At 39.1% G+C, this 267,352-nt stretch overlaps 2 protein-coding genes across 2 annotated transcripts in view; both read left to right on the top strand.

Moving 5' to 3' along the window:
- The window catches only part of mtr (5-methyltetrahydrofolate-homocysteine methyltransferase), a 38,239-nt gene extending 18,523 nt beyond the window's left edge, over window positions 1–19,716 (top strand). The window contains exons 17-30 of the mRNA XM_042508310.1: window positions 409–561; window positions 1,906–2,013; window positions 2,858–2,958; window positions 3,335–3,402; window positions 5,723–5,843; window positions 6,866–6,947; window positions 8,883–8,981; window positions 11,112–11,187; window positions 11,337–11,492; window positions 12,197–12,396; window positions 14,252–14,452; window positions 14,571–14,763; window positions 17,926–18,038; window positions 19,493–19,716. Of these exons, the coding sequence (XP_042364244.1) occupies window positions 409–561; window positions 1,906–2,013; window positions 2,858–2,958; window positions 3,335–3,402; window positions 5,723–5,843; window positions 6,866–6,947; window positions 8,883–8,981; window positions 11,112–11,187; window positions 11,337–11,492; window positions 12,197–12,396; window positions 14,252–14,452; window positions 14,571–14,763; window positions 17,926–18,038; window positions 19,493–19,582 (1,761 nt within the window). The 3' untranslated portion in view covers window positions 19,583–19,716. The remainder of the gene's footprint in view (window positions 1–408; window positions 562–1,905; window positions 2,014–2,857; window positions 2,959–3,334; window positions 3,403–5,722; window positions 5,844–6,865; window positions 6,948–8,882; window positions 8,982–11,111; window positions 11,188–11,336; window positions 11,493–12,196; window positions 12,397–14,251; window positions 14,453–14,570; window positions 14,764–17,925; window positions 18,039–19,492) is intronic.
- Window positions 19,717–24,005: 4,289 nt separating this feature from the next.
- On the top strand, window positions 24,006–261,278 carry ryr2a (ryanodine receptor 2a (cardiac)). The gene is made up of 115 exons (XM_042507822.1): window positions 24,006–24,092; window positions 86,589–86,708; window positions 90,171–90,275; window positions 103,000–103,074; window positions 105,015–105,093; window positions 107,199–107,311; window positions 113,751–113,850; window positions 114,941–115,037; window positions 119,224–119,298; window positions 120,653–120,809; window positions 121,915–122,079; window positions 123,753–123,874; window positions 126,103–126,286; window positions 127,467–127,602; window positions 127,860–127,955; window positions 134,425–134,543; window positions 135,018–135,151; window positions 135,296–135,537; window positions 137,614–137,806; window positions 138,984–139,188; window positions 139,557–139,661; window positions 143,592–143,695; window positions 143,828–143,911; window positions 144,701–144,860; window positions 145,736–145,883; window positions 146,057–146,157; window positions 147,509–147,613; window positions 147,729–147,903; window positions 153,544–153,752; window positions 154,007–154,183; window positions 155,315–155,460; window positions 155,585–155,699; window positions 156,554–156,714; window positions 157,514–157,673; window positions 158,470–158,556; window positions 159,870–160,001; window positions 161,588–161,682; window positions 161,843–162,018; window positions 163,309–163,949; window positions 165,488–165,688; window positions 167,520–167,625; window positions 167,803–167,946; window positions 168,626–168,753; window positions 169,935–170,080; window positions 174,217–174,331; window positions 175,070–175,202; window positions 177,007–177,110; window positions 177,478–177,613; window positions 177,762–177,948; window positions 179,119–179,230; window positions 179,306–179,426; window positions 179,624–179,793; window positions 180,560–180,780; window positions 181,329–181,419; window positions 181,838–181,978; window positions 182,518–182,681; window positions 182,832–182,910; window positions 183,059–183,148; window positions 184,331–184,468; window positions 184,571–184,648; window positions 184,856–184,931; window positions 185,642–185,765; window positions 188,575–188,690; window positions 189,110–189,174; window positions 191,467–191,588; window positions 191,821–191,870; window positions 193,207–193,267; window positions 193,916–194,154; window positions 194,340–194,421; window positions 194,796–194,926; window positions 195,530–195,657; window positions 196,076–196,268; window positions 196,549–196,631; window positions 196,927–197,084; window positions 198,971–199,058; window positions 199,883–199,975; window positions 201,685–201,855; window positions 202,187–202,246; window positions 202,515–202,649; window positions 203,074–203,186; window positions 203,306–203,402; window positions 203,551–203,657; window positions 205,670–205,721; window positions 206,160–206,210; window positions 206,317–206,416; window positions 207,602–207,681; window positions 208,339–208,415; window positions 210,883–210,956; window positions 217,059–217,076; window positions 221,890–221,970; window positions 223,422–223,510; window positions 224,964–225,092; window positions 226,313–226,417; window positions 227,646–227,727; window positions 229,523–229,681; window positions 229,818–229,972; window positions 232,251–232,466; window positions 232,613–232,885; window positions 233,982–234,188; window positions 234,495–234,809; window positions 236,179–236,246; window positions 236,486–236,636; window positions 237,150–237,236; window positions 238,780–239,049; window positions 239,270–239,400; window positions 240,173–240,215; window positions 242,773–242,906; window positions 244,881–244,941; window positions 246,877–247,023; window positions 248,289–248,423; window positions 252,254–252,410; window positions 255,290–255,354; window positions 255,566–255,666; window positions 256,605–256,656; window positions 259,378–261,278. The coding sequence occupies exons 1-115, from the start codon at window positions 24,045–24,047 to the stop codon at window positions 259,471–259,473; spliced, it is 14,904 nt and encodes a 4,967-aa protein (XP_042363756.1). The 5' UTR covers window positions 24,006–24,044; the 3' UTR covers window positions 259,474–261,278.
- The last annotated feature ends 6,074 nt before the right edge of the window (window positions 261,279–267,352 follow it).

The raw sequence follows: 267,352 nt of genomic DNA, 5'->3' as shown, positions 1-267,352 counted from the left end.
TAAAAAAAAAACAACTTTCTACGTCATTGTTGTCTTTATGTCATTCTCGTTATGTATGATTTTTTATCATACTACTCTGCGTGTCCTACAAATTGCCCCGCTGGCACGAATAAAGTGTTTTGAATTGAATTGAAAACCAATTTTCAATAGTGGGGGGTTCAGTCTTATTATTTTCTTGATTGTGATTACATTATATTGATAATTACGCACACAATAATCGATATTATTGATGACATTATATCTTGGTCAAATATTTATCATTATACTTGACACAGTCATTTATATCTCCGTGGTACATAAGTATTGGTACCTAGGTATTGCATATCCCAGAGTTTCTGTAATTGTTACATTCACACCTTTACTCCTTTTTTCTGCCATGATGCTGAAATCCTGTGCTGTTGCTGTCAGGGAATAGACAAATATGTGGTCGAGGATGTGGAGGAGTGTCAGGCTCAAGTTGACCTCTACCCTCGACCCCTTCACATCATCGAAGGCCCCCTGATGAACGGCATGAAGGTGGTGGGAGATCTTTTTGGAGCTGGGAAGATGTTCCTTCCACAGGTAGGCTGGCATCTCACTTTGGATCCATTCTCTTTAACTATGCACACACTACAGCTTTAAGTTCTCAATTCAGATTTTTTTCTAGATCTGATTTTTTAATGTAACTGTTCACATTATTGTTTAAAATGTGACTATTATCAGATTCCAATGTGAACTGGTGATGACCCTGATGTGACTCGCATGCCCAGAAGAACACCAAAACGTCACAAAATGGGGACGGGCAGTAGCTGAATGACACATAGGGTTTCGTCAGATTCTGTCTGTGGGAATTGTGCAGTTTCAGATTGAATTTTAACGATCTGAAAGAGTGAACAAACTTTTTGCTTTATTTCTGTCATTCAAGCTGCAATTCCAACTTCAACAACAATGTGGGTTGCAGTGGCGCTGTCAGTCTTTTTACTCATTGATTCCACAGGCAGAATCATGAACAAGCAAATCTACGTTATTTATTAAGTTTGTTTTTTTAAAGATTATTTTTTGGGGGATTTTTTCCCTTTATTGCTTGGGCAGCTGTAGAATGACTGGAAATGTGGGAGAGAGGGGGAATGACACGCAGCGAAGGACCACAGGCTGGAATCGATCCCAGGCTCCTGCAGAAGCCTCGGCATATGAGGCGCACACGCTAGCAGAGGTCAATCTAGGGGCCGCCTCAATTTATTAAGTATTTTTATACAAATCTGGCCCAGGCAGTGGATGAATGAGACAAAGGCCTTCGTAAGTCTATGGCAATTCTTAATGGCCATGCGCAATTTCAGATTGATTGGGCAACAAATTGAGGAGAAGAATGGATGCAGACAGAGTTTTTTCCATTTTACAGACAGTTTTCAATCTAGAGTGATGTAAAAGTTGCATTGAATCCTGGTATAGGTAGCATGGCTGTTCAGATTGACTTGCATTTGAAAAAATCCAATCTGTGGTCTGATTTTGAACCACATATAAAAGTGGCCCAAATTTGATTTGAAAAGATCAGATTTCATGTGATTTAAGCTGTTCATGCTGTCATCAAACAATCAGACCCTGGGGGGGATCAGATTCAGGCCACTTGGGCCCACAGTGTGTTGACCTGTGGTGCTCAGCATGTGTTGTTATGGTGTTTTCATTTTATCAGTCAGTGTAGATTGGGGTATTGTTGTTCATGCTGAAGCTTGCTCGCAGTGCCAGGAAAGTCCTACCAGACATTAAGCTTAAATCCTATACAATCTGTCAATCAGCAAAGTGCACATTTAGATGCCATCAATTTTAAGACAAATACAATATATATTTATGTAGTCTGTTTATATTGTATGACACTGTTTTTCACCAGTTTGAACCAGTTTAAAACTTTAAGTCCTTGTGTGTTTGCAGGTGATCAAGTCGGCTCGTGTTATGAAGAAGGCGGTAGGCTATCTGATTCCTTTCATGGAGAAGGAGAGGGAGGAGATGATGGCATTGTCTGGCTCAACCGATGACGTGGTCAGTCTCAACTAATTAGGGATGCATTTTTATGCAAGTCTCATTTTGACCACAGTATTCCTGCAAAGATCTAAATTCATTTCACAGGAGTCCTATATGTTTTTACAATATTAGTTCAATGTAACATATCTCTGTTATAACATGCAATTACTATGAGAAATCCTGTGATCCAACATCAAATGTTCAAAGTGAAAGCCCCAGTTTGGAAGAGCAGCCACCGGTATGAAATCCAAATAATGTACGATTGTGGAGGGGATCAGCAACTAAAAGCCTCCTAAAAATTCCAACCCAAATCTGTATCGGCCAAATTTAGAATATTATCACTGCTTTACCTTAACATCAGAAAGCAATTTACAGCTGGGAAATTAAGCCGTTTTATTGCTCTCCGATTTAACATCACTGAACACAGGATCAGTCATTTAGTTTGTGATATTGTGTGACTTTTGTATTTAAAATGGTTAGTTTTGGATTCACCGAAGTCACACAATAACACAAAAACACCTAACTGACTGAGGCAGCTTCCGCATTTAGCAAGCCAAAATTACTGTTATTGTTAAAGGAATCAGGTGGCCTTAAACAAGAGCAGAGACGGAACTGAAGTCGTTGAGAGATAACACTGTTAACACTTTCTAGGAAGACTACATCTATAATGCATTTTAAGGGCGTTCATAGTGAATTATAATGCATTCATAATGTTTTATGACTACACACTAAACATGCATAATGATGCACTATGTCAGCAATCATAAAACATAGATGTGACTTACAATGAAACCAATGAATATCCCTTCTCACAGCTAAATATGCCCATCCCACATTATCATATGAAATGCATGTTCTGCAGGATCCCTATCAGGGCACCATAGTTCTGGCAACGGTGAAGGGAGACGTCCATGATATTGGCAAGAATATCGTAGGTGTGGTGCTGGGTTGCAACAACTTCAGGTAAAACTGGTTTAATGCTGACAATATACTGTTAAATCTTCAATTCTGTACTGGGCATCATGCTCTTTTCCTTCCACTCCTTCCCAGAATATTCACAGTGTGTCAGTGACAATGTGTTGTAAATAGCTGATAATTTGTTACTAACATTTGAAACAAGCAGTCAGAAAGTAGACTTTGTAAGACTTTGATTTTTGACAGTGTACAATTAAATATGTAGAGGCAAAAGCAGAAGTTTAGATTTTAGTATTTGTGAAAGTAATCTCATGAAGATATGATATTGCTTGAACTGAATGCTTAATGCATTTTAAAGAAATGAAAAGAGCAAAACTTGTGTGAGTGCTTTTTCACTTAATTTCGGATGTTTCCTGTCTTTCAGAGTGATTGACATGGGTGTGATGGTTCCCTGTGATCAGATCCTTAGAGAGGCCGTGAAACAGAAAGCAGGTACCATGTACAATGCAAATACACCCAAGTCCATCAATTCCCCTTCCCTTTTCAAAATCCTATTTTGTCTAACCTCAAAGAAGCTTTAGGGTGGTCAAAATGTTATGATACATATCTGAGTTGACTCTAGATATTACTGTGCCGCCAAGCACTGAAGCTTTACAGTACAAGCTGGAGCGAGTGATTAACTTGCCTTTTTTATTGGAGTTGTATGTTGTTTATGAGAAGAACACTTTTGGAAAAACTCCCCTGCATGTTGGGTCAAAAATCTTGGAGCTGTTTTTTATCAACAGATCCTTTTCCTAAAAAAATTCTAGAACTGATCATCAATTAAAAACACAGAAGGCAGAGCCCTTTAACAGATTTTTGACAAAACAGAATAACAAACAAAATATATAAAGCATTATTTATTTGAGGTTAAAGCAGCTCTATACCATATAAATAGCATTCATATAGCAACAAGCCACAATTTGCTATATAAAGATATAGAGCAGTAATGGAGTCTTAAACAGAGAGTGAAGGCACGCTCCCTCTGTGTGTGTTGTAAACTGAGCTTCTCTGTATCTGAGCTTCTCTGTTTTTTGTTGTGTTAGATGGCCTTGCTGCATGGAGTGAATTTGGAGCGGGATAGAGCGAGAGATAAGGTGATGCTCCAGCTTTTTATAAAAGGCGCTCCGTGGTCCAGCCAAAATCCTCCAGCTCGCACACCCTGCTCATTCCCGCTCCTGCTCCACTCACATGCTCTGTTTGGAACCAAAAGTAACACATATGCACAGATACCATCTGTTTAGCGTTTTCACTGCAGACAGTACTGTTACACGTGGTTGGGGTTGTTGTCACTCACTGCTCTGTCCAGCAGCACTCACTGTATTTCCTTGTTAGCCAGTGATACAGAGTGAAGTCTGCACCCCATTTATTGTCTACAGAACAGGTCTGCATGGCCACATTTTCAGAACAAAAAAGAGCAGGCTGTAATGAGAGTCTCCATGGGATGTATATGGCTAGCGTGTTTGTGCCTGTCAGGCAAGAGCAGGAGTTTGGTGCTGCCGTAGTGCTCTGGAACAACACTCTGACTGATCCACTCATTACTAAAAGTGTATGTCATCCAAGAGAGACAAGATGGGATAAAAACAGATGGAAATGTGAAAGTTGTCAGATTGAAAATTAAATTGTAATGACGAATTCATGTCATCAGCTCGTGCATTGAGTAACATTACATGTAAACCTTAAAGTTGCGGGCAGTTGGCCCAGTGAATGAAATTATTTTTTTCTCAGTCTCCAGCTGCTGTTAGAGGCTGCAAACATCCTTTCATTTTATAGTTAGAGTTTACTTATGTATGAAAAACTTGTGACAATATGAATGGTGGTTAAAGCAGCCACAGCTCAGCTCTAAGTACACAGTATTGATTCTCTACCGACCAATCAACATACTGCAGTGTTTCTAGCTCCACCTTTTATAACCAGATCAGTGTGCTTGGTATCCCAAGCAGCGAGGGGACCAGAAATGGGGACGGTTCCAAACCATCCGCAACTTTTCAGAATGGCAATGCAATAACAAGAAGAACAGAACTAAACCGAACTGACCTGCTGGTGAAAAAGCACCATTAGTGCATGTGAGTCACTACCCAGTCATCACTGATCGTGACGTCCTGACCCACAGTTGTAGGATGGCACGATCACGGAAGTGTAGAGCCTACCCTCTGGTTCCCTCCCACATGAATACCATTATCTCTGTCAGCACTGTTGAACTTGTTAGCACTGTTCATGCTATTAGCTTTGTTAGCTGCAAGCTCTGTTAGCAGCTAGCTGCATTCAAGCTGTTACCACCATTAGCTGCTAGCTGCTGGCCCAACCACCTGCATGTTAAAAGCAGGTGTAGACAATCCTTACTCAGACCTCAAATCATAGATATGTTCTGAATGTCAAATACAACTCTTTTAATTGTTCATTGATGACATTGGCATTGGAATTGGCAGTTTTAATTTTTTACAAAACTTTATTGTATAAAAAAGTATTTACCAAAATTAGCATCCTATCAAGGAACCTGAAGTTGATTTTCGGGTTTGTGCTTTGTAATGTAGCACTTTATATGACATTTTTTGATATTCTTACATGGAAAGCATGATCAGAAATTTAATCATAATGTGCAGAATGATTTTCTAGATTAATGTAGAAAATAACATTTATATTACTTATACACCTAACCCATGGCCATTCGCCCAAATTCTGGTCATTTTTAAAAATTATTGTGGCTGTATTAGTTGGTATTCTTTCATAATAGTATAGTTGTTATTTTTTCATAATGCATTTGCTTTTACAGATATCATTGGTTTGTCTGGTCTCATCACCCCCTCTCTGGATGAGATGATCTATGTCGCCAAAGAGATGGAGAGACTGGGAATGACAACACCTCTGCTGATTGGAGGAGCCACCACATCAAAGTAACACACACACACACACACACACACACACACAATCACACACACACACAAACCTGAGACAAGTCAGAAATAGACCTCAGTAATCTAAAACCATTTGTATATGATAGCTAACAGGTGTACTCAGCTTATTAACCTCATTAGTCAAACCAGTGTCATTGTAGTGTTGGACTTAAATGCTGCAGCATATTGTTGTTACATTTGATTTTGTGTTTGGACAAGAAAACTATGGAGACCAATAAATGGAATATACTGTATATGATACAACAAAAGCACTGTGAGAAAAATGACTTGACCAAATCACCCCTGGTTAAACTGTAAGTCCAATGATTCTGAGAAGGCTGTCTAAGTTCCGAACAGGATGCCTAGTGGTGCTTTAATGCAGGGTTCCCATGGTCATGGAAAATCTGGAAAAGTCATGGAAAACACATTTTCCAGGCAAGGAAAAGTCATGGAATCAGTAAAATCATTGAAAGTTTTGGAAAAGTCATGGAATTTTGTTTTGTGTAGTGAAATTGTTACAATAATCTTCCTTGAATCTTTCACATCATGCCTTGTAACGACAAATTCATTTTGATTATTTATTGTACTTATAATGGTAAATATTGCAAACAGTACTCCGGTTCATTCTCCCATTCTCAGAAGTTCTGGGCATGTGTATGTGTAAAAATTTTCATCTATTTTTGGCAAAAATAAGTTACTACATCGATTTCTAGTCATTGCATCATATCATATCATAACACAAAGAGCCCATATAGTTCTTGTATCATATCGCCAACCATGTATCGTAAGATGCATGTTAAATCATATCGAAGTCATGGAAAAGTTTTGAAATTTTGTCCCTAAAAATGCGTGGGAACCCTGTTTCGTTTATTTTCAAAAACATGACACAAAGTCATTTCCTCTATACATACAGTGTAGTGGATACATTTCTTGAAAAGTAATCAGTTATTGTAAGTATGATAACTACTGCTCCCCATAAAATGTCAATATTTTCAGTAATTTGTGTCTTTTGTGTTTGATAGGACACACACAGCAGTGAAGATCGCCCCTCGCTACAGCTGTCCTGTTGTCCACGTTCTGGACGCATCCAGGAGTGTGGTGGTGGTAAGACACTGGAACTGTTTTTTGGCCTACACTATAACTGGCATTTTTCAGTCCTACCCTCTGGCCTATAGGGAGCCCCTTAACATTACTTCGATAGAAATAGGTATTGGTTTTGCAACAGGTCACACAAATATACGACTGAGACAAAGTAAAAGAATGTTTGCTTGTGTTTTTGAACAAATGGATTTAAATGGAGGTAGATTAGAAAGCAGACGTTGCTGAAGTGTGTAGAGAAATAGATCTGGTACATATATGATGATTCTCATTTAGAAATCACTTAAAATAGCAGCCTTGAAGATTTCAGTCCTGGTTGATTTTGTGACACCTGTAATAACTGGTGGTAAGGGCAGATGTGGTCTAACAGGTTAGGTCTCAGAGCTTTGAGGGCAGCAAAACAAACCAGTGTTGTTTAAGTAAAGAGGTCAGACAGTAATATAAGCTGAGGTGGTTACCCCACTACTTTGCAGGTTTACAGTCTGAAGTGAGAAACAAATAGCATATCCTGTGATCCCTTCAATATAAAGGTCAAGTCATGCGTCAGCTGTCAAATGCTTCTAATATGAAGCCGTAGCAGCAGGGAATGTTGGGTTTGCAGTAGCGGTAACTTACTACAGCATTTTTCCACAAATGTGGCTCTAGACTCCATATTCATAATACTGTTAATATATAAATATTGCAGTACTTTGATCAGTGGACCAAAGGCTCACTTATCATTGTGTTACCTCATTTAGGGATAGTAAAAAAAAAGGTACTTTTCTGATTTTTAACCATCTTTGAATCAAAACAATGTGGTTAGTATGTGGAGATGAACTGTGGTAAACGTTCCTCCATCAAACCAGTGCCTGGATATCCCTCCTTCCCCACCAGCAAAATGCCAAATGACTTACGTCTTCCTGGCCCTTGGGGCTGTTGCTTGAACATCAGGCTGTACTTCCAAGTTTTCATATCACCTGCCACCCATGCTGCTGCTGTGGACGCAAAGTGTGTGCAGCCGATAAAGAGACACACACGCCCCGCTCTCTCTGTCTCTCAAACCCGCAATATGATCAAACAGTAAACCTGGACAGTGCTCTCCTAAAATGTTTTCAGAAACAGATTTTAACGCCCTGTTTAGCTGTAATAGTGAGAGTTTGCGAACAGAAAGTTGGTGCGATCCTGCCTCCTGCACAGTTAAAAAGGCAGACTGACACAATTCAGATCAAGAGGTAAAATTAAGCAGTGCTGATCAAATATTAACCAAGGTTCTGTAACTGAGTTACATATTTCTCACCTCAAATATTTTCAGAAACATGTTTTAGCTTAGCGTTTAACTGTAAAACGCTATCGGCAGCTGCCATTGTTTCAAACATACCAGTCTTGAGTGATGTTAACCACCAGCAGGAGCGTTTAGTAGACTGTTTTGGCGTCCTGCATTCTGGTAGTTGTAGGTGTTCTACCTCTTGAGCACAAGCACCCTTTGTCTTTGTGTTCTCTGGTTATGTTGCACCAATATCTAAAAAAATGTCCTCTTTCTACTGCAGAGACAGGCTAGTTTTACATGAGGACTCTCTTTATGTTTGTGAAATACTTCATTAACAGACATTTATTTCGAGTAAAATTTCCACACTCTCCTACTAAACTTTTCATCTGCACCTGGATGTAGATATACAAATAGGTAGACAACCATGGGGCAGTGCCGGATTTTCTTCTTTGAGTAAGTCCAGCAGGTCATTAGAAAATAGTAGGATATGTCTAAAATGCTTTGGAACAGTCTAACATTAAACCTCAATTCAATAAAATCTGTTTTTCAGGAATTCAGCTAACAATCTAGCAGCAATCTCTCATTACATGTGATGCGAGTTGATATCAGTTGCTGTGGCCACATATGTGAAAGATGTTTGAGTTCCTCCAGTTGGATAAGTGTGTTTTCTTTTGCTTCTTTTTCCCATCTGTCAGTGCTCGCAGCTCCTGGATGAGACAGCGAAGGAGGAGTACTTTGAGGATCTGAAAGAGGAGTATGAGGAGATCAGGCAGGAGCACTATGACTCCCTGAAGGTAAGAATAGATGACAGTGACACCCAATAAGGTACAGGATGTTTTACACTTCTAGGTCCCAACTCTTATGACCCACATAGACAACTGTCTTTGAGACCAGGGTTGCATGTCCTCTGCAAACTGGCCGTCAGAGTTGGCAGCCTCCAAACAATGAAAGTGCACCTGAGCCCCTGCACACAGCTGCAGGAGGGAAAGAAATCATCTGTTAACTTCTAATCTCTCTCCTGCAGTTTCAGTCAAGCTCATTTTTGGTAGTTTGTTAACAAAGTGAACTATTTCTCAAATTTAATGTCATTTTGCACACAACTTGAAAATGAAGTGTGATGCATACTGCATGAAAAAGAAACAACTTGATAAGGTCATAGAATCTTTTGAAGATACCCGTCAACCTACTTAAAGTCTTGTGTTCTTAGTATCAGCAAATCCTATGAAAGGCCAAAATATGTTTCACTGCACAGACGGAAGAGTGCATCTACAGCTAGCTCACCTAGCACAACTGAGCTAGCAAATGTTACAGCTTAGCCGAGGAGGGCGCCGTTAATGTATAGAGTAGAGTAATGAAGCAAGAACCTCCTTCCCACTGCACAAAAAACCTGCTAACCCGTTTTTTTTAATGCAATGAGAATGCGTATGATTGACATTCACACGCGGGGCCAAATGAGCAACGAAAGAATTACCCAAAAATTGATAATAATAATAATAAACTTTATTTCACCTTTCATACAAGAAATACAGCTCAACATGCTTTACAAGAAATAAATTAAATGAACCAAGCGCTTGACATCAAAACACATAAAAGACAAAAAGACATAATAACTACTCAGAAATTAGTAAAAAGTATAAGAAAATGACCTGAAAATTAGGAGACAAAAAAGGAGAAAGTAAAACTCAAAACAAACAATGATATGATCTGGAAAAGGCGCTTAAAAATTCCAATAGTTCTGTAACGTGATTTTAAATATGTAATTAGGATAATTATACTTTTTTCCCCCATAGCTTTTTTCTTTTTCTCTAGAAGTTTTTCCCCTAGTTTAAAAAAAAAAAAAAATCTCTAAATCTTCTTATTTCTCGAAATTTGTGCAACAATTCTTACCAAGTTGCTGAAATTAGTTTTGTAACACAGAAGAACATTAACCAACATCTTATCCCAGAAAAAGAGCTTCAGAAATAACTCAAGTTTTCAAACTGCAATGACAAACTGTAAATCTTCCAGTCAGATGAATGTAAACTTCTGACCACAGCTGCTTTTCCTGTCATTCTCGTTTGAATCAAATATAACTGTTTGTTTTTCTTTCCTCTGATATTCTTCTTATCTGGGTGGAGGTGTGTTTGCACATGCATTTTAATTTTCTTCAACTCAATAACTCAAAATCAGCCCCAGTGTGAATGCCCTCCATCCCCTGTCGGATAATCCGCCAGAAATCTGGAAGTTATGTTCCATTCTGACCTAACCTTCCAACCGCATATCTATGGAGTTGTCCAGTCCTGCCTCCTGCACACCTAGAACCAAAATCTAATCAGTAATCTTTCACTCAGACCTGGAAAAAGCAATGCATTAATGCTCTAACTGTCTCCAGACTCATCTACTGTCACTCCCTCCCCTCACTAAATAAAGGGATATGTTCTAATGGTACAAACATATGTGTATAGACTCACAAATGGATGAGAAATTATCAGAGTTGAAAAAGAGATAACAAGAAATTGTACAGCATCAAACCCACCGACCCCGCCCACCCACACCCCCACCCCTACCCTGTATGGCTCTTCATTTGATGACATTAATGTTGTTATGCAGTTTGTACACACATCCATGCATACATGTATGTGCACAGCACATAGTGCATACACGGAAACATGAAAAATCAATTAAGACAAGACAAGATAGACTACTAAACTAACACAAAAGTTTATTTTTAATTTTTTTTTAGTTATGAATATTTTTTTTTACATTATAGGAACAATGAGCAGGAAACCAAAACAGATAAAAAAACAAAACAAACATAAGTATGAGGTCATGGGATGTTTAAAGAGTCAAAGCAATTTTTTAAATCATTATTTTATTGTTAATCATATGGAGTTTACTTAAAATAATATCCTTCCTCTTCATCTTCTGTCTTCTTGTTGTCTCAGGATCGTCGGTATCTGTCTCTTTCTCAGGCCAGAGAGAAAGCTTTGCGTATAGACTGGCTCTCCCAGCCAGCGCCAGGTAAGTTAGCATCACTTCCAAAGTCCTTGAAGGAAATCTCTACCCTGTCAAGAGTACTCATGTCATATAGCTTCACTTAGGTGTTGGAATACGTACGTTCGAGGACATTCTGTGTTAAAAACCAAGCATGCTCTTTCTTTGTGTTTCAGTGTGTCCTCAGTTCCTGGGCACCCGTGTGTTTGACAGGTACGACCTCAACAGTCTGCTGGACTTCATCGACTGGAAACCTTTCTTCGATGTGTGGCAGCTGAGAGGAAAATACCCCAACAGAGGTTATCCCAAGATCTTCAACGACAAGACTGTTGGTACGAGTTCAGCCTCTGTCAGGGGTCATTATAAATCTTCCCACAAACACATGTCTAGCTCACTTTTGTTAATTTAAATAAGCAAGAAGAAAAGTTTTACTTACTTTGGAAGATTATTCAGTACTGTAGTTTAAGATTTTTCTTTCTCATTTGTTGTAACAAAAATAATCAAGTTGTTAAGGTTAATTCCTTAAAAACCTGAGCAAAGTTGCGTGTTTTCTTCTTTCAACACATGGGAAAAAAAGCAATGAACAACTTGACAAGAAAAATATAGAATAAAATGTCCTAAAAATACACAGAAAAAGTTTTTGTAAAAATGAGAGAGACAAAAAAATGACCCTGAGAAAGAGAGAAAAGAAAGTTTCTGTATGAATTATAAATATAGTTTTTCTTTTCTTTTCTTTTCTTTCTTTTGGATTATATCTGATAATCTCCCCACAGCTATTTTTCCAGTCATTTTCTTGTCACTTTTATTGATTTATTTTTTGCACACCACTTCCAAACAGGTGACAAGCAGTGCAGAACTTCTTCCGAAAAACTTCTGCACACTGTCTAACTTGCAAATAATTTTTATTTTAATTTTAATGTGACATTTCATTGCGAGACCTTCATCAGGCAACCAGCAGTGAATCAGTGAAATGACATCCTGCCACGTAATCAGGGGAAACCATGTCTGACCCAACAGTAACATTTACCTCCTGCAGGTCCGGAGGCTCGGCGAGTCTTTGATGATGCCCAGTTACTGCTCCACCAGATGATTGACAGCGGGAGTCTGGAGGGGCGGGGCCTGGTGGGGTTCTGGCGTGCTCAGAGTAATGGTGATGACATCATTGTGTACAAAAATGACGTCACTGTACACAAAGATACCACGCCTATCGCCACGTTCCATGGCTTGAGACAACAGGTAAGCTTCATAAACAGCAGCAGTATATTTCATTTTATTGCTTTAACCTTTTGAAACCTAAACTTGATTTATTTTAAAAACATGGGAAGAAGGCAATAAGCAACATAAGAAGGAATGACGTAAAAATCTGCAAGAAATTAGTAAAAAGTACAAGAAAATAACCTCACCAGCAACAAAAAGAAAAAGTGCTTTAGGATTAATAATAATTCTTACTTTTAACCCTATGGGGCTATTGCCAGCATGTCTTTATTGACATCAGCTTTTTATTCTTCATTTTTTTTATCATTTTTGCTGTGTTCGTGCATCTGGCATAAAAAGACTGTTGTTTAGTCTTACTTGTAGAATTTCCAGCTCAGCTCCAACAATAAGTCTAAAATACACTGTGGAAACTAAATAGTTACATTCAGACTGTAAGTAACAAAAAATGCTCCATTGAAACCCATTCAACCTGACATTTTTGGTCCCACAGCCATCAAAGCATAAAAACATACATTGTATTATTTCTGGGTGTCATTCTGGGCTTTTACGTATGAATATGTCATTTGCACTGTTTTCTACCTGATGATGTCATTTTTACCATATTTAGCATATGGAGAAAATAAATGCTATTTCCACTAGGTGCACTGTCACAATTAATGTTGCTGCTAATCATTGACATATCCCAGACTGTCATCATCAAAAAGTATATTGAAAATTATTACATTTTTGTGTTTTTTTGTATGTTTTTTTTTCATCAAAAAACATAATAAAAAATGGCATTTAAAGGGATGAAATTCTAAAAACAAAAATTAGTTATTGAAATATCAAAATTAATATTTGATATTTATGATTAGGACTGATGTTGGTTAAAAAATCAGCTCATCATTTTTATAGCCTGATTTTGAAATGTGTCTGTGAAGAGTTTTCTGAGCAGTAATTGACACTGCACACAAAAAAATGAGGCTGTGATAATCTTTTTGTACACAGAGCGATATAAGTGGGTGTACTGTTAAAGCGGGCCCTAAAGGTTAAATATATGTTTTTCATGTGGAAGGTCATATAAAAGGTTATTTCATAAATCATTTTGATTTAATTTGTTTCAAAGGTAGTGTTAATGATTTTCAAAGTTGAGGTTACTTTATAATGAAGATTTCTTTGTTTCCCTGGCAAAAAAATGGGATAATAACAACAAAAACAAAATAAACAACAACCACCAAAACATTGGCATCAGCCCAAAATTCACAATGGATGCATCTCTGTCTTTTGTTGTGGTTATATTTATTTATTTTTTTAAATTATTATTTGGGCTTTTATGCCTTTAATTGATAGGAGAGCTTAATATGAGATGGGGAGAGAAAGCAAGAGAGGGCAACATGCAGCAAAGGGCAAGGACACAGCCTCTGTACATGGGGCACCTGCTCTAACCACTGATCCACCGGGTGCCTCTGTTGTGGTCGTGTTTTTTGACAGTCATCACAGACACAAGGGGTATTTCTGAAAAGATAATAAACAGAGACAAACGAATGCAGTTTTAACTCAAATATGACATTCCTGTGTAACTACCCTTGGCATTTTGAGAACCCTTTTTGTTGTTTAACAGTCTATAAAATTGAGAAGTTCTGCTTTACTCTGAGGAGGCAACAGCCAGATGATGTTTGGTGCCTAGATTTTTGCCAGATGTAGTCCTTTAGATTTTAATAATATGCTATTATTCAGATTCTGAATGTGACTTAAGAGTTAGAGTCAGAAATGGATTGTAGTGCATTTTCAATTCCTGTGTGTGTGTGTGTGTGTGTGTGTGTGTGTGTGTGTGTGTGTGTGTGTGTGTGTGTGTGTGTGTGTCTGTCTGTCTGTCTGTCTGTCTGTCTGCATGCAGGTGGAGAAGGACAGCTCCAGTTCAGAGCCCTACCTGTGTCTGTCAGACTTTGTGGCGCCGGTGGACAGCGGTGTTGCAGACTACATCGGTGTGTTTGCTGTGGGGGTGTTTGGAGCTGAGGAGCTGAGTCAGCAGTTCCAGTCAAAGGGAGACGACTACAACAGCATCATGGTCAAAGCCCTGGCTGACCGACTGGCTGAGGTACAGTATGGACAGCTTGCTAACACACCACTGCTCTATCACTACTGGTTTTGCATCACTGGTGCAGGATGACACGCTGACTGCTGGTGCTGCGGTGTTTCTCCCGTCTGTCCTTCAGGCCTTTGCTGAGGAGCTCCATTCTCGAGTGCGCAAGGAACTGTGGGGCTACAGCAGTGACGAGACTCTGCAGGCCTCAGATCTCCACAGAATTCGATACAAGGGCATCAGACCTGCAGCTGGCTACCCCAGCCAGCCTGACCACACGGAGAAGACCATCATGTGGAGCCAGGCTGGGATCCAGGAGAAGATTGGTGAGAGCACCAACAGTTTCACTTCGTGTTACCTCATTTGATAGATGGAGACCTAACAGATGTCCTATAGGACTTCTCTAGGATTTTAGGATGTTTATGGGATTTTAGGACATTCGTTAGATTTAAGGACATTTTTGGGATTTTAGAACATTTCCAGGATTTTAGGACATTTCTAGGATTTAAGGATGCTTTTAGCATTTTAGGAAGTTTCTAAGATTTTACTTTTTTTAATCAGCAAGCTCTATCTTGATGCAGTTTTATGCACTCTGGCACCTTATCTATACTAAAAATACAAAAATAATTCCCAATGTGAATAACTTTATTTTTTACATGAATTAGAAAGTGGTTGGGGGGGTCACCCAGTACCCTGTTTGGGGCCAGATTTGGCTTGCGGGCCTTAAGTTGAGTGTCATTGGTTAAACAGCTTGAAAAGGGGTTTGTGTAAGGCTGGCATTAGTTTCAGTTTTAGTCGCACTATAGATGGAATTCTTTTGTTTACAGAATGGCACTGCTAGGTGTAATAATGTTATATTTTATCCTGCTTCCCCTGCTTGGAAGTCGTCTGTGCCCTTTTCAGTCCTGACCAGGGTTTGCAGGTGCTCCCTCAGGTTACTTATTGCCCCGACAATCTTCACCAATAAAATAGGGCAGCCTATATACAGCTTGTGAGGCAAAGCCCATAGTGAAAAAAGTTTCCCTTTCGGCTGCTGCTCTGTCATTTGAACTTTAACACGCGTGATGAAACATGTTTTTGGCCATAACTCAAGAATTAAAATGCAAATTATGATAGAATTTACACAAATGTCTAATAGGATTAAATACTGAAGTGATAATGTTTGAAATCCAAAAGTTGATGTCACCATTAGGGTGACATCATAACGCTTTTCTGGCCGTTATTCAATGTCATAACTCAGGAACAGAAGGGGAGACATTTGGGCAGATACTGAATTGGTGACACTAAACCTGAAACTGATCTGACTGTAGAAATCCTCTGTGCTGCTGGGGGAGGATGTGTTTGAAGCATCTGTGTTTTCACAGACATGGGTGTAAAATGTAAGTGCAACTTGACGGGTACCCAGAGGCACGTATAGAAACATGGGCATGAGATACAGTCAGACTCGCCACATTGATATGTGTGACCACAGAGACGATGTTGACCTTGCAGCATGTGTATATATATATATATATATATATGAGTGCTTGAAAATCTGTACTTTCAGATGTAAAAATGTCAATTTGTCTGCTTGGCTGAGCGAGCAGAGAGACGTTTTTGGCTGACAGATAGCGGCCTCCATCTGAAGGCAGAGTGTACAGTAGACTGTATATCAGCTCGCCGTTGTATCTCTATCAGTCAGTCTGTGTGTTCAGCTTTCCTCAGATCATTGCATCTTGTCAGGCTCAGCCGAGCTGCTGCCAGACTCATCAGACTGTCTTAAACGATCATCACAACACTGACAGTCTAATTTGATATACATACATGGTGAAGGAAGGTGGGGGGCTCAGGATGTGTTATTGGACCACATCCCAATGTAGTCCAGATGGAAAGTGAAAGGTTGCTTCTCCATGTAGGTGTGTTGATTTTCAGCCACAATATAAATAATAATGATCTCATTTTGACTTTTAATGCCTTTCCGCCGGTGACAGCCCAGGCCGGAGGCATTATGTTTGTTGATTGTCTGGCCGGCCAGGCATTCTTGTGAACAAGATATCTCAAGAATGCTTTGAGGTTAGGGCTGGGCAATTCATCGAAACTCAGTTGAAATCGACATTAAGAACCTCTTACCTTTGTAATCCTGCCCATGTTGGTTATGTCGGTTATTGAAAAATTCTGTTAATCCTCTCCCCACCTGGGTTGCCAACTCTCATGCATCTGGCCTGAGTCTCACGCTCTGTTGGGCTCTGTCTGACGCTCTCAGGACACCGAGGAAAATGTAATGCCAAAACACTGCGGCCACAGAAGTGTTAAACAATCATGTAATGCAGAGAACGACTTTGGCTCTAGAATACAGCTGAGTGTTTGACAACCGAGTCGTATGTGCTTCCACAGCGTTTCATTATCACTGATCAAACAGCTGATGGTCCGACAGCAGCACAGTGATACACACAGACAGCTGCTGAACGCAAATCTTCGCTGATACTGTTGGACTTTTATTGTTTAATTTCACCAACATACAGGCATTTACTTTTAGACATTTTCAATTTTCAACTACACACACAGACACACAGACACAGACACACACACACACACACACACACAGTGTTGTAAGGTAGCTTCGACGGACCCCAGTGCACAATACTATGACGGGCCCTACTGACAGATTTTGCGCCCAAACTAGCTACTGTGTCATCACATGGTCAAGACCTGGACGATATTAACATACATACTACTCAATAATCATTATTGTATATACATATGATAAGAATACCAAAGATTTCTTTTTAAATATTTTTAATTTTGTTATCGATTCCTACAGACAATTGTACAAAACAAGAAAAAGAAAAATAAGAAAATGAAACCATTGTGCAGGTGGGGTTTGCTCTTTTTGATGACATAAAGTAAATGGCAACATTTTTACCTAAACTTAAGCTCTTCTTTGAACATAGATATATTTTTGAGGTGGCTATTTGAATATCTAATTGAGTTTTTTTTAAGCGACAGTGGAGAGATGCAATATTGGAGAGAAAAAGAGATGCAACAAAGATTCTGAGCCAGTTTTGAAGCAGTGACACTTTGGCATCCAAACCCCTTTTCCATGGGAGGATCAAAATCAGTCTCACAGGGTCCAGATATTATATGTGGAATTAAATTAGGTCATGTCATTTTTGACAGTAACCAGATTATGCTACGTTAATGGACACTTAATTATTTTTTTTGGAAATTCAGCACCAAAAGAGGCAATCTATTTAAAATTGCTTTAATCAAATCAGACTACAAAAGGCCAAGTCTAATACAGAATGAAAGAAATTTAGGCTTTCAGCCTTTTCTGTGGAGGGTGATAAAATATTCAGATTTTAAATGACAGTGACACACCTGCTTTGATCTCATTGTGCAATATGTGTGTACTTTGACATTTTGTGTGCCTGTTACCAATAGATGATTTGTCTTCTTGGCTGTATGCGTATGTCATAATAAGTACACACGTGTTTTGTCTGTGTGTGCAGGTGTTTGCCTGACAGAGTCCTTGGCCATGACGCCCGCTGCCTCTGTGTCTGGACTTTACTTCTCCAACCCTCAGGCCACATACTTCGCTGTGGGGAAGATCACCAAGGAGCAGGTTCAGATTAACATCCTCATCTTTATCTTCTATGGATAGCCACAGAAAATGTTGTTCATGTTAAAAAGATACCTGAAGCCCCAGAACTCCTAAATACTATCACATCACATAAATGTTGGTGTTTTGTGAATTCTTGGCTAACACTGAGTAAGTTTGATGAACACAGGTTTGCAGCCTGTGTCACAAATGGATATGGACAGATATGGATAGATCTCTCCCTCTTTGTTTGGAGAACTCTGGGAAAGAATCACAGACTGATTTTAAATATGCCACAAAAGCCAGGAGGACAACATCATAGTATTAATGTAACATTAAGGAAATACCTCATCCACTAAATGAACAGTTGTGTATTGATAATCGCCATGCTTTTAATTGAATTCATGAAGGAAACTTTGTTTTTCACACATGCTTCTACAGTGAATGGAAAATCCAAAAATGGCAAATATTCATCATAGATTGAAGTTATCAGGGAACCTGTTAAACAACAACATTACTATATCAAAACATCAGTTTACAAACTCGTAGTGCTGGTGCAGTGTAATTCTTGTCTCATTTATCTGGTGGTATGCTCAGTGCTTCCCAAACACATGCATCTCCACTCAAACTCTTATTTTGAAAACATTTCAACCGCAGACAATTTGACATGTTTTAAATCGTTTTCCTGACAAATTCAACATATTCCTTTAATATTGTATCAATATCTGATATACAATGGGCCAAAGCAACATTCTCTTAAATTTCTCTTATATTTTCTCTTAGTTTTCTGGTAAGAGAAAATATAGCGATACAAGCAATATTTTCAAAATGTTGATAAAACACAATTATGTCACTATGATGTTACTGAGTGATGTTCTGCGACTTCTCCTCTGGTGATAACATTCCAAGAAGAATGGCGATGGATGTTCAAAACATTAGCAGCTTTATTTCTATTGCAGCCACCACACTAGCGGTCATTATTTCCAATCCAAGGACAGGTAGGCGTGTTATGGAGCAGGTTCACAGAGGAACTGTGGATTCAAAACTTGTAGATGATCCGCTCAACTTTTGAAGAGTTATGCGATGCAATAACACCTCTTGTATGCTGCATCATGAGGGAGAACAGTTCCTACTGACAAGCACATAGCGATACCATCATGTGACCTAGAAAAGACACAAAAGTGTTCCATTGCACTTTTGCCAAATATGGCTTTTTCGAATAGCCTGAAATACCACCTCATGTAAGCATTAAAACCTTTTTTGCAATAAATATAAATACTTTTTTTTTTTTTAATCAAATTGACGTGTTTCCATCTGGCATATTTTATATTTGCAATTTAAATTTGAGGGTTAATAGAAACCCAGCAAAGGATTTTGCTTGTAGTTCGAAACAAATCTTTTGATGGAGGATTTATTACAGAGAGGACTCGGGACACAAAATGAAGCTTAACTTGCATTTTCTCTGCTCTTGTCCTCAGGTGGAGGACTACGCGAGGAGGAAAGACATGTGTGTGGAGGAGGTGGAGAGATGGCTGGCTCCCATCCTGGGCTACGACAGTGAGGCGTAGAGTGTGATCACTCCAGCAGTACAGTGGAGTGCAGAGAGATCCGAGCACGGCACAGACAACACACATTCCACTGTGTCTGCTTACACAGGGAGGGATTCACTGACCTCCCATAGTGCACCTGTGAAAAACACACCAGGTCTTATCATTTTACTCAACATTTGTACTTTACATTTCAGGAAACTAGAACTTTTGACAGTCCTCTATGCCAGCAGGTAATGACAGACTTAATACTGTGGAACACTACACACTCATACACACACACACACACACACACACACACACACACACACACACACACACACACACACACACACACACACACACACTCATTGAATGTCATGATACAATCATTCCTTTATTTCCTTTATTTTTCCATCAGGTCACAAACGAAGTGAAATAATGTGTTGGTGTTACATCACAGTCAAATGTATTTGTAGTGCTGTTAAAATGATAATCACTATTATTTTTACTCAGCTTTAACATCATTATTATTTTAGCACTGTTTCCTGGGTTGGGGTAAAGCCACTTAATACTAGGGATGGGCTTTTTAATTATTTCCATTAGCACACAAAAAAAAAAAGAAAAATGGTTAATAGAGTGGGAAATGGTTTGAAAAAAATGCTAAAAATGTAAATTTATCACTTTAAATATATAATTATAAATGAATAATTATTATGTCTCATTTTTCTCTCTAGTGCACTCTTTCGCTCTCTCTTTTTACAAATTTTGCAGGACATCTCTTGCTAAGTTGCTCATTGCCTTGTCAGCCACATTTTTCAAAGAAATCAAACTGATTTGCTCCGGTTTCAAACACTTGTGAAAGGAATGTTAAGGTTTCAAAGGGTTAAACCATAAATTCAGAGGTAGCATGCAGTAAGAAAAATCAGCAAACTTTTTGTTGCTGCCATTCCACAGGTAAGACGCTGTGCTGGAGGACAGGTGTCCTGAACTGCTCTCCTGACCGTCTGTGTGACGTCTGCCTGCTTAACATGAGCTATCACAGCAGCAGCATTAAACCTGATGCACAAAACAATTATTTTTATTCATAAATATAAACTAAGTAGAAATAAAGCAAAATATTCCATGTATAGAAATTATGAGATGGTATTTTATTTATTTCTGTAAATATTAAATCTCAATGAAGTAAAGTATTATTAATGATAATAATAATTGGTGTTATTTTGGGTTTTTTTTTTTTCTTGGACATGAAACCTTCGGGAAGTTCAGACTTTAAGCATTTAGACCTTTTTGCCGCAAAGTAAAATCAACAAAAAAAGTTATCTCTTTTGTGTATAGGTGTACATTTCAGAGGGGATGCAATATTTACAACATGTGCATTTGTCCCCCTCCTTAAAAAAACATAAAAATAGCAAAGGATTTTTATTTTAACAAAATGAAAGACTCAAACATGTGCATTAAAAATTCACCAGAATACAGGAATTTAACCCTTTTAAACATGGAGTTACATCCCTTTTCTTGGGCTGCATTCAGAGGCATTTCACAGATACTTATATCTTTGAACCCGAGGCACAAAGGTGCGATTTGTTTAACAAAAAATGGAAAAAAAAGGCAAAGAGCAACTTTGTAAACCTGATGCACAAAAAAGAACTTGAGTACTCGTGCCCATTCCTAGTTAATACGTTGCCAACAAGATGTACCACTGTTAGTAATACTTCAAATTGCTTAATATTAAAACATTTTTTTCCATTGACTAAACAGGGGCAGTACATCAGTATTTATGTCTTAATGGAATAGTTATACATTTTTGAAAATGTGTAGATTTTTTTTTTCTCTGTTGAAGTGAAAAGAGAAGGTTTTTTTCCCTCATTTTCTGCAAATGTGGTTTATAAAGCTTTTTAAATTTTAGGTTTGTATGTGGAAGTCAAAGTTTAGTTGTTTGCATACAGGTGTTATTTATTTCATTGTTTTTTTAATTTCTTTTTAATTATTACTTTATTGTTCTTGTTGAAAGGTTTTAACATCATCAACATTTGCATGGAGGCTGGAGTTTACTTACTTTAACTGCTGCATATTTTAAGGTTTAAGTTTGCTTATATTAATAATTTAAAAAGGCACATTTCAAAGTGAGTTTTTTGAAAGCAATAAAAAGTGAAACCAGTGCCGTTAACCTGCATTCTGTCTAATTGGCAGCAGAGGGCCACCCTCCTGCATGTGGAAAAGAAGACACACCGAGCACTACAACTAACAGTAACCATAAGAACACCGATGTGAGCATTCACACTGCTGAATGATAAAGTTTTGTAAACAGCGGCGCAGAGCACACGCTACGCACTCCACAGAAATGGATGTTGATGAGCTGCTGCTGTGGCACGCTGCAAGAAGAAACAAACATAAAAACTAGAAGGATATGAGTTCACCAAATTCTTCAAAGACGACAAACACTTCATTACGAGAGCTGTCGTCTTTTGAAGTTAAGTTTCATTCATCCTTTGGTCTTAGTTAACATCAGTCTGCTGACATTGTGACGATGATAAAAAAGATAAAAAATCAGTAAAGACAAAACCAACTTCAGAGACCCATCAGTGCCAGAGAGTGTTTGGCTGCACGTCTCAGGGAAAAATGACTTTTTAGTGTGATCTGCAGCCCAATAATAAATAGGTTACATAGCCATCAATAGCTGTGATTGAGTGATTATACCATGTTAAAGGTTGTTCCTAAATCCTAAATGAAATAGAGAAGCTGCAGTTAAGAAGCTGACATCGTAAGCACTCCGGAAACTTTTTTTTTTTAAGAAAAATGTCACTGAAATGTTCTGATGACATCCAAACTGAACATAAATTCAGAGGATTTGGATCTAAATCCAAAATTGGTTAGACAGCCTATAAATCATCTTATTAAAGGTGATATTTTTTCTTTCGTCTTCTTCTTCTTCTGATAGTCAACAGCTCCATCTACTGGCCACAATCTGCTACAGTCAAGGAGACAAATCAGTCATTGATTACTAAATTCACAGTAATAAAAACAAAAAGAAATCCAAACTGCAAAGTAGTCAACAGCTTCATTCATCTTTTTCCACATTAAAACAGAAAATGTTGTGATCCAGATTAGATGTACAGATCTATTCTTCTATTAGATTCTGATTGGCTATTTCTATCATTTCTCTTTCTATCATTATTTACAAATGATATCGTTTGACACTTTCGTTGTCGTTACAGTTGCCGTGTGGACTCCATCATCTGCTTGAGTTGGAATGATTTTTAAAACTGTAGTTATAGATATAGTTCTCTATCAACATCCAATTTTTTGACATTTTACCAGGTATTATTGGTATTGAAAAGAAAATCCTGAAAGATCTCCACATGGGACAAAATGTCTTAAAAATTTAAATCAGGTTTCCATAAGGTGCTGGCTGAATGTATTTCAGGTGTGTCTTAAAGCTCTGATGTGTTGCAAGTGGCTGATCTCACTTTGTAATTAGTTTTATTTTCTTACATTGCAAATTGTGGATTAATTATGGTGGTGTAGAAAATACTATCAAACAGGAGCACGGGAAGCGTTGATTGTTTTGTTGTTGAAAATAAATAACTTCAGTGTAATTTCCGTTTGTCTTTTTCTGAGTTTAAATCTGCATCCCACCCTAAAGAAAAAAATTCTGATGCTAAATTATGTTACAAACTTATAATAATTTCTTTTGTATTCCATCTTTTTTGAAACCTGAAAAAAACTGATTTCTTTCAAAAACAGAAAAAAACAATGAGCAAGAAATATCCTGCTAAAAAAAAAAAGTGAAATGTTGCAAGGAAAAGATCTGAAAATTCGCTAGGACTGATTATTTGACATTATCAAAGGATATCAGAGGATATTGCCCAGAAAATATAATTTTCTTAATTAAAAGCTATATGTAAAATTATGCCCCCCCCCAAAAAAAAAAGCACTGTCTTGAGGTAATTCTTTTTACATTACCTTTTCAATTTCAATTTGTTGTGCTAATTTTCAGGTAATTTTTTGTACTTCTGACCAATTTCTTGCTAATTTTTGGGTCATTTCTTCTTTCATTACTATTTGCCTTCTGTCTATGTTTTTGAAAGACATCAAGTCAATTTTTTCAGGTTTAAAAGGGTTAAATGTCTTAAGTTCAAAATGTTATGGTTGAGGAACCCCGCAGCTCTTTCATGTGTGCTGAAACGGAACCTCCGCCCCTGCTTTTGGCTAGCTTGGTCTGAAAGTCTAATTTACGTGGAAACCTTTATGGCGGGAATGAGCCTCCATACCGAGCGGCCGAGAGGGGGCGGGGATGGGGGCAAACTGCTCGCGCGCACACACACTCGCTTACACCTGTGCTGCTCCTCCCTCGGTGAGCGCAGGCCGTCCAATGAGAGACGACTTCCACAGTGCGTTGGCTTTCTCCGTCTCAAACACGCATACACACCGACACACGCGCACACCCAGCCTGTAGTCCGCACGCAGATACAGCACGAGCGTCTCCGCGTGAAAGCTAACCATGGCTGAAGGAGGAGAAGGCGAGGATGAAATCCAATTCCTGCGGACCGTAAGACCCTTTTTCTGTCGCTTTGAAGCCGAGTGCCGCCGCTGTGCTGCCTGTTACTGCGTCTTTCTGCTCGCCTGTGTGTGTGCGTGTGTGTGTGCGTGTGCGCGCGCGCGTGTGTGGGCAGGGAGTTTACCGCATTAAGGGTGACAGCTCCTCGAAATTCTAGTCATTGGTCAGCGGCTCCGCATCCTGCTGTCAGAGGAGCTGAAGGCTGGCAGAGGAGTGAAAACATGACAGGGAGGAGGAAAGACGGCAGGAGAGGAGCGATGGAGAAGGCTGTTTGTTGTAGTTGCTGTCATTGTCTCGTGCAGAGGAGTTGGGCAGCGTGTGCAGAGTGTGTGTGCTGCTGCTGGTGTGTGTTGGATGGAAGCGGGGCGCAGTGCGGTGCAGACTGCCAGCATCAAGTCTGCTGCATCTGCTTCACTTCTACCAGCTCAAACACACTCCCTGTGTGTGTGTGTGTGTGTGTGTGTGTGTGTGTGTGTGTGTGTCAGCTCATGTGTGTCACATCATGCAGGAGAATCTTGTGTTGGAAATGTGTGAATAATCACGTGAATTCACTGCACCTGAGTATTTTTTTTTCTTTCTTTGGTCAATGAAGGGGGGGCTGGCGCATCAGTCTACACAGAAAACTCTTAATATTCATATCAACATGTAAGATGACATGTGATATTAGCAATGAAAGGCTGTTTGTATCTTTTTTGTGCAGAGCTGAGCTGCTTCCATTGTTGCCAGTGCAGTTTCCAGCATCAATATCATGACAGCAGAGGGAAGCTTACTGCAATGCAATTAAGATGCCATGACTGGACGCTATTAAATCCTTTTGGATCAAGATGAAACTGTTCCACTGGAGGGGAAATTTTGGAATTAGGTGGTGCTATGGATGCTTTTTGAAAAACCTGCATCTACAGCACTTTTTTAATTAGATGCTTGTCAGAAGTATTTAAACCTTAAATCATGAGCAAATAGGTTCAGTTCTTTCAAAACATGGGGAAACAGGCAATGAGCAACATGTTCAGCAAATTGGAAGACATTAGTAGATTTAGAAAATGATGTGAAATAAGCTCGGGAAGATGAAAAACAAAACCCTGCATGATAGAAAGAGAGAGATGACTGGTTGCTTTATAGCGAATGATCAACCATAGATCATAAACTTGTCGGGTGCTCATATGAGAACTAACAGGATTAACAGGAAGGAAATTCAGGCACCCCAAAAATGTGAAAAGCGTATAAAAAAAACAAAAAACAACAACATATATTATAGTGGCAAAAACAATTAAAAAAAAAAAAAAAAAAAGCCAATATCTTTCGACCATGTTTTTTAAAAACGTGTTTTTAAAGCTGTGAGGAAGGCCCTTAGTGGACGAAACATATTGGCTTTTTAAATGTTTAAGTCACTATAATAAAGGTTTTTTAATGTAATTCCTCCTCGTTATTCACATTTTACCATTTTTGATAAAGTTTAACCCTTCGAAACCTGTGCAAATTGGCTTGATTTCTTTCCAAAACATGGTAAGAAGACAATGAGCATTAAAAGGAAATGGCAAAAAAAAATAGCAAGACATTAATGAAAAGTAACAAGAAAATTACCTTAAAATAAGCAACAAAAAAGAAAAGTAAAAAACAACAAAAAAAAGAAAGACATTAAAAGAGTGCATAAAATAAGGGGAAGAATCATCATTTGAAAAAATCAGTTTTCGTTCTCTAAGATCATTTTAAATATATAACCATAAGACTATAAAAAATATAACTATATATTTTTTTTAATCTTCTCTAATCTTCTGGAATTTTTTCCTTGTTTGTTTATAATATCTACTAACCCCCTAATTTTAGGGCATTTTCTTGTCACCATTATGGTTTTTTTAATTATTTTTTTGTTTGTTCATTTGCAATTTGTGGGACTTTTCTTCCCAAGGTCAAGGACAATTTATTGAAAACTAACAAATTCTGTCAGGTTCAGAGGTTTACATGCTTGTGAAAGGCATCTGAACGCAGCACAAGAAAACTGATGTCAGTCCAGGTGTTAAAGGGTTAAACTAGGCTATCTTCATAAAGATATGCTGAAAATAATGTTACAGAATTATTATTATTATGTTAAGCACTTTTTTCAACCTTTTCAACTTTTTTAACTGTAATTTTTCTTGTCTTTTTCTCTCATTTTCGGTGCACATTTTTAGGTAATTTTCTTGTAGTTTTTACTAATTACTTGCTGTTTTTGGGGTAATTTTTTCTGAACTTACTCATTGCCACTTTCTCATAGTTTTGACACGAATTAAGCCAATTTGCTCAGGTTTTGAAGGGTTAAAGTATTAAGGCAGAGTACATTTTAAGCTGCAAATTTTAAGCTCCAGTAGTATTGGGTCTAAGGTGTAATGTGAGAGGAATTGGGTGACAAACCCACAGAGATTTATCACCGACTGCAGTTCGTGTTCACTCACAGAGCCTTTTAGTATCTTTCAGCTTGATTGTTTTGGTTTGATGCCTGAAACAGTTTTGGTTCAGTCTCACTGCTCTCATCAACCTTGGGCTGTATTCACAAAGCATAGTACAAAGAACAAAGACAAAGAGTTGCTCTTTGTGATGAAATTCATAAAATTCAATAAAACGTTATTTAAGAATTTCCCTGTGCACTTAACACTAGGTCCTGTTAAAGATAAAAGTTATTCATAAAGCATCTTCGCCATTAAGAAATGTCCAAAGGTGAAAAACTGTTAGGAGTAGAGAGGAGGACATTTAAGAGCCTTAAAAGTTTCTTAATCAGAGGAGAAATGGTGGACAGACAAATAGATAAGAGAAATGTCCTCCGAGCGCTGGATGACAGTGAGTTGCTGTAATGCCACAGATTAGATGGTGCAGGGAGAATGTTTGTGGTCCGTTTCATTAGAGATGCGCTCACATCTTCCACCCAATGCAGTAACGATGATATAACGCCAGAAAAATAGTGATCACAACACTGTGATATCTGACAACTGGAAGAATGCAGCAGTTCAGCCGTGTGATCACACAAACAGAGCTTAGGGATGCACCATATTGGATTTTTTGCCGATATCCAATATACCAATTTATAACTACTCGGACAGCCAATAACCAATACTAATAGCAATAAATCTGCTTTTTTTCCCACCTAATTTTAGTGGTCATCAAGTCCATTCTTACGTGGAATTAAGGTCATATGCTGCATACTCTTATGCATACAATTTGACTTACATGTCAATTAAATGAAAAAAAAAATAGTGTTGATATTTTGGCAGAAATCAGCATGTTGGCCATCTCCGATATTTGATTGTAAATCCAATATCTGCTGATACTGATGATGTGCCGATATTATTGTGCATCCTTAATTGGGATTTTGTGCCGATATGCTATATATATAACAACTAATTTAGCCCATAGCTGATACAGATATATGAACTTTTCCCCCCACCTATTTTTAAGGATTTTTGCATCTCTTATGTAGTGGAATTAACATCAAGTTCTGCATACTCTTATCATGATAGCCCACCAGCAGATGCAGACATAAAATACAATGCTTTTCAGTTTATGTAATATTCATTTATTTTGTAAAATTAAACTTTTGGGGTTGATGTTTTGTACACGTCCACTTTTTTAATTGAAAAAAAAAATCTATTCGCAGAAATCAGCATGTTAAAGCCAATACCTGCAGATACTGATGGTCTGCTGATAGTATCATGCATCAGTAGTCAAAAATTGCAGTTTGACTTTTTTGCACAACAATCCAAAAAATGCAATTTTTAACCATTTCCTTACATCAGACAAACAGCTAATTAGTTAATTGAGAAAATAACCAACATATAAACTGATAAACAATAAGTTATCTGCATAAGTGCTTTCTGCCAGATCACTTTTTAAGGCATTTTTAAAGCTCGACTCATCAGTTCTTTGTTATTTATTTTAACTGAACAGTTCCAGCTACTCAGAAGGAAACACTCCAAAAAGGCAGTCATGTTAAAATATAATCTCAATAGGACTCTCATGTTTGACGGCAGTGTGGACCTTGGTCTTGATTGTTGTGGTGCAGCTGAGCCTAGAACCACAGCCCTGAAATTACGTTGGAGTCTCTGTGTGCCTCAGCTGTGACTGATGAGATCTCTGATACAAGCAGCCTTCACAGACTGCCTGTGCTCAGACTTTCAGAAGCATCTCAGGGTAGAACTTCCTCTGTTTTTGCATTTGTTGATGTAGTTTTCATCAGGATGTCTCTCACACGCCTCTCACACGGGTATGTCCAACTGGGAGGGGTTCACTCTGAATATACTGCAGGGTTCGGGGCTTTGGTATTCCCCCACGAAGAGCCGTTGATGTGGCTGTTGAATGGAACGTTTATCCCGCTGCCTTCAGGAACTAGATAAATGGCAAAAAATGGATAGAAGATATTTAGAAACCTGTGTTTTCAAAATGGATCCTTGGTTAATATCCATATTTTTCGACATGACTTTGAGGTGAGGACAGAGTTACTGCAGTGGAGGTTTGTGGTTACTATACAGAGAGGCTCCCAACAGGCTACCAGTCACCGTCTCAGCAGGTTGTAGCCTTGGAGCCATGGCCTGCAGTGTGATGTGCTGCTCTCTTGGCAAAGAATGTTATCTAGCCTAATTCCTGTACATACTGACTGAAGGATCCAGTTAATTATTATATTTATTTTTTTCAGTTTAATTTATATTTTGATGAATAGTGACATTGTGTCTGAGTTTTGGGACCTTAATGTTTGTTGACATTAGACTTCTGTATATGGCAAAAAGGGCATTCCTATTGTTAAGATACATTAACTTGTGCTTTTCGTAGGATTTCATGAGTTAATGTGCCTGACGGTATTTCTGGTTTGTAATTAGGAAGCAATTGTAGTCATTTTATCATTTTTTGTGAACAGTATTTACAATAATTTCAGCAGGAGAGTCAAGTCAATTGTATTTATAAAGTCCATTATCACAAATGACTTGTCTCAGAGGGATTTTCAGCATATGACATCCCTTTTGCCCTTAGACCCTCACAGAGGATCAGGGAAAAATCCACCCCCAAAAAGCCCTTTAATGGAAGAAAAATGGTAGAAACCTCAGGAAGAGTGACTGAAGAAGGACAGATCCATCTTCCAGGACGGACAGACTGTAAAATTAGTAAAATTACAGTTATCAATATGACAAAATGATAGAGAGAGATACATAGAAATCACATTATGACAATAATGACCATAATGCATAAACCATAAACCATTCAAGTGTCAGAACTTTATGCTTTTTAAGGTAATTTATGCTTGTATTCAACTTATTATCTACATTTGTTGCACTTTGAAGCATAAAGTACTTCTTTCTGCCTTTTTAATTAATTAATTAAGGTCTACCTTTTGACAGTATAGCATAGCCTCCATCGTTTCTAGCAAGGTCTTTCGGCTCTTATCATCTTAAGGTAACGTTCCATCTCTGCCAGTTTTACCATTCAGTTTCCAGGTTTTTCTGCAGTGCGATACATTTACGCTTCAAGATTCCTATATTTTCAGCAATGCTTTGCTATTTAGCCATCAGCATTCACATGCATTTTCAGCAGGAAACGCATTTTCTTGTGCTAACTACACCTACACCTGCAGCAACAATAATGAGAAATACCATGTAATAGAAATATTAATATTAATAAATGCAGTTCATGAGTATATATGTTACATGCATATAGAATATGTATGTGACAATAGTTATCATATGTGTATAATAATAATGGAAGTACAACTAAAAATAACGGCAGTAGAGGGCATCAGGCAGGACCACAGCATCAGCACAACCATCATCCAGGCGTAGCCGCGATCTGAGAAATCTACGAGACAAAGGAGCACAAAAACAGCAGAAAAGAAGCCAAGTTAGAGACATGCAGTAATAGGACATGAATGATTGCAGATGAAGAGAGGGAGAGAAGGAGAGGGAGCTCAATGTGGCATAGAAAGTTCCTTGGTAGACTAAGGTGGTTTTCACATTTGTTAGAGCGGTCCCTTGGTGTGCACCAGATGGGAAAGTTATACATTGTTTCACTTTTTAGCTAATGTGGCTTTCACACAAAAACTTTGTTTTTACTGTGGTCCAAAGGCCACACCTCTGGCGGAGCGTCATGTTTCCATATGTCCACAATGGAGCCACAACAACTATGCGCGTTGTCGTGTTCGTTATCGTATCTATGTACCACTCTCGACAAACATTATAGTTTCAAGTGAAGCGCAATGTTTGCCTGATGTTAAAAGGCATCCTAAAATAATGAAAAAAATACAATATGAGTTTTATCAAAGATATAACATAAGCTTTATCAAAGAGGAAAGTCTGAAGTCTGCACTTAAATGTGGAGACGGTGTCTGAAATTGGAAGATGGTTCCACAAAGGGGGAGCCTGATAGCTGAAGGCTCTGGCTCCTATGCTACTTTTGGAGACTCTAGGAACCATAAGTAACAGGATGAACGTTCAAAGAAAAGCAAATATGATAAATACATAAATATTAGGCCGATTTTGTTGATTGTCAGGAGATGATTTGGCAAGGGTTTTGATAAGTAATTGTCATTTTTCTAAGCACGAATGCACTGCAGCTTTATTAGACACAGGAAGGTATTCTTTAGAAAAACAGTGACTGGCATTTTTCACACTATTTTCTGACATTTTATAGACCATATGACCAAACAAGACAACAATAAATAATTAATAGTTGCACTGTGGAAAAACACAAGCAAATGCATTTTGATGAAATTTGAAAGTATAATATCAAAAATCTTTAAACCAACAATTGCTGAGACTGAAACATTTTTTGTGTACTGACCAGTCGAGCAGTGGTAGTAGAGACACAAATGCCAAATAGTCTGGGCTCCAACAGCCCATTAACACCTATTATCTTCACTGACATGTCAGGGTCACATTAAGAAAGCAACAAAACATCATTAGACCAAGCAGTCAGTGTGTGTTTCAGCCCAAAGCAAAACATTGTACAAAAACATCCAATAATGCATAAAATTGAACTTAATAAGTATATCTTCATAACACAATTTAACATTATTACTTCAACAAGGCAGCATTATGATAACTGAAATTGAAATCTAGTTTTTCCCTCGCTTTCTTTTTCTTAGACATTTTTCTCTAGCTTTTAAAAAATAATTTTGTAAATGTACTAATTTCTTGTAATTTATGTAACATCTAACCAATTTGATCATTGCCTTTATCCCATGTTTTTGACCAAATCATACCAATTTTGGCAAAAGGCGTTTGAAGGCAGCACAAGAAAAGACAAAAAAAAAATCTGTAACCAAATTTGTATATATAAATCACACCAATGTGCTTGGGTTCAAAAGTTTAGATGTTTGTGAAAGGCATCTGAAAGCAACACAAAAAAGTGATGTCACTCCAGGTTTCAAAGAGTTAATACTGCATGTTAGTGATAGGATTGTGACGGTATGTTTTTGTTTTTTTTTGTCACTACTAAGGGATAGAGCAACGTATTACTCATTATTTGGTAGCTGACTGCACCCCGGCTGCGCCGGTCTCCCTTGGTGGTTAGAGATTGAAACTGTTTGTTATTTCTGAGGGGAGAAGAGGTGCTGAAAATGGGTAAGGCACTTACCCCACTAAAACATTAGGCACTGAGTTTGGACTTGTGTTTTTAATTTTGGCTTCGGTGAGGAACATACAACATGAATAGGTTGTATTTTATATTTATTTTAAGTCGAAAAGTCACACCCCAGCCACCCCCCTCCTCTGAAAAATAAAGAGTGGTCCCACAGCTAAGTGATGTCCTGCTGTGGATGGGCCTGCAGAAAAATGTATTTTAGCCTCCTAAACAAATTAATATCAGTTTAAGTTTACACTGTATTTAAATATTTCCACAGCTGATTGATGCAGCAATAGAACAGCAGCTACTCCACCGTTCTGTGTTTTTCTCAAGCGAGTCTGGTGATTTTAATACTGCCTATAAGCTGAAGAGAATCTCTGCACACCTGAATATGTGACAGGTGCGTCCGCAGAGGGTGTATATCATTTTTTTGTCTGATTATATCTCTTATGTGGTATCTATAAACAAAGAGAGAAAGTCCCGCATGCTGTCATGCTTACTGCTGACAGTAACAGATCATCATTAGGTGTATCAGATACCTGATGAAGGTCTGTTGGACCGAAACATTGTTTTATTCATTCAATAAATATGTCAGCTGTAAGCGAGACTCTCTTTGTTCATAGATACCACATAACAGAAATAATCCGACACACAAGACAGAAATCCCCCGTCAGCCTGATGGACCGTCTCTGCTCTTTGCACACAGGAAACTGAAGGAGAAAAAACAGTGGAAAAGTTTGTTTCTTCAGATGTCACTGAACGTATGGAAGAAAGTAAACAATGATAATAATTACACGATTACTATGTTTATATTTCATATCAAACACCATATACATTCCTGTAACTTTCACCAGCAAAAAAAAAGAAAAGAAAATGCGGTGATGAGTTCAATCCTGCATTAGGCATCACATAACCTTGGTATTGTGCTAATGCAGTTATTGTCATAGCTCTAGGTAGTGGCTTAGACACAAAAACATGAGAAAATAGAGTCCAGGTTAACAAACATGGCAGTTTTCATTTCAGTAGCCTAATCCAGATTAGAACTTTCTCACTTGAGGAGTCTAACTATTGCCACACCAACAGCATCTTGTTTTGTTTATCCTCATAAAGTGAGATTGTAGTGCTGTATTACATGTAATTCATCCAGGGCAGCATTGGTCCGATTGTGTTTGCTGTGGGGGACTTACTGTGCCTGGTTACAGTATTAGCTATGCTTAGTTTCCACAGAATAAGTGTCTGCTTTCACTATATCCCGTCTAGTCAGTATATAATGAGCCACTGCAGTGTGAGAGCTGTAGATACAGTGTGATTTTGAGAGAGTGGAACTGAGTGTAAGTTGTGATGGATCTATCCACCTCTGAACATGTTAATGCTACTCTGAGGACAGGGAGGAAGTGAGGGCCTCTTCACAGCACTGTACCCAGGGAAGACACCGGAGCACTCTGTTTCATTTAATACTTCATTAGGCGCAAGTGACTAACGTTTAGATGTGCACTGCATCTTCATCAGAGTCAAATGGTATTGGCAGAGACAAGAGCAAAAGGCAGCAGCATAGCAACACTCATTCAACAATACAGTGACACAGCACAAGCAGGAAGGGTGTTACCTGTAAGGCAAACTGCAGTCCAACAAGGGTGACAAAAACAGAATCATACCTCATTCTTCAGCCATGTCGCATGGTGATGGCATGGAATGCTGCAGGGAAACAGACAGGGCAGGTGTTACCACGACACGACTTTTAAAATGCACTTTTATTACTTTCATTTTTTTCCTGTCAGTTAGTGTGTAAGGGAGGATGGAGTTTAAAGAGTCCAGTTCCATTCTGTTTGTATCCCGCTGACCTGAGTGCACTGGTAGCTTTGTGTTATTGAGTTGTTTTGATGCTGGCGACCTGTCACCAGCTCTGCCATTGATATATACTGTAGCTGTACAACTATAGCTTCAATGCTGTCCTGAAAATGCCTCCTGATAGCTCTGTCAATATCAGTCTGACTGCACATTAACTCCTCCAAAGTCCCAATTTCTGGGCTTGTAGTACATCACTCACTTGCTGTTGATCATATCATACATGTCCTCTCATACAGTATATTAAAAAAAATCCAGAATTTAATGTTAAGCCAAAAAAAAAACATAGCCAATCAATCATACACAAACACACACACACACACACACACACACACACACACACACACACACACAAAATACCATTATTATGATTAATGCATCTTATCTCTCAATTATTACTGTAGAAAGAGTTTAAAAAAAAAAAGTAGTAGCCAACATAGCCAATACAAACAAATAATTACGTCACTGACCACTCTGCTGCTCTCATATCTTTCTTTTTTTCTTCTTCTTCTTGTTCTTCTGCTCCTTTTTCTTCTTCTTGGTGTAGTGGAGTGCAGAGCTGTAAGGATTATGCCATTATCAGTGAAGCAGTCAATTATTTTCTTGATTTAAAGGGATGCTTCGCTGATTTTTGCTTTATGTCAAATTGATAAACTTTTCTCCTGGTATGCGGCTCCCACACTCGGAGCTACAGGCTACAACACAGCTAAAAACATGGCTTTCCATCAGAATGAGGGTGAGTAGATGATGACTACATTTTCAGTTTGGGTTGAACTATACCTCTAGCTGTAATATAAAATCTGGCCAGCCAGTAGGTTTTCCTTTTTCTCTGTTTTCTCTGGTCATGTAGCACCAATTTCAAAAGTATTTGCATCTTTCTACTGCAGAGATAGACTAGTTTTATGTGAGGGCCTTCTTAATATTGGTAAAAATAGGGATGAGAACAATTAATCGACGATCGGTCGCTAGGAGCTTTGACCTAGGATAAAAAGCATTTGATATTGTTTGAAATAAGCAATGTTATTTAGAGAACAATACATCAATTAATTGATTAAATAATTAATTAATTAATTTTACTGATTAATAGTTGGAAAGTAAGTGAGTGCTTACAATTTGCAACCCAAGTAAAAATACTTCTGCAACTGCCCAATTTAAAGAAAAGGAGTATGTATAAATTTTTGATATATGACTTGTGTTTTCCTTGGGATTAGACTATACACTTCAAACTCCATCTGTTTGGTCCAGGTGGATCTAAATGGAAACGGACTCTTTAGTGATCACAATCAATACCATGTTAAACTGTGATAACGCTTCTTGATTATCAGCAGTTAATATGGTACATGAGCAAACCAATGCAGCTCATTATTTTTAATGAGCTGGGCCTTCTCACTGCATCACCACTGGCTTTCCGATAACTGTCTGTCAACAACTGTTTGCTCCTGCCGATAATGTTTAGCTCCACTGCTTCCATCTCCCTTTAGAGACAAATGTGCACTTTATATTCAAAAGTGCTGATTTCTTAATAACATAAATACATTTACATCATCAAGGCTTTGTGTCTCACCCTTTCTCTGTCGAGTTCTGCCTCTCCTCTCCTCTCCTCTCCTCTCCTCTCCTCTCCCTCTCTCTCTCTCCTCTCCTCTCCTCTCCTCTCCTCTCCTCTCCTCCTGTTCCATCCCTACCTTTCATCCCCTCCCCCCCTCCTCCCTCTAATCCTGCAGCACTCCCTGCTAAGTGCACTTTGAATGCAGATCAATACATGGTTACTGGTGACTGCTGATGTCTCAGCACAAAGCAAACAGCATGGCAGCGACCGTGTTTTTGTGTTCATTTAATCTCTGTTACAGAGAAATGTCTGTGTTTGCAGACTGTCCAAATGGACCAAGCTCAGAATTCCAATGGAGAGCCTCGCAGGTCAATTAAAGGGACACCCCACCTATTATCTGTCCTATCAAACACTCAGCCCCCCTAGACCTTAATACAAAGGATCTGAAATAAACTGATCATTTAAAAACTCATTTAATCCTTTGAAACCTGAGCTAATTGGCTTGAGCTCTTTCACAGAAGAAGAAATCACCCTCAAATTAGCAAGAAGTTAGTAAAAAACACAAGAAATGTCCATGAAAATTAGTTTAAAAGAGTAAATATATAAAAACAAACAACAAAAATTGGAAAAGGTGCTTAAAATTATAATAAATTAATTTCATATATGTAATTATGATAATTATTGATAGTTTTTCCCAACCTTCTTTCCTTTTTCCCTAGATATTTTCTCTAGCTTTTTTAAAAAATAATTTCCTAAATCTACTAATTTATTGCCATTTGTGGAACTTTTCTACCAAGTTGCTCATTGCACCCCCCCCCCTTTTTTTTGGAAAGAAATCGCACCAATGTGAGTTCAAAGGTTTAACCACTTGTGAAAGGCGACTGACAGTAACACAAGAAAAGTGATGTCACTCCAGTTTTTAAAGTGTTAATAACAATAATAACATAATAACAGTAGGGTTTCATATTGGATCATTACCTGATTTAGTGTTTAGTATCACATTTTTGTACATATGGCTATGTAATTTTGAATTTCTAATTGTTACATCTGTCAGTAGGAATCACACCTCTGGCGCATAATGTAACACATTGTTTGACAATTTTCCATCAAGTCTTCCACATTGACCAAAAAAATATGCTTTTGTTCCATGGTCTCTGTGCCACGTAAAAAGCCTGACCTTACAATGCTTTTGAGTGGAGTTGAAGCATTTGGACTGAAGGTGCAGTAAAAGATTTGTTCAGTTGTGGGCTGACACCAGTTTTCTTATGCTTGTATCTTTGAGAGTGTGTTGCCGTGCTCATGTTTGAATTTCACTAAAGGCCCAAGGTTAACCCATGAAGGCCGATTTATGTATGAGATCATATTTTCAGTTCGTGATTCATGATCAATACAGTTTTGTTAAATTTCGGATGGATTTTTAATTGCATTGCATAAAGTCGAAGATAACAGCCAAAGCCCTCCAAACTAAATGACACAATGTGTTACTTGTGATTGCCTTTACAAAGAGAACTGTGTCGTGGAACCTGGTTTTTTGTTTTTTTCAGCGCCTATGTTAACAGTTAGAGCAGTCTGGCTGAGTGAGGCGGTCTGGCTGGTCAGGTGTGTCTCAGCAACTACAACATCTAGAGAAACAGTGGCTTACCAATTTTTTTCTGCATGCTGCATGCCATTGTCAGCAGAAATATAAAGTGAAAATTGTGTTTTGATAATTATATTGAACCTATTATACCTCCTTCTAAAACAATTTCGATGTCTATCTGTCACAGAGATGTGGAAAAACAAATCTCTCTATTTTACTCAATCCTTCCTGCTTTTGTTTCAAAATAAATGCCCTATGACAATGTTTCTGTTGACAGAATCCCATCAGTTGTAGACACAAGGCATTTCATTGTGAAATATTTGCAGGACTGTGCTTTTGACAATGCAGGAGGTTGCACAATTTATAAATGAGTGAAATATGTGATTATAAATGTGGAAATACAGAACTCACAGCAGCAGACAGCCCTGCAGCATCGTCACAGAACAACTCTGACAGCATGAACACTGCAACAGTGTGCAAAGTGTGCAACATGCTGCAGTTTGGTGAGGTTGCTGTCACACGCTGCTCACGCATGTGGTATGTTTCAGACACAAGGCAGTTAAACTTACAGATGCTTTTTTTTTAGGAGGGGACAGTCTCATAATTAGGTGTTTTCTTCCTGCTGCACAGGGATATTTTCTCCTTGGTCTTTGTCATAAGCATTCACTTTATCCAGGTTTATTAATATTCTGAAAGCTGCTGAAAGAAACCAGGTTTGTTGTTGACATAACTTTGAGGAATGAGGTTGCTGCTGGAAGCTGTGAACGGTTTCACTCGTGGCTTTAACCACCGTCAGTTCAATATTTGCTGGCATTAGAGTAGGCCAGAGCAGTGCGTGAGAGAGAGGAATGGCTCGGAGGGTTCAGGCTGTGGTTAGGAACAGCAATGCAGAGCTTGTTTGTGTTAGTATAAAACTTACTGTACCCATTCTGCCACTTCAGCACTGTCCTAAATTCATCAAGGGAGCTTGGTTCCCCATGTAAGGACATGCTGACCGGCCTGTAGAGCAAAACAAGTTTTTATTAACACACACTGCTGACCAAGTATGAAAACAACTGTTGTTTAAAGTATTAATAAAAGCAGAACATATTGAGGAGAGGAGAATGTAAAACATGAAAAGACAGCAGATATTCTGGCTCAGTATAAATCCATTACACACAGTTTTCCATCAGTATTCTGTCCTGATATCCGTAAGGTACACCGCCTCACTGGAGCACTCCATGAGACAGTGTGTGTGTGTCGATGGTGGAGTGTGATTAAAAACCGTGGTTTGCCAATGATAGCATGGTCTGCAGACTCTCTTCAGACAATCTCCACACAAAGCAATGTCGGTTTTGTAAGGTGTTGCCTGTTCTCTGACGATGTATATGATACTCAGCAGGTTCACATCAAAAACACCCCTACCTTAGAAATCTTTACAACTTCAGAAATTTAACCCTTAGAGACTGTTAGGCACATTTTACACACTTTTCATTCTTCATTTTTTCATAATTTTGGCTAGATTTTGTATTTTTGTTTCATCTGTGAATTTACAGCTCAGCTGCTACAATAATTTTAAAACACACTGTGTAAACTAAATTGTTACATTCATACTGTTGCAGTGTAAGTGCAAAATGCTCCACTGAAACCCATTCAAACTGCAGTTTTTGATCCCACAGCCATCAAAGCATGAAAACATGAATTGTATTGTTTCTGGGTGTCATTCTGGGCTTTTGCCTTGGAATCCACCTGATGATGTCATTTTTACATATTTGGCTTGTGGAGAAAATAAAATTATATTTCCACTAGGTGCGCTGTCACAATCAATGTTGCTGCTAATCATTGGCATATCCACGGCGGGATAAAAAAAAAAAGTACTTTGAGGGCTTTTCTTTGTCATATTTAAACATGCCAAGCCGGAAGTCACCTGATTGGGCACAGTCGGCCGCCACAAGTCTCCTGTGTAAATGCCTCATGGACCCCAGGAAGTGAAAAATCCGGGTACTTTAATACTGCAGAAATAGAGCATTTTTTGCTTAATGCAGTACTGAGCAGCTCTCAGAGGACTGAACTGTGGCCCTGCCGCCAATCGTAATACATCCATGGTCTAGAGGCCACCAAGGCAAACAATTAAGCAGACTAGAGAGCGACTCATGTAAAGTCTTGTAAAGGCATAGTGTCAGAGGGAAAATATGCCGCTGTTGGGAATATTAAAATTTCCAACATATTACAATATTAGGAAGAACTAACAACTAAAATTCCAATATATTAACTGACCATGCGTTGAAAAATTAGAGTTCATGGCCTGCACTGTTTATAAACTCGTGAAGTTGGAGTTTCCACAAAGTTTCCACTCATGAGGTTGTGAGGGGGCGTTCAGAAGGACTCTTCTGGTGGTCACCATAAACATGGCACCATGTGAATGCAGCAATATTCCCTCCCACTGGGGATTAATAGAAATGGCACATCTTTTCCTCTGAAGTGTCACACAGGATGACTGTAGTTTCTGATGACAGCAGCAGCTGATCACAGCTGGATCAGCTGTCAGTCGGCTTTAAACAGCTGGAGAGATTTTTGGTGGAGTTTGTGTCTGCACACTGTGTTGATACTAATGAAGACACAGAGTTAAGAGTGGCAGAGCAGCAGTGTTTTCTCTCTAGTCTGTTATCTGTTTTACAAACACCTGCACATGAACAGCCTGCATTCTGTATTTATAGTCCTGCTTAGAGGCAGAACGCATTTATATAATTTATTCATTTTCAGTATTTCTTGATATTCTAATTGGGAATTCATAATTTAATAACCCAAAATATATTATTATGTTGTCTTTTTGAAAAATTGAAATTCTTACGAGGCTAAATGTGTGAGGGAAAATTTAAATTATGTAACACATATAAAAGCTGATACTCACGAATGATCAGCCTCACGTCTGACTGAATGGAAATGATTTAAAGTGATTTTTTTTTTAGTGTTTCTTATTCTCTGACTTTAATTGTATCTATGATAAAAGGAAATGGGGGAAATAACATCAAGAAAAGAAAAAACAATCTTTCTTCTAATAAAATAAGAAAGCTGTTTGTCGGATCTGTCCAATCAGCTGCAGTATCCAATCAATAACTGATACTCAGTGTTGGTTGGTAAAAGACTTCCTGTTGGTTGCTCTTGTGCATCCTTGCTCATAGCTCTCTAAAATAGCAGTGTTTGGCCCGGGGGCGGAGCCTTATGTCCTGCGTCACACAGAGTGCTGTGTGCCTGATGCGTATTCTCAACAGCTCACAGAGTACTCTTGTTAAACTGGCAAAGCCGGGACCTAAAAAGTTGTTTATTAACCTGATATTTTCCTTAGCCCCAACATAAAACTTCCAGGTGACCTCATGTCTTACTGTAATGTGAAACGGAGATGTTTTTTTTTTTATTATTATTTTTTAAGATAATAGTTAGATAGATAGTTTACAAAGAAACAGTTTTCCTCCTTGTACTGCTGGTAGATGGAGGGGTCTGTGTATTCTGTCAGTTTCCGTGTATACAGATGTGAGCACAAATGTGCAAATTATAAGAAAACAGGACTTATTTTTTCTATACGCCTTCATACTTAACAAACATCAAATAAACTGGTGTGGTGTAAACTGGCTCATATTGTACAGTATGAGTGTATTATTTAGTCTAGTTTGCCAAATTTTCAAAGCTTTAAAAATAAATCAGGATTTATGCTTAGTACAGATTTGAGATAATGAATTGAGCATTTGTATTTTCTGCTATTTGTTACTCCAGTACATTTCAGAGGAATATATTGTGATTCTTACTACACTACGTTTATCTGACAACTTTAGTTAGCCTGCAAGTTACTTTGCAGATCACATTAACAATACAAAATTAATTCACAATAAATGACATCAATGAAGCTTTATAGGTCCCCATAAGGAAAACTTTTTAATGCAGGACTTTTATTTGTTATTTATTTATTATTGAGAATAGGGGAAGTCCTTCCAATATTTTCATGGCACAAGACATGAAGCACCTGTTAGCACATTCTAATGCCAGCATGACTGGATATTAAAAGTTTTGACCTGCATTACTTGCACTAAAGTAACATAACTTACCCTCCATAATAACTCACGAGCATGCAAAAGCTGAGCAGAGCTGAGACGGTCACAGAGCTCGCTGATGCATGCACTGCTACGTTCTGCACTTAGAGAATCCTCTCTGAGAGGACCTTTAAGATGGCACACCAGAAGAACTTCTGGTTCAAGTGAAGATCAAAAGCAAGGAAATGTTAAATGAGAGACTTGGGATGCACTGCATGTATTTTTAGTTCTTTTTTTTCCCAAAATTGCAGGTACAGACCTGCTGTCAGCGCAGTTTGTTTCACAATATCTTGAACAGCTGAGTGTATCTTTACAATCTCCAGGGTCACAGGACCCAAACAGAGGAATAATAGTCTCTGTCTGGAGATTTTAGGTGTTAGGAAGCATTTTCTGGAGGCGCACTGGGGAGAAATTGTTCTTGTTGAAATTCTTTATGTAATGCAGTGTGCATGCTTCTGTTTTATAAATCCTGGCACGTATGTGCACAAGCCTGACTACACTACTCACTACAACACTTAGTCCCATATGGACAGACAAACCTTTAATCATCTTTTGCATATCCGTACATGTGGCTCCTCCACCAGTGTTTAAAAATAAGAAATGAAGTGGTCCTTTACTTTTTATACACAGCTGTGGCTCTATATAGCTCCTGTATCATTAATTCATCACATGTACAGTACCTGTGCACCGCCACAGGCAGTGATGACATCATCGTAAAAGATAATCAATGATTTAGTTTGCAGCACTCATATGAAAACAGACTTCACAAGGTGCTTCAAAAAGCCAAGACTGAAAAGGACACGGAGAGGGAAATCAAATTATGTGTATAAATGTGCCATAGATTAACAGATTATAGAACACTTTGAAAAAAAAGAAAGAGAAAGTTGGTTTAAAACAAATCAATGTTTTATTCTTAGATTTTAGATTTTGCCCTATTTGCTCCACAATTTAACTTTACCATAGCACACTGGGAAATAAGGATGCCTAATCTGAAATATAGTGATCACATTCAGTTTTAATAAATACAGGTTTGTATGGGATGTATTGTTTATACATCAGTGTAGTAGTGTTAGTGTCTGCTTGTTTTTGCACTGCAGTCAAAATCACTTGATCATGGTTACAGTGATCAACCACTTTTTATGGATCAAAAAGCCTGGGACAGAATAATTTTTCATTCAAATGCTGTGTAAATAATTTCTTTATAGTAATTAAGTAGTCTGCTACTGTGTTTATTTTGGGCCTTTTAAAATGTGACAACCACAACAGTGGTTTTATTAAGCTTGTTGGAGAAAGTAATCCTCTGTTTTTGTTAAAATCTTCCTTTAAATCAAAACAGAGCAATAAATCCAGTTGCTTTGTGGCTTTTGCCAACTTGTGGTGCTGCTATTCATTTGGTGGCAAGTCACAGTCAATACGTGTATGTGCACAGTTAAGTCAAGCTACGGTTATATCTTGATTAGGTGGCAATCTGCCCCATTTTACAAGATAACATTAAACTCATTGTGTTGATGTAACCTTTGCCCAATATTCATTTTACTGAGCAGCACTTGAACATATCACAAGGCAACTCAATACAACCTTTGTCCTAAATGAGGGAAACAAACAAAATCTCTCCTCAGACGCAGTTTCCCAGGATATTAATTACCTCAATGCTTTAGTTACAATGAAAGGGTAGCTGTCACCAACCTCTCCAAATTTCTTTAATAGGCTAACGTGTAGATCCATCAGGTGCTTTGCGAAACTGATCGTGTTAGTACCTTTGCTTAGCACCTTTCTGCAGCATCTCTTGCATATGGATTTGGCCATATGTGTCAGCTGTACATGTTCATCTGCCCTAATGCAAAAAAAATGTAGACAGCCCTAAAGCTTTTTCTTTTGTTATCTTGTTGTAGTACTTACCATGTACAAAGTACAACTAACTAATCAAACAATGTTACACAAATTAGAGCGAAAGATGAGAGACAGCAGAGTGATTGAGGACAGGCGGGGCTGTGTGGAAACTTCAGTGTGTGTGTGCATGTCTCATCTTGCTGTTTTTACGATGAGCTGAGGTAGAGCTGTGGCTCTACTTAGAGCAGACATCTTGCAATGGCAATGTCTGGCAATGTCGTACATCTGGGACCTATGGTACTATAGAAAAAACAGGTGCTGTTGTATTTTCAGCGTGTTGGCATCAACTTGGTACCGAAGTATCGGTTCTCGTGACATCCCTAGTTGCTACTGGATCTTCTACTGGTTGACCTATTACGGCACATCTCGCACAAGTTAGCAAGCGGCAAACTGGTTGAATGTTGAACGGTGGCAACATGGATAACTTTTTGGTGCTGTACATTTAGTTCTTACTCTACGCTTTACTTGGTGCCTTTGTCTCAATTTTTCTTTCCTCCTTCTTCTTTTTTTTTCCTGGCTATCTTCTACAAATTTGTGCTGTTTGACTTCGGTGTCAATGCCCTGTGCGTGGACTATAGAGCATGTGCAGAACACCTTGGCCAGTTTCGGTCCCGTTAAGTCGTATATATTCACTGCATAATCCAGGTGTGTTAGTCTGATTTCGAGAAATTTTTACTGAATACAATTCAGTTTTGGTTGCACTAACACAATAATTTGACTTTTTCTAATATCATGTAAATGTACTGAATGATGCAATCGGCTGAGAGTCACCAGTTAACACTGGTTAAACTGAAACACTGGACAACATCATATATGTTCTTGTTTGTATTGCCAACCAAATAATATTTACTTTGTGGTCATTGCCCTAGTAAGAGTAACTAAGGTTATATTTTTACAATAACATTAAAGCTGAACAAGTAAATTTACTGTATGGGACTACTGCAGCCCCTAACTAAGCCGCATAAACTGAGCTTGCGCTACTTGTTTGGCATCAGTTTTTCCAAAGTTGAAGTTTGCCCCTGCTGTAGGAGCAGCTGAAAACTACACAGATTTTTCCTGATGTTGTCAAAAGTAGTGCACATAAGTTCAGAGTTAAAGGAGAAAAGTGTACTCTGTGCGTATTTTACTGAGATACCACTGTAGTGATGGCGACTTGTTTACTTCCCCAGATTGGTGTTTGCAGGGATGTCTGGAGGCCTCAGTGTAGAAGTTGTTCTGGGTGGTGCAGGGTGGGTGAGGGGGCGTTGCATTAGCAGGAGAAATGGCAGTGGAAAAAGCAATAGTCCTACATCAGCTGTCAGTGAGCCACACACACACTCACACACACAAAGAAACTGATGAGCCCTTTACTCAATATGAAAGTTTAATGACTTCCCTCCTAGTTTCATAAATGTTATGTCCTCTCTCTGAGCCACACAATTCCCTTACTATCAATCAACCAAACACTCTGACTGCATTTTAGATCAGCTCAAACCCACCCACACAGAGTGTGTGATCAGGGCTGACAAGGCATACCGCACCTGCCTTTTAGCTTTCAGTCCATCATAGCATATCAGTGAAAGAAGCATCAGTCAAGCAAATGATGGTCCTCTAGTAGCTTCAACCCCTCCAGAAAGACATTACATAGCATTGGCTGTTGAAGTCAAACTGGGGTGACATTTACATTATTTTTTGTTAGCTTTGTTCAGACACGAAAGCACATTTAGTGAACGTAGAGACAGAAATAAGGACAGACTTCCAGACTTTCTGAAACATTTCTTTTATTTGTGGCAACCCTTGACAATCAAAACATATTACAAATTTATTTTATATATTTGGAGCTGGATGGTACTCTGGGCACAGACGGAGCAGCAAAACACCAGGTGCAGTGAAAGTGAAACTCTCTCATATATTGTGTTGGTTCTAACTGCCTGCATCCACTTGCCTCTGCAGCAGTTCCTCCTGTCATCCATTGATCTGATTTGATCTGATCAGCTCTAGCAGATTGACAGATCAGTTATAAACCCCATGACTCAAACATCAAAAATTACTGCAGAGGAAAAATGAACCCATTTTGAGCTCCACCTGTGCTGCCTTCATGGACCTGCAAGAACACATTTGGAGAGGGGACATAGAATAATAAAAAAAGACACACACACAAGATTGAAACAAAAAAGGATTTTGATAATGATATCATGATACAGTGACTCAGCAATACTTGATACATTACATTGTAGGCTGATGCCATTGCATGTCTTTTACCAGTTTTATGGTCAATTTTAGGGCTGCAACTTATGATTTTTTCATCATCAGTCTATCAGCAGAGCAGTGACTTGGTTAATCAACTGATATGTCAGTGATCTTTAACTGAAGGATGAGAAAAAATCCCATTCTCAATTCCACAGAAGCCATGGTGATGTCTCCATCTTACTTGTTTTGTTTAACCAACAGCCCCAAAACAGCCCAGACACTTTCTGAAATGTTTTTCTTTTTCACAATTTAGACATTATGACATTTTCTGGCTGTCTGACATTTCAGTGACTGTGCATTTTGTGTTGTGTGGAGTTAAAAAAGCTGATGTTATATACAGTGTTTCAGTACACACTGTTTGATGTGAGCTGAAAGTGAAGGCTCTTCATAAGGCAGTGAAGGAACACATGCTTTAATTAATTTCTGCCTTTGAAAAGCAGAAAATAACTTCTTTAACTATTTCTGGATACGTTTTCCTCCTCAGGTACACAGATACTGTCAGATGACTATCTTAAAATACATAATGTATCACAGAATCGCTTGTGTGCCTGCACTTGTGTTATAATAGGGAAATCATCTAAATGTGTGTTGAGTCTGCCCATTGGCCATGAAAATTTTGGTATTGTTCATTGTTACAAAGCAGATACATTACATTTATATGTTTCATATGTATCATATCAATGTTTCTAAAGTGACATAATATTTGAGCTTTTTCATCAAGAGGTAGAGGGGATGGTGGATGGGTTGACACATAGTTAAGACACCTGCAGACCGCTGTTAGAGACCAACAATCAACAACAAAACCAGTTGCCTTTTAAATGTGTAATCGATGCATTTACAGCTGCTTTCCAGTCCCTAGTATCCTTTTTAGTGACCCTTTCCTGTTATTCCAGCAGAGATAGTGCCATGAAAAGTGGTTGATTTTTACTGAGACATTGCTGTGTTTCAAGCCGGGATTGTGCCACCAAACTGACTATTTTAAGCCACATGTAACATATTTTTTTTCCCCCAAACATTAGCCATGTGTTTTTTGTGCCTAAACCCAACTACACATTAACAACATTGTTGTTGAAACTTAAAGAGGCGTAAAGTTTTTACGAATGTGCTACATAGTTACATACAAAGGTAACATACAAAAGTAATAAACAAAAGTAGCATAGGCTTATCTGTACTTTACAGAGCATGGGATGTTTATATTATCTTTTTAAGGTTTGAGATCGAATCATCAGATGGAGACCTCTTGCTCGACTGACTGCTCAACTTGAAGCAGTCTCAGGTGCTGTGGATCGAGAGGTGGCACGGTTGGGTGAATGGGCATGTCTTAGCCCCTGTCCCAGTACTGCCTATTTTTTAGAATTTTTTTTTTGCTATTTTTTTTATTCCTGGGATGAGGCACTCAAGCCAAAAGTGGGTTGTTTAGTTACTCTTGAAGAATGAGATGAATAGGGCTGTACCGACTCAGAATTTTACAAGTTGAATCAGATTTGGCTGTTCAATATGAATATTCGCCAATTCAGGATTTTTTTCCCTTATTATGTTTCAAAGTTTGAACGGGCTCAGCAAGACGTTCAGTGTGAAAGTGGGAGTGGAACAAGCTAATGGTGCTAATGAAGGATTGTAAGTGTGCAACAACAATTTTTTCCAAGACTAGATATAAAAAAAAAAGCCAGAGACTGTCATTTATTAAGTTGCTGTGCTTTAAATTCACAATTTTTAAGCAGAGGAGAGAAGATAATGTTGTCATCTGCATCTATCAGCTGCTTATACCAAAGAGTATACTGTAAGTCAGAAGCGTTCACTCCACAGTAAAATCATGGGACCAAAACACCAGAAGTACACTGCACAGCGCACTGAATAGCAAAAAATAAATGAATAAAGACTGTTCGACATGGAAGAAATGTCAGCTGACTGCTGATTCCAATCCCTGACTTTCAAGGGGTAGACCTTGAGATAATACCAAGAGATCAGCATATTGAAGAACAACCTCGACCGGTTTCACAGGTATTTTATTGTTAGCATGCGACTTAGATGAACACGTGCTTAGGTGGCTGTTGCTAGCTACAATGCTGTTCTTGGACATTGTCAGTGAAAACTGTATTTAAAGCATGAGAACAGGAGAGTAGTGAGGATGCTATAATATGTAGTTGATACTGATGGAAATATGCATGACACTGAACAGGTGAACAACAGGTTAAGGAAATGTTTGTACCAACAACAGACGAAAAGCAGATTAGAAAACAGGGAGGCTTCCCACTGGGTCTGTTGCTTTCTTTCTCCCTCCTCCACTCATCCTGCAAACACACACACACACACACACACACATACACACATGGGCCATTACCAGAGTGGTTGACTGCTCTTCTTCAGGTTTGGTCAGGCCCAATTAAACATCGTATGCCACTGCTGAATAATTCAGAAGGAGCGGTGAGGCTGATTGGTGGATTCATAATTAATGTTGGACAACATATTGGTCAATGCACCGCTGTGATTTAGAGCCAGTGTGTGTCTGTAGTTATTACTTTGTGTGCACACTGGCTGGTGAACAGCTGAGTGTGCCTTTTGTGTAGTACAGCAGAGGTCACATTGTGTATCACAGAACTCCCAATGAAAACATAGTTTAGTTCTTTAGCTGTGCAAAATGAATGTGAGATTCCAGGAGTGATGCATGTTTTTTCTTTCTGTTGTGAAATAGAAAATCCATGCTTAAAATTGGAAAAAATAATTTTGGTTGTAGGACGAAAGGGAAAAATTCACCTTCATTACTGACCAATTGCATCTTTTCCTCTACTTGGATATGCATAATGCATAGACTGTATATAAAATGGACAACCTGTTTCACTTACTTCCAGTCGATGAAAATGAAGCCAAAATATCCTGAATTCGGCCGCTGCCATCTTGCTCTGGTACGTTATTAAGAGCCAGAGTCTGCACGGCAGAAGTTCCTTCCCATGCACCTATGCGTCCAGTTGTAAGCAGCACCGATTGTGAGCACACTGATTGGCTCACCCTAATTTCCAAAAAAAGTTTTTTTTTATTAAAGTGAGTGCTTTTTCACATAAATAACTAAATAGGTTTTATATTGATAAAATGAGGCCAATCAACAGTGGACATTTGGGTTAGTAATCTAATGGATGTGTTATCTGGGTATACCTGAACACTGTGTAACAACGACTATTTACCATGCACATACAGTAGTTTATTTCGACTCAATCTGACATACAGCGTTTCCTCCTGTTTGAGTACATTTCTAAACAGTTACGAAGAGAAGTGAGAAGATATCGAGAGACGGATTAACACATTGTTGGCTTCGACCTGTTTATGGCATTTGTTGATGAGAAGAAAAATAAAGAATAACACCTGACTTGTCCCTCAAGTGTTTATGTTCAGTTGTATCTTTGGCTACTGTGCCTGATCTTTTCAGCTGGGTGGTTTGTACTGATAATTCAACTGAGATTCATGTCCATCTGATAGTTAAAGATGTTCCAACTGCAGGATATAATCCAGCCTACATAGCTCACACTTTGGCCAAATTGTTTGTGAATCTTCATGCAAAATGACGCAGAAAGGAGGGGTTCTCAGTCAGACAGGGAGAACAGGATGGTTTAAGGGTCAGAGGGTGAGACAAAACAGTGCTGATCCAGGTACAGAGGACTGTGTTGGTGCGCAGGGGCATGTGCTTTAAAAGTGAAGCATGCTTTGAAGGTGACCTTTAAAAGGTTCAAAGGATGAACTGAGTGAAAGAGGATGAGACATGAGTCAGACTTTCAGCAGGGGACGAAGGTTTCTCATTTTATTCAGCAGTGACATGATTTCTAATAATTTCTAATAATAATAGTAATAAGCTCAACTATTAAAACATACATTAAGAGAGTGGTGTGTAATAAAGCCTGGCTTTCAGGCAAACCAGGCTAATTGTTAAGAAATTTTTTTTTTTTCCCAGTCAGGCTAGTGACTGAACGCCGCCTCAAGATCAGTGTTCCAATCAATCTGCCAGACTGAAACACAGAGTCTCCACATCTTCTCTCCAGAGTTCCTCAGAGCCGATATGCAGTGAACCTATCTATAATTCTAAACGCAGCTCATGTCAAATTTATTACTATTTGACAGACTGTAACCTGCAGTAATTGGCAGTGTAAAGTATGAAGCTCACAGTTATTGTATGTCAGTCTCAAGTGTCTCCACATTGTGCTTCCAAATGGACTGAAATATACACTCAGTTGCAGTTTATATATATATATATATATATATGTACGTATATCAGCGGGGGAAAAGGTGTTCAACACGACAACAATTTCTTTCAGTAAATATGCTTCCAGTGCAGCTATTCTCATTGAATATACACCAGACACTGATATTAACTCAATAAAACTATTCAGATAAAGAAATTGTAACATTTGAATCCTTTAAAAAAGTTATGTTTAATTAAGTGGAGTAACACAAGAAAAAAAATTGGCACGCCAACTCAAATGTAGTTAATATGTGGTGCCTTTTTTGCAATGCCAACTTTTAGGATGCTTCCTGTATTAAAAAAAAATCAGTCTCTCACAGTATTCATATGGGATTTTGGTTTTACTGTTTGCAGAAAAGTTCAGATGGTAATTTTCATCTTGCAGTTTTTACGATGAGCTGAGGTAGAGCTGTGGCTCTAGCCACACTTAGAGTAGACATCTCCGTGTGTCTGTGTCCCTGTTGGTAGGCGTTTGTCTTCGGCACAGACACTTGTGAATCGTATACCGCCCTGGTCAGTTGTGGCCCGCTGATGGCAATATCATACATCAGCAACCTATGGTACTATAGAAAAAACGGAATATTATTTTTAGCATGTTGCCATCAACTTGGTACTGAAGTATTGGTTCTCATCCCTAGTTGCTACTGGATCTTCTACTGGTTGATCTATTACGGCACATATTGCACAAGTTAGCAAGCGGCAAACTGGTTGAATGTTGAACGGTGGCAACATGGATAACTTTTTGGTGCTGTACATTTAGTTCTTACTCTACGCTTTACTTGGTAACTTCGTCTAATGTTTTCTTTCCTCCTTCTTCTTTTTCCTGGCTATCTTCTATGAATTTATGCTGTTTGACTTTCGGGTTAAAGCCCCGTGCGTGGACTATAGAGCATGCACAGAACACCTAGGCATTACCAAGGTGTGTTAGTGCAACTTTGAGAAATATGTACAATTGCAGTCAGACCAACATGTATACATGTTTACATGTATTTTAAAAGTCCAGTTTTAGTCAGACTGACACAATAATTTCTATATCATGATAACGTACTGTCAGCAGGCAGCAGACAATGTGACTTTCTACAACAGTAATGGTGGCACCACAAAATGAGGGAACACAATGCGGTTGCCACATTTCTCTATAGTAATTCTTTAAAAACATGAATAAAGAACATAAGCAAACAGTCTTGAAACCAGTCCCTTTGACCGTTTAATTGTGTCACCATCTCTGACTGATCTTAAACCTAGTTTGGAATTTCTGTACTGCAGTTTTTTCGTTACTGATTGGCTAGAGGTGGATCTTGGGTCCATTACTGGTTTTACTGGTCTAGTCTGGCGTTAAGCTTAAACCAGTTTGATTTACAAAAACCATACAACTAACTGGCATTTTTGTCAATATGTCACATTCTGGCAGTTTTAAAAGTTTCCTACCACAGCGCTTAATCCAAGTGAAGTTGCATTAGTAATAAACAATATGATAGAGTGATTAATATGATAGCATATTTGGAAACTAACTAATGGAGCTAGTAGTGTCATAAAGGTCGCTTTTTAATGTACTGCCTAGCTGAGGTGACTGGTGTCAAACATAAGAGAAATCAAATTTCAGCAGAGGAAGGGTGCCGCTGTTAATTTACTTTTTGGTGATGAGAGGAGACATGGCGATGTGGTGTTATTCTCTTGGAAGACTAAAACTGCGCCAATATGACAACATTTGAATTTGAAACTGATAAAACAGCTGTCATTACTGGCTGCAGGCGCTGTTGTGAGCTTAACTTTCGTCAGATGCTGTGTTTCTGTTTATATCTGATGCTCACTTTGAAACAACACAGTGGACAAGGACCAGATGATTTGCGAAGCTGAAATGAGTAACTATTGATTGATGATTTCACAACAAAAATCTAAACACAGTGTCAGCTGGCTAGAGGGAGATAGCCTGGAAGCTGAAAGTTTCTGCTGAGGTAAATGACCATTGCTAAAAACATGCTAGGCTAACATTACTTGCTGTTTGCTATATTATATGTCATTTACAATAAATATAAAAATATAAAGTGTGTTTCCTTATTTAAAAAAATAACATTACAAACACAAGAAGATAGCAAATAGACTTCTCATCTATCTTTTAAGTGTTTATGTCACGGGTCTGATCCTGAACATACAGCTGATAGCTACTGGCTCAACCCTATAACAGGCTCGCATATACACAAATATTGATGAATCTGTATTAAGCCAAAAATGGCTTATATATTGAATTGGCCAATTTAATGTTTTATGTGGCTTTTGCTCTTGTTCTACCTTGCTGCCATGTTCTTCTGGTGCTTGGACTGGTCCCATAGGCAAGTCATTTAAAAAAAAAAATCTATTATAGTTTGTCTTGCCTGCCATTTATCAAGTGTACAGTCTAAATATTTGGCTTTAAACAAATCTGTTTCAGCAAGTTTCATCCCTGTACACAATCAGCGTCAACTGTCTGTTACCCTTTAAAGTGCCATCTTGTTTTTTTATTCCTCACAAAACTGAACCAATTATTATTCTTATCACTCTTTTTTCTGCCATGTTGACTCTGCAGATCTGCTCTTAATGCTGTGTGCATTCATGTAATGATTCTGTACACCTGGAATTAATTAGACTCAGTGGCTGAACAGCGTTTGCCTGCGGTAACATTGCATTAGCGCTGTTAGGATAGTCTTGTAGATTGAAGCCACTGCTCTTACCAAAGCCTTATTTTTTTAAAAGGACATCTTTGATTTATGGTTGAATTTCATTGATGTTTATCCTTGTTCTTTAAGGGTTTTTTTTTTTTTTTCCGAAATAAACAAAAATATTGTCATACTGGCAGTCATGCCCATTGTCAATCTATACACATATTGAGATGTGTGTTTAAAGTTTCGAGGTTTTTTTTCCTGTCACATACACAACACTTACAGTGAAGCTAGCCTGTTGTTATTCTTGGGTTGTCATATTCCAGCACTATTTTGTGCCCTCTGCATGTGAAGGAGGAAAACAGGACTTTCATCCAGGAGACCACAGTTCATGTCCTGTTTGAAAGCAAAATTAAATGCTATACCTATGTCCCATTGTTGTTCACATATTTTTGTCATGTTGCATTATGTAACATGACAAACTTATTATTTTGACTCAAAACATGATCTTTTTTGAAACCTAATCAAATATTGTTGCCTAAACCTAACTGAAACATTTTCTCAACATGAGCATTTTTAAACACGTTTCAGTTATGCATCACATCGAGATTCTATAGAATGCCCTTGGCATCCATATCGCATTTGCCAGCAAATGCACATTGTGGGATGCCATGCCAAACGGTTATGTTTAGACAACACAAGCACATGGCAATCAATGCCTTGAAGTCATTAACACACATGCTGGCACGGATGTTTAGGATTAACGAAAGGAGGCACAGGTTAAGAAGGTGTAGACAAAAAGACATCACATTCAGATGGGAAGTAAACACTGGACTCCCCCATGAAAGTCTGGGGTTTGTTGGACCTGTCCACCACCCCTCCTGCCCACCCTGTAAGTGCCCTCACGCTCCCTATATCATGTTGTTTCCGGCAGTGTTTCAACTTAACAACGTCCTGCTGTGTCTCATGGGGACGCAACACATGCCGTGTGGCATATATTTATTCAGCTCCATCAACCCTCTAGATATTTTATAGCCTCTCTGTGCTCTGGAGCAGAAGGAAGCTTGTTTTTTTCTTTTTTTAAGCTGCCATATACACTTTCTTACAGCTGAAGAAACCATCTCAGTGTGACCCTTACTGCAGTGTGGACATTAAGTTGCTTATGGGATCGTGTGTGTGTGTGTGTGCGTGCGTGCGTGCGTGCATGCGTGCGTGTGTGTGTGTGTGTGTGTGTGTGTGTGTGTGAAGGGGTGGGGGATAGGAGTAGTAGTGTGAAAGAGGGAAAGTGCGATGGCATGGCACCCCTCACTTCTCTGTAGGCAGTTTCTCTCTTCCTCGCTGCTTCTCACTGCAGTGCTCTTATGTAATCTGATTGATCATAGCGGAATGTTCTAGTGCAGAGTAGATGGGAAGAAAGGAGACGAAAGAAACGAGGCTGTGGAGAAGTGCGGAGAGGAGGGAGAAAAATGCAATGAGATGAAAGCACAGGGCAGATGAGAGGAGGCTCTGTGACTGAGGAACCATGACATGTAATGGTGAAGTCACACTGTTTTTCTATCACTGCAGTTACTAAATGATGCAGTCACTAAACCATAAACACAAAGTGACTCCTCTTGTTGTCTGAACAGCCGCCCAGTCTTCATTCCTGTCTCTGAAGAATCACTTTTATGTGCAACTATTTGCTGTTCTGGGGTATTTCCATATTTAAACAGTTTTCTTTTTAGCATCACCCTCAGATTAAAATATCAACATGTAGAAATGGAAATCTGCTCTGAGGACATAGAATGGTGGTCTAAGACTGCACAGATTTTCACTGGAATTGTCTTTTTTGGACCATAATGTATAGAAGATCGTGCTTTTTGCTGTGCACATTGCTGATTCAACAGGACCGTCACAAAGGGTTCTGCACACCTTTGTAATTTTAATGACCATTGCCTTTCATTTCCTGCCCTAGACATGGTAATGTTAGTTATTCTTTTGTTTAGACTGAAATATACTGACCAATGGATTGCCATAAATATTTAACCCTTTGAAACCTGGACTGATATCAGTTTTCTTGTGCTGCATTAAGATGCATTTCACAAGCTATTTAACCCTTTGAATCTTTTAAAACCCTGAGGAAACTGGTTTTATTTCTTTTTATACCATGTGGGAAAAAAAGGCAACAACTTACTTACTAATGTCTCAAACTATATATATCTAGAATTCTGTCACGCAAGAAATATAGAAAATATACTCATATATATATATATATATGATTATTTATATATATATATATATATGTATATATATATATATATGTATATATTTATATATATTGGGGGTATATTTTCAGCTAATTTTCTGTTGACTATTCTGTTGGCTACATTTTAGGCCATGTTTAGTTGCCTTCTCTCCATGTATGTGAAAGAAATCAAAGGGTTAAATGGATTGCCATGGACAGGCATTCATGTTCCACAGTGGAGGAATCCTTTCCACTGTGGTCATTCCCTTACTTTTTTTCTAGTTTCACAATGATGTTGAAATTTTTGCTTTTTAGGGAAACTTTTTAGTACATTTCTGGGCCATGTCTTGTAAAGTTGAATGTTGCCTTTGTCCCAGTTTTTGAAAGAAATCAAACTGATTCGCACAGGTTTGAAAGGGTTTAAAAACATTCATGGTTCCCAGAGAATTCATCCTTTTTGCTTTAGAGATCAACTGACATTTCCTGTTTTGTCACCATGAGGTTGACATTTTTCATTCAAGGTTTAATATCACAACAACTATTGGAAGGATTGCCGTGATTTGGTGTAGACATTCAGGATCCCCATGGGATGACCTGTAGTAACTGGTGATCCCGTGACTCTTCCTCTATCTCCATCATCAGGTCCTAATTTTGTTTTGTCCAGTACTGCAGAGTATGACACTCCCATCAACCTCAGCTTTACTTTGTGCTAAGTGATAATATGCAAATCCTAGCATCCTGCTATAAACCCCAACTAGGATGATTAACATCCTAGTTTGGTTTACATTAGTTGCAATAAAATTATTCCTGCCAAATATCAGTATGTCTGCATTGTCATTGTAAGCAAGTTTGCATGCTATCATAAGCAACTAACCTTGATGAACTGCTGTGCCAGAGTATAGCCTCACAAAGACCAGGCATCACATGTATATGTACACAGAATCTGTAGGCAATTGGAGTTTTTTGATTTTGATATCAGAAACATTCTGGTTTCTGTTTGTAGTCCATTTGTAGTCCGTGTAGTAGCTATTGACCAATATCGTTTGAGTGGCAGGTTAACAGTCCATGTGGAGAGGAGGGATGCATTGGCTGAAATGCAACATCAGAGCCCATCAGCTATTGTGAGATAATATTTATGCTTTAGCTTTTAAATACGTGTCTTTGGCTGTGACTAAGAGCATGAGCAAGAGCGTCCTCCAATCAGAAGGTCAGCGGTTTAATTCCCGGCTCTTCTGGGCAACATGTCAAAGTATCTTGGGCAAGACACTGAACCCCAAATTGCTCCCGATGCTGCTTCATCAGAGTGTGAGTGCATGTGAATGGTTACTGAGTAGCAGGTGGCACTTTGTACAGTAGCTTCAGCCACCAGTGTGTGAATATGTGTGTAAATGGGTGAATGTGACATGTAGTTTGTAAGTGCTTTGAATGGTCAAAAGACTAGAAAATCGCTATATAAGTGCTGTTGTTTTACCGTTTACTACTTGTGCAGATATGTATTTATAAAGATTGACAAAAATGACTGGATCATTTGGTGAATCACCAATACCGATATCACTATATCCACTTTTTTGTGATATCAGCAGAAATCCAAGTTGGCCAGTTCCAATAGTTAGCTTGAAAGCCAAAATCTGCCATGACATACTGATATTAATGTGCATCCCTTAGAAATTTGATTATATTTATGTAATATATTATATCAGTATTATAATGGCTCATTTGAGTCAAGTCAAGTCAATTTTATTTATAAAGCCCGTTATCACAAAACACAGTTTGCTTCAGAGGGCTTTACAGCATAAGACATCCATCTGTCCATAGACCCTCACATCGCTGAAGGAAAACCTCCACAAAAAGCCCTTGAAGAAATGGAAGAAACCTCAGGAAGAGCAGCTGAGTAGTGACCCCTCTTCCAAGATGGACGGACGTGCGATAGATTTTGTAAATAACAATTAAATTGCAATAATGACAAAAAAGAAAGAGAAAGAGAAAGAGAGAGGGGAAGAGAGAGTGAGAGAGGAGGAGAGATGCACATCAATAGTGGTAACAATAGCATGTCATATTGCAATAGTGATAAGTGTAAAATTACTAAACGCACTCTATGATAGCATGTGATATTACATGTTGTGTATTGTGTGTGTTGAGAAGAGTCCCATATGTATATTAATAGTGGAGGCATGATGCATAATAATAGCAGGAAAAGGTCGCGTCAAGCAGGATCATGGCATCGGCGCAACCAGGACCCACAACACCGGCGTAGCTTCCGACAGGACCACAGCAACAGCAAAACCAAGACCACATCAAGGCGAGCCAGAGGTACAGTATCAGTGCAGCCACAGCACAAGCACAACCAAAGACAGGATCACAGCATCAGCACAGCCATCACCACAATCAGGCACAGCCAAGATTGCAGCCAGGATCCGGGAAAACTAGGAGACAAGGGAGCACAAATGCTCTGGAGAGGCAACGGCGTTAGTGTACTACAGTAAACAGACATGAGGGTTTGCATATGGAGGGAGCAAGAGAAGGAAAAAGGAGCTCAGTATATCTTAGAAAGTCCCCCGGCAGATTAAACCTATGTTAGCCTAACTAGGGGCTGGTCCAGGCAACCTTAGCCAGCCCTAATTATACGCCTTTGATATAAGTTTGAATTGAAAAATGATACTAACCATGGTAAAATGTAACCACAGTCAATCTAAGCCAGTACTGTATTCTTTTCATAGCAGTCTGTTCTGTACAACCACATGGCTGTGCTCCCTGTTGTCCTGCTTTTTAAAACAGGGAAAAGTAGGATAAAGATTTTCTTTTTTTCTGTGCTGTGACCCTTAGCAGTTGTCGCAGCAACCTACATAATGTGAGTTGTGCAGGTGAGCAGGTGAGCATGTGATCGTGTGTGTGTGTGTGTGTGTGTGTGTGTATGTGTATGTGTATGTGTATGTGTGTGTGTCTGTCAGAGTTAGAGTGGAGCATGCAAGGAGTTTGAATAATGGCCTCTGTGAAGCATCTCATACATCATGGCTAATGTGTGGTATGGATAGATGGCTGGCTGCATGGGCAGCCTATTTCTGGGAGACCTACCTATGGCACAGAACCAACACACACTGACAGGTTGCTGCTGCAGTGCTGTATTTTGCTCTGGTCCCAGAGGCTGGCTGCAGCCTCTCAAAGACACAAGTAAACTCTGTAAAGTCTAACTTCATGTGAAGTGTCCCATATATGATAGAGCTCAGAGAATACAGCAGCAGGACTCTGCAGTGCTAACCCCTGCTGCTGCTGAACTAGTGATATTGCTGTTCATGGACAGCGTCTCATCCCTTAAAAGAAAAAAAGGCGTCATGCTAGAAGGCTTCTTGAATAGTCTTTATTTTTCATGGAAAAAAAAAACCTTACAAAGGAAATATCAAAGTTTTTTTTTTTTACATTTTACCACATGGATCAACTCTCAAACTGCACATACACTGTATGATTTTAGAAATGTTGTTAATTTCAATTCATACTGTGCAAGTAAATCGTCTTGGATATAAAGCCAAAGCTCATAATTAATGTGCTAATGCTGTATGATCCGATCATCAAGTCATGACCTGAGACCTCGTACTGTCCATGTGAAAACTTGGGCAGGGGCATGTTGCTGCTGGTGGCATCATTCAATTCCTGCAGTGCATTTTTTAAATTTGCATCGGAGTCTTGTGTCCTTATGGCTCCCAACAAGGCCCACCCATCCAGAGCAACAGCCAGATCCGGGACGCCAGGCTGCTCTATTAAGTGCATTTTTTAAGGAGTTTCTTAGCAACACTTGACCAAATGACAGGGTGGTAATAGTGCACTAGAATAAACAGAGAAATGACAATGGAAGTTCAAAATGCTCGGGCGTCACATGACTCATGGAGGCTTCGAATAGTTCTCAGAAGTGTCTGGCGGGCCATTTGAATACATTATACGGAGAGACAAAACTCCCATTTTTGCTAAATAGCAGTCAAAAACTGCTTTACAATATACGCGGAGTGCATCGTATGTAGTTTCCTTATTATATTGTTTTTTAAAGTAAAACATGCTTGTATTTGAAGATTAATGTTAACAGCTTGGGTTCGATTAGACTGATTAATCTCACACTTTGGAGATTCACACATTTCAGCAGCTCAAGAGTCAGAGGCAATAGAAATAAAGCAACTAACTGCTAAATAAGGGTTAAATATAATTGATTAATTTCATTAATGTCTAATAAACTCAGAAACATGCATAGAACATCAAGCAGTTGCTATATGTCCTGCTTTTGTGGTGTCCTCTCAGATAGTCTCCACCATGCTTTGCTGTGCTGCACAGGGATGATCCAGGCATGTAGAGAAAGGCACGCTGACACGTAGATGAGGATAATGTTGAGTAATGCCAGCAGAAGTAGTCTTACACTATTACCACAGATTACAACTACAAAAAAATATGTGAGGTTATCATTTTCAAAAACTGCATTACAACATTTTACCCCCAAAAGCAAACCATTGGGAAGCCTTGTGTATGGTTTAATAAAAATAAGTAACAGCGAAAGGCGGAAGACAGGGAGCTGACACTCAGGATGAGGGTACTGTCGTAGTGCAGGGAGTCTCCAGGCTCCATTGAATCATAAAGTGTTAATAACATTAAAATAAATGAGCGTGTTTGAACATTTGTTTTTTTTAACAGTTGTCTAGATTTTTCTATTTGTATAAAACATTTGTCAGGTTAGACATTCCTCTGGCACATTATTGGCTCTCAGGATGAGGACTGAATTGCACCTATCAATGAAAATTCAGTTTCTCTTCAAACAGTTCAAACTGACTGGGCAGATAGCCAGTAATAATGGGGTGGCACCTAAAGTGGCCATTCAGATTTCAGGAGTGACCCGTGCCACCCCTAGACACACCCCTAAGCCTGTGCAACAAAGACAGATTTTGTGTATATATAGGACCAGGTGTAAATATAAAAGTGTCTTAATTTCATCAGGATTCTTTCTGAATGCGACGCACTTGAAATTACGTTTGGAAATTGAACCTTTGACACTGCTGCTCAATTATTAATGCTGTCTTTGTGAAATCTGTATTGAGTGTACCACTGCATTACTGCTGATGCCAAAACACTACAGCCAGCTGTAATGCTTAAGTAAAATAACAAAAAACAGCCTAGCAAATTCAATACCATAATTTTATAACATACCTCCTGGATCAATATAACTAAGCTCACATAACATTCATGACCCACACTGCCTTTGACTTTCTCTTATTCAATTATGGAAATAGTGAAAACCTGTCCTTTGCAGGACAAAAGACTTTCAAAATGGGCTTTCTCTATACACTTTCATAACCACACATGTTAAGCGATATGCTCAAGTCCTGTGTTGTGATCAAGTAACTGCTATGACCATAATATTACATCTTTCTCTGAAGCATGACCACAGTATTCCCATAAAGGGTGTTTAGCCTCTGCTGCAAGGTCAACGCAAAGCAATACAGTAAGCATTCAGTGTTTCCATCTTTGTCAAATTTATATTATGTGTGTGTTGACAGTGTTGAAAGTTCTGTGATTTCATACATTCTCATCATTATATATTTCTACTTTCCACATTTTGCAGCTTTGCAAACTTACATGTCTACATATTAGGTTTTAGGTATCCTTCTGTGTCTGCTCCTTACTTTCTTAAATGCCGCTACCTAGATGTCAACACAAGCACATGGTGGGATGATGCTGCACGTAGTTATGTTTAAGCAACAACAGCACATGGCACCAACGCCTGGATGTCAACAAACACACATGATGGCACTGATGGTTAGGATTAGGGGAAGGAGGCACATGGTAAGGTGTAGAAAAAAAATGTCACATTCAGATGCGAAACGACACAGGACCCTCGCATGAAAGTTCAGGTTTTGTTGGACCCATCTACCCTCCCTCCTGCCCACCCTTATGGGCGCCTTGGCGCTCCTTATATTACATTGTTACAGGTAGTAATGATGGCATCATGCTGTTGGAGCTGATGGATGCCCTCCAGCTGTTTGGCAGTGTATAATAACACTGCGTCTGGTTCTGTCAGGCTGCATTCTGCCCTGACGCTTTCCAGCAGTGTTTCATGCACAGGTGAAAGTTGACTTCTGAGGTTGCGATCTTGTGCCACAAGCACTGTCAAAGTGGTGGTATTTTAAGTTCAGAGTGAGAACAGGCTGGATCATATGGTGTTTGATGAGACTGCATCGTATGGAGATGTGTTTCTATGCTACCCTTACGTGCGGTATGTTCACAGGGTGGAGAGAACATGATTAATATTATTATTATTTTATTATTAACAGTCATGCATAAAATATGGATCACATGTCTGTGTATGTGTTTGCCAAAGGTCTGACAGGCTATCTCTTCCAGATTGCAGTCTATAGCAGAACGAGATTATGTCGGATTAATCTTTGAACCGAATTAGAAATTGAAAAACTTAACTAAGTACATTGACCTGCACTGGTTGTTATTAATAGCAATATGAGTACAGTTCAGTCATATTGGGCCAGTTATGTTTCTCAGTGTGATGGCTTTGTAATCCAGCACACTGGATGGGGCATTAAGCCCTCTATCTAAAGCTACGAGTCAACACTAGAACCTCATAGTTACAATTTTCTTTCCAATCCAACAAGTTAAACACAATGTTAATGTATTGCACATGCATGTAAGTACTGAATTTGCCTTTTTGTATTTGGCTTTAACGGTATATTGGTCTGTAGTATTTATACAGTAAATGTCAGGGGAAGGAGGCCCAGGCTCTACCTCACCTGATGCTGAAGCTATGGGGTGCATGGTGGTCTTTCTCTCTCATCTGATGCAAACATTAAAAAGGTGAATCCTTAAACTCATACATTCTTCCAGTCGATTACTGTTTTAAATCAAGCAGGCCTGTCCCATCCTGGCTGACCTCACTGTTACCTTTAAAATCTTTCTTATGGATTTTGATGTATGTAACAAAAAAAAACATGGACAAGCAAGGATTGTTTTTTTCTTTTTGTACACTGGTATTGGCTCTAATGCAACCTATAACATTATGTGCACCCTATGTTGTATAAAATTGTAATTTATATAAATAATAACATCATGAACAAAGTATCTTAAGACTACTTTTAGGGAATTTCTTTAAATTTGGCACAAATTTGGCACAGGTCAGCAATGACCTGATTAGAATTTGGTGGCCATAGGTCAGAGGTCAAGGTCACTATGACCTTGTCTGTCTCATTATTGTGAATGTGATATCTTAATTAACTCAATGACAAAATCATAAAGTCATTTTATATCCGAAACGTCAAAGGTCGACTTCACTGGGGCTAATGTCTTGCATTTGGACAATACTTAAAGCCATATCTCAGGAACAGAAGAGGAGACATTTTGTCAGATACTGAATTGGTGACACTATAATTTAGTGTCCACCTTGAAACCGTGGTGATTGCATACATCTTCTTGTGTGTGAAGCATCAGTGATTCTCAGTATGTAGCTTCTTTTGCAGCAGCATCCCTGTTTGAGGCATGTCAGCTGTCATGGCTACATAGACAGCTGACAATGCCATATGCAGAGGATGTGCTGTCCTTATAGAGCATCACAAATACTACATCTCCTCAAACATCCAACACTAATCAAGATCAATGGAGCCACAAGAGACGTCAGTGGTTATATTTATGGATGTATGACTTAAGGACTTATAGTGATAGCCCATTAGCATTATACACACTGTCAATAAGTATGGTATGTATCAACTTTATCATCTTGGTATCACATTGTGGCCTTATTGTTGTTCTATGTGGATTCTTGCAATATCATTTTGTCTTTGCTTCCTCCTGAAAACTCAGATAACCTTTTGTAAGACTGCTTCCCATATAGAGTTAAAGGCTATGTGTGCTAAATTTATATATACAGTGTAGAGCTGGCTCTCAGCTCTACTGGTGGCCCGTAGAAGCTGCAGTGTCGCTACATCCCACTTTTTACATCCCATTTAACAAGCTTTCAAACCTTTAAAATGTGAGCAAATTGGTTTGATTTCTTTTATGGAAATGGTAAAAAACAAACAATGAGCAACTTTCAATTTTGAAAGGTGATGAGAAAATGACCTGAGAGATTTGAAAATGACCACATAATTAGGGAAAAATATAAATAAAAACCAATAATAATTATAATTATGTATGTAAAATTGGGTAACAGAAAATATTATATATGTAAAATATTTATATGTATTATTTTTATTCTATTTGATCACTTTTTTTTCCATGTCATTTCCTGTTTTTGTTATTTTAATTTGGTTTATTGTGATAATTTTTGGTAATTTTCCTTGTAGAGTTTTACTAATTTCTTGCCATTTTTTTTTTTGTTGATAATTTCTTGTAAAATTACTCTACTTTTTTGCCATTTTTGAGAGAAATTTGTGAGAAATAGAGCCAGTTTGCTCAGGTTTCAAATGATTAAACAGGTGGCTGAAGGGGAGTCAAGGAGGAATTCCTCATCTATTACATAGAAAAATGTATAGTAGGACTTTGTAGTTCATTGCTCATGTTTGCTGTAATACCAGCTACTCAAGTAGGTCCTCATCAAAAGTGGGACCTAACTCTTTCAACTGCTCATCCCATTTGAGACTATCTAAGCTGACATGGTCTGTCATACTACTGAGATCATTTCATGCATTTATCTCACAGTTTGGCAGTGTATGTTGGGCTTGTAATGATGAAAGACGCTCACAGCATACAACACAACTGTGTACTTGCATTTAATGAAAGCTGATCCTGTTTGTGTTGTATTATAAGATGATTGTGTGCAGAGTAGCTGAGAACATGCAGAATGATTAACAGCTGCTGAAACATTTGTGTCTTTATGAAATCTATTCTTCTCTCCTCTGCCTCAGCACTAGGGTTCAAGTTTCCAGCAGTGGGAGGTGTGTGTGGGCTGTGTGTGTTCGTAGTCTATTGATCTATCTACTGTATTTGCATAATGCACAATGGACACATATACGCTGGTGATGGATAAGGAAATGAAAAGCAAATATGACAAAAGATTCTCTTACTCTGTATCTGTTGGTTAGTGGAATTTTCTGTTTAAAATCACTGACAGAAATAAAAAAAAAAAACCATGGTAAAAACCAAAAAGGTTTCAGAGCTTCTAGGTGTGAGGGGCCACTCATGCCTCTGTGTGAGAGCATTCTACTCCCACTAGTGTTAGGCAGGATGATCTGTGAGAGCTGGGTTAGAGAGGCAGAAAGTGAAACTAAAGTGAGAGCACTACAAGTGTTAGTCTTTTTAAGTTAGTACTCATAAAAACAGATACATGTATGATCCAGCCTGGCAGCTTTGATGATGACATCCCCCCTCTCAACACAGAGATAAACTGAGAAAATAACATGATTTAGTTTGGATGATGTAACAAGAGTAAGTGGAAGTTATATACAGCAATTTAAATTCATACTATGTGCATTTATGCACGAGGGTCAATGGAACTTCATCAATTGTTTTAGAAGCAAAAACCTTAGATTTGTTTCCCTCTGTCAGTTTTACAGTTTATAGTTTTGCAGCTATATTTGCTGCAGTGACATTACTGCTCTTACTGCATTATTCTCAGCTAAAAACCGCTCACTTCTCCTATTTATTGAATCCTTCATGCTGCACGATTACCTGGATTTAAAAGGGGATGGTGATAACTCTCAAACTGGTTGTATTACCACACCTATGACAATTAAAAAACTAAATATACCACTTTTGCGGCTTGTACCTTACCATGTGCCCTGATTAACTGGCAAGTGCAATTGGACACGTCCTGAAAGCACTTTTGCCATGCACTTTTGCACATACACTATATAGATTGTTTAAATAGAGCCCAAGATCCACACCATCTTTTTCATGTGCTTCAACCAGCTCATAGTCCCAACACATTCTCATCCCAAGTTGTCACAAACTGCTGCTTTGCAGTGGACTTCTGTGTCTTCATATTACGATCTAAGGTATCCTTCTGCATCTGTGATTTGTGTTTTTCCGGGATGCTGCTACTGCGATGTCAACACAAGCACATGGTGGGATTACGCTGCAGGTGGTTATGTTTAGGCAACAAGAGCACATGGCAACCAAACACCAGGACGTCAACAAACACATGCTGCCGTACATGGTTAGGATTAGGGGATGGAAGCACATGGTGAGTTGGTGAAAATAAACGTTACAGTCAGAGAACATTAGACTTCGGCATGAAAGTTTGTGTTTGTTGGATCCACTCACTGCCCCTTCCGCCCACCCCATAGGTTCACTTGGTGCTCCTAATAGGAAGTTGTTTCCTGCAGCGTTTCAACCTGACGCCATCCTGCAGGCGTGGCAGGTGCCGTTTGGACATTTGCTGGTGTTTAATAGTATTGCGATCGATTCTGTCTGGCTGTGTTCTCACCTGAGGCCATCCAGCTGCTTTTCATGCAGATGCAAACGGTACCTTTTTGCCCCACAACGTTACACCAAAGGTACTCTCAAAGCAGCACTACTTTACTACTTTAGTTTGGAATGAGAACAGGCTGCACATCCTTATCAGCAAATGGAGTCAGCTCAGTGGTCATGGAGATGTATCTGATGACATGCAAGCTTGTGATTTATCCACTCACTTTCAGAAGCTTTCATCCATGTTAAGGTTACTTACTTTAACTTAATTCTTGATATTAGGAATGATAGTTTCACAAAGCAGCTCCATAAAGTATTGGTGCGTAGCACAGAACCAGCCTGTGTGGTATCTTGGGTTTGTCACTGTGCTGCCTGCTCAGAGCGGGTTGAGAGCTTGTGTTAATAGTAAATCTTAGTGAAGTGATAAGTCTTTGACCAGGTGCAACTCGACAAACCCCATCAGCATTCCTCAGGAGCACGGTATGGAAAACATCACTAACATGTATAGTCATACTGTAACTGTATTTAATTCAAATTTTATCTTTTTGTTTTTCCTGGTATCTATTCTGGTATTTATTGCCTGATTTCCTCTGCAGTGTCCTTGTCCTTAACTGAGCCCTAATAACACTTCTGATGACCCTGAGAGAGCTACAGACAGACAGACAAATAGACAGACAAATAGACAGACAAACAGACAGACAAACAGACAGACAGACAGACAAATAGACAGACAAACAGACAGACAGACAGACGGACAAGCTTTCCAAATCCAATCCAGCCCAGAAAAGACCAGATTGGATAGCTCTCATGTTTTACTGTGTAAAAATTTAACAAAGCTTACCAATCAAAAGGGGACACTTTTGTTCAAAGAGGTATGATGTAATATTGCAGAAAAAAAGTATAAAAAAACTGAAGTGTGGAGGGTGCCGTGAACAACACACTCACAATTTAGCTATTCTTAGAGCTCTCGTACTGAGGGCTGAGAGGGAGGTGCTGCAAGAAATAATGAGGAAGTGAGAGGAAAACCTATGTAGTATCTCAAATGGAAAGTTTTCTCCTCTGGGGAGCTTGGATATCTTCAGTCATGTGTCATCGCAATCTATACTTTTGAATTTTATTTCTTGTTTAGAAATGGAAATTTGGGTTTAATGGTAGCCCTTGGTATGTCTTTGTCAGTTGGTTGGTTTTCTTTGACCCAGACTAAAATATCTTTATTATTTACCCCTTGAAACCTTAAGCAACATCACTTTTCTTGTGCTGCTGTCATATGCCTTTCACAAGTATTTAAACCTTTAAACTCTGAGCAAATCAGTTTGATTTCTTTCAAAAATGGAATGGAAAAATGGCAATGAGCAACTTGGTAAAAAATGTTCTGCAAATTGCAAGAAATTAGTAATCTTAGAAAATCATTTTTAATAAGCTAAGGAAAATGTCTAAGGAAAAAGAAAAAAGCTAGGGAAAAAATATTTTTATATCAAATTTACACATCTTTTTCACATCATTTTCTTACAGACCTATTATAGTTTTAAGCACTTCTTCCTGGTCATTTCCTTGTTTTTTTCTTTTTATTAACTTTTTTCTCTTTCTTAAAAAACATTTCAAGTAATTTTCTTGTACTTTATGTCTTATTTCTGGCAAAATTACCTTTCATTTCCTGCCCTTGGATAGTAATGTTGGTTGTTGGTTCAGTCAGTCCGTTAATCCCCAGACTCGACCACAGTTGGTTAGAGTGCCATAAATATTTAACCCTTTAAAATCTGGATTGGCATCAGTTTTCTTCTGCAGCGCTCAGACCCCTTTCAAAAGCTATTTAAGCCTTTGAAACCCTGAGGAAATTGATTTGATTTCTTTTGATTACATGAAAAAAGGCAGTAACTAACTTGGCAAGAAATGTCCCAAGAAATTAGAAAAGAAACAAGAAAATTACGTAAAAACAGTTTTAAAAAAGAGGGGAGGATTTTTAGAAAAATATCCTAAAAGTAGGGAAAGTGTCCTGAAAACTATATGATTATGATAATTTTCTAGCATAAATAAATAAGTACATTTAATAAAGGGTTAAATGGATTGCCATTGGCAGGCATTCATGGTCCCCAGTAGAGGTATTCTATCTACTGTGGTGAGTCCCTCACTTTTTTTCTGATTTGACAATGATGTTGACATTTTTGCTTTTTAGGGAAACCTCTTATCAGCTACTGGATGCATCTTTGTACACATGTTCATGTTTCCCCCCAGGATGAATTATCTCTATTCGACCAAATGACCCTCACAGATGCCTTCTTGTTGGGTGGAGGATGCTTTCAGTACAGTGGTTTCCTCTGTTAGTTCTTAGCCCAGCCATACGTACTCACTCCCACATAAAGACATGGCTTACATAACAACTGCACCTACTGGCCTTACCCCCTCCACATCTGAATGTGCACCAGATTATGTGTCTTTTTTTTTTTTTTTGCTAGCATCACTCTTTCTCCCAATATCAATATCCTTCTTGAAGTCCGGCTTAGTGTGTGGCAGGCAGTGCTGCTCTCTTGTTGTAATTACAGAGACATTTGGGATTATGCCAGGAATGTCACTGGCTAGTCCTGTGTGTGGTGTGTGTGTGTGTGTGTGTGTGTGTGTGTGTGTGTGTGTGTGTGTGTGTGTGTGTGTGTGTGTGTGCGTGTGCGTGTGTTTGTTTGATGTAGTACTGCTCTCAGAGAAATGTTGGCACCAGTTGTATGGTTAAAGTTAAAATCCTACAAATCCTGCTGGCAGTTGTGGATTTGCGTGGTCCTTCTGGGGCCTGCTGGATGGGATTGTGTCAGAGCATGTAGTGGAGTGTTGATTCAATAGGAAATCAAATGAGTGGGACATGACTTTTAAACCAAAACTTGACTTTTGTTGAAACCAAAGAAAAACATAGTCACATCTTCTAGTTGAGTATTTGTACATCAGAGTTCAAACACAATAACACACAATAAGTAGGTTTATGCAATGTTAGAAACAAAGTGGAATTACTGTATTAGTCTGGCAAAAACTGGACTTTTAAAATACATGTAAACATGTTAATATGACTGATATCTTACTAAACTGAATTTCTCAAAGTTGGACTAACACACCTGTCAGAGGCTAATATACTTTCATGTATATGCCTCAACTGGACCAGAACTGGACTAGACGTTCTGCAGATTCTTCATAGTCTCTGCGCCGGGCTTTGACCTGGAAGTCAAACCGCATAAATTAGTAGAAGAAGGCTGAAAAAAACAAAAGAAGAAGAAGGGAAGAAAATTACACAAGACAAAGGTACCAAGTAAAGTGTAGATTACATATGAAATGTACAATGTTACAAGGTACAAAGTAGCTCTATTTGTCTTTTTTTTTAAATTTTAAACTTAGTTTTTAAAAATTGCAATTAAAGTTTGTCCCTAAATCCTGCTAAATCATTTGGCGGGAAGAAGAAGCTGCTCCGTAGTCTGGTGGTTCTGCAGCAGATACTTCTTTATCTTTTCCAGATAGCAGCAGGGTGAACAGACTGTGTCTGGGGTGCTGCTGTCTTTCAGTATCCTTTGGGCTCTGTGCAGATGCCTCATCCCTTACAGAGGTCACTGATGCTCTGTAGATGGGAACCAGTGATGTTTTGGGCAGTTTTAATCGCCCGCTGTAGAGCCTTCCTGTCCTTGGCCGTGCACGAACCATGCCAGTTTGTGATGTTTCCAGTCAGTATGCTTTCTATTGCGGAGGTTGCTGAGCACACAGCCCTGGGCGGCTCCTATGTTGAGCACTAATGTAGAGGAGGTGTGACTGCCTATCCGAACTCTCTGGGGTCTGCATGTGAGGAAGTTCAGTATCCAGTTGCAGAGTGTTGAACTGAAACCCAGAGTGTTCAGTTTTCCAATCAGCTTCATGGGAGAGATTGTTTTGGATGCTGAGCTGAAGTCAACAGACAGCATCCTGATGTAGCTGTTCTTATTCTCTAGGTGAGTGCAGACTGAGTGAAGAGCAGTAGATATGGCATCCTCTGTGGATCTGTCGGTACTAAAAGCATACTGGTGAGGGTCAAGGCTAGCAGGGATGTTGTCTTTGATGTGCTGGAGAACCAGTTTCTTGAAGCACTCAGGATAGGGGTAAGAGCCACAGGGCAGTAGTCATTAAGACTAGACACAGCAGCCTTTGTATGTACAAGAATTAGGGGTGGGTGATATGGACCTTAAAGAATATCATGATATTTCAGGGTAATTTTGCGATAACGATCTTCTCTCCTCGTGGGATTTTTGGCTCTCCTCATACTCCTTCAAGTGCTTCTGTTTGAGGTGGTGAAATAAGTTTGATGTATTGCCCCTCTTTGTTGTTACAGTCTTGTTGCACTTCTAAAATTTACCGTAGTTTGTTGTGCATCTGATCTTTTGTAACCAAACCAATTCCACACTACTGAAGTCGTTCCCCTCTTTGGAACTAACTCATCCACCGCGGAGCCGGTACTTTCGCTTTCCGCCATGCTTGTTGTTGCTGCGCGCTGCGTGCTTTGACGTCTTCCTGTCCTTCTCTTAGTTACTGGCGGATCGCAAACAACATTTAGGTGCATACGACCACCTACTGCACAAGAGTGTGTAACATCACATCCCCTATCCACAGTCTACATTCTGGCCATCAGTGGAGTGTTGTTAAGGAAAGTAAAGAGCATACTTTGACATCACTGTGTCAAGAGGTAGAAATTTTGCCAATATCGCAATATGCATTTTTTTATCATATAAAAAATATACCGGTATTATCATGAATGATACGATATGGCACACCCCTAACAGGAATGATAATGGTTGTCTTGAGGCAGGGGGGAACAGTCTCTTGTGAGAGTGAGATGTTGAAAATGTCAGTTATAACATTAAGTAGCAGATCAGCACGTTTTTAGAACACGTCTTGGAATATTATCTGGACTGGCAGCCTTGTTTATATTTACTTTCAGCAGGAGTTTTCTCACATCTACTGTGAAAAGTACATTAGATTCATTAAATATCCTGAATTTGGGGCACCTGGTGGCTCAGTTGGTAGAGCAGGTGCCCCATGTACAGAGGCTGTGTCCTCGCCGCAGCGGCCACAGGTTCAAGTCCAGCCTCGGCCCTTTGCTGCATGTCATCCCATCTTTCTCTCCCCCATTTGTGCTGTTTCTGTCCTATCAAATAAAGGCAAAAAAGCCCTAAAAATATCTTTTAAAAAAATCCTGCATTCCTCAAGTGCATTTAAAGGCAGACTGCAGCAGTACAGGATAGCATAGGGGTAGCATAGCATAGTAAAGTTTGACTATGTCCTGGGATGGGCCTGAGCCAGTCATAGCCCAGTAGGCAAGTACCAGTGCCATGAATCAGTCAGTCACTTTTTCTCTTCTTGGTTCCTTTATCATTGTCTTCTTCTGTCTCTTAGTCTCAGCCATTGTATCAAACAGTACCGATGAGTTAAATACCTTTTTTTTTTTTAGCCTTAACAGGCTAATGTACAAAAATGCGTACAGATACAGCTAATGTGACCTAATTGGATTCTCTTAAGCTGAAGGCTGGTTTGTGCTATAGTGCCATAAAGCCATATGCACTTCTCAACTCAACTCAACTTCTCAACTGCGGCCTGCTGGCTTAGGGGTGGGCAATATATTGTATATACCAGAAGTATAGCGGCCTGTTCCACATGTAATATATAAAATGACTATATCGCAAACATCAATTATAAATTGTCAAGTAATTTTTATATGCCACCGGTGTTTCGGTTCTCTCACTCTCTCTTAGAGAGAGCCTGGTCCTTCAAAATAAAAGCACCATGGGCCCCCCTTTGATTTATTAAATTATAACAATACTGCTAAACTTTTATTATATGAATTCTTTATTTAGCTTCCTTATATTTTATTAAATCCAGTTATAACTGTAGTGTTTTCAACTTTATTGAATGACGGTAGCTACTTTATTTAACTTTATTTTAAATGCAGTTCATTCAGTAATTTTGTAATTTAGTAGTTGACATTTGTTTAAAAGATTTTTAAAAATATTGAGATACATGGTGTGTTTTGCAATATAGCCTTGAAATATAGCAGTATTATTTTAAAGCCATATAGCCTAGCCCTATCACTGGCCAAGTTACATGTTGCTGAGAGCACATGACCGGGGCATACTATGGGACGCCGTTGTCCATGTTGAAAGTTAGTGCATCATTAGATTAACTTTGAAGCTGCTTTTTATGGATGAAAAGATACATAATGTGACTTTGGAGGGATGCCTACTTGATCTCTGAAACTTAAACCGCGTCTCACATCAAGAATGAACTCACCCTGTGTGTTCATTACGCTAATGAAATGCATGCCTGTTGCCTTCAGCAAATTAGGCTGTGTTTCTTAACATAATATTATGAACACATAATGGAGGAAAGAAGTGAGTTGTGTTATATGCTGCTTATAGTAAACCGACTGAGAAATCATGTGTATGATCTAGCTAAACACATACGTGCACTTAGACCAACATTCATATGCACTGACAAGGAAAAAAAAGTATTTTAATGCCATGCTCATCTGAGCATTTCTTATTAGAGGACTTGTTTGAAATGAAGTTAAAATGTATCATGTACAATCTCAGCAGTTTGGACTGGAGCTATTTGCTATAGCTGTTTTTGTGCTTTTCTGTTACAGCATAGACTGGAGCTCACATTAATGTGCCACAACAAAAGATTACCAGAAAAACTGACTTTCAAAAAAGCTGTTCAGCTGTACTAGCCCCAAATAAAAATGAAAAATGTTATTACCAGAGACCTTCAACCAAACTAATAAATAAGAACAATAAGAAATGAACTCAACAAATGAGCCAGACAAAGTGCTTTGCCTCTCCACATGCTTCCTTTTATAGCCACAAGCCCGCAAAGTGACAGTGAGTAATGAGAACATAATGAAACATTATTCACGTACAAAGACATTACTCTGCAACAACAATGTCCTTGCCCCTCATATGCATGACCTCAGGTTGAAAGCACAACATCTACCATATTAATCTCTGTTTAGAATAATGCATTTGATAAATATGAGGGCCTCAGTCAGTCAGCAGGGAGTAAAGTTGGCGAGTTGGAAGAGTTCAGAAAGATTTAGGGAAACTGCTACAAGAGCAAACTGTCTTTTTAGTCTGATGGGAGATACATTAGAGCAGTATCACGGTATAATGGTATTCCAGAGTATTAAGGAATCCCCGAGGTATGTTTTTCAATACCGTCATATATACAGGTCCTCCTTTTTGTATATAACTCATTGTATGTAGTGCACAGCATGCACCACCACAGTTTAGTCTCTGGACTCACCTCTCTCTTGGGTGTAACACCTATCATCTATTGTATGTAATACACTGACAAGAGATAAGTACCCCATACAAACGCACTGAAAAATCCTGAACTATACCTTTACAAAAATCATATCAGTGATATATACTGCAAATCATTTATGCCATACCCTGTGTACTTTGGCAGTTCCATTTTTAAGTTAAGTTCAGCATTAATAAGTTCTATAATAATGTGTACAGGATGCCTCTTTTTCATCCTGCCTCTGCCTGTTTGCCATTATTAAGATTTACAGTCAGATGATACAGATAATACTAGTGCTGGATGATATAGAGAAAATCAAATATCACAATATTTTTGCCAAAATACCTCAATATTAATATTGCGTTGATTTTGGGTTAACTATTGGTGCTTTCACAAAATATTTACACGATGAGATTTTTGATAAATAATCATCGGTAATGTGGATTTTATGACTAAGTTGGTAAAGGTTGGTAGATGGTTTACTTTAATGCAGCCTTTAAAATCAGGAAAAGACAACACTTCCAATACTATAATACCAAATCTTAGATGATATCAAGTTTTATATCATGATATTGATATATTGATATATGCTGAGCCCTACATCAGAGAACACAAATATTAGTGTTACAAGCATTAACGTGCTGCAGGATGATAGTCGTCAACAGGAATGCTGATCGGTATAACTGATACCGATATTGATATATCCACTTTTTCTCATCTTATTGTGGTGATCATCAAATCTCTTCTGTAGTGGAATTAACTTCATATTCTGCATACTTTTATTATGATGGCCCACCAGCAAATGGAGGCATGAAATACAGTGCTTTCACTTTATTTAATTACATTCGTTGTGCAAAATAAGAAAAAAATTCTGTTTCCAGTTTATGTTTTGTAAATGGTCACTTTATCAACGAAAAAAATCTATTTGTCATATCAGCAGACGTCAGCCTTCTGATATTTCATGTTAAAGCCAATATGTGCGGATAATGATTACATGCCGATATCATCGTGCATTAGTAGTTGTCAGAACTATCCAATCAATGTGTCACCTGCAGTCTGTATGACTCTCCGCCTGGTATGTTTATAAAAAGGTTGTGTGAACTGGTCCAGAACCAAAAGCAAACAATAGATCTTTTTTCCCCTCTTGGTAAAGACCAAATTATGGACAAAATCAAACTGACAAAAATCAACAATTAATAAGTGAATAAAGAAATCTGTCAATAAATACCCCAATTGCACACAGGCCAGCCTGCATAATGAGGTGGAAATGCATGTGGAAATTAATATGGAAAAAAAAAAAAAATACATTTAAAAATAAAACAATAAATATCAAAAATGGAAAATAATATGGGAAAATGAATAAATTGATAAATAAAACGTAACAAGTATAATATATTAATCGGAAATTAAATAAATATTTTTGTCATTTTTATTTGTTTATTGACACATTTATGTATTTAGTTTTGATTTTGTCATTGTCAGTCCTCCATACCAAATGAATACAGGTACATCTACAGGTGTGAATGCTTTTTAAGTCCATAATTTGTGAGCCCAATATTACCAGAAAGCCCCAATCAGCTCTGCTCTTTCTCCCTGTGCTTGGCAGTGCCCCAGCAGTTTGAGGAAATATTGGATGTGATTGTGGTTTTGTCTCAGGCAGCTTTCTTATCTTGTGTGCAGACATTTGTGAGATCATGAAAACACCTCTGAAGGACTAACTGCTGCTGGAAAACAGGAGAAAAGATTTGATCTTTCCACTGAGGTTTGCATACAGAAGAGGACGCCATGTGACCCGATCACAGATGGGGTGACAGATGGGTCTAGGGGTGAACATATGCATGAACTAAAAGATGTGTTTGGTTGATTATTTCATGCAATTCTTGCAGTGCATCTTGTAAAGTTTGCATCTGGTCAGACTACCATTGACTATTTGTGGATTGTAGGCCAGGATTAGTTATCCTGTTCTCCCTAAATTCCATTTCTGATTCCGTTTTTCTCTGTACCTGGAGTGTTTTAGGGGATGACAGGATGCTTCTGCTGCTAATGCTCTGTTCGCTGAGTTCAACCGATGTTGATTTTTTAAATTTTATTAAGGTGGGACTTTTTTCAGGTGGCTAAAAACATTTTGTTGCTGACCCCATAAACGGGAGTAGATCGCATAGCTTCCATGTCAGCCTCAAGGCTGCTTGTCCAAACTGGGGGCATGTTGACTGAAATCAGCTGTCAGTGAACCACAGATCAGGGATGTATGGAACAATAATATCTGTAGAATAAGAGAAAAGAAATCAGCACCCCTGTAGGGAGATAAATTAGCATTTTTTTTGTAAATGATTATGCAGTCAGATCAACAAACATGGTTTGGAAGTTTTTGTTTTAGTCTTTTTCATCGGAATTAGCACTAATTTAATAGTAGTTTAGTCGTTAAATTTATGAAAAAATAATACATCTAAATCCTGTGGTTGGTCGGTGCACTTTAAAATGGACTGAGACCTGTTGAAAAAGAGGGTTTTCTGGGTCCAGAGAATGTTTGACTCTATTTGATGGTTTCCCTTTTTTTATTCAGTACAGTGACTATTAATAACTGTCAACGTGGATAATCTTGTGTACAGGTCTGTTTGAAAAGATATTATCGTAACCGAGGTAATTGTGACCTCGGATTGGAAATCGGATAATACCATATCAGCCCTTTTTCCATTAAAATGTAAATATATGATCATTTTTTGACCAAACAGTATTGCAAATAATGTTAATGTTAGGTGCAAATATAGTATAAGTGAGTGATGATCAGTATTTATTTGGTGTAAAGCAGTATTTGATCAGAATAAAGTGTCTCCCTCTCTGCTTTCCTCTTCCCTCTGCTTTTCTCAGATTACATCATTGACGCTTTCCCCTCCTCCACACTCACTCTCTCTCTGTGCCAAGCTTTTAAACCCTCCTCCGCTGACCTGCCCACTGTCTGTGTGTGTGTGTGTGTGTGTGTGTGTGTGTGTGTGTGTGTGTGTGTGTGTGTGTGTGTGTGTGTGTGTGTGTGTCTTCCAAATCCCTGATGCTCTATAGCACTGGATACTTGGAATACAACTCACACAAATGCCACACACACACACACACACACACAGTGCATCCTGACACACAGCAGGCTGATCTGGCACATGCAGTAGCTTACAGCAGTAATATAGCAGAGGCTGCTGCAATCATTTTGTTAAAATTTCTAAATGTTTTTTAGACAGTTTGGGCTGCGACTGAAATCATGTTAATGACAGAGACATGCAAACAGACAGGGATGCACAGTTTCTCAACATGTAGATATATGACTGAATATATGAGCATGCAGCCTTAGCATACATGTAGGTGAGGGACTTCAGAGTGACTCATACTATATCTTGTGATCTTGTAACTTTGATATAAGGACCAGAACTGACATCCATTGTTAACCCTTTGAAACCTGTGCAAACTGCCTTGAAACCTTTAAAAAACATAGAAAGAAGGTAATGAGCAATGGAAGATTAAATGTCCCAAAAATTAACAAGAGATTAGTAAATAGGTATAAAAATAAATAAATAAAACAAAACACACAAAAAACGTCAAATTACCTTAAAATAAGTAGAAATTAAAAAAAAAGTAATATAAAAAGTATGAAAAATAAAGGAAATGATGGGCTGAAAATTACACTAATTCCAAATATGTAAATATGATATTTTAAAATAGCTTCCCCTAGCCCCCCCCCCCCCCAAATGGATGAAACAATTCTAACCCAATTGCTCATTGCCTTTTTCCCCATATATTTTTTTAAAATAAACGTTATCAGCTTTCAGAACAGAAGTTGAATTGTGTGAGATGGATTTGACTAGTCCAAAGTAAGTGATGACTGTTGTTAGTTATTATGAGGACAACAAGTCAGCAAGGCCATAAAATATAAATGTAAAGCAATAAAATCATGCAATCCTCAATTCCTCTTTAGCAGCAAGTAATAGAGAAAAAAAGAAGATTCTTTGATGATCGCAAGTTGAACATGGGCAATTCAGCATTGATTAGATATAATGTTATAAAACAAAACCGATCCACCAGCACACACGCCAGCATTTAACAAATCTAAAAATTCTGTGGTACAGACAATAACTCCACGCTCAATCTGTTTCACCTCAGAAAGCTGGTGCTCGGCTGGCTCAGCATCTTGGCTGTCTCCAGAGCTAACTGCAGCAGAGAGGCTGCTCTCCACTGCTGGAGACGTTAAAACAACACAGCGAAGCACTCTGCCTCCCCCTCATTTTGTTATTTTCAGACAGGCAGAAAACTATAAGGTGCTTTCACATTCATTAATTAATAATGCAGTTCACTTTTTCAAATAAAAATGCTGCGGACCTTCTCAGTTGCCAGTCACATATGTTTCATATTGTATTTCAGTTTAATAAGAGCACCAGTGAACAGTTTGGCACAAAAACACAAAAACAGCAACCTGTATGAGATGTTTTTTAGTTTGTCCAAAAGCTCAGTATGAAACCAAGAATAGTCTACATGAATTGCGACCTATTTCTGATGAAATTGCTTTCTATGAAGTTAAATGGAAAAGGGACCTGTAAGTGCCACACTGTATGCAAGTAAATGCATGTAATAATGGATCATTACAAACACAGTAGCTATGTCTTTATAGTAGCAAGTAGTTAGACAGTGAGAACCCCTAGCAGAACTACTCTATAGTTCATTTGATCATTACTGCAAAACCTTACGTCGGTGAGTTTGTGACTTATCGCTAGTCGATTTATACCGAAGTTCATACTCACGCTATTAGTTAGTAAGTCCACTATTCCAACAATCACCAGCTCCGGTTTGGTCAAAATAAATCCTTAATTCACCAAGTGAAATAAGTGAAATTTTATTCCCCACGGTCTCTCTGGTCACTGGCTTTTTACAGTCCTGTAACTTGTCCCTCCACCAATAGGTGTCGCTGTGTCTTTCAGTATAGCTGCTTGTTTCACAAGTAGAGACCAGAGGCTGTATATAAACATGAATGACATGACAGCTTTCCCAAAGTGTAACATTTAAATCTGGATCACCCCCTGGTGTCTGACTGCAGTATAGGTCATAAAGCCCGCCTCTCCATGTTAGTTAATGGACATAGACCAAACTAAAAACTCAAAGTACACGCCAAATACATTTTTCCCAAAGATGGTTTCTGTAAATGAAGGTAGTTCTCATTACCCTGATGTTTGGTCAAGCATTTGTTTTTATGATAAGTTTGGTTTTAGAGTGTTATTTAATACACAAAAGGGGGCTTTCCCACCAAGATTGACAGCTGTGACAGCCAGTCGCAACTGCGCAGACTCCGTCTCTTCATTGACATCACCCTCGCCAGATGGCAAGGGCTGTATCTTGGATATTTTAACCTCACTTAAGCAGAGCAGGTGTAAGTGGGGGCATGTTGGCCATCTTTATATACGGTCTATGGTAGAGACTGAGCTCTGGTGGTACGTGCTGTGCACTACATACAGTGAGTTTAATAGAAAAAGTAGTGCCTGTATTTATATTAGATATTAGAAAAAAATACCTTCAGATTTCTAAATATCCTGGTATACAATAATATCGGGTCTGAAATTAATACCTGCAAGCGCCAAATGTGGGTAGATTATTTGTTTGGCGTGTAAATCTCAGAGGGCTATTTGTTACACTGGTAGGAAAATATTTGTGCCAAAATAGTCATGTTATTAGACTATGCAGAGAGTCTTTGCCATGTTTTGGTGACATTTAGGGGCGCTGCTCTGCTGCATGCTGTTCATGTGCTGTCTGTCCCACACTCACACATCTGTGTGATGCAGCAAAACCTGATCGTCTCGGGCACTCATAGATTTATGGTACGGTTTACTATAAGGAACATCAGCTGATCTGCTAAACCATCATTTGCCAGTGGTCTGCTGTTGTTTAGCGATGCACACATACTTATGAAGGTTATGAAATAATAACTCAGAGGCTCTGTACTTTGAACCAAGATGGCCATCTCAGCTCCAGTCCCTCTGTTCTTGCCTTTCACAATAAAAGCCCTAGACACAATATACACTATAACTGCTTACCAGAGGAAACTTATTCTCAAGCTGAGGGTGTGGTTATGAGCTGTTTCAAATATTTAAATAATTTTGATTCAGTTTTGCTATGGCCTCTTGTTAAAGTTTGCCTTCAACATAATACATTATTATCTTGATTAAATGTACTGAAACAAAGGTATGTGTGAAACAAAAAAAGGCAATTTATCATTTTAGCCAGTAAAAAGAAAGTGTTTGGCCAGTGGATCTTTATCATCTACCAGCCATCTTGGCCGGTGAGTCAAAAAGTTTATTTCAGACACTGCCATAATACTGTGATACCACCCAAGTCTGGTATGAAGGCAATCCAGATGCAGAAGCACCTTAAAGGTCAGGTGTCCACAGGGACATTTCTAGGATTTGAGGACATCTGGGAATTATCCTGGACTTCTGTTGGAGGGCCCGGAGAATCGTACCCTAAGCACTTTTTAAAATTTTTATAAATAAGCTTTGTTTTGATGCTTTAAATGCACTCTGGTACCTTTATACATTCAACGTACGAAAAAATTATAGTGTGTGAATTAATTTATTTTCATTTTGAATTTAACAATGGTCGAGTATCACACTAGACTTTTAAATGACAAGTCTGTTTATTTTGGATGTTTTCTCCTTTTTACCAAATCCCATATGAAGACATAAATCAACAACCTACCAACAAGTACTGTGTGTGTGTATGAAAGCCTGATATATGCTCTCTCTGTCTGTGGTATATAGCTCCATGTCAAAGAGCTATGAAAAACACATCAGTGAGCCACACTGTTGCACTGGGTGACATGTTCTCTCATTACAATGAACACACACACACTTTATTCCTATTTCATATTCCCTGCTTCCTCACCAGAGCAGAATGAATTTACAGCTGAAAATAGTTCTCAACAAAGGCTCTATTTACTCCTGTCTGAAAAGCGTAAAAACTTTTAGGAAATGACTGTGCCATCCTCGACCTTTGGACTGGCGGGTTCAGTGGATGGGATTAAAGATGTTAACAGTGTTGTTTACTTTCCCAATATTTTGTTCTCTTACTCTTAATCTCATTCTCTCCTGCTCGCTTGTGTCGGAGGCGGATTAATCGTTGTTATGGTGTCTTTCCGTGATGCTGCATGTCTACCTCCGAACTGTGGCAGCCCTAACTCTGTCTGTCTCTCTCCCTTGCCTCTGATCCTGCACTGCATTTCAGGAAGGTCGTATTTAATGTTTCCACTGACTGCTACTGTTGAATAAGCTGTTGTGTAAGACTGTGTGTATTCAACTCTGTGCTGTATTTGAGTGTAGTTCCCAGTGAGAACTGACCATGCACTCTAATGTGCTTTTGTGCGTGTGTGTGCACATTTCTGATTTTATTTTTCAGGTTGCTTTTATGCTTGTGCACACAGTTGTGTATGAGTGTGTGTGCATGACTGTGTAGACTGTAGAAGACATGCTAATTTATGTCAGTCTATTTCTGTGTGTGTGGGAGGAGGGCAGATGCAGCCTAAGAGTGTTTTTCTCAAGCAAGGGAAGCCATTCTGTCACTATGGCTAACACACACACACACACAGACAAACACACACACACACAAACACACACACACACACACACACACACACACACACTGCACTATTAAAGTTTTTAAAACCATTATATAGTGTAACTCCAAGATATAGTCAAGGGGTTCATGTTTTTAAAACCCCATACTTGAACCCAACATCTTTACATATCTTCTTTTTTTTCATAGTAAACAGAGACAGTCCATGTATTCACTGTCTGAATGCATTTTTGGGGTTTTCTAGAATGCAACTTTCTGACCAGCTCTCCCTCTACATCATACTGTAATGAAGTCGATTTCTCCTTTGCATTGTCAAAGAAAAAGGCTTCCAGTATCACTCTTCGCGTGATATTAATGAGAATTTTCTAGACTCCAGCAGGTGTGGGAAGTGAGGATGTTGAGGGTCTTGTGGCAGCCTCTGCTGGCTGACAGTGGAACACAGTAGAAATAACATATCAGTAACATCACATGCCAGTTGCCGTGCTTGTGCACACACATACAGAAACCAAAATACTATAGGCCATACAAAATTTGCCGGCAGATTGTGTTTAAAAACAGATTATTTTTACTTGCACGAAAAAAAAAGGTCTTCATTCAATTTGTCTAATTCATACTGCTTTTCATTGCTATAACAAAGGGTGAGTGTTAGGATCTTAATGACTGCTGGATTGCGCTGAATGCCTATGTGCAACTTTGACATGTGACACTGCTGTTTGTTTCTCACTTCCTATTGATAGTCAACTTTCTTTAAATAATGACCAACTTAAACTTAAAGGTCTGGTGTGGAAGATTAGGGTGATCTATTGGCAAAAATGGAATACAATATTCATAACTATGTTTTCATTGGTGTATAATCACCTGAAACAAAGAGTTGTGTTTTTTTCATTACCTCAAAATGAATCATTTATATCCTCATATGCAGCAGACTCTCTTCAAGATGAAGCCTTAGAGGCTGAAATAGAAATCAAAAATGCCAAAAACTGCAGTTCCTTGAATGGCCAAAAGTGGAACTGCACAGTCTGTGTCCATAATGTGATGCCCGTGGGCCCAAAAAGCCATTTCCCCCATGACTTACAGTACATTGATAAAGAGAGGTCTGTACATCAGTGGATAATTTGTTTCAAGCATCGAAACCCCTTTGAAAATACTCATTTCACTATCTAGATTAAATCTGTCCAGTTCAATAACATTTGGAAAGTCTAAAAGAGCCGCAAGTTAATTTTTTGAGCCGCCATTCAAGCTAGGGAAGCACTAAGTCAGTCAGCTGCTGTAAGTCTCTAGTGCACATGCTGTATGGGCCTGGTAATGCGTTTGTTTTTTTTGGGGGTTTTTTTTTGCTTCATGCAATGCTGACAGTTTACTGATCATCTCTCATAGGAATGAATGGGGCCCCATGCTACATGCTTTATCCAGATCTTCATAATACATCCATGGTCAATCCCCATAGAGACAGAGTGCATTTAAGTCTTGATTCATCACTCTCCATCGACTTTGTATTGCACACTGTTAACTCATTGTCTTTAATGTCTACTGGCAAACAACACAAAATTACCTGAAAGCTGCTTTGTGTCAGAATGCACTACCAACATGATAAAGAACTAATAACTACGTTTTCACACGCTGCTGAGTAGAGAAAATGAACTTTTAAGCAGTAAGATTTGTGGCATCACAGGGAAGATATGGAACAACTCTGGGATCCTGACACTAGAGCTAACTAAACCATTTAGTGTCTGGTTTTGATCTTTGTCAGCTTACCTGGTGATTTGATCAAATAGTTGAAATTATCAAAGTATGTCACGCCTGACCATTCAGTGGTGTCATTTCTCACAGATAAGCATGATACAGTGAAGAGACACTGAGATATGCCGACAATATTTAGGCCACGTTGAGATGAGAACAGCCCTAAAATCTGTGTAACATTGTGAAAAAGAAGATCATTTTGTACACGGATCCACAAAAACAACCGAAAAAGCAGTAGTTTGCATGCGAAACCAGCAGACGGCAGTGTAACTTTGTAACGACGCTCCGTATGAGAACACTACGGGTGACGTGTCTTTATTTATTTATTTATTTATTGTGTATTTATAATAGATCCATGGTCTGCATACAAATGAGTTCTTCTACAAAACAGTGAGAATAAAAACATACGAAGATGATGGCGAACGCACGCATGCAAAATGACAGTTTATCACAGTAGTGCTGCAAATCTAACGTTTCCTCTCTGGTGGACATAACGTGCTAAAAAATCTCTTGAAATGCTGATATCTCATATTTTTAACAAGCTACGGGCAATTTGTTGATACTTCAGCCCCCAGTTGCATTTATTATGGCGCAGATATGTGAGTCTCCTATGATTGGTTATGGAAAACCAATCTCAGACTGAAGATGGAAAAACAATGTAACGAGATGACAATTGTGCCTGATATCAGGAGAGACCTATAGGGCACCTCTAATGGTTCTATATATTACTCTTTGTGCTGTATAGCACCTTTAAAAGTTGGTTGCCATATTGCACCACAGTAGGTTTCCCAATGATTAAGAGCCAAAAAATGGCTTTTGGTGCTGTTTAGCTCCATTATTGTTTAGCAAGTGTGTTCACTATCTCTTTAACACTTTGAAACCTGAGCAAATTGGCTTGGCTTCGTCAGCTTCATGATAGATGGCCCAAAAATGAGCAAAAATTTAGTAAAAAGCCACAAGAAAATTACCTGAGAATAAGGGGAAAAGAAAATACTAACAATACTTTTTTTTCTGTAAAATAATTTATATTATAATCATCCTTTGTCTCATTTTTTTTAAATCGTATCTAATAATTCCCCCTAGCTAATGTTATTGTAAGGTTATTTGCTTGTCACCTTTTACACCTTTTACAATTTGCAGGATACGTCTTGCAGAGTTACTAATTATGTGTTTCCCTAATGGTTTCAAAAGAATTCAAACCTTTTTATTCAGCTTTCAGATCTTTAAATACTTGGTGTCTGAATGCAGCACAGAAGCTCTGTTGTTGATCCAAATGTAAAAGGGTTAACCTTTAAATAAAGTTGTGCTGTATCTAATCTGGCCAAACCAAGATTGTTTACAACCTGGATGATTGTCTGACCCCTTCTTACGTCAGGAAACATGAGACACGGATATTATGACACTTTTTAGAAGACGTAAGATGTTGTTTAAAACACTGTGGCTTGTATTCAAAAGCAATGAGAAGCAGCATCTTTTATTGTCAGTCTGTTGCATGTAGGTTTTCTCTAAGTCAGCCTCTAATGGCCGTTAGAGAAAATGCAGCTTGAGGCAGTTCCTTTCACAGTCTAATGGTTTCCACTGCAGTTTAAGTGAGCTGACTACACACATACACACACGCGACAAATTTTCAATCACTACATGTGGCCCCGAACTTCTGCCGTCTTCATCAATCCCTTTGTGTCTGCCTTGTTTCCATTTTCTCTCTCTCTCTCCATAGAAGGCTGGAATGCACACTACTGCTGAGAGACGCCAGACATCTTCATGCAGGGAATAGTGTGTGTGTGTGTGTGTGTGTGTGTGTCAGCCACTATAAATGTCGCTAAGGCATTATTCATGTTAATGATAGCCATTGCAGATATCTCTCTGCTAACTCACGGTTCCCGGTGTGTGCATGTATGTGGGTGTGGGCAGGAGGGTATTCTATGTGCCAGACATCATAAGAGTCATTAAGACATTACGCCAGTTTCCAACAAGCCCTACATGGCTCTGCGTGTGAATGTGTGTGTGTATGTGTGTATGATGGTATTCCCTCAGCCCACACGTCTAGATAATTAAGCAGAACCACAGTGACTGATGAATTCCAGAGGCAGCTTATGACAACGACAATGTTCCCCAGTGGAACTCTATTACATTTAGTTATTTCTAGCTGTATCTATAAAAATGCATTCTGCTTGTACGGTATATTCACCAACACCATCATGCTGCAGCCTGAGAGAAACACTGCAGGCAATTCCCCAGAATTGTTCCCCTAGGAGAGGCCCTCACTCTGTGGCCATTTCCAGCCACATTGAGTCTATTTCCACTTCCAGTGGAGGAAAACTCTATCAAAATAAATAAAATATAAAAAAATCTAAAAATAAAATATTAGGAGAAGGGAAAGAAAAAAAAGAAATAGTAAAGAAAACCAAACAAACACAAAAATGACAAAAAAGTGCTGAAAAATAAATATTTAATTTATTTTATTTTTCTATAACACAATTTTAAATATACATTTATAATTATTATAAATATAGTTTTCCATTTTTTCCAACTTTTTGGATTTTTCTTGGTACTAATTTTTAGGTAATTTACTTATCCCTTTTTCTTATTTCTTGCACATTGTGGGGCATTTCTTGCTCAGCTGTTCATTGCTATTCCAACCCCATGTTTTCAATCTGCTCAGGTTTCAATGGGTTAAATAGCATGTGAAAGAAGTCTAAACGCAGCACAAGATAACTGATGTCAATCCAGATTTCAAAAGGTTAACTCGTCAAAAAAGGGTGTTGATTTATTAGAAAATGGACTGTGCTGCAAAAACATGCTTCAGGTTGCATTCACACGCATATAGCACGAGTAAAAACATGAGCTGTTAGGCCTGTGTAAACTTCCACATTGATTTAAATTCAAGTGTGCCTGTTCCGTTAGACATGTGTGAGACAGATGACAAAAAAAAGCCTGAAATGCCTCATGTGTAGGCTTAGGAGATGTTCAGTATTTAATACCTTCATACCTCCCTAAAAATTTCACCAGGGTATACAAAAAATGTCAGAATAAGTGTGCAGTGTCAACACCGGTATAACACGCGGTATAATGTGAAGTTGTGTTCAGTGGTACACAAATTGACAGTGATCATACCATGTACATTTGCTTGTCTGTGGTACTGAAAACAAATACAACCAGACAGATAATCTCCCCTGCATATTTCAATTTTTAATTCTGAACCAATGTTTGTACCAGTGTTTGTAACTGGTGATAATAACAATAATTGTGTAATATTGTATACCCTGACACCGTTGCAACCCTACTTTATTTTGAGCAGTAAATTGAGATTTCATCATGTTGTACAGATTGCGGGGGTCAAATATTGTGCACAAAATAAGTAGGAGGTGATTTCAGATCCAGATCATGACCTCCATCACACTATAAATTGTCGCAGTGAGATTCATGTGTGTCTCTGGAAATAAGTGATGCTTAAGTTTTAACTTATGCTAAAGCTTTGTGACAAAATGACGACGTGCAGGTTGTGCGACACAGCTTAGAAGAGCACTTCCCCCATTTTTGACTCTGCAGTTCTCTGTGTTCCCGCAAAGGTCAGCTCAGCTCCCACAGGGCCATACCTGACTGTAAGTTAGGCCATTTGGTGGGAGGGACGGAGGACAGATCCAGATCCAGTATTAATTTAACATTTCAAAGAAAATATCAATAATAGAGTATTTTTACACACTACATGTCTGTAGGGGGCTTTAAGTTGAAGCTGTTAGGCATTAATACCAAAAAGGAGTGGCCTACTTCGTCTTTTCAAATGCCAAAATGTTCAAGAGCTGTGTTTCATTTTAGAGGGAATCATCTTCAGTCGCATGGTCGTATCTGGAGGGAGAGGCTAACTCTCTTGTGTCAGATGTGAATATCTTTGTTCTTTCTCTGGACGTGTACTGACTCCTGGTTGATGACCTTTGACCTTTTTACAGTGGTTGTTGTGAGCAGTTTTTGTCTGATGTTCACAGACAGCAGGTGTTGTCTTGTTTCTGGTGTTAATTCAGTCTTTTGTCCAGGGTTTTTTTCTGTTTCACTGATGTCATGTCCTGGTCTAGTTTGGGGACGACAGGATTGCATCTCTGCTCTTTGCAGATGATGTGGTTCTGTTGGCTTCATCACACCGTGACCGCCGGCATGTACTGGGGCAGCTTGCATCTGAGTGTGAAGCATTTTAGATGAGAGTCAGCAACTCCATGTCTGAGGCCATGGTTCTTTGCCAGAAAATGATGGATTGCCCCCTCTGGGTGGGGAGGGAGTTGCTGCCCCGAGCAAAGGAGTTCAAGTATCTTGGGGTCTTTGCTCACGCGTGAGGGCAGAATGGAGCGTCAGATGGACAGGCGGTTTGGCACAGTGTTCGCAGTGATGCGGGCGCTCTGCCGGACCTTTGTGGTAAAGAAGGAGCTGAACCCAAAGCGAGAGCTCTCAATTTAGCAGTCCATCTATGTCCCAACACTCACCTATGGTCATTAGCTCAGGGTAGTAATAGGGTACAAGGGGCCGAAATGAGTTTCCTCCGTAGGGTGCCTGGATTAAGCCTTAGAGATAGGGTGAGGAGCTCAGACATCTGGAGGAAGCTCACAGTAGAGCTGCTGCTCCTTTATGTTTGAAAGGGCTTAGCTGAGATGTTTCAGGCATCTGATGTGGATGCCTCCTGGGCGCCTCCGATTAGAGGTGTTCTGGGCACATCCAACCGGTAGGAGGCCCAGGGGCAGACCCAGAACACGCTGGAGGGATTATATATCCTCTCTGGCCTGGAAATGCCTTGGGGTCCTCAAGGAGGAGCTGGAAATCGTTACTGGAGAGAGGGACATCTGGAGTGCTTTGTTTAGCCTGTTGCTCCTGTGATAAAAAAAAAAATGGATGGATGGATGGATGATGTCATGCACCACCATCATTGTTCGCTTTTTGTACCTTTAATTTCAGGCCACTGGTTTCAAAGAGTGGATGACCTTGCCCTGACCAAAGACCAGGACAGAGACTGGAAGGAGGTTGGGTTGGGTTGATTCAGACAACTTTATTGAAATTTTGACTGAAATGAACTTTTACGGCATGGAGTAAGTGTGCAGGAGTTCCCTTTTTTCACATGTACGCTATTTTTTGATAGCCTTGCACCAATGTGATGTGCATATAACTGTCCTCTTTCAACACAGACAGTTGCTTCAAATGATGTCAACAGAAACTGCGGCTGTGGTTTAACTATATTACCCATGCCAAGGTATTGGTGGACACCCAGTAGGCAGAAAGACAGATGTATGTTGATTAGACCTCAGTTACAGCAGGATGAGCTGCTGTGACATGTCAATGAATCAGAATCAGGTTTATTGGCCAAGTTCAACAAATAACGAACAAGGAATTTTTTCCAGGTTGGCAATGCTCACAGTACAGGGGAGGGAAATAAGTTAGGGATAAGAAAAATAGAAAAAAAGACAGACATAGACATGTAATTGTATTTACAAAAGGAAGAGATAGAGAATATATACAAATGTACAGTATGTAGTTCAAAAAATATATTTAATAAAAAAATATACTTAATAAAAATATTTGTGTTGGTTGACTTTCAGTTTTTAACCACCACCTACAATGAGCAACAGAAAATTTCTGATAAATGAGTGTCTTAATTTGTTTCTCTACCTTTGTGTGTGTTCAGGATGACGAGGTGGTCCTACAGTGCTCAGCCACAATCCATAAGGAGCAACAGAAACTCTGCCTGGCTGCAGAAGGCTTTGGAAACAGACTTTGCTTCCTCGAATCCATCTCCAACTCCAAGGTACTGATACAAGCAATATGCACTACTTTACACATGAACAACAAAATGCCAGCTGGCTGACAAATTTAAAGAACACCAAAAAATGAATGGAGACGTTAACCTAAACAGTGTTCTCTAAAAGGCATGAAAGGTCACTTAACCCCTTGTAACCCGAGCAAATATGCTTGATTTCTTTCAAAAACATGGGCAGTGAGCAATGGAAGAAGAAATTACCCAAAAAAGTAGGAAGAAAGTAGTAACAAATACAAGAAAATAACCCAAAAAAAAAGGACAAAAGGAAAGTAAAAACAAAATAAAACATACTAAAAACAAGGAAATGACCTGGAGAAGGGGCTTAAAAATGTATAAAAAATTTGTAACATAATTTTAAATATGTGTTTTTGATAATTACACACACACACACAACACATTACACACACACACACACACACATATATATATATATATATATAATTGTTTATTATTTTTTTTTCCTAGCCTTTTTCATTTTTTCTTAGATGTTTTCCCTATTTAAAAAAAAAATTGAAATCCGCTAGTTTCTTGCAGTTGGCGGAAAATTTGCTTATGCCTCTTTTTAGACATTTAAAAAAAATGGCCTCATTTTGCTCAGAGTTTGACAAATGTAGTTACATGTGAAAGGTGTCTGACAGCAGCAAAAGAAAATTAATTTCCCTCCAGATTTCAAGGGGTTAATGTGCAAATGATTTAAATCATTTTCATGCTTGATGCAGTTCCTGTGTGTTCTTCTCTTACCTTAGAAGTTGCTCACACAGAAAACCTTTAACTCTTAGTTGAACACACTGCAAGATACCATATAAATGAAATATTCAATAATAAATGTACCAATAACAAAAAATAACATGCATTTTTCAATTCCCTATGGGTGTGGGCAGTAGATACGTCTTAGCAGTTGGTGCACAACTAAGTGGAAGCACTGCTTGACATCTGTGGCTGACAGATATGTAGCAGAAGGCACTATTAGTCCCTGCAGTGTAATTATGGGAATATTACAGTGACTAATTGTGTTTGGTCACTATAGGCTGCTTTAAATTCATTCCTGACAGCTACACACTGTCTGTGTGTACATATAAGCTTGGGTTGGGCCGATATAAAAGTTTCCAGACAGGTTTAATATTAAGCAAAACACCGGAATGGACAGGTTTACCACATTTTACCAGGTGTCCCAAATGACTCAGCAGTCAATCCTGAGGGAAACATAAAGACACCGTATCCAAACGGAAAGCGAGCGTCTAACTATCACATAACATTGCGTAACACCAGAGTTCTCTGTCCACACTGAATCCAATAAATTTGAACCTCTGTCACTTCATGTAAACAAACCATGTAGCTATCAGCTGTGTGCTCGAGATCAGACTGGACACATAACCATTTAAAAGATGAGTGGGGAGCCTAGTTGTCATCTTCTAGGTGTCATGTTTGTGATGTTACTTTTTAAATCAGAAAACATATTGGGAAAATAATTGGAAATGACGTACAATATAACCATCAGCACGTAATGTTAGCCTAGCGTGTTTTTAGCGATGGTCGTATAACTCAGCAGAAACTTTCCGCTTCCTGGCGATCTCCCTCCAGCCAGCTGACACTGTGTTTAGGTTTTTATAGAGGAAAAATTAGGTTTCCTATAAATAACTCTTCATTTCAACTTCATGAAACAGGAAGTCCTCTTCCACTGTGGAGCTTTCAGAGCCAGCGACAGGAATAAATAAAAACACAGCGTCCAACAAAAGTTCATCTCGCACACCTGCAGCCAGGACAGCTCTTCTTTCAGCTTCAAATCCAAAATGTTGCATTAGTGCAGTTTTAGTCTTTTTAATAGACTAACTCTGATGAATCTGATGTCTCCTCTTCTTCCCAAAAAGTAACCAAACACAATGTGCACTGTTCTCCTACCTCTGCTGAAATGTGATCTCCTACATATAACCGGCACAGGCCACCTTGGCTCGGCAGCAAATTAAAAGACAACCTGTGTTACACTAGTTGCTCCATTTGTAAGTTTCCAAACATGATATCATATTAATCAGGCTTTGATTATTACTAATGTAGTTTGAGTTGGATTTAGTGCTGTGCTACTGCCAGAGTGTGACTCAGAGAGAAATGCTGATTCAGCTGGTTTGCATAAATCAGACTGGTTTAAGCTCGTGCACTGGACTGGTCCAGCAAAACCCGAATTGACCCAACTCTAACAGGAGCATTTCAGGCAAGGGCATATGGGGCATACTGTATGAGAAGAGAAGTGTGAGTGTCCTACCTTGGAAATTTTAAACATTAAACACTTAATTTCCTCCATCCCGGTGAATTTTTATGCACCAATTTATGGTGGAAAAAGTCTTTATGTAAAGGACAATTCAATTCAGTGTCAGATTTCAATTCAAAATATCTAAATATAATTGAATATGATGCAGTAAGGCTCTCAAGCATTCTGTGTATATATACAGTAATATCTCTTCTCCTGTAGATCAGCTTTTCTCAATTAATGTTATCCCTGCTGAGTCAGCACATAATACTTTTTTGGACAATTGATCTGTATTTACTTTGCATTATCTGTTTTCTTATTGTGTCCTTAAACCTTTCTTAAAGTGTTCTTGTTTGTTAGTCAGTATTTCTTGATGCAAGCTGTTTATTTAGATTTTTTTTAAACAAATTATGTTTAAAAAGAAACAGGGAATAACTTGGCCATTTGAAAAAGTGGTGGCAGCATATCGCTAGCATCCCCAGTGTAAATGACACCTGTAAGTCTGGGGTTATAACAGGGCTTTTCCCTTGGTTGCTGCTGTAGTAGTTTCTGATATATATAAAAAAGATTTTCTTATGTCTGACGATTATGGATCAGTGAAACTTGTATTGCAGATCATGGGTTAAATCTGACTCCTAATATGGGGCCAGGTCGCCCCCTAACCATTATCTAATTCACAATAAAAAAGTGATTCACACTGGGAATTGTTTTATACTTTTAGTATACATAAGGTGCCAGAGTGCATAAAACAGCATCAAAAGAGTCATCCTAAAATCCCAGAAATGTCCTAAAATCCGAGAAAAATGTATGGGGCTGCTGCAACTGGCCCCTAATTGAAACAAATTGATTATTACTGGTACAGATGATCACCTTATCAGAATCCTGTGCATTATCACATGACGACAGTCTCATGGTTTCATTATCTGAGTTGTGATATTTAGAAAAGGCTGTTGTCATGTTGTCAAACATTTTTTGCGGTGACTGAGTAATATAGTGTGGAAAAGTGTAGTTAGAAATGGTTATATTTAGAAAACTGTCAAGTTTCTAACCAAATAAACATAAACGCTTTAACAAAGCATGATTAACCTGACACCACTCATAATGGTCAGCAATCCTGAGTGCTGCTACAAAAGAATTTACTGCCCTGTATAAAACTGTAAAAGAAAAGTCAGCATCAGTAAATCATCCAAGTGTTCCTGTTGTTTCAGAATGTGCCTCCAGATCTGTCCATCTGCACTTTTGTGTTGGAGCAGTCGCTTTCGGTACGAGCCCTTCAGGAGATGCTGGCCAACACAGAGGACAAAGCTGAGGGGGTGAGTGTGGAAAGACACACATATTACAACACACACACACACACACACACACACACACACACACACACACACACACACACACCCACACGCGCACACACACACCAGGGAAGGGGAGATGAATGACTGTACAGTAGGTTGTTCTCAGCTTAAGGCTTTCTTCAGGTGAGACTGGCATCTTGAGACACCAGCCTGGTGAAGCACACAGATGAGGAGGAGGTGGTTAAAACAGGAAGAGTGAGTCTGCTCACTGATCTGCTTATTCTTAGTAAAAGTCATCCACAGTCACTATGTCAGGTGGTTCCCCGCTTGCAATAATGCACACTTCTAAGCAGTGAGACTGAGGCTGCTGATCAGTTTTCATCAACAAACTTCATAGTGTAATTTCATTACACATGATCAACACTAAGGTTTAAAACATGTCCTCAGCAGTTTTATGAACCTGCTGGTCTGAGCTTTGTGCAGCTGCTGTTCTGCAATTACAGCTACTGGCGCAAATGTGGTCTATTTGATTGTAAAGTTATCTATCCCTCTGAACAAAACAAGGACAACATCATACTCTATCAGTAGGTTTATACATTTGATACAAGTGATTATAGTTGAACAGTTTACATTAGAGCTTCAGCTGGAAAGATCTTTGCAGCAGTCATATGAGTTTGGCTTGTAGCACTGGTTGCAGTACTCCATACTCTAGCCGTAACCCCAGCTGGACTCCCTGGGGGACAAGGTCGCAGGCCTTCTTGAAGCCCACAAAACACATGTAGGTAGATTGAGTCCCATGACTCCCCAAGAACCCTGCAAGGGTAAAGAGCTGGTCTATGACCAGGACAATCTACATTGCTCCTCCTGGATCTGAGGTTTGGCAAATGATTGGAGCTTCCTTTCTAGCACCATGACAAAAGCAAGGTGGCACATCTCAGTGGGTTTAAATCTGATAAATTAATTTGAGCACACCCTGGCATGAGCTTTCCAGGGTCGTTAAGCAGTGTGATACCCTGACAATTGGGGCACACTTTGTGGACCCCCTTTTTAAAAACGGGGACAGCCACTGCTGTCTGCCACTCTGCAGGCACTTTACCTGACCTTCGCTTGACATTTCAGAGGCATGTCTGCCAAGACTGCTCAACAGTGTTAAGTGCCTTCAGCATCTCAGGGGGAGTCTCATCCACACTTGGCACCTGATCGCTGAGGAGCTTCATAACTACCATAGAGACCTCTGCAGAGAAATGGGTGAAGCTTCCCCCCAAGCCCTCAAAATCTGTCTCCTTCACAGACTATGTGTTCGTCAGGTTCAGAAGTTCTTCAAAGGGCTCTTTCAAATGCTCAACACTATTCTAGGGTCAGCAGTCCTCCTCCCCTGCTGAGCACATTCCAAGCCCTGCTTGACAACTCGTACAGCCTCCTACTTTCATTTCCACAGTTTCACTTGGGATTCATGATTCAACTGTGTGAAAGCCTGCATCGGCCGACCAAAATTTGTCAGACATGTCAGAAATTCATGCCACCTTCTGCCAGTTCAGGAGCAGGAGATTGGTCCTTGCTCCCCCCTGTACATTGCACAGCAAATGACGCCAAACAAAGCTGAAATTCCACCTGACTCTAAAATGAGTAATGTGGCACTGAAATCGGGTCAAAAAGGGCTAAAATCATACAGTGTATGCTTGGCTTTAGTCACTCACAATCCCATAGAGATGATCCTCTTGTCTTTTGGGGAGAACTCCCACACAGAGGCGCTTTGTGGAGGAATTATGAGTGTCTTCACACCCACCCACCAACCAAACTCAAGAAAATTCTTGAAGAGAGTCTTGCTTCTCTTCAGGAGTTTGTCTTCAGATCCTGAGCGATGCATAGAGGTGAGCCCAACCATAACTCCAACCAGTGATTGGTATTGCTCCATCTCCTGCACTAACTCTGGGTCTTTTCATGCGAGACCATGGTGTAGAACCAGTCTGTGATGCCAGGGGTCAGCATGCTTAGGTTCCTTCATTTGCCACTTGGCTGACAGTGCTCGCAACTCTGATGTCTATCCCTGCAGGTGGACTCTTAAGCGCCCGACCACCAGATGCTCTCTAGCAGGCTTCCCTCCTAGGATTGGCTCCAGGAGGGGGTCCTGGTTTCCCTGCTCTTGGGAAGGTGCTGCAGCTCCTTGTAGGCCAATTCATAAGGGCGCTGATACACTGTGTTTTCTGTTTGATTTTTATGTGATATGAAACTCATTGTACAATCTGATTTGGGAAGTGAGCTATTTAGCTGAGGGATGAGTGTGAGTGGTGAGTTCTCTACTTTCCACAAGCTTTCTTAGCTTTTTTAGTCTCATAGACAACTTAGTTACATGCCACAAAAAATATCTACCAAAGCAAAAGAGCCATCACAAAGGTACTCTTTATGGCATCACTTTGAACTGATTGCAGACACTTCTTGTAGACATAGGGTGATGTATAAAATTTGATTAAAAGATTTTAGATTATGCATGATTATGCAGATTGCATGCTTTTTTGTCAAAAAAAAAAATTTACAAAATGAGAAAAGGTTTGGCCTAGTCAGGGAGCTAAGCAATGTTAATTTAAAACTAAGCTTAATAATTTATAGTTTTATGGTTTCACTTTTTTTTATAAATATAAAAATCATAAAGGTGAAATTCAGCCACAGGGTTGTTGATTTCACGTTTACATATATGAACTTACCCCCCCCCCCCCCCTTCCCAAAACCTTTATGTAAATAGTTACATTGTGTGCAGTTTAGAAAAAAAACCTCACAGAGCCACACTGCAGGTGTAGTGTTGTTGTGGTGGAGGACAACCTAATAGAGACTCAAGTCACATTTCACCATGACTTGCAGTTTTTTTAATGAAGTGAGGTAATGGTTATCCTTTCTGTCCGCAGACATCAGGACACACACACACACACACACACACACACACACACACACACACACACACACAATTCAGGTAAACTATGTGTGTGTTTGTTGTTCATTATTGAGTCAAACATGTTCCAAAAAGGTCTTGCATACATCATACATCATGCACATCAACCATTTAGGGTGCGCTCCAAAACCTGACTGGCACATTGCTGTTCTGAGCTGGTTAAAAGAGGTTTCCATTCAAATTTTCATTTACACAAAATGACACAAGCAAACAAGGTACACATTAAACTATATGGAGCAATAAACACATTTCTTACATAAATTCTTGTGGCTGAAAATAAACCCCAGCATCACGACTGCTTACTGCTGACAGATGATACGTCATACCTGCGCAGGCCTTAGACCTCATTTACACTTGCAGTTTAAAGTGTCCAGTAGGTTTGGGGGTATGGCTTGGGCCGTTGCAGACCACCAGCTCTTTACAGTCCTCTAACTTCTCCCTCCAACACTAGGTGTTGCAGTATATTTCAGCTCAGCTGCCCTTTTCTACCAGAAGAGACTAAGGACTGAGTTCTGGTGGTGCGTACTGTGCACTAGAATGAGTCTTTTAAAAAGAGGAGTGCCTGTATTTATGACAGTATTGAAAAACATACCCTTTGGATTTGGATTTCTAAGTACCCTGGTTTACTGTAATACTGTGATACCACACAAGCCTAGTACATAGGTTGCATTAAAAATTAAAAGTAAAGACGTTGCAGTTGATAATTGTAGGATTTTCCTTGTCTCCATAGACAGCATAGAGTAGGGGAAACTGTGTTTAATTGAACTTCAAGGTTAAGTAGAGAAATACTACTTTGATGTGAGATGAAACATAGATACTTCTTTCAGTACATCTGTCTACATCCAGGACAGCAATACATACACATGTCAATCCAGGTTGTGTTTAGCTAAGCTTAGCACTGTGGATGGAGTGAGCTTTTGGATGACTTACCATGCACCCTGAGAAAAAAGGCTTCACTTTAATAAACACGTGTCGACTACAGACACTGTGACACCCTGTCTGCCAGAAGCAGATAAACTTAAGGAGGAGGTGGCTGTACTCTTAATCGTCTTAAAGACTTTTAGGGATAAAGCAGCAGCAGTCATGAATTTGTTTTAAGAAGTTAATGGATTTAAACACAAAGAAAGAGCATCACATCACTCACACATGCTTCATTTAAACAAGATTTACTGTAGAATCACACCAACAGCACAAGCAGAGCTTATTGAGAAGTGTAAACCAACTGGATATTGGTCAGGAAGAGAGACATGGTTTGATGGGAGTGTATAGAAAGGATTACTCGGCTCTGTTTAACACGTACTTCTCCATTTCCAAGAAAGTCAATCCACTGTCAAGTGTGGTATACCAAGATGCTGATTAAACAGCATCATTATTACGTAGGTGTGCCTTGGCATGGTCATATTGAATGACCACTCAAAAATGTGAAGTTTGAGAATACAACACAATGCCAGAGATGTTGAAAATTTTAAGGGAGCATGCTGGCTACCAGAACTGAATGTTCATATCACTATCATAAGCCTTCTACATTGTTGTTTTTAAAAATGTGGATAATTTAGGTAATTTCTCGGCTTTTAGGACATTTCTAGGATTAAAGAACGTTACGAGGATTTTAGGATGTTTCTAGGATTTTAGGTCATTTCTAGGATTTTAGCATGTGTCTAAAATTTTTGGACATTTCTAGGTTTTGTGGACCTTTCTAGTATTTCCTGATGTTTCTAGGATTGCAGGATATTTCTAGAATTTTAATATGTTTCTTAGATTTCAGGACGATTCTAGGACATTTTGATAAACAAGCTCTACTTTACTACTGATGCTGTTTTATACACTTTGGCTGGCACCTTATGTATACAAAAAGTACAAAAACAATTCCCAGTGTGAATCACTTTATTTTCATCATGAATTAGGAAATGGTAAGCCACCTATGGGGGGCCATATTTGGCCCGCAGGCTAAACGTTGAGTATCACTGGTCTTTGGTGTAAAGACAAGAGACAGGAGGATCAGGTCCTTTTCAAAATACAGCTGCTAGCATCTGTGATGGGAGATCACTGCAACTGACCACTGTTTACCAAGTCACAGCATGTAAATCCCCACGAAAAAAACACAACTTATTTCTTGTATTTGGTTACAAAGTAAACAAACACATTAATCACGAGCCTTAGGAACTTTGAAAAGAGCCAGGCCAGCTGTTTCCTCTTGCTTTTGGTCCTTATGCTGAAGTGGGCTTAACATGTGACTCCAACTGTAGACTGAATGCATAAACATGTCACTGATATTGACCTTCTTATCTCACTCTGAGAAAAATGAGTTTATTTGCCAAGCAAACCAAATGGAGGGGAATGAAAGTACAAGACCTTTTGTTCATTAAGCTGTCCTGACCTCCTCATCCAACAGTCTTGCCTGTTGGATAGATGTGTGTTTTTATGTGTTGTCTGTAAAATGACTACGGCAACTTACTTTTTCCTCCTTTCTCTCATTTCCACACAGCATGTAGTGGTGGAAATATGGGTAGGTGTGCCTCCACTCGATGTCTGTGTTTGTCATGGTTGTCACCGTCCTTCTGTTGGTTATTGTAGTCACTGTCATTAGCATCAACAGTGTGAGCACTAGCAGAGCTGCCATACACATTTGTGTTGTTGTTATCTATTGAGTGTCTACCTGTTAGAGGAAATGGAGAGTTTAGATATGGCCTCAGCAGACACCCTGTACACACACACGCACACGCACACGCACACACACACACACACACACACACACATTTTTTAAGTTGATGTTATTTTGCTTGTTTATTGGAAAAAAACATTCCCACAGCCATAAGATCACTGTTGGCAGCCATAACAAAAAGGCATCATATTGGGGCAGCTGTGGCTCAGAGGTAGAGTGGGTTGTCTTCTAATTGGAAGTTTAGTGGTTCGATCCCTGGCTCCTCCAGGCAACATGTCAAAGCATCCTTGGGCAAGATACTGAACCCCAAATTGCTCCTGATGCTGCGACACTGAAGTGTGCGTGTGTATGAATGGTTACTGAGTAGCAGGTGGCACCTTGTACGGTAGCCACCAGTGTGTGAATGTGTGTGTGAATGGGTAAATGTGACATTTAGTGTGAAAGAACTTTGAGTGGTTAAAAGACTAGAAAAGCGCTATAAAAAGAGTACAGTCCATATGGTGGCGTCTGCATTAGGTAGGTTACATATTAAATTATTGTCCAAAAACAAAATCACATTTGAGTTCTTTCATCACCATGAACATGCACGCTGTCGTTAATTTTGAATCAGTCACACCTACACCGTCCTGCTGCCACAAATACTCACCAGAGTACCAAATATGAAATAAGTATTCTTATGCAATGCGGTTAAGCTCAATAAAACCCCCCCCCAAAAAAATATATTTTAAAAAATGAATGACTGAATAGTATTTTTAACAAAATGATGAACTATTCCTTTTAAATGGCCCTGAGCGTCATCATTCGTCCATGAGGCCAGAACCAGTGACAGTCCACACTGAGAGCCAGACCATCCTATCGACAGACCATTCCTCATCAGGAAAGGTTCCAGTAGAGGATGGCCAAAAACTGAGCTGCTCTCCCTGGGAGGATCTGTTTTGGAGTGGCAGACGGAACCATAGAAACAGATCCTCATCTTTTCTCATCAACAAACGCATCAAGTGCGTGACTCAGCACAGGATAAATAACAGTACAGGAACATCAGAACACAGACTGGAGAGGCTGAAGAGGCCTCAGTACACTTCAAACACACAGGATTGCAGGACGTGTTTCAGACTAGGCAGGAGATGTTGTGACTATATATGGTGTTCACAAAAATTCATTATCCAATCTGCATATACCAATCAATGGGAACAAATACAAAACATTTTTACTAATAAATACTGTAGGACTACCCCCTAAAAGTCAGAGATTTGAATTATCAGTTGAAGACCCCTCAGTCCACAGGGATTGCTTCAAGCAGAGCAATTAATTTTTCTGTGCAGTGAACTTGTGGGGAAAAAATTTTTTTTGAATAGGCTAGCCATAAGAAAGGAGGGAAAATGTGTTCATTGCTCGCTTTTGCAACTGAACAATTAATTATTGTTTCTTTTTCATGTCAGTGAACAATATTCTGGGCTACTGGCAAGCCTAGTTGTTAGCATACCTTGTTAGCAAGCTAACTTGTTAGCAAGCTAAGCTAACTGACTAATATTCTAGTCTTTATGGCAAGCTTGCATGTTAGCATAGTCTTCCTACACTGATCAGCCAAAATATTAAAACCACTGACAGATGAAGTGAATAACATTGATCCTCTTGCTACAATGCAGTGTTCTCCTCAGAAACCTTGGGTCCAAGCATACATGTGGATGTACACTACCCACCCAAACATGGTTTCAGAATCTTCCCAACACTTCCCAATGGCAATGGCCCCCCAGCAGACTAATGCGCCATACCATACCTCAAAAATCTGCTCAAGAATGGACTGAGGAACATGACAAAGAGCTCAAGGTGTTTGATCTGGCCTTTAAATCACCCAGATCCCAATCTGACTGAGAATTCACAGGATATGTGAGTACCCAACCTTGCAATCCACAGGACTCAAAGGATTCTCTGCCAACCACAGGACACCCCCAGAGTGTCCATGCCTTGATAGGTCAGAGCTAAGTCCTATGGTGGATCAGGGGTACCTCTGGGGTACCAGGACATCCCAAATATACTCCATTCAATTCGGATCTGGGGAATTTGGAGGCCAGGTCAACGCCTTGAGCTCTTGGTCCCATTCCTTGGTCCATATCTGAGCAGTTTTTTTGTGGTGTGGCATGGTGCATTGTCCTGCTGGGGAACTACTGTACCATGAGGGGAGTATTTGGTCTACAGTGGTTTTTGGGCAGGTAGAACATGTCAAGTGACATCCACATGAATGCAGGACCCAAGATTTCCCAGTACAACATTGCTTTGTAACAAGATGATCAATGTTATTCGCTTCATCTGTCAGTTGTTTTAATGTTTTGGCTGATTGGTGTATTTATCAAAAACACCCATCTGACTAATTTTGAGCAGCTCCATTGAATGCGGGCACACGGATTGGCTGTTGCGGCTGTCCATTATGGCAGAAAAGCCCCCTTTTGTCCAAATAATTACTCATTAAAACTGAACTTATCATAAAAACAAACACTTGAACAAACATCACGGTGAAGAGAACTACCTTCAGTGACAGACACTGTCTTGGGAAAAATGTATTTGGCATGTACTTTGAGTTTTTAGTTTGACCTATGTCCATTCACTAACATGGAGGGGCGGGCTTGAGGACCTGTACTGCAGTCAGACATCAGGGGGCGTTCGAGATTGAATAACCTCACTTTGGGGGAGCTGTCATGTTGTCCATCATAATATACAATCTATGGTAACAACACACTTATGATGTCAGAGGGCTGTGATTGGTTGATGTTGGTTCAGGATCACAATGTGGGATGTTGATCCAGGAACATGACCTGTTTGGCAAAATTATGTCGTGCTAAGGTAGGAGGTAATAAGCTCAGTCTAAAGCAAGGTTGCTTATAGGGGTGATATCAGGTGTAGTCTACTACTTCTGCCTTGCTGGGGATGTTTGCACAGCAAGAGATTGCCAGAGTTGTCAACCTTTTCTCTCCATGTGTGCATGAAACAGACAGTGTTGAAACCTCGGCGAGGATCAAATGAAGAAGAGAGCAGGCATAATCAATAAACACCTGGCAAAATACTCCAGTTGGTGTCACCAGGACCACATTTTGCCATGATGAGACACACCAGCTATACCAGCCTACTGCGTTGTCACACAGAATAGTGCTTACATTTAGTGCTTTACAAGCTTTCTTGTTGGTAGAATACAAAGTTGTTTCAGTGTACTGCTTGGTATCATCTCATCACATTCCGCCTGCATCCCGTGACTGCTGTTTATGCACATTCATCAATGTGTGTGAAAGTGAGGCAGCTGTGCTCTGTGAGGCCTGTACTGCACTGTGTGTTCACTCATTGCACGGCAGGATGACTGCAGTGCACCATGAGACGTTACCACACCAATAGACACACACATATGTTGGTCGGTCTGCAGCAGAGACTGTGCCATGGAAGTTAAGTCCTGCTCTCTGACTGACATTTCTACTAAGAAGAGACATGTAAGTCAGAGAGCAGGACTTAACTTCCATGGCACAGTCTCTGCTGCAGAGTCCTGCAGGAATCAAAGACTCTGCTGTCACTGTGGAGTTTTGCAGCACTACGGACTCCTGAGAAATGCTACAAAGAGGAGAAGAGACTGTACTGGTTTACTGTATTGCTGGCATTGTCTAGTTCATTGAACAGGGGCTGCATGGTAGTGACAGAAATAACTATTATTACTGTGCTTAACCCTTTAAAACCTGAGCAAATTGGTTTGATTTCTTTCAATAAGATGGGAAAAAAGGTAATGAGCAGCTAAATGAGAAATGACCCAAAGATTAGCAAGAAAATGGTAAAAGGTTATAAGAAAATGATTTTTAAAAAAGGGGGAACAAAAAAAGGAAGAAAGAAATAAAGCAAAGTAACAACACAACTTTAAACAACTGAGAAGTACTTTTAAAAAATATTCTAACATAACTGCAAACCTATTATGTTAATCATAACGATAGCTTTCTGGTCATTTTTCCCTTGCCTTATAAAATAATCTAAATGTATTGTTTTCTTGGAGTTTTCAGAACACTTCTTGCAAAGTTGCTCATTTCCTTTATTTCCATGTTTTCAAAAGAAATTTAACACTTGCCAAGCAATGTTCTACAAATTAAATTTTTAGATAATTATGAAAAAGCTAGGGGAAAATGCGAACTATCATTGAGAACTATCATTTTAATTATCATTATTAAATATCTATTATTGATAATTTAAGCTATTTTTCAGAAATACTTTGAGACTTAACTTTTCTGTGTTTTTTCTTTGCTTGTTTCATCTTTTCTCTCTTGTTTTTTTTAGCTAACTTTTAAGTAATTTTCTTAATTACTTAATTACTCATTGCTTCCTTTTCATGTTTTCGAACGAAACAAAACCAATTTGCCAAGGTGTCAGAGGTTTAAATACTTTTGAAATGCATTTGAATGCAGCCCAAAACATGATGTCGATCTAGGTTTCAAAGGGTCAAAAGAATACTTCACCCGCAAAATGACCATTTGTATATCGATCACTCGCCATGTGTTATTTTGCATTAATGAAAAAGAAGTTCTCTAACATGCATCCATTGTGGACAAAGAACCCTTTTACGATTTCGGGAACTGTGTGAGTGGGAGGACCCAGGAGCAAACACAGACAGGTTTGAATACAATCAAAGGCTTTTATTGATTGTGAATGGTGGAGGAAGGGAATGGAGGTTGGGGGAAGGGACCCAGGGATAGTGAAAGTGAAGGCTGGTGAGGCGGAGGGTGGTTGAGATCCGAGGTGGTGAAGGAGGCGAGTGACTGAGCATGAAGGTGAGGGTCTGGGCGATGAGGCGCTGGAGGTCGGTGGAGGTAAGCACTGGAAACAAGCGCACAAAAAGGCACAATAGGAACAAAAAGTCTTGGTCAAAAAGTTTCACAAAGCACAAGAGAAATCTCATGTGAGATGGGTGATATACCACGGGTGAAGTGGAAAACAATCTGGCGCCGAAGAGGAGTGAAGCCGAAGTATTTATGCTGCAGAGGGGTGATTGCTGATGAGGAGCAGGTGAGGAAGTGTGCTGTGAGCTCCAGCACCCAGAAGCCACATCCAGCCCCTGCAACACAGCAGAACAGAGGGAGACACACCAAGCATGCACACAAACAGTCACAAGTGCTCCAATAAACAACACAAACCACCACAAACCCAAAACATAGAAAGTTCATGATCATATGAAGTAAAAGGTTGTCTGCATTTAAAAACAGCAAAACTATATCAATATATTCCCTTACAAACTCTCACACAACCTCTGAAGTAAAGCTCAAGTCCTGTTAAATCATAATATTTATTGTTTGGGAAGTATTGAGAATATGGTCGGCTACATGAGACTTGGATTATATTGCACAAGTTGTGTGAGAGTTTGTAGACAGAAGTTTTGATGTAGTTCTGCTTTCATTAAAGGTGGTTCTCCTTTACTGCAGTTCATCAAGACTTCTCAGTTTTTGGATTATTTGTTTGGCATGGAGGCATGCTAGAAAATTTAAGTTTTATACACAAATTGTGAGTAACGCAGTAGATTATTTAATTGGTCATTTTGTGGGTGAGGTGTTTCTCTAACATTGAAATCATTCAGCATCATTTGTCATTGACACAATACTTTTACTCTGCATTTTAACACTTTGAAACCTGGATCAACATCAGTTTTCTTATGCTGGGTTCAGATGCCTTTCACAAGTATTTAAATCTTTGAACCCTCAGCGAATTGGGTGAATTTCTTTTAAAAACATAAAAATAAGGCATAGAGCAACATGGCTAGAAATGTCCCGCAAATTTCAAGAAATTAGTAGATGTAGATTTTTGTTTTAAGCCAGGGGAAAATGTCCATTTAACTATATTTATAATGACCAGAATCATATTTTTAAAAATTATATTACATAATTATTATATTACTCAAGCACTTTTTCAGATCAGTTCTGTTCTTTACTTCCCTTTCTTTTAATTTTTGCAAATTTTTCTTTTATTTTTTTTCACTAATTCTGTGGTATTTTGGAGGTTATTTCTTCTTAAATTGCTCATTGCCCTCTTTCCATGTTTTTCAGATAAATCAGTCAGTCAGTTTTTTGTTTTTTTTTTACAAAATGTTTATTCAGAGTTGAATTATACATTTCTGTTTTCTCAGAAAACAGAAAGAAGGGAAGAAAAAAGAAAGAATCATCAAGAATTATATCAGTTTGGGTCTAATTCACTATGAAATCAGTTCAGCACCTTATCACTTTGGTTATCTGAAATAGGTCATTACTGGAGCCCATAGAATCAAAAACCTGTCCATCCATACATGGAGTTCTGCTGTTGTTTTTTCCATTGAGTACACTGTCAACCCATCTTGCATTTGAGGGAGGGGGTTAAATCACTACTAAAGTACCTTGAACATTGCACTGAACCTTGCACTAGATGTACAACACACAAATCTTGAGTCACGCAAAGTTCAGTTTATAGTACCTGCATATAAAGCACATAATCAAAGGATCTTCACATTTTTTGTTACTTTTGCAGGTTTGTTCGAATTATAAAATGCAGGGTTTTTTTTTTGAAGCAGTCTTGTGATTGGTCGGACAGTTTACCAGTGAGTGGGGAATGTTTGATTTGATTTGTGTTTAGAGGAGGCACTCTAAACACAAAGCGTCAATAGTGCACCTGATCAGCTTTAATTAACTGTGAAGGCCCATATCATCTCCCGATTATTATTTCATTAGACAGCCCCAATGATGGTAATTATACCATCAGCTTGGGATGTTAGTGTGACAGTGATATACTGACGTTTGAACCTCTTCACAGAGAGCCGTAACTGCTATGATCAAGTGATGGATGGAACACATTACAGTCAGTTAGGTGCTGCTTTGAAATAGTGAAGATTGGGCTCTGAGGTAACAGTTTCCCTTCATCTTTTCAGAGAAAGTGTTGTTGTTAGAGTGGAATGATCCAGCAGGTCTCTCCCTCTCTCTTCTGTCTGCATCCATTTGTTGACCTCTCTGTCTGCACTGTTTCTTGATATCTCTGTTTAGCTGTTTCTCTCTCTCTCTCTCTTTCTCTCTCTCTCTCTCTCTCTCTCTCTCTCTCTCTCTCTCTTTCTCTGTTTTGTAACTCTGCTTTTTGTCTCTCTCTTTACAATGTCTCTCTGTCAGACGGCCCAGGGTGGCGGCCACCGCACCTTACTGTACGGACACGCTGTCCTGCTGCGACACTCCTACAGTGGAATGGTCAGTGAACACACACACACACACACACACACATACAAATGTAAACATGTACACATAGGCACAATCTATAAAGGGGCATTGGGTTTTATGCCCTCAGTCAGCTGAGCTCAGCTCAGTTACGCTATAAATAAGGTATAAGCAGAATAAAATATTTTCCCATGGACAAGTTAAAGTGCTACATATCCACACACTTCACAGGTAGGCTTATTAAGTTAATAAAGATGACCTCAAATTAAGTGGTAGCCATGTGCCCTGCTGATGAAGGATGCAAAGGTATCTAACATTGAAGCTGAACAGTTCTGGTGTGATCAGAACATGTCCCAAAACTCAAGAGTGTTTAAAAAAGTGAAATTCCTTGAAAAGATATGGATGAAATAATTTACACAATTCACAAGATATCTTTACCCGAAAATATTTCTGCCTCTTTGTTGGCGGTTTCCCTTAAAAAATGTAATTTTTAGTGCAGTCCCTAAGTTTTTTTCTTTTTTAAACAATATTTTTATCTGGGTTTTCATTAATAACAGACGCGGTCTTTAAGTTGATTGTTCTCCAGCTCACTACACGCAGGGGAGAGATGCACCTGTATTAACAGGGTGATCTCTATAGAAAACTATTAAACTACTGGAATCTCAGACAGGCTACATACCAACTCATCACAGTGCTAGGCAGCAGGGCTCAATCTTAAATAGTGTAATCATTTCATTATAATCCAAGGTCTCTTTCAGCTGCTTTTCAAATATAAGAATGGAGAAACTGTTCAATTGGCCGGTGAGCAGAGTTGCCCTGTAGTGAAAAACAAGTGCTCAACTCTGCAGCTTTTCAACCGAAGAGTAATGTCTGGAGATAAATAACTTATTTGAAAATTTCTCAGTTTGCTGTCAACTCATATTTGGTGCAGGCACAACAGGCCACACCCGCTGCTGTTTCCCCATGAATTCATTAAATAAGGTGACGCTTGTATCAAAAGAGATTTTCACATAAATGTTGAACTCAAGTTGGTGACAATGCATGTATGTATCATGCAATGGCCCCTCCTTACCTTCCTTACCTCCTATCCCCCTATGTTTGGTGTTCTTGCTCAGACCACACCCATTTTTTCAAACACGGCCTTCTTTATAATCCAGCTACCTACCTGTAGAGTTTAATCACTGGATCATATGTGGTTGCAACATTGATTAAATTGACAAGTCTGTTTTTCAGACAGACATACGGACATTTAAACTCCTGCCAAAGTACTCAGAACAGCTTCTGTGGTACTTCCTGCTACAATAGGTGCCAACTGGCCCACATTTTGCCATGATGACACTAGGACTATTTGAATACCTTTTTCTGGACTCCATAGCTTCTGCACTGATTAACAGCGAATATTCAAAACATCAGTCAGTGCAATGAGTGGGGTGAGGTTATAGATGATAGTGGCCTTTATTAATTTAATAATTTAATTAATTTATGCTAATTTGAGAAAGGCCACCATTGCTCAGGCAGGTGAGAGAGAGACACCGTACGGCACAGATCTTCAGTGTCAGGTGAGGGAGAGTCTGGTGTGCCTCCGACTGCTTGACAACGGTTGTGATACTTTATAGGCCTAGTTTATTAAGACTTTTACAGTTACGCAGTGCAATAATCTATGTCCAGAGTTCTAAATTAGTCTGTTAAATTTGTTGTGCATCAGAATTGCCTGATTTTAAATGAATTATTGCCATCACGAAATCCTGAAGGGTTGACTTTTTTTATGCACTTTTTGTGACATTACAGATCTTATGATATTTTTTATAATATAATAAAATATTATAATATTATAATCACATCCATACACTTTTCAGACAGGACTAATCAATCCCATCAAACAGTCAACATTACACACAGCTCGTGTACTGTAGTTGTCAGATGATGTGAATGCTCAGATGGATTGATTGAATAATTTGTGTTTTTCTGTGTAGTACCTTTGCTGTCTGTCCACCTCCCGCTCATCCACAGACAAACTGGCTTTTGATGTTGGACTGCAGGAAGATACCACAGGTAGGAGTCAAACACACCACACTAACCCCCAATTATTATCAAATGCTGAGTTGCCTAATTTGCAGAACTGTGTCTTAAAGATGCATTGTAACATTGGTGCCATAACATTCAGACATGCTCAAGTCCCAGATGCACTGCTTTGTTTATAGCAAAATGCTCATTTGCAACACCTGTCCATGAGAGGCTTTTAGAAATTACAAATACAAACAGAGAAAGAAGAAGAAAAAAATAAAAATAAAGGAAATATAGGTTATTATTGTTTTATAGGAAGATAATGTGTAGTGTGTCATCACGTGAAGTGACATACTCACAGAGAATTATCTCCAACTCTGCAGTTTTTCTCAACTTTCCAGAGTTTTATAGCGTCATTCAACGTTTTGCTTTGACAGCTCAGACCTTTACCATTTTGGCTCTTTCTTAGCGCTCATCAAGGTTGATTCCAGCAATAGCAGGCGGCTGTTTCCTACAAACAAGATCTAAAAACTCCCTGCACACATTGTGGGATCCCTGACGCATTGAGCAGAGACTTTTTTTGTTGTTGTTGTTCGTACATGAATTTTATAAACATTAAGCTCTTTAACCCTTTGAGACCTGAATCAACGTCACGTTTCTTGTGTGGCATTCAGTAAGCAATTTGGTGAGAAATGGGCGTAAATTGCAAAAAATTAGTAGATTTAGCTTTTTTTTTCTAAATCATTGCAAATATATTTTTTCAACAAAATTATTTTTGATTTTTTTAGGTTATTCTCTTATTTTATTTTATTTACTTATTTATTTATTTATTTTTTATTTATTTTACCTATTTATTGGTGGTGGTGGTGGTGGTGGTGGGGGGTGGGGGGGGTAATTTTCAAGTAATGTCATCATATTTTTTATAATGTCTTGTCTCTGGGTCATTTCTTCTTAAATTGTTCATTGCCTTTTTGAAAGAAATCAAGCCAAGTTGCTCATGTTTCAGAGCAGTAAAAGAGCAGTGTGTGGTTTACCCCTCACTTACAGCTGACAACAGTGGCCTTCACATAACATAGAACCGTGAATGCCCCTCTGTGGAGCCAGAGTTTAGTTTGTCCATTCTTGTCTACTGTAGAAACATGGCGCTGCAACATGGCGGGCTCTCTTAAAAAAAATTATTTAAAAAAGGCTAGGGAAAAATGTCCAGGGGAAAAAGGATAGAGAAAAAAACTATATGTATACTAATCATAATACATATTAAACATTATTATAATAATGTTAAATTATGTATAAATTATTATACATTTTTGATTCTTTTTAATGTCTTACTTCCTCTTCTTTCAGGTAATTTTCTTATACTTTTTTTATTTTTAACTAATTTCCTGCTAATTTTTGGGTCATTTCTTCTTCCATTGCTCATTTCCTTCTTCCCACATTTTTAAAAAAGAAATCAAGCCAGTTTGCTCAGGTTCAAAGAATGAAACTTCATTGAACAACACAAACAAGTCTTTCATTTGGGTTTTCTAGGAACAGAGGACAATCAAATCAAGCTAATTCACACTTCACACAGGTTTTTCTGATTACATCAGCTTTCTTTATCTCCACATCACTTCTGGAATCAAAGTCTAATCTTCTGTTGTCAGTGTTGTGTCATTATGTCAGGTTGTTTCTGTCTGAGTCAAACAGACAGTCTGACTCCTGACCTGCTGCCTCTCCACTGTAGTTTTCACTTTGGCACAAAGTCAGAACAGAAAGCCTCTGCAAAGTACACTGTTGGCCCTGTTCTTGTTCTTGACCTGCTTCTGTAAAGATGGTGCAAAATTACAGTGCAAGCAGAACAGCTGCAAGACAAATGTAGGCTACCAAAGTGGTCCACAGGCTGAGGTGATAGGTACTTTTTTTTTTAGATAATTTTTTGGGGGATTTTTCCCTTTATTGATAGGACAGCTGCAGAATGACAGGAAATGTGGAAGAGAGAGGGGGACTGACATGCAGCAAGGGGCCACAGGCTGGAATCGAACCCGGGCTGCTGCAAAGGCCTTGGCATATGGGGCACACACTCTAGCAGGTGAGCTAGAGGCTGTCATGATAGGTACTATTAAAGGAATGTTGCTCACTTAGTTTGTGTGTTTTCTTCCTTTGTGTGTGTGTAGGTGAGGCATGCTGGTGGACCATCCATCCAGCGTCAAAGCAGCGGTCAGAGGGGGAGAAGGTCCGAGTGGGAGATGATCTCATCCTGGTCAGCGTCTCCTCTGAAAGATATCTGGTCAGTAGCAGCAGTGTGTGGGAATATGTGTGAGGAGAGTGGGCCCTAAATCTTACTATCACTCTCTCTTTGTATGTTTTTTATTTCTACCGTCTTTCCTTCTATTTTCCTTTCATTTTTGTGGTTTCTTTTCCTTACTTGCTAACCTTCGTCCCTCTTAGTAAGACTGTCTTACCATGAGCAAAAGTGAACAAAAGTAAAGTGTAAAGCGGGCTTGGGCGGTGTTATGGTATACCGAGTTATTTAGAAATCCCAAAGGTATGGTTTTTAAGTACCGTTATAAATACAGGTGCCCCTTTTTCTATTCAACTCAATGTATGTAGTGTACAGCTTGCACCACCAGAGCTCAGTCTGCGCTCTCTGCTGGTGGAAAAGTCAGCTGAGCTGAGAGACACAGCAACACCTAGTGGTGGAGGAAGAAGTAACAGGACTGTCAGCTGCTGGCGGCCAGCAGGCAGAGAGATCCCAGGGAAAAAGCATATTTTTACATCTAACTTACTGAATTAAGGATGTATTTAGGCCGCTCACTTATACTGTCATACACCGTTGCCCCAGTGAAATTTCAGGATAGTATGAAGGTATGAAATATAACATGCAGCCCAGGCCTAACGGTGCATGCCCACTATACATGACTACATGTGACCAGAAATCCGCCTCCATTCATTTTGTGTTAGAAATGACTAATTCCTTGTACAAAGCATGCTGGGATACTTGTGACGCTGACCAAGCTGGCCGTTCGAGGAGAAGAAGTAACAATGTCAAAAATTCAAACGTAGCTCACATCAACACAGCCACTCAAGGTGCAGTTCCAGCAACTTTCTGAACAGTTCTGTATAAATCCAGGAAATACTTAAGTGAAACTTTCCCTGGGCGTGAAGTGGGAGGGGATTGTGGATGGATACAAGTGACCAGTGGGGCAGGACGGAAACAAATTGAGGCAAATTGGTCACATGTAGTGGGCATGCACTGTGAGGGCCTGACACACCAAGGCCGTCGTTCAGGGTTGGGTTGTGGCTGAGTGTCTGTTGCCTTTGTCTTTGCTGTGTTTCTTGCACTATTGGCCCTTTTTGGCCTTTGCCATTTTTTTTTGGATTCAGCATGTTGAATTAGCATCTGAAATGGTAGAGCCCGTCAGTGAATGAGATCACTGTGATCAGTAGTTCAGCTGAGCATGCGATAAGAGAAATGGAAGTTAGGAAAGTAAACAAAGAGCTAAAGTCAGGAAGGGGGTGTGTGTGAATCAACTTGTTCTATAAGGTAAGATTATTTACAGAAATGTTTCCTGGTGTTTCTTTTTCACCAGCGCACAGAAAATATGCATCATTCTTTCAACATTACTTTGTGTTGTTAATGTGCTAAGTGGGTAACTAGCATCACGAAGGTCTTCCTGTTTCCCTTTTTGAATGACGATTACAGACTACCAGTGTCTGCTGTAATTAGGTCTCCAGGAAGTGTTACAACTCCAGAGTCCATAATGTGCCATTGAGTTTAAAACCACTTTTCCCCATAGTTTTACACTGGGAAAGAGATCTCTGTTAATCAGTGAATAGCTCCCACAAAATGATTTGTTTCAGTATCAGGATTTTATTCAGTTGGTTGGAAAACATTTGGAAAGTCTAGAAGAGCTGCAAGATTAAATTGTTTTATCCCCATTCAAGTTAACGGCGTGCTAAGCTGGAAGTAGTCGGCTTGTCTCTAGTGCACCTGCTTTATGGGCCCAATGATGCAGAAGCATCACCAATTACTCAGGTAATTTCATCCTGTAGAAATTGAGCTTTTTTGGCTTCATGCACCACTAAGCAGCTTTCATATGAATGACAAGGTCCCGCCTCCGATGCTGTATCCAGATCCCATAATACATCCATGGCTGGTATGGAACATTGATGAATTAAAAGAGTTATTTCCTCTCATGCCGGTGGAGATTGTATGTGGGGGTTGCACTCATAGTCTTTGTAGTGTGTTCATGTGCAACTGTTTGGCTGAGAGATGGTCGGCCTTCATAGAAGCTAGTTTTTTAAGTTGGTTTGGTGTGTTTGGGTCTTTACGGACAAAAATGGAAAGATAATTCATCTGATGCGTACTGTATATATACTCAGCAGCCAATGTGATAATCACACATATGTATGTACCTCTGGATGAGCTATGGATGAATATCAAAGTATGCCACACTCAGGAGCCAAATCAGAGTCTGTTCATTGACCTCCTGTTTATAGGCCAAATCCATCATTAGACTCACCATTTTACCTTTTTTTTGGACCAATTTAATTGGTCTAAAACCTTATGGTCACATACTAAACTCAACTATAACCACATATATGAATAGACTGCTGACTGCTGCTGGTGTTTCTGCCAAATTCATCTAATCCAAAAGTCATCACCTTAGAACTGTAAGATTCTATCTTGACTTTTTTTTTATAGAAATAAGTTATTCCTATATTATAATAATATATATTATTATTCTATTATCGGCATTATATGAAGTGTTTTTTTTAAGTAATATTCTTTTTGGGACTTTTTATTTTAAAAAGGTGGTGAATTGTCTGCTTCACAATTCAGTTCTTAATATTTCAATGAATTCTTTACACAGATAGTACATTGTGTATGATGATGATAATTTAATATAGAAGTAGTCACAGCTACTGCTACACCTTTGTAAATAGTGTTGCAGTGCTATACTGGTCTCATATGATGTGAAAGTTGACGGTTATCATACCGAGTACATTTGCTTATATATAAGGGAGAAGAAATGCAACTAGGCAGAGAATCTCACTTGAACTCTTAAATTTTAGTTATTTTCAAATGGGAGACTTGTTATACATACTTCCTATAAAAAAGGTTTTAAGTTTCAATCATTTTAATAAAGCGTTTGTTCAACCAAAAATAACCTTTATGTTTTCATTCCTTAAAGGGTCATTCTGACCAATAATAATAATCGAAATAATAATAATTTTGTAGTACTGTCAAGCAACGTTATTTTCTTAAACTCAAACCGTTCCAGCCATTTTGCAACTTGCAACTTTAATCCAAATGTAGTCTTGCAAATATATAAGTTTTATCCATAACAATAGGATCTAAAGCACTGCTGACCATGTACCGACTGAATGTATCAGAGCTATCTCGCGGTCTGATGCACTGGGAGCACTGCACACTCTCTGGTGTTTCTGACAGCTAGACCAGACCTGCCTCTCTGAATCACTAAATACTGGATCCAGATGCATAAAAAAAGTGTGCAGATTCTCAACTGAGACTGCTTGTACTAAAAAGGACAGAAATATGCATGCATTTCTTTTCTTCATCAAATGTATAACGCTGTGAGAATGCCTAATTTTGATTTTATAAATTTCAATAATTATGAAGCTGGGTGCACATTCACAAGCCTCATTTCCGTTCCCATTGTTCACCAAAAAAATACATTTGCACAGAGATACTACTGCCCCTCCCCAAGCTAGTGGGACTCATTACCACATTATTTGGTAACATTACCTACAAGTTCTAAAGATGTTTAATGTTTTATTCTGATGTTCAACAAACCTTTTAAGGATGAATTAATAATGTTCCTTTGAGGAGAATGTTTCAACTGCAGTATTCCAGGGGTGGAAGTAACAAATTACATGTACTTGTGTTACTGTGACAAAGCTTATTTTACTTGTTCTTAAGCACTAAAATTGTTACACTGTAACAAGTACTCTGGGTACCTTTTAATTGACCTACTTGTTACTTTTACCTAATTAAATGTATACACAACTTTTACTTGTACTTTGGTAAAGTGTCTTTGAATTAACCTTACTTTTCCTTGAGTACAATATGCTTGTAGTCTTTCCTTCTCCGCATCATTCTGGGGATATTTTGGTGACATTATTGAGGTGACAAATCATAGAATGTCCTTTTATAAAACATTCCCACAAAGTTTCATAATAATCATAGAAAGAACATTTGCAAAGTTACATTCAGGAGATGTCATCAGGATGTCACCAAAGCTGATGTGTCAATCAACAGGACACCATTTAAACCAAACCAAAATAGGCCTTTTATTTTTCACAGAGGACACTGAGAAAAAACACTGGTACATGAACTGCTGAATTCCATTTAGCTTCTGTGATCTCAGGATCCCTGTATCGTGCACGCTTGCTCACTGTCACTTTCTGGAGTATTGGAATAGAACAGAACCCATGTTGGAGTGGGAAAAGTACAGGTGTCACTAATAACACTGACAAATTGTTTGCTGTCAGCATGGCCCATGTGTTTCTCCTAAAGGACGAGCAGAAGGTATTAAAAAAGATACACTAAGGACGTGACTCACTGTATGTCAACATTCAGAAGTGAATTTACTATCAGTTAGTATGTAATTTGATACTCTTCTTGTTTTGCATAACTAATGTTGTAGCATGTTGGGAAATGCTAATGCTAGCTTATGCCAGCCATTAACTAGCTAACCTTACACAGCGGTGAAAACAGACAGCGACTGAAGATTAGTGGAGATACTGACTAAAGAGGATTAACTCAGCTAGCTTTGGGTGGTGTGTCAGCTTGTCACTTGTGCATACAAAATGAAGCAAGGCTACTGTTGGAAATTAGGTTGCTTTTTGCTCACCATGATATAGACAGTCACAGTGGCATTGCACGACATTTCCCTGACGTCAGGATATTGTATGTTCATGAGTGGATGCACAGTTGTGATGCACAGTGGTTACAGTTTTGGCTTGTATTGTATGAATTCGAACTAAATGATATTTTAACATCATGCCCAAGGGTAGGGGGTGCCAAAACTTTGCGATTCCAAGAACTTCCAAATTGGATTTACCGTTTGGCACGGACCCCCTGCTGCAATTTATTTATTTTCTAAATTACATGTACATTATAATGGAAAATATCAAAAATCAAACATACAACTTCTTAATATATTTTCCTTATTTCATTAATAATAATCAGTCTTTCCTCTGCTATAAACATTCTTGTCATTTTATTATTATTATTATAGTATTAAGAGTAACATACTTTCTTTGAGATTTTTTCTCTTTTGTTGGTTGTTTTGTTTTTCTTCATTATATCCAGTGTCTTCTGTAATAGACACTGTCATTTTTGTCTTAACAATGTTCAACAGTAATATTAACAGTAATCATTTTTAGAAGTATTTTTCTCTTTTCTTATTCAATCATTCATTACATGCAGTGTGTATTTCTTCTGTTACAGTCCTTGTCATTTCTGCCTAATATTCGATAACATTCAACAGTAGTATTTTTGAATTTTTCTGTCTTATTCATTCAATTCTTATTTTTTAAATAAGAATGAAATGATTGGCCTCAAAGGACACAGATTTTGATGTGTGGTGATTAAAAACATATAAAAATACATATAAAAATCATTTTCACAAATTATGTTTTTAGTTGATTTTCTTTTTTTTTCTTCTCAATATTCCCCATTTTTCCTCTCAAAGTTTCTGTGGCCCCTCTGGCGCCCCACTTTGAAAAACAGTGCCCTAGGGCAATGAAAGTCCACTGAAGCTTTGTCAGAAAGATGCAGCAGCCCCTCACTGTTATCAGTCTGCAGACTCTTATTCAACAATATTCATGTTCTCTAACTCTAAATAACTAAGACATAATCTGCCAGCAGTTTACCTCTTTCTGTCTGTGTACAGCAACAGCAAACTTGTGTTTATTTTTTTATTTGTTGTTTTGCTTGTGTCCCTTCGTATCATTTTTTGTCCTCTCTAAATTCAGAGGTTTTTTGCAGGTTTGTGAACACAGTGCAGGCGGAGCTCTCCATGTGTTTGTTTTCCCTTAGCAGCTGAGTGTGACTTGCGAGTTGGATAATTGACCTGTTGATCCGGTCAGAGCTGATCAGATTGATAGATGAGACAGCGAATGCTGCAAGAGAATGCATCATTTTAAACCCAGCAGAATGAACGCTTAAGTTTCACTTTCATTACGCCTAATTTTCTGCTGCTCCATCTGTGAATAGAGTTCTCTCTGTGCATTGAGAGTGTGGTGCATTGAAGACACAAATGGATTATAGTATATACATTTTAGCACCCCTAATAATTGTTCCAGTTTCAAAAATAATTTACACTAATGTAATGTGCCATGATTGACATTGTACAGAATGCTGTGCACCTTGCAAAAATAAACATGATCAGTGAAATTTGCAAACATCCTTAAAAATAAAATAATTTATTCGAAGGTTACATGTCTCACCTTATTTTTAACATTTACCTTCATGTAACCTGCAGCTATCCCGGCTAAAACCGTTTGTGTGCCTGGTCTGAGGAATACGTGAGGTGCACATTCTTCATTTATAACTACCAGTTAATGTGTGGAAAAAAGGCACATGCATTGTTTATACATCAGGCCCCTGGACTCAGATTCAGGAACACCCTTAGTGTTTCTCTGTTGTGTCAGTAATTTGTTTTTTTTATTTGGCTCTTGTGTCTGTCTCCCTGCAGCATCTGTCCTACGGTAATGGCAGTCTCCATGTAGATGCAGCCTTCCAGCAGACACTATGGAGTGTGGCTCCCATCTGTTCTGGCAGTGAAGTAGCACAAGGTACACCTGTCTGTGTTTTTGTGTCTCTCAGTGTTTTGACTCCTCCATCATTCTCTTGATGCGCTTTTTGCTTCTGTACATTCTTTTATTGTGGCCTTTGTTTTGCCCAGATTTACCTGCAAAGTGGAATTTACATTTCTGGACACACTGGATGTACCTTGTTTACATGTGCGATGATATTCATAAGACACTGGTTAATCCAGTCATGTTTTCATGTGAAATTAGAACTAACTTTGTAGTGCAGTGAATAATCACGATTCAAGATCTAAGAGCTTCATTACCATTATGCAAGCCTAATGAAATTTCAAATGCATCATCCTCAAATGGTGCATGCAATTAGAAATTGCAAAGAAGAGGATAAAGCACACATGTAAAAGATTAGAAATATTCTGTGATAAAATCAAACCAATAGAAGATCAAAGTGCAATATTAATCTTGTAAACTAAAGCATATCCTAATCATGCCTGACCTTTTTTTCTAGCCTAATTTATTCCAGGGTCTTGCAGATGTGAGCATCTCCTGAGTTTCATTTTGCAATGGGAAAATGGTGTTTATCAACATCATTATTAAAAATCTAGAGTTTTTGGTCTAAATATTGAGTTTGAGTATATGTTTTTTAGTCACTTTTCCCAGTGTGAACACACTACACAGTTAAAACCTGCAGTCTGAATATGCAGCATGGAATTAGGACCCTGCAACTTTCTCTGGTTGCTGCCTGTTGTCTGTCAGGGGATGCAATTCCCAAAATGCTTAGCTGTGATTTGAAGACACAGGTGTTTTTCATTTGGGCAGTCAGCTCTGCTGGTCTTTATATATCTGAACAGGTGGGTTTCAGAAGTGCTTATCCATGTTGTGTTTGATACTGCAGTCGTTGTCCCACATCAGCAGTCAGGTTCATCAGAGTGCTCAGATGAGTTCTAAATTGGTCAGCAAGGTGGCACATTTACCAACTCTGGTGCTTTTATGCAAATCTGAATGTCTATTTCTCTGTAGTATGATTAATGTGCTGAGTCCCACAGTCTGTTCTATCTGTCCATGTCCCTTTCTATCTCCAATGTCACTCTCTCCCTGTCTGCTCTCTTTTCTGCAGGTTTCCTGATAGGAGGGGACGTCCTGCGCCTCCTTCACGGTCACATGGACGAGTGCCTAACTGTTCCATCTGGAGAGCACGGGGACGAGCAGAGGAGGTAATGAGAACTGAAAATTACAACTGGACCTATGGTATAGGGGCTCAAGATTGTCTAAAGAAAAAACGAACAAATCTATATCCATATTATTTTTCAATAACATTGCACAAAACACACAAGCCTCTATAAAAATACACATGCAAACATACAACATATAATAACAGTAATAGTGTATAGCGTAAGCTGAATCAAGAAAATGTAAAAAAAAAGGTGACTAAAAAGTTTATAAAAAAAAGAAAATAAGTAATTAAAAAATTGAAAATTAAAATAAACATTAAAAAGAAAAGAGATTAAGAGGGTGATGGATGCAATCTTAGCTCTTTTCAGAAGATTACATATGATTAAAGTGATCTATAAAAGGTTGCCAAATTTTGTTTTTCAGAGATAATTATCGGAGTTTCAAGTGTTTCATTACATTATTGATTAGATTTGAATGTGTTGATGCATTTCTCTGTATCCAGTTGAGTTGGTTTAACCTGTGGGCTGGAAGGCTGACAAATAATACCATTTTGTGTTCCACACTGTTTCTTTACTATGTTCGAGTCGATAACTCCTAGAACCGCCATCCGAGGATCAAAGTCAGTAGGTCTTTATATAATTCTTGAAGTCTGAGAAATATTGCACCGATAATTTAATATCCTTTGCCAACTCCACAACATATGAGCTACTGATGCTGGTGCTTTCAAATAAAATGATCTATTTCTGGAAATATCCGATAAAGTTTTTGTTTAGACAGTGTAATCGAAGTATTACTTACAGTCGCAGAAGGCCATGTTTTGCACACACTGAAGGTTTATGAATCTGTTCTGGGGCTATCCCCCACTGGTCTTCTGTGATCTCTCTACCTCGGTCATCCTTCCAAGCTGATTTCAAATGTTCCATAGTTGTTATCCACATCAACTGAGACAATTTCTCATATATATTTGATATGCCTCCTTTCTTGTGAGGATCTTAAAAAAGTACCTCTTCCATTGATGACTGGTTAAGGGAATCAGGATACAATGGATTATTTTGCTTAACTACATTCTGTACCTGCACATACTTGGAAAAAAAAGTGAAGATTATCATTTATTTACAGTTTACAATGTATCTGCCTTGGTTTTATATGAAATAGTTTAATCTCACTGATTCGGTGAAGACATCAGATTACACATTCTTTAACAGGTCTGCAGGGGAAGTGTAGAACACTGAATGAGTAAATGTCTATTAATGGTTGTCATTCAGTTATACACATTGAAAGGAGACACAGGACCTGGAGACCGCAGTGTATAATCCCTCAAAACATCATTTGGACATAATAAAACAAGATACTCATGATTTTGCAAGTCTTAGAAGTTGTAATTGAAATTCCAAGCATTGTTAGGCCAATCCATAACCACTGTAAGGCTATGAAATGAAAATCTGTATTTTTGCCTGTTTCAATTGAGAAATTCTGACCTCTGATTTTAACTGGAACTCAGCACAAAAACAACAACAAGACTTACAGACCAGTCTGACATGCACTATCTCTATGAAACTAGATTTATTTGCCTGTGGTGTTTATTTACAGCAGCTCATTTACAGGATGGGATGCTGTAAGATATTATTTTTGGTGAAGATTTAACACAAACATGGCCATGCAAAATAACTCAGCATCTCTTGCTTAGTTTAGACCAATAGACACACAATATTCAACTTCTTTTCTTTTTTTTTTTTGAGGAAAGTCCTAGGGCCTGCAGGGAGAGAATGTAGCAACTCTCATTACAGACTAAGCTCTCTACTGTGACTAAGACATGAGGACTATTAATAATTATAGTATTAAGATGTTCCCAAAGGGGCCAGCCATGTTGTTAAACAGAGGGGATGAGAGTGACTGTGTTCTCCTCCTGTCTGTCTGCTGAGCTTTGTTACTGACTCATCCAGGTAGTAACATACCCAGATGTACATATGCCCTCGCATTGTAGTAGAAGAGGTGACTTTAGGGCTGTGACGGAATAGAGTTTTTGTCACCGCCGTGATGGAGTAACGTATTACCACTGTTTCGCAGTTTACCCCCACCATCATCACGCTGCTCTTTGGCCACAGCCAGCATCCTTTAGGAGCGCATCTTTAATATGGTTTCCAGGGTCGTTGTCCCTGTATTTTGAGTCAACGAATGGGGCCCTTTCCAAAAAGGTGCTGTGTAGTACGTATGCTGTGTTTGCCTTCTAAAACTTTGGCAATTTTTCTTTCAGGGTTGTAAGTCAACTCCGTTTCTTCAGAGCTGCATTAACCGATTCAAGGACTTCAAGGTCCTGTCATGTCGCAATCAAATCTTGGCTGCGTAGGTCTTCACTGTTGAACCAACCAACTGGCGTCAACTGTATGGCCGCTGTGCTGGCCTTCCTTGGTGGTTAGAGAGTTTGGGTACATCCCATTTCCTTATCTCGCATCCACGTTTCCCTCACTCTCTTCCTCGTGTGTTAGTCCCACCCACAGGAGATGCGAGCAGAGGAGCCGAGGATGAGATGCGAGGAGAAAGACATCACTTTAGTCAAACCAGATGCCCCTTCCTTTGGAGCGTCACGTGAAGCAACGTCTGTTTCTGATGACGGCGGCAGCTGATCGCAGCTGGATCAGCTGTCAGTCAGCTGTCAGTCAGCTTTATTAACGGATGTACAAACTTCTAAGTGCGGTTATATGATTTATTCAATATTTGCATGTCTCTCTTGATATTCTAATTTTAAACCCGTTATTTAATAACCCAGAATATGATCATGGTGTCTTTTTAGAAATCAGGAAACATTAACATATAAAACTTGGGAGTGATGGAGTGATGTTGCGATGTGTCAGATGAGTCTGATCAGCTGTAGCTGCAGTGCTGCGCGCGTCCAATCATTAAGTGATATCCGGTCATAGGGGTGTGTCGGTCGGTAAAAGACTTCCGTGAAGGCTGCCCTCGTGTATCCTTGCTTCGCACTCCTCAGAGAGCCTCCTCCCTCCTCAACTCCTCAGAGCGTATTTGAGCAACTGGGATGTCCTTTGGTCTTGATCGGTTTCCGGATCAAGTAATTGAGGATAGAGGATGGAGGAGTTGAGGAGGGATATTGGGACAAACCCAGGGACGTTATTTCTTAGGGGAAAAGAGGTGCTGAAAATGGGAAAGGCACTTTTAAAAACATTAGGCACTGAGTTTGGACTCGTGTTTTTACTTTTAGCTTGGTTGAGGGACATACAACATTAAAAGGTTGTATTTTCTATTTATTTTAAGTAGAAAAGTCACATCCCAGCCACCCCCCTCCTCTGAGTACAGTCCTACAACACCGGCATGGAAGCTAAGTGTCCTGCTGTGGACGGGGCCGCAGAAAAAGGGGGGAGCAGCAGCAACTCCATCGTTCAGTGGAGTTTTTCTTAAGCGAGTCTGGTAATATTCATTCAATAAATATGTCAGCAGATAGTGAGACAGTGTGCGGGAGTTTCTCTCTTTGTTTATACACACCACATAAGAGAAATAATCCGACTCACGAGAAAGAAATACCCCATCAGCCTCATGGACTGTCCCTGATCTTTGCACACAGGAAGCTGAAGGCAAAAAAACAGAGGAAAAGTTTTGTTTCTTCAGATGTCACTGAACGTATGGAAGAAAGTTAAAGATGATAATACACAATGATTACTATAGCTGTGTTTGAAACCGTTTCCTATCACGAATATAGTGCACTACATAGTGTGTTCCCCATTTTGTAGTGGTGTTCTCATCCACTATATAGTGCACTATAAAATTCCCACAATGCACAGCAAATATGAGTGTACATACAATGTACCATACATTTAACTCTCATATACCACAATGCAACGCTGCCATGTATTTCTGGGGGGAAAAAATTCCAACATAGTGTCCGAAATCTTGTTCGTTTTTCCCTATATAGTGCACTATTTAAAACACACTACAAAGTGAACAGTGAGTGAGTGAATGAGGCAACGGTTTCGAACTCAGCGTATGTTTATATTTCATATCACACACCATATGCATTCCTGTTACTTTCACCAGCAAAAAAATTTAAAAATATATAATAAATGCATTGATGACGGTAATGAGCTCAATTCCACAGTAAGCATCTCATTCACGCAATATTGTGGTAAAGCGGTTACCTTCACAGCCCAAAGTGGCTTGTAGAATATTGTGAGGATATATAAGCAGTTTGTGTGATTGTTTCATCCCCCCCCCCAGGACAGTGCACTATGAGGGGGGAGCAGTGTCCAATCATGCCAGGTCCCTCTGGAGGCTGGAGACACTGCGAGTTGTGTAAGTACAACACACACATACAAAAAACAATTGGATTCCCATGTATACACCAGTCAGATCGTCACATACATACAACACACACACACAGACAGATTAGTCTTGGATAAATCTCACATGTGCTCTCAGTTTTTTGTCTGCTGTCAAGCTGCTTGCAGCCACTGCTGGGAATTCCTCTCAGTGTAAAGAGTCTAGCAGGGGCTGGTAGCACTGACTGAACTGTGAGCAGCAGAGTGGTAGAGTACATGTTAAAGATATTACAAGTTTTACTCACAGTGTGCATGTTAATCATGTTAGCTGCCCTCCTTTTATTTTGCCCTTGGACATAAAAGATAAAAACGTCACAAATAATTGTGATAATTGTAACCAGTGCAGTAAAGTTAATTTTGAATTGACTTTGCTTACATGTGAAAGAGCGTATGGGATAATTTAACCTTCAGGGATTTAAACCCAAATTATGATCTTTTCCTCAAACCTCAGGGCTATCTGTTTTAAAGCCCTGAGGACAGACATTTTTAACTGCCATGAAACATGAATTAACAACAATGCCATTTAACAGAAGTGTAAAATTCGGCTTAGTAACTGTCAAGGTGCACAGACAAAACTGTTGTTCTTTGCTAGTCACACAGTATTATCTTAATACTTAATCCCATAATGTCCCATAATTGCTTACATATGTCATGGTCTGTCTGTTGACGCCAGTTTTCTCTGATATCCAAAATATTTCCACACAGCTGATTTATTCCAGAGTAAATAGTGTTCTCTTCATCATCTTTTCTTGGCTGCTTGTCATCATCTTCCTGCCGCTGTTTGATGGTGACACCGAATATCAGAATAAAAGCACATGATGATATGGATCGATGTTTTCATTTTGCAGCCATCAAACTGCATCGTTGATCAGATATATCGATCGATATATTGATCCCAATCGATGGATTGTTACACCTCTAGTAATAATTCTCTATATTTCAGTGATTGGAATGTGATACTGAAATAGGTAAAACATATGTAACATTTAGTGATGTCACCAGAACCGATACTTAGGTACCAAGTTGTTACCAGTGTTGTAAAAATGCAACAATACTTATTTTTCTCTAGTAATGTAGTTACAGATATTAACATAGGCATTAAAGTTCTGCGTCACTATGACGGATATCCCTCATTTGGAGTTCATAAAGGGCATTTATGAGATTTGTGTAGAACTGAGGAGAAAGGTGGTAATCAGTGAGTTGTGGTACTTCATTCAGTGCATATGGTAAAGTTTTAACCCTGGCTTATTTGTAGATGTTTGCAGTTAGGTGTCTTCATGTCTGTGTATTCTCATTGTTTCTGTCTCTGACTGTGTGTGTGTGTCCAGGTGGAGTGGGAGTCATATCCGCTGGGGTCAGCCATTCAGACTGAGGCATGTGACCACAGGGAAGTATCTGAGTCTGATAGAAGACAAGTCTCTGCTGCTGATGGACAAAGAGAAAGCTGATGTCAAGTCAACAGCCTTCTGCTTTAGGTCCTCCAAGGTACAGAGACAGTGACCTCCATACGATGGAAGGAAATACTTCACACAGTCAACAAGTACAGCCAAACATCAGTTTTCACTCAAGTTTGTAAGGCCTTCCACAACAGGATTCTCTCTGTGACCATAATGAATGGAGATTGTGGTATTGTCTTAATTGTAATTGCTCAATGTCTGCCTGCCTGCTCTCTTATGATTCATCTCTGTTGATTAACTAATCAGTTAATAGATTGTTTGTGCCACAAACAGCACATACAGTGAAAGAATTATAAAAACATAATATGGAAAACAGTGTTCACAACAGCTTCTATTTACCATCTGACTTGTTTTAGCTAATGAATACATTTCTTGGGTGACATTAGGGATTAGACAACATAACGTTAAACCCTTCAAGCTGAATCCTTGAAATCTTCAAATTCAGCACACAGTTGTTTGCCATGATGGCATAAACCAGAAACACATGGTCCTGCCTTAAGAATAACTGGGCCAGATGCAAAAAACTCTGTAGATAAAAGAGCAAAACTGTGTGTACACACAAAGGCAGAGATTTACATACGCATTCTTTTCATCAGATTTATAAAGCTGTGTGTGTGCCTCAATCTGTTTTATAAATCTCTGTCACTTTGGCTCTGGGTGCATAGGCATGAGCCTCATTTCCACAGCCATAGTTCACCACAGATAGATATACAAATGCCCTGAAACATCGGTTTGCATATTGACACGTGCCATTCCACCATTCATTCCACCTGTCAGTGAGATACACAGTAAAGAACAATTTCACCAACTGTGTTTTAATAGGAGAGCTTCTTTGACAGTGCCAGAGTGTCTTCAACTTATATTTAATGTCCTTCTCACCATACTACTCACAGTTATCTCAGCTAAAGCTGTACCTAGCTGCTCTGATGGTGCACACATTTTCACCGCACATTTCTTTTTTATGAATACCAGTTAATGTGACAGAAAAGGCAAATGCATAGTTTTTGTGTGTAAACATCATGTATGCATGTGGCCCCTGGAATCTGAAATGATGAAATGATCCTTGAAAGCTGCCCTGTGCTATCGGGTAACATTATCGGATAACATATTCTGTTTTTTTTTCTCTCCTTCAGGAAAAGTTGGACCCTGGGGTGAAGAAGGAGGTGGATGGGATGGGTGTTCCTGACATAAAGTATGGCGACTCTGTGTGTTACATCCAGCATGTTGACACCTGCCTGTGGCTCACATACCAGACTGTTGATGCCAAGTGTGCACGCATGGGTGGAGTACAGAGAAAGGTACCTCGCTGCATTAAACCATACTGCACCTTTTAGAACATTTAATCGCCTGATTCTTTTTTCTTGTGACTACAGTCCATGTTTGACTTGATGTTTACAAAGGTGACAAGATTTGGCAGCAGATTATGAAGATAAAGAGGAACTTCACCCATTTTCAGAATTCATAGATGTTATTCCTATGGTCTAAGACAGTCCAAAAATATTAGTAAATATGAACAACTCTTTCCTAAATTTGTGGTATAAAGTCTAAAACTACTCCATAGACAATTAACACTGAGAGCACACAGCTGAATGCTCAGAGTATATGAGTACATTTTTTGTTTAATAATGACAACACAACAATAGAATAAAGCAAATGTAGGTATATAAAAATAAAACATTCTGTAAGTGCATAAAATAATGATCCCATTCATTGTCTTTCGAGCAGCTCCAGACTTTTTACATTACAACATCGAGTTTGAGACTTTCCTGTCTGGTTTGTAGTTATAAAGAGAGAGGCTCATGTTCAGATATGAATTAAACTTTTCTTGGTCATGGATATAACACATTTTAATTCTTAATTTAGCTGCTGTTCCCCTTTAATACTCAAGTTTATGACGCTGTGGAAGCAAAATGCATTCACTTAAGAAAAAAAATGTATCCTGTTTTTTTTTGTTGTTTTTTTTAATTGAGATTATCTCAAAACTTTGAGAAAAGCTTTCATGCAGAAAATTCATTTTTTTTTTTTTAAAGTGAAGTTTAGTTTTGAAACCGCACAGTGAGATGTCAATTATATAGGGATGTCCCGATCAAGTTTTTTTTTTTTTTTTTTTTTTGCTCGTGATCTGAGTAATTTGATATTGATTATCTAATGATATCGAGCCCCAATCTGATACTTGTATTTACCTGGATAATACAGCTGCACAACTTACACTTTTAAGTACTTTCAGGCCTACACATACAGTTCGTGGATATTTTTAGAAATGCACAATTTTCTCCTCTGGTTACAAAAAAATTCCACTCCTATGGTTTTTAAAAAAAATCTGCTAAAGCAACAGGTGGCAATATTACGGAAGTGGATTAGGGCCATTTACAATGGAGAAAATAATTTTGGGCTAATCGAGATTGAAGTTGAAATGACGAGAATAAAGTTGAAATTTCAAGAATAAAGTTGAAATACAATTTCGAGAATAAAGTCGAAATTTCAAGAAAAAAAGTGATATGTCGAGAATAAAGTCGTAATATAATTTCGAGATTAAAGTTGAAATGACGAGATTAAAGTAGAAATTTCTAGAAAAAAAGTGAAATGTCGAGAATAAAGTCGTAATATAATTTCAAGATTAAAGTCGAAATTTCGGGTATAAAGTCGAAAGGAGAGCGGAGAGCCGCGCTGACCTCTGTGTACTTGCCCGGCAAGGGCTGCTGGTGGCCGAGGTGCTATTACCGAGGCTACCTGGGATGAATTTCCAATGTTTTCCCCTCCACCTCACTACCACCAGCCACCACAGAGTGGTCGGAGGTGAGGCCCCCAGGGTGTGGTGGGATTGAGGCGGGGGTCCCGGAGGTCAGGCCTGTGTCAGGGTGAGCCTGACTCTGCGAATTTGCAGTTTTACGGAATAGTGTCACAGGAAACTGACTTCGGTGTGATACTTGAGTGGGTCAGAGTTTTTTCAAAACTTCCCATCCTATTTCAGGCCATCATGCACCATGAGGGTCACATGGATGACGGGCTGACGCTGTCTCGCTCACAACACGAGGAGAGCCGCACTGCCAGAGTCATCCGCAGTACTGTGTTTCTGTTCAACCTCTTCATCAGGTGGATTACACATCAGGTGGAACACACACACACACACACACACACACACACACACACACACACACACACACCTACATATGTAACAACAAGAGGCAAGATGGGAATTAGACGGTAACAGAAGAGGAGGCTGTGGTGTGGATCAGGTTGGATTAGACTCCAGCAGCAGCATAATGATCTGAAAACTTAAAGTGACATCTTCTGATTCATGAGGATTTATCACGGCAAATGGTGATGCAGAGCTTTGCTTATGCTCCACGATAAATCCAAGGAGCTGTGAGAAATTCAACAGGAACACGATAAGTCTCCACTCTTGAAATCTACCTGGATTAAATAAAAACCTACTAAAACAACCTGCCAGCTACAGTAAAGCACAACCTCCTGTGTGCACATAAACTATCCGGTGTTACAGTACATAGTGACCATGCCTCAGTTCCCCCTGCATGCTTGAGAAGTCGCATTCACTCTGATGCTGTAGCAACATAATGCAAGTGTACCTGTGTAGAAACGATTTTCCTCTTGAATAGTGGCAGAAATGAAGCCCAGGGGAAGAGCTGGTTGCTCTGGAGTGAATACGAGGCAAGATACTGATGGTAACTTAATTGAAAGGAAATATCCTGCACTCAATGTACCCAGTATATGTGGAGCAGCGAGCATGCTGCAGTCTGCTTTAATGGCTTTTAATTTGAGGAGAGAACTGGAACTGTGGCACGATCCTGCAGAGAAGCCACTACATGGTGTACCTTATTTATGCAAGGCACGGACACTCAACCTGCTTTACCCAGGGGCCACATTTACAAGATGACAGAAGACCAGGGGCCAGTTATAACAAACATTAATTATGTTTATCAGTATATCCAATAAATTAATTGCCTGTTAACAACCTTTCAACATTTGCTGCATTTATTTATATTGCAAAGAGCCCTGTACAGGTCACAGGGGTGTTTCTAGGATTTGAGGACTCTCTTGGCTTGGCCCGGGGGATCCTCCTCTGGCACTCTTTGATGTTTTTAAGCACCTTATTTATTTTCAAAGTACAAAAAGAATAGCAGTTTGAATCAGTTTATGTCATTGTTAATCAGACACCAGCTGCTTTATTCTTGTTTGAAGTATCAGCAGCTGCTCTTGCTTTGTGTTGTGAGTTAAGAAGAAGCATTTGAAGGACTGTGAAATTTTTGTTTTTATTTCATTTTCCCAGATCAGAAATCTATTTTCCCAAAGATAATTTTCTATTACCCTGATACAGATTTATTTATTTATTAGTGGATATCAAACAACAAAGACTAAGTTAACTGTCATGAAAAACATCCCCGTTTTAAAAATCTTGCTCTCAGACTTTTGTAAATTAGAACTATATTGTGTTTTCTATTATCATTCTGTGCTCTCTGTTTTCGTGGGTGTGTAAACTCAGCGCATATCTGTCATGAATTCTTTCTGCCCTCAGCAGCAGTTTAGGGAGTTTGTATGTCAAGGTGGATAATTTATCTGTCAGTTTAAATTTTATCTGCGTTCTGTTGCTCAGTCTGTGCCCAAAGTATACTCTGTGCTCCGACAGTGTGGTGCAATTAATAACTGTACAGTATATGCATTCCAATAGCACTCTTCATGAATGGTCAAGCTCCAAAAATATAAAATTAAAATGTGGCAGCACATGTTTTAATCGTGGCAGGCTGCCACAAACAAGATAATGTAGTGGAAACCGTGCAATCTGATGCACAGTTGTTCAGTATACTGTACTATGTGTATGTTTTAAGTGAGGCGCAGGGCCCTCTGAGGAGGAATTCTGAAGAAAACAGAAGAGAAACATAAAGCTGAGAGCTGCTTTGATCATTATTACTCACTGCTTAATACCCCAGAAGATGATCTTTAGATGCATCAAATTATGCCTACATACATCAAACAAAGCAGAGCAGCAGGGAGGAGTGCGTAAACATTCAGCTCACACTGACAAACTCAGTCTGAACACAGAGTCAGCAGCCTAAAAGTACCTTCATTCTGAACAAAAACACACTGCAGAAATCATGTTACTCCAGCCAGCTTCTAATTTACATCTGCATATAAATCAGCTCACAACAAAAGAGCAAATACATATATAATCTAGGAGTCACACTCAGCACTCAGACAACACAGAGTCTGATTCAGGTATTAAAGAGCAGCACCACAGCAGCAATGATCAAAAGTGTTCACTTTACAAAGACAGTGATTGACCTCCTTTCCTCTCTCCTCTCCAGGGGTCTGGACACACTCAGGAAAAAGGGCAAGAGCTCCACTCTAGATCTACCTATAGATTCAGTCAGTCTGAGTCTGCAGGATCTGATTGGTTACTTCCAACCACCTGGAGATCACCTGGAACATGAAGACAAGCAGAACCGACTGAGAGCTCTGAAGAACCGACAGAACCTCTTTCAGGAAGAGGTAGGGAATATGTGTGTGTGCGTGCGTGCGTGCGTGCGTGTGTGTGTGTGCGCGCGCGCGTGCGTGCGTGTGTGGGTATGCGTGTGTGTGTGTCTGTCTGTGTGTGTGTGTGTGTGTGTGTGTGTGTGTGTGTGTTTGAGTGTGTGCGTGCGTGCGTGCGTGCGTGCGTGCGTGGGTGTGCGTGCGCGCATGTGTGTGTGGGTGCACGTGCGTGCATGCTCTAAACAACAGAGGTGTTAACTAGAGTCACATGCCTTGGACTCAAGTCACAAATTTGGCAACTTAAAATCTGAACTGACAGAATAGAAAATAGACTTTGACTTATACACCAATGACTAATGACTTGTTTTTGACTTGAGCCCTATGACTTGAAAATACTTGATACCTTCCTCTAAGGGCAAAGATTTAAAACTATTTCATTAAAAAAGCTTGTAACATGTTTGAACCAGTTCAGCAGCATCAGGTTGAGTCACAGGAGAGAACCATAATTACTATTATGCTATTAAGTGTTTGCTTAAAAAAAAAAGAAGAAGATATTAAATATAATTTTTTCTGCGTAGAACAAGTTTGGGGTGATTAACAAAGGAACGATTAACAGTATGCAAAAAATTATAATGGAGACGCAATTACTTCCACCTTTGTTTGAAATTCAAAGTTGCAAAGTCTAGACTAATATTAACTTAGGCAGCGAGTTAATGGTAATTTAATAGCTACAGTAAGCAACTTTTCAGTAAACTTGTTTTAAAAAAATAAATACTCTTCTTAAAAAGATGAGTTTTGAAAATTGAATACATTATTAATTCTTTGTTAAACTGGCTTTACATTTGATGAAAAGCACATGGTTACCTGTTCAGGTCTCAAAACTCAAAGTTAAGGACATGGACCTTGTAGCTCTTGACTGGGGACTTGACTTGGGAGTTGCCTGTTTCATCCTTGTCTACTTTCCAGGCCAGAGACAGTTTATGTCAAAAGTCTGGCTTTAGCAAAGTGTTGAAGACTGCAAATGTGTCATTTTGGAATCTGTCCTTCATCTGCAGCTGGACCCTCACAGTGTCCCCAGTTAGAGCCTGCTGCTCTGCACTGTCTCTCTCTCTCTCCATTGTCCTCTTCCTTGATTTCTAAAGACCTTAATTAATCCAGCTGAATAAAGCAGTAAAAGCAACAACCTGTGTGTCTGTAGGGAATGATCAGCCTGGTTTTGGAGTGTATTGATCGTCTTCACGTCTACAGCAGTGCAGCTCATTTTGCTGAGGCAGTGGGGAGGGAGGCCGGAGAGGCCTGGAGCTCCATCCTCAACTCCCTCTACCAACTACTTGGTATGCACTTACACACATATTGTTCACACACTAGAAAGGATGTGATTACAACAGATTCTATTAGCTTCAACCAGATTTTACAAACGGCCTAACAAAAAGTGATTACTTAGCTATTCATATTATTCAAAGAAATGAAATAAAAACATGTTGCAATGAGAGGACAGAGACCAACAGATTGATGTAGAAATGGTAAAAGCTGTGTGTACAGTGCTGTGTTTTTGCTTTGGTCATGTCTGTGCTCTTCTGTCTCCTCTCAGCTGCACTGATCAGAGGAAACAGGAAGAACTGTGCTCAGTTTTCTGGTTCATTGGACTGGCTCATCAGCAGACTGGAGAGACTGGAGGCCTCTTCTGGTAGGTTAGCGTGTCTTTGAGGAGAGTCACTATGTATAATTGATATTAATTGAATATTAAGACCTGCAGGAAACAAATCCAAAAAACTCTGATTAGACTCATTATTATGACAATAATGGTTGAGATATTCCATTTCATCAAGGTACAAAGTACAAGGTAAATTTATTGTCATTTTTCTTAAATGTGGTTTAAGACCAAATTACACTAAAGTTGATCCTAAATCTTGCTACACCTTTTTGGCGTCGAAGGAGTTGAGGAGTGTCACAGCCTGAGGAAAGAAGCTGCTCCGTACTGGTGGTTTGGCAGCAGATACTTCCATATCTTTTTCCAGGTGGCAGCAGGGTGAACAGACTGTGGCTGGGGTGCTGCTGTCTTTCAGTATCCTTTGGGCTCTTTGCAGACACCTCACTTCACCAAGGTCACTGATGCTCTGTAGATGGGAACCAATGATGTTCTGGGCAGTTTTAATCACCTGCTGTGGAGCCTGAACTATGCCAGTTTGTGATATTTCCAGTCAGTATGCTTTCTATTGCTCCTCTATAGAAGTTAACCAGGATCTTGTTCTGGAATTTAGCCTTCCTAAGTTTCCGTAGGGAGTGGAGCCCTTTCTGTGCTTTTTTAACCTGGGTGGTGATGTGTGATGACCACGATAGGTTTTCAGTGATAGTAATTCCAAGGAACCTATAGCTGTTCACCTGCTCTACTTCAGCTCCACTGATGTAGACAGGGGTGTGTGTCTTTGCCTCTATCTTTCTAAAATCAACAATCAGCACCTTGGTTTTAATGATGTTGAGCAGTATGTTGTTCTCTGTGCACCACTCTGCAAGATTGTTGACTTCCCCCGGTATGAACTCTCATCGTTTTTTCTAATACATCCAATGATGGTGGTGTCATCCACATTCTTCACAATAAAGTACTTCTGATGTGTGGGAGTGCAGTCATGGGTGTACAGTGTTAACAGAAGGGGGCTGAGCACACAACCCTGGGGGGCTCCGGTGTTGAGCACTAATGTAGAGGAGGTGTGACTGCCCATCCGAACTCTGGGGTCTGCATGTGAGGAAGTCCAGTATCCAGCTGCAGAGTGTTGTACTGAAGCCCAGAGTGTTAAGTTTTCCAATCAGCTTCATGGGAGAGATTGTGTTGAATGCGGAGTCAAGAAAGTCAACAAACAGCATCCTGATGTAGCTGTTCTTATTCTTTAGGTGAGTGAAGACTGATTGAAGAGCAGTAGATATGGCATCCTCTGTGGATCTGTTGGTTCTGAAAGCATAGTGGTGAGGGTCCAGACTGGCAGGGATGTTGTCTTTGATGTGCTGGAGAACCAGTTTCTCAAAGCACTTCACCGGGATGGGGGTAAGAGCCACAGGGCGGTAGTCATTAAGACTGGACACAGCAGATGTTTTAGGTACAGGGAGGATGATGTCTGCTGCCTTGAGGTAGGAGGGAACAGTCTCTTGTGAGAGTGAGATGTTAAAAATGTCAGTTATAACATTAAAAAGCTGATCAGCACAAGTTTTTAGTGCACGTCCAGGAATGTTGTCAGGGCCAGCGGACTTGTCCTCAGACTTCAGACTTGAAAGCACTGAAAATTGTATTTTTCAAAATTTACAGAAGTAAAGTTGACAAACCCTAATGGCTTTGATTGTTAATTGTCTTAGTTGATTAGATCTTTATTTGATTTTTGTCCTTCAGATCCTTACTCAAAAAGTCCATTGTCAGAGGCTACAGTTACATGCACACCAATATTTCCCTATTTTAACAACATTCCAAATTTAATAGGGCCATGTAAACAGCATATTTCAAATCAGGTTGTTTACAGAATTCAGCATTTTCAGATAAAGATGTGGGATATGCCAGTATTATTTGGGTTTTAGAAGCATTGCATATAATTTGAAATATGCGTCTCAACTAGTGATTTTATAGCAGTTTGTGTCACGGCCTCTTGAATGTTCACAGTCGTCGCTGTGTGTTGTCATGGATATGTTTTAAACAAACCAACCTGCAAACAGTTTGCAAGGCTGTGGTAGAGATGCATGCAAAAGAAGTAGTAGTTAAATTGAACTATTGTTAAATATACATTATATGGACAAAAGTATTGGGCAACGCCTCTTAATCATTGAATTCAACATTTAAGAAAGAAAGGGTCATTCTAAAGAGCTCACTGAATTCAATTGTGGTACTGTAATAGGATGCCACCATTGCAACAAGTCAGTTTGTGAAATTTCGTCCCTCCTAGATATTCCACGATCAACTGTAAATGGTAATATTGCAAAGTGGAAGCGTTTAGGAATCACAGCATCCGAGCCACGAAGTTGCAGGCCAAAGTAAAGTTACAGAATGGGGTTGCCGAGTGCTTAGGTGGATAGTGCGTGTAAGTTGATAAGTTCATAAGTAAAGATGTGATTTTGAGATTGTCAGTGCTGATGATATTGGAAAATCAAAAACCCAGCAATGGCCAATTATCTGTGATGCTGTAAATGCTGTGTTGGCAGAGGAACACATTATAACTGAAACTTAAAGAAGATGGTTTAACATAAACATAAAGGGCAAAAAAACAACAACAAAAAACACAGTAGGCTATGTAGGCCATTCAGAAGCTGAATGCATGCAATATCATCCAAGGGTTTTTAGCATTGGAACAGTATTGTTTCTTTGCCCACAAATTAGTAATCCAATCATAGCTTCTCTAACATTTAATGATCTCTATAAAATGATATTTATGCATTTTTTTTATGTCCTCAAATTTGAAAACTTGTTTTCTTGCATTGGACAACAATTTCTGGCCTGTTAAAATGAGCTGCTGCTCTCGACCACTTGTATAATTTTCTTTCACTGAAGAAAAGCGAAAATAAGAAAACATTGGTGAATTCCAGAGATCAATGGGTACAAACAAACTAAGAAGAAAACCAAAGTAAGGAAAAATTGTTTGTATATGACTTCCTGCATGATGCCCAGTGAGGGGCTGACTAAAATGCTTTGAGATTTACTCTTAGAACAGTCTACTTTTAGCTTTAGAGTGATTTGTGAACATGGCCCTGGTTTTGTGGCTCTTTGTTATGCTCAGTAGGTATGCAGTATTTCATACAGTTACACCGTCCTGAAATTTCACTATGGTATATGACATGATGGTATAAATGTGCAGCGCAAACACTCCACAACTAAGTGTCATGTGTCTTTCAGCCCAGCTGCCTGTTCCACCAGTTGAGAGCGGACATTGAGCTCTGGTGGTGCATGCTGTGCACTATATACATTGGGTCTCATTAATGAAATGTGACCAGCAAGAATTTAATAATAATTATAATAATAGTAATAAACTTCATTTGTATAGTGCCTTTCATACAAGAAATGCAGCCCAACATGTTTTACAAGAAAGAAATTAAATGCACCAAGTGCTTCACATCAAAACACATGAAAGACAAAAAGACATAATAAAACCTGTTTGTAAAAACAAAATTAAATCAGAATAAAATACACAGAATGCATTTTCAAGTGGATAAAATCCACTTGATAATACTAGTAAAAGTAAGATAAAATTAAAGCTGCAAGCACCAATGAAAGGGCCCTCGCACCCCTGGCTGGGCCTCCAGCTAAAGCGGTCGTTCATTTCTATGAAAGTCGGATAATGTATGGAGAGAGTTTGGACCCTGGAGTGAGCAGTTTCACATGGTTTAGTATTTCCAGACACAAATTCTATGTCATCTTTGTGTACATCATTTGTAGACCAAACCATGTAAATATCATGTTAATACAATGATAATTGTCCCTCAAGGCTCACTTCCTGTTGCCAGTAGATGGCGCTATTACGACTAGTGAATATTGTCATACAGATGTGTTCTGGGAGGGACCCTTATCAAACCTATGAAGTTTCAGGCAGATCAGACAATGTACATTAAAGTTACGACAATTTCCTGTTTTATGGCAAGACATCAAAATTGTACGCCAAGCTGTGGGAAAATTATAAAAGTTTTGCGCGGACTTTTGATAGCTTTTCATCACCAAGGCATTGAGAATGGACACACCACATTTGATCAGATCAGATTAATCCTGTAGGACAAGATGGCAAAAGTACAGGGCCTGAAATCGCCAAAAATGATCAAAAAATTCGAAATGACCGACTTCCTGCTGGATTTGGGGGGTGGGTCCAAGAGGCTTTTTTTTGTGCGTCTGGGCATCATACATAAGTGTACCGAGCCATTGGGACTACACGTTAGGGGGCACTGTGGAGCTATTTTGCCACGACCATTTCTGAAGCCACCAAAACACAAAATCTTTTGCCAGGCCGGACGAGTGTACCACTTTTCATGAGTTTTTGAGTATGTTTAGGCTTCCAAAAAAATTATAAAATAATAATTCTTTGCTTTCCAAGAGGGTCCTTGCACAGTTCAGTACTTGGGCCCTAATAAGGATAAAAATGTAATTCACAGAATGCATAACATAAAATGGAAATTAAAATAATTAAGATATTACCCCCTGACGTCATTAATGAAATAAGCATAAAAATGGAGTATATAAAATGCATAAAATCAAGGAATACAGCATCTTAAAGATGTGCAGCAGTATGCAAGGGCAAAGCAGAAATTTAAGAGATAAGTTATAAGTTTTCTTTTAAAAATATTTAGTGAGCCGGCTTCTCTGATATCTAAAGGCATCATGTTCCCGAGCTTTGGGGCGTAACTGACAAATGCTGCTTTCCCAATTTTCCCTTGGCTGTTTTTAGGAACCTCCAATAAACCAGCTGCAGATGATTATAGTGTTTGTAAAGGCAAGTAAGGAACAAGAGAGTTAGCAATGTAACTTGGTCCTTGCACATTAAGGGCTTTCTATGTTAGGATGAGGACCTTAAAATCAATTCTAAAAGTTACAGGAAGCCAGTGCACAGCACCTAAAACTGGACTAAAGTGCTTTTCAACAGCCGAGCTGCAGAGTTTTGGATCAGCTGAAGTCTCTCAGTGGATTTTTTTGTATGTAAAGTATTTGCAGATTTATGTGTATCCCAGCATTAAATATGTTAGTAGCTCCGATATTTTCCTAGGTACTAGCAAATTCTTCACCTGCCTCTGACTGCTCAAAGTGCTTGTTTAAATAGCAATGCACATAAATACTGATTGTCATTATTAGAAATTACAATTTGAGTTTTTATTGTTGGCTGTTATGGTCACAATACACACGAAAGTAAACATGACAAAAGATTAGAACTATAACACATTTTGATAAATTAGTTGGCAATTAGCAGATTTGAGCTTCAGGTTAGGTTTCTTAAAAACGTGAATGGGTTATGAGTTTCCCACGGCAGTCATCAATCTAGATTTTTAGTTTCAGGGACTTTTATGCACAAATCTACTCACAGATTTACTAAAGTTTCATGAATGAGACTCAGTGAGATTTACAGAAAAGGGAACGCCTGTATTTGTGACTGTATTGAAAAACATACCTTTGGTATTTCTAAATACCCTGGTACCATAACACCATGATACTGCCCCAGCCTGTTATTCTGTTCACATGTACACATAAAGTACGTTTACATGATGTTAGGAAAAGTGGAATTATTGTGTTTGTCTGGCTAAAGCTTGACTTTTAAAATATGCGTAAACATGTCAGTCCGACTGAAATTGGATTAAATCGAATTTCTCAAAGCCAGAGTAACACCCAGATAATTCGATTAGAAGTTGAACTATTCCGTCATGTAAACACTGTAGTAGGACTTTTACTGGACTCGGTGTTCCGTGTGTGCTCCACATTGACCTCCCTCAGGGGTTAGAGATAGGCACAGTTCATCACTTATGAGGGAGGAAGGGGTGCTGCAAAACAGGTCAGGCATTTAAAAAATATATAAGCACAGAGGAGGGACTTGTGTTTTTAATTTTGGCTTAGGTGTGGGACATACAACCTGAAACGGTAGTATTTTATATTTATTTAAAATAAAAAAGTCACACCCCAGTCACCCCCCTCCTCTGATAAATAATGTATAGTCCCCCAACACCGGCACGGAAACTAACCGATCTAAAAAAAAAAAAATCAGTATCAGTTTAAGTGTACACTTTATTTGAATATTGTCTCCTCTTTAGCTTCAACAACAGCTGAGGGAGGCAGCAGTAGAGCAGCAGCTCTGCTGTTTAGTGGATAATATGATTTTCTCAGTGGAATCTGGTGTTTTTGATATGACGGTTTTCAGGTAAAGCGGTGAAAATGTTCCAAATATAGCATAGGCTACACTTTAAACAAATTTAAATCTTTTAGGTGGTTTAAAACTAATCAATAAGGCCAGAGTTTGCATTGCAACTAGCTGTGGAGGACGCAGACATCAGTATCAATAAAAAATTCTATCAATAAATGGATTGTCCTGCAGTGCTTTTATACTGGGACAAGGACAGTAGTCCGATTAAATGGACTAATCTAGCTATGACCATAGCTAGACTAAACTGTGCATGTAAATGTGCTGATTCATACTGTTCTTATTTTGGATTTGTAGGTATATTGGAGGTACTTCATTGTGTGCTGGTGGAGAGTCCTGAGGCACTGAACATAATCAAAGAGGGGCACATCAGATCCATTATATCTCTGCTGGACAAGCATGGACGCAACCACAAGGTACCGGCTCTTAGTTTATTCTTGGCGGTATACATAGACAGACAGATGTGTAGTACGTCTTTATATCAATCAAGTTTTACATACTCCCATTACACAGTTTACAATCAGCCGTAACGTTTAGTGCAAACACTCTACATGGATGATTGTGTGTGATGTGAACAGGCTTCAGGAATCTGTGGGCAGAGCCTGAGGACAGCAGCAGAGATTTTTAAATTTAGCCATATTTCTTAACTAATCTTTTTTTTTTTCTCAAGTGGAATACAGTGTTGCAATCATGGAGGGCCCTCGCTGAGCAGGCTGAGATAACAAGACAATTCTCAGGGCAAAGAAAACAGCTTGTGACACAGAGCTGAGGCCTGTCCAATCACAGCAGTCAGGAATCCTGTAGTTCAGGCTGTGTTTTGTGTTTGTTGATGATATATTTATAACACTGACATATTATCTGGTGTGTTTGTGTGTGTGTATATCGTCTAGGTTCTGGATGTGTTGTGTTCACTGTGTGTGTGTCACGGCGTGGCTGTGCGCTCCAACCAGCATCTGATCTGTGACAACTTGCTGCCAGGAAGAGATCTGTTACTGCAGACACGTCTGATCAACCACGTAAGCAGGTAGACACACACAGGCACACCGTTCATTAAATTTATTATGTTCACAAAATCAAAAATGTAGTAAAATTCATAGTAGTTGTTGGTCTAACTCAGTGGAATGGATGGATCATTGACAGTCTCTCCTCTGCTTCATATCTCCAACAGCATGCGTCCCAACATCTTCTTGGGAGTCAGCGACGGCTCTGCCCAGTACAGGAAGTGGTACTATGAGCTGATCGTGGATCAGGCGCTGCCGTTTGTCACAGCAGAGGCTTCTCACCTCAGGGTGGGCTGGGCAAACACCAGCGGCTATGCACCATACCCCAGCGGGGGCGAAGGCTGGGGCGGCAATGGGGTTGGTGATGACCTCTATTCCTATGGCTTTGACGGCCTGCATCTATGGTCAGGTGAGGGTGTGTGAGTGTATATGTTGATGTGTGGTAGGGCTGTCAAAGTTAATGTGTTAATAAAGCGTCAACGCAATTCATTTTAACGGCTCTCATTTTTTTTTGACTCGGGATTAAAGCATGCATGTTCTGTAATTATGACCTCGAGCCCACCCTGTAGTTTGGGAAACTGGGAAGCAATGCAACAGTAATGTTGTGGATGGCAAACCTCCATGTGCAGAAATGGATAAAGAAAGGTTTTTCTGCTGTAAAGCATGGCTGGCCGGTTCTCTCAACGCGACTATTTACGACAAGTTATTTGCATTTGCTGTCGATGTGAAGTGAGTTACCACCGGTCAGTACAACCAGTCTCAAATACATACATAAATACACTTATTGGCCAAACACACAGCTGATTCACAGAGCCCTTCTTCCCCTCACCAAAGGCAGACCATGCTGGAGTTAGTTTACTTTCTGCAGGCAGCCAGACAGACAGCAGGACACTGAACATAAAGTCAGAACACTGATCACTGATAGTGCAGCTACATGACTGCAGCGGCCAGGCAGCCCCTTGGCATGAATGTTCCCTGCGTCACACACAGCCTCCAACGAGCTATCACAGTTTCTCTACAGAAATGTGCTCAAGTTTCTCTTTCAATGTATTTTTGAGCATGCAGTACCTTTGAGGTTAGGCAATTCACTGAAGATTAATCAAAACCAACATTCAGAACCTCTAAGAAATAATCTTGCCCATGTCGGTTATCTCAGTTATTTTTTCAAATTCTATTAATCGGCAGCAAGGTGGCGTCGTGGTTAGCCCTGTTGCCTCACAGCAAGAGGGTCCATGGTACAAAACCCAGTTGGAACAGGGTTCGGTCCGTGGGCGGGGGCCCTTCTGTGCGGAGTTTGCATGTTCTCCCCGTGTCTGCGTGGGTTCTCTCCGGGGTCTCCGGCTTCCTCCCACAGTCCGAAGACATGCAGCTCAGGTTGATTGGTGACTCTAAATTAGGTGTGATTGTGAGCGTGTACAGTTGTCTGTCTATATGTGTCCACTCTAGCAACCTGTCCAGGGTGTACCCCGCCTTCTGCCCAATGACAGCTGGGATTGGCTCCAGCCACCCCGCGACCCTTACGAGGACAGGCAGTTACAGAAAATGACTGACTGACTGACTTTCCCCACCTGGGTTTCCAACTCACGCATCTGGCATGAGTCTCACTCTTTTGGGCTCTGTTTCACACTCTCACAACACTGAGGCAAATCTCATACCAAAACACTGCAACAACAGAAGTGTTGAACAATCATGTAATGCAGAGAACAACTTTGACTCTAGATAACTAGATAAATAAAAATGAAATAAAAACTAGGCAGAGGAAGACAGACCAATAGTCATATTTCTAGGTTTTTTATAAAGTGTAATAAAACACCAAAAATGATCATTTGGGCCAGCATGAATTCATATGAGGCAGTTTTTTTAAGCAGTATCACACAAGAGGGAGTGCTGCTGTACTTCATATCATTATGGCTGTGATTAGGTTGTAGGCATAAGGCTGAAGGCTGAACAATACATCCCTGGGGGTTGAGATAAAACAAAATGAAGTTAAATAAGATAAAATAACTTGGGATCATGAGCAACTTGGCAAGAAATGTTCCACAAATTGCTATAAATAAATAGATAAATAAAAGGTAGATTTAGATTTTTTTTAAAGCTAGAGAAAAAGGTCTAGGGGAGAAAACTATTTGTAATTTTCTGTAATTATCATAATCACATATTCAAAATCACGTTACATTTTTATTTAAATTTTTAGGCACTTTTCCAGGTCTTGTTTGCCTTGTTTTTAACCCCCTTTTTTGTTTTTCTGTTTTTAGTAATTTTCAGGTAGTTTTCTTGTACTTTTCGCAAATTTCTTGCTAATTTTGGGGTCATTTTTTTCTTTCATTGCTAATTGCCTTTTTTCTATGTTTTTCAAAGAAAGCAATGCAATTGTCTCAGGTTTCAAAGGATTAATTTACACAGTCAGATTGTTCCAGATGACACAGTCAAAATTCAGATTGTGACATGTTGCAAACTCAGAGTGAAACTGTTCCTCACTCTGCAGGCTGCATTGCACGGACCGTTAGCTCGCCCAATCAGCATCTTCTGAGAGCAGAGGATGTGGTGAGCTGCTGTCTGGACCTCAGCGTGCCCAGCATCTCCTTCAGGATCAATGGCCAGCCGGTTCAAGGCATGTTTGAGAACTTCAACTCTGACGGCCTCTTCTTCCCTGTGGCCAGCTTCTCTGCAGGAGTCAAGTCAGTGATTTACCACAAACAGTTCATACCACATGGAAATTCAGTTATTGTCTGCCCTTCATTTAACCATAAACTCTCTCTGAAGGTGGTCGATGACCTTCACATTTTTCTGCAAAACTGCAAGGCCAATCATGAAAGTAGTCCATGAAAAAATAATCATGTTCCTCCTCCTACAGGGCTCCTAATGGCTTTTGCAAGAATCACTTGTGTCACAACAAAAACAACCAGTCAAAGCCAAGGAGACTGTAAGACAGCTGTAAATCATATCCCTCTGACAGGAACTCCTCAGCACTGATTGGTTAATTTAGTTCATTTGCGGTGGATTCCTGCAAATGCCCATAGAAGCACTACACAGTGGAGGAGAAACAGGATCTTTTTTCCCACAGATAATCTGCACTACAGTCAGGATATTGTGAGGTCTTTCAGAAATACAACTTGAAGTTATTCTTATGGAGGTCTTTAGCTACAGCTTTAATTTAAATATGGACACTACCTCATTGGTAGAATTAAGCTTCAGTGTCACACAGAGTTCACATATTTCATGATGCTTATTTAATATCTGGTTAAAAGTAAGGCTAAAGAAATAAAAAAGCTACAGTAATATTACAGTGTGATAATACTTGAATAAATAAGAGTAAAAAAGGACACTTTCTGACCTTCCAAACACCAAAAGAAAGTGCATTTATTGCTTCACTGCACTTGTTTTTTGTGGCTATTAAACCCATTAAAACCTGGATCTACATCAGTTTTTTTGTGCTGTGTTCAGACGCCTTTCACTAGCCATGTAACCCTTTGAAATCTAAATTAATTGGTTTGATTACTTTAAAAATGTGGAATAAATATATGCAATTATTGTTATTTTTAATACTAAACTTGTTGCTAATTTTTGAGCCATGTGATGTTAAGTTTCTCATTGTCTTTTCTCTGGATCAAACCAATCTGCTCAGGTTTCACAGGGTTAAAAGTATTTTACCCATATATACTTTAATGTTAAATTGATCAGGATGCTGAAATACGACTAGTCATACCGACAAAACAAAGTCTAATGCTACTTAATACCTTAGGGGTTTTTGTTGGTCTATGCTGTTTCCTTTAATGTTTGGGAAAGTAAATAAATCAATACATTTTCTCATGTTGAAATCATACCCTTTTTATGATTCCCCCTGTCACACTGCAGGGTGCGGTTCCTCCTCGGGGGTCGCCACGGGGAGTTTAAGTTCCTCCCTCCTCCAGGTTATGCTCCTTGCTATGAGGCAGTGTTGCCCAGGGAGAAGCTGAAGCTGGAGGCCAGTCAGGACCAGACTGCAGCCAGAGACCTGCTGGGACCCACCGTCACCTTGAGCCAGGCAGCATTCACCCCAACACCTGTGGACACCAGCCAGGTGACCCTACTGCCTGCTCATCAGCAACTCGAAGACAGTGCAGTATTAGATCAATCAGACTTTCTAACATGAATAATCATATCAATAAATACAGCCTGCACAATACATGTCTAATTATGACATCATGATGATATGTTATTTCATCCTGCCTTTTGAGTTCATTTAGGATATTTTTTTAATCACAGCAGTTCTTCTTTCTAAATGTCTTTTTACATGATCTGTTTTGATGCCACTTGATTCAATATAGTAAATTTCATGCCAGTGTTCATGACACAATCTTTTTGTAGTCGCTCAAAATCAGACTGAAGCAACAGAAAAAGCGTGATGTCAGAAATGATTGTAAGTAGTTTGTGTGTGTGTGTGTGTAGATTGTGCTGCCACCTCACTTGGAGAGGATCAGGGAGAAGCTTGCAGAAAACATCCATGAGCTGTGGGTGATGAACAAGATCGAGCTGGGCTGGACCTATGGTGTGGTGAGTATCAGCTGCCACATCACTCTGGAACTCACTCCCCACATAGATTCAAGACTGCACCGACACATCCATATTTAAATCCCTCCTACAAACTCACCTTTTTAAACAAGCTTTTAATGTGTGATTCTTCAGGTGTTTGTTTGTTATGGTTTTGCTTACTGTTTATTTTGTGTGTGCTTTTGTAGTTGTTGTTTATATTGCTTTTTACTTCTGTACAGCATCTTTGACTGCCTTTTGAGAGTGCTTTATAAAAAAAAGTGTATTATTATTATTATTATTATTACAAAAACAACTCAATACTGTGTATCAAACACTAGTTATTAGCTCTTTTCAGACATGTTTCTCTTTATGTGGATCTGATGAAAATTCACCTTGATGATCTCATGTTTGAGTAAGTGCCTGAGTCAATTTTATGAAAAAGTCACTAGGCTTGGAGCTGGACAAAAGGTAATACAAGAGAAGAGAAAACAAAGTACACCTCAAAAAACTCACCACACAGGTGACCTTTCAAGCTGAAACATCACCTCTGTGGTAATTATATTAAATATTCATGGGAGCATAATCTGGTTTTCTTCAGATATTTAAAATTTTCATGTCACTCTCAACATGACACACCAAACTAACAAAATGCAAAATGTTAAACATGCAGAAAGAGAAACTGAACGCAGGTCGTGTTCCCGCAATTAAGAGCTGTTGAAAATTTCTCATGCAAGTTTGATTTCATGTGTTCAAAGAAAATGAGTTAAGTTGAACAATATAAATGTGAAAGAGCTAATTAGAGATTCTTCTCCTGTCACATCAGTTTATGTAAATTCTTTCCCTGTTTACTGTGCCAAAGATAAATAAAAACAAAAAAAAAAACTTTCTACAACAAAAGTCATAATCAGACCAGCTATATCCATCCTTATATTATAAACTTCCATGCCTACTTGATGATGAATAAAAATGATTATCAAACAAAACACCTAACATGCAGCCTCTGAGCAAAAACAGAACTTTTCACAGGTCCAACTTGATATTTTGTCAGTCATTGTTTGTTCACTGTCACACCTCAAAAAGTAGACAGCATACTTATTTACGCTGGAGAAGATGTATTTAAGATGAAGATTTTGGCCTGGATAGTGCAATAACTTCAGAGATCTGTAAATGCAGCCTTGCTTTTTTCCAGCAGGGTATCACCTGGTTCTTTTCATCAGTGTGCTATCAGGTCTGAAAATAACAGAACTGAGCAGCTTGCCACTGAGCTCCACATCTTTATATCATGATGCCGGCTTCTCTGTTTGTAGCCTGTAATCTTGTAAGCTTTGTTTTGGGGGTTTTATGTATGTTTTTTTCTCTTTTATGTATTCTCTCTTTTAGTCTGTTTCCTGTTTCATTTATAGGTTCACTCCTCTTGTGTCAAGACTGGTTTTACTTCCTGTCTTTGTATTTGTTGTGCCCCTCCCTGATCAGGCTCACCTGTCCCTCACTAATCAGCAGTCAACTCAACTTTTCTTACTGCCCCAGTTAGTGTTTCCCTTCCTGTGCCTGCCCTGCTCCTTTGGTCTTTTTGGTCCTCTGATCTCTTCATCTTTCCTTGTAGTTCTTGTTTTTTCATGCTGATAGCTCCTGTATGTTTGCCTGCCTACCTTGAATTAATCTCATCTTCCTGTACGCCTGTTTTTATTCCATTACAGTATCTTTTTTTAATCCACCTGCCTGCTGCCCTGCATTTAGATCCTTTTTAAATATTTTTTTTCAATTGATTTTCTTACAGGTAAATAATAATAGATTTAACACAGATGACAACATAATGACATCCATATAATCTCACAAACAAAAAAAGAGAAAAAGAAAACAATTAGAGACGGAACAAATCGAATAAAAAGGACAAATGAATAATAGGGTCACTTCAGTTAATTATATAATTCAGCTGATAGCACTAGTGCATTAAAAAAATGAAATATTTGACAGATAGAGTGTAATATAGTTCTTTATAGTCCACTCTTCATTCAAACAAAATTTTGTCACATTACATCCTGTGTTGTGATATTTCACAATGATTTATAGCAGTAATATTTTCCAGAAGAAATTGACTTCTCACTGTATTTTTTAGGAAACTTAGATTCAAATTTGCTCTTTTTTTTACACTTTAAATATAATATTACCCAATAGAATAATCGCAATTATTTTCTGGGAACAGTTTTCATCCAGGGCCCCTAATATAATATTTAAAGGCATAAATTCAAAAGAAATGTGGCCCCAGCCAACCTCGGATATCAGTCCACAACCCTGCAACATATGGACAGTAGAAAAAACAAATGGAACTGGTCTTTGCAGAATCTACATAATGATGACATTTTGATGTTAAAAATAATAAGTTGTTTTTTAGTAGCAGCAAACTTGTTTCTTACGTGCCTGTCCTGCGTCAGTCAGCCAAAACATCTTAATGTTTCTTTGCACAATTAATGTTACACCAGTCTGTGGCAACTAGTTTTGCTTAAAGAAAATTACATGCTACACATTATTACTTAATTTCTCCCTGTAGACAGTAATTAGTTAAACTTGTTGTTCCATTACTTTTGCATTTCTCTGCAGCACTACCTGAAATGCATGCAGTTGCCAGTTAAAAACCTTACAAAAGCCCACATATCAGCACAAAGCCCGGTTCAATAAGACAATCAAGATGACACTAGCCAGAGGCTGTATCTGCCTCTGTGAGCCTCAAAATAAAACTAAAGAGATTGGACTTTCTAACTCTGCCTAGTACACATTTTTTGCCTTAAAATATCAATAGGCCTAAATAAAAAAAAACAAACCATGGCTTTATAGACGAGCCCAGCTTGTTTCACACGTTCATCACTAAAGCAGTGGTTATACCTGATGAGGACGAGTATCCATGTGAACCCGTCTCTGATACAGATTGACTGAATACAGAGTTGGGGACCAGTTCATTGACAAATCAGTGGCAAGGTGCCGGAGGCTGCTTATCTATTCCAGTTTTCCTCGAAAAACTCACCAACAACAGTCCAAAGTCTCCTTTCTCCAAATATAACCAAGATTTTAGTCCATAATGAATTGATGGTTCTCCAGCTTGGTGTTTTTAGTGGCTGCACATGCTTCTACCCACGTGGGCAAGCAGACTGTCTGCGGTAAGTTTTTTGAGGAAATTGGAATGGATTAAGGCCCTTCAGGCACATTGAGACAGATTTGTTTATGAACCAATCCCAGACTCTGTATCCAGTCAGTCTGTATCAGTTTTGGGTTCACTCCATGAAAGGAGGAGATCCTCAAATCATTTGTAACTTGTTCCCCTTCCAAGGCAGCACACGACTGCCCAGGCTGAAGACACCCTTGACGGGTGCACAGACCTTAACACAGGTAATGAAATAATGTTTTGATTAGTAACTGTAATGTGTACAGACAAATATAATGTGATTACAGTGGTGATAACAGAAACTTTATCTCCCATCCTTACTTATAGAATTGCCACAGATCTCTTTGGTCCTCTGTGAGTTTCAGTTCATTTTCATTATCCACCACCACGGGGATTCAACAACACCTTCCTAACAGGCTGAGGCTGAATGCTTAGCTGGCAGAGCTTTAACCAAACCGTCCATCTCAAGGTCATAACATCTTCCTTTAAATCCCGAATTTTCCAAGCTCCACTGTCAAGTCTCCTCCAAATCCTGTCAGTCTGTCACATCCACCTGTGCAGCTCATTCAGTGCTCAGTGCACCTGCTGTGTGAGGTCAGGCTGGCTCAGGCTGACACACCAGCACAGCCACAAGGGGGGATACTGAGCCTGGTACTTCTCACAGTATATTCAGATACTACACATTGCACAGATGCGACTCCAGTATTATAACTGGAATGTCCCCTAGTTCTCTGTGTCCCTGAGAGTGGAGGGGGCTCAACAAGCCTAACCTTTACTTTCTTTCTGTGTTTCAGGTGCGAGATGATAACAAGCGGCAGCACCCCTGTCTGGTGGAGTTCTCCAGGCTCCCTGAACAAGAACGAAGCTACAACTTACAGATGTCTCTGGAGACTCTAAAGTAATGAACCAGTGCAGTCAGCAGTATCACATATAACACTTAAATCAAATATACGTGTTCACGCCATATGAGCAAAATCCTGAACACTCAATTACATGTTTGATCATGTGTGTGTTTATGTGTGTGTTACAGAACCCTCCTGGCCTTAGGCTGCCATGTTGGCCTCGCAGATGAACACGCTGTAGAGAAGGTCAAGAGCATGAAGCTTTCACCAACGTAAGTCATCTCAACCATCAGTATAAAATATAAGTAATGCACAGGATGCAGAATAATAAATACTTGCTGTAATAATACAGTGATGGGAATGAGATGACGAGTAAAGCAGAAGTAATTTTTTTTTTTAACCCTGATCAAATTGGCTTGATTATTTTCAAATAAAAAGCCAATGAGCAACCAAAAAAAAATATTACTCCTAAATTGGAAAGAAATTAGTAAAAAGAACAAGAAAGTTACCCAAAAAACAATAAACCAAAAAGAGAACTAAAGAAAAATGAAAGTTAAAAAAAGGTACAAGGTAAGTTTATATGTAAGTCATATATCATTCATTCATTCATTCATTCATTCATTCAAGCAAGGGTCGCGGGGGGGCTGGAGCCAATCCCAGCTGTCATCGAGTGGAAGGCGGGGTACACCCTGGGAAGATCGCCAGACTATCGCAGTGTCATATATCAACTTTGTCAATATATTTTTAAAATAAAGTGCTTAAAACGTATATTAAGTTTAACATAATTTTAAATAAGCCATTAAGATAATTTTAAATGTTTTTTCCTAGCTTTTATCTTTTTTTTCTCAAGACATTTTTCCCTACCTTTTTAAATAAATAATTTCATAACAAATACAATACTCATTACAATACTCATGAAAGGTAATTGAGTGCAGCATTAGAAAAATGACATCTATCCAGGTTTCAATGGTTTAATGACAAGAGCTCCCACACATGAGTCCACGAGGGTTGTTGAGTAGCTGGCTTGTTAACAATTCAGTAATTCAACTCTGTCTGTACAGCTACGAGTTGTCTGGCGGCTATAAACCTGCTCCTCTGGACCTGAGTCACATCAAACTGACCTCCACCCAGGAGGCCATGGTGGACAAACTTGCTGAAAATGCGCACAACGTCTGGGCAAGAGACCGCATCCGCCAGGGCTGGACCTATGGCATCCAGCAGGTTGGAGAACATGACACATATTTAATGTCTGTTTTCAGTTTTTTTTTTTAAGTGTTGAGACTGTGGATGTCCTGATTTATTTAGCCTCCGATTAAAGTCATTTAATACAGAGTCCCGCTCTGACACTTCTATTTTAACACATACAGCTGGACAGTTCACACTTTATGAAGGCTCCTTTAAAGTTATCAAACTCAATCCAGTGTATAACCTATGCTTGACCATGTGAATAAATGAAGATGGCAGTGCATAAAGTGTAACATGACAAACCCCCCTTTAATCTTTATGGCCTGTCTCAGGGAAGTGTCTGTCCCTTTGAGTATTAGTGTTTGTTGCTTCAGTGCTGAGTCTGAGTCACCTGAATGAGCTGTATTCCACTGAGTGTTCATTTTCGTCGTCTTCACTTCTTTTGGGCGGATTACACTTTATTAAAACTAGAAGGGCCAAAATTCCATACTCAGTCAAAAGGCTGCTAGTGGTCATTTTGACGTCCAGATTCCAATCTCTGTAATCTGTGTGTAGTAATCATGATGTTTCAGACAGGCAGCTCAGACTATACATAGGTTACTTGTTTTTCCTTCAGAGGCAATAGCACCATGTAGTTATACTCTGAGTGACTTTTTGATGTTTAACGTTGAAGATGGATAGCTTTCCTGTCTAAAACCAATGGTAACCTCCATACATTAAGAAAGCAAATGTCTTACAATTTGTTGGCAGTTCCACTGGAGCTATAAGGGATTAAAATGTATTGCCCATAGGCAGCTCAGTGATGGTAGTAAGGGAGAGGCAACCACGACTGTTTAACTTTCCCCCACCAAGCACTGCATTTCCATAAAGTTATTAACTTTTTTATTCTCCTGGCCTCTGTCTCATCTCAGGATGTGAAGAATCGTAGAAACCCTCGTCTGGTCCCCTACGTCCTTCTGGATGAGAGAACCAAAAAGTCCAACAAAGACAGTCTCAGAGAGGCTGTCAGGACTCTGCTGGGATATGGATACAACCTGGAAGCTCCTGACCAGGACCACGGTACAATACCTCCCCCTTACTGTACCACTTAATTCAGTGACTTGTCATTTTAGGAATGACTTAGGGAAACAATGATTACCTTGATTATACAAATATAACAAATGATGGTAATGTAACTGTTTCTATGATAATGCCCCCCCCGCCTCCCTCCCTGCCTTGTTTGCGTCCAGCAGCTCAGTCTGATCCCAACAACGTATCTGCTGAGAGGTTCCGCATCTTCAGAGCAGAAAAGACCTACTGTGTTAATGCTGGGAAGTGGTACTTTGAGCTGGAGGTAAGAAGAGACATGATCAGAGGTACACTATATGGACAAAAGTATTGGCCCACACCTTTTAATCATTGAATAGAGTAGAATAGAAAAGAATATATCTTTATTGTCCACCAGGGTGGAATGAAGACAGCACAATAAAAGGCAGACAGTCAGTTAGTTAAAACAAAACACATTAACAGGTCATTAGGGACACTTAACACAACAATCAGTTCAGGTCATTGTCTCTCTGTGGTTTAAAACTCATCAGTTAGAGTGAATTGAGAATACTAATGGCACTTGGGAAGAAGGACTTCTTAAACATTTTTAGTTGCCAGAGGGACTCTGTAGCACCCCACAAAGCCTAGGAGCTCAAACTGGCTGGAGAGAGGATGGGAGTCAACTGCTAAGATACTCCTCGCTTTCTTCCTTGGCCTTTTTTGTAAAAGTTGGCTTAAGGCCTTTTTTGGCTTGCCAACTATTTTACTTGCCAGACACAATGCTACAAAGTTTAATCTTTTCTGTACAGTTTAGGTGACCGTACCAGGCAGGAGGGTGAAAAGTTAAAACACTCTCAATCATAGTTTTATTCCTTTCCTTTCCTTCCCCCTAGTTTTGAAATCTGCTGACTAACATCCAGGCCACTGAGCATTTTAACCAGCGTTTTAACCAGACAACTGGAAGGATAGAGACAAAGATCCCTCTGCGCAACAGTAGAATAAAAACAGAAGTAATCAGCAGTCATAGGTTAAAACACTGGAGACTGAGCATCAAAAAGTGCTCAGATTTAAACAGGAGCAGGTTCCTGTTTCGCTGTCAAGTGCACAGTAGTGCCTAAAACAAGTTGGAATTAAACAATGTGCTGCTGTAGCAAAAATATTTTTTAATATTCACAACAGAAATTCAGGGTTAGTTTGGGGACTTTTGGAATTGGATCAGGCAATATCATCTGGACATGCTATGGACGGACAAATTACAGTTTATGTGTATTCAATCTAATCACTGAGCAGACCACAGAGCGCCCAAAGAAAAGTAACGGAGGGTCACTTACACTTTTCTGGACTGGAAGACAAATGCAAAACCGAATGGTAGTATTTAGCTTCTCCTAAGACCCGTCATACTGCCATATTCTGATGTTAAGTCCACTCAGTAGTGTGATGGCAAGGAGAAGTGATGAAAACCTTTCATCAGATGTTGCTACTATTCCAAATTTGTTAATTATCTATTGTAATCTGCACACACCAACACAATGTACCTGTTTAGTGTGAGATGTGTCAAAACTCTTAACAGCCTGTAGGGTGCAGCCATTGCCAAGGTATCACACTGATGCTTTGCTGTGCCTAAACTGGATATTACCTGGTTGTTGTTTCCTCTCCAGGTATTAACAGCAGGAGAGATTAGGGTGGGCTGGGCCAGGCCAGGATGCCTCCCAGACCAGGAGCTGGGATCTGATGACCAGGCCTTTGTTTTTGATGGCTTCAAGGTGGGTGAATATTTTTTTTCTTTGTTCAGTTCTTATTCACTGCAGTGGAACAGTGGATTTTTTGAATTGCTGTCCAAATTAGTCATCAATAGGGAAGGTTTTCTTTTTTCTTCAGGTCCAGCGTTGGAATCAGGGTAATGAGCACTTTGGGCGTGCCTGGCAGACGGGGGACGTGGTGGGCTGCATGGTGGATCTGAACGAACACACCATGATGTTCACACTCAATGGAGAGGTGCTGCTGGATGACTCCGGGTCTGAGCTGGCCTTCAAGGACTTTGAAGTTGGTGAAGGTCAGTGCTGTGTTATTGATGACACTTCTTTAATAAACTTTCTGAAAAAGGACTCACAGCAATTACAGATCAGGTCAACACCTGCTTATTATTGGTGTTGAAGCTTAGAATTTATCCTCACACTAGCTGACAAACCTAACAACCTCAGAGGATATATTAAAAGTTATCTTCCTTCAATTTCTCAGTTAATCAGGTGAATATTTGGAGGGCGCTCGTGTGAAGGAATGGAGTAGAGGTGTTTTCCCAGTGCTCCGTGTCATCTCCTTCATTTTATCTTTAAAACACTGCACTTCGTCATTATTTTCAGCTGGATCGACATTTAAGCTGTGCTGTAATACGTTGGACGTATTCCTGGCATAATGCCTAAAAGAGACAAGAGTCAGAAGGCTACATCCCTGCCAGGCCTGTCTGCTATTAGCAACAAAGCTATATTAGCTGCTGTCGCTAACCATGAAGTTGAGCTTGCCAAAGTTACCACGTTCGTGGATGATTTGAAGAAGTCTCTGGAGGGCCGCCTTGACTCAATCGAATCCTGTTTGTCCTCACTTCAGAAGAAACACCACGTTATGGAGTCTCGTATTGACAATATGGACGAGGCCCTGTCAGCCACCGATAGCCGCATCACAAAATTGGAGGCTACATGCAAGGAGCTACAGGTGGCTAGCAGTCTCCTCAGAGCCAAGGTGAATGATACGGAGGGCCGCAGAATTGTGGGCATTAAGGAGGGAGAAGAAAAAGGTAACCCCACTGATTTTGTATCAAAGCTGATCCTGGAGCTACTTGGCCAAGATAACTTCAGTAGGCCCATCAAATAGACCGAGCCCACCATGGCCTAAGGCCCAAGACGCAACCTAACGAGCGACCGCGGGTTATCGTCACCAAAGTCCACAACGATCGAGATGTGGTCAACATTCTCCGACTCAGTCGTCTGCAGGCACTGCTGCTTTACCACTGCGATAGGGTGTCGATATTCCCTGACTACACTGCAGAGGTTTCATCTCAGCGGTAGGCTTTCAGCAATGTGAAGAGGTGGCTAACCGAAGCAGGTGCTAAGTGTTTCCTGCATTTTCCAGCTAAGCTCCATGTTATATAAGATATTCGACTCACTGGCTGATGCTGAACGATTCGCCAGCTCTCTCGGCTCGGCAGAAAAATCCTAAATGGGAGTAAGCATTATCTCTCCCTGCAGCCACGTGATTAACATTCAGATCCAGCACTTTTTCACCCAACTGTACACTGGTTAGTGATGGCGAAATGAAGTGTCATGAAGCATTGAAGCTTTCCATCCAATTGCTTCACTCATGGGCCGAACATTCACGATGCTTCATTTGCTCTACTGTGCCATCAAGTGGACATTAAATGTAAAACAGGTGGGGTAATTATAATTGAAGCTTTGAATTGAATTGTGATAATGCCAATAAACAAATAATATACTCATTAATAAGCTTGAATAGATTGCACACAATAAAGCAATAAAGTCCCAAGTTAGCAAAATGTGAGGGGACAGTGGAGGTTCGTTGCGTTTTGTTGCCCCTTATATTTCGAATCGCACGCCAAATGAATTGTATGAATCTGAATTGTTCTTCCATTACCTTTATCTTTCTGTGAGTGCAGTCTTACCATAAGGCCATTTGTTGGAGATGCTCATGGTGCTTTGGTGTAAGTTGTTTTGGGGTTTTTTTGGTGTTCAGCTTGGCTGGCTCTGTTTCCCGGCAGCCTCCCTGTTGACTAGTGGAATGTACCGCTTAGTTCTTTCAGTGGGTTTGGGTTTTTTAAGGGTTTTTTGCTCTTGCTTTTTGTTTTTTTTTACTCTGTATTTTTGTACTCTGTACTCTTGTTGTTGTTGTCACTCAGTGTACTGCCAGCTCTATGTATGACACATCATTTTTTTTCATTCAGTTCCTCTGCTTAACCCCACTATAACCATTCACTTAAGTCAGAAATGAGACACATCACTTTTACTTCTTGGAATTGTAGGGGTATGGGCAAAGCTCATAAAAGGGTCAACGTATTTTCACATTTAAAATCCCTGTCATCTGGCATTATTTTTTTACAGGAGACCCATATTCAACCTACAGAGCAGAGACGCTTGAGATCTATGTGGGTGTTACAGGTGTACCAGTCTTGCCTTCTCCTCTAAGGCGAGGGGGGTTGCCATTTTTGTCCGCAGAACGATTCTCTTTGTATTTAAATCTCAGACTACTGATCCAGGTGGGAGATTCGTTCTTGTTACTGGCACAGTCAATTCATTTCCGCTGGCTCTCTTAAATATACTGTATATGCCCCTAATTATGACATCTCCAAATTTTCAAGTATTTAATCTTGTTACTGAATACAAAAAAATGTAATATAATTATGGGCAGGGATTTTAATTGCTTTTATGATCCTCTTATGGATAGATTCTCCTCTAAAGTAGTCCTATCTTTGAAATCTGTCCCTGTTCTTAATAATCTTGTTAAATCTTTAGATGTGGTTGACATAGGGAGACACCAGCACCCCCTGGAGAGGCAATATTCTTTTTTCTCCCCTGTACATGGTACTTTTGACTAGAATTGATTATCTGTTGGTTGATTCAAGACTAATTTACAAAGTATTAACTTCAACGTATCATAGTATTTTAATCTCCGACCATGCCCCCCTCTCGATGGAAATTGACTTTAATTTTCATGCTCCTGTTTATAACTGGAAATTCAACCAATCTCTGTATACAGATGATAGGTTTAGTGACCACATTTTAGCCAAAATCACAGATTTCCTGCTCATAAATATTAATGGCGCCGTCTTTGAGTCAACCCTGTGGGAGTCTTGTTATCATAAGGGATCACATCATTTCATACCATTTCATACTCATATAGATGTTATTGCCCCTTTTTTGCTACGAATGGTTATTTGCTATGTGAAGGATGGTATTTTTCCTTGCACCCTGTATGATGATTATATTTGTCTCCTCCTGGAAAAAGACAGAGATAATACAAATGTTACATCCTGTCGACCTTTGAGTTTGCTTAACTCCAACCGGAAAATAATTGCAAAAGTCCTGAAAAATCAGTTAAACAAATGTATTGGTACATTAATCCATCCCAACCAATCAGGTTTCATCCCTGAAAGATTCTCCTTCTCCAATACCAGGCGCTTACTTAATTTAATGTATTCAACTAGGCTGCCCCACTCTGCTGTTATCTCATTAGATGCCCAGCAGGCTTTTGACCAAGTAGAGTGGAGGTACATGTTTGCTGCTCTTCAAAAGCTCGGCTTTGTTGTGAAATGTATGACTCTATTAAAGATGCTTTATGCTTGTCTTCTATCATCAGTTTTGACTAATCATGATAGGTCTCCTCCGTTCTTGATATGCCACGGTACCAGGCAGGATTACTGCCTCTCAACTATACTCTTTGCTTTAGCTCTTGAGCCGTTGGCTGTGGCCATTAGAGCCAGTCCCCAAATCATTGGAATAAGATATGGCACATCTGACAGTACCATCGGACTGTATGCGGATGATGTGGCTCTGACTCTTTCGGATGTGAGGACATCTCTCTCCCCTCTTCTCGATCTGATGAATGGCTTTGGGCGACTTTCTGGTTTTACCATAAACTGCGGGAAATCTGTCTTTATGCCCTTGTCTAATGATCTTGAAACAAATTTTCTTGATGATTTACCCTTCAGAATTTCTTCTGACCATTTTGCCTATTTGGGGATTAACATCCCCAAGAACCCAAAACTTCTATTTAAACTCAACTATTTGGAATTGGTTGGTAGGCTTAAGAGCATGATAGATAAATGGAAACTTCTCCCCCTCTCTTTAATAGGCTGTGTTAACAATTTTAAAATGGTAGTGCTCCCTAAATTCACATATCTCTTTCAGAACGTGCCCATTTTCCTCACATCCTCCTTCTTCAAGATGTTAGATTCTATTATCATGCCCTTTGTTTGGGCTTACAAGCCCCCCCAAATCTCAAAGGCTCACCCACAGAAGCCCTAAGAGGAGGGTGGCTTAGGTCTCCCTGGCTTTCGACACTATTACTGGGACTATAATGCTAGAGCATGGGTCTTCTGGACTCATACTTCGGCTGGGGCCAGAGAGGAGGCTGAACTCTGTCTTGTAATGCCGTGTCACTAACTGGAGCTTCCATGTCAGCCATTGTATTTTCTAAACCTGATATACATTTCAAATCATTAAGCAATGACTTGATTTTATGTAACTCGATAAAAATTGTGAGGCAAATCAAGGGTGTACTGAGTGTCCCAGAATTGTCCATTCACGCCACTATATGCCAGAACCCCTGTTTTAAGCCAGGTTTGATGGATGCCGTTTTTAAGTGCTGGTCAGATAGGGGTTTATCAACTATCAAGGACCTCTATATTGGTAACCGTTTTGCGTCTTTTACTCAGCTTCAGGCAAAAGTTGATCTCCCATCTTGCCAATTTTTTCGTTATTTGCAAATGAGGAACTTTGTTAGGCAATTTTTTTCTCGCTTTGATTCTATGCCAGAACAGCATCTCTTTTATGATATAATGACCAAAGACCGCACCTCCAAACATTTGATCTCTCGGTTTTCTGTCCTATTTTCTTTGGCAACCCCCTCTCTCCATATTAAAGAGGCATGGATGAAGGATACTGGTGAGGTAATCTCTGATGAGTTATGAGTAAAAGGGCTAAATAGGATAAAAACATCCTCAATTAGCACCAGACTTCAACTCATTCAGTTTAGTCACTGAGCAGAATTTCCCCCTCTGTTTCTGCCATCTGTGACAAATGTAAGTCAGCTGATGGGACTCTTGGGCATCTTTCTGGTCCTGTCCTAAGCTCAAAAGTTTTTGGGCTAACATCTTTCACCTGTACAGCATCATATATAACAGGCAATTGGTTCCTGACAGTCTGTTGGTGTTATTGGGCTGTTCCAACGACTCTTTGGCTCTCCCCTCCCCTTTACAACAAGCCCTTTTGGCCTGGTCGTTGCAAAATGAGTTATTCTGGGAGAGTGGAAGTCAGTATCTCCCCCCTGCTTCAAAAAGTGGCTTAATGACATGGTTTCTTGTCTTCATCTCGAGCAGATTCAGTACACTCTATCAGACTCTCACACCAAGTTTAATAAGATTTGGGGTCTTTTCATAGAACATATCAGGAGGGAGAGATCACAATCTAGGAACTGACTGTCCTGCTCAGTTGTACTCTACTGTTTTTTTTGTTTGTATCCTCACCATGGAACTTTGCTACCCTAGCTTACACAGGGCCTGCTTTTACCCCCTTTTGTACCGGTCTCTTGGACTTCCTTTCTGACTCCCAATTTTATAAATTGGTGCTCTGGGTTATTGCGTCAACGATTTGACATGTGCACATGTAGATTTTATTTTCCTTGGTTTGTCCTTAGTGCTGGCAGTTTGTCTATTTTTTTTTTTATTAAATTTTTTATTTTATTTTTATTTTTTGTCTGTTTGTTTGTTTGTTCCCCCTCTGTTTGTTGTATTTACGTGTTGTAAGTTTGTTTTATTGAAAATTGTATAAATAAAATTTATTTACAAAATCAGGTGAATATTGAGTTGCACAATTATTAATTGAGAGTTTCCTCTATAGACATTGTTACAGGTAGCAATGCACAAAAAGCTTCATCTTTGGATTAGACTTCTTCTGTCTTCCTCTAGGTTTTATCCCAGTGTGCAGTCTGGGTGTGTGTCAGGTGGGGAGAATGAACTTCGGTAAAGATGTCAGCACTCTGAAGTACTTCACCATCTGCGGCCTGCAGGAGGGTTACGAACCGTTTGCTGTCAATATGAACCGGGACGTCACCATGTGGCTCAGCAAGAGGCTGCCTCAGTTTGTCCCTGTGCCCCCCAACCACCAGCACATCGAGGTGAGGGAAGTCACCTGCACAACACACTCACAGCCACGTAGCAGGCTACTGGTAGAATCTGCTGCTTGTTTTTGGAAGAATGAAATGTAACTCCTTCAGACACATGTCAAGACTTATGTTTTTGTATTTTTGTTCTTTTTTCCTCCAGAACTGTTCAAAAACTACTGAAAAAATAAGCCAAGTTTAAAAACATATATGACATATGTACAGTACAGACAAACAAGTGTTTTTTTTTTCCTTCCCTCCTTTTCCAGGTGACGAGGATAGATGGGACAGTGGAGTCGTGTCCTTGCCTAAAGGTCACACAGAGGTCATTTGGCTCACAGAACAGTTACACTGACATTACCTTCTACAGACTGAGCATGCCCATAGAGTGTGCAGAATCCTTCTCCAGATCCTCACCAAGCGATTGCCTCTTCTCACCAAAGAGGGTAACAGCACCACAAACACATTTACACATATGTACACATATGTCAGATTCGTGGACATATCAACATTGACGGACACATACTTTTCTGTCTAAAACACACTTAAATGCAATCCATCTGTTGTGCAGCAGTTTCCTCCATTGCCCTAATGGACTTTATTTTATAGACCAAATCACAATGTTTGTTTACAAAACCTTCTTCGTAGAAAACCTCATGTCATGAACACAGATTGAAAAAGTGTGAAGCAAATGCTGCCTTTCTTGGTTACTTTTCGTTTACCAAAAAGCAGCCCGCTTCTAAAGTTTAACTGTACACTATATTGTAGAGATATTTACTGCTTTATCTTGCAGTCAGACAGCCATTTCTGACTGAGAATTCAAGCCATCATCGAAAAGCCACCTGAGAGAAATGGTCATTTTACTCTGCAGAACACAAGAGTTGCTGTTCTACTGCTTCCTCCATCAGTTAGTGTGTTACATAAAACGGAAAAAATATTATATATCTTACAGGGTTAAAACGATGTGCTTGAGATGCATGAATTTGACACTCAGAAATTTAAGTCACGGAATAGCTTGAAAATCAATTTTTTACTGTAAAGTTTTACTTTAAAGTCCTTCATTTTTTTACTTACCCCAGTCTATTTGAACTCCAGGCTTATATTTAAATTGATGTTGAATTAAAAAAAAATTAAAATGTGCTTTGCTGCGGCCCTCATCAACAGCAGAGAATTGCTAACGTTTGCTTCCATGCCTATATTCAGTTTATCAAAGACGTTAGCAAAGCAATGTGGTACATTAAAAAAGCAGAAACATCGGGTTAGACTGAAGTGTTTAACTATATATATTTTAAATGTTACAGCCAAATGACAACAGAAGTCACAATTGAGATATTGTCTAACCTGAAGTCATTAACTTTGTTAATGTTAGTGCAACATCATGGTGATTAAGTGTTTATTAAGCTTGTGCACATTCTTTCGATTTTTTTTCAATTGCATACTGTACAGTCAACCATAGAATATTAAAATAACACTTACCACATTACCATTTACTGCTGGCCTTTATCTGAAGGAGTAAACTGTAGGGTTGTGTGTGTGTATAAATGAGCGTGTGTTGTGTTCACTGTCTGTTTGTGCAGGAGCTGGATGACTTTGAAACTGTGTCAGACTTTGAGGTCCTGATGAAGTCTTCTCACGGTCACAATGGTCCTAGTGGACCTGAGAGAGACGAATTCAACAACCACAAAGATTATAACCAGGAGAAGCCCTCCAAACTCAAGCAACGGTAAACTCGCTGTTTTCTCTGTAGTAAAGATATCCAACTCTCCAGTAATTTGGACCCATCTGTCATTGTATTTGAGCACTATTGTTAAACTTTATAAAGCTACACCAACCATCTGATTTACCAGGTTCATGCTGAAGAGAAACAAGCCAGACAACAGCTGTCCATCATCGACTCGTGTGTCAGAGGAGGTCATTGCTGATGACAGAGATGAATATGAATTCCTCACGCAAGCCTCCACTGTAAGACCATACATGTACAAAGTAAAATTCATAAACATGTGCAATATAAATGTTAGCAATGACAACCCAGCTAGCAATTTTTGGCTCTAAAAATGACCTGAGATTGGTGCAGTACAACCAATGCAATGTTTTGGTAAAGCTTTCAGCAGCAAGTTTTCTTTTAGTGCCCAGAATGTTCTTAAAGTTGGGGTAAAATGCTCAGTGAACATAAAAAAATATTTAAAATGTTTTTTTTAATTGTTAATATATCACATTACATAACTTTTTCATGAAAAACGGGTCTGTAATCTCAGTCCTCAGCAACATGTTCTGAATATTGCTTTGAAAAATGTTTTTGCTTTGTTCTCATGCAACATTGTGGGAATGTTTTATAAAAAGAACATTCTATAATCTGCTATTTCTCAACATCCCCACAATGTTGCAGTTATCATGTTACGTTTTAGTCAGCATTTAACATTAACATTATTTCAAATCATTAATTGATTCTTTGAACATTAGATTAAAATGTTTTCTTTAAAATGTTATTGCAACTTGTAGGTAACATTAGGCAGTTTGTGGGAATGTTCCCTGCTAGCTGGGAAGTAGCTCCCCACAACAAGAGAGAAATGCACATCCCAAGGCTAAAGAAGCACAAGATGGTTTTGAAATTAATAACTTATAATAGTCATTACATATGCCAAATAATATGAAATCTGAATTTGTTTTTAAATTTTTCAACTGTCACACAGATCTCTGTTTTTTAGCATATTACGGAAGAGGTGTTAACTTAAGTGTTCTTAATTAGGTGCTTTAATTTAGTGTTTTATGATGTGTCTGTTGTGGAGAAACTTGATTGCACCTCTCTTCCTGTGCAGCACTACTACTCAGTGCGGATCTTCCCTGGTCAGGAGCCCAGCAGTGTTTGGGTGGGCTGGGTGACCTCCGACTTCCATCAGTACGACCCAGGCTTCGAACTACACAACGTCCGAACTGTCACCGTTACTCTGGGAGATGAGAAGGGCAAAGTTCATGAGAGGTTAGTCAAGTTGCAGCCAATTGTTATCTTAGGGTGAATTCTTGTATTTGTAAGATTTAATCTTGAGCAGGGATGGATGGGATGTGTCATTGAGGCTGATGGTTTACAGTCCAGCTTAAGACTACATCATATGATTTCAATGACTAGCACTCTATTTACCAGATATGAAGAACTTATGACTGCAGATAACTAAGCAGTTTATGAAGACATTCATTAGGAGGACCTTTAATAATCCATTAGAATCTGTTTTTCATAGGATTCACGTGTTTATATCTGCCAACATACCAAATTAAGCAAACAATGCATTATTATGTATTATTATTATTATCATGTTGACTGGGATTTTCAGTAACTGCTACATGATGTGTGTGTGTGTTTTCTTGTATAAATTGCAGTAGCTGTAACATGTGCTGTGTGTGTGTGTTCTCTCCAGTTAGAAGCACAGTAGCTGTTACTTGGTGTGTGTTATCCAGTATGAAGCACAGTAGCTGTTACTTGGTATGTGTTATCCAGTATGAAGCACAGTAGCTGTTACTTGGTGTGTGTTTTTCAGTATGAAGTACAGTAGCTGTTACTTGGTGTGTGTTATCCAGTATAAAGCACAGTAGCTGTTACTTGGTGTGTGTTTTCCAGTATTAAGCGCAGTAGCTGTTACTTGGTGTGTGTTTTCCTGTATTAAGCGCAGTAGCTGTTACTCGGTGTGTGTTTTCCAGTATGAAGTACAGTAGCTGTTACATGGTATGTGTGTTTTCTAGTGTGAAACACAGTAGCTGTTATATGTGGTGTGTGTGTTTTCCAGTATAAAGCGCAGTAACTGTTACATGGTGTGGGCTGGAGAGAGCAGCAGTCCTGGTCAGGGGAGGAACAACAATGGCCTGGAGATCGGCTGTCTGGTCGACACAACAAATGGATTGCTCACATTCACAGCCAACGGCAAAGAACTCAGCACGTACTATCAGGTGAACGTTTGATAGGTCAAAGTGTCAATATTAGAATGGTCCTTTTTTCACCTCCTGCTTGTTTGTTCGCACTTCTTTTAATTTACAGATGTACAGTCTGGCACTAGCTACATCAACACAACCTTCTCCTTTCAACCAGTATATCTTATTACAACTGAAACTAAATGGTGTGTTTGTTCAGTAAATGATAAGACTAAATTGTCATTTGAGGAAACACTCAGAAAACAAAAGTGCAAACTCACTGTTTTTTTTTGTTTTGATAGTTAACCCCCTGCAATATATTTGGATTAACCCATCAGACTGCAGCTGGTTCTGTGTATGAATGCATATCTTGCCCTGCACCTTGTCTTGCTGAATGTCACCAAACACACATAAACCAGAAGAAAAGTCTAAAGTCAACATCAGTTTGCAGGCTATATCACAAATTAACTAATCAGCTGTAGCACATTAAGCATCTTCAAAAGTGAATGATCGTTTGGATCTTTATTCTTCAACACCACAGCTACAACAAAAGCCTGTCTGTTCTTGGCCTGTAAGTGACAGCGACCAGATAAAGTTTGTTGACATGTCTGTCTGTGCCTCTGTCAGCCTTCAATGAAGTATGTACAGTGGCTCACCCGCTCAAAATACTTTTCCCCCTTACAACAACCAGAAAGAAACAAGCTCAAAAATCAGTCATTTTTCCAATAGATATAAAAGTTATTTGAACTTGATTTTGGTGGGAAAAAAAACAAGAAACTTATTGTGATTTCATTTGGACTTCAACAACTAGCTAAGCAATCTCTTCTCTTCACAGGTGGAGCCCAGCACTAAGCTGTTCCCAGCAGTCTTTGCAAAGGCTACCAGCCCTAATGTCTTCCAGTTTGAACTTGGGCGTGTTAAGGTTGGAAGTACATTCGTGTGCGCGCACACACACACACACACACACACACTCACGAACGCACGCACGCACACACACAGAAACACACACACGCACAGAGGTTACTTACATTTCTGCATTATAATAAAAACCTTCTAGTGGTACACAGGTGGAAAGATTCTGGCCCATTGGTAGAAAGGAAAGGAAAAACTGCATCATTTATATATATATGCAATTTTATGAACTAGGTGTGGGCAGCAACGTCTGCAGAAAAAGTGCTGTATGAAGTTACTGCTATTGCAAAGCGAATATTTCCTACTGCTGCAGCTTCACATTAAAAGCATTTAACTGGTAAAACATGAGTTGACTTTTATTCTGAAGTAGTCACAGCAAATGCAGTGTGGATGTCGCAGCGATGAGCATATCCACGACTGTCAGGGTCATTTTCAGCAGTTTTCCACAGTGGATCAATTTGAAATATTGCAGGGAGTAATGGAACACTCAGCAGCAGGTACAGTGAGCTGATAGATGAAGAGTTACAGTTGACAGGCAGCACACCTCTCTAAATTTGGACGTTTTCGTGGGTCTGTGAATAGAGTGCAGTAGTTTGAGTTGCAGTATGGATAACTGATCAGATGACCAGAACAGTTCAAATCGATGGAGAGGAGAAGCAGTCTGCGGAGTGAGTGAATGTAATCATTTAGACCCATGACAATGAATAGTTATGTTTCACTGCACCTGGGTGTTCTGCTGCTCTGCCTGTGACAGTACACTCTGCAGTGCAGTGAGTAACCACATGATATATATAGATAGATAGACAGATAGATAGATATAGATGGTGTTAGGGTGGTGTTACGGCAGATGTTTCAATGGTGGCACTCGCCACAAATAAATGAATGTGTGGGATACTCTGCCTTTCACTGTGCCCTGCTGTCTGTAGAATCATGCCATGTGGAGCATAAAATCAGATCAGTGTTTCTTGTAGAATGATAGATCCCAATTATTGCCTGGTGTTCTTATCAAGTTTATTTTGCTGTCCCAGAACTCTGTGACCTGTAACATTGCTCTTACCACCAGTAAACTCACAAAATAAAGCAGGACTAAAATCTCTGAGATTGCCACTATAACAGCAACATAATCCTTTACTCATCATGACCACACCCTACTTTTGTCATGTCAGTTTGAAATTAAATAAAGTTTTAGACAGACAGATCTACTGAGCATAAAATTGCACTATGAGTTTGAATCTTTCCACCTCCATATGAGCCCTTCTCTGGTCTGTCTGGCTTTGTCTATGTATTGGAGCAACATTGCCAATAATGCTGGTTCTCTTTCAGAATGTGATGCCTCTGTCAGCTGGTCTGTTTAAGAGTGAGAAGAAGAACCCAGTGCCTCAGTGTCCTCCACGGCTGCATGTCCAGTTTCTCACTCCTGTTTTATGGAGTCGTGTTCCCAATCACTTCCTCAAGGTATAGTAACAACTCACCCCTGTTTTTTTGGGAGGTGCATTTCCCAGTTGTATTTGGTTGTGATGTTACTGACCACATCACAACCAAAGAAAAATGTAGACAGTGTTTTGGAAGAATAGGCAAATCACTAATTGTGCAATGCACAGAACAGGAATGTTTAGCCTGACTGTTGGTTTGGACAGTATGACGAGATAATTGTTCACTACTGTATCTGTTGGCCACAATCATGGTGCTCACTTGTCCACAATAACAAAGATATTCAGTTCTGTTATAAATCTGGTATAAATTTGGCACTATAACCAGTCTTTCACAGTTTGGATTAAAAACAAATGGTCCACTGTTGTCCACTTGTGCTTGGAAGTTGCCATTTTCTGGAAGTAGGGAAACATGCATTTTCAGCTTCATCTCTTATATGATATAAATTTAAAATACATTTTCTTGTGATCGGTTTCTCTCTTCAACTGATTGAAACTTGAATCGGTTTGGGCCTGTTTGAGTTTACTGATGTGTTTGCATGGATCATTTTTAATCTGTTTGGGCTTTTAAACCTATTCTAATTCGGATTAGCAGGCTTCATGTAAACATGTCTAATGGGAAATCAGTCCTCAATCATTGTGGCTTTCACAAAAGCAACAAAATATAAACATGACAGTCAAGAGGAGCGAAACTGTGGGAGGGCTGTTAAACATGCTATAAAATGAAATGACCTCACCATTCGATTGATGTATTGATCTCAGCATGTTCTTTTGTATAACAGTGCTTACGGCATCAACATTGTGGCCACTTTGTTTCCATTTCTGGCTTTTAAAAACATGGATTTCCAGTCCATAGATATCTACATCTATGTTTGTCTCTCCCCTAAACCTTGTTTTTTTGAACAATAATTGTTTAAGTGTTTTTCTCAAATCTCAATATTGTCAGAAGGGAAATTTGAATATCATCCAATCCTAGCTGACAGTTCTAAAAAAGGAAATGTAGCAATTGGGTCAACTTCCAACTTACTTTCTAAATGACGTATTTTGCATTTGGAAACCAATGTCAGAAGGGTATCTGAAACTTGATTGACTATTCCTTGGTTTGAACAGAAAAATTAATTGCCTGAATGATTTTCATGCCTCCGCACTGGTAACTCAGTTGGCTTTATTATTTCAGTTTGGCCGTCCCATTCTTGTGAACGTCATTTCTCAAGAACATCTTGAGGGATTTTCTTTGGCAAAATGGCAAAAGTGTCCCCTTGGATTGAGGATAAATTGATGAGACTTTGGTGGTCAAAGGTCACTGTGACTTCACAAAACATGTCTTTGGTCATTACTCAAGAGTTCATGTGTAATTATAAAAAAATTTCACACAGATGTCATGATGATAAAACGAAGTGACGACATTTGTTATACAATGAGGTGATAACTCTAGTTGGATATTTTCCAGCATACTGTGCAAGCCTTCCTGATGCTCTCATACTGTAGTGCATATGGGCAGTTTGTGAGATGAACTGCTGTGGAGTGGGTGGAAAGCAATGTTTAATGTAATGTATGCTGTCTGTGAAGAGAGGGAAGACATTTGTGGGGGTTTTTTTCTGCTTTTTTCAGGTGTCAGCATCCAGAGTGAATGACAGACACGGCTGGCTGGTCCAGTGTAATGAACCTCTGCAGTTCATGTCTTTGCACATACCTGAGGAGAACAAGTGGAGTACCCACAGCCACACACACACACACACACACACACACGCACACACACACACACACACACACACACACACACACACACACACACACACACACATACACCTTTTTAATCTCCTGCTCTCTCATGTCTCATGCTGTGTCTCTGTGTTTGTTGTCCAGGTCGGTGGATATCCTGGAGCTGTCAGAGCAGAGGGACTTATTAAAGTTTCACTACCATACCCTCAGACTATATTCAGCAATCTGTGCTCTGGGAAACAATCGGGTGGCACATGCTCTCTGCTCCCATGTAGACGAGGCACAGCTCCTGCAAGCTATAGAGAATAAGTACATGCCAGGTAACACACACAGCATATAAAAAGAAGACCTTCTACATAGAGTGTAGATAGATAGATATTGATAGGGTTAATGTTTTAGTCGCATGTTTGTTTAACCCTTTGAAACCTGAGCAAATTGGTTTTATTTAACAACATGGGAAAAATGTAATAAGCAATGAAAGAAGTAATAACCCAAAAATAATTTAGAAATTAGTCAAAAATAAAAGAAAATTACCTAAAAATAATTGAAAAAATAAATAAATAAAATGAAAAAGAAATAATAAAAAAAACAACAATAAGGAAATTCATAATAATACTGTACTATAATTTTAGATTTGTAATTATGATTATTACAAATGCCTGTATTTTTTTCCCGGATTTTCTTTTCTTTTTTCCCTAGACCTAGCTTTTTAGAAATAATTTTCTATACTTATTTTTTGCAATTTGTTGAACATTTCTCATCAAGTTGCTCATTGCCTTTTTATGCCTCCGCACCAGCAATGGCTGTGACTAGAGGCATTACGTTTTCAGGCTGCTCATCTGTCGGGTCCGTGAATGTGATAGCTCAAGAACGTCTAAAAGGAATTTCTTAAAATTTAGCAAAAAACATTCACATGGACTCAAGGATGAAGTGATTAGATTTTAGTGGTCACTGTGACCTAGCATTCCTCTCATTCTTGTAAAAGTGTTATCTCATGAACAGCGAAAGGGAATTTCCCCAGATTCAGCCTAAATGTCCACTTTGACTCGATGATGAACTGATTAGATTTTGGTAGTTAAAGGTCAAAAGTGAAGGTCACTGTGATCCTGTCTTTGTTTTGAACGTGATTTCTCAAGAACACCTTTACAGAATTTCTACAAATTAAATACAAATGTACGATGGACTCAAGGATAAATTTTGGTGGTCATAGGTTAATGCTAACCTTGCCTTTATAATATTCTTGTGAGAGCCATATCTCAAGAACACCTTGAGGGTCTTCTTCAAATTTGAGACAAACATTCGCTTGGACTCAACAATGAACTGATTACAAACTGGTGGCCAAAGATCAAGCTCACTGTGACCTCATGAAACATGTTTTTGGCCATAACTTGAGAATACATATACTCACATTTCACACAAATGTCTAATAGGATATGATGATGAAGTTCTGATATGTTTATATCCAGTGTTTATATCCCTCTCCTGTTTTTGAGAGGAAATGCACCAGTTTGCTCAAAGGTGAAATACTTGTCTGAAAGCAGCACAAGAAAAGTGATGTCGCTCCAGGTTTCAGAGTGTTAAGTATCTTTCTGTATGTCTCTCACTCACAGGCTTGCTTCGAGCAGGCTACTACGACCTCCTCATTGACATCCACCTGAGCAGCTACACCACAGCTCGCCTCATGATGAACAATGAGTACATTGTTCCCATGACGGAGGAAACCAAGAGCATCACCCTGTTTCCAGATGAGAAGAAGAAACACGGTCTGCCAGGCATCGGCCTCAGCACTTCCCTGAGACCCAGAATGCACTTCTCATCACCAAGTTTTGTCTGTGGGACCGGAGCATCGTATCGTAACAATGGCAGCAATGGATCAGGAGACTGTTTCCAGTACAGCCCTGAGTTCCCCTTAGACATCCTGAAAATGAAAACCATTGAGATGCTAACAGAGGCGGTGCGTGAGGGAAGCATGCACGTACGAGATCCAATAGGAGGCAGCACGGAGTTTCTCTTTGTCCCACTCATTAAGCTGTTCTACACCTTGCTTATCATGGGAGTTTTCCAAAGTGCTGATCTGAAGAACATCCTCAGACTTATTGAACCATCAGTATTCTCTGAAAGAGGGGACGGGCAGGAGGACACGCACATGCAGCTGGAGGTGGTGAAGGAGGGCGAGGCTGAGGATGGAGGACGGAACATGCCCAAAGAAGGACTGTTACAGATGAAGCTACCTGAGCCTGTAAAACTCCAGGTGACAAGTAAACCTTCTCAGTGTGTAATCCCATCAAAAAATCTGATCAAACAGTAAAACCAGGCAGTGCTGATTGAGTCTAAATTAGGATAATGTGACTGCACTGCCCATTTCTCTCCTCAAATGATTACAGAAACATATTTCAATGCTGTGTTTAGGCGTATTAGTGAGAGTTTGTGAACAGAAAGCGGGCACCATCCTGCTTCCTGCATGCTGAAAACGGGGGCTGAAATAACAGATTGAACGCTAAAACTAAGCAGTGCGGATCAAATTTAAACCAAGATTCTGTTACTGAGTTTTGAAGTAAACTGTTACTTGAGATCGTTTGTTACCAATCAGCCGTCATTGTCTCATACAGACGTTTTTGCCTTACGTCAACCACCGGGGGAGCAGATACTCGTGTGGTACAGTGCAGTTCATTCTGGTTGTTGTCAGGGTTTTTTTTACCTCATGAGCAAAAGCGAATGTCCCAGTCCTTCTCCTGTCTTTTTTCTGGTCATATAGCTCTGAGTATTTATGTCTTTCAACTGCATAGACAGCCTTGTTTTATGTGAGGACCCTCTTTATCCTTGAAATACTTACTTGAAGTTACAGAAAACTAGATATAGCATCTCAGGTTTTCCATGTGTATACCTAGTGACGTGATATTCTGTGCAAAGCACTTGAAGTTACAGAAAACATCAGTTGGAAATGACTATGGATCTGAATTTTCTACATATCCAGCAGATGCTTGGACGATATGCGTGTTCAGATTAGATGCAAATGCAGTGAACAAACACCATGAGGTGTCGGTTGCTGTGCAGGAGGGGAGCTAGACTCTTGGCACAGAGTGGGAGGAACAAACATAAAATAGAAAACATGGTTCACAACGCTATCTGAGGAATATTCAAATATGAAATGGACACAGTGGTATACATCACTGTAAGTCCTAACAAAACAACTCACCTGTTGCCGAGCTTCTATCAGACTCTTGTGAAAAGTGATACTGCGCATGGAATCGCTTTTTCATCCTCACTTGAAATAAGTATGTTGGAGGATGTATGACGAAATATCAGCAAGATGAACAGCAGGGATACTCAGCTTGTGGCCTGCGGGCCAAATCTGGCCCCGTACACATAAGCAACTCATGTCCTAAAATCCTAGACATGTCCTAAAACACTAGAAACGTCCTGAAATCCTAGAAACATCCTGAAATCCAAGGAACCTCCTAAAATCCTGGAAACGTCTTGAAATCCTAGAAATGTCATGAAATCAAAACAATCGAAAAATATTAGAAATGTCTTAAAGTCCTTGAAAATTCCTAAAACCCTAGAAACATGTATGGGGCGGCTGTGGCTGGCCCCTGACCTCCTGTCATTTTGCAAAAGTGGCCCCATTGCAAGCAAGTTAGATATCACTGAGGTGCAGGTTCTATCTGTCAAAGCTGTAAAAGTCTCTGAAGCCAGTAACATGTCAACATTCTCTTTCAAGGTTGCATCTGAGTCTGATCTGTGTGTGTGTGTGTGTGTGTGTGTGTGTGTGTGTGTGTGTGTGTGTAGATGTGCCATGTGCTGCAGTACCTGTGTGACTGTCAGGTGCGACATCGTATCGAGGCGGTGGTGGCCTTCTCTGATGACTTTGTGGCCTGTCTTCAAGACAACCAGCGCTTCCGCTACAACGAGGTGATGCTGGCACTCAACATGTCCGCAGCCCTCACTGCCAAGAAGACCAAAGAGTTCAGATCTCCTCCACAGGAGCAGGTAGGAACACCACTGAGGAAGAGTCTGGGCTGCAGGACAGAACAGTATAGAGGATGAGCTTGTGCAACAGACTGGAGAAGACTGCAGAATAATAGCACAGTGCAGAATAACAGGTTGGTAGTTGAGAAGAACAGACGACAATCGAGCAAAATCAATGTTTGGAGACACTTTGAATAAAGGAATTTAACATCAGGAACATATTCAATAGTACCTAAATACTCATATTCAGGTGAAGTCTCTTAACAGTGGACACTAGCTGGTTCACTTTCTTTCTTATTTAGCATTGAACAGACTCACTTGCAGTGAATGAAACTCAAGTAAGAGAGACGTTTTTCCAACCTGTGCTGCTTTAGCTCTTCTGTCAGTGGAGACATTATGTTTACTTGCACAAAATAGTCAAATTTTTGCCCTTATTCCGTAAAAGACAGTATTTCTACAAAGCTGTTTACATGGCTAATGAAAATAAATATTCTGCTAACATTCCCATTTACCTGCAGCTCTGTATACTCCAATTAATGTGCCCCAACTTTTCGTTTATCACGTAAAAATATAGAAAAGGATTTGTTGGACTGTGTTTTGAGCACAGCCTCCATTTTTTATTCCTTTAACCACCTTGTTTAAATGTTGGCGCTGTGATATTTGTGCATTTGACATCCATGTCCTTCATAATCTTTAAAAGCAAGTGTTTTTCTTCTTCCTATCAGAAATGTGGACTTTCCTGCATGTACTTTTTTCACCAGTCTTGCAAACTGTTGGCGAGTTGTTTAGTGTATGCATCCATAACAACGCACAGAGCCGATCGTAAAGAGACGAGAGGCTGTGTCGTAAAGTGCAGTAAAAACCCCACTTGAGATGCATACACCAAGGTGGCACAATACATGGCCATATAATGCTCCTAAAGCCTGAATAGTGTCTGCATATCCCACATGCCTTAATCAAAAAATGCTAAATTTGCTAAATATTTGAATGGAATATGCTGCCACATTACATTCAGAATGTTGTCATCTTTTCAGAATAGTGGAATATTGTTGTGCATGTAACTGTAGCCAGTGATTACTTGAATGTATTTTAGACCTAAAGTATCAATACACTTGTGGGAACACACTCCAAACATCCAAGCATTTTAATTGCTGTATGTTGGATTTCGGAGATGTTAACCCAGGGGTTGGTGTGGGAGCAGTCAATGAAAGGTGGGTTTACATTACAGATTTTCACAAAACTGCATTTCCACTGAGTGATGTTATGATACTTCTCCTCTAGTGATAACATTCCATTAACCATGGTGATGGATGTCCAAATATTAGCAGCTTTAGTGCTATTGCAGCCACCACACTAGCCGTCATTATTTCCGATCCAAAGCCACATAGGCTTGTTATGTGTGCGATAATGGAAAGACAAACCCCTTTTACATGGAAGCGGCCACATATGAGGGATTTCTGGGAGGTAATAGTTCACGATTTCACGGAGGAATAGTGGATTCAAAACTTTCAGATGATCAACTTTTAAAGAGTTATGTTATGCAATAACATCTTGTAGCTCCTGCTGCATCATGAGGGAGACAGTTCCTACTGACAAGCACATAGCCATAGCATCATGTGACCTAGAAATGCCAAAAAAGTGTTTCTGTCACAGTGTTGCCAAATATGGCTTTTTCCAATTGCCTGGAATACCACCTCATGTGAGCTTAAAAAGTTTTTTGCGATAAATGGATGTTCTTTTTTTTTAATTGACATGTTTCCATTAGGCATATTTTATATTTTCAATTTCAATTTGTGCAATTTTAGGGTTAATGGAAACCCGCCTACAGTCACACCTGCATGTGTTTCTGCAGATCAACATGCTGCTGAACTTCAAGGATGAGAAGCAGGAGTGTCCCTGTCCTGAATACATCAGAGAACAGCTGCTGGACTTCCACGAAGACCTGATGAGACACTGTGGTAAACTACCATTCTGATTTACTAACACAGACAACCAAACATTGAAATGAACTCTAACATCCAGAGACATTAGTTGGGATGAATAATGAGAATATGGGAAGTAATATCTGTTGACTGTATCTCCATTAACTGCAAACATACAGTGTGCACGGTGTACTGATCTCTCAATTTGGCCAGGTATAGAGTTGGATGAGGAGAGAGGGATAGACGGTGACAGTGACTTCACCATCCGAGGACGACTCATGTCATTGGTGGAGAAAGTGGCTTACCTGAAGAAGAAGATGGCCAACCTGCCAAAGGAGAAAAAAGACAGAAAACCCAGTAAGTCCTCCTCTGTACCAGTTAACACACATAAAGACAGGAAAAAAAGCAGCAAAAAAAGAGACACGTGAACACTTTTCAGTTTGTTACATATAAATCTTGACAGACAATCTCTGATTATTTTCTGGGCAGATTTCCATGAAATGTGATGAGTACATTCAGATCCACGATGAAAAATGGTAAAATAAAAATAATCAGTATATTGTACACTAGAGGAAGTTATAAACAAAAGAGACTCCAGCAGCACTTTAGTGGGTCTTCTTATTAGGGAGGTCAAGGCAAAGAAATTAGGAACAAAAAAAAAAAAAAAAAAAAAAAATATATATATATATATATATATATATTATATATATATATATATATATATATATAAATATATAAATATTGTTTTGTCATATTGTCAGTGTAGCAGCGAGCACTCATGCAGTCCAATATGTTGTTTTTCTTTTATGTGTTCAGCCTTTTTATTAAGAGGAATGCACACAGACACAAACCCACCTGTCCTCCAATGCCATCATACTGGCGGTGCGGCAAGTGAAATTTTTTTATGTTATAATATTATTTTATTTGTCTTAGGGTTTTGTGTGTGTGTGTGTGTGTGTGTGTGTGTGTTTAAGATTTCTGATTATGGGCCCAAAATCTCCCAGCACGCAAAAACTCCCTCTCCCTCTCTGTGCAGGTACGTTACAGCAGTTGATCTCAGATACGATGGTCCGCTGGGCTCAGGAGTCTGTTATTGAGGATCCAGAGCTGGTCAGAGCCATGTTTGTCCTGCTGCACCGCCAGTATGATGGCATTGGAGGACAGGTGGGTTTGTGTCTGTGTGCATTCCTCTTAATAAAAAGGCTGAACACATAAAAGAAAAACAACATATTGGACTGCATGAGTGCTCGCTGCTACAACAAACCTAAGTAACACCGTCTTCACATACAGAGCAATATATATATCAGTTTATTAATCAGAGTATTCTGTTAACTCGAAATTGGCAGGATGAGACACAAAGAAACAGCTGTTAACAGCGTAGTGTAATGCATACTTTCTCTCATAACTCTGTCTTGTACCTTCAGCCAGGTTTCTACAATGGGGGAAAATTAGTAATTAGGGTCGAATTTTTTATTTAGAACCAAGAAGGTCCTGCAGGTTAAATGACATTTGTCTGTCTGTCTACCTTAAGTAAAAACAATTTCTTCCTACTTTCATGCTTTTTTCATGCTTTTTTTTGGTCCAAAACAGCGCATAAAACATCCAGAGAGTCCTCGGCCTCCTCTCCCTTGCTTGTTCCTTCACTCACCGTGTCTCACACAGTTTTATCTCCTTTTGCAATCTCCCTGCTGTCTCCACACTGTTGATCCGCCGAAATGACTTTGGCCTGCTTAGTATCGGACTGGTTGGCTGGTTTGAGGAAATTTAACAAACTTCATTGTCTTTTTGCCCTCCTTGCTGCTGAGGGCAGGCTATCTTAATTCATCCCACAGTTTCAAATCACATCAGCTCACGTGAGGAGTACAAAATTCCAAACTCAGCACTGCGTGACCTAAAGTGCTGTCTCTCTGTCTCTCTCTCTCTCTCTCTGTCTTTGTCTCTCTCTCTCTTTCTCTCTCTCTCTCTCTCTCTTTTACTCACTGATTTAAAATGCATCTAAAAGAGGCAAACAAGGGATTTTTGACTTTAGTGGGGAATAAAGTCAAACAAGACAAGTAACATTAAGTATTAGACAAAAATGTATTTACATATTTTCATACTGACAAAGGAGGTGTCCGATCCATTTAAATAGGTTCCGGATCCAACATGGGATGTGCCAGAATATGTTTCGACAGGATCCGGCTCAAAATAAGTCCCGATAGTATGGTAACTGATAACAGAGTATTTCGGCCCAATCTGCAGTCTGTACAGCTTTTCACAAGTAATATCAAGTCTCTGACAGTGGAGAAATGTGTGGACCGCAGCTATAAGTTTGAAAATATATGAATCTGTTTCTATTTGTCCAGGTGCGGGCCCTTCCTAAGACCTACACTATAAACTCAGTATCGATCGAGGACACCATCAACTTGCTGGCTGCTCTGGGTCAGATCCGATCTCTGCTGAGTGTCCGCATGGGAAGAGAGGAGGAGAAACTGATGATCAGAGGGTTGGGGTGAGAACACACTCATCTGTCAAGCTCCTGAACACTGATTGTGATAAACTTTGGTCCTCTCTGTGTAGTTAAAGTAACATTCAAGTGAATTTCTATTTGTTAGGTCACCTGTACACATGCTGATACTGATCTATCTGAAAATGATTGACATATAAATAACAAAAGAAATGATTATATACTGTATGTGGCAGCATGGTATGTAATTCTCTCCAAAGTAGTTAATTGCGGTCTAGTCTAATTTCAGTTTTAAGCAAAGCAGAAATGATTTAAGCATGAACCTGAAAATTGTGCCAGGCAAAGATCATTGTACCCATGGGTACATATGTGTTTTAGCACATGATCAATAGTCCAGTTGGATCAATAATTCTCATAAAATAATTTTTTTGTGAGCTCTTGTGGCACCAGAGAAGGTCAATAAACACAGGAAGTTCAATAAAGGGCTGCAGGACCTGCTGTCAGTCATCTGACTTGATGTGAGTCCATGAGGCCTGATGATGCAGGATGACAGTCACCTCAAGTCTCATCAGTCTCTTATCTGTCAGCTTGTATGTTCGGCTTTGTTATAAATCAGTGTTAATACAAAATGAAAGAACTGCAAAAAAAAACCCAAAACTTCCATTTTTTCCCGTTTTTCTGAGACTGGGTCGCAGTGGCAACAGGCCAAGCAACGTATTTCAGACGTCAATCTCTCCTGTAACTTTTTCCAGCTCCTCCTGGAGGATCCTCAGGCCTTCCTAGGCTGTATGGGATATATTATCCCTCCAGCATGTTCTGGGTCTATACAGGGTCTCCAAAACACCTCAATTGCCACCCTTCAACCCCAAGGAGTAGCGATGCTCCGGATTTCTGAGCTACTTACCGTGGAAGGGAGGTCATGGTGGGATGTTGCCGATAAAACCACATTGTCTACAAAAAGCAGAGATGCAATTCTAAGGCTCCCAAGCTCTCCATGACAATCATGATAAGAGACAACCCTGACAGAAGCCATCACCCACCAAGAATATGTTTGACTTTGTGCCAAGTACACAGAGACAGCTCTCATTTTGGATATATAAGATTTACATGGCCCATACAGTGACTGTCAAGTCCACCTCTTTTTCCCACCAAATTGACACGAGGACAACTCGATTCAAGGTTCCAACTCAAACTTTTATTTTATTTTTAGTTGGTTGGTCGTCTTGTTTCATAGGTTGTAAACCTTTAAAGACAGAAAACAAAATTACCATCCAGCACAGAACCAAAAAGTTGACACATTACCCATTTTCAATTAGTTAATCATTTAAGCCTTTTAAATTGAATAAAGAATAATCAAGAAAAAGAGTAGTGTTTTAACATTTAACAGAATATATATGCTATATTTTTACTCTATTTAAGCTCAAAATTAAATATCTTAATAGCTTATTGGACAGAAAATCAAATAAATGCTGCACATTTCAGACGACAAGAAGCAAATAAACATTCTACAGACCATTGGCGTCTTTGGCCTGAATCCAAAGGTGGACTTGGGTCTCCTCTCCTTTGTCTCCTCTTGCTCCTTTCTCCTCTGTGTGTGTGACTGTTGAGCTCCCCCAGTCCTTCCCAGGTGCTCTAAATCAGAGTGCAATCAAGCACCCTCTTGCCTCTCGCTGTTGCACTCTGGGAAGTGTAGTCCCATGTACTGAGACTCAGCTCGACAGTGACAATTGCCATGGTACCCCATCCCCCCACAGGACTCCATGGGAGACACAGTAGGACTTCAAGTCCAGAAAGCACATGTAGATGTGATGGGCAAACTCTCATGAACCCCCCCAGCAGTCAGGGTGGAATCCGCGTGGCTCCTACTGGATGTAGGTCTGATAATTGGTCAGAACCTCCTTTCAGGTGGCCTGAAATTCTTGGAAGACTGAGCAGTACTCTGATAACTGGAGCAAACCCTTTGGCCCCCTTTAAAAAACTCTATAAGCACTGGCTCCACTCTCCACATGACACTAAGAGGGCATGTCAGCCAAGACAGCCCAACATTGTCTTGTCTTTGGCATCTCAAGGTGAATCTTATATGCACCCATGCATATACATTTTTTGACTGCTTAGAGACCTCTGCCAGAGAGAAAGGTGAAGTTTTCCCCCAGTATTCAAACTTTTTCTTCTCACAAAGGATGCGTTGGTCGGGTTCAGGAGTTCACCAAGTTCTCTTTCCACCAACAATCTCCCCATATCTCCAGTCCAAATCTGCAGTTCTTCTTTTCAGCTGAAGACAGCTTAGGCAAATCCATGCTTCCACCCTTTCGAATGGGTTGCCAGAACTTCTCAAAGTGCTTTACCATATCCTCCCCAAACTCCTCCCACACCAGAGTTTTTGCTTTGGCGACCATCAAAGCCAGGGCTTTTCTGGCCCCCCAGTACCCATCTGCTGCATCAGGAGTCCCTGGGCCAACCAAGCCTGAAAAGCATTCTTTTTCAACTTGATGGCCTCCTTCAACACTGGTGTCCACCATTGGGTTCTTACGATGCTGCCACATTAGGCACCAACAATTGTCCGAGTCCAACTCAGAGCAGCAGCCTCCACTATGGAGGTTTTGAATATGGTCCAGATTGCAGGTCTCCAACACTATCTGGAGGTGGTAGTTGAAGACCTCCCAAACAGGGTCATCAGCCAGACTTTCCCAGTACATCCCCACTATACATTTGGGATTACCAGGTCTATCTGGCAGCCTCCTGATCATCTGACCCAACTTACCCCCAGGTAATGATTAGTTGCCCCTCTCCTCACCCAAATCTCCCAAGGCATACAGCCGCAGATCTGATAATACGACCACAAAGTCAATCATTGATCTTTGGCTTACAGCGTTTTGGTACCAGGTCAACTCATGAATCAGCTTGTGACATAGTTTTTGTCATGGCCAAACCATGACTAGCACACAAGTCCAATGACAAAGCATCAATCAAACTTAGACCAGGGCCTTCCTTTCAGCCACTTCAGCTTTCTTCTTAGTTGCCCACATAAGCAGAGCTGTTGAGTTCCCAGAAGGTATCCTTTTCACGATGCCACCAGGAGACTCCAAGAAAGCCAGGTACTCTAAGCTGCTGTTTGGTGCTCAAGCACAAACAGACACAGACTTCCTCATGCACAATCAAATACTGGCCACCCCCTTTCTCAAGATCTCTAACACAGTGGAGAAGATGAGTATTACCACACTTGCCAGGGGCCTCTTACTCTGGGTACTCTGGAGAAAGTGAGAGTCCAGCATCTCTCCAGATCCAGTGACATGTGTAGAGGTGACCCCAGCTGCTGTATATCTACTTGGCACTGCTCCTCCTCCTCCATTAGCTCTAGTTTCTTCCCCACCTGGGAGTTAATGTTCCAGTAGAACCAACCTATGATGCCAGAAGTCAGCCACAAGATGCTCCCCAGCTAGCTTCCTTTTCACATCTGGCTCCAGGAGGGGGCATCGGTTGTTCACTTCTGGGTGAAATTCTTCAGCCTCTTTTTACAGATTAATACAGGGTCTGTAAAGTGTTCTTAATCTGGCCCCTCTGTTGGGACTGCTTTGCTTAAGGACACTCTACAAGAAGCTATTGCCCCCAACAACACAGCTCAGTTGACAGGTCAACCATACCACTTTAGTTTGAGGTGTTGATTATTAAAGAAGTACATGGAAACTATGAATCCTGTTTTTTCTTGGTGTATACCAAATAAGATGAATTACAGGTGTGAAAGAACAGAGCTTATGGTTCATGTTTTGAAGTTGTCTGGCATCTTTCAAAACTGTCGTGGTACAATTAGATCTGAAATACCCTTAAAAAACTTGATGATGGATACTCCACTGCTGGGAATCAACCATAGATGTAAGGAATTTTGTAATCAATGTTTTTTTTGTTGTACATTTTTATTGAGGAGAAATCCTTGATGTCCATACATATAGTACATGATGAAAGATGTAAAACACCAGCTAGTTTTGTAACATTACTCCTGCACTGGAAAAAAAAAGATAAGGAAAACAAAAATTGGTGGGTTAGGAAAATAGCACCAGGAATGTATAGTGTTCTGTATATACCATGGCCAATCAGAGCGTACACTGTAAACCTGTTAAGAGCCCTGATGATGGACAAACTCCTAAAATTTTAACTCTCTCCTTAACCTCTGCCTTCGTCTGCAGTGATATCATGAACAACAAAGTGTTCTACCAACATCCGAACCTGATGAGAGCTCTGGGGATGCATGAGACTGTCATGGAGGTCATGGTCAACGTACTCAGTGGAGGAGACTCCAAGGTATGATTTATTTATAGGCTGCAGAGCCAGAAAATATAAGCACTGAACCTGGATCATGATGTCGACAGAAACCAGGACCAGAACCAGCTTAGCTGAATCATAAAAATGTGGCTCTTTTATGGGTAGATGTGGTTTATCCAGGGTTCCCACAGTCATGAAAAACCTGGAAAAGTCATGGAATTTCACAATTGCATTTTCCACAACTGGAAAAGTCATACATTTAGTAAAATCACTGAAAGTTTTAAAAGTCATGGGATTTTGATGTGTGTAATAAAATATGTATCTTCAGTGGAAATTTCATTTTCTGCTGCTGACGACATAACATAGCTTTAATACGATATGCAACATTTCGCTGATGTGTGTTTTTCCACTTTCTCCTCTTGCTCCATCTCTCCCTGTATTTCAGTTAGCTGAACTTAAATTTGAAAATAGTTTGTGTCTGATATGTTTGAAAACACCAGGCAAGTAGGGAAAGAAAAAAAGTTATTATGGGTCCTTGAAAAGTCATGGAAAGATTTGGAATTTTGTCCATGAAAATGTGTTGAAACACTGTTTATCTCTTGTTCTTGGCATTCAGTATCAGCCTTATCTAATTCTGTATGACTGGATTTTTTTGAAACTTGTAAATTTTTATGTGAGTGCAAAGATGTAAATAAATGCATACAGTAAAAATTGTTTGTAATGAAAATATAATATTGCCACATGGTGTTGTCTAACATGGAGTCTGTGTTTTCACAGGAAATCACCTTTCCTAAAATGGTGGCCAACTGCTGTCGTTTTCTCTGTTACTTCTGTCGAATCAGCCGTCAGAACCAGAAAGCCATGTTTGACCATCTCAGCTACCTGCTGGAGAACAGCAGTGTTGGCCTTGGTGAGTATGAGAGTACGTGTGATTTGCACTTTACCTGCTGCTTCTGTGTGTTGTTTTTACTCCTCCCTGAAAAGCCCCGGCCCCTCTCTTTAAAATGGCGTAGTTAAGTTTACTGTATAAGGTGGATGATTGGCTGCATTTATAGGAGTTCACTTCCCATGTGAGCAGGAGCACTGTGTGACTGTTAGGCAGCACTGAGACACTGACCATATATTTGATGTGAAAGTACATTTTTGACTCTAGGCATAAGTTATGGTCTCATGGACTGTCTGAAATCATTCCCTTATACACTCATTCATTACTGAATAATAACAGAGACGTAGTAGTGGATTGAGATTATGGACACCTATGAAGCATCATTATTTTTGTGTCATTGCTGATAGCTGTAGAGTCACACAAAAGTCATCTTCAAATCTATAAGATGCGATGCAGTGTACGTCATTTACAGTACTTTTATGCCTTGGCGCCCATGTTGGCAGATGCCAGAAGCATTATGTTTTCGTGTTGTCCCTCCGTCCATTCATCTGGCACATTCTTGCTAAGGCAATATCTCAAGAACGCTGTGAGGAAATTTCTTCAGATTTGACACAAAGCTCTTGAGTAGACTCAAGGATGAACTGACTAGATGTTGGTGATCAAAGGTCAAGGCCATAATGACCGTGCATTTGTTGCATTCTTGTTGAAAGTGATATCTCAAGAACAGGGAATTTCTTTAAATTTGACACAAACATTCACTTGGGTCAGTGATGGGCTGACTTTGTGACATAATATCTGAGGATGGCCTTCGAAGAGAGGTTCCTCAAATTTGGCACAAACATACAATTGGACTCAAATCCAAAACCCCCTGTTGTCACTTCCACAAAGTTCCAAAACCAAGCCATCGCCATGATGACCAACTGTCCACCGATGAAGACCACGTGATGCAGCTGTGGATTAAAAAAACAAAACAAAAAAACTGAGTGGAACTTGAGATGAAATTAAATTGAAAATCGAAATTGTGAATGTAAAATATGAAATGAACTATATTTCTTACAAAAATGTAGACAAAATAAAGTGATCTCTTAATCTGAAACTGTGATTTTTTTCCATTCCTTTTTGGAAAAAAAATATAATACAACAAAGTATTATATTTCATAAAATAATAATAATTTGATTCACTTATATTTGACATGCAGCATCATACCAGTGATATGTTCAGTGAAAAGTACTGCTTTCTCCATTTTAAATGTTCAGAAACATCAATAAAGAGAAAAGAAGATCCAGACTGCTAGCATTCTAATACAATTGGTGCTGGTAACCCACAATGTGTTAAGCTGTGCAGTAAGCTTGGCAGGAAAAACAACAGTTTGACCGAACAGATGTGCTCAGCCTGAGGCTGACGTTAAAGCAGCATCCATGAAGACATGACAGGTACTCAGTACAAGAAAATGAACACAGACGCTATGTGACACAGGCGAGGAATAATCATATTCACCGTATGTTTGAGAAGGAAGATCCGCCTGCAGAGCTTTCAGCAGTGATGCTGTTTTCTACCATCATGTTTGTGTGCACACAAGAAGAAGCTGTGTGCTGTGTTTAGACAAGCTTTGGGGTTCTTTGTGAAACCTAATTTGTTTTTACAGCTTCATCCCTTATTGCTCACAGACAACTGGCTGTGTATCCAACAGTGCTGCATCCAGGAACACATGCATCTTTGTTGCTTTATTGCTTTTATTGCTCCCAATCCTCTTAGGTGTATTTATAAAGTATGTTTTCTTCCCCTTCCCTCTCATCCTCTTCTCCTCTCCTCCTCTTGTCTCCTCAGCGTCTCCGTCCATGCGAGGATCTACTCCTCTGGATGTGGCTGCAGCATCAGTTATGGATAATAATGAATTGGCCCTGGCTTTAAGAGAGCCAGACCTGGAGAAGGTGACAAACATTAACACACACACACACACACACACACACGCACACGCACACGCACATACACACACACACGCACGCACGCACGCACGCACGCGCGCACACACACACACACACACACACTCAGAGCTTTCTTCCTTGGAAGAATGCAGCATACAGAGTTTATTTCAGAGGACTGAGGGCTGCAGAGGATTTACTGTAGCATTGTTCCACCCCTCACCCACTCAGACCAAAAGTCGATGATGTGTTTGTCACCAACTTTTCCTTCAGCAAATAAAAAAATACAATCAATAAATACCCATACAGTCCTACACCTATCTAAAATGATGCACCCAACAGTCCTGTGGTGTGAAAGCTCTCTGTGCCTCTGTAGGTGGTGCAGTACCTGGCCGGCTGTGGGCTGCAGAGCTGTGCCATGTTGGTGCGTAAAGGATACCCTGATATCGGCTGGAACCCTGTGGAGGGGGAACGCTACCTCGACTTCCTGCGCTTTGCTGTCTTCTGTAACGGTGAAAATTTAGTTTCAGTTCACAAGTCCCTTTTCTCAGAGTCAGATCTGCTATTTTCCAAGAGAAACTGTTTTCCCTCTTTGTCAGTGAATGCATTTGTTTGGCGTCCAGTATGTTGTCATGAACACTTCTCCCGTTCTGTGCTCAGGTGAAAGTGTGGAGGAGAATGCAAATGTTGTGGTGAGGCTTCTGATTCGCCGACCAGAATGTTTTGGTCCGGCCCTGCGGGGTGAAGGAGGGGATGGGTTGTTGGCAGCGATGGAGGAGGCTATTAAGATCTCTCAGGATCTCTCCAGAGATGGTCCCTCTCCTACATCCGAGAGCAGCAAGACACTGTAAGACAAATCATCACATCTCATTCATTAGTATTAGCTAATGAGATTTTAGAAAAAAACATCCTGTATTTACAGTTACAGTGGGCCTCATTCACAAATGGTGCAAATGCACAAATCTTTACTTAAAGGTGAAGTGCTTAAAATGTAGGGGTATTTAGCAGCATCTAGTGCTGAATCATAGATTGCAACCAGTTAAAACTTCTCCTGGCTAGAATTCCTTCAGTTTCCATTATTCAGCAGGTTTTTCATCAAGAGCTGAATTATCCCTAGAGGTCTCTTCCTCTGCAAAACAAACAAACCAGGTGATTAAAACAGCTCTAAACACTGAACAAAGCAGTTTGACGTTACAAATTGGTGAATCTGCGATGCAGTTTAGCATCTCAGTGATGGGCTGCTCACTCACAACATAGTCACGCTTTTTCTCGCATAAGTTAATGTGTGTTTACCTTTTTTCTGATCCAGACATTCAGGAGGTAGAATTATCTGTAGAGGTCTCTTTCTTAAACAGACCCGGACATTTAAAAGAGGTTTAAAACAAAACAAAACAAAACCAAATGACGCAGTTTCAGCTCAAAACTCAAACGCATTTCTGATCCACCTTGGCATGTCACTACAGACGGCTAGTCCAACACATGGAAATGTGAAGCCTCATTTTTCTCTGATATCTGATAACTTCAGATTAAGATGCAGATGTTCAGGAGGTTTTCACCAGAAGCCAAATTATTCACAAAGGTCGCTTCCACTCCAGAATAAACAGGCCTGGTGATTTAATCTGCTGGAAACACCTAATAAAACACTTTCATATTGTCAACAGAGGAATTTCGGCTCGTTCATGCTCATTGTATTTGGGCTTCTTACTACGGTGACATAAAAATACAAATAGCTGTATGTAGAGCCAGTGTTTGGTTTGTCCATTCTGGGCTACTTTAGAAACATGGAGGTGCAACATGCAGGTGATTGCACACTAAAGAAAGCAAACCTATAGTATTATATTCAATTTCTGCCAAAATTTCCCTCTAAATCTTACATGCTGCACTTAAATTGTGCATATTAATGCTTTACGCTCAAATCTGGGGTTCATCAATATTTTGTTGTTTGAGATGAGGTGTTTGAGGTGAAATGTTTAGTTGCCTCAGTGACATATTGTGGTGTGTGTGTGTGTGTGTGTAGCAGTGACATGCTAGAGGAAGAGGAGGATGACACCATCCACATGGGAAATGCCATCATGACCTTCTATGCTGCTCTCATTGACCTGCTGGGCCGCTGTGCACCAGAGATGCATGTGAGTAGCAGCACAAACATACACACATGCACACTCTTGTAGATACTCACACTAATCAAAGCCCTTTCATATCAGCTGATCCACGCTGGAAAAGGTGAAGCAATCCGTATCAGAGCCATTCTGAGGTCTCTGATTCCTATTGAAGACCTGGTGGGAGTGATCAGCATCCCATTCTCCATGCCCAGCCTGGCTAAAGGTAAGCAAACTATCCAGCATCAACCCCATTGGACTGCAGATCTCAATCATCCCGATTTTAAACAGCACAGCAAAATGAAACTATGCAAACAAAGGTAACAGTTTACTGTGAGTTGATGTCTAAAGCTTGAATTCAACCCTGTTTGCTTGTGTGTGCATGTATGTATGTGCGTTATGTGTTTGCCTCTGCATGTATAGATGGGTTGGTGGTGGAGCCAGACATGTCAGCTGGCTTCTGTCCGGACCATAAAGCAGCCATGGTCCTGTTCCTGGACAGAGTCTACGGTATAGAAGACCAAAATTTCCTGCTGCACCTGCTGGAAGTCGGCTTCTTACCAGATCTGAGAGCTGCTGCCTCTCTGGACACTGTAAGAGAGTGTGTGTGGCTGTGTGTGGCTGTGTGTGTGTGTGTGTGTGTGCGTGCGTGCGTGTGTGTGTGTGTGTGTGTGTGCATGTGTGTGAATATGCTGTTTCTTTGTGTTCATTCATACATATTTTCATAAAATTGCACTAATTTATATTTTTCTGTTAACGATGGCTCAAATGAATGGATAACTAATAATGAATATTGTAGGGTGGCATTTTTTTGAAAGACTTTAAATCTCTCTCAGCCACAAACACACCTCACTTTTCCTTAATCCCATTGCCCTTAAAGTTTTCACAGCAATAGTTCTTGCATAAAACGTTGAAGTTTTGTTGCAGTTTGGCTTTTTGTTTACACGACACCAGCATTTTTTGGGGCCTGAAGACCCAGACTTTTAAAAAAACGGGTTCCAGAGTTCGATCTGTTCAAAATGCCACCCCCTCTGTCACCGTGTAAACTGACAATGTGCGGATCCTGTGAGAATGGTGATGTCACGGTCGTACTTGTGGATGTGCCTGTTGTTCTTCCGTGGTGTGTCATTACAAAGTAACACCACCAACTACCTGTCTGGCATGAATACTACAGCGTTTAGATTTTTTAGCGGATCCGTATACATGGGGATTGTTCTCACAATGTTATCATATGAACGCAGATTTTTTTTTTTTAAACTCAAAGGAAAGACTTTTCCATTTTTATTAGGACTGTTCTTGTCTAAATGCCTAAATGCCTTGGCCTCCTGTCTTCTTCGTGTGTCTCTGTGTTTGTGTCAGGTTGCTCTCAGTGCCACAGACATGGCCCTTGCCCTCAACAGGTACCTGTGCACAGCCGTGTTGCCTCTCTTGACCAAATGTGCCCCACTGTTTGCTGGGACGGAGCCGTTTGCCTCGCTGATCGACTCCCTGCTCCACACGGTTTACCGCCTATCCAAAGGCTGCTGCCTCACCAAAGCCCAGAGGGACGCCATCGAGGAGTGTCTGCTGGCCGTTTGTGGGTAAGACTGGACTTAAAACAGAGAGGAAAAATCTGCCGTGCATGTGTGATTTGTTGGAATCCCTCAGTGTGATTCTTGAAACACAGGAGCAAATGTCAGGAAAGACCTGCAAGAGTGTGACATGGTGCTGATGTTTTGGAATCTGAATTTATACAACTATACCAAATATGGCATAAATAATCTGTATTTAAGCTTCAGTGTAGAATTCACTTACACATCAATAAAGTTCAGCCACACTGTAATTTAGTTTAGCCATTTAATCTAAATATTGTGAGCATCATCTCCTCTTCTCATTTTAGCTCTTCAACTTAATTATTGCTGCTGATAACTATATTCTCGTTGATAAAATGTTCCTTCTCATCCACTGATTATTTTCATGGATGCATTCTTGTCATTCGGTTTCTCTGTTTTAATATAACTTCCTGTTTGTCATTTGCCTGTTTTCCTTGTCTGTTGGTTTAATCACATCATCAACATCACATCTTGTTACAGAACAGTCTAAGCTGTTCTGTGTGCCAACTAACGTACATCCTATTAATCCTGTGCAGTAAACTGAGGCCTTCGATGATGCAGCATCTGCTGAGGAGGTTGGTGTTTGATGTTCCTCTGCTCAATGAACACACCAAGATGCCTCTGAAGGTGAGAAACTCACTGCACTGATATCTCTGCCACATCAATTCAATCAGTCCTTTTTAAATGCATCTTTAGAACTATACTTCAGTACATTACAACATTATGTAACTGCAACATATGCTGACACATTTTTACTGTTTATTACTTCATCTGACACAACTTTTACAAAGAGCAATAATCTGCAATAAAACATGAAATTGTGATGTTTCATCGCATTATAGAAATGTATGATGATTACATTTTTTTTTCTTTTTACGAGCACACTTTCTTTGCATCAGCATCCCTAATTTCAGATTTAATAAAAAATATGATCATGGATATGTGATGTTGCACTGTGACTGTGTGCCATTGACTGCACTGTTTGATTAAAAAAGCTCCCTAAAGTCAGCAGATGGTTGATGAATGTCTTCTTGACTTTCCTTAGCTGTTGACCAATCACTATGAGCGTTGCTGGAAGTATTACTGCCTGGCTGGAGGCTGGGGCAGCTTTGGAGCTGCATCAGATGAAGAGCTTCACCTATCCAGAAAACTGTTCTGGGGAATATTTGATGCTCTGTCACGCAAGGTAAGGAATTAGTTTAGGCCTTTAAGCCTCTGCATTGGTGACAGTCATGGCCGGAAATATTGTTTTCAGGTTATTCATTCATATCTGAAGTCATCTGTACGTTTGTACATTTGTTCCATATTTCAAGGTCAAGGTCACTAGGACCTTCCATCTGTCCCATTCTTAGGAGCGCAAAATCTCAGGACACCTTGAGGGAATATAGTTTCTTTTTTATGTAACAATAAATGGAAGCGAAATGCGTGTGGTGTTTTCTCTGGTGTGTCATTACAAATTACACCACTAACTACTGGCCTGGCTACTACAGCATTTTTGGTTGTTTTTGCAGATCCATGTACACGAGGATCATTCTCAGTGTTATTATATGAATGCAGTTTTTTTTAACACAAAAGCAAGACATTTTTTTTTTTTTTTTAGTAGGGCTGTTCTTGTCTAAACATGACCTTAGTTTTCAGTATGGGTCAATCTCCAAAAAACGCTAAATCCTTCTTTCTACATAGTGCAGTCTAACATGGTGCTGTGAATGTGTTTTCGTGGCGTAGCGGTATGACCAGGAGCTGTTCAAACTGGCGTTACCGTGCCTCAGTGCCGTGGCTGGAGCTCTGCCTCCAGACTACATGGAGTCCAACTACATGGCCATGATGGAGAAACAGTCTTCCATGGACTCAGAGGGAAACTTCACCCCACAGCCTGCAGACACTACCAAGTAAACAACTGATTTATTTCTTCTTTGTTAAATAAGCATTCTAAAGTTATTTTTTTATAAAGACACAGTACGATTTTTGTCTAAACAAAAGCATCAAATGATTTTATATCAATGTAAACTGTGAGGATTGTTGCTTTTTTGTTTTGTCAGTGTGACTGTCCCAGAGAAACTGGACTATTTTATCACCAGATATGCAGAGCACAACCATGAGAAGTGGTGTATAGAAAAGGTACAGAAGCAAAATGCTCACAAGTCAAACATGAAGTAGGGGTTGTCCTGTTACTGATGTGTTTTAAGGTGGAATAAACATAACAGTATTGAAGTCATGCAAGAAAACTTAATGAAATTAAAAAAATCTTGTATGTATGTTTCCATAGTTTTCCAATGGCTGGTCGTATGGGGATCAGATCTGTGAAATCTCCAAGAGCCACCCTTTACTGAAACCATACAAAGGCCTCTCTGAGAAGGTAGTTTGCATACAGCGCTTTGAGTGTCTCTTCTTGTCTTCAATTTAATATTTTGACTTTAACATGGCCAGGTATTAGTCAACATGTATGCATACATATTGGTTTCAAAATCAAGATCAAGTTTGTTTTTCAAGTTTTTACAGAGGGAGGAGATAAAGTCAATACATCTGTCAGAACTCAAGGAGTCAAACAGTGTTTTTTGGTTAGCAGGGTTGTGCATGAACATGCTAAACGAGCTCAACTTTGGTAAACAGTGAACTGAGCTAGCTCTTTTGTAATATAGACATGCACAAAACACTGTTGGTAACAGGGAATGTAAACATAACTTGCACAGGTTGTCTTTTTATTAAGATATTTAAAGGTGAAGTGTGTAAAATTTAGAGGGATTTTGTGACATCTAGTGGTGAATTGTAGATTGCAACCAGCTAAGCCTTCTCCCAGCTGGAATTACGTCAGTTTCATTGTTCAGGAGGTTTTAATCAGAAGCTGAATTATCCACAGAGGTCTCTTTCTTTCTAAAACGCACACACTGGGTGATTTAAATGGATCAAAAACCAAATAAAGACGTTTAGTTTAAAAATCCAGGTATTTCTGACGCACTTTGGCATGTCACTGCAGGTGGCTGGTCCGACACATTTTTTCTCCCTAATATCTTAAGACCCAAATGTTTTGTTATTTTCAGGTACTTATACACTAAAGAAAATAGACTTATTGTATCATATTCTGTTTTTTCAAATATATCCCCCTAAATCTTACACACTGGTCCTTTAAGACCAACTCAAACCCTTAATTGAAGCTTTAAATCTATATTTGAGGGAACTGTGGTAATGAAAGAACAGTACTTTTTAGCATACATTCTTCACACACTGTTAAGGCACAGATTAGCATAGGTCTTTGTAAAGGCTTGCAGTGTGGTGAGAGGACTGTGTCCAGAGCAAGCATTCCCACACCACTGAAAATGTCCTGCAAAATGATCTTTTTGTAAACCTTTTAGTAACAATGGCAGGGAAATACAACAACGTGCACACTTTACACTCACCTAAATTTTGTGAGGTTACAATATCTTGTAGTTTACTGCAGTTTTGTTATTATTGTTATTATTTTTGTTATTATTATTATATATATTATATATTAAATATATTTAGAGGTAGGTTTATCCAAAGTTTGGTTGTAATTTTTCAGGATAGGGAGGCGTATTGCTGGACAGTCAGAGAGTCTCTGAAGACCATGCTGTCGTGGGGCTGGAGCATCGACAGGATCAGAGAGGGCGACCCTGCCAGCCTCCATAACAAGTCCAGGAGGATATCACAGGCCAGCCAGGTATACACACACACACACACACACACACACACACACATTCAATCACAAATGAACATCACATCTTGTTATAGCCAGCATTCATATATATGGTGTCTTCCACAGCTGTCTTTTGAAGGAGCTCCAGCTTTCAGCCCCAGACCCATCGATATGAGCAATGTTACACTGTCCAGAGACATGCAGGTAGGTAACTGCATACACAAAAAACAAAACTATATTTGAATGAGTAATAGAGAAGCTTGTTTGATCCCTGAGCTTTAAGTGTGCTGCTGTAACACTAAGGAACGGTATTGATATCAGTATAGAAACCAGAGGATTTTGTGGATTGATAGATGAATTAATATGTCCAGATTAACAGAGCTGCACATGTTTAACATCGTGTTTGTTCAGTCTATGGCAGAGCTGCTTGCAGAGAACTATCATAATATCTGGGCCAGGAAAAAGAAAATGGAGCTGGAAGCCAAAGGTAGATTAAACACAACACACATGCACAGCATTTCCCAAAACATTTTCCTTTTGATTTCTCTCAAAAACAAAAGAAATAAGCAACTTAAGGAGAGGTGACCCAAGAATTAGCAAAAAATGAGTAAAGTCACAAAAAGAAACAACAAACCATGAAATGACCTGAATAATTTTAAATAAATTCTGCATTTCTAAACATTTTTTACTAGCTTTTGGAAAGAAAAAAAAATCCAAACCTACTAAATCATGCAATTTGTGGGACATTTCTTAAGTTGATCATTGCCTCTTTCCCATGTTTTCAAATGAAATAAAACCAATGTGCTCAGGGTTCATAGGTTGAAATACTTGTGAAAGGCCTCTGAATGCAGCACAAGAAAAGTGAAGCTCCAGGTTTAAAGGGTTAAAGGCATGGATTGAGGCTTCAGCGTACGTTGTGCACATATCAGTCTGAATTAAACCAGTGTAAGAGTGGTATTCCATTTCTGGATTTTTTTTTTTTTACAAAACTGCAGCAAATTAAATTACACATTTGAACTGGAATATAAAAATCATTCAGTAATCAGGGTAGCAATAAACACTGATTCCCTCTGAGCTGATGGCAATTCCTCTGATACAGTTAGCTAAAAATGTTAGCGTTGCACAGGCAAACAAGAGTCCTCTTTGTATCACCCTGTCATCTCTGTTTTCCATGCGTCATGTTGCTGTTGTGTTCAGGTGGAGGGAACCATCCTCTGCTGGTTCCCTATGACACACTGACTGCCAAAGAGAAATCCAAAGACAGAGAAAAAGCACAAGACATCCTCAAGTTCCTTCAGATCAACGGTTACACTGTGTCCAGGTAAGAACAAGACTTTACTCTTTACACACAGACTGGAGGTACTGTGAGAAGAGTTTGAATTGTGAACGTTTTGTTGAATTTAGGTATGACTTATGAGATTTGCCTAATAATACAGCATGTGCATAACTGTGAGCATTTCATACACTTAAACAATGTGACCCAGAGTCATGTCAGTTTCTTCTCTGTGTCCAGCAGAAAGGTTTTTGGATGTGTTTAGATCAATGACTGTATATAAATATGGATGGCATAATAGCTCCCCAAAAATGAAGCCAGAACATCTAGATTGCCCCCTGGTGGCTAGTTGCAGTATAGGTCATAAATCCCACCTTACAGTCATGACTGACAGCTCTGTGTGTCCATCAGTTTGCTCTCACTCAGTGGCGTTGCTCATGTTTGGATCAAGTGGGTGAATGGGCCAGAACTCAATACGGCGCAATACGGCGGCTCTAGTTCCCAATCACTGCAGTGCAGAGTCTGGCTCCAAATGATGTCACCAGCACAAAATGGCACCACCCATGTCTGGATATTTTGGCTTCATTTTTGTACAGTGGGAGGAAGTAAAGACATATGATCCATTTTATGTGCAGTCATTGGGTTAGGCAAACATACCACAGAGAATTTAAGAAGAGGGAAACTACCAGCTGGTCAGGTAAAAATGCTGTTCAACCATTCTAGTGATATGTTACAACATGTTGTTTAATAACAGATAGCAACTTTGACTTTTGAGATTTTGTGTGCACTCAGTGGGCAGTACTGTTATTAGCCAAAAAAAGGTTAAAAAGGTTAGGCTTTGTTTTCACATTTGACAGAGCTAAGCTAACCGTATCCCCTCACTCTCTCTTTTTGCATCTTGTACACTAATAATACTTAACTTACAGCCTGCTGGCCAAATCTGGCCCTGATAGAGCGTCAGGTGGTTCCCCAACCATTTTCTAAGATAAGATAAAAATAAGCTGATTCACACTGGGAATTGTTTTTGTACTTTTAGTATCCATAAGGTGCCAAAATGCATAAAACAGCATCAAAACAGCATGATTATCAAAAAAAGTGCCAGTGGAAGACCCCCCACACACCCCCACAGAGGTCGTAGCTACGCCCCCAATGTGCTTAAACTGTAGAATTATCCTATAACCCTAGAAATGTCCTAAAATCCGAGAAACATCCTGAAATCCAAAAACATCCTAAAATCTTAGAAATTTTCTTATACCCAAAAAATGTCCTAATATGCTAGAAATGTCCTAAAATCAGAGAAATGTCCTTAAATGTTCAAGATGTCCTAAAATCTTAGAAATGTCCTTAAATCTGAGGAACGTACTAGAATATGAGAAACGTCCTAAAATCCTAGAAATATCCTAAAATCTGAGAAACATCTTAAAATCTGAAAAACATCCCAAAATGCAAGAAATGTGCAAATATCTTAAAATCCTGAAAGTGTCCTAAAATCCTAGAAGTGTCCTTATAGCCAAGAAACTTCCTAAAATCTGAGAAATGTCCATATACCCTAGAAATGTCCTAAAATCCTATGTATGTCATTTTTTTAAAGTACCCAAGCAAAGCAATCTGAGCATTCCTACAGTACAGAGATACTCTCGGTCAGAAATGTGTTTAATTTAGATTAGCACAGACATGAAATTGATTAGGGCTGGGGCGACGCGCTGACGTAATAGAATACGTGAATACGTCGATTCACATAACGTGCGTCAACGTAATGAGAGCGTGAGCAACTCCGAGCGTGTTGTTTTTTGTTTTGGCACAATCAAGTAAGCGCATGCACACTGCTCGCCTGAGCAGCGCTCGTCAGGCACGTCTGAGCTGCGTGTCAGCTGCAGCACATCTAGAGAAACAGTGGCTCGCTGTTTTTTTACGCGTGACGCTCGAGTTTGTTGACTCTATACCACTTTATACTGCAGTTTAAAGTCTCTCTCTGTCACAGAGATGAGGAAACACAAAGATGTTTGTTTTACCTTAACTTCCTTGCTTCCCTTTCAAAACAAAAGCTATCTGTGTCTCTGTGAACAGAATGCCATCAGTTGGTGATACAATGCATTTTATTTTGAAACATTTACAGGACGGGGTTGTCAGCTGTGCAGGACCTTGTATAACTTCATAAATGAGTCGAATATGTGCTTATAAATAGGAAAATACAGCACTCATATCAGCAGGAAGCGGTATGCCTTATGGCCCAGTTAAGGTTGGACTATTATTATACAGAAAGAATGGACTAGTTAGAATTATTTCTGTTGGAGAAAAGTTATAGTGTTATTCAAATTGCACTAATTTTACTGAAATATGTTTGTTGGACTGCTATATTTGAGGTTTGTTACTGTAACAAAGACTAACTGTTTTGTTGCTCCTCCTAAAAGTGACTTGAGTTTTACATTGTTTTATTTATTTTGCTGTTGGATTGCTAAATGTGGATTGCACTACATTCCTTAAACTTGAGACTGTAAAACACAGATTACCAGTTAAGACTGGGCTATTTTTTGTTGGAGAATAATGCCCTGCGGTGTATGACAAGTTTTAAATTGTTATTTTCAGTAGATTTGTTGTTATATTTATTGAGTAATAAAAAAATAATAGTTAGATCAATTCAAAAAATAATCGATAGATTAATCGATTAATCAAAAAGATAATCGATAGATTAATCGATTAATCAAAAAAAATAACAGATAGATTAATCGATAAAAAATCATCGTTAGGTGCAGCCCTAAAATTGATACATATCCTTTCATGTGAATCTTGGTAATGTTAAATATCTATATTTCCAACATGGCTATCATTACTTTAAGAGTGTGTATGTTGTTTGCAGAGGTGTGAAGTCGCAGGAGCTGGACACTCCAGCTATAGAGAAACGCTTTGCCTACACCTTCCTGCAGCAGCTCATCACATACGTAGACCAAGCACACCAACACATGATGGAGTTTGGTAAGACTTTTCTGTCACTCACTGAATACTAAAACAGGTTTGAAATGAATGAAATGTCCATACTACATATTGGCACTGCTGTCACAGAACTCTTTTTCCGTTAATATAGCATACTGAGTAATAAATGTTTCAGTAAATGTAGTTAACTGAAACATTTATTACTCAGTATGCTATATTAACTAAACACTGGTTGGACATTTACATGAAAGGTGGTAAATGTTCCTTTTAGGGCTTATTGGCTGCCACACTGAATACTCTTTTCAATGGACACTTTTGCACTGCAAATTGAACTGCAAAAATATTTTAGTAAATGAGAAAACAATCTTGCTCATAGCTCAACCACTTAAAGCAATACATCACAGCATTGCCAGCATGTAAATCTTTGCAGATCTCATCTTTGTGTTCTGCCTGTCATTTAGATCTGGGAACAAGACCAAAGGGAGAGAAGATTCCTCATGAACAACAGATCAAATTCTTTGGAAAGGTCAGAAACTCATCATTTTATTTAATTCATCAATTAGTTTGATGATGTGGTATTTTAGTGTGTGTACTTTAACCATTTTTTTTTATTTCGCTGCGGGCCGGCATTAGCCAAGGCTGAAGTTTTCCATTCGTCATATAAATGGCATATCGCTAGAGGGCCTTGAAGGAATTTCCTCAAATTTGGCACGAACATCCACTTAGACTCAAGAATGAACTCATTAGGATTTTGTGGTTATGGGTCTGAGGTCAAAGTCACTGTGAGCTCATGAAACATGTTTTTGAACATAACTCAATATACGCTTATTATGACAGAATTTCACACAGATAGGATAAAATGATGTGATGACCGTACCAAAAAGGTCAAAGGTCAACATCACATTGACATCATAATATTTTGCAAAAACACTTTTCTGGCCATTATGTGCTACTGTAACTGCAGCTGGACTGGTGGGCAGAGGCATACAACTGCAGGTGATAATTTATTATACATACATTTTTTTGTTTGTTATTTTATTTTTATGTATTTATTTTTTGAGAAAAACATTGCCTAATATAGTGGTTTCCGAGTGGTTGGTTGAGGGCATAGACTGTTTATAAAGATGGACAACATGGAGCCAAAGTGTAGCTCTTTAATCTGGATCGCCCCCTGGTGTCTGTCTGCAGTATAGGTCATAAAGCCCGCCCCTCCATGCTAGTGAATAAACATAAACACACAAACTAAAATTCCCAAAGATGGTTTCTGACACTTAAGGTAGTTCTCATCACCCTGATGTTTGTTCAAGTGACCATTGTTATAGTTCGGTCGTGGGTTCATTCTGGATTGACTGCAAGTGACTTGTGAATTTGTTAAGTTTGTAAAAAAACACACCGTATGTTAAAGTACAGTGAATTTCTGGCACAGTGCTTTTATTTTGATGTGCCACTTCTGTTTGTTCTTGCAGTACGATTTATTTCTTTGTGTTCTAAGCCAACATGTCGTCTACTTTTTGTGGTATAAAATTTTAAATGTGGTATTTTATCTGATGTTTGGACCTTCAGCTAATGACTAAGGAGAAATCTGGCCCCTGTTTCTAGGCTAGTAGGGAACCGCTGACCTTATAAAAATGTGCAGTTAAAAAATGTTAACCAGCAGTAATAATTAAGCTTGTCAGAAACAGATTGCCAACACTGCCAATATTTCTAATGACTTCCTATAAATTGACTAATAACAAGACAAACATTTATCCCACACTGCATGCAGTTAGAGCCATCAGTCTAGTTTAGGTATGAATGTTGTATTAACTGTGTTCCCTATTCAGTGTAGCTGAAAGTGATCGAAATGCCATTTACATCAAAATCATTAACAATTCCTGTTAAATGAACACAGTTGGAGCCATTTACGTGGTTGTCAGATTGTGTGATTATTTGATGAAAGACTGTGGGACACCTTTATGTGAGACAGGTGAGCTTTTGATTTAAAAAACAAAAATGAAAAAATGACATCTTTAATATATGTTTGTTGTATAAATATTATTGTATTTCAGTAAATCCAACACCTTGTTCAATCAAACCCCCATCCCATCCCACAGACCTCTTTCATGGGTCGCAAGTGGCCAGTGGAATTATGAGGAAGTAGAAATGTACATTAACAATTGTACAATAACAGATAATTAAGTAAAATATAATAATCCCAGATGGAAAATTAGTAAAGGTAGTAACTAAAAATAAGAATAAACAGAAATGATGAGGGGAAAAACAGGTTATCGCTGTTGTCCAGGGCATCAGACCCGAATATTGAAGACAACCTAAAGGGGAAGGACTAGTAGTCACAGCCTCTACAAAGATGCACAGGCACGCACTTCTTTTTTTTAAAAGATATTTTTAGGGCTTTTTTCGCCGTTATTTGATAGGACAGAGTGTATGTGTGAAAGGGGGAGAGACAGGGTACGACATGCACCAAAGGGCTGAGACCAGGGATGAACCCATGACCGCTGCGGTGAGGACTAAACCTCTGTACATAGGGTGCCCTCTCTATCCACAGAACCACCAACACACCACACACATCTAAATGTATATTTAACTTATACAGGGGCTAGATATATATGTGAATATTAGTAAATACTATTATTCCGCTCACTGGAGATGAAGTTCTGAGGATGAAATCTTCCACAAACAATAGTTTCTTTGATTTTTGTCCCTAACATCCATGCAAATCTGGGTGATGGTCTCTTTCTAAGACCCATTTCTTATCTATTTAAAAAACACACAGACACATAGGTAGTTACTTTGTGTCTTTATGTTCTTTAACCCCCAGGTTGTCTTGCCATTGGTGGATCAGTACTTCAAAAACCACAGGCTGTACTTCCTGTCAACAGCCATCCATCCAATCAGCAGCGGAGGCCATGCATCCAACAAGGAGAAGGAGATGGTGACCAGGTGAGCGTGACAGATGTCACAACAGTAGATGGATAAAAACCACTCATGGTTCTGTTTTCTAGTTGAATATGATCTTTTCTAATGGACTCCATGTGTATGACAGGCTGTGTGCATTTTTATCTCTCCTGCTGTCTCTTTGTCTTCCTCTGGGTTGATTGTCTCACACCGATTTTTTCTCTTTCTCTGCTTCCCTCTCTACCTCCTCCTCTCTCCTTTCATTCAATCTTTTCAGTCTTTTCTGCAAACTGGGAGTTCTTGTCAGACATAGGATATCCTTATTTGGTAAGGAAGTTCATGCCTTCTGCTCCTCCTCCTGCTCCTTCTCTGCTGTGGCTCTGAGTGAATATAACTGCAGTGTGAGTGCTTTCATACCATGTCAAACATGGAGCGGGGCTGGGGGATAAGTTGATTTTTATCTATTAATTGCAATGTTTTGGTTTAGGATGATTAAAATGCAAATCAAAATTTTCTCTTCCTCTGCCACTCCCTTTGGGCTTCTGTACTTCATAGTGTTGATCCAGCGGAGTTTGAGAGTTTTGATGAGATACAAAGAGCCACAGACAAAGTTATGAAACACAGTCATTTTGTTTAATGTTTTTTCTTCAGATAAAAGTTGATGAAGGTGATAAAAAGTGGTATCTCAGTGTTGAATTACAAGCATAGGTTGTTTAAATTAAAGGAATAGTTCGAATTTTTTGAAGTGTGTTTGTTTGAGCTACTTTTCTACAGTCAGTGTATTAAGTACAGTAGATGGCAGTCAGCACATTCCCAGTTTGGAAAAGTAGACAGGAGAACTGCCACTGTGCATGGTTGTCAATACTGGTTGTTTGGGCAGTGGTTTCATTTATCTGAAGGTATTTAACATAATTTTACGCGATTGTTGAATGTGTCTGTGGCATAGACACACAACATCTTTGAAATCTTGAAACACACACACACACACACACACACACACACACTCACACACAATTCAAACAATGCAGATTGCAAACTTTTCAGCTTTATGCGGAAAGACATGCATTCATCATGTTTGCACAGCAGCGTGTTTTTATGCGACACAGGTCGAGGATAAACAAGAGAAAGCTCAATAACATCCTTAAATAGTGTATGTAGCAGTGTGTGTGCATGCATGCATGATATTGTAGGTGTGTGTATACCTATTCTGTGCTTAGCAGCTTGTGTGCTGTGTGGTGTATAGTGCAACTTGTTGTACCATATTCAGATGCTGAGGGCATTCCACTATGTCATTCTGCTCAAAGTGAAAAGATGTTCCACCTTTGCAAACTGAAATTTGATACAACCAGAAACACACATTTGAGCAAATAAATGTTTGCTGTTGATAGTTTTAGGCTGTCAGGATTTAGCTTTAACAGTGTACAAGGCGAACAGTGAATACACTTATGATGTGACTTGTGACGCTGACTAAAGAAACATCTTTTTGCTTTGAATGTGGTGCTGATCAGACAAACAGACGGCTCCTGCTGATATTTTGTTTTAGTGGACTGTAGTGCTTGACTCTTGAAATCCCTGACAGATGGAACCTCGGACCCTCAGACCCTCAGACCCAGTATTCACACAGGGTTTCCTCTTTATTTATGTGTTCCTGTCTGCTTTCCAGGTAACAATGCCACATCCATAGTCAATTGTCTGCAGATACTGGGACAAAGCCTGGATGCCAGGTGAGGACAGACATTCAATTGAGACGTGTGTGTGTGTGTGTGTGTGTGTGTGTCCCTTGTCATTACACTTGGGATGATATTGAAGGACCATAGAGTGGACAAAGGTGTTTTCCCACCTGGTCCATTTCAGCCCTCGAGGCAGAGTCAGGCCAATGACTCAGCATTTTTTGTGTCTATGCGAACTCGGACCCCTCCGAAGCGAACCGAACTCTGATCTGAGTTAGAAAATGGTTCAGGGGCCACCTGACATCCTATCAGGGGTCAGATTTGGCCCGTGGGCCGTAAGTTGAGTATCACTCTCTAGAGAAATCTACCTCTAATTCTTTCATTTCATTCTTTCAAAGAGTGTTGTCCGGCACTTTTCTGCATGATGAGGACATATAGGCAGTGTGGAAGCAGTCCAACTGCTTCCTTCTAAAAGCATACATAAAGGTGTGTCTACTAGACAGCTGGTGTCCAGAGCAGGCTCTCCTACCAGAGCGTATAACTCATCGATAGCCCAGAGCGTTAAATGAGTTTAGAGTAACAGTAGTTATTAAAACAGTAAATGCATTTATTTTCTTTCCCTGTCTGTCAAAATACAGCCAGCTGGACGAAGTCTCTCTTATAAAGATGATAGTGTTAATTCAAGCTCTTGTCATATATCAGGACAGTGATGAAGACTGGTCTGGAGTCAGTGAAGGCAGCACTGCGGCTGTACTTCGACAGTGCAGCAGAGGATCTGGAGAAGACGCAGGAGAACCTGAAGCTGGGGCAGTTCACCCACAGCAGAGAGCAGCCGCGAGGCGTCACTCAGATCATCAACTACACCACCTTTGCCCTGCTGCCCGTCCTGTCCTCTCTCTTTGAACACATCGGACAGAACATGTTCGGAGAAGACCTCATATGTACGTACTGACTTATGGTACTCTTATGTTTGCTTGAGGCATCAACCGTAAAATCCTAACTGTTAGTGTTTTTAAATGTTCCTTCATGAAGACATGCATTTACATAATAAAAAAAAAATAGGTCTGGAGAGAACTCTGAAATGTAAACTTGAAGCATTGTGTTTTGTGTCCGTCTCTTCCTGCAGTGGATGATGTCCAGGTTTCCTGCTACAGAATCCTCAACAGCCTCTATTTTCTGGGAACCAACAAAAGCATCTATGTAGAGAGGTACAGTGCATACTACAATACACATGTACACTATTTAAGGTACAGGAACCGGTTTCTTCTAAATCTGTATGTTGGTTTACATGTAATGTGAAGAACATTTGAATTTAAAGAGAACGTGAAAATGTTATTGTTTTCATAATGATAAGACAAAACAGGCATTTTTGCTTTTTTTATATTGATTAATCAATTTTTCATTGATTTGTCTCCTTTTCTCAACCATTTCCTTTCCTTTTCTACTGCTGTTTCCTGTTGATTCCTCATCTTGTTTCCTTTACCTTCCTCTGTTTCTTGTCTCCTTTCTTCACCTCTCCTGTTTCCTCTCCTCACTGTTCTGCTCCCCTCTCTTCGCCCTCTCTCCTCCCTCTCCTCTCCAGACAGCGTCCAGCATTAGGGAAGTGTTTAGCTGCCTTCTCAGCAGCCTTTCCTGTCGCCTTCCTTGAGCCTCACATCAACAAGTTCAACAGCTTCTCCATCTACAACAGCAAAGGAAGCAAAGACAGAACAGGTCCTGATGAATGTGGTCTGCTTTTCAATTTTTAGCTGCTCGAATTTTACAAATATGAAATTACACCAAGACATATAAGGCGGCTTGTGGCTCAAAGGTAGAGCGGGTTGTCCTCTAATCGGAAAGTCAGCGGTTCAATCCCTGGGTCCTCTGAACGACATGTCGAAGTATCCTTGGGCAAGATACTGAACCCCAGATTGCTCTCAATGTTGTGTCATTGGAGTGTGAGTGCGCATGAATGATTACTGAGTGGCAGGTGGCAACTTGCACGGTAGCCTCGGCCACCAGTGTGCTAATGGGTGAATGTGACATGTAGTGTTAAAGCGCTTTGAGTGATCAATATGACTAGAAAAGTGCTATACAAGTATAGTCCATTAACCATAAGTCCTGAGGTGATTGTATCCTTTAAGAATCACATGCAGTCATGCAATTGAGCACATCATATGTAAGGTTACTTAGTCTGCACATTACTCTGTCATTTGGATCTGGAGACTGAGACTGCAGGTCCATCTGCTGCTGCTGGCTGTGACAGAATACTGTCACAAATAATTACTGAGCCATAGATAGATGTTAATATTGGTGCTTTGTGTTTCCACCTGTCAGCTCTAGGTCTTCCAGGGCAGGTTGGGGAGGTCTGTCCTCTGATACCAAACTTGGAGAAGTGTCTGGAGGAGATCATGGAGTTGGCAGAGTCTGGCATGAGATACACTCAGATGCCTCATGTCATGGAGGTGAGATATATGGATCCACATCAGCAAACTGAGAAACTTTGTTTGATTTCTTGCCAAAAACATAGGACAAAAACAGAGTGGTCGAAGATTCGATTCCAGCTTTGGCCCTTTGCTGTATGTTGCCTCCTCTCTCTCTCCCCCTTTCACGCTTAACAACTGTCCTATCAATAAAAGGCAAAAATGCCCCCCCAAAAAATCTTGAAAAAAAAAGTTCAAGAAAAAGGGTATTTTTTTTATCATTTCCTTCCCCCCCCCCCCATTTCATTTGTTTTTGTTTGCCTTTTACTTTTTTGTGCTTATTTTTAGGTGATTTCCTTGTAACAAAACTGGACTATTTTTTCCATGTAACATACTTTCCATGTTAACATACAAGTTGGTTAGAATTTTACTGAAAGTGTGTATTTTCTTTTTTCTGCAGGTGGTGTTGCCCATGTTGTGCAGCTACATGTCTCACTGGTGGGAACATGGACCAGAGAGCAACCCAGACAAAGCTGACAGCTGCTGCACCTCTGTGACCTCTGAACACATGAACACTCTGCTGGGAAACATCCTCAAGATCATCTACAACAACCTAGGAATAGACGAGGGGGCCTGGATGAAAAGACTAGCAGGTAAACTATCTGTGTGTGTGTGTGTGTGTGTGTGTGTGCGTGCGTGTGTGCGTGTGTGCGTGTGCATGCGTGCGTGTGTGAGATAATGATTCAACATATTTTTACATATAATCAAAGTCTTCATGTTTTTTGTTTCTGTATTGTAGCATACTGTATGTAACATTAAGAGGTTCTGAAAAGTTTTGAAGTGACACCATCTGTCAGTTACCATCTCACACACACACTCACTATTGTGTTTAATGCTCAATTATTGAACCTCATCTCTGTTCCTGCTTCAAAGTCTTTTCTCAGCCAATCATCAGCAAGGCCAAAGCCCAGCTGCTCAAGACCCACTTCCTGCCTCTGATGGATAAACTCAAAAAAGTGAGTCTCACCATTTTACTACGTATTGTACATTCTTATGTAGTTTATTACAATATTGGCTGTCTCAGAGTACACTTCCAGTATCATACAGTGGGGGAAATAAGTTAAATGTACACCTGACACTGATATTAACTCCACCAAAGTTGAATAGCTGGAATAACCTTCCTCAGCTTTAAATAATTTGACAATAAATCTAATGCAGTGTTTGCAATGTGTGATTATGATACTACCACTAAGACCACAGTACATTTGCTGTTGAATTGAAGAGGATGCTGTGTGTTACTGTGTCCTGTAGAAAGCAGCGGTTGTGCTGATGGATGAGGAGCACAGCAAGGCCGAGGGGAGGGGGGAGATGTCGGAGACGGAGCTCCTCATCATGGACCAGTTCACCATACTGGTCAGAGACCTGTACGCCTTCTACCCTCTCCTCATACGATTTGTTGACTACAACAGGTACGGTGTGCTGATTGGATGATTCCAGCACCTCTGTTCTTGTATTTGAATACTTTTTTTCTGTAACAACAAATACTGTATGACCTATGTCACTTTCAGAAATGTGTTACTTAAATGTGATACTTGCCTACATACCTGTTCTGCATGGGATCTGTTTAAATTACGCTAAGCGGCATATTTGCTGTATTTTAACCCTTAGACCCTTAGAGCCCGCTTTAATATTATACACACTCGTATTGCTCTGCACACTGAATGTGCTTTTTTAAAATTAAGCTTATACATTGATATGATTTTCTACTTTCATTATGTTAATTTTTAGCCAACATCAGTCCTAATCATGGATAACAAATATTCATTGATTTTCAGAATTTTGACCCTTTAAATGCCAGGCTTTTGTCATGATAACATTGTTTTTAGATGATAAAAAAAACCCACAAAAATGAATTATTTACAATGTAGTACATGCTAAGTAGATTTTATTTTGATGCTCCCAGTCTGGAATATGTCAGTGATTAGCAGCAACACTGATTGTGAGGTGCACTTTGTGGAAATAGCATGTATTTTCTCCATGTACCAAATATTTTAAAAATGTTCCATCAGGTGGAAAATAGTAAAAATGACAAATTCCAGAACGTATGTAGCAATTAGGAAACATCCCTAGTCATGAACAGCCAGTGAGCACCATTTACAGAGGTGATCAATACCATGGATAGGTGCATCATGTCAACCTGCAAACATGCCGCAAAAAAAGAGAGAGAAAAAAAACAACTTTTCAGACACTGAAATTTCGGATGAAGTGGAGATGAGAAAAACATTTTCTTCTGTTGGTAGTAATGTGAGGGTTGGGCTATATTTTCTCACTATTCTTTCAGGCTTGTATCAGGTCGGGTGGTTCCTTTGATGTGTCGATTAAACATTTATTTTATTTCCTTTGAGGAAACTGCTGTGAACTTTCTCTTGCTTAAAGGCTCTTTGGCAGGAGTTGTAATGAATTGAAGAGAAAGAGGGGGACATGCAAGAGAGGGACAGAAAACAAGAAAAAGGGAAAGGAGGGCTGCAAGGTGACTTGGTTGGCAGTGTTTGCTTCTGCCTCCCCAGCAGTGAGAGAGATGTGTGTAACCTGCAGCAGAGAGCAGTGATCATCATCTGCGTGCTGCATCATAATATATTACCATGTGTGCTAGACTGTACCTGTCATGCACGAGATGACAGACTAAAAGAAGGAAAGGAAGAAGGAGAAGTAATGAAAGGAAACATGCCACTCCTTAGCTTGTAATACATGTTTTAAAATTGTAGGATTTATTTTTACAGTATTAATATGGGGTTTTAACCATGCTTGGGCCAAAAACTGCACATAAGAAAGCACAATATGAATTCAAATTGTAATTTCTAATTAGTACAAACAATATGCACTATGCACTATTACCCATCAGCGGCTGCTGTAGATTTTGTTAGTACCTCGGGAAAGATCGGAGCTACTACCGGAATATACATAAATATCCCTCTGCAAACACTTAACACACAAATTTATTCTGCTCACATTTCATGAATGAGACCTAATGTGTCAGTCTTTGAAATTTCACAAACATTTGGACCACATTTGGAATTTAAATATTTTAAATCCAGTGTCGTTCATATCCATGTTAAGTAATGTGCAGTCTTCTTCTCTGCCTTTGTTGGCATGTTACCACCACCTGCTGACCAGTAGAATAGAGTGACACCATTGGTAGGACTGTATAACGCGTCAGCTGTGTGCGTCCTTGTTCAAGCACACAAGATAAACAATCTGGGACCCTCTCATAGGAACTCAGCTCCACAGCGCTACTAGAGGTGTGTAAACTTTTGTGTGTTGCCACTATCACTAATCTGTCTTTATATGCTGACAGGGCCAGATGGCTGAAAGAGTCCAACCCAGAGGCTGAGGAGCTATTCCGCATGGTGGCTGAGGTTTTCATCTTCTGGGCCAAGTCTCATGTAAGGGAATACCCAAGGAGCATGCAACGAATCACAACAATATGCTGCTGATTTAAAATGTCTCAGTGAGAGGTAGAGAAGAGCACTAGACAAGCTAATGGTGTGCGTAAAAAAGGCACAGTCATTTTTAGGTTCTTAAAAGTCAACATATTGGAATTTTTGGTACATAGTTGGATAGTTGGAGTCATTGTGCTTTTTTAGGTTTTCTGTCTGTCTACCCACCCATTCTCATGAACACAATATCTCAAGAATGCAGCGAGGGAATTTCTTTAAATTTAGCAAAAACATCCACTTGGACTCCAGGGTGAAGTGATTCGATTTTGGTGGTCAAAAGTCAAGGTCACTAAGACCTCATCTCTCTCTTTCTGGTAAATGTGATACCTTGAACACTTTGAGGGAATTTCTTAAAATTTGGCACAAATGTTGAGAAGACTCAGGGATGAAATGATTACATTTTGGTGATAAAACGCCAAGGTCACTGCGACCTAAACCGTCGCTTTCTTGTAAACATGATATCTCAAGAAAACCTTAAGGGAATTTCTTCAAATTTGGTACAAACATTCACGTAGACTCAGAGATGAACTGGTTAGATTTTAGTGTTCAGAAGTCAAGGTCACTGTGACCTTGCATTTATCTCATTGTTGTGAAAGCAACATCTGAAGATGACCTTGATGGAATTTTCTCAAATTTGGCACAAATGTCCACTTGGACCAAAGAATGAACTGATCAGAATCTGGTGGTCAGAGGTCAAGCCATACCGACCTCCAAACAGTTTTTGGCCTTACACTTACGATGAATGCTGTCATGTTGTCATCTTTCTGCAGAACTTCAAGAGAGAAGAGCAGAACTTTGTGGTCCAGAATGAAATCAACAACATGTCCTTCCTCATCACTGATACAAAGTGTAAGATGTCAAAGGTACGGACACATGGACAGAAGGACTGAATCAGGGTTTTCATTAGGAGGTTTCTGTATGATGCTTCTTACTTGTGTGTGTTTCCATGCACATGAAAAGAACACACTACCCCAAAAATGACAATTTGTTAATGAGTTACTCACCCAGTGTTCAGCTGAATTCATGAAAAAAACATGTTTTTCTCACATGCCTTCACGGTCGGGATGGGTGTTATATCAAACATACTCCAGGTATCGTGATGCGTTCCGTGTGCAATATATAAAATGCCTATATCGCAAACATCGAGTATAAACTGTTACGTTTTTGTAAGCCATCAGCATCCCGGTTCTCTCGCTCTCTTCTGTGGCTCACACACACACACATACACACACAGAGCAGGGCTTGTGCAGAGCTCCAGACTGTGACTATTCAGTCACATTTTGTGACCACAGAGCACCAGAGTGACCTGCGTGCTCAGTGAATGAATTCTCACAGTTAAAGGTGCTGCAGTATCTGTTTAATTGTCTGCAAACACGAACATCCAACTGTTGATCGGAAGCTTCAAGTCCACAGAAAAACACATCGACACTTCCTGTCTGAGACAAGCCATGTCCTTCAAAATAAAAGCACTGTGGGTCCAGCTTTAATTTATTTAATTAGAACAACGTTTTTCAAAATTTTATCATAAAAGTACTTTATTTAGCTTTCTTGTAACCATATTTGATTAAATGTTGTTATAACAGTAGTGTATTCAACTTTATTATATTAGAGTAGCTACTTAATTTAACTTTATTAAAACTGCAGTTCATTCAATCATTTTTTATATCAGTAGTTAACAGTAGTTTAGAGAACATTTTAAAATATTGCGATAAATATTGTGTATCTGGATATAGCCTTGAAATATTGCAATAATATAGCCACATCACCCAGCCCTACTTCACGGTGAATGAAGTCATAGGGGTCTTCGTGTATCAATAGCAAGACTAAGTTTACAAACTCTCACTCAATTTGTGCTGTATAATCCAAATCTAATTTCTGCAGTCAAATGCCTAGTACTTCACAAACACACAGCCCTTTTAGACCAGGAACTGAAAGTGAAACTTATCTGTGATCTCAAAATCCATGCTCCATTGGCGGAAACAGTAACTTTACCTCTTTTAACACGGGTAATGCTGGTCTTCTGCTACTGTGGTTAGTTGGCTGATTTATGTTATTGTGTGACTTTGGTGAATCCAAATGAACCTTTTTTAATCACCAAATTCACACACTAACACAAACAAACTAGCATTCCAGGTAGCAGTAGATCTCCTGTGTTCAGGAGGGTAAAACTACTGTTTTGGGGTTTGAAGAGAGCATAAGGCTCATTTTCTGTTCAAGTTCTCTGTCAAAATGGGCTATCTGTTTTTTAGGAGCACTGAGCACAGGATTGGATAAAAGAGACTTGAATTTCACTGCATGTGTTGTGTGAGGGCTTGTAAACAGATGTTTTTGATCTAGTTTTGCTGTTTAATGCAGACCCCTGTAATTTCAATTCATCAAACATTTCCTAACTTTTTCGGGTTTTTTTAGTGGAGGTATTGTATTCAGGAATACAAATTATCACATGATGAATAATTGATTTAAAAAAAAGGTTATTTTGGGGGATAGTATCTCTTTAAAAATAAAGAGCATAATATGCCTCTGCATAGAGCAGTGTGTGCATTTCTTGTCTTCTGCTGTGACTCTGTCTCAGGGAATAGTTTCAGACCAGGAGAGGAAGAAGATGAAGAGGAAGGGAGATCGATACTCGATGCAGACGAGTCTCATTGTTGCTACACTGAAGCGCCTGCTGCCTGTTGGACTCAACATCTGCGCTCCTGGAGAGCAGGAGCTCATCGCACTGGCTAAGAACCGCTTCACTCAGGTACGATGAACACTACATTATGAAAATGACTCACTTTTCCAATAGGTTGAGACAAGGAGCTGTGGAAACCACTTCAGTTTATATTACACAGCTTCATGTACTATACAGAAAATTTCTCACTTCAATCTCAGCTCATATGATCACACCAATTTTTATGTTGCATCATTCACCAACACATATACATGTGTTATATGCCATACATATTTTTTTGCTTATGATATCAGTTGATATCAATATTTGCCATGTGATATCAATTGTTTTGTTATTCAGAACAGGTTCTTTAATGGTTACCTTTGTGTCAAAATGGAGCATGCATTTACTGTGTTCACAGAAAGATACAGAGGATGAAGTTCGAGAGATCATCAGGAATAATCTCCATTTACAAGGAAAGGTGAGAAGACTTTGAGTCTATTATCAGAGTCACTGCACTGCGAATATGGAATAAACTCGACATTACTCCATTATGCTTTCTATTTACACAACAGAGAAATTTCAAAGGTTTTGTAGTGGATAGTCTAAATGGTAACAGCTCCAACATTTGGCTCACAATGTAGCTGAAAACCACAGCATATAATAGACCCTAGAGCTCCTAGAATTGTTCAGCCTCGACACACATTGTACTGCATGTGTGTTTGTGACTGTGTGTGTGTGTTGTACAGTTGGAGGACCCAGCTATTCGTTGGCAGATGGCTCTGTACAGAGACCTTCCTAACCACTGTGAGGACACCTCTGACCCGGAGAAGACTGTGGAGAGAGTGCTGGAGATCGCTCATGTCCTGTTCCACCTAGACCAGGTGTGTGTGTGTGTGTGTGTGTGTGTGTGTGTGTGTGTGTGTGTGTGTGTGTGTGTGCGTGTGCGTGTGTGCGTGTGTGTGTTGTTAGAAGAATAAAAGATGACATTGCATTTCAGTAATTTCGGGGCACAGGCAGTATAGCTATTCATGTTATATCTGCAGTTGTGTTTAATCATATTGGGGCTGATAGTTTGTAGTGTGTATGTTGGCACCTCCTGCAGCCTCCTCATAGAACAGCTGATGAGATTGGCCATTATTACAATTTTCCAACTGCAAAAGTAGCATGTCTGTTGTTTGAAGACATTGTTGTTTACAAATGCACTTCTCTAAGCAGTTGTCTTAGAGCTCTAGGCAATATGGCCTCCAGAAGGTGAGCTGTGTCAGTAGAGTCTGCCAAACTGAGTGCTTCAGTCTGTGTGTTTAGGTTGAACATCCTCAGCGCAGTAAGAAGGCTGTGTGGCACAAACTGCTGTCCAAACAAAGGAAGAGGGCTGTGGTTGCTTGTTTCAGGATGGCGCCGCTCTATAATTTGCCCAGGTACATCATGCAACACACACATCAACATACAGTATGCATAGTGTGTGTATGTGTGCGAACCATACATCTGGTGTATGTTTAAGAAAGACTTAATTGGTACCATATCTCCCTCAAACTAGGCACCGGGCGGTCAACTTGTTCTTGCAGGGTTATGAGAAGTCCTGGATTGAGGCAGAAGAACACTACTTTGAAGATAAACTCATAGAAGACCTGGCAGTAAGTTCATTCTAACATAAACAAAAAAATAAAAATAATTCTTTTTAACACCTGGAAATATTTTACTGTCAGAAAAAGTAGTCCCTAAAAGCTCTATTGGTTTTTTCTGAGAGTGCGCCATAGGATAGTGAATGTGTTTATATTCCAGAAACCAGGTGACCAGGAGCCATCTGAGGAAGAGGAGGGAGTCAAACACATTGATCCGCTGCATCAGCTCATTCAGCTCTTCAGCAGAACAGCCCTGACAGAGAAGTGGTGAGTTCATATGGAAGATGCAAACTTCTACCTTTTTTTTTTTTAGCCTAAAGAGTAACTTTAGCATTTTTCAACCTGGACATTATTTTAATAGTTTTTTTGTGTGTGTGGCTTACAGTATGTTAACAATCATTTTTAAGTCTGGTCCAGTATTGAGCAAGAGAGCTGCTACCTGCTGAAGCAAAACAGGCCGCAATGTAACCACTCAGGGCATGTTCACACTGTCACTATATCTTCAACACTGACAGGATCAGATTATCATTCTAAGTGTCTGACAACAGTATGGAAGGGATCCCTGCAGAGACAGACCTTTTTGTGAAAGAGTCAGTTTCTTTTTGATAACCCTTTGAAACCTGAGCAAATTAACTTGATATCTTTCAGAAACAGGGGAAGAAGGAAATGAGCAACAAAAAAAGAAATTACCCAAAAATAAGCAAGAAATTTTAAAAATTTTAAAAAATGATAAAGAAAATTTTTCATTATCAATGATTAAATTAGTAAATAAATACAAAAAGGCAGACAAGAGTGGGCAAGGTGCTTTAAATCAAATTCTAATTTAATTCTGTAACTTAATTTTAAATATATAATTCTGATCATAATAAATATATATTTTTTTAGGAAGAATTTCTTAGGAAGTTGCTTATTACCTTGTCTCCTATGTTTTTTTTGATAGCAATCGCACCAATTTTCTCACGGTACAAAGGTTTAAATACTTGTGAAAGGTGTCTGAAAGATGCACAAGAAAAGTGATGTTTATCCAGGTTCCAAAGTGGTAAACCAGATTCACTTTTGCCAGATACACTAAACTCATTTAAACAATTTTAGCATGTATAAAGTAGGGTTTGGGGGTATGTAAATTTTCATACCTTCCTGAGAGAAATGCAAATGTACCTTTTTAGTTATCAAATTGAACTTTCTCTTGGTCACAGAGATCCACAAGACTTAATAGCCTAGGTAACCCTAACCCAAAATAAAACTCACCCAAACCATTTTTGTTACTCTTGCTAGTAATCTAGTTAGTAAGTCCACTGTTCCAACAATCACCAGCTCCGTTTTGGTCCAAATAAATCCTTCATTCACCAAGTTAAAAAAAAAACCATGCAGTTATTCCCCACAGTCTCTCTCTGCCTGCTGGCAGCTGGCTGATTACAGTCCTGTAACGTCTCCCTCCAACACTAGGTGCCGCTGTGTCTTTCAGCTTAACTGCCTGTTCCACCAATAGAGACCAGAGACTGAGCTCCTGTGGTGCATGCTGTGTACTACATACGACGTCGAAAGAGGAGCTCCTGTATTTATGACTGTATTGAAAAATATATCTTTGGGATTTCTAAATCCTCTGGTATAACTTAATACTGTTATACTGCCCCAAGCCTAGTATTTAGTCTATATATTTTCAGATCTAACTTTGTAAATTAAAAGTTTATTTCAGCCAAACCAGAGCCAGTGATTGTTATAATTTTGTTCGTTTTAACTTTAAATAAAGTGTGTTTTACTATGATGAAATTTCTGTTATTGTTGTTAAATGGAGTCTTGTGGGGCTGGTGATAGCAGAAACTGGGCTGTTTGTGGCTAAAAAATAAAAAGAATCTTAACAAGAAAGCCTACCTCCGTAGGAGTCCTTTCTATAATGTTGTTAGACACTAAAAATCTGAAACTGTCAGTGGCAAAAACAAGCATTTCAAGTGGATGGTGAGAACATGCCCAGTTGTTACATTGTGGCCTGTTTTGTACCTATGTGTCACATATGTACAAAAACATGGGGGAATTGCATCCAGGTTGGAAAATACCAAAGTTACCTTTTACAGTGGTTTAAAGTTGTATCTAGCATCACTTGATTTTCCATGGGATCAGCAGTAGACCCCTCACTAAAGCACAGTCATTTAAGGTCAATGCTGCAATAAAAAAACCTAATGCAGCTTAAATGATAAAGCCCGTGTAGTCAGTCAGCTCATGCTTGTGTGTGTGTGTGTGTGTGTGTGTGTGTGTGTGTGTGTGTGTATTTCCTGTTTCAGTAAATTGGATGAAGATAATCTCTACATGGCCTATGCTGACATCATGGCTAAGGTACCAGCTACTGAATACCATCACTAGAAACCTTGTCATTCTTAGAATCACAACCCAGTTTATTGCCAATTAGGTTTAAACATACAAGAACTTTGCTTTGGTGTGTTTGTGCATAACAATAAACAAACTGAAAGAAAAATCAAGAAATATAAATGTGGAATAGAAAAATACACAATAATACTATGAAAAAATACAATTAAAAATCTATCTACAATATATCTGTCTCAAAATGAAAGATCTGAACAGTTTAGGAGGTAGTTATGTGCAGAAATGTACACAATATTGTTCAGGGAATGTACAGAAGTTCAGTGTGAATACAGGTGACTAAGCTGGTTATCACAGAGCGATGATAGTGATGATGATATTGACGTAATTCCTCCTTTTGCAACATTTTCTCCCTCTGCTCTCTGTATGTTACTCACATCTTCACTCCTTCAGAGCTGCCATGATGAAGAAGATGAGGATGGAGAGGAAGTGAAGAGTTTTGAAGTAGGTTATCAGTCACTCACGCAGTCTATCTGACAGTCCCTATGATGGTTTGCATTCAAAAGTCTGCTGCTGTCTGTCAGACGTGTGTCTTGTTGCACATCAATAGGAGAAGGAGATGGAGAAGCAGAAGCTGTTATATCAGCAGGCTCGGCTGCATGACCGTGGAGCAGCAGAGATGGTGCTTCAGACCATCAGTGCCAGCAAAGGTAGATTTTCCTTACTGAAGGTGCTTCCTCACACCATAACTACTATACATGAATGTGTTGTCACTTTCAGTTCACAGGTTTAGTTGTATAAAAGCAAAATCACACTTGAGGTTGTGATGTTGGATTGTATGTCATCATGGTTGTGATAATCATTGGCACTCAGCCTGCAACCTCATGCCTAAAACTGATTCATAGCCATGATGATATACAGTAACACATCACTCCCTCTCATATTATATTGTTTAAGTATGGTTTAAACTGAAATTACAAAGTTCTCGCTACTTTGCTGCACTCCAAAGCCTAACATGTTTTCTAGTCCCTGTTGCATCTGCTGCCCAACTTGTGCTCATGCTTTCTAGAGATTGCAGATGGGGTATTCCAAACTAAATACATACACCAGATAAAAAACTGGGAAATGCTCAGCTTTCTCAGTCAACTTACAACTAAGATATCTGCTGACAAAAAAGATTTTTCTATATACAGATTTAATTACTACATCTGCAAACTATATTTTTAAGCTAGTAGCTCTCTGACAGTGGCACAGCTGATGGAGGATGCCAAAGGATGGCAAACATTTCCAATAACTCAAGAGCAAGGTTAAGTACAAAAGTCAAAATTAATTAAAAAAAGACATGTTGTTATCTAATGAAATATTCCGCTTCTTAATGGCGTTAAACCTTTCAAAAACATTTTCACTGCGGTCCCAATCACTTAGCCTATTGAGTAATTTAGTAGTTTGTTTTATGTTCATACACACAATTGTCACTTTTTTGTGTGTTTTGTTGTATGATAGTGTTTATAATGTGTCTGTTCAGAACATGGTGCTTTATACTGGTTACTGTCATCTTTGTGTTGGCTTATGGTTTACACCATAAGTGAGTTGGCTGTTACTTTTCATTTGGTGATTTCAGCTGGATTTTCTCTTGGGAAGCTTCTGCTCTCAGATATAGTAAAAATGTCATTGATACTGTTCTAAAATACCCCTTGTCCCCTGCCTGAAATGGTACGATAATCATATGTTTTTTGCAAGAGCAGTGATAAGGAAGTAATAATAAGGTGTGCTGTCATGCATATTCCAGCACATTCTAAAGGTCTTGAGGACCTATCAGATTGCATGGTCGCAACTACCTGTTGTGTAATGGTAGATAAAGAACGAATGTGTTCTCTGTGTGTGCCGTTGCACAGGTGAGATGGGTCCCATGGTAGCCTCTACTCTGAAGCTGGGCATAGCTATTCTCAATGGAGGGAACTCTACTGTACAGCAGGTACTTCACTGTTCAGTAACTTGTGTTTCTGCCATGTGCAAAGCCAGTTATATCATGTTTCTATTATTGTTACTGTTTGCATTGTATTTGAGAGACTACACACTCGGTGGTCACTTTATGAGGTACACCTGCAAACTTTGAAAATTCAGTTCAATACAACTGCTCTGCCACTGTGTCTACTTTTATGATCTCATCATTGAGGTGTTATTCAATTATTTTTTTCCAGCACCAAGATCATAGTAAGTGATGGGGTTATTGGACTGTCTTATATTCAGAGGACTTCCTAATATTCTGGCCTTCTCTTGTGCATGGAGGACAAAACTTACAAAAATTACACCTCTCAATGTGTGAATTCAGTTCAATTCAATTTACATCCACAAAATGTCATATTTTGAGCTTTGTAAAGGTAGGTGTAATGGCAGGGTGGTTGTGGTGGACTCAATAACAGGAACATTTGTACAATATATACACACCAATCCAGTATTCCTGTAAAGTATAATGTGTTTGAGACCCTGTCAGAGGACTGCTGTTCGTCATGAGGGGTTAAGACAGTGCAGTCCATATTACACCTGTATTTGTGTTAAAGCAGAATTTGATTTAAAATATAACCCTGCTGTCCCACTGTCCTCTGTGGTCTTTTTTCTGTCTCTTTGACAGAAAATGTTGGACTATCTGAAAGACAAAAAGGATGTGGGCTTTTTTCAGAGTCTGGCTGGTCTGATGCAGTCATGCAGGTAACTCTACAAACTCTTCCTGCTTCATGACTGAAACAAACACCACAGGTGGGTTGGCTTATGGCTTCTGACTGAGCGTGGTTTTGACAGGTTCACTCAAACAGCACTCAAGTATATCCAGCTACAAATGGTTGAATAAATACATTTTAAAGAAATAAAATCAAACAAAAGAATTAGAACTACAGAAACTATGTTTACATGCACACTTATCATCAGCAGTGGCCAGAAATTAGAGTCAGATTTTTTTAATTTCTCCAGGGAACTTTTCCTTAACAGTATATCCCTGATCCAACACTACAGAGCAGAATCTGATCCTGTTTCACCTGAAGATGCCTCCACATTGTTTTACAACAGAAGTTTTCACAGGTCAAATTATTGTTAGTCCAACTAAAACTGGAGCTTTAAAATACATAAATAGTCTGACTGTAATCAGACTAAATTGGATATCTTGAAGTCGCACTAACACACCTAGATAATGTGGTTGGGGGTCCATTTACTCTTTAATGTGTACATCTCAACCAGACCTGAACTGGCCTAGGCGTTCTGCACACGCTCCATAGTCCCCATGCCGGCCTTTGACCTGGAAGTTGAGCAGCATAAATTCATAGAAGAAAGCCGGAAAAAAACAAAAGAAGATTAAGAAAAGGGAAGAAAACAAAAGATGATGGCCCCAAGTAAAAGCGTAGAATAATTACAAAATGTACATTGTGAAAAGTTATTCATGTTTTCACACACAGGTGCCTCACTCATTTGAGTTCATGGGCCAAATAAAGCCCAATATGAACTCAAGTGGGCCTGATCAGCAAAGCCGTTGCATGATAATCTATAAGTAACAACACCTCCAAATTTCAGCTCTAAGCCTTCATAGTGCATCCATATTAGGTGTGCAGAGATTTAGTGAGCTGGATTGGATCCATTTTTGATGCCCTTGAACTACAGCCAGAGCATCAAAAACCGCACTTCTCTGAGTCATATTGTGCACAAAACTGAACAGACATTTTACACCTTTTTTCAGATTCAATTCTTTTCAGAGATACTTTTCAGTACTTCACAGAAATCATAGAAAGTTGCTCATCTTAACTTACCTAAGAACCATCACATTTTAATATTTTGTGGTTTCTTTACTCCTCTCTGACAGTGAACTGAATATTTTTGGGTAGTGGACAAAACAAGACATTTGAGGGCATCATCTTGGGCTTTCGGAAATACTGATCGACACATTTAACCATTTTCTGTCATTTTATAAACCAAACAATTTATTGATTAACCAAGAAAACTATGGACAAATGAACTGAAAATGCAAATAATAGTTACTTATTGCAAACAGGAACTGCCTTAGCCAGTTCAGGATACTGTCAATGGTTTATAACCACAGGACTCAAGGTGTAGCCCACAGCATAACTCACTGAATCCATGGCAGCACACTTCCTGTTTACATCACACAAAGCATTGTGGGAACTATGGTTCCAAAAATTATAAATAGAAGGAGAACATCAGGATTCCCATCTGTATTGAATGCTGTAGACTGATATGACCTTAGTGTTTCTTTGACTGTCCCAATCTATTTTGGTGCAGTTAAATTTCCTGTAGTCATTCTTTTTATTGGTAATGTGTTAGCTGTTAAAATCCTGCATGTTATACAGAATTTGGTGAAAACTCTGGTAGTCGTAGTTAATTAGAATGGCTTTCAAGAAAATGTTTACTTCAAAATGAAGAATGCAGCTTTCTGATGGTACTTTGGACGAGTAATGAAGTACTTGAAAGCCATACTTGAGTAAAATTACATATTTCTTAACAGAAAATGACTTTGGTAAAAGGTAAAGTCACCTATTAGAATATTACTTCAGTAAAAGTTTTTAAGTATCTGATATTCACTCTACTTGAGAATCAAAAGTAATTCTGTGTCATTAAATGGTCTTAAGTATTGAGAGTAAAAGTACAAGTAAATGCTGTTAATAAAAAAGCAAGTGGTCAGAATTCTGAGCATTATTAAGTATATAGTTTCATAACATCCTTCACCTTACTAACACAGCAGACACTTGACAAATGAGGTATTTTTTGCAACTTGAAGGATTTCAGGAATAAAGTCCAGATTTTCTTCCTTTGTATGTCTGTCCATTCGTCCCCTCCTCCTTTCCTCACATCCTTCCCTATTTTGTAGCAAGTAACTAAAATTCTTAGAGGAAATACATTGAAGGAAAATAACATATTTTATTCAGGATATTTAGTGAAGCAAAAGTTAAAGTTGACAGAAATATAAAATATCTATTAAATATAGATATACCCAAAAAATTACTTAAGTATTATAACGAAGTATTATTACTTTGTCACTTTACACCACCACTCTGGACAAAAGTGTATTTAGGACAGTGCTCAGCCGCTGGTTAAGGTGTCAGGGGGGTGTAAAGTCAGTGAAAAGAGCATAGAATAATAACAGAAATTGACACTACATTTGTCTTTGTTTCAGTGTTCTGGATCTAAATGCATTTGAGAGGCAGAACAAAGCCGAAGGACTGGGGATGGTGACAGAGGAGGGCTCAGGTAAGCTTCCCCACAGTGTGTGTACATGTCGTTGATTTCTATTTTTGAAAGGTCATAGCAGTAGGAAGTATATGTGTATTTCTATTAAAATGCTTTTCTTCACCAGGTGCAGGTAAAATTCTTAAATGTCACTTGAATGTCAATGTAAGGATGGTACATTTTAACCTACCTATAAAAATCCAGAAGGCACTTGGTTTCATAGAGAAATGATTAGGAAGAACCTTTTTTTCCTCCAGTTGAAAATAACAGTTTTCCACAATAAGGTTGAAGCGTTTACATGGAAAGTGTTATTTTTCAATACATCAATACAAGATTCTTTTTATCCTCCAGATCATCATTCTTTATCTTGCTTTGTCCCACTTACCCTGTCATCACATTGGTTGAGCGATTTGATTTTTATTCAGTGGTAATGCAGTACTACCTGTTTTTCACATGCATTATCAAGTATAATTTCCAAGTGTACATGTGTATGTGCCTATGATTTGCCTGTTACATCCTATGTGTGTATACATGTGTTGCAATCGTTGACAATCATCTTTTAGATTGCACAGTAATACTTTTAAAAAATTAAATTCTCAATTTCTTAAACCAAAATCCTCCATGTATTTTGTATTATTAGATTTTTAAATACAGTCATAACTAGCAAACTAACTATTGGATTATAATAGGTAATTATAAGATAATGGTATTTAATGCCGTGGCGCATACAGTATTATCATGTTACAATAGGTGCAGTGATTATATGAAAGTTTTAAGTAATTTCTGGTTTTAAAAAAAGGTAAATACCTGTAGTTGTTTTGTAAATGACATTTCTAACTGCCTTTTACTCATTCCTTTCACCTCACTTATGAAGCAAGATTTTACTCTCCCTGTTTGCAGAGCATCGGTCTCTTAATGTGTTTACATGGATTGTGAAACAAATGGTACATATGATATAAAGCAGTTCCCTTGGGTGTTCAGATCTTTAAAATTACCCATTGCATATTTTATTTATTTAATCATACAGACAAGTTCTCTTTTGCAGTTGTTTTGCATATGCTGCAGTGACTCAAAGTAACAAAGGTGGGAGTAGTGAGAGGTTATTATACTACCATTAAACATGTCAGGGAGAGGTTGCAATTGATTGTTGGGAGTTGGACTGGGCGATATGTCTTTAAAACAATTTAATGATATTTTTAGGGCTTTGTCGTGATACACAATATATATCTGTAGTTCTAAATCTGCTGCTGCTGTGAACTATTCAAATACAAAATTGTGAAATGAACTACAGTTACAAATTAAGTAGCTACTGACATAAAATAAAGTTGCATAAACTACTGTCATAATAAAGTTAGGTAAAATACTGTTATAATGTTAAAGTATAAAATTAAATTAAGTACTGTTATAATAAAGTTAAATAAAGAATTGTTTTAATTAAATAAGCCAAAGCGGAACCCATGATGCTTTTATTGGGCAGATAATATGGTTGAAATCTTAGCATCAGGGATTTAACATCTTTTAAGCACTGTCCATCTACTTTAACAACATTTGAACACGAAGCATTATTTTTGTAGACACAAAGTTCTCCTTCTTTCCTCTTTCTTAAGTATTGTGTCCTGTCAGCTCTTAACAAGGTGTGCCCATCCAGTGCAATAGCTTGAACTCGGATGTTAGGGGTTAACCATGTCTCTGTGAAGATGTGTACAGAGCAGTCTCTGTTTTCCTGTTGCTGAATGAGCCTCAGTCAATGGGTTGGAGGACTCTGTAAAGCATAGAGTACATATGAAATGTAAAGCATTGAAATGTTGTCAATCCATGTTCTCACTGTTTCACATGCAACCTGTTTGCAACTTGTTTGGTATGTGACAAAGGTGGACAAAGGTCCAATAACCACTAGCTGAAAAGGGGCATATCTCCACCTACTGTGTAGTTGTTGGACATACTTCCATCAATAAATGGATTCTCCCACGGTGCTTGTATACTGGGAAAAGGACAGTAGTCCAATGAAATGGTCGGTAACACTTTCGATGAATACCACATCTATAATGCATTATGACAGCATTCATAGTGATTATAATGCATTCATAATGCTTTATGAATACACTCATTAATACACAAAAGTCTTACTGATGCACGATATCAGTAGTCATAAACCATTATAGATAACTTGTTATAAACTGGAGGTTGAATCGCGGGGCTTATAATGCATTATAAATGTTTATACTCACTTATACACACATCAACAGTTAAATGAAGTAAGGACTCATAGTGTGATATAACAGTCAATGCTGTATCATAAGTGCATATTGCATTTATAATAATTTATTCTTCATCATGTTTCATTGTAGGTGTTAAGTAAAGTGTAATCATTTTCATGCATTTATAAGAATATATGCCACATCATAAGTGATTAATGTATACCATACACTAGAATACTTTGAAAATGCATTTAAAAAAACGAATTCAGACAATGTGTCAGACAGTTTTTATTCACAGAATTAGATTTCATAAAGACTGGGGATCTTGCAGTGTCAGAGGTGTACAGAAACTGTTGCAGCTCTTGAAATCCACAGTAAGTATGCTATATGCCGTAGTTAGCTAGCTAGCTGACCACTGTCCCCATACCAACAGGCTATTTGCAAGCTAAGTTAGCCACTTGGATCATTGCTATTAGCCTACAAGCTAAACATACACTTCAGCTGAAGATTGCTAGCTCCACTCATATACATGGGTATATGATATGATTTTCAAAGTTAGCAATTTTAAGTTCAGTTAGCTTGCAGGCTAATAGCAAACAATCCAGTACTTAACTCGCAGGCAGACCCTGGTTAGCTGGTTAGCTTAGAGCATATAGCATACTTAACAGGGATTCAGGAGCTGCAGCAATCAGTCACTTTTTTCTTCCCAACTCTAACATAGTACAAAATGTGAAGCCATGTCAAAGAAGGAATCTTATCCCCTTCTTAGCTCCACATTGTTCTCTTTTTCCACAGTCCAAAAGAAATGTAGCTAAATATGCAAATATAAACTGTTAGACTCATGGATCTATTATAAATCTGGATACAGCTTTGGGGGCAGGTCTTCATTCATTCCTATGAGAGCTGCTCAGTAGCGCATGAAGCAGAGAAAACTCTTTTTCCAGGTTTAGAAAAGTGTAAAATACCTTGATCTACTGGCTCATAGAGCATGGTAGAAGTGATTAACGACAGCCGAACGCGGCCGAGTGCGGCCGAGTGTACCCGAGCATTGACTCCGACTCACTGGCTGACTCACACAAGTTACCCGAGTCGAGTGCGCAAATCGAACAGCGCTCGTTCCCAAGCATTTCTCTCGTAGTAGCTTAACTTATTAGCAACAGCAGCTAATCCGCAGTATAACGACAGCAGTGCAGTTGGTTTTAATATTTACATGATAATCAGATAATGGTATATTTATCTCTCTCTCTCTACACACACACACACACACACACACACACACACACACATACAAATATACATACATACAAATATACATACAACGTATCAGGGAATCATATCGTGATCACGACCGGAGAAATGTGTTGTGCCCACAAAAATATAATAAAAGGCGGTGCCTTGTACTATATAATGTATTATTACACAGCTCAACTTTAAGTAAATACTACGTTCAGCAACGTTTAGGAACTGTCACTAGTGCTCTGTGTTGCTCACTGATAACTGGTAGTTTGAATACAGACCGTAAACCGTACATACGGTCTCTGATACAGACACGGTAAGACGTCCATATTACAGGCTTTACCACCAACAGCGTATGTATGTGTTGTAAAATGGTGAAAATGATGAATTATGATTCAAAAATATCCATTACTACAGCCGGCACGAAGCCTGTGTTGTGTCAGGCACTTCTAGAGTTACATGCGCGTTCACGCGGTAGAGTCCCGCGTGTCCGATGCACATTCATTTTATTTCTGGAGAAACACCCAATTCCAAATCCTGATTCGGAATATAGCGCATTTTACGTCTTTAGGACTTAATGTTTTTAATAATGGCTATAAAAAATGCGTTCTGAAAAGTCAACATGTCTCAAAAAAAATTATCCAGTGATTTAAGGAGGTCTCTTTCCCAATGTTAACAAATGGGGAAAAGTCTTTCTGGGCCAGTGTGCGTCACATGACGCTGTAGTTCCACTTTCAGCCACTATGTACATTTTGCTTCAGAGGGTGGCGCACTTCCTGGGGGCTTGATTCATTCCTATGAGAGCTGCTCCGCATGACTTCCTTATAATACATCCATGGCCCCCACGGCTGTATCCAGCGACTTCCTTATAATACATCCATGGTATCCAGACTTCCTTATAATACATCCATGGGTTTGACTGACTGAAGAATAAAACCAGAGGCAATGAGTACTAGCCAATCAGAGCACAGTAGCACTGGCCTATTACCCCATCACAGCACAGTAATACAGACTACTAGCAAATCACAGCACAGTAGGGCGGGAGCAGACGGAACATGCGCGCATTAAGGGAAAAAAAAAGTCTTGGTTCTCTTGTGGAAAAGGGGGACAAAGTGGATTTTAGTCGAGATCAAGAATGCCTCTTTGACATGGCCTCCCATTTGTACCACTAAAGACTGGAGAATAAAAAAGTGGCAAACCACTGTAGAGGCCTTCTGCAAGCTAACTTTAGCTAATGTATCGTTTACCATTAGCCTGCAAGATAACCGTATGGTTCAACTTAAGATTGCGAGTATCAAAATCCATATATCAAGTAATCATGTTTTTTTTAACCAAGCCATCTTCAGCTCAATCAAACGGTAAGCTTGTAGGCTAATAGCAAACATCCCAGTGGCTAACTTAGCTTGCAGATATCCTGTTTGGAATGGGGACAGTGGTCAGCTAGCTAGCTAGCTACGGCATATAGCATACTCACTGTGGATTTCAAGGGCTGCAACAGTTTCTGTCCACCTCTGACACTGCAAGATCCCCAGTCTTTATAGAATTCAATTATGTGGCTAAAAACTGACACATTGGCAAAATTCAGTCTTTAAAATGCATTTTATATGGTATGCATTAATCACTTATGACGCGGCATACATTCTTATAAATGCATGAATATGATTACACTTTACCTAACACCTACAATAAAACATTATGATGAAGCATAAATTATTATAAATGCATCAACATGCAATGATAACTTAAATCACACTGAGTCCTCACTACAGTTGATTGCTGATGTGTGAATAAGTGATTATAAATATTTATAATGCATTATAAGCCCCAGCATTCAACCTCCAGTTTATAACAAGTGAAGAGCACCCATAAGACCCTTGACAGTTATGAATCATTATCAGTCAAATCTATAACGGTTTATAACTATTGATATAGTGCATAAGTAAGCATTATGTGTATTTATGAGTGTATTCATAAAGCATTATGAATGCATTATAATCACTATGAATGCCGTCACAATGCATTATAAATGTGATCTTCATAGAAAGTGTTACCAAATGGCCTAATGGAGCTGTAACTGTAGCTCTTCTCGCTGTGCATGGAAACACACTGAGTTCATAGATGATATGTGAGGTGAAAGGGACAACTAACTGTACTAAATTAATTTATTTGTTGTCATTTTTGTCCAGCCCATTATGCAAAGTCTATGTAAAAAGAAAACCCTCCTAAACCAGGAATTACTAAAAACTCACTTTGCTTTAAACATTACGGCACCTATTATAGCATTAAGTCATAGCACGGTTGATAATGATTTTATACTTATAATTTCCTCATCATTAACTTGTTAATACTAAATCATTCTAACTAGCTGTTTAAAAGGCCATAATAACCAAACTGTGAGTCCAAGTCCACAATCAAAAAAGCAAAGAGGTCTTGATGTTATGTATTTTTAAATTTTCTATCAGAAGACTCATATTGAGTTTTACAGAGCTGTACAGGTTTACGGTCAACACATTTTTTTTTTTTTTCATGTGGACTAAACAATTTAATTCGGAATTTTTAAGGCTCTTTTCCCTATATGTAATCTTTTTCTTTGTTTCTTTCTTTGTTTCTTACTTTCTTTCTCTCTTTCTTTCTTCCCCCTGTTTTCCTTTTCTCATTTTGGTTTACTGCACTTTCTTCCCTTCCTCAGTCATCACTCATGAGCGTGGTAATTATGCCTTCTGCCATTTCCTTGTGTGTTGGTTGGTCTCTCGCTCTCTCTCTCTCTTTCACTCCGGTTGGTTAGTTGTTGTGTCAGTTCTGTCCAGGTCCTGAGTGTAGACCTTCAAACCTCGTCCTTACCTGCTCTGTGCTTGTAGCTACTTTTCTGCCTTACCTTCACCATTCTAATCTCTCTTTTTTTACTAGGCCAATTAGCACTCACTCTCTGGTTGCTTTTGAAGTTGGTCTTTTTTATACTGTTTAAAGTCTTAGTCCACCTCCTGAATTTTTACAAATGTGTCACATCTTTCCCCTTCACAATTAGTAAACTAATCATATGGCAACGACTTCTTTTGGAATATAGCACATAGATGTTAAGACTTAAAAATCCAGAAGAAGTAGAAGTGTAGTTTGTGTCACAACCTGCCGTCTAATACAGAACCCATGTATGCCTCCCTCTCAGGATTTGTACAGTATCTGGCACATTCTAAATATTACTAATATTTACCATCCTCCACCCTTACCCTCTCGGTCATGTAGTCAACCTCAAGTCAGCTGGTTGTTTTGTCTTAGTATTGGAGATGGTTATTGTGCTGGTTGTTATCTGTTGTGAAGTGTACAATCCCATCCATGTTCTCAGCCTCTATCTCTGTCCTTTTCTTACTCGCTCTCTTGGGGCTGCAATTAATACAAAAGGACCAGTCAGCCAACCAAATGTTAAATTAAGCATACATCAGAGCTGCACTCTTAATTTGTTTATACTAAAAATGAGTAGGTCAGATGTGCATTTTAGTGTTTTTCAACTCATAGAGTTGATTTTTATTAGGTCTGTACCCGACTCAGAATTATGCCAGTTGAATTTGATTTGGCTGTTCAGTACAAATATTTGTCTATTCATTCAGTCTGGATGGGCTCAGCGGGACATCCAGTATGACAGCAGCCTTAATGTAATACAGCAAACAAGCTAACATTGCTAACAATAGGACAGAAATGTGCAACAACATTTTTTGCTGACATGAGATTGTAAACAAAGGCCAGAAACTATATCATATTAAGTTTCTGTGAGTTTAAAATTCATCACTTTTCAGCAGTTAGGGCTCTCCTCACTCCTCCTCTGTTCTGCTGCCTGCATGTCTGCAGCTGAGAAATTCAAAATAAGACACACACATCCCTTAGTGGGTGCTGGATTCAAGATGAAATTTTTCCCTCGCTTTTTAAAAAGTAATTGAATAAATCTACTAATTTCTTGCAATTTTCACGACATTTCTTGCCAAATTGCTCACTGTTCAAGGGTAAACTTATATTTACTTTATATAATTGGATATATTTATACACTCAGGACCTCCACATCCAGCTGTCAGAAACAGTCTATGGAAAGCTTATCTCAGTGGCAGCAGACCATCTTGCAGGTCCTCAGCTGGTGTTTGCTAAACTGGTTGGATGTATTGCCCAATTCACAGAAACAACACTGCACACAGTTTATAATAGTGAAATTAACAGCTTTGATGGACATTCCTGTAAGACAAAAAAACGTAACTAGCTTTGAACTAGAAACCTAGCTTTAAAATTTGGATATTATTAGCTTCCCTTGTCTACAGAAATGATCAATATGAAATTGGCCAATTCATACGAAAATGACGCAATCTTTTCAGTTTGTCACCATACACTCAGTTTCCAGTTGAGTAGATACACCTAGCTAAAACTAGTGCAGTCTAACCCATCAGTTCATTTTTCTCTTCGTTAATATTACAGTGTTCTTTTTATAACTATTTTTGAAAGGTCTTAATTTTTTTTAAGTATTTCAAGTAGAAGTTAATCTGCAAAAAAAAAAAAAAAAAAAACACCACCAAAATATAGAAAATGCTAGTTTTTGCAGCCCTGCTTATTTCTCATCTCACCTTTTCATCTGTTCTGTTCGGTCTACCTCTCCTCTTTTTCTCTGTAAGTGTTGCACTTTGGACTTTAAATTGGCTGTTTTTGGCCATGCTGCTCTGTGATTGGAGGGGGGGTGAACTCTGATCTTTTTCTCCCTTCCTCCTTCCCCTCTCCTCTCTGTTAACTGGCTGAGCTGTGGTTTGTAGTCAGTGTATGTGTCCTTCATAACTGTTTTGCTTAAGTGAGAAAACTTGATTTGAATAACCCGTCCTTTTTATATGATTTGATGTTTTGACTTATTTTCACCCTGTATTGTTTTTTAATTTCATGATTTGGTTGCAGTTGTAGTCATGCATTATACTGTGATTAGTGTAATAACCTTACATATTGGACAGATGGACTAGAGGAAATTTTATGTGCATTTATTGTACACCACATCCTTATCTTGTCATATTTTATAATCCTATTTATAATCCTTGATAAGATATTAGCAATAATACGTTTATGTTGTCTCATTATTTTTTCAACTGTGAAAATATGTATTCCCCTCATCTGGTTTATCACTGTGTTGGAAATAAGCTTGAAAGTGCCTTTACACAGCCTCTGCATCAGTATTTTCAGCTTATCTGACAATTTTACGAATAAAGTGTCATTGAAGAAGCATTTGCTACATGCATTTTTGATAGAAAATACAGTGTTAGTGTAAGTCCACTGTTCCAACAATGACCAGCTCTGCGTTGGTCAAAATAAATCCTTAATTCACCAAGTTGGATGTAAAAAACAAACAAAAAACATGTAATTCCCCGCGGTCTCTCTTTGCCTGCTGGCCGCCTGTTGTTTACAGTCCTGTAATTTCTCCTTCCACCAGGTGTTGCTGTGTCTTTCAGCTCAGCTACCTGTTCCACAAGTAGAGACTAGAGACTGAGCTCTAGTGGTGCGTGCTGTGCACTACATACAGTGAGTTTAATAGGAAGAGGAGCACTTGTAGACCACATTTAAAAATCTACCTTTGGGATGACTAAATACCCTGGTATACCTTAATACTGTGGTAGTCTAGTTTATGTGATTTTTGTATTGTATTTTGGATTTAAAATTTTTTTTTAATTTTTTTAATTTTTTTTTTTTTTTTAAATTGCAAAACAGGTGTACTAAGTGGAGGTTGGTTGGACTTTTGGTGGACAGCTGATTGATGACATTGAAATGAGGAATTATCTATACAATATGTCCTTATTTCACTAAAAAATCCTAAATTGGAGGCAGCTGGCTAGAAGGAGATCGCCAGGGAGCTGAAAGTTTCTGGGAAATGACTATTGCCAATAATAACCTACATGTCACTGGCTATATTGGGACTCATTTCAGTAAATCTCACCATATAAAATATGTGTTCTCTCGTTAAAAAGTTTAAAATAGGATGGCAAGTACTCATCCACTTTGAAGTTGTTACATCTTCAATCTGATCAGGAGTGCACAGCTGATAGGTGCACAGTTTGTTATTATGACATAACAGCGGTGCATATTTAATGAAAATGTTGACACACGGCTGTCATGCGATGCAGCATAATAGTCGAAACACGGTGTTATTACGTCCCAGTGCAACACCTAGTGGTAAGATTTGGTTTACCAGTCCAGTATTTAGCTTTTTTGAAGTGAGATTCTATCCATAGACAGTAAATTACAAACAGATCAGCTGGAATGCCACCAGTTTGGAGAAGCAGGCTGAAGTCTCACACACAAGCTAAGTTATGTACTGCAGTAACCCCCTCATGGTAAGTGCACTGCCCGATTGCAGTGCTTAGAAAATTAGAAAGGCATCAAATTCAAAATGAGTGAATATTTGCAAAAAAACAATTAAGTTTATCAGTTTGAACATTAAATATCTTCTCTTTGTAGCTTAATCACTTGAATATAGGTTGAAAAGGATTTACAAATCATTGTATTCTGTTTTTATATTCATTTTACACAACATCCCAGTTTCATTGGAATTGGGGTTTACCCCATAGAGCCCCACTTCAAAAAATCTGAACTATACCTTTAATATCAAAGTGACCCAATCCCTGATTTTTAGTCAGCATAAATTCAGTCATTTTGGGCCATTAGTAAAACTAATCCTCTGTTATCCTAGCGGGACTGATTTATAGAAAATGTTACACTTCTACTAAACAGCGTGCACTGAAAAAGAAAGCTGCACTTTCAGCCTTGTTTCACACCTACAGATTTTCCTCCCTCAGCCCAGTCCAGTTTGTTGTCATATTGTATAGATGTATTCTGTTAATGTTTCTGTTGTTGTATAGTGTCTCATCTTCCTTTCTCTGCCCCTCTTTTCCTTTTGCATTCCTTGGTTTAAAGCAGCATTTTAGCACAGTCAGAGCAGCTGTCCTCAATGGATTTGTAATCTAAGCTGACGCTATATCAGAAAGCTGTTCTTTAAACTAGAGCAGCCTTGAGAAAAACGTTAAACCAACCTGTATCCAGTCCTGATTGTAAAATGCTGCAGTTTAAAAACCAGCCCACGTCACTCCACCAAGTGCTGTGGCTGCCCACTGCTCATCCAAGAGTGTCTGTGTGTGTTTGTGCATTAGGTCAGAATGGTGTATTATGAGCCTACACCTTTCACTGACTAAAAGAAAACACTGGGGATTTCCTCGCATTAGCGCCATCTCTTTTTAATACTTGTTCACTCTCCATCTTCCTGTCTGTCTATCCCTCTCCTGTATGTCGTCTGCTTCTGTCTCCCTGTTCTGACTTTCTTTATGTGTTTGTGTGTCTGTTTATATGAATGTGTGTGCGCATTCATGTGTGTGTTTGCACATGCCCGTGTTCTCCTGTGTGCGTCTGTGCATACCTATGTATGTGCTCGTGCATACGTGTGTCTGCATGTGTGTGTGCGTCGGTGTACGCGTGCGTGTGCATGTATGTGTATGGGTGTGTTTCTTCTCTCCGGCCAGGTGAGAAGGTCATGCAGGATGATGAGTTCACCTGTGACCTTTTCCGCTTCCTGCAGCTGCTCTGTGAGGGGCACAACTCAGGTGTGTGTTTTGGTGTTTACTGAAAATTTGTCTCTTCAACCAACATGTCAAAGAATATTTGGTAACACTTTCTATGAAGCCCATGTCTATATTGCATTATAATACATTGTGGACATGCTTATAACGCATTTTAATGCCTCTGTAGTGCTGTATAATTGTAGTTAGAAGCACTCGTATTTATTTATAATGCTTTCTAAAAATAATCAAAACTCAATATGATGCCAATCTCCAGTATAAGTATGTTCATAATGCATTATAAGTCATTATAGACATCAGCTTCATAGAAAGTGTTACCATTTTTTGTAGATGTCTTAATTAACCCACTGATTGATGCAGAAGATGACCCCTCATATTTCTGAGTCTATAAGCTTTCCTCTATGTGGATTTCCAACACGTTCTCATCCTAACTCGTCACATGTTGCCGCTTTGCAGTGGACATCTGCTTCTACATATTATGCTCCACGTATCCTTCTGCGTCTGCTGTTGATGTTGCCACCACGGTAATGTCAACACAAGCACATGGTGGTATTACGCTGCATGTGGTTATGTTTAGGTAACAAAAGCACATGGTAACTGGTACTATGATAACATGGTAACACCATGAATGTTTGTTAATGCCAGGACATCAACAAAAATACATGGTGGAACTGATGGTTAGGATTAGGGGAAGGAGGCATATTTTAGGTGTAGAAAAAAACATCATTCAGATGGGAAGGAGACCTGACTCTCGCATGAAAGTCTGGGTTTTGTTGGACCAATCCACCTCCCTTTACCCACCCTATGGGTGCCCTTACAATCCTTATATTACGTTGTTACCAGCAGCGTTTCAACCTGACACTGTACTGCGGTGCTTCTTATGTCTTTTTGTCTTCTACTATATTTAATTGTTATTTACGACATCTATTGCACATCTGTCCGTCGTGGAAGAGGGATCCATCCTCACTGCTCTTCCTGAGGTTTCTGGGAAATTTTTCCTTAGCTGATGTGAGGGTCTAAGGATAGAGGGATCCTGTATGCTGTAAAGCCCTCTGAGGCAATTTTTTGATTTGTGATAATGGGCTTTATAAATAAAATTGACTTGACTTGACTTCATGTGGATGCAACATGTTACGTCCGCCCGTGTTCTCAGGTGGTGGGGCAGGTGCCGTCTGGCCATCTGCCAACATATAAAAACACAGCGACCAGTTCTGTTGGACTGTGTTTACACCTGACACCATCCTGCGGCGTTTCATGTGGACACAAATGGTGGCTTTTGGTGTTGTGATCTTGCGCACAAAGCATTGTCAAAGCGGCTCTATTTTATGAGTTCGGAATGAGAACGGGTGGGGATTCCATTCTCATGCCATAGACATAAACATAACATGTCTGACAAATGTTACCACTACTTGTCTTCCTCCACTTAACACAATTTACAAGCACAAAATTGCAATCTTCTGCAATATTTGTTTCAGACTTCCAGAACTACCTGAGGACACAAACAGGAAATAATACAACTGTCAACATCATTATTTCGACCGTTGACTACCTCCTCAGAGTCCAGGTTAGCTCCTTTTGTTCACTTCTGCTGCTTCATGACAACATAATGTGTATGGGTATCTCATTTTGAATTGGACCATTTGCCGATTTATTTCCATTCCTGACATGTTCTGATCCACTTAAGTTAAGTAGATGAATTAGTTCCCATGTTTGTTATCTTTGCTCCATCTTAACTGTAAAGGAGCCAGCAGTAGTTTTGGCAATTTTTGCAGCTGTCATTTTGTGCATCTGTCTTGCAGAGACACAGAGATACAGCAACAAGTACAGTTTAAATCCAATAAACGGAGCATTAAAATTTCCAATAAACCTGATAACAGTGTTGGAGACCTTGTTGTGAGCAGTTTTATGTAGGAACTATTTTCATTCTACTGAACTACCTAGCTAACAAGGTCTGGGTAACAGGGTCATGATTTCAAGTTTGAGTGTTTCCATTATTCTCTAGAGACACAGGGTCGGATCCATTTAGCACCCTATCCACAAAAGAATTTGCACAAATTATATGCCAGTGCTAACACACTCACAAAGTTTGGCAGCTGAGCACAATTTGCAATTTCCAATCTGTGTTATGAAATACGGAGAAAAACAGATCTTTTCCCAGTGTTTAAGGCTTTTCTCCGTATTTCATAACACAGATTGGTTCATAATGAAAACTGCAGAGAACACAAATGTTGCAGAAAGTGTCAGTTTAGTTTGTTGCCCACAGTTGGCTATGTGTTCTCCAATAATATCACTCAATATCAATTCAAAATCATTCAAAGCTCAGAAGCTTTAAAGAGAGAAAAACTGCACCTATTTAATACATGGGTCTCAATGGCCTTAAATAGCACCGCTGTAACTGTCTGTGGCAATGAGCGCTGGTCTTTGTGAATTAGATGGCAAAATTTGCAATGAGGTTTATTTGCATTGGAAGGGGGCAATTTTGCACTGAATTTTTGAATATTTCTTAATTCATATACATGCAAATGGGACAGGCACACCCAGGACTCTTTGCATGCATTTCTCTCTTTGAATGTGCTTTGTGGATTGCACGCTATCTTTTTCTCTCATTTGCATAGGTTTAGCGCTGCAAAAGCAGTTCTTTTGTGGATATGGCCCTTAGTATAGAAAATAGTGACGATGTTTTGCTTGTATTGCTGGAGAGAAAGTTCCTTGGGCAAATCTCTGATGAAAACAAAAGGCAAAATGCGAATTTTAACAGATTATTTTTTTACTCTTGGTTCTTTTTGCTTGTTTTTCTCAGATTGCGTTTAATTTTTGTCTATGGATAAGAATTGATTTCAGCTTAACAGCGGTATTCCACTGCTTCTACTGCTACTACTACTGCAAATGATAATAATTTAAAATATTACAGCTGTATCTTCAGTTAATATACTTGTAGAAAGTCTGTCTTATGCTTGTCTTCTTTTTTATTTCTTGTTTGACTGCCCCTCCCCTGCTCCCTCCTGACTCTCCTCCAGGAGTCTATCAGTGATTTCTATTGGTATTATTCTGGGAAAGATGTCATCGATGAGCAGGGCCAGAGGAATTTCTCCAAGGCAATAAATGTGGCCAAGCAGGTTTTCAATACGCTCACAGAGTACATCCAGGTACAAGACGACACTCCTATTATCACTGTTGAAGTCTTATTCTGTTGAATAAACCAGACTTGTATTTTGGAGCATTCTCAGGAGTTGATGATAATGTGTTAAATCATCCAAACAAAAATTTAACCCTTTGAAACTTGAGAAAACTGGCTTGATTTTTAAAAAAAAACATGGGTAGAAGGCACTGAACAACAGTAATAAGTCATATTTCCAAGAAAAGTGAAAAGTAGTAATAAATAAATAAAATAAAACCTGTAGAAAGTGGTTAAAAATTATAATAATTCTGTAACATGACTTTAAATATACTTATTATAATTAGCTATCAATATAGTTTTTCCCGTAGCTTTTGCTGTTTTCCTAGACATTTTCCCCTATATCTAATTTCTTGCAATTTGTAGAACATTTCTCACGATTGCTCATGGCCTTTTCCCCATGTTTTTGAAAGCAAATTAATTTGTTAAAGGTTTGGTAACACTATGAAGACCACATTTATAATGCATTATGACAGCATTAATAATGAATTTAATGCATTCATAATGCTTTATGATTACACTCATAAACACACATAATGCTTACTGATGCACTATATCATTAGTCATAAACCATTACAGATTTGACTTACAATGATCCCCAGCATTTAACCTCTAGTTTATAACAAGTCAAGAGCATCCATAAGACCCTTGCCGCTTACAAATCATTGTAAGTCAAATCTTAAATGGTTTATGACTAATGATATAGTGCATTAGTATATAATTCACTATGAATGCCATCATAATGTATTATAGATGTTGTCTTCATAGAAAATGTTACCAAAGGTTTCAATACTGTGAAAAGCCTCTGAGAGCAGCACAAGAAAAGGTTTCAATGGGTTAAAAGTCATAATTTGTCAGTAATAAGCATTTCAAATGCTTTTACCTGCATTGAACTGTTGCTCAATTCAGATGCTAAAATAGAGGAATGATTTTGTTTATTTCTAATGATAATAACTGGGTAAATCTTTCCAGTTCAGTGTTGGCAGAAGCTATGACTGTGTGTTTTTGTGAAGGGAGAAATCGATTATCCTGCTTTTAAAGGTTAATGGACAGCTTAAAGCAACATGACATTGACATTCTGTAATACTGTAGACTGTAACTGTTGTAAATGCTTCTCTGAATGTAGGAAGCCTGTTCAGTAAAAGTAAAAGTAGATTTTGATGTGTTTGTCACTCATGATGCATGATGCAGGGTCCGTGTACTGGCAACCAGCAAAGTTTGGCCCATAGTCGGCTGTGGGACGCTGTGGTGGGGTTTCTGCATGTCTTCGCTCATATGCAGATGAAACTGTCTCAGGTGAGTTTAAGTCACCGTGTCATCTGCAATTTGAGTTCAGCCATGGACTCTTCTTAGACCCTCTCTCTTCATTTGTTCCCTTATTTCACATTTTCCATCATCAACTATCAGGTTTACCAGAAAGATTCTTATATGGGACAAACAAATGACTGGGCCTTTGTCAAGAGATGTATACATATTATTTAGTAACGACAGGTTTGATGAGGATTTTCTTAATAATTAAAAAATTAACATTTCTATCTTCAAAAAAATCTGTTTACCATCATACATATATATACATATCATATCAGTATAAATAGTAATGGGCTGGCGATTATGGACTAAACCAAACTGCAAACATTTAGGACGATAAAATATGAATATGATTCTGAGAATTATGTTTTGTATAATTAAACTAAAAGCAAAGATCCCTCTGTACAATAAGTCTAAAATACACTGTGGAAACTAACTTACATTCAGACTGTTGCAAAAAATGCTCCATTAAAAGTCGTTCAGACTGACATGTTTAGTCCCACAGCCATCAAAGCATAAAAACATGCATTGTATTATTTCTGGGTGTCATTCTGGGCTTTTGACTTGGAATTTGTCATTTTTACCATTTTCCACCTGGCATAGAGAGAAAATATTTTCTCTTACTACTTACTATTTTCACTTACTGTTTTCACTAGGTACACTGTCACAGTCAGTGGTGCTGTTATTAATTGGCATATCCCAGGCTGTCATCATAAAAATCTACTTTGCATATAGTATTTTGAAAATAATTCAGTTTTTGATGGCTTTTTTTTCTTCTAAAAACGTAACAGCATACTGGAAAAAAACTGTCATTTAAAGCGTTAACATTCTGAAAATGAAGGAACCTTTGATATTTAGAATTAGGACTGATGTTGGTTAAAAAATTGCCTCAATGAAAGTAGATAATATGATATGATATGATGATAGTATGATTTTTTTTTCAAAGCGTGACTTTGAAAAGCACTTTGTGCACAGAGCAGTATGAGTATAAGACTGTTATAATACAATAAAGGTATGATAAACAATGTTTCCTGGAATTTATAGTAGCCCACCTTCCAGCCTCTAATTTCTTCATATTCACATCAAATATCGTTCATTGTAGACAGAAATTATCAGTGCAAAGAACCTTTCTGAGGTACATCTTTCTGAAATGGTTAAGGTGTAGATGGATTTGTAAGTCTTAAAACAACTTTTTCTCTTTATTCTTCTACCTCAGGACTCGAGTCAGATTGAGTTACTAAAGGAACTGATGGATCTTCAGAAAGACATGGTGGTCATGCTGCTGTCTATGCTGGAGGGTAGGTCTGTGTTAAACATTAAAGCAGGAGTGGCTTAGAGAAATAGCTGATACAAAGACAGAAACACAAGGTCACTGGCTTATCACAAATGTATTTGTATTTGTAATGTATTTGTAACGTAATGTAATGATGTGTCATCATTGATGGATGGGGCGTGAGGCCAGATTCAACAACTCTCAATGAGAAACAAAGAGTAGATTTACTTCCCACCCCCTTTATTTTTACTTTTTATGTGAGAAAACCATTTTCAACAGTACACTGTTAATAGCAGAGTAATTTTACATCCTTTCAAACATGTCTGGAGAAGAGTTTGGTTCCACAAATGTTTAATCTCTCAAATGAGCACAGTAATTGCACACATCTCTACATGTTGCTGTCTATGGCACAAGACAGTGGGGATGTCCTGATCCCATTTTTCACCCCCCATCCAAGACATTAGATACTGAATATCTGCTGATACAGTCTCAATCTGATTTCTATTTTCCTTGATATTACAGCTGCACAGTGCACAGTTTGGCTCTCTCTAATCTTTTTGGTCTTGTTGCTGTCTCAAGGGAATTTCACTGTCCCTTTTAGAGAGTTTTCTCTAGTGTTTGTTGCTTCTGTGCAGCCTGTGCCTGAGTTACATGAATAAATTGTGTGCTTATTTTCATTGTCCTCATATCTTTACTGCTTCATGAAAGATTAGCCCTGTTTGCTTTTTGCCTTGTGGGGCTTTTGTTGCACTTGTAGTGGCGTGGTTACTGTTGTTGTAGTGAGCTCTACACCAGTGTCTGTCTGCTGCAATTAGGGCAGAGAAACATCATGTGTTTTAGGGGCCATTTACACGTCAACAGTTCTTGCATGAAACGTTAAACGTTTGCTGCGGTTTTGCTTTCATGACTACAGAGTTTTGGGGGCCTGAAAACACAAACTTTTGAAAACAGGTTGCAGAGTATAATCTTTTGAAAACACCACCACTTCTGTTTTTTTTTTTGTAGATCCATTAACAGGAGAATAGTTCTCACAGTGTTATATGAACGTGGATTTTTTACAAACACAAAGGAAAGGCTTTACCATTTTTAGTAGGGCCGTTCACACTGTGGTTCTCAAACCCAAAAAACACTAGACTCACAGTGAGCTGAAATAAAACAGGTACTCATACCTGCAGTAAATAATGTGAATAAACTGTCTCATACTGCTTTTTTGTTGATGTGTGCTGTTTTGCCATGAGTGGGGCTCAGCCCCTGCTCTTACACATCAGCAGAGTGGTGAGACAGTCAGATGGAGAGTTGGGGAGTTAATGAAGGCTGCACCCTGCGTCGCTGTTAACGAAAATTAAATGAATAAAAAATGATTTGATTGACGCTAATACAGATCTTTGTGATCGAATGGAAAAATCTCTACCAGACAAGCTGATCATGCAATAAATAGTGTCTGCAAACATATTAAATAATCAACGACATTGCATTCCAAAGATAAATGAAACAGTGATGCATATCAGGCTGATGTTATGCTTTAAATCGTCACATCAAGTTTATTGTCAAAAGGGAGCCTTCTGCTGCACTTTGTTCTGGATGGATGTGTCTTGTTAGACACAATGAAACATGTTCTGGCAGTCAGTATTATTCAGTCAACTGTCACCTTGTCAGTGACCAAAGACAAAAGAGCAGTGTCACAAGCAAACAGGCGTCACAGTGATTTCTGGGAAAATGGCCAAGCTTTGAAAACACTTTGGCAAAAGCTTTGTCTGATGTCTATGGTTCAAAATGTGTTGTGTCTCCCTGTATTGTAAATGTGTTGTCTTGTCTGGCAGGAAATGTGGTGAATGGGACCATTGGGAAGCAGATGGTGGACATGTTGGTGGAGTCCTCCAACAACGTGGAGATGATCCTCAAGTTCTTTGACATGTTCCTTAAACTGAAGGACTTGACCTCCTCAGACACCTTCAAGGAGTATGACCCTGACGGAAAAGGCAAGACTCTAAAAACACATTTTCTTTTATCATATTAGTCACTGGGAAAGCATCAGATCATTTGAATGTATGATGATTTCCAAAGTGACCTATAGAGACTTGCTGATGGTTTATAGATGTATGAATGAACTCACAGGTGTCATTTCCAAGAGGGACTTCCACAAGGCCATGGAGAGCCACAAACACTACACCCAGTCTGAGACCGAGTTCCTGCTCTCATGTGCTGAGACTGATGAGAATGAACTCCTGGACTATGAAGAATTTGTGGAGCGCTTTCATGAGCCAGCTAAGGTAACAGCCTTGATGTTTAGAGATCTTTATAATCTTTATTAAAAAATTAAAATGTATTCTTAAAAAAAAGATTCAACATCTTAAAGGGTGTTTAGTATGAGAGCTGTGGTTATTTCTATTTCTGTCACCTTTTTCATTTTTTTTCTTCTGCCTTTGCATTTTTTTGGACTGGATCAGGGAGTTAGGGATATATCTTCTGCAAAATCAGAGTAGAAATAGTAATATGGTAGCATTTTTTATGTCTCTAGCCTGGGAACCACATTTTTCATTTACTCTGTCAGATTTCTCTGGTATCCCCAGACAGGTTTTGGTTAGGCCTGTCACAGCCCTTATTCTAAATGGAGTGGGCTTGATCACTGGTGATTACCAGGCTCTCAAAACTCAGGGCCAACTGTCAGATAAGGCAGTGCTGATCAAAAATGAAACAAGACTGTTTTTATGTCTTGTTTATTTTTTAGCTTCAGGTGATTTTAGAAGAACATTTGTGTTCTGTTCAGTAGGCTTGGGTTGTATCTACTTTCATTCCTTCCTGTCTTCCTGTAATTTCACCGGAGTACATGGTTTATGACGATATGGATGTGCTGCACTAACCCCAATACGTTTTTCATCAGTGTTGTTAGTCGTTGAGTTAGTTATTCCAACTGTTGTAACAGTCAGCATCTCTGGTTTGGTCAAAATTATCCCCTGCTGGTTTCCCAGCAGTCTCTTCGCGCTCTCTGATGTTGGGGGCACCACAGCTGATGATGTCCCACTGTATGTAAGGTTCACCTCACAGTCACAGTCAGCTACGCTGCCTGTTGCACCCATAGACTGTATATAAATATGAACGGCACGCCCTCACTTGTCCGCTAGGTTGAAATTAGGTTAAAGTATGCAGGATACGGACATTGCCATTTTGCGAGGATGATGTCATTGAGAGCTGGAGCTTGCGTAGTAGCGATATCCACAGTGGGGGTGGTCCGGCCGATACACCCATCCAACCAATCGTGAGCAGCTCCTTTGAATGTGAGCGCTCAGATTGGCTGTCACAGCTGTCAATCATGGCAGAAAAGCTCCCTTTTGTATCACTGAATAACTCATTAAAACCAATAATAAAAACAAACACTTGAACAAACATCAGGGTGATGAGAACTATCTTCAGTGACATAAACCATTTTGGGGAAAACTGTATTTGGTGTGTACTTTTAGTTTTAGTTTGGCTTATGTCCATTCACTAACATGGAGGAGCAGGCCTTAGGACCTACACTGCAGTCAGTCAACCGGGGGGCGATTGCGAAAAGTTAAGACTTTTGGGGAGCTGCCATGTCGTCCATCTATATATACAGTCTATGGTTGCACCACACTAACCATAGGTGGCACCTGATGTGCACTGCATGCAAAACACCCGCGATACTGCCTTTCCAGAATAAAGTTGATCAAAAGATAAGGGGTCAAATTTTTACCTGTATTTATAAGCACACCATTAGGATTTCTAAGTAGCCTCGTATACCACAACACAGTAATACTGCCCAAGCCTACTGTTGTACCAAGCACCACCCCAACTTGCATGTGTTTTCAGCACTGTCACTCTTTTCAATGTTCTGACTGTCATTCATCCAACTGCAGAGGCATTTTGGTCTTTAACTGTTAACGCCCCCTGAAAATCAAAATGAATTGAGGACAATGCCAGGCCACTAGTGTGGCACACACTATATGGGGAACCCAACATGGGAAATCTCTTGTTTTTGGGCTTCTAGATTGACAGTGTAGTCAAAAGTGTGTCTTTGTTATCTTGGTTTTAAGGGAGCATAAAAATACCTCAACTAACCTGAATTAGAGTGAGATGGGATAACAAGGACTAAGTGTAGAGAACGTTTTAGTCATTTGATTCAAAGTAAAAATTTTCCTCTTACCTGTAATGTTACCTCTACAACAAACAATCTAGATAGTTTTGGCGTGAGTTGTTGAGTGTTAAAGATAGCGGCTGTACAGACATCTGCCTTATCTCCAATATTATTGAACTAGATGGCACTCTGATTTTGGTCAAATTGCCCAAAACATACATTTGAAAAACTCAACAGCAATGTCTCTCACCAGAATTATCATGACCAGGTTACTACAGATAGTCGGCAGACCTAGTTGTGAGCAGTTCCATGCAGGAACTATTTTCTTTCTACCAAATTACACCTGCCAACCATCTTACTGCACAGAAGGAAGTGTGCAGGAGTGTTAAAGATGCTAAAAAAATGAAACTTTTGTGCAAAAGAATAAACACTTTGAACTTACTGTCATTCAAAAGGACATTGGCTTCAATGTGGCAGTTTTGCTGACCAACCTGTCGGAGCACATGCCTCATGACACCCGCCTGCAGACCTTCCTTGAGCTGGCAGATAGCGTCCTCAACTACTTCCAGCCCTACCTGGGCCGCATCGAGATCATGGGCAGTGCTAAGCGCATTGAGAGGGTCTACTTTGAGATCAGCGAGTCCAGTCGGACACAGTGGGAGAAACCTCAGGTAAAGCTGCTTCAACACATACACTACATCAGTTCATACAACATTTGTGGCTTGTTTGTCACACCATTTGATGCAGTTACAGTGCTGAATAATGACGGAACATTCCCGACAAGCTCCTTGTTTTTACTAATATAAACTCTGCCCAGGTCAAAGAATCCAAGCGTCAGTTCATCTTTGACGTGGTGAATGAAGGAGGGGAGAAGGAGAAGATGGAGCTGTTTGTGAATTTTTGCGAGGACACCATCTTTGAAATGCAGCTGGCGGCTCAGATGTCCGACGCTGGCGAACGCTCAGCTGTGAAAGAGGAAAGCGAGCGGGAGAAGCCCGACGAGGAGAACCCCGAGATGGGCTTCTTCTCTGTCACCACCATCCGCATGGCTCTGTTAGCTCTGCGGTACAACGTCATGATTCTGATAAAGGTGAGCGCACACACTAAACACAGCTAACAGCCAGTGTGTGTGTGTGTGTGTGTGTGTGTGTGTGTGTGTGTGTGTGTGTGTGTGTGTGTGTGTGTGTATTCAAAACTTCTGGATGATCCGCTCAACATTTAAAGAGATATGATGCAATAATACCTCTTGTAGCTCCTGCTGCATCATGCCTGACAAGCACATAGCCATAGCATCATGTGACCTAGAAAAGCCAAAGAAGTGTTTTCATAGCAGTTTTGCCAAATATAGCTTTTTCAAATCATCTGAAATACCACCTCATGCGAGTCTAATAACTTTTTTTGCAATAAATTGGATTTTTTTTTTAAACTGACATGTTTCCATTAGGCCTATTTTATATTTGCAATTTGAGGGTTAATGGAAACCTGCCTAGTGTGTGGATGTCATTGTGTTTATGTGTGTATAGTGTGTAGTGCAGGGAAGAAGGGACACCAGCTTAATGACTGAAGCAGTTTGGTAACGCTGGAAAGATAAACACAGATTCTGATTTCCCAGATCAATAACTCATTAGCAAAATGTTGTTAAAACATAGATGACTCCTTTCAAATTGAGACAAAAAGCAAAACAAAAAAAGCCGTCCTCGTAGCTGGACAAATAACAGCTTCAGTAAATGTGTCCTGCCAGCGAGAACAAGGCAAGAGAGTAGAGGGAGGGTGGGGATGCTTTGCTGCTGCCTGAGCCACAGTTGCAAAAACCATCATAAAAGTCACCAAGTGAAAGGAAGAAAAAATGTATCTGTTGCAGTACTGCAAAATACGGCTTTTTCGAATCGCCTGAAATTCCACATCATGCGAGCGTAGAAACTATTTTGTAATAAACAGGAGTTTTTTTTAAATTAGGTGTATTTTATGTTTGCAGTTTCAATTTGAGCAGTTTAAGGGTTAATGGAAACCTGCCTACTGTGATCACTGTGGTTGGTTCAGTATGAAGAGAGGTGCACCTGTGATCAGCAGTCGTTAGGTCCACTTGGATCTGACAGTGTTGGGCATTGAACAGTCCTTGTTCTGACTGAACAGTAAACAGATAAGTACCTCCAATCAGACCTCCTCTACCCTTTCTGTCCTCTCAGGTCCTGTCCATGAAGAGTTTGAAGAAGCAGATGAAGAAGATAAAGAACATGACAGTGAAGGACATGGTGACCACCCTGGTGTCCTTCTACTGGTCCATGCTACTGGGCCTCCTCCATGTGGCGTTCAGTGTGGCCAGAGGATTTTGCCGAATCTTCTACAACACCTTCATGGGAGGCAATCTGGTGGAGGGGGCCAAGACCATAAAGGTTACTCTACTTTTTTTAATGGTTGACCGAGCTTAGTCCTTTTATTGACACTTCTACTAAAACTTTTGCTGTTGATCTGGATTGCTTTTAATCGAGTTTGGTTGTGTGCTACTATGATGTTCTATGTGCCTGTTTATTGTATTTTTAAATTGTTTGTATCACCAACTGCAGATCAAATTTCCCCTTGAGGGACAAAAAAAGTTCTGAATTGAACATAAATGGACAAGAAGCCAGCAGTGTATTCACAGGTCTTTAAAGTAAACGCAGTAAGAGCTGTTCTAATTCCATAAACTGCGTCCACCCCAGGTGTCAGAGCTGCTCGCCAACATGCCCGACCCCACTCAGGACGAGGTGAGGGGCGAAGGGGAGGACAGAGAGAAGAGACCCTCTGACCGCAGCTCCCCTAAGGAGGACCTGGCTGACCTGGCAGTCAACACCAGTGAGACCGAGCTGTTGTCCGACATTTTTGGGCTGGACTTAAGAAGAGAGGGGGGGCAGTACAAGATCACCCCACATAACCCCAACGCCAGCCTGACCGAACTGCTCAACTCCCCGGTTCCTTCCCCAACCCCACCGACCCCGCCCACAGCACTCCCACCTGAGCTCAGACGCAGGCACCATGTGAGTCTTCAGTGATATTTTAAATTATTTTTTTTAAGTCTTGGTAATAGTTTGATTAGCTAGCTAGCTACAGCAGATAACATACTCATAGCGTTCACACTGTGGATCTCAAAGGCTGCAACAGTTTCTGTACACTTTATTTCCTTTTTAGAAAATAAAATTCATTTTAAGTTTTCTGACTTCTGACACACTGTGTAGATGTCAGAGCATGTCAAACTTCAGTCTTTTAAATGTATTTTCAAAGTGTGTGTGTGTGTGTGTGTGTGTGTGTGTGTTAGCTAACATTTGTTTTTTAGCACTTATTTGGTCATAATCCAAATCATTGGCCAAATTTAAATGCTGATCTCATGGAACCAGAGGAAAATTCAGAGAACTGCTGATGATACTGCAGTTCATTTAGGGTAATATGAATTTGTAACAAATTCCACAGCCATCCATCAACTCGTTGAGAAACTTCAGTCTTGACCAAAGAGGTGGACTAACTGTCAGACAGACTTTAGGTGGGTTTTCATTAACCCTCATATTGCGCAAACTGAAATTGCGAATATAAAGTACACCTGATGGAAACATTTCAACTTTGAAAAAATTCCAACTTTTCACAAAAAAAAGTTTTTGAGGCTCACATAAGGTATTTCAGGTGATTAGAAAAGCCATATTTCAAAAAACTGCAATGGAAACACTTTTTGTTTTTTCCAGAAGTCCCACGTTTAAGGGGCTCGCCTTTCAGTCAGGCGCATAACACGCCTACATGGGCTTTGATTGGAAATAATGACAGCTAGTGTGGTGGCTGAAATTGAAATGAATGTTTTGAACATCCATCACATGCTTCTTTGAATGTTATCGCCAGAAGAGAAGTCGCAGAATATCCCTCAGTGGAAATACAGTCATCTTGTAATTGTGTTTTATCAACATTTCAAAAAAGAATCTGTAATGGAAACCTGCCTAATGACTAAATAAGAAACATTCATTCATTGTCCGTAACCGCTTGTCCTTGCAAAGGTCGGGGGGGCTGGAGCCAATCCCACCTTTCATTGGGCGAAAGCGGGGTACACCCTGGACAGGTTGCCAGACTATCGCATGTGTGTGTCTGTCTATATGTGCAGAGCAAATATTGAACAGCGCTGCATACATGAACAGATTGGTATGCAAGTTAAAAAAATACAATTTCATAAGTAAGTAAAATGTAGATAAGAGAATTAAGCTTATATAAAATTCAAATTAAGAGTAAAATAACCACATGTTTAAGTAGTTGAGATGCTAATAAAGGAGATAATGTCATAAAAAAACAGGTAGAATGCCAAGAAAAAAACATTTGAAACGGGTAAAAGTACAATAAATATGTTTTTCTAATGGTGTTTTTTTGTTTCAGTCAAAGAGCTCTACCTCAGAGGAGAAGGAAGCAACAGCAGAGACAGAATGTGAACCTGAAAAAACAGAGTACGTACACATTTTTCTCATGTAATCTGATTACTACCATCTGCAGTATAACTATGGTGACAGAGAGAAACACACTTTGTACTATATGGACAGTGCACAAACTTAAGTACAGTTGGGTCTCCTCTATGAAATACCTTAAAACCACAGTTGCAGAAGAGTTACAGGTTGACACCACCACTTGTTAAATAGGTTATTGCATTGTTAGCTGTGTGTCAGCGTGACTTGTTTTGTGATTTCAGGAGTGGACATATCGAGAAACAAGAGAAACAACAGAAGAATGAGAAGATGAAGCCAAAAGTGAGAAGGCATCACATCTCAAAGTCTGATGAACCGGATCTGCAGGAGTCTGCCTTCTTGAAGAAGATCATCGCCTACCAGAGGAAGCTGCTGGTACAGCTTTACTGTCCTCTTGTTTCAACGCTCTCTGTTAACTCAGTATTTTCCAGTCCAATATATTACATCAGTTTCAGCAATTAGCAGTTTCTGTTACCTGTGGAGTAACAGTAAATATGACTTCTGATATTAAAGGATTAGGTCTTTTTTCAAATCTGTCCTAAAACAGAACCTACATGCCAGTATAAACATTGAAACAGTTTTCAGTACTGTAACCACTCCTCCTGTTCATACTGACCAGTAAGATGGGAATCACACAGTCCTTGTTCTGTGTAAAAATTCATTCTCAAGTTCAGCTAAAATTAATATGAAGATTAGCTTGAAGGAAAAGGCATTAAGTTAATGTCTTTTTATTCTAGTTGTTTATAATGTATAACCTGATCGGTGTATATTGACTGGAATTTCTTCCTTTTTCTAAATGGCACACAGTATAGCACCCCAAGACAGTTAGACCAGTTTGTTTGGACAGTGCAGACACATTAAGAGCTCTCATCTGTGCCCCCCCTGCAGAACTATTTTGCCAGGAACTTCTACAACATGAGGATGCTGGCGCTGTTTGTTGCCTTTGCAATCAATTTCATCCTCCTCTTCTATAAGGTAATGGGATAGCAGGGATGTTATCAGGTGAGAGATGGAAACCTTTGTTCTTCACAGACCTTCTTTTCTTGTTCCTTGTGTAAAAACTGAAGTCATGGTACGTTCAGACCAACAACCACTACAGGAAGGTAAAACACTGCTAAGAGCTGTTGGTATGTTGATGCAGGAAAGAGAGAGAAGATGAAATATTACACTCAGTACGTTTTACATGATAGAAAAAGGCAAATTATTGTGTTAGTCCAACTAAAACTGGGCTTTTAAAATGCATGTCAACATGTTAGTCCGACTACAATTGAACTAAATTGAATTTCTAGAAATTGGACTTACACACCCAAATAATGTGATTGGAAGTTGAGCTATTCCGTCATGTAAACACCTCAGTCGGACTTTAACTGGACTGTGTGTTCTGCGTGTGCTCCTAGTTGCCACACCTGCCTCCCTTGCTGATTAGGGATAGAGACTCTTCATTACCTATGAGGGGGGAAGGAGTGCTGCAAAAAAGTAAGCACTTAGGAGGGGCCTGTTTTTAATTCTGGCTTAGGTGAGGGACATACAATTATAAAAGGTAGTATTTTATATTTATTTTAAATAAAAAAGTCACACCCTAGCCTCTCCCCTCCTCTGAAAAATAAAGTACAGTCCCACAACACCGGCATGGAAGCTAAGCGATGTCCTCCTGTGGCTGTGCCACAGCAAATCATATTTTAGCCACCTAAAAAAAACAATATAAGTTTAAGTTTTCACTGTATTTGAATATTGTCTCCTCTTTACCTTCTACAACAGCTAATGGAGGCAGCTGTAGAGCAGCAGCTCCGCTGTTCAGTGGAGTGTGGTGTTTTTGATATACCAGCTTTAAATCCCCATCAATAAGGGCTGTCTTACAGCAAGATAAAGCAGTAAAAATACTCTTAATACAGTGTTGCCTACATTTAAACTAATTTAGATATTTTTTCAGGGGGATTAAAACCAATCAAATTAAAACTAAACTAAATGTGTTTTTTTTTAAATGACAAAGTGAACTTGTACATCAACATCAAACCTAAGTTTTTCTTATTTTGCACAATGAATGAATATTACATTCACTGGAAAGCATTGTTTTTCATGTCTATCTGCTGATGGGTCATCATGATAACAGTATGCAGAACATGATGTTAGAGACATAAGAATCACTAAAATTAGGTGGGTGATAAGGATCACAAAAATGGATATAACAATATAGGTTATCGGTCAGATGAGTGGTTGTAAATCTGAATATTTGATATCAGCAAAAAATACAATATTGGGCATCCCTACTGCATATTACAAGGTTTTGGGGGTTTGAATCCATGTCTGACAATCTATAAAAAAATGGAGCACTCTCAGCTCTACAAAGGCAGTACCTTTTTATTTTTCGGCTCAAGGAAGGGGTTGCACATGTTTTATGGCCAGACCATAATTTTGTTATTGGTTATATCATCATGGTAAAAACATGTTTCCTGTCTGTTGTTCTCACAAACACAGCTTGATTTCTACATTTAAACAACTATTAAATTGTCTCTACCAGGTTTCGACGTCCTCCTCTGTGGTTGAGGAAAGGCAGGTGGTGTACACCAGCAGTCAACCAGACAGCAGTGTTCAGTGGGACCCACTGGGCGGAGAGGTGTTGGAGACAAAGGAGGAGGTAATGGATGAGGCTGGGGAGCCACTGAAGCCCGTCACAGTGCGCTTCGTCCTGGAGGAGAGCAGTGGATACATGGAGCCCATGTTACGGATCCTGGCTGTCCTGCACACAGTCATCTCCTTCTTCTGCATCATTGGATATTACTGTCTCAAGGCACGATACTGACTGCTGATACAGCACAAAACATTCAAAAAGTTGGAATGTCCATTTACTATTAGTCATTCAAATTGAAATAGCTAACTCCTAACATGTCATTTGCTCTCACAGCAATGATTTACTCTTTTTCTGAGATATTTTCAAATATTTCCATCCAAGGATTTAATTTTTTTTAAATCAACTCACACTGTTATTTATTATATATGACTGTGTGTAGGTGCCACTGGTGATCTTTAAGCGTGAAAAGGAGGTGGCCAGGAAGCTGGAGTTTGATGGCCTATATATCACAGAGCAACCATCTGAAGATGACATCAAAGGACAGTGGGACCGACTGGTCATCAACACACAGTGAGTACCCCCTGTGCCTATTTGATTGTATGCACTTTGTGTTACATGTTAGGCTTGGGCAGTATCTAATATTTCGTACTTTCCTGAAATTTTACCAGGACATATGGTATATGATGGTAAATAACAAATACACAATAAATACATAGTACAGTAAATACACAGTATCAAATATAATAGAATAGAAACCCACAAAATGTTAAGGACAATAATATTCTCACACCTATTTCCCTTATTAAACAGAGATATACAACTGTATGTCTTTTGAATTCAACTTTCTCTGGTTCACAGAAGACACAGAACACACTTCATTCAAACACAACATTAACAAAACAAAACTCAACCAAGCTGTCTTTGTTACTCTTGCTTGTAATCTAATCCAAGGCTGCTTGTAGACAAGGAAAGCCCTACTAAAAACAGAAGTCTTTGATGGGAATAAAAAAAAAACCTTCAGTATTTCCAAACTATATAGTTTATGCTACAACATCAATTGAAAAGACAAGTGTCAATAATTGGGAAATATGTGACCAACCAAAAGAAAAATATTGATGAAGTTTGAGAAAGTCAGAACAGAGTCACAGTGGTGAGGACAGTTGTGCAGAGGAGACATTACCATCACAGTAACCGCTGATGTTCATTACAAAGTCCAGACAAAAAAGCAAACATTAAAGGAATTCGTAAATATAGTTTTTGTCTTGAGATTTTTGTTTAGATTTTTTTGTTTAATACTCTACCTTTATGTGACTCATGAGCCTTTTTCCCCTCTGGTTTTTAGATCTTTCCCCAACAACTACTGGGATAAGTTTGTGAAGAGAAAGGTATGTGTGGCTGCTTTTTCTGGGCCAAAGTCACAAAGGATCTGATCTGACCACCAGGTGTCCTCCCAAACCTTCCTGTAGAGTTTCCTCTTCAGAGCTCTTCACAAAGCTGCTGAGACAAACAAACAAAGATAACTCCTAAGACAAGAGAAGGGGCGGAGTTAATCCTGTTTCTATGGTGACATCATTTTTCAGGAGCGTGAAGAACAAATTAAATTTAGATAGGTCTTTTATTTTTACATAATATTTATTTGATGAGGCACATGACTCACTGTGAGTAGGTCTCAGAGCAGGGACACTCAACTTGTTTTGCTTGGGGGCCACTTTTGCAGAATGACAGGAGGCCAGGGGCCAGTCGCAGTAGCCCCATACAGGTTTCTAGGATTTAAAGACATTTTTAGGAACTGTGGACATTCTAGGATTTTAGGACCTTTGTTTGATTCTAGAACAATTCTCGGAATTTTGATTTGACATTCCTTAGATTTTAGGAAGTTCAGAAGATTTTGAGATATTTCAAGGATTGTAGGATGTTTGAAGGTTTTTAGGGTGCTTTGAGAATTTAAGGACATTTCAAGGATTTTCAGACATTTGTAGAATTTTAGGACATTTTGGGGTTTTTTTTATTACATTTTGGGACATTTCAAGGATTTCGGGATATTTCAAGGATTTCGGGGCATTTTTAGGAATTCAGGGGCTTACTCTGATCCTCCACTGGCATTTTTTTATGCACTCTGAATTCTTATGTACACTAAAAGCACAGAGACAATTCCTAATGTGAATCACCTATTGTGAATTAGAAAATGGTTTAGGGGCCACACGGCACTCTATCAGGGGCCAGGTTTGTCCTGCAGGCCATAAATTGAGTATGTCTGGATAAGAGCCACCTTATTCCAGAAAAGATGTGGCTCGTACGTGATGTCTGACCAGGTTGGAAATCAAAAGTCTTTATACATGATCATTATCAACAGGGTTTAAGGCCAGCCATCCTTAAGAGGGGGAGATGTAAAATCATCCAAAAAATGTCCCAGATTTTGAGAGCATCGCTCTTGAAGATATTTATCGTACATGTGATTGTTTACATAAGTAGAAACAGAAATAGTTGTGTCAAGGATGACAAAAGAGAGCTTGATGAGAAGTTTAAACTCTGGCTCCTTTCTCACGTCCACACAGTTGACCAGTCACTGCGTGAGCCTGGTTGTCTCAGACTGAGATACTTTTAGCATCAACGTGCTTTGTGAATGACTCTTAGAACAAAACTAAAGTCTCCTGATGTTAGGATTGAGGCAGCTCTTATTTTTAGGAGTTTCTCCTCACTCACCCTTGAGCTACTTTTAGCCTGAGTATGTTTTGTGAATACGACCCCAGATAATCTCCTCCAGTCCATGTTAATTCTGACAGTGGATAATGAGATTGCATTTATTTGATATGGTTTGTTTCATGAAGGCAGTTTTCAGCTATGGGGCTGGGATGACATGGCTTAGCTACTGTGGACTCAGGACAGATGTTGGGAGATGTTCTTTAGATTTTTATTATATTCATTTAGTCTATTATAATAAAGCTGAGTTTAGACTGTAGGAGTCTTAAGATCAGCCCTGGCAGCAGGTTGTATCACACCCACGTGGATAATTTTACAGATTTTTCTTTTTTTGATCAGTAACACAAGATTTAAAGTAATTGCATATCACACACTACATGATGGAAAGTTAATCTTGGCATAAGGAGCTCTGTACCCCATTTAGCTTTGTCTCTGATGGACAGACTGTAACTCCCCTCTCTCTTTCACAAACACACACAGACAGGGACAGAAATGTTTTATATACTCATTTTATGATGATTTATGGCACGTATCAGTGAGGCCTTTCTTCTTCCTGATCAGCTGTGCAGTGAACCAAAAAAGCAGCCTGTGTGGCTCTTCAGTTGTCATTTCATTTCTATCCACAGACCTTAAACAGGTTAAACAAAAAAAAACCTTTTTGACATTTATAGGATTTTAAGGAAATTTTGTGGATTTTAGGATGCTTCTAGTATTTTAGAATATTTCTTGAATTTTAGTAAGTTTCTGAGACTTTAGGGCCTTAGCTAGGACCTCTGTCTGGTGTGGAGGATCCTCCACTGACCCTTCTTTTGATAAGCAAACTCTATTGTTGTTATTTTTGTTTTATGGTGTGTAATTTCATTTTTTTAACTTTTTTTAAAAAAATAACAAATAAATCTACCTTCTACCTTCTTCTTATTAAAAGTACTAAGAAAATCACAGTCTGGATCACTTCATTGTTATTGTGATTTAGAAAATGGTTGGGGGGCCACACGGGGGACCAGGTTTAGCCAGTGGGCTGTAGGTTGAGTATCCTTGCTCTGGTAAAACACAATGGATGTTCTGGAAGCCATAAGATGAAGATACTGTCCCAGACTACTTCTTGTGTGCAACTGACAGAAAGCAGCATGACACATCTGTTCATGCATGGCTGAAGTTTAGTTTTAAACCAAAAAACAGTATATTCTACTTCTATTTGAGATGTTGTCCCACTGCAAAGACTTTGTTCCTGCTCTTCCTCAGGTGATGGATAAATATGGCGAGTTTTACGGCCATGACCGCATCAGTGAGCTGCTAGGAATGGACAAGGCTGCTCTGGACTTCAGCGACTCTCACAAAAAGAGGAAGCCCAGGAGAGACAGCTCCCTGGCTGCTGTGTGAGTATTCTCTCTGTGTGTGTGTGTGTGTGTGTGTGTGTGTGTGTGTGTGTATGTGTGTGTGTGTGTGAGAGAGAGAGAGAGAGAGACACATATGTATTAATATGTATCTCCACTCTAAGAACTTTAAATTATTGCTACACCAAATACAGTAAATGCAGCCTAATGTGTATAGAAAACAAATATTGAATGAATTAAATCTGGGTGTTAGTCGGGTTGTTAGTTAATTGACTTTTGAACTAAAAGGATGCTGTTTAATCAGCATCTTGATATCCCACACCTGTCAGGTAGATGGATTATGTTGAAAAAGAGTGTTCACTAACATGAATTTTAACAAATCTGCAAACAAAATTTAAGAGAAATATATCGATCAAGTGTGAAAAAAGTCTGAGATCTTAAACCTGTGAAAAATGGGAGCAAAAACAAGTGTTGTGTTTAAGTATTTGATTAGTATGTATAGAAAGTGAGTAGTCAAATGTACAGTGTTGACTGGTTTACCGAGCATGGGGTGCACATTTGACATCATGTTCAGAGTAGCTGTAGCTGTCTATAGTGGGCTGACCAGTTATCACACTGACAAAGATAGACTGGAGTCAGAGCATATTCACATCTGTCTTTGAAAGGATTCCCTTTACATGATTAAAAAAAAGGCATGTTTTCTTTATGCGGGTCAGGTCAGTGCTCATACAGAGTAATGAATAATAGTTTTTTTTTTTACAAGTGATAAATATAAAGTCCAGGAAAGTAACAGTAAAAGTTAACATCCACCTCTCCTTAATACAAGCTTTTCTTCCTTACCTCTCATGCATTTACTGAATAAGTTGCCAATTTAAAGGTCTTGGGCTATATTCACAGACACTGAGAATACTCTCAGAGAGCTCCAGATTTAGCCATAAATTTTCTAGTCGTAGTCTTGGGATTGATTTAGGAAAATTGTCAGAGCGACTCTGATCAGCAAGGGGCAGAAACTTTTATCTTGGTGAGGAGCTGTTGTAGACACCCAGACACGCCCTTTTATGAGACTGCAAGGTGTGGATACCCAGTGAAATGAAATGAACTGCATCACTATAGGAAGGTTTTTATTAAAGATCTGTGCAAAAGATGACTGCGAGATGACTGTTTCCACTGAGTGATGTTTTGCGACTTCTCCTCTTGCAATAACATTCCCAGAAGCATGGTGATGGATGTTAGAACATCAGCAGGTTTATTTCTGTTGCAGCCACCACACTATCCATCATTATTTCCAGTCCTAGGCAACATAGACGTGTTATGGAGCTTCAATGGAAAGAAATGACATCGACCACAAACATCCTCCCTGCACCATTTAATCTGTAGTGTTTCATTTACTGTCACCCAGCATTTGGAGAATATTTCTGCGACCTCTTTATGTTTCTGCAATTTTCTCCTCTGCTTCAGAAAACTCTTAAGCCTTTTAACTTTAGATGCTCTCTTAAAGGCTAAAAAACAATTTAATAAAAACAATTTTCAGAGAACTTTGTCACTAGGAGCAAGTTTTTGTACTAGGAAGCTTTGTGAATACAGGCCCTGATTTCTCAATCATTTCATATGATGTGAGTCATTCTTATCCAGCAACTCAAATTCTGTCCCTTATTTCAGCAAACAAAAGTTTATCACACTATTTACATTACAAAGGGCAGTGAAGAGCATACTCGTGCTCTTTTTTATTTCTCCGAGATGATTCACTTGACAAAGCAGTGTTTGCTGGCCTGTTGCTGTATTAAGAGGCAGAGTAACAGTTCTCATCTGAAAGCAGACCTGTTTATCTTTGATTGGTGTGAATAATTCCCAACAAGTCCATTTGTACACACTGGACACACACTATTTGCTCTGAAAGCAGAGTTTTCCTCAGAGGCGCGGGGTCCTCTGCTGATCATATGATCTGACTCATGATCATCCTCTATGAGCCTCTCTCTCTCTCTCTCTCTCTCTCTCTCTCTCTCTCTCTGTCATCAGGCTCAACTCCATTGATGTCAAGTACCAGATCTGGAAGCTGGGGGTGGTCTTCACAGATAATGTGAGTATGCAGAGGCACAAACTCACTCAGCAGCCATGTCTAGCTTCATCCAGTAGATTCACTGCACCAATCTCTTGCTTACAAATAAGTGAGGTTTCAAAGACATTTCCTTTTTTTCAGAGAAGAATTTGAATATTATGATGTCCACAGGTATTCCAAAAGTATTCAGTTTTTTATTCATAGAATAAAATTGATAAAATTCTGTTAATGGATAATTATAATAATATGTGAAATGTGGCTTAATTTGCCATCTTTAAAGATATTTTCTGATTTCTTATTCACAATAACTACACAATCACTTCAGTGCACCATACAGCCTTACACTGACTTTGTTGAATAGGCTTGAGGTTGTTACAGATGTGGTTTCAAGGAAATATGGGAATGCTTTGTTAATGTTGTATTTATTACAGTATATGGTAAGTGTAAATACCATAACAAATAGTCTGACTTAAATGCCCAAATTTTGAAATCCCCTCTGTATTATAATTAGGGCTGAATCTGAATGTCTGGCTATTCAAATATTCACTAATTGGGTAAGGAATTCAGTTTCTAATTTAGGGATTTTGATATATTTATTAATTTATTGCAGAGGACAAATGTCACTGTAATGATGGTGAGAAATAAATACATCTTAGATTAGTTGGAGTTAGTATGCTCTGCTTCTGTTTTGCAGGGCTTTGTGAGGTTATTGTGAGTACTTTATAGGGCTATAATAATTTATCCATGATAATAAAAATTGTCTCCAGCTGTGTAAAAACACAAACACTTGAGCCCCCACTCGCAGCTCACACTGAGTGGAGCCCTTTCCTGCAGCGCAGGGCAGGCAAATTTTAATATCTTCCATTGTGAGGTCACTTATCATTTCAGACACACAATGAAATTTAGCAGACTCATTTAGGACACTGGACACAGATTATTGTATTGCCTAACTGTCAGAGTTTTTAACTAACTTTACAAACTAGGCCTATAAAGTGTCAACCGCTGTCAAGCAGTTAAAGGCACACCGGGCTCTCCCTCACCTGAAGCTCTGGGGTTCTCTATGTGTCTCCATGTGTCTCTCTATCACCTGACACTGATAAAGGCCTATAGGCCTTTATCAGTGCGTATACGCCATCTACCCACCCCCTGCACGTTGACCAAAGCTTTGAATATTCTCTGTTAATCATTGCCAAAGCTCCAGAGCCCAGAAAATTGTATTTGGGACAGCCTCAAAAACAATCATTATATAATTATTTCAAAGTTTCATAAACAGCGTTGTTAAGAAAAAAACATAAAACAAACAAACAACATCAGTAAAATACACAGAAAATCTTGTAAATATCTAAATCATTGCAGGGCTAACTTCCTGCGTTCTGTCTCACTTTTGTCTCTTTAAAGAGAAGTTTTGGTTCAGTTTAATTCTGGGATCATTTATAGTATTTAATGTCACATTTTCATGAACTGTTACACTCACCCTGGACAAATGTTGAAACCTCATGTAAATGAGGCCAGATATTGAACAAAGACATTTGTCATTTGTCTGTAGCCTCATTCTCACTGCACAGAAAACCCCGCAAACACCTGCTAACATCTGGCTTTTTAATGCAAAGTACAATCAGCATTCACACTCATGTAGTAGACATGGATTTTTATCGCCTTACGGCTCCGATCGGCTTAGATGAGAAGACAACACCCCGGTGAATGTGCTAATTTCAGCTCCTTAACCAGCGAGATGCGCCGTCACTGATTGCTGTCCGTGTCCTCTGAGGAAGCTCTAAAACACAGATCCAAATACACCTGCGCTGAGTTTGAAAGGGGGATTTAATAAGTAAGAAATAAATAAATCACTGAAAAGTTTTCACAGACCTCTGTTCCTGCTGCTTTCTACTGATTACCTGAGAGCAGTATACAGTAGTCACTGCACTGACTAACCTGTCTGTCCCTCGCTCCCTGCAGTCCTTCCTGTATCTGGCCTGGTATATGACCATGTCCATCCTGGGTCACTATAACAACTTCTTCTTTGCTGCCCATCTACTGGACATCGCCATGGGCTTCAAGACGCTCCGTACCATCCTGTCCTCAGTCACACACAACGGCAAACAGGTAAAAAAAAAACATACACATACTAAGCACAGTATCGTCAACATAAATACTATTTCAGCTTTTGCACGCTTATACTCAAACACCTACCTGCAACTGATTGATCCAGTTCTCGCAAAAATGAGAAAAATGATATAACAAATGCTTAGCACTGTATAATATTTGGTTATAGGCATGCATCTATCTATAAAGTCAGGGAATGTATGTGTGTGTGTGTGTGTGTGTGTGTGTGTGTGTGTGTGTGTGTGTGTGTGTGTGTGTGTGTGTGTGTGTGTGTGTGTGTGTGTGAGAGAGAGAGAGGGTGTGCTTGTCCTCCTCATATTTCAAGAACAAAATCACTTGACGACTGTGTATTGCTGAGGAACCGAGGATGTAATTTGTCAAATATGGTGTGTTGTGAACAGGCATTTTTAAACGTGCACTGCACTTGTATCAATAACTTTGTCACACTTAACAATATAGAATGCTGGTGAACATTCAAATGGCTCTTAACAAACAATGAATTTGAATTTGAGTCCAGCTTCTCACGCACAAGTGGGAAATGTCCAACTTTGTTCTTCAAACTCACCCTCTCTGCTTTCCCCTCTAGCAAAAGCAAGTCTTTCCACAGCAGCCACCTTTGTTTGTTTGTTTTTTGACAGTGGGGGACATTGTGTCCAGAGATGCATTCATTGCATAGTTTGTGTTTTGCATTTATACCTCAGAAATAAAAAGGGATTCTTTAATTAGAATAGAATTAGGAATAGAAAAGAAGAAAAAATGCAGTATTTTGTGTAATTTTTGTTTGAAATCATTAATAGAACACTTCTCAGTCATAATTTTTCTATAATCTCATTTGAATTTAAAAAAAAAAAATTGTGAGAAAATAATGTAGTGAACCCAGTATTGTGAATCATATTGTGAGTTTAGTGAAGCGTTGCATCTCTTTTCCAGACCAGAGCAGGCAAGGAAAAGTGATGAACTGCGCGCTTGTCACAGCCGCCCTGCTACTGTATGGAGCTTTCTTCCAGTTTTCCACAAAGGAGTGTCAAACTACTCTCAAGGACACCAACACATAAATAATTAAGTGTCCTGAAAGACAGTTTAAATGTTATACACAACTTTTTAATGTATACAAAAATGTATTTTACAGTTTCACATTTTTAATGTATACAAAAATGCTGACTGTTGTTTTTCCTCAGTCAGCTGAGCATGTTGTTGTGGTCCTGTATTGTCTTCCTGTAGTCTGTAGTGCATTACTGCAGTGTGTGTTTGTCTCTGTCCTCCAGCTGGTGTTAACAGTGGGCCTGTTGGCAGTGGTGGTGTACCTCTACACAGTCGTGGCCTTCAACTTCTTCAGGAAGTTCTACAACAAGAGTGAAGATGGAGAACTGCCAGACATGAAGTGTGACGACATGTTGACGGTGAGGATAACAAGTGTAGAGCTGTCTGTGCTGTAGTGCAGAAAGTAAACACGCTAAAATTACTATTTATGTAACCCTTAGGGACTGTTTTAATATTGCATGCTCTTATTACTCTGCGCACAATATGCACATTTCAAAATCAAGCTTTAAAAAATATTTTCAGTTGACAGTGCACCTAGTGGAAATAGCATGTATTTTCTCCCTATGCCAAATATGGTACAAGTGACATCATCAGGTACTAAAAATGACAAATTCCAAGTCAAAAGCCCAGAATGACACCCAGAAATAATACAATGCATGTTTTTATGCCTTGATGGCTGTGGGATCAAAAATGTCGGTGGAGAATTTTTTGCACTTAATAGTCAGAATGTAACAATTTTCTTTCCACAGTGTATTTTATACTTATTGTAGGAGCTGAACTGGAAATTCCAAGATTAAACAAAAGTACACAATCTTGCCAAAATGTATGCCATATGAATGAACACAGCCAAAATGATAAAAAAATGAAGAATGAAAAGCACATAAAATGTGTCAAAAAGTCCGTAAGGGTTAAATAGAGTATGGTGGGTTTGGCTATGGTGATATTGGGGCTGTTTCTGGTAAAACAAAAAGGATCTTACTCTTTAACAAAAGGGGGTTGTCTCTGGAAGATCCTTCCATAATATATTCAGACACTTGGAATAACAATGTGAGCCTGTCGGCAGCAAAAACAAACACTTTGATTAGACATAAATTGACAGTGTGAACATGCCCGAGTGTTGACATCACAGCCTGTTTGGTGGCTGCTGGTTGCAACGCTCTCACTCAATGCTGCACCAGTTTGAAAAATGGCTGATCCATTCATCACTTAGACTCAGAAACATGGGCAAATAGAGTCCAGGTTGAAAAATACTTGAGTTATCCTTTAAGACCATGCCTCCACTTGCTACCTCCTCACTACCGTTTAGTCTCTTTGCTTTGGGCAGTGGCTCGCTGCTGTTCTCACTGCTAATATCAGCAAAGTCTGAAGGCAGGAAGTCTCCTGAGGAGCTGTCTGTGAAGAGGGTCCAGGTCCATGTATGGATATAAAGTCATGGGTCAGAGCTCTTAGTCTGACAGTGTTCCCCCTCAGGCTCCATCTGTGCTTCAGCTCAGCTGCAGGAAGATTACATGCTCTCTTCAGCAGCTGTTGGCTTTTTAGGAATAGCAACAGTGCGTGTGGCATTAACAAAGATGAGTTTTAATCAGGGTACCAACCTGGGTTTGTTCATCATGATGTGAGCTCGATTCAGCCTCTGAGTTCTGTAAAAGTGATGGTCCAGGATCAGATCCAGGATAGAAGATGGAAACAGGAAACCAGTTTCATGATACTGGAGCAAGTTTGCCATCATAGCATTCTAAATAAACCAGTTGAAAGTGACTCAGCTGTGATGTACAGGGAGGCAGCAGCAGTGTTCACTTCACGCTAAAGGCTGTACACAAAGAGTAGGTTCATTATGCATTTTAAACTTTGGTAGCATAATGTTCCATTTATAAAATGCCTGTAACTAACCAGTTGAAACCTGAGCGAATTGGCTTGATTTCGTAAAAACAAAAACAACACAGAGCCCCAAAGAAAGCACTAGCATCACATGAAAGAAGTGACCAAAAAAATTAGCAGGAAATTTAAAGAAAGATTGAAAGAAAATTATTTCTTTTAAAGAAAAAAAAGGAAATGACCAGGGAAAAGTGCTTAAAAATGCATACTAATTCTGTAATATAATTCTGTGATATTAAATATGATCTATGATAATTAGAAATATGTTTTCTTCTAGATGTTTGCCTTTATATTCCCTGGACATTTGAGTTTTACTAATCTTTTTTTAAAAAAAAAGCTTCTTAATCTACTAATTTGTTACAGTTCCTGGAACATTTATTTATTTAATGTTTATTTAAAGGGATACGGCACTTTACTGAGCATCGGTATAAAAATACAACTGTAAATATGCCGGAGTTAGCAGGACTGCTATTTACGGTATTTCCTTGGCAGGTAACAATAATATATATAACAATAATATAACAATAGAAAATAAAGAAAGACAGAAAAAGGGAAAAAAACAAAGAAAATGAACAATTCATAGAACAAAAGTGCAGTAACAGTAATGTAAACTGAATGGTATAAAGTGCATGGTGCAGAGTGTACTCATGCATGTGTCATGGATCACTTAATAAAAGAACAAAGAGCTATATTTAATATGCAGTATACATTTCATACCAAGTTGCTTATAGCCTTTCCTCTCATATTTTGAAAGAAATTGCACCCATTTGTCCGGGGTTCAAAGTTTTAAACACTTGTGAAAGCAGCAAAAGAAAAGTGAGGTTGCTCCAGGTTTCAAAGGGTTAATGTATATAAGCTTAACAAGTGTAATCAGGTAGGAAACGTGAACATGTCAAGTCAAATATCCAGGCCCATGCTGTCAGTGATGGAGGGAGGAAACAGGTAAAGCCAGAGTGAATCCGAGCTGTGATGATGATGATGATGATGATGATGAGGAGGGATGAGGAGGAGGAGGAGGAGGAGAAGGAGGAGGAGGAGGAGGAGGAAGAGGCTGCTCTCTGCTACTCAGCCATCTGAAAGAAATACTATATAAGGGCTCCATGGTTTGTGTTTTCTGGGGGTGGGAGGGGGCCTTCTGTCACCCGGAAATTTCAGAACACACACACTTTAATCCCCTATAGTCAGTCACCCATAGCATTCCGTAGAGCTCTTGTGTTTCCTATTAAGGGCCCGTGGGTGGCAGCTCTAACTGCTCTACAGGATGGTGACAGGAGCTTAGAGGGATGGAGGGATGGACTGATGGAGGGCCACTGCCCAGGGCAGCTTTTTGCTCTTTCCTCTCTACCCTTTTTATGAATAAATCCCTTACAATAACACTGACAGCAGGATGAGAGGATCTGAGCTGATGGCTTCTTTTCTCTTCCACTTGTTCCTCTCTTAGCCTCCGTCTGTCTGTGCGAGGCTTTTCACATCGTCTTCCCTCTCTCTCTCCATTTGCTCTTTTCCTCTCTGCATCTTGTTCCCTATATATACACTGTATGGCTGACATACCTTTTAAGGTTTTCTTGCTCTCTGAACAGTTTCACAATTAAAACAAATTAATTCTCTTTAACATTATTTTACTGTAATTGTTTTTTATTGTGTTCAAATTATGATGTCCATACTACAAATGTTCATCGTGAATGCACACTCAGCAGAAGCATAATGTCCTGGACACAGACCATGTAACTGCCTCAGATCTCACACAATGAGGGAAAATCTTTTCTCTAAAAAGTTTGTATGTTGAACAAAACATTCATTCTGTTGCTTTACATCTTTTTGCTGTGCAGGAATGATTTTTGAACAACGCAGGTCAGCAAAGCTGTTGAAACAAAATTGGGTGCAGCATTTACGCACTTTTATTTTTAGGTTTCTTCAGCTTTTTACCCTGTTTAAAACATTACTTAGAAAAGGAATCAAAAAGTCATGAAATGCAAAAGCTTACATCGCTAAACATAGATGGGTAATTAAAATAGTTATGCAACTAATTCAATTTCTAAGAGGGTAACTAGTAATTTGTAAGCTATTAAATTTCATCAGGTAAGTCCCATTGAGATCGAGATCTCATTTTCAAGAGAGATCTGAGTACATAATAAAAACATAAAAGATAGATAGATAGATAGATAGCTATAGATAGATAGATAGATGCATGTGTATTATTGATCAGCTGTATAAGTATTTAAAATTTGTGTAGGGTAAATTAACAAACAATTAACAATATTAATACTCTCTCTTTTTCTCTCTCTTTCTTCCTGGGTCTCTCTCTCTCTCTCAGTGCTACATGTTCCACATGTATGTGGGCGTGAGAGCAGGTGGAGGGATCGGTGACCAGATTGAGGACCCAGCAGGAGACGAGTACGAGATCTACCGCATCATCTTTGACATCACCTTCTTCTTCTTTGTCATTGTTATCCTCCTGGCAATCATACAGGGTGAGAGATCCAACAAACACACGCACACACTGACTGAAAAGACGGGTGCTAACCCAATGGAGATGACCTTCCTTTTGTTCTGCTAGTTTTTTCAGCATCAAAGAATTATTAAAGGGGTCTGTGGGGCTAACACTAGTCTTGGGTCAGATCCAGATCACACAGCTGTGCCTCAGCAGTCATTATCATGGGCATTGGTAGGAAGAACCATTGGTTTGTGGACTCCTGTTTTGAAGCCTTGAGTTCACCAATCTGGCCATTGCCATCTTAGATTTTTGGAACAGAAAGTGACCGTATTTGGACGGGAGGGTGGAGCTACCCCTTAACACTAGCTGCTAGCTTGGTTACACATTGTATTTACAGTCTATGATTAACTGTTATGATGCTAATGGTAATTTTAGCTTGCAGAAAACCGGCTTAGACCCATTGAAACAAAATGTACGTAGAGGAAAAGCTGAACATCTGACTCCTAAGAGGGTCTTTTAGTACAACCAAACATTGGACAAGACCTTTTCAGGTGGCTGAAACGTTACTCTCATGTACTAAAAAAACAACTCTAAATTAGCATCCACTAGGCCTAAATTCTGTGAAGTTAGAGTTATGTCATGGTCATCTCGGTGGTGATAAGCCCAGGATGCAGCGATGATAACCTGGCAAAAAAGTGGCATGCAGATAGCAATTTGAGGGGTTCGGCAATGCTAGGCTATTTACTCAAAGTCTGTATCCAGTGAGTCAGACTACAGTCTTCATATTATTATCATAATATTGATCACAACTTTAATAATTAATAATTGATGGCTGCATTCCATTGACTTGTTTGATCAAGCAGCAACCTCTTGGGCTGAAAAAGAAATCAACACCTAAGTGCAAAAAACTGCAGTTGCTCTAAAAGCCACTGGAGGCTGGCACCAAAGCAGAGTCAATCGTTAAGGATGTTTATTTTAGGTGCTGCAAGAATAAGGTCAGGAGAATCATTAAAGATCTCAACCACTCAGATAATGGGCTCTTCTCGCTGCTAAGGCTGGGAATAAAATGCCAATTACAGCAGATGGCACTGAGAGGAGGACAAAGGGATCCTAAATGAAGACCCTGCCTATTACGTCTTTTTTCTAATGATTTTAAAGGAACTGAAGGAATGACGAGATTACATTTAACGGAATTATATCTTATGATTTCATTAAACAAACTGATTGACTGGTTGATAAAAAAAAATAGTTTTGCTCCATTGCTGGCTGTCCTGTCAATGACAACTGTACGGGGGTTAAATTTTAATATAACTCACAATGTAACATTTTATTTAGACTAAAAGTTCTGCATAATAGAGGGCATAGCCACTTTGAGTGAAGGTCGATGCCCTCTTTTGACAAGTCTCTAATTGTCCTTTAAAAAATATAAACATAATGTGTGTGAATCATAATGTGTATTTACAATATCTTCAGGGAAGTAAACCATATGCAAAATCAAATAGTATTGAGCCAACTCTGCCTTAATCAATTAGTTTCAAGCCACCTTAAATAAATATCATATTACATACATGCTATTTGGAATATTTTCACCACTTCACCTTGCTGTAAGACAGACCTTACTGACCGAGATTTGATGCCGTTATATTAAAAAACATCTGATTCCGCTGAGAAGTCATTTTACTTTACTGAACGGAGGAGCTGCTGCTCTATCGCTGCCTTCATCAGCTGTCGTGGAAGCTAAAGAGGAGACAATATTCAAATAAAGTGAACACTTACAGTGATATTGATTTTGTTTTGGTGGTTAAAATATGTTTTGCTGCAGCCTCGTCTACAGCAGGACATTGGTTAACTTCTCTGCTGGTGTTGTGTTGTAGACTGTTTCCCTGTTGATATGTTTTAGCACCACCTAAACATGATCCAGACCCTCTGAGGGTTTATTTGCTTGCTTTACTTGTCAAAGCAGAATGGCGGTTGGGGTGTGACTCTTTTTGCCAATCTTGACTGTACCAAAGCTCTAAACGCTTTTCCCAACCACTCAACCTTCCTCCTTCATAACTTTTTTTTGAGTTCCCAGAAAATGTAGGTGGTATTGCAGCCAATGCAACTAGCAAACAGCATGGGCATTACTTATCACCAAAACAAACATCTAATCATGCAAATCCTCCTCAAAATATGTTCTTGTTAGAGGACATTTTTACAATTCTGGCTATGATAAATGCTGTGATTTTGCTGATTTTTTAAAAAAAAATATGCCTTTCGCATCCGTTAGTGGAATGTGAGGTTTAGAGGTGATTTAAGAAAATACAAAATACTACCATTTAAAGTTGTCTGTCCCTCACCTAAGCCGACATGTCTGCCCCAGAGCTTTTTTTTAAAAAAAAATTATGCTCAATCCATTTTGCAGCACCCCTTCCCCCCTCATAAATAACAAACAGTCCCTAGCCCTAACCACAGAGGGAGGCGCAGGTGGGAAACACTATTCGTTGGAAAACACATGGCAGCAGAACACCTGTAGATTTGGTTTATTAAAGATGTTAGCAAAGCAACACAGGTCATAGAATAAGCACAACAGAAATGTTGGATGGCTCAGACTACCATGTTATCTTTATATTTTTATTTGTTACTGGTACAACTGACAACAGAAAGAAACAAGTTTGCAGAATTTACATATCCCCACAATTCAAAACAGTATCCAGTTTTCTACTTGGAAGTGACTTTTGGTGTTAAGTGTGACATCACTGTGATTCAGTCTGTAGCATGTGATATGTGTGCCTCCAGACCTTTCTGAGAGATAATTGTCACACATAGATCCACTACTATAAAGGGTCTTGTGGATAAAACAAAAGACTCAAGGTTTTCAGGTGGCTGTCGTCCAGTCAGTTTAATTGTTCTCCATCTGTGGTCTGATCATTTCAGGGTTGATCATCGATGCTTTTGGAGAGCTGAGGGACCAGCAGGAACAAGTGAAAGAAGACATGGAGGTGAGAGGAAACACACATACACTATACTACTTAAAACAATGCAGTACTATACATGTGACTGGCAGGTCCAATATAAAAATGTCTATCTCCACTCAGCCACATTTTCTTCCACTCATATGCAGGTTGCAATTTAACAGCCAGCAGATTTACAAGTAAAGCGTGGCAGGTGAATGTTTTATGTAATGACCTATCTTCCATGTTTCTCTTGCAGACCAAATGTTTTATCTGTGGAATAGGTAATGACTACTTTGACACAGTGCCACATGGCTTTGAAACGCACACGCTACAGGAGCACAACCTCGCCAACTACCTGTGAGTACACCTTGACCTTCTGAGTGTTTGTGTGTGAACTTGTATCTCTATCATAGTGTCACTCAGTACTTTATTCACGTTCGCCTCATGCAAGACCCCTGATTGGAAGACTCAAAGTGCTGCCTTTTGGTGTGCTGATATTATTGTTGCAGTTATGTCAGAACACTTTGTTATTAGAAACACAGTCTAAATGCAACAAGGTGGCAGACACATTTCACAGATGTATGATTCTGAATGTGTCTTAAACCTTCCTATGAGACAGACCATAGACTGTATATAAAGATGGATGACACGCCCCCTCTTACCCCCGTTATACTTAAGTTGTTTTTTTTGTCTAAGTGACGAATGGGAACAGTAATTTTTTAAATTAGTACAGTAACAAGCGAACCAGGCTGAAATGTAAGCACGTAGGGCATGTTCGCACCGTCAATTTATGTCCAGTGAAAGCATTTGTTTTTGCCATGGACAGGCTCAGATTGTTAATGTTAGTGTCTGACATTATGAGAAGAAATCCTACAGATATAGACCTTTTTGTTAAGGAGTCACATCCTTAGTGTTCAACCATAAAGGGCCCCGAAATTGCCATTACCAAAGTCACCAGACTCCATTTAAATAAACTGTAATTTTAGCATGTAAAGACACAGCGTGTTTTCACATCTGATTGGGTGAATTAAAGGTTTATGTCAGTCAAATCAGAGTTGGAAAGACAAACCAAGACAGCTTTTTTGTTGATTTTTAAACAAAATGTGTATTACAATGATGAAATTACAGGAGAGATTCCAAACATTGTTGTTCTCGTTGGTCACCTAGACAGAAAAAAAAAAATGAATAGGATCCAGGTAAAAACCTGTGAACATCAGGCTCTGTCAGTGTGTGTGATAATATTGTCAGTGGATATGTTTTTCTAAGTTGTGTGTGTGTGTTTGTGTGTGTTTCAGATTCTTTGTGATGTATCTCATCAACAAAGATGAAACAGAGCACACAGGCCAGGTAAACCTGCTCTTTTTCCTTTGCTCTCAGTAAATGTACATGACTTTTATGTTGTAATGGGGTTAGTACAGCTCAGCTTTAACCTATTTCCAGTGCTACTGATCCTTGCGCCTCACATTGTTCAATATGATTCAAACACACATACTATATCAATAGGCATAAAGCATAGATATAACTTAAAATGATTTATAAGTATCAAGTGTCTTATGGATGCTTATGACTCTTTATGCACTACAGGTTGAATGATGGGGCTTATAATGCATTATAAATACCAATACTCACCTATTCACACATCAAAAATCAACTGTAGTAAGGACTCATAGTGTGATATAACAGTCCATGAAATATCATTGTATGTGTTAAGTAAAGTGAGGTGCTCTAAGATAGATGCTGTAAGTTTGCCAGCTAACCAGTGTAGGGTCTACTTGCAAGCTATCATTAGCTGCTGGATTGTTTGCTAACTTCAGAATTCATATATCACATAATCATGTGCTTGATATGCTTGAATATGCTTGAACCAATGAATCTCGCAAATAGCCTGTTTTGGGTGGGGTTAGTGGTATACTCACTGCGGATTTTGATGACTGCAACAGTTACTGTCACTTAGGATGACATAGATTCATCCTAAGTCATAGATTCTTATAAATGCGTGAAAATTATTATTTAACACGAACAATGAAACATTATGATGGTGCATAAATTGTTATAAATGCACCTCACTTTACTAAAGATACATACAATGATAACTTATGATATTGTATGGACTGTTATATCACACTATGATTCCTTACTTCAGCTGATTGTTGATGTACGTATGTATAGGTGAGTACTGGTATTCATGATGCATTATAAGTCCCGTCATTCAACCTGTAATGCATAACTAGTCAAAAGCATCCATAAGACACTTGATAATTATAAACTATTTTAAGTCACATCTATAATGTTTTATGCCCTCTGAGGCAAACCGTGTTTTGTGATAATGGGCTTTACAAATAAAATTGACTTGACTTGACTTGGCCTATTGATATAGTGCATTATGTGTATTTATGAGTGTAGTCATAAAGCATTATGAATGCATTATAATTCACTATGAATGCCTTCATAGAAAGTGTTACCAAGTTGTGTAACTACTTTAATTAAAGTAATGTAACTGACCGTAAAACTTTAAATAAAAGCCCAGTCCCTTTAACTTGCCAGTGTGGCAACACATTTGAACAAATAAAGGTCTGTCTCAATTAGAGGCCCAGTTACCATGCACTTCATTTTTATATAAGTTCTTTGGATGTATAACACCAGGTTGTTGGCTACCTGTTGGAAATATTGTTAGTTAGCTGCTTAAATAACACCTAACTGTTTAAACTTTTATCAGTATGGACATGCTACACACATGGTTAGCTTGGTAAGATTCCCTACAATTAAATCATACTGTTCATTTTACTGAAACCATGAGCACCAAAGAAGTAATACATACATGATAAACGGGACACCAAAAAAATACGTTTAAATAAACAGTTTGATCGTATTTCTAACTTTGCTTATCAACAGTTTTATGTGAAAGGAATTAAAACCCGGTCCCATACAAATAACCAAAATATAAGCCTATCAAGTTCAGTGGTTTCAGCAAATTATAGCTGACTAATTTAAGTTTTACCCTAATTCATTTTCTTACTTTTTGATAACTTCTCTAACAAATGTTTTAAATAGCTGTTCTTCTCAAGTTTGTCTCAATGGCTTTGCTTACCTGCGTTGTCCAAAAATCTTCCAAAAGCAGGATTCCTGCTCTGCAAAAAAGATGGAAAGCAACAGAATTAAAGTTTTGTTTAACATATAAACTTTGTACTGAATATTTTTTTAATCTGTAACCTCTTTGTAATCACCAACATTTTGATAAGTAACTGTAATTTAATTATATGTTTTCTCAGTAACTGTAAGTAACTATAATTAAATTCATTTTGTAATTACTGTAACTCGTTACTCCCCAACACTGATGATCTTCACTAATGCAAAATGTGTGTTCTCTATATAGGAGGACAAATGTGGGAAGATGGCAATAGGTCACTCAACTATCTTTGTGATTTCCTCGCTGGTACGACCTTGAGCACACAGTTGATTGTTAGAGATGTAACGATAAATCGCAAGGGAATTAAAAATCAACAGGTGATCTGCTACAGGCAATATTGAAATAGAAGATGCACCCTTCAGTTTTAAATCGAAGTGTGGCAGCATTTGAGCTTCCTTAAGTCTGAAAATAATAAATGTGAGAAGATAATTGTTACATCCCTATTGAAGGGTACGTGTTTTTGTTCACAGTGTAACAGAAGCACATATTTAATGGAATCAGTACAGACAGAGAGCTGCGATGTTATGCGACGCGCGATTGTCGAAAGCTTGCTCACTGTTAGGACACAGTGTCAGATGTAAATATTTTTTCCCGCAGAGATTCAATACGTCGGACCTCAATGGATTTTACCAATCAAAACCCAACAAACAGATAATGGAAACTCTGGCCCTCCGTACGATGACACATAGCCGTAGAGTTTTGCCATTGGGAGCAGGTGGAAACGCTTTGACCCGGTCCTCTGACAGTTTGTTTAAATATATTCTGAAGCCTTTGCTAGCTTGGTGTTTGAAGCTCACAGTGCTGTTACTAACCTCACTGGCTGACTCATAATATGTTGAACAAAATGTAATCTCCTCTTTCTTCTCCTGTCTGTCTTAAAGGAGTCTTACGTATGGAAGATGTACCAGGAGCGTTGCTGGGAGTTTTTCCCTGCTGGTGACTGTTTCCGGAAACAGTACGAGGATCAGCTCAACTGATCTGTTTCTGGGTCAACAAACTCCTCCCTTTCATACTGTAACCTGTTCAAGGCCCTCTACAGACATCTGCCCTTTGCTTAGCCCTCAAACCTTTCTTACTGCTCTCTAAGGAGTCCCTGTTCCAGCCAACAACGGGTTCTATACTCAGCTCCCAGTCTAGGAGGAGCTACATCTCCATCATCCTCTACAGGCCCCATCCTAAGCCTTTTTCCCAGCTCTTCCTCATCCAGACACTCGCCAGCTCTGCCCCAACCTCCAGCACACTTTGTTTGGAATGCTTCTAACTCTGACTTTGTACATAGGAAATATCAGAGTATATGCTGTACAATACGTGACTGGTGGCACGTCAAGGTTTTTGGCCCAGATGATGACTTCTCTGCTTCATCTTATTCTACATTCACAGTAACAAGCAAAAAATACAAAGGAATAATGGAGCGAGGGAAACAGGGAGGACCCAAAGATGAAGAGAGGAGGAGAGTGGAGGGAAAATGAAGGGAGAATTCTTCCTGAACGACTTTAGGTACAGTAAACGATAGACAAAGAGCAAACATTAGTACGATGATGTTTACAACTTTTCATGTGTACAATGCACGTTGCATGTAGGTACAGGGGGTGGACACAAAGATGGAACACCTCTACAACACTGCTATAGTTCAACACAACAGCTCTGCAATAAATCAGACCTTTGACAAGCTTTATATGTCAGCTTTCGTTAAGATTGTATCCTTTTTTTAGTTTGTGATACATGTCACATGGGAAGATAAAAGGTGCCTATACGTTATAATTTAATCCAGCACATCACAAAATTACACAGTAAGCAGTCAAATCAACACCTCTGTGACACTGTCACAAACACTCAACATCCTGATCTTAACACATTGGAATGCTGTAGTGGACTGAATTAAAGTATAGTTTGCAGATGTTAAAATTGTGTCCACACCCTGTACATGCCAACACTGTGTGTGAAGGGCTCCTTAACTAAGTGTTCACATTGCTCGCAACATGATCAATAGTCCATTTTTTTTCCTATGGAGCTGAAAACTCCATAGAAAAATATGGACGTCAACTAGTCATAATCCTCCATCAGCCTGCAAGTTATCAGCATCTTTTTTTTCCCTCAAGACTATATAAATAATAAATAAATGTCCCCAAAAGAATGCTTGCAAAATGGTTCAATCCATCATTGATATGTTGGTAACATTTCTTTAGTTTAATCTTTTGCCCCAGAAGTGGCATGGTTTAGGATGGAGATGACTCTTTGGGAAACTACTGGTCAGATTGCCATGGAATTTACTGAGCACATGTTTTAATGCCACCATTCAGACAATCCTTCAGCCCCGCTACTGGTCAAGGCTCTAACAATAGCTAAATAGTCTGCATGATTGTTCTGTCTAATAATATTTTGGTGTGTAAGAAACATCACAGCCTCGAGGTGTCCCTTTAGTGGACCTTTAGATTGTCTTTTTTCAATTAACGCTACTTAATTAGGGCTTGCTCTATACATTTGTTCATCAACTGATGTAGTTTTATGAAAAGCAATACCAAAGCAGCAGAAAAGGGATTTGTCTGTTTCAGACTTAATAGCTGCCAACTAAGTAAATGTGCACTTGTTAGCTAAGATAAATAATCAGCCAGGCTGGAGCAACCCATGAGTCAGAGCTGGAGGACAGACTGGAGACAGACAATGATCAATGTATGGATGAAAGCAGAGAGAGGGGAGACGAGGGGAAACAGTGCCTTACTAAGCCAGGGGTGAGTTATGCAAGCTGGAGAAGGAGTCATGTCAGAGTGCTTTACATAAACACAATGTAGAGACTGAGGAAAACACCAAGAGCACTATAGGAAAGTAAATATTGAGATGGGACGGAGATGGAGGGAGAAATGCCCTGAGGATGTTGTTATTGCAAATATTAAATTACTAGATGTCTTACTGGTTTATATTCTTTTTTTGGTACAGACCTTGGTATAAAGATCCACATTTAAATTAACTTCGAATTTCAGTTAAGCTTGCATTATAGCTGCATGCAGTGCAAAAGGGGGTGTTACATTTTATTTTAAAGTATGATTTTATCAATTCTGTTTAATAATACAGTAATGTTGGATGATGACGTCTTGTAAAGTTCTGGGGAGTCAATTTCAGTTTGAAAGGATAAACCCAATCTTCAAAATAATTTTTGGATTTTACGTTTCTGGAAACCACTGATATGTTTGTACATATTATATTCTGTGAATCTGTTGAAACATTTCTTACATTTCTACGTTTTCAATTTTCAATTTTGTGTGACAATGTTGGGGTTAACATGTCGTCAGGTTTAGGCACAAAAACACTGGCCGGAATGTCATTAAAAAATGCCCAGTTTGGTAATCAGAAACATAGCTGGACATGTCACAAACTCTTTTTGAAACAAGTGTAGGTCAAAACCTACCTATATGACTGGACCATGTATGAACTGTAAGAGAGCTTTTAATTTTAAACAGAAATGGCCAACCAGTCAACACTCTTTGCCTTGACTTTTTCTCCAAGCGCTGCGCTAATTCCACCATGCTACTATTCCACACTGGTAACATACAGTAAAGAATACAGTGCCTATTCATTTCATAAGCCTCATTCCCACTGCACAAAAACCCGCTAACACCTGCTAACATCTGGTGTTTTAATGGAAGGGGAATGCATACGATCAACATTTACACTTGGGTCAAAAGACTCTGAAGAACTGATACACTCACCCTGGACAAATGTTGAAACCTCATGTAAATGAGGCCAGATATTAAACAAAGACATTTGTCATGTATCTGTAGCCTCATTCTCACTGCACAGAAAACCCTGCAAACACCTGCTAACATCTGGCTTTTTAATGCAATGTACAATCAGCATTCACACTCTGTAGTAGACATGGATTTTTATCACCTCCGGCTCCGATCAGCATTGATGGGAACAAAACAACCAGGTGAATGCAGTAATTGCAGCTCCTTAACTGGCAAAATGCAATGATGCACTGCCACTAATTACCGTCCCTCTCCTCCTAAGCAGTAGTTAAATATTATTCAAAGTTGGTCTGCACTGAGTTTGAAACAAAGACTGACTAAGTAAGAGCTATAGAAAGAGAAGAAATGACTGAAAAGTGTTCAAAGACCTCTGTTTTTCTTCTGTTCTGCCTGTCTGTGACAGCACATGGACACACAAACAAAACCCACACAGAAAGACAGAGTGTGCTGCACTGCTGTGTTTACAGGCAATGGGAATGTAGTTCATTGCCTGTATTTAGCGGGTATACCAGAGTTTTAAAAATCTGTGTGCACACACTAATTTCCAATGAGGAAACACCACCACTCATCAGTCACTCTGACCAATGGTGTAACTTTATCTCTTACTCACTCACTCACTCACTCACTCACTCACAGACTTCTGTGTTTGTCGGGCTGGCCCTCCTGCAGTCCATTCAAAAATACTCACTTTTGTTGGTCTCCAGCCATAGTCTGCTGCTTGGCAACCATCTCCTCTTGGTGTCACACATCCACATCCGTTTCTTCCCCTGATGAGAAACACATCATATACTTAACATGTCATCTAAACTTACATCACTCTAGAAATGTTAATGTGACAGGAGTGAAATGTACAAATGTAACATATCTGGTTTGCAGAAACACACAATACCAGCATTGTATTCTGGTGACTGGGCTGAAATGACATTAGGTCATGCTTCATGTTGTTTGAAAATTGAGTGGGGACCATTAATAGCAGGCGCGGAGTGTGGTAGAGTAGTAAAAAGAGGAACCTGTACTTTGATTACACACAGTATCGTGCCACTCGACCAGTGCAGACGACTTCTTCATTTGAACAAAAGCGTATAATTGTTGAAGGTGGCTCCTTACACACTCACAGTTGTATTTATTAAGCACACTGAGCTATTAATTCAGTGTGAGAGGTGTTGATTTAATTGTGTGATCATTTTGAAGCCTGCAGTTTGTGGTGCTGCTGAATAATAATGTGTTATTCAAGGTGTTCACATCAAATCAGTTAATAGAAAGGTGTAAGAAAATAGGGTGGACAAAATATTAGAAATAATCCTGAATGTAAACAGACAATAGCCTGAAGGAGGATGTACTGCTGGGTTGTTAGACTGAATTAATTTCAGCTGGGTGGACTTAATGAACTTGCAACTGAGTGTTAACTACAATACTTGCAGAACAAGCTCCATGTGGTTGACGGCTATCCCAACAGCATCAGCAGTTTCCATAGCACATAACAGTATTCATCATTCATGATGCTGCCACACCATCAACATTTAAGATGGATTCGCCGTTAGCTTCGCTTTGTTTTATTACACACTCTGCTGCAGACACACACACTGTATACACTCTGTCTCGTGCAATATAGGAGTCGACATCAAGAGACAGAATTCCATCATCCATATCAATATGTTGGATTGTATGCTCATTTTGTTTCTACTTTGTATTTTAATTGTTACACCCCTCTCTGCAAAGTAGGAAGATTAACTGACAGTGTTTAAACTTTCCAAAGAACACATCTCATGACTTATTAGGACTTCGGGGGGGGGGCACAGACAAAGGACAAATGAATAAATGAAATGAATGTCAAAAATTATATCAGAAACAAAATCTATTTAAAGCAGAAATATTATTGCAGTATGATTTATTTTCTTATTTTCACTGATTCATTCCTCAGTGACAGGAAGTGTGTCTTGTTATAATGAATGTTCCGAGCTGGCAAATGTTTAACAAACATGTCCTTGAAACATTTTTGAATAAGGATTGTTTATCTGAAGTTTTTTTGTGATGATCTTATGCAATACAGCAAAGAGTTACTCTTTTTGTATAGACGTTCTCCAAAAAAAAAAATCTCAGAAAAAAAATGCCATTGCATGTTTATTATGCAGGTTTAATTATAACAAGTATAACAAAGACACTAAATCTATGTCACCCAAAAATTGTTTAATAGGATAATTTAAGATGAATTAATATTTCTGTATTATTGTATTTAAGTGTTGTGGGCTTCACTGTAAACTCTTTAAGTCATTTGCCACAAGTGCATCCCTCCGAAAAAAAAAAAAGAAAGTGGCTGCTGCTTTTCTCTCACTTAACCATCTCTGTTTTATTATACTATGAGTCCGAGGTTTGTTTAAGTATCATTTCGTTTTACGGTTAAGCAATAGCTCTTCAGGGAGTGTGTGGGACGCAACCAATCATTGTAAATTGCAAACAAAGGCGAAACGAATAAAAGCTTGCTTAACTTTGTCTCAATTTAAAAATAAATTTATTTATTCATTTTATTCTATGTATTTTATTTACTTAAATAATGGTAAGGAATTAAAACTGAGGTTCTGTTAAATTAGTTTACCATTTAATCTTAAAGGTGCAATATATAAAAATATATAAAATATATATGTATATATATATATATATATATATATATATATATATATATATATATAGTTTGTTGGCTGGTTGGTTGGTTGCACAAAACCACCATAACATACATGCTGGTTTGGCTGAACTTTTCCTGTTCCTCTTGTGTTTCTGCTGTCAGCTGTCTAAAACGGAACATTTTCTCAGCACAAAATGCATCTGGTTTGGTTCAGCTAAAACCAAAGTGAACAATAGTGAAGTCAGTGAAAGGTGAATTAAGTTTCATACTCTGAATTAGGATCATGTTTCTTGGACCATTAAGCTATGACGACCCAGAGTGTTTAATATTAAATATGTAAACATGACATTATACTATAAATAATCATAAATAAATAGACAGGGTTACTGCAGGTCCTTTAAAAAGTCTTCAAAGACATTGAATTCATTGCTGATGACAAAGACTATTTGTTTTTTTCAAATTTGTTCCATCTATCAAAAGTCCTAACATTGCTAATACATGAAAAGTAGGATTTTTTGAATTTTTTTTTTTTTCTGGTGTTGCTTTGTTGCTTTAAAATTTTGCAGCATGGCTCAAACACATAGGTGATGCATACCAGGCTCTGAATGTTTTATGCTTAATGTTTTTAAACTTGCGTGATGGGAATCAAAGCAATAAAATCCCACATGCAGAGTGAAACTCACCAAGAAAATTTAAAACAAAAAAGCAAGGGATTTCTTAAAAAATAATGTTTTATGTCACAATAAACATTTGGGTGAAATTGTCCTTAACCCTAAACAATTGCTGTCGGTTCAGGGTTTTGTAGTGTTTTCTAATTTTGTTTAAAATTAAGTTTAAAAAAAAAGTCTTAAATTTTATTTCCCTTATGCTGCAGGAATGCTGATAATATAGTCATGAATATGTGAGATAATCCAATGCATTTTTACATGTCAAAAAGTTATTATGAAGTGATATTTGATCTGGAGGGATCGCTGGTTGTGTTAGTTGGCCGTTCACTCATTCAGACCGACAGCAGCAGCCAAAAATACAAGTGGCTCTGCACCTTTTGTTCTGATCGACTTTGGGATAAAAAGTGAGATTATGAAATAAAACAAACTCTGTGAAGGGCATTTCATGGTTTTTATAATTTGTACTGATTTATATCATAATGTGTTATTAATTATTGAACATTTTGGGTCTCTATAATAAGCAACCTACAGTCTGATGCAGTTAACCAAACCACCCTAATGTTTGTATTTTTGCTATGTGTTAAACTCTTATTAGTTAATTAGGGCAGTACTCCCGCTGTGAAAAACAGATGAAATGCGAGTGTGGAAGTTCATCTGTCTGTTATCTTACCTGAGTCAGTTTATACATGACATCCTGTCGTCATAGAATATGCGTACAAAGACATGCTGCCACTAGAGGCCGCTTTAGAGCCATCTCTACTGATTGCACCTTTAATGTTGAGTGAGGATGCACGTGCAGTTTACATTTAGCACAGATGACTATATAAGTGTTACATTTGCAACCAGCCAGTGTGGGAATTATGTATACTGCGGTGCGCTCATTATGCCATGCCAATGTCATGCCTTTTTTTACTTTTTATTTTCATTGCAATACCATGTCAGAGCGAATAATGCCATTGCTAAGTGTTTTTTTGCCCATGTGAAAAATATTTTTTTTTCCATATGTACCACAGAGGGGGCATGTTTAGTTTGCCACACAGTAAAGCATCATGTAGACTTTTTGAGTAAGCTGTTGCTACTTCTGAGAGATTAATGTATAAAGAGGGACTGAGTCTATGAGTCATGAATGGATTTGCATGATTTTGAAAATAAAACTTTATTTATTAACTTGTGAAGAGCAGAATATTTTTGATTCTACATTTCTGAAGTCTATCCCTACTTTGTAGCCACTTTTCACATAGAACATATGGACTATGGACACTGTCAAAATGTCCGTGCACACATTTTAAAATGAATTCTTTTATAACTGCCTACTTTAGCATTGTCGGCAGGTGACCTGACGTCTCTTGGTGTGATGTCCTGCAGATTGGCTGCTGTGTGTTCTCACAGCCTTCAGAGGAAGGTGAAGAGGTAATGATGGAATCGCAGTGCGCTGATGACTTAACAAGTGTTGAGTGTGACAGACTGCAGAGCCAAATAATGGTCTTACAGTAGAGATGTATTCTCATTCTTCTCACCTTCTATGCAACTTCAAAAAGTCTGACACAACCCAAAGTGAAGCAGCTAAGTTTGACAACTGCAGCAAACTTCTCAATGTGGATAAAACGGGTCAATAAGGTCGTTTTAGACTTAAACATAACATCATTATCAAAACTCACAACTGCCACTGATGGTTGGTACAAAGTGAAATTATTGCTTGGACATTACGTTCTCAAAAATTGCAGAAATGAAAACTGAGACTCTAAGGTTCTTATTCTTGGCGCCCATTCAGTGTCAGTATAATATCAGGCAGTTCTGGTTTTATTGTTTTGTTGTATAACCCTCA

The sequence above is a fragment of the Plectropomus leopardus genome, chromosome 19, assembly GCF_008729295.1.
Source record: "Plectropomus leopardus isolate mb chromosome 19, YSFRI_Pleo_2.0, whole genome shotgun sequence".
In the NCBI taxonomy this organism is placed as follows: Eukaryota; Metazoa; Chordata; class Actinopteri; order Perciformes; family Serranidae; genus Plectropomus; species Plectropomus leopardus.
The sequence above is the reverse complement of the archived record's forward strand: the minus strand, read 5'-3'. Positions and strand labels throughout refer to the sequence as shown.

What these genes read in the sequence shown, in the direction of transcription:
- ryr2a (XM_042507822.1), top strand. Translation starts at nt 24,045, where the DNA reads ATGGCTGAAGGAGGAGAAGGCGAGGATGAAATCCAATTCCTGCGGACC. An exon ending in CACGGGGACGAGCAGAGGAG is followed by an intron (nt 115,038 to 119,223) that starts GTAATGAGAACT and finishes CCCCCCCCCCAG; the next exon opens with GACAGTGCACTATGAGGGGG. An exon ending in CCTCCTGGCAATCATACAGG is followed by an intron (nt 252,411 to 255,289) that starts GTGAGAGATCCA and finishes TGATCATTTCAG; the next exon opens with GGTTGATCATCGATGCTTTT.